The sequence below is a fragment of the Sylvia atricapilla genome, chromosome 3, assembly GCF_009819655.1.
Source record: "Sylvia atricapilla isolate bSylAtr1 chromosome 3, bSylAtr1.pri, whole genome shotgun sequence".
Lineage (NCBI taxonomy): Eukaryota > Metazoa > Chordata > Aves > Passeriformes > Sylviidae > Sylvia > Sylvia atricapilla.
Window position 1 is genome coordinate 24,920,705 of NC_089142.1, and position 288,358 is coordinate 25,209,062.

The window sequence follows — 288,358 nt, forward strand, 5'->3', positions numbered from 1 at the left end:
CTGGTAAAATTCAGGTGTGTAGTTCACACTGCTGCTGAGAAAGCAAGCCCTGTTGTGGGAGATTTTGAATTGTCTTCAGCTGCTGACTAAAGCTTAAATCAGTTCCAGAATTTTTCACACCCAGTGCTTCTTTTAAAGGGTGGAACGAAACAGAAAACAATTTCCCTCCTCAAAAGCATCTCCATCCAAGTTAGAGAAGCTTTTGGGTCTTTTTCTTTCCAATGTAGATCCTAACATTTCAAATTCCTTTCACATGAAAAGATGTTTCAGTCTGAAAGTTCTTTGGCTCAATGGTGTTTAAAACCTGGGTAGATCATCTTCTCCAGAGTCTGGTATGTTAGAATTTGATTATGTGCTTTATTTCTCAAAACATTTTATTCTGTCATAAATGTAAAGTTTGCTTGTACTTCATGGCTCATGACTTAAGTGATTGAATTAAAAAAAAAAAAAAAAAAAAAAAAAAAGTCCTGTGTGCACACATATTCTCTATACTTGAAACTCCACTTATTAAACACACTGTATTGGCCTTGTCATCTGCTTACCAAAACAAGTGGCAAATCCCAATCATTGCTGCAACTAAATAGAGTTCTAGTTTCTCTATTATTTTTATGATAAAATTAGTCTGCAGAATTAGCAACGTCTTGAAATTTGACCTCATTTTGAAGAAAATTTTGGTCAGTTTGAGATTCTCTCTTAATTCAATTTTTTCTGTGTGAAATTTTCTGCCATCACAGGCTTGTGATACTTCTGTTTCCAGAAGAACAGAGAAAATTGGATTCTTAAAACACTACATGTACAGGCATGTGACTTGTTGCTCACCAGCATCTTGTGGTTGAGCACCTTCAACTCGAAAAGTTGTCTTGTAAATGTGTTTCAGAATTTAATGGTTTTGTCTGGTGAGTCTTGTTTAACTGGCTGAAGTTTTTGAGGTTTGTCCTGCATATGCTGAGAAATCTGCCTGCGTTTACAAGCACAACTTGTCTGTTAAAAGGGGCTTGCCCAGTACCTTTGTACTAGAAGTGATTTGTCATGCCTTTTTCAAGAGTGTTTATTTTTGTGGTGATGTTTGAGTTCATCCTTTGTTAGCCTAGTTAGTTCATCCTTTGTTAGCCTATTCAGTAGTGCTTTTTTGTATTTATCTTTAATGAGGAAAAAGTCTAATCTCCACCTCACTACCACCACCTGTTCATTTTAGTGCTCTTAATTTCTGTATGGTGCATGTGTTAAATTTTACAAAACTGAAACCGTGACAATTTGAGATTGGTATAAGGCTCTTAATTCTTTCGTGCTTTGTGTACCACATTCTTATGAAACAAAATCCCTTTTTGGTCATATTCAAAGACAAGGTGAGATGCCAAATAAGTCAGTGCAGCTGTTACTAAAGTCACTGGAGCACCTGAAGTGTTACATCTAGTTACTTCTGCTATTTAATAATATTTTTAAAAAGAGAGAGATTAGTTGACTGACATACTGCCTTGTATGTATTTTTTGGGTGGTAGGATAATTTTCTTAGCTCTTCAAGGAATACAGAAATGATCACCGCTGTTCCTGTAGTTGCCATGGAATGCAAACCTTTATGAAATCTTTACCAAATATAGTGAAGTTTATAGAGGTATGAAGTTACGCCATCGTCTTTCTTAAAAGGAAAGTGTTCTATCATCTGTTTGCACAGTGTCCTGGCTATGTTTACAGAGACTGCTGTAAATTGGAAGGAGGTGAGGAGGAGAAATGATGAATTGTTTCCAAATTAATTCAGAAAAATTGGCTGCCATTAGCACAAAGATACTTTCTCGCAATTCTTTCTAGCTAAGCAGCTTTATGAAAGTCTGCATCTGCTTTTTTTTTTTTTTTTTTTCCTGGTACTTCTAAACCTCTTCAAGTTTACTGTAGAAATTCTTAATTCAAGTGGTTAGGTGCTCAATAGTAACAATCTGGGTCAAATAATATGGCCTGAGATATTCTAAAAGTGGATGTAAACCACTCAGAAAATTTATGGCAAATGGCAAGAACATGCCAAGCGTGTACTTGAATGGCAAAGCTCTGCGTGCATGGAAATTTAATGTAAAGTTCCCTTTGTAAATCCATGCAAATTGGCTTTCACTGGCTGCTGTATCCTAATTTCTGGTAGTCCTTCCCTTTGGTTTTTTGCTCAGAGCTCCACTGCCAATCGACCAAGCATCTGCAGCTGTACAGAATGCACTGTCTCATTTAATCATCGACTTTGCTACAGTGAGAATGAACTGCTGCAGGCCCCAAAATGGTCATAGCAGCTCTCAGATTGCTTCTGGGACAGAGGGCTTCATTCAGACTTCTAACAGGCCTGGGACCTCGGGGCTTGCCTACACAGTAAAACAGCTGCGGCGTGTAGAGGCAAACCCAGGGCTAGTTCTAATTAGCATTGGTAACAACAGCAGTAAGGACACAGCAGCACAGGTTCAGCAGGTGTGAAGTGAGGGGGCAGCCTACTGTGATAGCAGACATGAATTTTGATTGAAAGCATACCCTGAAAAGTCAAGTTGGCCCATCTTTATTGTCACTGTTACAGTGCTGAGGAGACCGCAGGCTGGTTTTGGTTGGCTGGCCTGAGCCATGGAGGCATCCTTCAGCCTTGTCTGGGAACTCTTGTGTTTCCAGAATACCTGCACACAAGGAAGGTTCTTAACCACAGAATGGTTTGGATTGGAAAAGAAAAATCATCTAGTTCTAGCATGCCTGCTGTGGGGAAGGACACCTCCCATTAGACCCAGGTTGGTCAGAGTGCCTTCCAACCTGGCCTTGAACACTTGCAGGGATGGAGCATCCACAGCTTCTCTGGACAACCTGTTCCTGTTCCAGACCACCCTCACAGAAAAGAATTTTTTCCTAGTATATAACCTAAATTTCCCCTCTTTCAGCTTGAAAATATGAAGTTCCTGTAGGTGAAGGCAGGAAAATAATCCTGCCTGGCATTTCTTGGGTGTGGACTTTCCCTTTGATCCTGTTCCATGACAGCTCATGTAAGTGTTAGGGTATGTGACAAGGTATATATCAGAGTTTGAAATAAGGCAAAGCTGGAACTAAGGTGCTATTTAGTAGCATTACAATTTGCAGTGCTTTTGGTGTAGGCCATCTCCTTGGCTCTGGGATTTCTATGGATACATCGTATGTCTGAGACCTGGGAAGGTTGCTCTTTCTGCTTTCTCAAGGGACTTTGTGCGTGTGAATGAGACTTCTGTTCATTGCTCTGTTTTGCAATTGGCACCCATTTTTTACAATCCTGTAGTTTAAACAAGAGACAGCCAGTGTTTTCACTGCTGTGATGGGAATGCAGGAACAATGGGATACACACCCTCTCCTTGTGTATTTGCTGGTGCCATAGCCAGAGCAGGGCTGTGCAGTCCTTCACATGATCACAGATGTGGGGATGTGGGAGAAGATGGACATGAGCGTGGCATCACCAGCACTCTGATCATGCTTCACCACTGATGGCAAGGAGGAGAGTGAAATACATGCTTTGTTTCAGGTGTGGGGGCCCTTCCTCCTCCCATTGCCTTGTGGCCCCAAAGGACCTAATTCTTGCCCTTTGTGTCCCAAAAATTCCCCCAACTCAGCTGAGAATCACTTTCTTTCCTGCCGGGATGGACTCCAATCTTTCTAGACAAACCAGTTATTATTTGGGAAAGTGATGCCAATTGTCCTTTTACACACATTGGCAAAAATAGAGGGGGTGGGGGCAATCTACTCTAGAGAGCAGGAAAAGCAGTTTTCAAGGTACTTCCAAGTCTCTGAAAGGGAAAATATCCCAGTTTTCACAGGCAGTAATTTCAAGACTTGTCCTGGAAAACCATTTTTGCTTTTAAATTTGCATTTTGTTTCCACCGTTTTGCTATTCTTCCTTCCAGTGTGAAGTGTCCTTTTGCTGTAACGAGGGTGAGTCAAGCGTGATACATTTGGACACTTGGAGCTGTTCTGCACCTCTGATTCAGCTTTTGTAACTTCTACCTGTGTGGAATTAAAGCCCTGTTTACCTGCGAAGGAAAAAAATGTTCAGAGCTGTTCAGCTACTTTGATTTCTGCTTTTTAAACCAAATCTAACTGATGCGTTATAAACTGGCATGGGAAGACTGGAAGGATCCCAGGAAATAAATGGGAGCAAACTATGTGTCATGGCTACAAATGGTTTCTGTTTGGGGTGGGAAATGATTTTTAATTATCTTCTATAGAGACTGTAGAGAGATGGATGGAACAATTGTTCAAATGAAGTTATTTCCATGAGCTCACAGGCAATGAGCCTTGCTTATCCAACCACGTAAAACAAAGAAAACTCAGGCAATTAATTTAACGAGAGTACTTGGGACATGATATCATTCTGAATGGACAAGCCTGAGAAAACAGCTATTTTGAATCACAGCAGGATAAGCATACAAAACAGTATCCCTGTGCAACAAAATCCCTTTTAGCTGGGTGCCAAAAATTGGTCTGTTAGAGCCATGGGGTATTTGCCCAAACCTCGACTTTTGGGATAAGCAAATTCCTTTTTAAATACTCAAAGCAGTGGCAAGTAAAACTTATGTGTGACTTGAATTGCTGGTACTTGTGAGACAGAAAGTGCCGTTTCATACAGGCAAGTTAAATATGTTCTTGGGACAAGTCATTACTAGATGTAGATCCACTTACCTTGGCCATCATGAAATCGATAAATCTTTGCTTTCTGGCATAGAAAGAGAACATAAACCACTTTCATTTCCAGTAAGCTTTCTTGTAGAATCTTACAGTAACAGCTGGTGAAACAGCTTCTCTTTTTTACAAGTAGTAGGGGGCTTTTACATTTGCCAGGACAAAGCTGCACTATGAGTAGCAGTATCTAAAGTACCTTTTTTTTTTTTCCCCTTTACTAATTCTGTTCAGGTTCTGCTTGCAGTAAGGGATGAATCTGGTTTAATTTTTCTCTCCTTTCAAGCTTCTGGATTTTTAAAGCCCCCCCTTTTTTTTTTTTTTCCCTCCTCCTGCTTCTTGCTCTTTCCACTGTTTTCAGTTTTGTAGTTTACTGTTTAATTAGCATTAAATAAAAATAACAGTTGGGTGGTTGTGGATTTCTGGTTTCCTTTAACGAAGGAGCCGACCAATGAACCAAACATACAGACCAGTTCTGGAATACAAATCCTTGTACCAACAGCTCCCATCTCGCACAAAGTTAATATAGATATTGAAAACATAATTATTCCTCCCATAGCTTCTGGTTGAACTACAGTCAGACTCATGCTGGTTTTGGCTGGTGCAGGTGTTGTTGCTTTTGTCACAAAGGGGAGTGGAGACAGCAGCAGGGCAGCCCGGGGTGTCTGTGCCCGGATGGTGACGGCGAGGAGCGGACACCAGCGGGCTGCCGCGTGTGGGCTGTGCGGTGGCCGGGCACCCGCGGGGGCAGCCGCAGGTGACACTGCGGTGTCGGCCCCAGCACGGAGCACTCGGCTGCTGCGGTCTCGGCCCCTCATCGCTGGTGAGCTCAGCCGGCCTCCATCGCTGTGTGCGATCCTCTGTCTCTGGCGTGCGGGGCCAGAGATACAGGGAGCTCCTGGAGCGGGTAACTTAACCAAGGGTCTGGAGAATCTCTCTAACCAAAAGTGCCTGAGGGGACATGGCTCTGTTCAGCCTCGAGAAGGGGCGACTGAGAGGGGCCTCATCAATGTGATTACGTACCTAAAGAATGGGTGTCAAGAAGATGGACCAGCCTCTTCTCCGTGGTGCCAAGTACTAGGACAAGAGACAACGGGCAGAAACTGATGCACAGAGGTTCCACCTGAACACGAAGAACTTTTTTTACTGCCGAGGTTACCGAGCACTGGAACAGGTCTCCAGAGAGGCTGTGCAGTGTCCCTCACTGGCGAGGGGGCAGGGAGGTTGGAGCAGGTGACCCAGCGCGGTCCGTCCCCGGCCGTGCCCGTGTCGCCGCGGGCCGAGGCGAGGCGGCGCTGCGTGAGGCGGCGCCCGCGGGCCCGGCGCGGGGGCGGGGTGGCCGCGGGGGCCGGCGGCGGGGCGGCTCCTTCTTTGGCCATGAGCGAGGTGCCGGCATTCGGCCGCCGCCGCCGCCTGCGGGACGCGGGGAGGGAGCGGCCGCAGCGAGGTTCCGCCGGCGGCAGCGGCGGGTGGGATGGCCCAGGCCAGGATCAGCGCCAAGGCCAGCGAGGGGGCGCAGCAGCAGCCGCAGCAGCAGCAGCAGTCGGGCGGGCAGCTCCGGGGCCGCTTCTACCGCTCCACCTCCATGGCCGACCGCTCCAGCCGCCTGCTCGAGAACCTGGACCAGCTGGAGCTCAGGTGGGGCCCGGGGCCGGGCGCTGGGAGGGGGCCGCGGAGCCGTCTGGCCCCGGCGGGGGCGTGCGGAGGGGGCGAGGCTTCGTGAGGGGACCGAGGGGAAAAGGGTTCGCCTTCATGAGGGGCAAAGTTTAAAAATGGGAGCTGCTGCTCTAAGGTGAACTTGCGTGGCCTAGAATAACAGGAAAATAGGAATATGTATAGGAATGTATGAAGGTAGACGTTTCCCAGAGAAAGCGCGAAGGGCTGCTTCGGATCTGTTGCCGGTCCGGGCGTGGGGAGCCTTGAGCGGACGGGGCTGTGCTCTGACAGTGACAGTGACAGTGTCTCTGTGACACGGCGTACCAGCCCGCGCTGCATCCTGTCTGCCGTCCCACCCTGTCGCCCCCAGCCCGTATCTGCGGGCAGGTGTTTTATAAGAAGGTGCAGGAAATCCGAGGATAAAACGTGGTGTCATTCGGGCTCTCGGAGACTCTGGCAAGCCTTTAAGCTGCAGTGCTGAATGCTGGCGTGTGAGGCTTCTTCCAAACCTCTCTCTGCACTTACTGGTTCAGCTCTGGATGTTCTGTGCGTGTTTGTGTCCACCTCCTCTCCGACATGTATTAAAAAGTCTCCCAGTAATGTGGACAGCATTGCATTCTGCAGCTGAGGTGTGTTTTTCCAGAGTTATTGTAAATGCTATGTGAATTCCATCGTTGTGCCAAGACATGTCCTGACTTTTTCTGTTACTTGACATTCCCTAAATGATACCATTTGACTTTTTTTCCCCAGTTTGGCCTCATGAGAGACGATACATTGCCTTTAATCATCTTCCCTGTCTTCTCAGCCCTGCTAAATTACATAGTGTCTTTTCTGAGGTGGATGGATGTGCAGGATGCCACTGATTCACCTCCTCTGGTACTGTTTCAACACACCCTTTCCTTCATTACAGCTGCATATTGATCAGCGGCTTTCACAGAACCACCCAGAATGTTTCTAGGACTTTCCTGTAATTAAAAGAGCTCTGTGGATGCAGGAGTTTTATTTCCCCTTTCTGCCTGCATTACTTTGCATTATTCAGGAGTGGACTCGATGTGCTGTTATATTAGCCTTTCACTTAGCTTGATTAAATCTCCTTGAAGTCCTTTGCAGACTTCTCTGAATTTGACTAAACAAAATCACTGTCTGCAAACATGTCTCACTCCTTACATCCAGGTCTAGGCATATGATGAATATATAATCCAAAAATTAGCATGAGAATATGCAAAAATGTGTTTTAGATTTGCCAAGTGACTCTGAAACAAAGCAGACAGTTTGGTTAGCCAACAATTAAACCCTCAATTAAACTTCCCAGTTTGCTGTGGTTCTTTCAGACAGTCATAATTCTAGATGTGGAATAGTAATGAGGAAAAAAAAAGTCCAATTTGATAAAAGTAACTCAAGTCTTACGTTTTTTTGTTTTTTGTTTTTTTTCACAACTAATCAACACACTTCATTTCAAATTTATTTGAATGAGGGAGTATGAAAAACTTCCAAACCTTCTCTTCTCCAGCTGGTTTGGTTTTGCTATAGACCCTCAAGGTGTTGCTTGTAAATATAACAAGTGAAAATTTGTTAAACTGAACTACAGCCTTTAATTAAAACCCTCAACAATCCTCAGTTCTCAAGCTGCTTAAGGTCATCTGAACTCTGAAGCAAGCCTCATCCCTGTGGAAATCACAGGATCAGAGAATGGTTTGGGTTAGGAGGGACCTTAAAGGTCACCTAGTTCCAACCCCCTGACATGGGCAGGGGCACTTTTCAGTAGACCAGGTGGCTCAAAGCCCCATCCAGCCTGGCTTTTAACACCTCCAAGGATAGAGAGTCCACAGCTTCTCTGGGCAACCTGTTCCAGTGCCTCACCATCTTCATAGTGAAGAACTTCTTCCTAATACCTCTTTAGTTTTAAAGCTGTTGTAAAATGCTCCAGTTTGAACAGCCTTCCTTTTCCTCCCTTTCTTTCCACTGTGAGAGCTTATTTTTCCAGCAGTAATGGGGTATTTTTGTACCTCCCTGACAGGTGTTTGCAGAGGGACTTTCTTCTGTATGGAAAGTGAGCAGGGAAGGGGAATTAATTTGGCTGCCAGGGAGCAAGGGCTCGAGGCAGAGGTGGTGAGGGGGGCAAGTGGTACCTTTGCCCCTTGTAAGGGCTTGGACCTTGGTGTTGCTGTGACTGCCAAGATATCTCAGGAGCAGCTGGAAGCGTGACCAGAGGCTCTGTTCATGAGTCATTGCGTTCTGGTGCTTGTGTTAAGTGAGAACAGTTTTAAGTGTGATGACACACGAGGTAAGTCAGACTCTTGCTGGGTATTTTTTTTATCTTAATTTTTTTGTACTTTTTGTCTTGTTCTTTGGATCAACCATATTCCCCCACCATTCATTTCAGTGGTGACAGTACTGCTCACCTGCGAGTGGACACTCAGCTGAAGGAACTGGAGGTGAAACCTGTTTTGTCTCCCTCCAGTGTGCCTGATTTCAGGGGAAAAAAGTTGTTCCATCCTCAGATGTTTCTTATCTCCTTTGAAAACTTATCTGAACCTCCAGCACGTGGGCTTTAACAGTGGGCTGTTTAAGTCAGTCAGTAGTTTAAAGGACAGAATTATTGCAGCTGTCCTAAGAAAGCGGGTGTCAAATTTCTCATCTGGAAACAAAAGCCCAGCCTGGTCCACCTGTTTCTCAGGGGAATGTTCTGCTCATTTAAATGGTATGTAGCAAAGAAAGGCACTGCTCAGCTAATTGCTTGCAAACAGGGAAAATCAGAAGTAAGGAATGTCTTTTTCAGTGTTACGTAATAAATGGAATATTTAGTTGATGTTCAAAGCAACAAATACACTCCAAGTAAAAATATGAATAGAGGTTTTCATCTCTGATGAAAAAAACCCCATATTGCTGCATCAAAATAAGTGATAACTAGGCATAAATATTGAGTATTTTGTGTTCTTTTTTCTTTGCCTTTTTTTCTTTGGTTGGTTGTTTTTTTGAGACTTGGATTATGTTTCCACCCCTTCCCACATCAGTCACCTTTATTAAAGGTTTAAATCTTCTCTTTTCTTATGGGTCTCCCACACAAGGAAAGGAAAGAGAGACCTGTGCAGTTAAGAGACCATGCATTTTTTAGGGAAGAAATTATAAAAATTGACTGCAAGGTGTGATCCTGACACATTATTTTCCTGAACTTGGTGTGACTTGTTTCTGCTTTTTTTTCTGGTTTTCTTTTCCCCACTAGAGTACTCTTCTTAAATGACCCTGTCCCATTGTTGTATGTCACTCTATATTGCAGTTTAAAAAACAGTAAAAATAATTCTGAAGAAGCAATTATTGTGAAGAAAATAGTTTTTAAAATTTGGTTATATTACCTTTAGTAAGTTAATGTCAATCAAAGCTCTAGTTGGTGAGCTATGTTTTTCCTTTTTTTGCAGTATGCAACATTTATTCTGACAATTTGGCTTTTAGGTCCTACCTCACATAGCAAGCTGCCCTTTGGAAGCAGTGATATTTTAGGCACTCTCTTTAGATCTGTACCAATTCAGGATACATCTCTGCAATGCAGCTTTTCCACATTCTTCTTAGGACTCAGCAAAGCCTGTGGAAATCATGGACTGATCTATCTACTGAAAGCAGAACTTTAGTTTGTAAGTCAGTACAATGATATACAGAATCTAATTTAAAAACACCATCAAAATTGAAATTCTGCACATCAAAATTTTAATTTACAACTTTCCAACGACCACAATGCGCTTTTAAATTTGTGGAAATACTAGCTTGTTAAAAAGGCATGGCAGGGCATTTTGAAACTATCACTAGACTTCCTAAATTATAAAGTAGAGACATCTGAAGTATGAAATGACTCCACCTGCCTCATTGCTCTTACTAACCAGTCCAAAATAATAATTAAAAGTATTTGCTCTTGGCATGAATTTGCATTACATTAACTTTTCCCACTCCTCCTCAGAACAAACATTAAAGGCAAGGCCTGAAGCCTGTGCTTTCACTGACTAAATGAGGCTAACTATTTTGTAAAACAGAATCATTTCGTGAGCAGGCTGCGTGTGAAGAGTGACTATATCCTGAAATGCTCCCATTCTTCTGCTTTCACCCTCTTTTCTCTTACTGCTGTTTTCCCGAAGTTACCTGCCTTCAGCCAGCCTGTGAGGAAGGAGCAGCAGCTCCGTTCCTGTCTCAGGAGATGCCTCCTCCTCTGCAGAGACAGCAGTGCCCAGAAATGTTGAAGAGTGTAGGGCACCTAAGAGACTTAAGTGTTTTGGTTTGTTTCCCCTTTTCTGGCCAGGTTTCATAAACATTTCAGGCTAGATGGATGGATTCTCATGATGCAGCTAGACCTCCCAAGCTGTGCACTGCAAGCATCTCAAACCATCAGCCAGGTTCATGTGATATTCTTACTTTTCTGTGCAGCCTGTCAACGCAGAGTTGATGGTTCTGGCGCAACTCTTTCAGCCGGTTCCAGCTTGGGAAGTCCTCTGCAAGCCCCTACTCTCAAATCTCAGAGAAAAGCCAAGGGATTGGGATATTTCCCTCTTTTGTATCAGGTCTTCGAAGTGTTGCATTAGAGTTCTCCAGTGTTCTTTTCCATATTATTCAGCTGATTGCAAAAGCCCCCTCTGTAAATCTGTCGTGAGGAATAAGACGTAGATAACGAAATTGGACTCGGATTTCTCATGTGGCATTTTCACACTGCCCATGGTGAGCTGTACTTTATGGCAGAGGGAGGGCAAGCTGTGGGCACAGAACCACACACCTTACCCAGCAGTTACAGGGACAGCAGTTTCTGATAGACTTTCCCGTTGTCCTCACTGCATTACCTGTGAGTTTCAGCAAAGTTAATGGGACTGGAGTAGGGGTCTGGTTTCAGGGAGGACTGAGTTTCATGCTTCCTTGCAAGCCCAGAAATAGGAGCTGCTCCACAGAAGCTTCCTTCCTGTGTGAATCCATGGAAAGCACCAGTGACAGTGGGAGCAGGCAGTCCAGCATCTTTTCCCAGTGACCAAGGCACACCGCTTGTGTCAGGGAAACCCTTATTATGTTAATGAAAGTGTGTGAGCGTTGTCCCACTCACAGGGTTTTCTCCTTTGCAAAAGAGGTTGTTTGGCAGGTTGCAGTTTTCTGGAGTGTTTGGGGCTTTTCAGGTGGATTATACGGGTTCTGCTGGCCTGGAGGCGGCACAGGGAGCCGGGGTCCCTTGCTCCCTCCATCTCTGCAGCTGCCACCCTCACTGCCAAGTTCCCTGATGGGGACTCGATCCCTTTCTCTCCTAGTTGCTAGTTAGGCAGCTGATAATAATTGCTAGTTGGCTACAGGACTTCTGCTATGGGGCTGTAGTACCGGCAGGCTCTGCATATCCAGATTAACCACAGAGTAAGATAGAAAAGCATTGTCAGTAAAACAGAAGTCTGATTTAATTGTTCTTTTCATTTGCCCCTCCATTTGTTTGTTTTTGGTTTTTTTTAGTTATATTGAGCATTGAAAAGTGAAGTTAAGATAGAGAAGGTCATGAAATCAGAGAGTCTGTCTTGTGGATAACTAAGAACTGTCTGTACTTTAAGCCGAAGTTTAAAACAGTTCTTTGCAGCTATAGAGGTGAACAGCTATTCTATTATTTAAACATTTTGTTTGGTTCAATCATGTACAGAGTAGAGGCTTTCCGTGATGCAGCATCTGCTATGGAGCAAGAGAAAGAAATTCTGCTTGAAATGATCCACAATATACAGAACAGCCAGGATATGAGGCACATCAGTGAAGGTAAGAAGCTGCTTTCCTGTACCATCCAACTTACCCAAAGTCTAAACAGTTCTGTGTGAGCAGCTCTCTTTGCTGCTGGTAAAGGTGCTGCATTGGAGCCCAGCTGAGGTTGTTGAAGTGTCACCCATTGTCCTGAGATCTTCTTGACTATAAATTCATGCTGTTCAGCTGGATGGACTACCATGAATGTCACTACTGTGTATGTGAAAGCCTATACTCAGGTCACTGATATATTTTCAAAATCAAGATTAACATCACTCTGCTGGGGAAGAGACATTGATGATGATATAGTTGAAAATTATTTTGACTGTGGGACAGGCATGAGTGTTAGAAAGTGTACAGTCTGCAAGAACTTGATGATTAAGATCATTGTCATAGTTGTGTGATTCATGGCTTTAAATATATTCCCTAAACCTGATTATTAGGTGCTTTAAACTGCTGGTTTATTGGCTCTTCAAGAGCCTATGTATTAAGTGTGTTGTGTTCATATTTTTGAAAAGCAGCTATACTTGCACAAAATAGAGGAGCAGTTTTTTCATGGCTTCTTATTTTATCTAGTTTTCTCTATAAGGCCTTCTGGGGTATTGTCTTAATCTCTCCCTGAGAATGGCACAGAATTCCTTAATGAGCCAGTTTTGTTACTGAACGTTTCCTGGTAATATTGTATGTTTTGCTTTAAAGTGACACAGCAAGAATTATGTCAGCAGTGGAAAAACATTGCTTACAGCTTTAGTAGAGTTCAGTGCCTCATTTCAAATCAGACACTGGCTTCTGTGAAATGAGTATGTCTTGGGCAAATGCAAAAAAATCATTTCTGGCTTCTGGAAATCTTGTTGATTGTCACTTACATTAAAAAAAAGTTGTTTACTGCTAAGTTAAACAGTTTGAGTGTCTTGATGATGCTATTTGCACAGGAGACAATTTGCCCGTAACCAAGAATATTTTCTTGTTTTCATCGAGGTGAGAGAGAAGAACTAAACTTGACCGCAAATCGCCTGATGGGCCGCACACTGACTGTGGAGGTTTCCGTGGAAACCATCCGCAACGCGCAGCAGCAGGAGTCCCTCCTGCACGCCACCAAGATGATCGACGAGATCGTCAATAAGCTCCTCGACGATTTGGAAGATGCCAAAATGCGCCTGATGTCGCTTTACGGCGCGTGCACGTCCGACGTGCCAGCAGGACCCATCGATCAGAAATTCCAGTCTGTGGTCATTGGGTGTGCCATTGAGGATCAGAAGAAAATCAAAAGGCGCCTAGAGACTCTGCTCAGAAACTTGGAAAATTCTGAAAAGTCCATCACATTGTTGGAACATCAGAAATCGTCCGTTCGGCAGTCCTGCAACAGCAAACAGGATTAACGTACCCTCCTGGCTGCTTCTGGCAAACCACAGGATGAGCAAGTGCCCATAACAAGCACACAGAAGCCAAGAAAAGAATCCTCTGTACGAGCACACACGTGTATATGCATCCACACGCACCAAAGTATCTTTGATTGCGAGGTGCAAGCATTTAATGGGTTTTGGTAGGATTGGCATTTTCTTTTGGCAATAAGGAATGCTATCAGTTCTTCTGTAGAGTCGATACTGCTCTATTGCAAATTGTAATTGTGCTTCTGCTGAACTGACAAAAACTGAAAACCTAACCTTTCCTCCATTCTCCTGGGGTTTTTGGAACTAAAGTTTTGTCCTATCATGAGATTTCAGCTTTTCTCTGCTGTGTATGTAGTGTGTGAACCAGACTTTTGGGGACAAAAGACAAATCATGGCAATAAATCAAAACAATGAATAAACCGTTTATGGTATTTTCATAAACACCACAGTGTCCTACTCATTACCATTTATAATTTTGCACTTTTTGAATACTTTGAATAAACCAATCACAGTACTTTTCTAGGGATAGTCAGCTACCTCCAGTTTGTAACTGAGGAAGTGAAAAACACTGTTTTCTCTGGGAAATGTATCCCAGGGATCACCAGACAGGCTAGAAATTACCTGATTCTCAACATCGCCCCTCCCTGCCTGGTGAACCATTCTGCTCCCATAAGCAGCTTTGAGATTGCTGTTTCTTTTTAAAAGATAATAGAAAGGGGAATTTTCCATCAGCTACTACTCTACACTTGCATCATCTATGAAGCCACAGAGCAAAACATTTTCTCACCTGGCAAACACTGTATTTGTGTCTTGTGTAGGATGGTAGTTTGTGCATCCAGCATTACTCACCTCTTTGTAAGTGATTTTTGGTTAGTTTTTTTATCTTTCACTCTCTCACTCACAGTAAGTGCTGGGCATCATCACTGAACTCTGTTGCAGATTTTAGGGTGTGCCTGTAGGCTGGGCAGTCTTGCAGTTCTTGACCCCAGGGTGGCAGTGCCCTGAGGGAAGCAGGGGCCTCTGTGGCTCAGGCTAAAGCTCAGCTGAAGGGACCCCAAAGGTCTGTGCTGCCACCAACCACAGCTGCCTTGGTGGCAGTGCCTAGGGTGTGGCAGTTGGAGTGTCACACCTACATGCTCTGAGGGTACCAGCCCACGGTGAGAGCCCTGCACATCAGGCTCCTGCACAACCACCCATCAGGAGCCCGTGGTCTTAAATGCCTTGGATGGCCTCAGCTGCTCTGCAGGAAACTTCAGCCTCAGCTGCTATGGAGGTCACTATCACTGCATTTAATTTGCAGAAATGGCACTTCAGGTGGGTGCTTCAAATGCAGTCCAAGTTTCAACTTTGAGATTCTTAGAAACTTCTCACAGTTGGTGACATAAATTCTGTCATTCCACTTTAAAAAAACCTTCAGCTATTCAACAGTATTAAAACCCTTTACAGTAATACATGCACTGGGTCGTTCTCAGAACTCAGGCCATGCAACACTTAAGTTGAACACAGCTTCTTGTTGCTTAGAATATTCCTTCAATATCTGGGGTTTTAAGGCCAATATAGAGTTATTCAGGCAAAAGGTGTTTTTTTTTTTTTTTTTTCTTTCTTAAAACCTCTTTATTGTAATGATACCTAGAAGAATTTTTATTTCTTAGAGCACTTGTGCTATCACAGAATTGCAGAGTAAATACCTGGGTTAGAAGGGACTGATGAAGGTCATCTAGTCCAATGCCTTTGTAATGAACCTAAAAGACTGCCAAGTAATCCTTATCAGGGTGTTAAGCAAACACATTGATTTTCTGTGTTCAAAATTGCAGGCAGGAGGAAGCAGGAGTATGTTACTTCCGATACTCTTCAGATTCCTGGGTAAAGAGGCAGACACAGATACTGACTTGGGTTTTACTAAAAAAAGAAAAAATACCAAAACAGTGCAAAGCTCCCAACCAACAATCACTAGTGACTATTTACCTGTTTATTTTCAGAAAAGGTACCAGGCATCTTTGATATATTAATAATACTTTAATGCCGCTTCCAATGTCTACAGTCTGACTTAAACCTTGTCACTGTATTGGCCAGACCAATCATGAAAAGCAAAATGACCAGGAAAAGGAGAAAAGAATCCCTATTTTGTATTTCAACCACATGGTAAAGAAATCAGAGGCAAGAGGTAAGAAACACCATTTCTATTGCACTGGGGTGTCCACACTTGTTCCTTTGAGTGCTCTCATGTGCTGCCTTGGATCCCAGCTGTTGGCAAGACACACATAAAACAAGCATGTTTCTCAATCAGATTGAGGTTGCACAGCTTGTAGTTACAGCAATTTTTGAAATTTAATATACTGACAATTTAATATAACCACAAAAGTAGTGACTTATATCAGACTCAACAATAAGCAAACAAACATATTAAGTTGCACGATGCAACTAGTGTCACTTACAAGAGAACAGCAGAATTACTTTGTAGGGATTTTACAAAACAGCATATATAAGATACTCACTTTTAAACACTGATTCTTCTGCTTGAGGAGTTCATGGTATGTTGACTTTTTGTTCTAAAAATCTGTTACATTTACTTGAGAACATGATGGTGATAAAACTAGTTATGTACATTTCCTCTTTTAACCAGTTACATTTAAGCCATTTATTAACAATGCATATTAATCTTCACAATCAGAGTGGTGGTGTTCTTGGTCCACAGTAATTTTTAGTTTTTCTTATCAACTTTAGCAAGTTGGGCAGGACTGACAAAGTATTTATCAGTATAACCCTTTTAGAAACCTGAGAATGAGCCTAGTTCAGTACTAGGACTCACCTGGCTTTGAGATGACTCATATAAAACACTTTTAAATGGAATATTAACAGGTTTCTCTTGTTCCATTATAGCACCTTTCATCTTAAATCTAAGCATTGCTGGTTTTCATTCTATAATTTTGATTACCTGCTTGGATGCCATATTTAACAGAGAATTATTTTCTTCCCTCAATAATATTCATGCATTAGAATGAAGATGTGCACAACTTCTGCTTCTTACAAAAAGACAGCAAGGTCATTTCGATGAACTCAAGCCTGCTGGACCATCCTTGCACTCTAATTTAGGTTCAGTTAGTGTTCAGATAATGCAACTTCAACCAAAGGTCTACGACTACACTTAGAAAAGCAGCAGGGGCTCAGGTAGTGTCACTGGAATGGGAGCAGCGTGTGTGCTGGCTTGCTGCATGATGAACTCCCACAGAGGAGAAGGGCAGATCATTCACCCTGTTGACACCTGGAGCTCTCAGCCTGAAGGGTGCATGAACATCTTCAAGGGCAGGCTGAGCCTTGTACAGGTACCCCACATAACGCCCCAGAGTGCTGTGTGTTCAGCTGCTCAATGCTCTTTACATTATCCCACCTCTACAGAAATGATGTGAAGGAAAGCTTCAGGTCAGATGTGCTACAGCCCAATAATGAAGCATAAAAACGAAACAGGAAATCAGACTGACAGTGTGGTAATTCAGGCATTTTGACTACAAAAGTGTTGCCTTAAGAAACACTGAAAATAAGAAAGCTTCAAAATTGTCTTAAGTGGAATATTTAAATTTTTTTTAAATTAATCACACACACAGAGGCACAAAAATTAGTGTGATCAGTCATACAACTTTGAGATTTGCTATTTCCAGTTGGAAATACATCCCTAGCATTACTGCTTTGCATCTAACAATGCCCCACGTACTGGGAGAACACCCATTCACTGAATGGATACAACACAGAAGCGACAAAGCTGTAGTGTCATCATACTCTTTAGTGAATCCCTACTTCACTAAGGCATTAACAATCACTAAAGTTTCCTGCTAGTGGTACTTTATCAGCCAAGGGCAAAGAATTGTGGCAAGATCCAGATAATCCAGCCAATGAGCTATTCAAGAGATATAAAAATATTATACAGGAGTGCAATGAATTTTGTGTCTTGTGGCACGAGCATCTCTTGCTCTCAATCCAGGGTACCATGGGCGTAACAGAGCTACATACTCATGCACCATGCAGTCCCAGGGATGCAAAGAGAAGAGCATTTTTATTACCACCTGTAGGTTTTGCTGACTAAAACATATGATATTTGAGTACACTTTGAGTGGAGAATGAAGTAATGTTTGTAATAAAAATTATTCATGAGGGACAACACAAGTGCTAAAACGCTTAGGCATGTGTCTTCTTCCAAAAGGCAAGTTAGTGCCACTGAAGAATCATGTGAATACCTAAGGGTTCCTGCAATATGCAAGTCATCTGGTTTACACTAGCCCCAGTAGAATAAAAAATCAAAATTTTCAAGCAGAGTACATGCAGGGCACTTCCCAGGGAGATGTTAATTTGGGCAGTTTCCATCTCAGTCATACTGGAGAAAAGCACTGCAAGGTCTCAACAAAGAAAGATCCACTTTAGATTTAAGAGGAGAATAAAATGGAATCTGTTACCCAATGCTGCAAATAACTATTCCTACATTAAAGTATATGCACTACATTTCAACACAAATTTATCAAGTCTGTCAAGTCTCCAGCGATGAAAATTTCTGCCGAGTCATTAAAAACAGTAGTTTATAGTGACATACTTTAAATACAAACAGCCTATATTAATTGTGCAGTGTGTTACAGTATAACATAAAATAGTACAAATTGTCATACATAATAAAGAGTTACTTTTCAGTATGCTGTACAAAGTCAAACAAGGCAAAAAAAGATGTTTCAGACACCGCGGTTTTGTTTGTTTTTCATGAAAAATCAATAAAACCCCATGAAACTTGCAGACAGACAGTGAAATGTAAAAGTTTCCATATTAAAAACAATTGTCAAAACTCTTCATGCACACACTCTACCCTAAGTTGTGAGGTGGCCTCATGATGTTCAGTCATCTTATCCCAAGTACCTTACTTCTTAAAGTGCTAAGACAGATATACTTGACTCCATTTACATATACAGTGATTAAATGCACTTGTTAAAAAATAGAGGCCTTTATCCAAAAGAAACTACAGGAAACATTATGGTGAAGAACACACAGTTTTGCTGCAATGGCAGAAGGGATGGAGTGTCCTTCTTGCCAGCAACAGGAGATCTCTAATAGCTTGTCAGAGAAACTGTGGTACTCAGTAGAAAGTCTAGTACAGTAAACATAAAATACAGAGTTCAGAGATCTTTAGTGTTTGTGCATAACTTGCCACTCACTTCTCTCCCTGCAGACAGTGGGAGTAAGTTTTCATACTCATTGACTTAGAAACAAAGTCAGTCAAGCTTCCTACATGAATTCACATAGTGAAAAGTCCTTCCTTCAAAAATATACAAGATCACTCAATCAGTTTTCATTCTCATACACCATCCATAAAACTATTAAAACTCTGATTTTTTTAAGCAGCATATTTTGCATTTGTCACTGGCAGACTTGTAGAAATATTAGAAAGTTAAAATTATATCATACCATACAAAAACATGTAAACAAAATGAATAGTCTTTAAAAGGCATGCATGCTCTTGAAGAGGATTATAAAGTGTTCATTTTTGCTAAATAAAAGGTATCTTGCTTAGCACTTTTAAAAGCACCTTAGTGATTTAGGAGCCTTAGCCCAAATAACCTTGAAGATAGATTTGGGCTCCTAAGCATCAAAATGAGTTCTGTAAAATTACCAAAGCACTTTGAAAATTTTTTGCCATCTCTCTCATCTTGCAGAATTAGATTTCCTTAACTTTAAATCTGAGACAACATTCAAGGATGTCTCCCTAACATAATCAGCTGCAATTTTTTGGATCCCTGTAACTTAGTTTATGATATCTATGAAAAAATTTCATGTAAGATAAATATTGTGTAACACCACTTCGAAAATTCCTTTTTTGTAAGACAACACAGGATACAACAATCAAATTTGAACAAGAATATGATTATGTGTTCCTTCTGAATACCTATTAGTATTATTTGTTCAACCTGTTAAGACTGAGAGAAACAAACTTACAAAACATCTGTAGCATAGCATTAGGTAAAAAGGAGCATTTTTGGCACCATACATTTTTAAATCTAAGCTTTTAGGCCCAAAGTATAGCAAGTTAAACATACACAGTGGCAGCTTGGAAAGCCTCATCTGAAATGCAACATTTTTAAAGGACAATTGGAAGATTCTATTTGATGATTATTACCTGATTTCCAAGTAACGTAAACACTGGTACAAAGCCTAGATATTCATCCCAAATGTTTACATATATACCTTAGCACACATATATATAATGCAAGGATCTTGCACCCACAGGACTGCCAGAATCCATATTAATATGGTCAGGCATAAAATGAAGTAGTGTTTTTTTGCTCTTCATTTATCTTGGTAGTGTCCTGACTAACCGATTCTAGTATTTTCTTTGAAATTTAGTTGCTACATTACATTGGGCCATGGAGTTACAGACCGTACCTATACGTCTAAGTATTATCCTTACATTAAATGTGCTTTGCAATTCAGCAATACCTAGTTCATAGCTCTGTAAGTAATTCCTTGAAAAAGGAAAAGCTCACCTAATCTGTACAAAGTGCACGAGGCAGCCACGGTTCTGTGTGTCGCCACCAGGTGTCTCAGGCCACACAACAAACTCATGGCATCATCAGCAAGTTCATCTAAATCAATCCACCCTCTGTCAAGGAGGCACAAGATTCGCTAAAGCACCGGTAAAAATACCTCTACAGCTGGCTTTATTCTGTATTCAATTGCACAACTTCCATCCAATTCTCTGAGTTGCTTCATTTCCTCCAAAGTGGTCTAAGGTATACTGCAGTTGCTAAAAGGACTTCTGTTTTTCTTGGTCCTCTGTTTGTTGGGTTTAAGGTTGATGACATCTCCACCATTAAGAGTGCTAGAATTTTGGTTGGAATGACTTCCACCAGTTGTATTAAAAACACCTACAGAATTCAGACAAGAGAAGTATTTGTATTTGTTTGCTGCTTGCAGCATAATACATAAACACTTTAGATGCAACACCTGCTAAGGCACAGTAGAGCACCTCAAAGGTATACACTAGTTCTTAAATCTATTTTGGGTCAATTTTGCAGCTAAATTGGAAGTAGAGGCAGTTGCAATTACTAGCCAGGCAGTATTTAAAGCTGGTATGCATCTGTGTAATTGAAGGGCAGCATATGCACTCATCTGTGTATGGATGTGTATGTTACTAGCTGCACAAAGTTGTGGTTAGCTGAGTAACATAATAGGAGAAAAATACAATGATTCAAAATTCAGAAACTTTGTTGATATAAACGTATGTAAAAGGCCTGAATAAAAAGGGAGTGCTTTAAGGAAAATAAATTACCTGACTCAGAAATTCTTTAAAGAAGAACTACAGAAGTTCAATGTTTTCTTACAGAAGGCAACTCACAGATACCTTCTGATTACATGCCAGATTCTTTCCCCATGAGTCTTTTAAGTCCACACCAAGATGAGCAATGCTATGTAATGCTAATTACATTAAAAAAATCCAACAAGCATCCTTCTCAAATCCTCTCACACTCTTGTTTAAATAAATTTAGTAAAAGGGCACTTGCCAAGCATCAGCTAGAAACGTTTGTGCATCAGTTTGACCATCTTCTAAGTTTAAAGAGTCACAAAGTTATTTTACAAAAAGAGATGGTATCCTAAGATAGGGAGGTAATAATTAGACCCTGATTCACCTTGTATTAATTCCATAAGGAAACAGATTAGACCATAAGCTTTGATGCCACAAAATACTATTTCTAGTGGGTTTTTTTTATTATAGTATACATACCAATCTTGTTACTGCTTGTGTGTACTAGTTCTGAATCTTCTGCTGTTTGTTGCTTGAGCTTTTGAAGATATTTATCAGCCAAATACTTAAAAACTGAAAAGTTCAAAAGAAAAAAGGTACATCACAGAATGCTTAAAAATCATCATCATCATTCCATTGTATCAAAATTCTGCATGGTGACAAAAGTGCATTTCACACCCCAGGTTTATTATTACCTGGTGAGTGATTCTGGGCAAGCCTGTATGCCTGGGCAGAACTCAGGTCAGTCCAGTGCCTGCCCAGCTCTTACAGTTTGCAGTACTGAAGTCTTGCATGGAAATATCTCAATGCTCTTATTAAAAAAACTTGCTCACACATATTGCCAAATGTTTCAATTAATGCAACTTGAAACTTTTTACAGTTATGTACGAATTTATTACATATATTTTTTGCAAGAAGCCTTAGAAAAATAGTAGTGATGTAAAGTAATTCTATTAATAAAACATGGCAACAACTTTTTTCTAATTAATTAATTCTACCCTCATTTCTATTGGCATATAAAAGGTTGACCTAGGAATCTAAAAAAAATATAAAACTAATGCAGAATTTTCAGAACCTAGATGTGTTATGATTTTTTACATTTGTAATTCAACTCATTTAAAGATGATACAAAAGCATTTTATATTTTCTCTTGCAGATTTTTCCCATGGTAAATGATATTAATAGAAAAGAAACAGGGAGTTTATTATTAATCTTGGCTAATTAAACAAGAATATATCATTAGGGAGTATAGTTCATGATTATTCAAATCCAGCCCACAAAAGACAGAGACTCAAAATTATAAGACTACTCTTAGAAAATTAAGTACATTAAAAATGGTACTTAGGAACTAACAAAATATCACCAGTAGACAAAACACTGCAAGAGATGCAATCTTTTAATGTACTTCATTTAAATATGACCAAAATAAAAAAATAATTGTTTCTATCCATTAACTATTAACAATTACAAAATAATCTGTTCAACAATTTGTATGTTGCAATAATTGAACTCCTACGTGTATTTGTTTTAAAAGCTCGTCCTTACTGACAGTCATTAGGGCTGAGGAGCCTTAACACATTTGTAAAACACTGCAGCTGTGCGCGTTTGTAGAAGAGAAAGATGTGCACAAAGAAACGGGCCCAAGCCACTGCTATCAGGTCCTATTAGCTGCGTTTAAGGCGTGGACAATAAGGAGGGCTGCCACCAGCACACAGGATGTGTAGGTACCAGCCATGTGTAGGACAGCAGGGCCGCGGCGCAGCGGCAGGACGCGCGCTCCCTGCGGCACCTCCTACCTTCGCTCACGTTCAGGTCCTCCTTCACAGACGCTCGGTAGAACCTCACCCTCAGCTTCTTGGCCAGCGCCTCCGCCTCCTCACTGCACAACACAAGGCAACTCTGTAAATCCTCATCTGGTTCACTGTCAGCCTTTATTCTCATTAACAAAATGCTTCGTCATAAGTTAAATGTGGCAAAGCGGGTTGAGAAATTCAAGACAGTCCAAATATACTTAATGCTTAATTTCTTTACAATATCTCCACTATAAAAAGAGAAGGTATTTTACATGCAGTTTCTTAATGACTCAAAGGAATTCTTTCCGGTATTTACTGACTTCATTAAATAAAACTTCCCAAGGGTTCAAGGAAGGGTGCTGGTGAAACCAAGAGGAAGGAGGCTGTAATTAACAGCACTATAACTGCAAACTCTGAACAACAAAAATTAATCCTTAGGTATATCCTAATGAAGCAGCATGCTACGCAATCAGATGAGAACACAGATGAAATTAAGAATTACTTTTTTCTGTGAAGTGAAAAAGAACTTATGTTTAAGTTTAAGAAACTTATGAATACTTCCATAAGGAAAATCACATCATCAGAAAGATTATGTTACTGAGGCAGACATTCTGAGAACCAAACCTAAGTGACATACCATGAATAAAGGAGGAGTTCAAATGCAATTTTGCTTTTCCTTTGAAAAATCCTCAGAATTCTTTGCAGAAGAAGTAGAAGCTGATTAATGCCATCAATGATAGCAAACAGACAACAAAGAAAGCCAGTGCAGGAAACAACAAAAAGAAGAAATAATTTAAATCTCTCAGGAAGATGACAGAAATTAAAGAAGTGGAGAATGATCAACTTGATCATGCACTATTTTCTACATGAAATGCTGTGGTAAATAAAAGCATTTGTTAAGCTGATTTTATTACAAGAATGAAGTTGGTCACATACACAAGAGCAGAACGAACTGACAATAAAATCTGTAAAGAAAAATACAGCAAGGAAGATTCAGCACCATGCAGTTTGAGAATATCACCACATACGTATCTCTACAGAGTAACAATGTTTTGATAAAAATTAATAATAAAAAACAAATTAAAGAAAGCAAAGAATATTAGCAAGCATTTGCTAGCCAAACAGCCAATGTGCCTTCAGTGGTGCACAGCATGGTTTAAAAGCAACTGAATTTTAACAGGAGAGAAAATTTATAGTTTTAGATTTTCTGAATTTCAAAAAAAAAAAAGAAAAAAAGTGTGACTTATATTATGCCAGAACCAAACTTTTCATGCCATTCTGCTATTACTTTTGGCTTCAGGATGCAGCATGAAACAAACAGAAAGCTCCTAGCTTTGCAGCACATCTGCCCCAGTATCTACACTCATGCAGCAACACCTGCCCCGTGTGCTCCTAGGGCACATGTGGATGCAGGACACAGGAGGGACAACCCAGATACTCTAAGTCTTCACTAGAAACTCCCACAGACTTCTTTTCTTAAAACTTGTGCATACAGGGGGCACCTATTGATCTTTAAAAGTAGTACAAGAGAACTCCTACTTCTTTATGCAAGAGTCATCAAGAAGATCAATCTTATTCTGCACAAGAACTGTGGGAATGTCTCCAACTTCAGTCACTACTTTTTCCTTCCAGGTAGGGATTGCTTTGAAGGACTCTCTGTCAGTTGTAGAAAACACAAGAACACAAGCCTGGGCTCCTAGAAACATACAAATAAATTACAAATACAAATACACACAAATTAGCCAAAAAACAATAGAAAAATAAATTGCAATGTATTTAAAATATGAGGGATTTTTCAAGTATTTCCCATAAACATGCATTTTTACCAGCAGCTTGTGTCAAACCACTGGTCATGGATTCCCTAAATGAAAATTCATTGCCATATTCTTTTGATCATTACAGCCACCTTCATGATGACTATGGGTCTGTTACCTTTAAAGCTAATTCCAGCATATTGCATGTACACAGGGGAAAGGAACAGGAGGAGATTTGGAAAGGCTAGAAAAAGGGAAGGGAAGGTTTGTTTATTGCTCTTTTACAGACAGATTAATGGAGGCCAGAAGGCAACTTTTTCCTGTATGAGCATCTGTAAAGCATATTTCACATTATTCTTTGTGGTACAGTAATTTGGATTCTGAAAAGCAGAAAACTTTAAAAAGGTTTCAGATGAAGTTGTGATTATTTCAAGTAAATTGTTGGTAGCTTTTTGGGGAAAATAAGTGTGTTTCTAATTAATAATATCAGATAGCCTAATAATTCTATCAGAGCGCTATGATGTATTATACAAAACCTTCTGTTATGGTTTTATAAATAAATAATTGTTAAACACCATGGATACTGGGAAGGTACTTCCACAGCTGAAATATTAGTGTATGGTATTTTGACTGTCCAGTAGCCTTTGTTATTCTTCAGAAACTGCTTTTCTTTCCACACTTCATTATTTATATGCCTTCAATATACTAGTTGTTTAGTAACAGAGTATGAAAGGAATAGATAGCCAGCATTTTTGAGACTCTAGTATAATCTTGTGGTGAACATCTCAAATCAATATCACATAGCATGAAAAATTTTTTATCAGTATGAATTTTATCTCAGAGTTTTACCAAGTATACCCAATTCCTGTATTCTGTTTATCTTTGTATCTCTCTGACACAAAGCACACAAGTTCTCTTAATAGATTTACTTTTATTTAGCTTTTTAAAAGCCAAGTTCAGAGTCTATCTTGAGAAACACTTCCTATGCTCTTTAACATTCTTCCACATGCATATTAAGACTGTTCTGGTATAGTTTTATACAAAACAATAAAAACTGCCCTAAAAACTTCAACTGAAGCTCAGTAAAAAAAGCAGCAATGCGGTCTTCCATAATTTCCCCTATTATTTGTGTTGTGAAACTGTTTGTCTTCCCTACTGTCCACAGTGTACTCTAAAGTATGCAATTATTCTGAAGCAATTCCTGTGACATAGGTGTAAAATTCATTATTCTTTCCAAAGCAGGTTAGTTTGCATTTTAGATTGCCTATTATCTCACAAGGTAGCTTAACGGAGATGAGAGCACTTATTAAAATACTCCCACCACCTGTAAACATCACCTTGTTCAGTTTTAAGACCAAGAAATCCTTTATGAAGTTTCCAGACTATAACACCTTCACTTCATCTTTCTCCTTCCCCCCATTCCTTCTGAGTGCTACCACAGGTTAACAGTACGTTTAGAGGGAAAAGCCCTAGCACGTGGTAGGCAAAGAGAATTTGTTTCAAAAGGGAATTATATGACAGGATTTAATAAAGAATCAAACTGAAATATTTTTAAGGACCTTCAAGATTTTTACAACAAACAACAGTCAAACAAGTGTCATCAACAATGACAAATTCTATACACTCATATCATTATGTATTTCCAAACATCTACCAAAGTTTTCAATCGCTGGATTGGAAGTATCAGATTTAACTAACCCAGTAACTCTGTCAGATGTTTATTTAAGAAGAGAAGAAAAAAGCTGTTTTCCTCTCAGACTGAATGCAAAACAGTATCACCTGTGGTCTTTCTGAAGGACAGTTCAGTATTGTGCAGAAGTTAGTACAGCAACAGAGTTCAACAGAAGATACTGCAGGGCAAAGATTTTAATATGCAAATTCTTTTCAACTTCAAGAAATCTGCTAAATACTCTGTATTTTTATTGAAAATGTAAACAATTTAAGAAATTATAATATCCATCTAAGAGTTCTAAGGAGGAAAATAAAAAGACAAACCTTAGAAATTAGCCACGTAAACACCTTTTTTAATGTCGGCACTGACAATATTCAGGAGTCAGTAACGTTACTATCTCAGTTACCTACTGCTAATGGAATCATACACCCCTCTGTCATACAACAGATTATGGACAACAACAAGCACAGCAGCAAAGCCTCAGGACAGTGTCAAACAGGAGCATAACAGCTCAGGATGTTCTCAATGAATATTTTAAATTAAAGTTCTTTTCTAAGCTGTTCCATAAAGCTACTTTAAAGTACTGAAGAAAATGACATTGTGTGTAATTACTGCATTGATAATTCCTCTATATTTTAAAATGTTCCAACCGCCTGCAGAATCACTGACATAATATTTATATCTAGAGCAATTCAGAAAAAAATGTAGAGACTAGTGCTACTGCTTTCAAGTAAAGCATGAGCTTGCCAGCTGAACTGGTCTCAAAGCTGAGCTCAGCCGACTATCCTATCCCCATAGACTCCATAACCACTTTTTTTTTTCCTTTCATAATGGCACAAAGCCTTTGCAATAGAAAAAGTGTAAGGAAACTCCTTGCCTTGGGGGTTCTCTCACAGGGCTTTACACCTGACCCTGCTCATTTCACTCAGTACTTTGCCTCAGCTTTTCCAGGCTACAATAGAAATTCCAGGCTATAAAACTGACAGTGACTTTTCAATCTCACACTGAGATCAAAATCCATTATCATCATCCAGAAATTCTTGTTTACTGTTGATGTTCTAACTTCTGTGGATCCTGGCTGTCTTTAATAGGCTCAGCAGGATTTAATGTCTCCATAACAGTATCTAAAAGAACTGTACCAAGGCAGTATTGCAGGCCTTCCATTATCATATTTGCTACAGACAAGAAAAGTTAACAAATGCAAACTAATGAAAACTAATGCAAACTAAAGCAATCCTATGAAGGCTTGATTATGAAGAATGAACTATTTTGCAATAAAATGAGGATCCTGACAATTTGAGTAATCGGCAACTAAGTAACACACAAATGAGCAAGATGTCTGTTTTCCATCAAAAGCCTAACAAAGATCTTCAAGATATACCAGTGGTAGCAGAAGGAAGGAGATATATGCATGAAGAAATGACCAAATTTTGCCTTGAGAAACATTTGACTTCAATCACACAGAAACTTGTGAGAAGATGCATGGTATAATACAAAAAAATAAATTATTAAATTCATACAGTGCTTCCTTCAACTCTGAATTTAGGCTGCTGGACTCCTTGCATGTAATTGGGCGTGCAACTACACTGGCAGCATACATTTGCCTGCATATAGAAAACCACACGACAAATCCACTGTCAGCTCCAATTCTCTTTCTCTGCAAGGCTGAATGAATTTGGTTCCTGGACAAGAAACACTCAGAGACAGGCTCTGAAGCATTCATGTGTGAGCACTGAAGAACGGACAATACACACTGTCCTAGGGGAGTACATAAGTGCAATGATAGTGGGACAGTGACCTGTGGTACAGTCAAACCTTAAATTAACAACCAGCATTTATCTTACCTATCTTTGAGGTGTCCTTCCTTTATCAGCAATAGAATCCTGGCATTTCCAAAGTAAGCTTCACTTTTTGCTTCTATAATAGTGTGATTGCTGAAGCTAGACCAAAATTGCATGCCAGGCTCTTCTGATTTCCCTTGTCCTGCATAAGTCCAAGTCTAGTGCAGAGCAGTCCCTGTGTCTGACACCTTGAACTATTTATTGTATACCCATCATGCTGCTACAGTGTGTACAGGCTGACTGTGTTCGGCTTCAGAGCAAAGAACTTCTGTACAAAGATCTCCAAAGTGGAGATATAACAGCACTATGCTTGGCATGAGTTATGACCAAGATTTCAAGATATTCCTGCAAATTTTTTTATTTTGTTTTTAAACCACCAGATTGCTTGTGCTAAGTGAGGCCAGTAGGTGTACTTCTGACTTCTTCTCAACACTCCATATTCCAGCCTATCATTCCAAATAATTAGGAGAAAAAGTCTTTGGCTTGAAACAACTGAGGAGAGCAAAGCACACAAGAGGACCAAGGGCCAGGACAGTAAAAGGGAAGCTCCAAGATAATGAACTACTACCATCTAAAATTCATATTCTCAACTTGTCAGCTGTAAATTATCTATATCCACATGACAAAAGAAGATCTTCTGCTGAGAAAATCGTAATCATTAATCACAGGCAACAACAAGTATCACCAAAACCCCCCACCTATTAGCAAATTGATTATGAAATATAAAAAGATCATAAGAGTATAACACCCTGAAACAGCTTGGCATAATCATTATTTTATCTCTAAATGGGGTAATTTTATACCATAGTAGTATATTTTCCACCCCACCTCAGGTAATTAGCTGCAAGAACTGAACAGTGGAATCTTTGCCAAGTCATTTTTATCTCTCCCATTAAAAAAAAAAACAAAAAACCAAAAAACACTATCTACAGAATCATTGTTAAATTTTAAGCAAAGAAAGCTTAAGTATGCAATTTGTAACTGGTTAAATAGATAAGCTGCCTTTACACAAATAATACAGTTTATTTTATGAAGTGAATACACTTTTCTTACTGCTCTTGTTTTAACATATTCAAGGCAGACTGACTACCAAAAGAACTGCTGTGCCCTGTAAACTGTCTTTCTAGGATGACTGCTGGATTTTCCCCTCCTTGGATTAATTACTATGTGCCTCATCCACAGTTTTTGGAATACTTACCAATGTGTGTCTCATAGAAACAATGAAACACTTCTAGAGGGAGAATATACATTAGCATCTGATTGACTGAATGTCTACATTCCATCCAGTTTCCGCGCAGGTATTTGTCTAATTTCATTCAATGCTTTCTAAAGGGCACTACTGCATAAGGCAGACATAATTAAGACAAGAAACTTGCACAAAGAGAAAAAATATTTAAGAATTGAAAAAGCTGAACTAAACATACTTTGCACACACTTGAAAAAACTGAAATTCTTAATACAAAGATACGAAAGTATTTTAGAGATGAGCAGACCAAGAAAACCCAACAACTACCAAACAACACACACAGTATTTTCACCTCTATAGTAGGCCTTAGTTATTGCATCAAATTCCTCTTGACCAGCAGTGTCCCATAACATTAGTCTGACATCTTCACCATTAACTCTGAAATAAACAAGACAGTTTTGTGATCAATACAGTAACAGGATCAAATCAAAACAATTGACAAGGAAATACTTCTGTTTCTACACTATAAGAGTAGTCCAAATCAATTTAACTGGATTTGAACATAATGTAACATTATTAATATTCATTCACCTTCATAACATACTATGGAATAGTCCCTCAACTAAGTTATTGCTCTTTACAGACAATCTGTATTACATTTTCCTCTTCCCTTCCTCTTCTTCCTCTACATTTCCCTCTACAATGAAAAATAAGAGACATGAGAACAAAACTTAGGTGCCTGAGAATGGTGCTTTTGTCTTTTTAATCAGCTTGCAGAATTCATAGAATTTTCTCACTCTTCATTATCATATGATTTTCCACTTTACCAAATATAATTGGATATTATCTGCTTGTACTGCATAAAGACTCTAACTGATTCTTTCACAGACACTTTTTCTATATTGGCTAATAAATTTGTGTAATTCCTTTCTCATAAGCAGTTTCACTTCTTCACAAAAAATCACAAAAAGAAATGTAAAAATAATCAATAGGTGGTAGAATACAAAGCAAACTTGTCAAAGAGTTTGGTATGGCAGAGATTCCAGAATTTATTTATCATTTTAAATTTTGGATGGAGAATAAAGGATATAACTTTAACCCACAGTGCAAGAGAGAAAACAACTCCCTTTAGTGTGCTTCAGAAACAGCAGGCCTTGTTTTCCAAGTCTTCATAAATTTCAAGATTACAACAGAAAAAAGAAATAGAGAGATAAAAATCAATAGTAAGTCATCTCTTTAATACATACTGGATCTGTCTTTCCAGGAAATCTACACCAATAGTTTTCTTGTAGTCTTTTGTAAAAATCCCCTTGCAATATCGCTGAATCATACTGGACTTCCCAACAGCTCCATTTCCTACTACTACCACCTTGATGGCCACCTCCATATCTTCTTCCAACATCTTTGCGTCTCAGGTGACTCTGGTTTATTCAGGAAACTACTGATTCTGTCAACAAAGTAAATAGCTATTATGGTCATAAAAATGCTGTGAATAGAAAGCAAGAGGAAAGACGATCACACAGATTAAGGTGCATATAGATAATACAATTTATTTCTGTCTCCGTCACAGATTGCTTAAGTGACAACAGGCAAGTTATTTAACTAGCTTTGGTATGACACTTATTAATCAAAAATTAGTAAAAATTGGAAGTAGAGAATATTTTATTTGGCTTATTGTAAAGATATTTCACTGATGTTTTGGCGGCTTTTTTTCTTAATGAGGAAGAAATGGAGGCAATGAACTACAAAATCACGGAATCGTTAATGTTGGAAAAGACCTCAAAGTTCAGCAAGTCCAATCATTAACCCAATGCTGCCAAGTGCTAAACCATGTCCCTACGTGCCACGTGCACACATCTTTTAAATACCTCCACGGATGGTGATGCTGCCCCACCGTCCCAGGCGGGCTGTTTCAATGCTTTTCAGTGAAGAATTTTTTCTAATATTTAAACTAAAACTACCCTGGCAAACCTTGAGCCCATTTCCGCTTGTTCTACCACTTGTTACTTGCAGATGAGACCCCCACCTTGCTACAACCTCCTTTCAGGCAGTTGTAGAAAGCAATAAGGTTTCCCCTGAGCCTCCCTTTCCCCAGGGTAAATGACCCCAGCTCCCTCAGCCATTTTTCATAGGACTGGTGTTCTAGACCCTTCACCTCATCCCTTGTCCGGACTTGCTCCAGCCCCTCAATGTCTTCCTCACAGTGAGGGGCCCAGAACTGCACACAGGATTTTGAGGTGTGGCCTCACCTCAGTACTGAGTACAGAGGGACAACCCCTGCCCTGGTCCTGCTGCCCACACTATCGCTGACACAGGCCAGGATGCCACTGGCCTGCTTGGCCACCTGGGCACACACTGGTCATGTTCAGTCAAATGTAAACCAGCACCTTCAGGTCCTTTCCCTCTTGGCCCCATTCCAGCCACTCTGCCCCCAGCCTGTAGCTCTGCATGGGGTTGTTGTGACCCAAGCGTAGGAGCTGCCACTTGGCTTTGTTTCATCTCACACAGTTGGCCTTGGACCATCAATTCAGTCTGTCCAGATGCCTCTGTGGGGCCTTCCTGGCCTTCAGCAGATTAACATTCCCATCCAACTTGGTGTCACCTGCCAACTGACTGAGGGTGCACGCAATTGCATTGTCAAGATCACTGGTAAAGTTATTAAACAGGACTGGCACAAACACTAAGGCCTGGGGAACACCACGAGCAAACCAGCTGCCAGATAGATTTAAATCTACTCACCACCACTCTCTGGACCACCATCCTTCAAATGCATGCCTCCCCCAAACTCTTCTCTACAGCCTGGTTTTATCCATTTTCCCCTTCCCATCTAGTCTAAAATTCCTTCAGTGAGTCCTAACTCTTGTAAATGTAGTTTTCTCCTTCGAAACAGGTGTGCCCCATCTATTGCCGGCAAGCATGGTTGTTGTGTAGACTGACCCACCACCAAAAAACCAAAATTCTGCCAGTAACACCAAGCTCTTCCCCTCTCTTCCAACTTCATTCTCTATGATTGGAAGGCCAGAAGAGAACGCTGCTTGTGTTCTTGGTCCCTTAACCAGCTGTTCCAAGGCTCTGAAGTCTCTCTTGATCGCCTTCGACTTGCTACAACTTTATCGCTGTCTACCTGATAAAAGCTAAGTTTCCCCCACCTTCTGCTGTGCCGGGATATCATCACAGTAACATTCTGCAGCCGCAGAGTGGCAAATTTCCTCCCAAGACTCAGATCACCCTCCTTTCGAAGGGAGGGGGAACTGAAGGCTCTGCCCATGACCACACTCACACCCGCGCCGGCAGAGCGCGGCTACCCGATCCCTTCGCCCGGCTCGCTCAGACAGATGATGTTTCCTGACTGCATTAGCCGACACCCGGCTACCCGGAGTTCGGCAAGCCCCGCTAGCACCGGGAAGGCGGATGGCCATTTTGGGCGAGAACAGAGGCAGCCACCCACGGGTCTCCGCGCAGGGATCCATCCCACGGACATCTCCCGGCCCTGCCCGAGAGACCACGCCGAGGGCGGAGGTTCGGCCGCCCCGGCCCCTCCCGCGGCCCCGGCCCCGCTCCCGCCCGCGGCGCTCCGGCTGCGATGGCCGCCCGGCCGCGGCCCCTCTCACCAAGCCCTCACGGAGCGGGCGGCGCTCCCTCCGGGGCACGGCGGTGGAGGCGCGCCGGGAAGAGGAGACGGAGGGAAGGCGAGAGGAAACCACTCGCTGGGGCCGACCCAACCCGGACGCACATCCCGACTCCCCCGCCCGGAAGCGCCGTCAGGACCGGGGGCGCCGCTCGGGGAGGCGCCTGCCCGCTGCCCACGCCCCCGCGGCGTGCGGACCCGCTCCCGCGGGGCTGGGCTGCGGCCGTGGTGCTCCCCAGTCGGCCTTCAGGCGAGAGAGAAGTCGCTTTTGAGCGGTTTTCGTCTGGGTTCCTGAGGAAAGATCCGGACAAGGCTGATCTTTCCTTGTCCACGAGGTGCCTTCATCCCATGTCCATTCCCTATACGTCTGCATTCCTCACCTCATCCTCATGACAAACAAAACCGTGTGATCAGCCACGGGCTTTCCTTAGGCTCCCACGGAAGGCAGCTGCCTCCCTGTGTGTAGCACCCTTTTTTTCTAACCGAGATGTGCCCATCACAGTGGCACGTGGTCTGCCAGCTCCCAGACTATACACTGAACAGGATACGTTTTAGTATAACTACAGAAGTGAAATCTGAAGATTTAACCTTTATTAACCCCTTATTTTGGTTTTTTGGTCGGTTGGTTTTCTAAGTTACACTGCCGGAAGATGTCCACTGCCTTAAAAGCCCTTTCCATAGTGCAGAGCACATCTCTGGCTGGGGTGGCTGCTCTTCGTGCCCCCGGCCCTCTTGCTACTCAAAGACGGCCAAGTAACACTCAGATATTCCCAGGTGTGGGTGGGTGAAATCTGCCTTCCACAACAGAGAGCTCTCTATGCCTGTCCTGTGCTTCCCAAGGCAACAGCTTTGTTCTAGAGTCAGTTAGTTATGCCTGTGCCTAAATAAATACTTTTTGGATTAGAACATCGTGCAGCTACATCCCAAAGGAATAGCAAGATTTTATGCATGGTTTTTGTTTTGAAATGTATACGTTCATTTTGTTGAAGCAGATGCTGGCTCACAGTCTCAGAATCTCACTGATGCCAGGGCTTCTCTGTTCCAAAAGGCCTTGAACTGGAGAGTCCTCACATTACGAGAAATTTGTTACTTGCCTAATACCAAAGTAATATATTGGAAGTGTGCCTTATCACACTTCCCTGTTCTCATCATGGGAGACGTTGAGGGTGTGGCTGGGATTCATCTCACCTAATGCCTTACATTGTAAATACTTGTGTGTATGGTTCACCTTCAGATGGGTGTCAGGTATCCCGGGGGGACTGCTCCTTCGATTCTCTCTGTTGACTGGAAAAGGGAGCTTGTGGCCACAGCTGTACAAGGTTGGAGAAAAGAGCCTTTCTTAAGTTCTATAATTAAATTAGTGATGGCTCTAAGTAATTATAAATTTTAATATTTGTTCTTTAAATACTATATATTGGGTAGTGCTTTTGTGAAGCATAAGGCTAGACATGTACTGTGACCCGCCTGTCATGTTGGCAGTGGTCAGGTACTTCTTTGTAAAACCCCAGCAATTCAGTGAGGCTAAAGCATTCCAGCATGTCTTATGGGTGTATTGAGAGCAATCCAGGAAACTGTTCTTAAAATGTCCCACAAAGGAAAGAGAAGAATGAAAGAACTGATATATTCATGAATGTCAAGGCTTTAGCTTGTACATTTTTTGATGACTGGTGATGAGATCAGCTAGCAGTGTGACTTGTTTTGCAATTAAAACTTTTTACCTCTTTTCAATATGTCTAAATTAACATTCCAGTCACTGGATCTTACTACATCTTTTCACAGAGACTGACTGGCACCTCTTCTTGGATATCTTTTCCATTTGCAGCTACCAGTATGCACATTACCTGTGAAATTTCTCTTCAGCAAACTAAATATGCCCAACCCCATAAAACACCTACCACAATGTTAACTTTTCAGCTTCTAGATCCCTTTCTGTGACACACCTTTGAACACTGAAGTATTTTGATGTTGTAAACAGAGACACCAAATTAGCAAGCGAATCTCAGTGTTATACTATTAGATACACAGAGGTGAGACAACTTCCTCCCTTAGACCCCCAAAAGGTCATGCTAATCCCTCGTGCCAGAGTGTTTTATCAAGGTTTCCAATTCAGGCAGTTTTCTGTACATTCTCCTGTGATTATTTCCAAGGCATTTTTTTAACATGAGAATGTAGCCTGTAATTTTTTTTCCCCAGATGTACCATGGTACAGTTAGCTAAAATGAAATTATTTTGTTTGGCAGACAAGGCAAATCAATGGACCTGTACAGGAAAGTACTGCCAACCTTTAATAAAATCATCTGTTAACAGCAAGCTTTACATGAGTATTATATATGTATGATTAATCAACAGAAATGTTAAATATTCTTTCACAGAAGTAATTGGGGGTCCCATTGCTGCTGAAGGTAGTTGATGAGAACTGTCTTAATGATGATAAGAAGGCTTAGACAGTAATTTCTTTTAGTTAATGTCTATATTAAATTTTTGTGGGATATATAACCCTTCTGAAGTACTTTGGAGAACACAGTGCTTGCTATGGTCAAGCAAACTATTGGTTTATTTTTACTTTATTTTCAGGGAATATTGTTGATTAGAACATTACATCTGAATTTCCAGAGTCTGGAGCCAATAGAGCTAATTTTCAAATTCATGGTGTTACATATAGGTGTCAGAGCTCACCTAAACCCATATAAGAGAGGCTATATGAGTTTTACATATACTGTGGACTTACAGCTTGCCTGGAAGTCAGTGGAACTTAAGAATCTAAGTAGCCTGGAAAATTTCACTTGTATATGTACTTACATGAATGCACACACTCACACATATATGTGTGTGTGTACCTTACTGTATGTGTGTTGGCACTGAGATCAAATGCAAAAAAAAACCTAAATGTAAAAAAGTAAATATACTGATGCAGTGTTATAGTGCTGAGCTCTGCAGTGTTATGAATGAGTGCTTGAGATCCCTTAAAAAAATCTTTGGCAGGGGTATGAGCAAAAGTCAGGTTAATAATAAGTGACAAAATACGACAAATTCATTGACAAGATTCACTCTACTACTTACAGGATAGTTAAGGCACAACAAGGGAAAACAAGTGACAGCAAAACCAAACAAAATCCAGGCATCCAAAACAGAAATTAACCAAGAACTATCTAGTGTGTGTGTGTGTGTGTGTGTGTGTGTGTGTGTGTCTTTTTAGGTACGTGTGACAAAAGACAGTGAAGCCAAGCATAAAAAGGCTTACAGGCTAAAACCTTAACAGCGCTCAAAATTAACATATACCTTAAGCCTAAGAATTTGACATTGGAAAAACACTTAATTGTTCCTAACAATTTCTAACTTAATCTTAACAATTTAACAGAGCAATAACACTTAACAGCATTTAACCTAACTTATAACTTCAAAGTTATACTTAGCAACTCAGCAGAACAGCACCTAACTGAGCTTGTAACTTATGTTTAACAACTTAGCAGCATTTAAGTAAGTTTATAATTTAACCTTACTTACAGGCCTAACTTACTTAGATATCCAAGGTACTTAAGCATCTAAGAAAGCAGTGTTTCTTTCAGATTTGCTATTGCATATGCACAAGGGCATGCACACAGACAGGAAGAGTGGGTGCAAGTAAGGTACCTGTGAAACATTGCCCTTGGAGGTCAGTGGAATAGTCATTTTGGATGCCTCTGCATCTCCTGATGTAGGATAGGGCCTTGAGGAGTGAGGATATATGTTAGCCCAGGACACATTGTTGTTCAGCGATCCTCCAAGTGTAGCAAACTTGGGGCTTTGCTGGCTCTGAGAGGTGTTCCCCCCCAGCGGGAGATTGCTGCTTGCAGCTCCTGGGGAGCGCACTTTGGACTGCTACTTATAGGGTCACAAGAGAGTGGGCTTTAGCCATAACCATGTTTCATCCAGCCACAGTTTGGGTTGGCACTTTCTTTGAAAGTGTGAGAATAGGAATTTTATGCCATTTGGGCAAGAAAAATCTTTTCCAAGGCTGGTCAAAAGGAAAACAGGAGCTCGTTAAACACCAGCAGTTCCTGGGAGCAAAGCAGTGTTCCTGATAAGCTGGGGAAAAGCTGAGCCCAGGTGCTGTTTTCAAGCCCTAACAAACATTTCTCAGATCACACTGCAGCCTGGAAAGGAGGAGGGGGAATGCATCAGCACAGGCAGGTGGTGTTTTTTTTCTCTCCTTCTTGTGTGTCCCTTTGCCACACACTCTCCTGTTTATTTAATTTTGTTACAGATAAATCGTCACCTTGTGATTGGTCCCCGGGGCCTCTGCTAATTCTGTAACACACAAAACCTCTCTCAAGCATTCAATACTGTGATTGTTTTCAATCACAGTAAGACGCACTCAAACAGTGGATTTTCCACCAAGATCGTTTTTTCACAGCATCCTCAGGAAACACACAAATTAGCAGGGTCTTTAGGGCTAATATTCTCTTGTTCTGATCTTGGGTGTGCCAGGTGTTTGGTACTATTTCCAAAGTGTTCATATGTTGACTTAAAAATGTTATAGAAGTCTGGTTTTTTTTTATTTCTGTGTATTTTGTGAATAAAATTTTTCACAGATTTCTGGGAAGACTTAAGCAGATAAAATAGAAATTAAGAAGGTGACAATCCTGTGAAATAAAAAGTTCCAATTAACTGTTTTCTTAAAACTGTGAAATGTCTGATAGAGGTGGCGGGAAAGGAAATAGCAGCAGCAATCATTACTGTGGTGAAATTAGCCTGCTGTTCAACAGGAGGTCTAACAAGATCAGAGGAAAGAAGACAAACATTTTCAGTGCTCTGGTCTTGAGAACTTGTTATGAAAATACATGCAATTCATTAAAACAAAGCTACCCAGGCTGTGAAGTTTTTCTTGCTGTCCAGTGTCATCTGTAAGAACTGTTCAGACTTTGTGCAGAACCGTATTTTAATCTGTATGTGAAATTAGAAGAAAATGTTCTTGTGAAGTCTAAGATCTTCCTATTGCTAAACCGGTGCCATTCAGGAAGTGGAATCACCAGAATACAATAAGCTGTAGTTGAGATTGTACTCAGGCAATTACGGGTTTTGCAAAGATAGTAATTTGATTATTTTGTTCATAGATACACTACCATTCAACATTTAGTTTCCCTCACATTTTTCAAGTTCTCCTTGGAGTCACTGAAGGCGTCAGAGGAAATAAATAAATTGAGAAATATCTTGTGTTCAGTCTTTACAGTCAGTAAGATGCACTTACCAGTGTAATAGCAGTTGAAACTTGCAGTGGCAGGAATCAGAAAAAGAAAACGTATGCATGTGGATCCCTGTAGCTAGGCAGGTAATATATTTGCCTGGTTGCCATGTTTGTTTTACTTGAGTTTTGTGTACAATGAGTCATGTCCAAACTATTGTTGAAGTAAGTTAATGTCTTATGTAAGACTGATATAACCTTATTTTAAACATTCTCCATTAGATAGAAGGCGTAAGTTTACTGTATTGAGTGGTCAACATCTCTGTATCCTTATTTTTGGAAGCATTAGTTTTCCACACTCTAAGTCTTGCATTCTGATGGCTGTCTTTGCAGACGCTTGCTGATGGGAAGCAGTTTAAATGTGGAACACCATATCATGGGCATTTATGCCAGACACTTTTGTAAGTATATTTACTTATAAAATGTTCTATGAAAATGGAACCTTTCTTACTTACCTCTTTACACAAACATCAATAAGACTGGTTAAGTTTAAATGAAGATGGCAGAAAAAAATGTTTTCCAGGAGTGAAGCCAGATATTAAAACTGTCCCAAGGATAACAGGTGAATTTGCTTCAAAATCTGTGGAGTTTTCTTTCATTCTTACAGAATTAAACTGAATAAATCTACTGCAAACAAAACCTTGTATTTGATTTAACCACAGAGAAGTAAGTGCCAATGTTTTTACCTTACTGAGTAAAAAACAATGTTAAAATCAATTCTTGATATTTTATATAATGCAGCATTTTCTTTGCTCTTCCTTCCCTCCCTCCTTCACTTGTGGCTGCCAGTCTAAAAGTCCTTTCTGGGCTCTGCCTCAGCACTTTCTAGTGAAGATCTAATTTTCTCTGAAATTCCCTTAAAATTATCCATTAGAACACTGGAGTCTGGAGCTAGAGTGTGTTAATTCCTGTGAGGGCAACCACTTTCAGTCACACTTAAACAGTTCTTCCCCCATGGTGTGTGGCCTGACCACAGCACACCCCATACAGTCTTACTTCTCTCCTGTGGGGTGAGGATGAAGTGGCCTCCCTAGATTATGCTGTCTTGTTGGAGCTACTGGAGCTGGGATTCAAATGCCACAGGGGAGACTTGTTGATACTTTGCTTGGAAGACTGAAGCATGGATTTGTTGGGGAAGCAGAGTCGAGGGAGAAGAGCTAGAGAACATACCTTGGCTGCATGGAGTTTAGTCAAATGCTTTGCCAGATGGCTGGGGTATGTATTTACTAAGCCTCCAATTAATTAAGGCAAACATATTTGGGACTAAAAGTGTAGACTGTAACAACTGACAAAATGCAAAAATATGCAAAGTTGTTAATTGTATTATAAAAACAACACAACTTATTTTCTGAGATTTTACTTAGCATTTTAATCAAGAATGGCTAAAATTTTCATACTCCCTGTGAATATCAAAAAATAATTTAGTAATAGAGTAATAAATATACAGTCCTGAGAGGAGTGATGAGTCTTTCCATGCCTACATAGTAATTTCTATTGTTCTCAACATATGATATACTATACCTTAAAATTCTATAGGCTTGTTTTAAATAACTGCTGGAAAGAGTAGAAATTATGAGTTATTTGGTTAAAGAAGTTGATTTGTACATCCCAGTAGCTACTTACTCCATAATGCTGCGGTTTTTTACATTTGCCTTCTAGTAACTGCAGATTTCTTTGGAATGTTTGTGTTTATACAACATGATGAGCTTGAAGGGAAATTTATGTGTGTTGAAGTTGGTATATATGTGTAATAATAAATGACTTTTCATAAGGAAATAATTTGCTGTGAGAATTAAGACATCATTTGGTTAAACTTTCTGCCCAGGTAACCTGAATCATATTTTTGCCAATATACCAGGAGGACATAAACGAGGAATAAAAGATACAAGTTAAATTAGTCACAAGAGGAATGTGAACTAGATTTCAAATTGTAATTCAAAGCACTGGGCAAGTAAGCATAAAGAACTGCCAAGATGCTGCCTCATGCTTTGTATGAGGTTGGAAGGTCACCAGATGATGACTGCTGGAGCACATGGTGCTCACTGTTCTTGTCTTACTGTCCTTGGAGGCAGACAGCTCATATAACATGACGACAAGAGTGGGCTGTGATGTGAGAATTTAACTCCTCACCCTTTTCATCCTTGCACTAAATAAGTTTTTAGCACATTTTCTGTTTCTTTATCACCTGACTGGCTTTTACCTTCTGACTGTATCACCATATTCTGTATAAGGTGCCATGGCCATCACTGCCCCTTGGCTTCTAATTTGCCCTGGCTATGCTGCCCATGAAGATGGCAAAGTTATAGCTGTGCAGGGTGGGTTGGGGACCATCAACATCCCATAGAGTAGGGTGGATAGGTAGAGTTTGGCATCACAGACCTAATTTTTAAAATAATTTTACAGTCCTCCAAGGACACATATCAGCTCAGAAGTGAAAGAAAATATATATGCAGATAGGTATTTAGAATACAAGGTCTATGCTATTACAGGCCATTGTCTTTTTTGGTGTACTCCCTTCTTGGTAGTGCATTTTCAAAATAAACCTCATAAACATGTTATGAGAGCTAGATGTAGTGTTTTCAGGCCCTGTCCAGCTGCCATATGACTGGAATCCAAGGTTTCCCTGGTCCAGGGTTGAGTGCTCAAAAATTTGACCTTAATATGAAAGACCTCTAAAGGCAATTGATTTTTTTAATCCTGCATAAATCATGGCACTTTAAAATAGGAATTAGGTTTGGTGCCTAAAGCCATTAAAATAGACCCATACAAGAGAAAATGTTTTAGGTACACCTCTTTCACACTGTGATAGCTGCTGCCCATCTGGACTGGGGACTGTTGCTCTCAGTGTAGCGCTGGATAATTTAATATATAAGATTAGGCTAACACTAAAGCTTCTTTCTGACCTTTATCTTAGAAAAGTTTGGACAGAAAAAGATGAAAGATGGAGGCCCAAGAGGAACCTTGCAGCACACTCAACCCCATGCAGCTGCTTACTCACACCCTAGCACTGAGATGGAGGAGAGAATCAGAAGAATAAAAGTGAAAAAATTCATGAGTTGAGATAGAGACAGTTTAACGGGGAAGGCAAAAGCCACACACATAAACAAAGCAAAGCAAGGAATTCATTGATCACTTCCCATGTTCAGCCATCCCCAGGAAGGCACATATGACTTGGGAAGACAGATGCCACAACCCTGACTGTGTCCCCTTCCTCCTTCTTGCTCAGCAACAGCAAAAACGTCCCTGGGTAATCAACCCTGTGTTCAGCAGAAATCCAGAACACAACCCTGTATTAGCTACTGTGAAAAAAAAAAAATCTATCTTAGCCAAAACCAGGACAGCACATAACTGTAAATCCCGGGAGAGCTCACCAGGTAGTTTCAAAAATGCCTGTTGGGGTCTGCTACATAACTTGAAATTTCAAAGGAAAATAGACATTGATAAAATTGATGCCAGCTAAAATGTCCCTGAAAATAGGAGGAAATTACTGCATAGCTGTCCCCTGCAAGGCACAGTAACCAGGCAGAGCAGTACAGCTTGCCCTGCACAAGAAGAGTGTCTATAGCTCCTGTCAGCAGAGTGATTGACTTTCCCTGCCAGTGGCTCTGTTGAAATTGATACAGCTCACACTTCACTTCTGAGCTACACTGTGAATCTCTGAACTCCTGCTAAATAAGCAGACCATGGCTTCAGACGTAGCAGTAACTAATATGTAGAAGCCAACCAGTGACTGACTTGTAAAAATAATTTGGGCTGGTAAAAGTAATCTTGCTCACATATCAGTAGCATTATAAATTGTATTTAGCCAAGCATATGGTTATTTTGCTAAATTAGAGATAAGATTTCTTTATTTTGAAAATGTGAAGGTTTGTACATTATGAGGCTATTATCAGATCCAAATTCCAAGTCTATTCCTCTTAACAGTACTGTTCATTTGGGGATACACTGTACTTCCTAACTGTTTCTAAGTCCACAGGAACACAAACTCTGCTGTCAGAAAGTGAAAAGAACCTGTCCTTTGAGGCCAGGTTGTATTCTGAGACCCACCCTATCACCCTCAACTCTTTCTTCTGATACAGCATCCATTACAAAAGGTGCCTGTCCCATAGGGCCCAGTAATAAAATAAGAGCCTTGTATTTGTTCCCCCCCTCCATTCCATACACTCTCACTCCCAGAATGTCCTGAGACTTGATTTTCTTTAAGATACTTTTCCAGCTCTCCTCCTCATAGAACAGCTAATGAAACTCATTGATTCCTAGTGGAAGCTAAGTAGAGACCCAGCACTGACACATATTCCTCCAAGTGTGGCCCCACGAGTGCTGAGCACAGGGGAAGGATTACTGCCCCTACCTATGACAACATTCCTGCATACTAGCACAGGATAACAGTAGCTGCCTTTGAGGCATGGATGCATTGCTGGCTCATAATAAGCCTCATGTCCACCAGGAGAGTGAGGTCATTTCAGCCAAAGGTGGGTGGCCCCAGCAGGTACAGATGCTTCCTATTACAGAATCACAGAATGATTTACATTGGAAGGGACCCACTGTTGTAGTCCAGATGGCCATGCACTCAGAGTGCTTCAATAAAAAACTTCAGAGAGCTTCAGCACCATGTTATCTAGAAGTCTTTCATACCTTTTCTAGGTAGCAATCCTATGGGCTGCTCCACACAGCTCTGGCTCTTTCTCTCCTTCTTCTCTCTTCTTTCTACAGTTCCAGCTCTCTGCTTCCTGTCCCTGGCATAATCACCCAACCCTGTCTGTCCTTCGTACAGGGGCTTACCTTACCTGTCCCTCACATGACCGCCTGTCCCTTCCTCCTCACAGCACAGCCAGAAGACTCTAATTGACTCTCTACCAACAAACTCACTCTTTTATCACCCCCAGCTGTGAGGGCAAGACTGTTCCCACTCTTTGTAATTAACACAGCTACAATATATCAGAGGCAGGATTGCCTTTAGTATTATCTCTATTTGTCTTACCACAACCTCCAAGGATCACTGTGGCCCTCCCTCACAAGGGAATGACCCATACAGGTAGTGAAACCACGACCTTGGTGTTCTTAGCACCATGCTCTCACTAACTGACCTGATCTTAAGGGTCTGGTGCCTGGGGTTGTTCTTCCCCTGGTGCAGGACTTTACAATTCTCTTTTCTGAACTTCATGAGGTACCTGTCATAGGAAACATTGAAATAAATTAAATTTCTTATAAATTTCTATAAATAAGAAACAATTTAGATAATGAAACATTACAGACAAAGGATGAATTTGTTGTATTTCTGTCTTCCTAAAACAGAGCATCTATGCCTAAGTCATTCCTGATAGATGTTTGTCTTGGTTTTAATAAGCTCCAGTAATGAAAATTTTGCAGTTTCTCTCAGGAAGTTCTTTACCCTGAGAAGTTCTTTACTCTTTTTCCTGATGCCTACCCTGAAATCTTCTTTGCAGTTATTATTGCTTTTCCTTCATGATGGTTATTGAAAATCATCAGGTGCCACTCTCCCCTACCAGTCTTCCCTTTACTAAGGCAAACAACTGCACTTTTTAATATATTTTACATTTTGGACCTTTGATTTTACTTGTTACACTCGACAGGTTTTGTGTATCCCTCTTAAATGGGATGACCAGTTGCAAAACTGTATTTACGGCCTCCTTCACTTGTGGTCTGGGCTTTTGGTGATGATGGCTCCTACTGAAATTCCACACCACAACACCTCCCCTTTACAAAAGGAAGCGAAATACCTTGACCTGAGGATCCATGCTAAAGACTCATTGTGCTTACCATATTGAACTTTAGACCTACCAATGCAAAAGACAGAGACCTGAGCTTTGATTTGGAGTAGAAAATTTCAAGTTTTCTTTCCACATCTGAAATAATATGTCTCAGCTGGGGTAGTGCATCCCTCCTCCTCCCTAGGCTGCTCTGTGACCTTAGGAATTGTCGTTAAGCCTCTGTCTTGATTAATGATTCTTGGGCAGTTAAACTCTCCTTGAGCCTATCAGAAACACTGTCTGTTCCCAGGATCTTCTGTTGCCTTAGAAACTTCTGTTTTCTAACAGATAGCCTTGGAACATTATTTTGTCTGAATCATAGCCTAAGTGGAACAATATTATTGTTACTGAGGAAAGTTCAGTAATTACCATCTTGGGTAGTTTGCATCCAGGGTGGAAATTGACAGATGATTACAGCCAAACCTTTGGTCACCCTATAAACTGTAGTCCTGAGTGAGGGTCTTTGAGTTTCCTGGGCTGCAGCATCTCCCTCTGAAGGGGATGCTTTCCAGAGCTTGCTAACTCCCAAGCTCAAGATAATTGGAGGATCAGTGGTGAAAGCTAGTGTTGGAGCCTGGACTAGTAATACCCATCCCAATTCTTTTTATTATTTGAGGTATTTCACCAAAGTTGAGAAGAATTTTTAACAGGTAGCTTTGTACGTAATTGTGTATTAATTGATACAAATACTTTATAGCAAATGTGGTGTGACTATTGCCATCTCTGATTTGTAGGTAAGCTACTTCTGTGATTATTGTAAATCCTACTGTATCATTCATTCATTGTTAAGTTAGTCAATTATTAAGGGTTGTTAAACCCTTTAGATATAAGCTGTTGACCAAGCCTGAGGTGAAGTTTGGACTCAACGACACCCAGGCTCCATCAGGAGTTTGGAAAGTAAGGGGTCAACTCTGAGCCTTGTGTCTCAGTGGGAAGATCTCCCTTACCTCATGCCCTTTTGTGACCCTGGTCTCCATGCAAATCGATCCTAATACAATTTTCCTTTGTGTACTTCATCTGTGTAGTAAGTAATAGAGTGAAACTTGCCCCCAAGTTTGAAGTCATGCTTTTGCAAAATAATATTACACATGATTTTGCTAATACCTTTGATAGTGATTCTTTAAGTCACCTTAACCATTCATTCACATCAGCTAACTGTAATTTCAAGCTGTGTCTATAGAATGCCATTTCTTTGCAGTCCATCTGCAAAGAACTTTGTATGTACGTTGCATAAAAGGAGGGGTGGGCATCCATTTTAAATCTGTCATTTTGACTGCCTCTGTACTCAGCAGAAAGAGGGAGGACTCCTAGAGAGTGATTCATCTTGGGATAGTGTAAATATCAAAAATATACTGGAGATCTTTTGCTCTCTGAGACCATACTCTCTCTGCAGTAAACAATGAGGCAGCCAAGTAAATTAGCTTAAATTAGACTTAGCCTTTAGGTGGTTAAATTGGCTGAGTGAATGTAATTATCAACACTATTCTGTTGTGGAAATTCTCGTTACTAATGTAAAAAAAAAAAATTAATGCAAAAGATGACCTCATGAAATATTATCCTGCTGACTGCTTTGTCAGTGTAACTGAACAAAAATGCTTGTAAAAACAAAAAAAGACATGGCTGTGGGCTATCTACTCCATAAACTGTACACACACGTTGCAAGTGATGGCTTATGGTGAATCTGCTGAAAATGCCAAGGGTCAAATAGCTGCAGTATAAGCAAATGGGGCGCTAGGAATTGTCTGGTTTTACAGAGATTAAAACAGCATGTTGAAAAAGATTTGCTTCAATCAGGTATCTGCAACACAGACTCATAAAGGTGCAATTTCTCCCAGTTTACATAGTCATCACTAGTGTTTTATACAACACATAATCCATGGATTTGGTTGTTCAATAGGGACTGAGGTTAAGAGTCCAGTAGGTTTCAGCAACAAGCACATGTCAGTTGTTATGGGGCCCTATTTTGGGTTGGATTGTTTGGGCATGTTGTCCATGCCCCATGATCTACACAAGCATGACATGTCCAGCTTACAGGTATTAACCAAATGCTTATTGACTCACAAAGTCAGCTTGGATTTAATGACCTCTGAGGTTAAGAATATGCTCCAGATATGATACCCAAGGTGGTTGTTGCTCAGCCAGGCACCAGTCATGATAGGGAGGGCAGGCTGTCCCATTGCTCCCTTCAGTGGATGCCCAGGGCTGCTGAGCTGCCACCTACCACCAGCTTCACTGACATTCATGGCACTGGTGACATCACCAAGAAGCTCCTGAATGGTCTCTGGGCCAAGGAGCCTTCCTCTCTGTTTTAATTTACAATCATATACCTTATTGTGCCAGTGTTTTCCCTCTTGAATCCTTGAGCTGCTAATAATCACGGCACACTATACCTAGAATATTTCTTTTCCTTGTCTCTCTATGGACTCACAGGTCATTTTCTGCAGTCTGAGCAGAGGTTGTGGAGCTGTGGTGTCAGAGGATCCTTGGTGCAGAGACTGCTAAAGCCCTGTATGCAGCACAGTACAGAGAGAGACAGGCTTCACTAAAGAGGATATACATTACTGAGGTGATGGAAGAGAGTGAATTTGGAAAGGGCATAAAATGCCATTCTTTAGGGCATGAACCAGCTAAACAGTAAATATGGGAAGAATCTCTCCTTATACATCAGTTCCCCCTGCCTGCTTACGTCATGGGTTTTGTGGAAATTTCCTTTGCAGCATCTGGAACCAATCACTGTCAAAGCCAGATCACATTAAGTAGGTGCTTGGGCTGCTCCTGTATTTGCAGCTCCTGCACTTTGTGCAGATGCAGATACCTGTGTTAAAAGACAACTCACCTGTGCTCTGCATTGCCCTGATGTTAGTGAGCAGACAGGGGCAGAAAGTGATTGTAAAAAATGGAGCAAATGCTACTAATCCTTTTTGTCAGGTCATTCAGTATGTCATTTTTCAACAGTACAGATGGAAAACAACCCCCTTTTTCTTCATTTTTAGAAGGATATCTATCTGTTCCCATATTTATGTTCCATTCTTATATAACTGATGTCTTTGGTGATGGTGGCAATAAAATAATATTGGGCACTTTAATCCAATGTCCTAGTTATGGGGTAGTTCATGGTGGTCCTCTTGCTTGCTTTAGATTTATTTCTGTACCATGGGTCTGTCTTGTGACTAGGTTATCAGTCTCCTTAGCATTGGTAGGAGTAATTTTTTCTCTTTTCTATTTATTATGCTGACTTTGCCTTTAGAGCTTGCCTCTCTTGCATTTGAAAAATAGATAAAACTGATTTCTCTCCTAAAACATCATGTAGCTCAAACATTTTTTGAAAGAAAACTGTCAAGAGGACAGGTTTTTGTTACTTAGGAAAAGGACTCAGTCATTAAATGCTTTCCTTCATGTGTGAATTTGTAGTAAAGCTGCCTTCAAGGTTAAATAATTACAGTAATGCAAAAATGTTGCTTATAAGAAGCCCGAATCAAGTTAACCCTGCCTCACATCCAGGGAACTCCCTTATTTCTCATTTAGAGAGTTTCAGAACAATTTCATCCTCTTTATTTTCAAGTGACTTCTCACTTTCTCTTTGCCTCACTATGATTAGAAGATACTATTTATTACTTTCAGATTAATATAATAGTAATGAAGGAAATGCCTTCATGAAAATCAGGAAATACTTTTGCTATGAAACCTAGGAAACTTAGGAAAATCCTAGGCTAACACATACAGGTAGTGCTAAGGACTAAAATTCCTATGTACTTTTCTATTTCCTTGAGCACTGCCTTCAGATCAGCAGCATCTGCACTATTCTGAGATACCTGGGACATCTGGATATCTTGGATGAAACTGCTAAAGAGCTGTGAATAGGCAAGTTAGGGAAATTCGGGAAACTAGGAGGATAAATTGTTCAGAAGTTCTCTAGAACTGAATTCTGATAGTCATAATTCTTAAGGACCTAACAATAAACTACCTTCTTTAAGGCATAAAAGAGAACTGAGAAAGAAACATAATGACAAAAAAGCCCTATTTTTCATCAGAAACCATGTGCTGTGATTTGTAAGATAGGCACCATATTAGCTTACCAGCATGTCCCCATTCCATGTGACATTTTGTGGGGAAGACAGGGACTCACTGTTTGAGTGGCAAATGCTGTCTGTGTAGTTGAGCTCTGCTGGCTGCCTTTGCAGGCTGTTGGGAATACAACAGCAGCAGCAGAATTTTGTTTGAGTTGGCAGCTGGTAATGATAAATTTCAGTTAATACAGATATATAAACATCTCAGAGATGGTAAGCATTCAACATGCCTTAAAACTGATAGCTGAAGTAAAAGAAAGAGACCTAGATGTATGTTCACCCAGGGGCAAGACAGCTGAAACCATCTGTCACTTTTGGTAGCCACCACTTAACTAAGCAGTGTCCAGGCTATTTTCACATTCACATCTTCAGGCAGTGAGGAGGAAAAGGAGGAACTAGGAAACACGAATGGGGAAGGGGTTGTGTGTGAAATGGAGCAGAGGACTAGGCAAGCTAGGGGAAAGAAAAAATGGTCATCCATAAAAAGCCAAATTGTATGTGTTCTCCTAAATATAGAATAAATGCTGTGCTCATAATGATATAGACAGTTTAGGAATTATGCCAGTTCTCAGATGCATCATGGAGATCTTCTTTATCCAGTGACCTGTTCCTGCAGACTGAGTGGGCCACTCTGTATTCCCATCTGGAACAAAGCTACTTGGAAATCCCACTCTCTACACTCCAGCACACTGCTGGCTTTATAGCTACACAGAGCTGGAATGAATAGTCTTGAAACATCTGCGTGGAGTAATGGGGACAGAGAGGAAAGGGTAACATGGCTCCTTATCTTTTCTCCTCTGATTTTATTTTATTTAAATTCCCAAGTCAATCCAGAACCCTAGAAATAGTGTTACGACTATAAATACAACAAATACAAGACACTATCTTGTCAGGTTTGCTCTCTTGAATTTTTGGGCTACTTATCTTCAATTATAATTGCAAGGAATAAGCCAAAAGCTGATAAAAGAAACTGGTCAATCACATCAGATTTTAATGTGAGCTGAAAGTGTTTTAGACATCATACTGCTGGCAAAATTTCAGCCTGAATATGAGTGTTGCCTGAAAAAGTTTTTCCAGCTGACTTCCAAAGGCTTTTTCTGTTTTTAATCAGAATCTTGATGTTTGATAGATCTTTTTTTTCCTCACAAATTTCAATCCTGGCTGTTTTTTGTGGCACTTGTAGTACTGTTGTTTTCATCCTGGCCTCTGTGTTGTCTGTAGTCCAAAATTGTAAGTGCTTGTCTGTGCTATTTCTCTTGTTTTAAATATTCATTTTCATTAATCATAAGTAAAACATGAAAAATCCTTAATTATGTTTCAAAACTTTCAGGAATTATCGAAGTGTAAAGAAATTAAAATAGGTAAATGATTCACAATTAGGTCTTTTCCTTCAGTCTTGGCAACAAAATTAGGTAACAAATATCCTCTGTAACACGGAGGTTCTTACTTTAATCTGTGAAGAGCTTAGAAGTAACTCTTTAAAAAGTATGGCAAAAAAAAAAACCTAAAATTTTTAAGATCTTAATTTTATAAATTCTGCTTTAAATTCAGCATATAGTTTTACAATATTCTCTAAGGACATTTACATGCCATCTTCCTCAAAATTATGTATTTTCCAAAGGTTAAAACTTCAATGTTTGGGATGCTGATGAAGCAGGCCTCATAATACAGCCCAGTAATTAAAATAACACCAACCAGGAATTGATTTGTACTTCTTAAGTTTCAGCCACTGTAAATGTGTGCAATAAGAAATAGAAAAGCTTTGCCTCCCAGGGTGAAGATGTAGGTTTTTTGCAGTATTAGTCACAGAATTGATTGCATAGCAAACTATTTTTGGTGCATTTTGAGCTGTTGATGCCACACCATCTTTCAGACATGTGCATAGATAAGGAATTGCTTCTCCTAGAGCATGGCTCTCGCATGCCACTGCAATAGCAACAACAACAACAAGAAGAAAGAAAGATAATTTGCTGACTTTACACAAATGTTCTCAGGCAAAAATGTATCCGGTGCATATAAAGTCTATTTCTTTAATTTTTTTAAAAAACAGTTTCAGATAGTTGAAGAAATCTGAGCACTCAGCTCTAGTCAGGCTTGAGTAGTAAGCACAGCTGGACTCCAGACACTGACTCACTCTCCAATTACCACTATCCAGATTTTTTTCCAACAGGCTCTTTTCTGACGATAAATCTTCCAGCTTCCCATGATGTACTGTTAGGCTGAGCTCATGTCAATGTAGACAGAAAAAAAATGAAATCTGTGTTTACATTCATAAGGAGGAAAATAAGGCAATAAATTTGAAACTAAATAGCATCAGTAAAAGCAAAAGAACAACTGGAAAACATACAGACAACTTTGGAACATTGCTGTACAGATTACAGTGGAAATATTCTGCTTCAGTGTTTATGGGCCTGCCCACTATAAAAGCTTTTTGTTGCAAGCAGGAGAGGAAAGCAATTTATACTTAAGAAAGACTACCCTTACTTTAAAGCAACAAGACAATAGAATTTTATTTTGTAGCATGTTACAGCCAGACTATAGGAAAAAAAAAAAACCACCTTACATTTTGGTAAATATAAGAAAATAAACAGTGGTCTCTACCAACCCCAGCCTTGCTATCATATGGGAATAAGTAATTATTGATCCAAAGGACTGTTTGCAATTTCTTGCCACAAATTTCAGATATACAATCCGTGTTCTCGTGACCACAGAATGGGAACTTTACTAAGTTTTGGCACAACTGGGTTTCCCTTTTGCTTCAAGTTTACTCTGGAAAATTTGGATTTGAGTTTAACTAAAAGATGCCAAGATCCACTCTTTCCCAAACCAGATATCTTAGACCAGTTTTAATTGTATGGGTCCATACAGTGGATGAATTCCATGACCTGTTGTATACAGGAAGTTTAAATATACTTCCTTCTGGCTATAAAGCCTAATTAAAATTAAATCATAGAGCATATCTTACTTTTCTAATGGCATGGTCAGTGTCCTTCTACAGACCATGAGTAAGCACCTTACAGTCAACCTGTCATCAGTAGAGCACAATTTAAAACAGTTTTTACTGATAGAAAATGATCTATCATCACAAAATAACAATCAAAAAGAACTTCTACTGTTGAATTTCCAGAGCCATCTCATTTTGAAGCAGTTTTTACAGATATCCAAAGGTACTAACCAACTGCCTTCTTAGTCCTATGCAACATGGAAAAGATAATATCCCAAAGTAAAACTATGGCTGACAAACAGGCTAGTATAGAGTCCCAACAACCAAACCAAATTGATATATAAATTTGATTGGTTTAGCAAAATCTCAGCCAGGCATTTTTTCAGTTTGTTTAAAGATCCGAAATGTCAGGAAGAATGAGTTCCTGATATTTTCTTTGGCTACTAGTGAAAACTCATCAATATTCAGGCTATTACCCTTGAACTTTGAAGAGCCTGTCATAGCAACCTTAAAAAAAGAAGTTAGTAAATCCAAGTTTAGTTCACTGAGGGAGACAGAAACCTTATGAGGGAATGCAGATATTTTTATACCAGACTCAGGAAAGTGCTCAATAAAAGTCATTGAAGTAAAGCATTATGAAGAAGGATAAATGCAGTGAGAAATTAGGCTAGTCTTTTGCCTTCAACACCAATAATTTGTAAGAGGAAATATATTTTTAATTATCTAAAATGTCATTAGCCCCTCCCTCTTCTTTTTACATGTGACATAACTGAATGTTCAGAAAAGCCCTTTGTCCAATGGGTTCCTTTGAATTTTAATACTGTCAGGAGACAGCATTGGGAAGGTGTCACTGTTGCCTACTTGGCCTATGCCTACATTTGGAGGGGCAGAATGTTGGGAGATGGGAGGTCAGCTTCTCTTCCCTGGACACTAAACTCCTTGGATGGCAAGGCTGAGGTGGAACTGTAATGAAGAACAAGGTCTAGATCACTTCATCTGCAACTGCTGAAGGCGAGTGCCTGGAGATAGGATTGGCTGTGGGGCTGTGAGGGAGGGCAAAATGTGAACTGTGGTGGTGTGGTCCAGGACACCAGACTGCTGGGGTTACTACTCTGACTACTGTTTTACTGCTGCTTGCAAATAAGCGATGCCTGCTCATATTTGGAGCTGGGCAATCTGGGCAGGTGAAGTGCTGCCTATGCAGAAGACAGAGCAGGGAAAAGAAAAGAGAAAAAAATATGAGGAAACACACACACAGATGGGACCAGAGCAGAAATGAGCATCATGAGCTCCTGGGGCCCAGAAACTGTCAGAGTGGACTGAGTTGTACCAAGTGAACTGGAATGGCAGGTGAGGTGACGTAGGATCTGAGGATGGCAGTGTAACCAGCATATTTCTGAGGACACATGTGTCTATCTCTCTCTTTTTGAGACTGCCTGCTCTGTACTCCCTTCCAACAGCCTGGGCTTTCTCTGTCCCCTGTGTAGAGTTTGTAGGCTGCCATGGGTATAGAAAACAAAAACCAAGATGTCCTATAGGCAGAAAATGGGCTACTGAAATAAACAAATCTATATGATTCCAACAGAAGCCATTTACTGTTTACAAAAAGCCACAGTTATAGTTTCTAGCACTACAGTTCACACTTGCAGGAGTCTCTTGATTGGCTAAGTCATTTGTCCATCAGACAGGCACACATCCTGCAGGGCATCTAACTGGTCAAGTGTCCATCGCCACGCTGTGTGTCTTCTATCTGAGTTTTGCATTTCTTGTAAACACTTTCTCAGGCTCTTCCTCATTATTTTCAGACCTGTTGTTGTTCCTGTAGCCTTGACGAATCCTTGAGAATTCTGAAAAACAAGACTGTAGGTGTCTTCTTATCTACAGACAGTTTGGCTGGTACAGGGAATGGCCTAAGTTATTCAGATACATTGCTACAATGTCCCCAGGCCTGTAGATAAATTGTCTGTTCCCTGAGAATATCATCTGTTTACTTCTGCAAGGTGATGAGACTAGTTGGTGTTGGATGGGAAGGTGCAACACCACATGTACTCAGCACTCAGTATATAATTACATAGCTGCCATAATTTTTGCCCATATTTAACTGTATACAGTTCATTGAGAGGGCAAAACTGCAGGCACTTAAGTGTGTAATACCATCCAGATACCCATGTAAGTTAGGGGCCCCCAAAAATTAAACATGCATAAAGAGAATGTAGTCCGTATTGAAAGTATTTGTAACACTATCTACTACATACTATCTGCTACTATATGTATAAATACCACATAAAATATATAGTATACCAGCTGGATTCATGGATACATTGTTATCCACCCTTGCTATTTAACTGTTAGCAGATTTGTTAAAAAAATATTAGGTCTTCAATATATCTAGTAATACTGTGTTTTTTAGAGCAGTATGTTATTAATAGCTGTGCAACTGATAAACTTGGTTTTCTAGTTGGAAATTTAAACATATGAAACCCTTGTACTTAGTGTGGCTATATTGTAGGCAATTTTAATGGTTATTCAAAAGCTAGTAGGGTGAGTCTCAGCTTCTGAAATTTGTTAGGCAAATGTGACATGTAGTTTTGAAAATAATGTGTGTACCAGATTTCTGCATATTCATGTAGGTGAGCTGAAGAAAGATTGCCAAAATACTGGTGCCAATAGCTATTCTAGCTCTGTAGTCTGAAAATAAATCAACAGTTTTATCAGCAAGCCCTGAATTTTAAGGAGCATTACAGTAGAAACTGATTTCCACAGTGCTGGTGGATGGAGTTGGGGTTTTATATTCTGAGACTATATTCTGCTTCTGTTGAAACCAGTGCAGTTTTAGACAATACTTAATAGAGAGAGAAGCCTTAATTGGAATTTCTCCTAGTTAGTTTTACTTTCTTGGCTCAAGTTCTACGGAGTTCAGACAAAGGAAATTACACAGCATGACAAAAGTAACACAAAGGCAAAATACTATGAACTAAGACAAGGTAATATATTTAGTTTACAGTCAAGAATTAGCTGGTATGTTTGTTAATCATCTTCATCTCATATGTCTTGCTTAGGCTACTTCAAATTAATTGGAATTTTGCTTACATAGGGAATATAAGTTATCTCTAACTCCTTATGCTAGTATCTATTCGTTATGGGGAAGAGGACCTTGTATATCACGCAAGGAAGACTTCATTCCCCTTATTTGAAAAAATACTTAAGTTTCCACTCCTGACCATCACTTATATTTGAAAAAAGACCAAAAAACAAGCAAGTAAAAAAGCCAAACAAACTTTAGGTAAACAAAGGGAAAACAATCAGCTATGTAAATACCTAAATTTAGGCAGTCTAGATGTCCTTTTGGAGGCATCTTCCAGGATACCTACCTCCTTCTACGTATTCTTGGGATAACTGTTCCCTTTGAAAGAAGAAGTTAAAAGGTAGGTCCAGGTTTAGCGGCTAGATTAGGCAAAATAAATCCCACCCCAATGTTTATTTTAGGGGATTTCACTTGTAATGGTGGAAGTGCTCTGAATAAGTCTAACATGAACATTTATTAGCAAGTGGAACACGTCTGGCTGCTTAAAATTAGGTTGGAATTTTGCAGACTGTTTTACAAAGTGGCTGAGTATTTGAACACTCAGTATGTGTCAGGACTGAACGGGACATTTTTTCATCATCAAGTCATAGGTTTAGAACATGAAGTCTTCCTGGCCAAGTCTGTATTATACAATACCTGTAATCAAACACCAAAATGGCTGAACAAAATCCTTCAACAGCACTGGGTTTCTTTTAATGGAGACAAAATAATATTTAAAATTTTTCAGACAGTAAGAGATTTTCCTTGTAAAAATACTTTAAATGTGGGGTGGTGTTTTTTTAAAATTTTTAAATTTTTAAATATTATTATTCTGAATCCTGGCAAATAATTCTTTATCTTGTTAAAAAAAAAAAAAAAAAAAAAAAAAAAAAAAAAAAAAAAAAGTTAAGAATCCTAGGTATATAGGTATGTCTAGTTCTTATGTTGGATAGCAATATTTTTGGGGTTAATGAAACCCTTCAATTACCAGATTATTTGATACAGATTATTTGTTAAGCATCCTCTTCTTCTCTGTTATACAGGTAGGAGTTTGATTATTCTTAGGAGAGTATTAGAAATGCAGTAAATCTTAAATGTTATGTGTAACGAAAGCATTTTCTTACTGTAAATTAGTATAGTGGTAATAAAAATCCAAGAAAAGAAAACATTCATATCCCTTCAAACAGACAAGACTTTAAAAAACTTCTTTATTTGTTTCAGAAGCTCACCATTTAAATATGATAATGATAGACATACTGTGAAGAAGGAGAAGAAGATCCTTATGCAGCAGATTAAATTAAGTCTAGAAATGAATTATTTTTTTTTTTTATCCTGATTCTGGATAGTTTAAACCTTCCCCTGTCTGTTTGGAGATGATGGAGCAGTGGCTGAACTCAAGCTGTATTTACACTGACCAGTCCAGATGTTTGTGTTGTCTCATTGCTGCTGCTCCACACACAAAAAAGACTGAGTTCTGCTTTTCTTTTCCAAGGTAGAAATTTGAATCTTCCTCTTTTCTCTTTACTCAGACACAAATTCCTCAAATACGTGAGTGCATCTCATCTTTGATACTTCAACCCCTCTCTTTTACATTGATTCAATGCTCAAAATTTACCAGAGGAAGATTGACTAGAGAAAAAAACAACCAAGTCAACTCCCCCTCTCCCCCAAGCTCCAGCATGGCAAGTAAAATTATTTCAAGTACATTGAGCATCTTGTAAGGAAATACAAGGATAACATCCTTTTGGAAAAAGCCTACTGCAGGGACAGGGCAGATTTGGCCTCTATATGTACCCTGAAAAAATGAGGCAAAGGGATCAGAAATACAGTATATAACAGAAGAAAGATGCAATTAATGTATTTGTTACAGCAGCCTAAACATATGGAGGAAGATGCCTGCAGCAAGAGGCAGAGGTGAATGACAGACCTACCTGTCAGGAGAAATTTAAGAAGATTGTGAAGATGTATCTAGATTTTCTCTGCCTCTGCACTGGAGTCTTGGACAGGGGATTTGGGGAATAAATCTAGGATTCATAAGGTGTAAGGTGGAGTCAGAGAGATTTAGAGTGTCAGAAGGGATGTGACATTGTTACTTTCCACTTATATAAATTAACATTGAGAGCATATTCCAGCTAAAGCAGCACTCTGAACCTCTCTTCACTGTATGATTCATGCTTTACTCACTTCAGAGCCTGCAGGAATTTAAAGGCCAGCTCAGAACATTTACCCTGCTATTTATAGTAACCACAGAGGTATCTGTGCATTGTAGTCAGAACTAAAATCCTGGTATAACCTAGATGTCAAACATTTTAAAAAGTAATAAAAATACATGGAGAACTGCAAAACAGAATAAAATAAAAATTAATTGGGCTAGAAATTACACCTATAGACTACAAGAAAAGATTTCTGAAAAGGTCAGATAAGTAAAGAAATAGAGTTAGGCAAGGGGAAAATATGTAAGTAAATACTTTGAACAAACAAAAGTTAAAAAATATTCAAAAGGAATATTTTAAGAGGTGAAAACACCAAAACTCCAAGATATTAATACAATATATTTGAAGACAGAATTACATGATAATTCAGTCAGGCTGATGATACATGCAGTAAGATTGTCAGTTAACAAAAAGAGCTGAAAGGGAGCTGGAAGCAGGGAAGGGACATCTTGTGCTAATCACTGCCATCCATAGAAATCCAAACATCCCACACATGAGTGATGAATGGGGTTTGAAAGACAGACTACATATCAGCATTACCATATTTACCTTTTTATTAGCAGATGCAGTTAAGCAAATAGAGAACAACTGGGCTCTGGCAGATTAGCATTCTGCACTCGGCTGGTTAATATAACAAAAGTAGGAGTAGCAACTGTGCAACGATACATATTTAATGCAAATAAGGATTTTGTGTGCGTGTATTTGTGTATCTGTGTTGACACAGATAGGAAGCTGGAACAAGCATAAAACCACAGTTAAAATGCAAAGAGTAGATTTATTGCATTACTGTGCTGACTGGAGGATCCCAAGGCAACACCCTGGCAGAGAAAGGCAGGCCTGCTGTTGGCATCAATTCATCAAGGCTTCATGCCCTTGTACTTTACCAGCATGCTGTCACCTCCTCTGGGCTTTTTTTATGATTTCTGAGCTTTGACCCTCTCTCTCCCAAAACCTGTATGTATCATGAGAGTGCCTCCAAGTCTCTCAAAATACCTACATTATCTCTGCACAGAAATGCTTCTTGAAACTGAATATCAACACAGTAAGCAAAATTTATAGGCCTCCCCTCACTGTTATTCTCCAGGCCTTGACATTCCCAGCTGCAAGGTCACTTGAGTGAATCTACCATCCTCCTCCTCCTCCTCCTCCTTGCCATTCTTCCACTTTTAACTCTTTCCTCCCAACAAGGCATTAATTAAGTACCAGAACAGTTTGGGGTATGCTGGATTGGACTGTCTTTGCATGGGATGATGGGGACAGCTTGACAGCTGAGCATATGGATGTTGTTGTAAAACATTTGGGAGGTGGGTTGTTACAAAAGCAATAATTGTTTTAAAAAATACTTTAAAAATCAGCCCTCAAAGGTAATGTTACTGTGGGAGTAGTCAAAATATAGTTAGAAAAAAGTAACCAAAACATAGCGAGAAATTAATACCATCTCTAGGTTTTAATAGTTGCATTAGTAAGAAAGTTTGAAATTTGAGGGGGGGTTCACCCCAAAGTGAAAAATTTTCATTTGTCTATGTTCTTTTCCCAAGAAAATTACTTTTGTGTGAAAGGGTAAGGTCTTGTGTTGTAAGTTTTATTTAAGTGTAGTAATATAGTAATTAGGTCTAGTAATATAGATGTTAATTTTGATTCTTAATTTCTGCTGATGTAATCTTATGTGACTTTTTGCAATGCTTTAGTGTCACCAGTTAACTGAAAACAAACAAACAAACAAACAAATAGGGTAGATCTTCATCTAATTACAGACAATTTGGGGATTAATACTCAGTTAGAAAGGGAAAAAAAAAACCACCTAGAAGTTAAACAAATAAAAGAAAACAACAGATGTAGACATAGCTACTGACCTGTCAAAAATCAGCAGGAGGTAGTTCAGTAGAATTAGTGATGGACAGCAAACTGCAAACCACAGTTTCCAAAGGTGTGGTGCTGCTTATGTGCCAAAACCTAAAACATGAGTGGGAATTAAATTTAATTATAATGAGAAGCATCTCTGGTTTCTGCTGTGCTCCTCAGCATTGTCGTATTTCTCCCCCTCCCGTCCAGGCTGGGTACAGCACTCCAAGCAAATGTGGGAACTGATGGAAGTCCTTGACCTGCTCTGGACAGTGTGTTGCCAGTCTCTGTAAGATCTCTTGGATATTAGCACACTGGTCAAAGGCAAAAGCTCCACCTTCTTGCAAGTATTAGGAAGATTTTCGCAACTCAGATGCAGCCAGGTGGTGAAGGGAAGAAACTGTGTGGGATGACCAGTGGCTATTTGAAAAAAAAACGTTGCTTCAGGTTAAAGGTTTTATATATATACATATATATATAGAAAGAGAGAGAGAGAGATACGAACTCGCTTCCAGTTAAATATTAAAAATATATAAATACATAAAAATATATCAATAGGATATTTTCTCCTGGAAAATTACAGAGGAATCCTGGAGAATGAAACTTGACTTTCCGTGCTGGGAAAACGTTCAGATCCTGCCCGTGGCAGTGGTTTGGCCCAGCCCAAAGAGGAGACGCCGCAGTTTGAGAATCAGCAGGAGCATGTGAGTATGCCCTGTAGGCAGTGTGCATGTGGCCACCTTGCTTTGGAGGTGGAGTGGATTATCCCAGCTCAGTGAGCTCAGCACTAGTTCAATCTGTCAGTACAGGGGCAGGCTGCAGTTCCAGGCCGGCTCCCAGGGCGGTGTTTGTTAAGGCTGAGGTCAGATCCCTCGGGATCACTGCCCCTTGTGCTGCCCACCAAGGCGGGACTAGTGCGTGTCCTGATCCACGATCCCGTCCTTGCTCTTGAGAACTTGACAAACTAAACTACTGATTTTCCTCACTTTGTTGGCACAAACTGTAAGCCAGTTCTGATTTCCCACTCTTCCATGCTCCGAACTTCTTGCAAGATCATTAGCCAATTTTTAGGGAAAAATTAGTAAGTAGCTTTTTCTGGCAGGGGCATAAAACAACATAACCTCAGCTGCAGCAAAATGGCCAACACAGCGGCAAAAATATTAAATCCTGCGGTTCTCTTGGAAAAGTGACAAAATTATAAAACTCTAAAGCGTAGAACATGCCGGCCGCGGAAGCGGCGGTGACAGGTGTGGACACCCGCGAGAACCGCCCCTCCTGTGCCGGGACCGCCATGCCGGGTGCGGGCACTGCCCGTGCCGGGACCGCCCGTGCCGGGACCGCCATGCCGGGTGCGGGCACTGCCCGTGCCGGGACCGCCCGTGCCGGGACCGCCATGCCGGGTGTGGGCACCGTCCAACATGGCCCCGCCCACATCGCTGCAGCAGCCAATGGCCGCGCAGGAGGCGCGGCCCTGTGCGGAAGTGGGCGTGGCCGGCGGAGCGCGGGAAGCCGGGGCGCGGGGCCGGGCGGGCTGCGCTCGGGGTTCCGCGGGGTCACGTCGGGCGGAGCGGCGGGAGCGGGGCCCGGGCGGTCGGGACGGGGCCGGAGACAGCACCGGAGCGGGGGAGATGGAGTTCTCCAGCCGAGACAGGCAGAAGCATTGGCGGCTGGCTGGAGACCGGCGGGAGCAGTACCCTCACAGCCTGCAGTTTTACCTGGAGCCCCCCACGGAAAGCATCTCCCTGGTGGAGTTTGAGAGCCTTGCCGTTGACCGCCTGAAGCGTGAGCAGTGTCTCCCTCCCTCCTTCCCTCCCTTCCTTCCTTTCACCTTCCTCCTCCCCCCTTCTCCCCTTTCCCTTCTCATTCCTCCCGTGGCTTCTCTCCCCTCGGTATTTTGAATCCTTCCTGTCATGGCTGTGTGTATTTGTGGCAGGCCTGGATGCTCTGTTCACCTGACATAACCAGGAGCTGGGCTGGGCTCGTGCTGCCAGGAGCTCCCGTCAAAGGAAAACGCCTTGCTTTGGGCGTTTCGGGGAGCTGAGACAGGTTCCACAAGGAGCGGTCACTGTAGCTGTCGGGATTGTGTGGTTCCGGTTTACATGGGGGGGTTTATGAGCACGTTTCACATTCTATAGATGTGACATGGTTGATGTCTTAGTACTGCATTGTATGTCCTTGTGGCTGGCAGCCAGGAGTTCCCCTGAAGTCCTGAAAACTGCTGGATCCAAGTTTCCATGAGAGTTGAAACAGATGTTCTGAGACTGATCCATCTGAGTTAGCTGTCCCCTTTTATTGTTGACAGTATGGATGCCAGAACTGGACCAGCTGTTCACGACTCCAGGGCCACACTTCATCCTCTGTATTTCTAACCCTTCTGCTCCTCATACCACTGAAATCAATTCCTTTGGCCTTACCCCAGTTTGTGCCTTTCCCAAGCTGACATTACATTTATTTTTATTTCAGCATGTTGTCTCTAACATGGACCTTTTCTTCTTTTTTCCCAGTGCTGAAAGTAGTTGAAAATCTCGGTGTGAGCTATGTAAGAGGTACTGATGCATACAAAAGTAAGCTGGAGGGTGAGCTCCGGAAACTGAAGTTTCCCTACAGAGTGAGTAGAGATCAAGACACAGAACTCTCTTGCACTTTATTTTCTTTATACCTTTCAAGAATAATGAATAAAAGCAGAGGATGAATAATGAATAAAGGCTATTTCTAAAACTGCAGTTCTGTAATTTTGCTAGAGGTGTAGTTTTTCTTTGAAGATATGTATTTCTTTCTTTAGGGTAAACCCTTTCCTCAATAAGTTGGCATTTATTGTCTAAAAGATTACTGTTAATGCACTGTTGAACAGCAGTGGTAAATTGATTGTGAATTTTTAATCTGGGAGAGATTATTTCTCTGAAATAATAAGAGTATGTTCTGTAGGCTTTGGCTGAAGATGATTATGAGGCAAGAAGAAAAGATCATATCTCTCATTTCATACTACGCCTTGCCTACTGCCAGTCGTAAGTACTTTTTGGATTATGCTGTACTCTTATTATTAATTTTAAATATATATATATATACTGCAGTGCTTTATTATAATAATAATAATAGTATATTATTATTATTACAGATGCTTTAGAGTTGCATAGCTACTAAAGAGAGATGTGGGCTCATAGAGCATTTTTTTGCTAGGAATCTGATTTCAGTTGTGATAAAAAGGGATATGTGGAGTAAATTAATACCTGGATTTTGTATTTTAAAAATTTACAAACTTTGGCTTTTAAACACATACCATTGATTTGAGTCTCTTTAAAACATTTTTTTTAAATAAAAGCACATCTGTAGTAACTGTTCGTCATGCATTTGCAGTGACTGATAACATAGTTTAATTTCTGTATATGCTAACTGTTGATAACTGAACAAAGACCTGACTATTTAAATAGGCTTCATGTTATTGTATAGAGAGCACTGTTTCTGACCAACTAAAATTACCATCTGGGTTTGAGGTTTCATGTACTGCCTCTGTTTTTTGTCCATATTTATTGCCATGGCTGGTTGCACTGCAATTTTTTTGTTATGTGAAATTTCAAGCTAAAACTTGGTCCTGTAAAGTGCATTCTTTTTGTTTCCTCTATAGTTTTTGGTTGAAATTAGATTTGACAGTGCTTCGTGTCTGCAAGTAGTTTTGTTATACATTTGTGTGAACTCTTTACTCCTTATCACTGCAGTCTTTTTAGAATTAAAACTGGCAGATATGAAGTGTGTTGAATTGTTAATTCGATTGTACTTAAGGCTGCAATACAGTGAATTTTAATTAAGTGACTGTGATAGAATGCATATTATGATACTGTTAGAGCTGACATGACAGAAGTGCTGCTCTGGATACAGATTTGTAAGCAAAAGCAGACAGGGCAGGAAAGTAGGAGGGATTGTGGTCTAAGCCAGGATATGGAGCTGGAATGCTTGGGGCTTTTCCTTGAAATGATTTTGGATTCCTGCTGCAGAATATCTGATCAGAGTAGGAAGTAGTAAAGGCCTCAAAAGCCTGCCTCCAGATGGATGAAACCTCCCCATGACAGGCCCTGACTTTTAAACACCCTGAAATCTTCCAGATAATTCACATCCCATCCTGTTGTCCTTTCAGAAGACATCTGAGCTGTGCTGGAGACATTTTGTCAATGTGTGTGATTAATGAGCCTGCTAGATCCGCGATGCATGTACAATGAGGAAGAGGTTGTGGTTGTGGAGACCAATAGCAGCCTTCACTGCAGTGACTCTGATAGTGTAGCTCAAAATCCTGAAAGAAGAGAGTAGAAGGAATAACAGAAACGCAACTGAAATCCCTTCTGTATTCTACACGTATGATTTGTGGTTGTGAATAACAAGTGTGATATTGCTTTCTTTCTAGTGCCCATGTTTGTTGTATTTTTATAAACTGCCTTAATCATACTAGTCCTACTGATTTTCACAAGACAATATCTTAGCTAACGTGTACTGTAAGTTTACCAAAACTCCCTGAAAAGTAGTATCCTCAAGTAGTTGAGGGTCTAACAGGCCCTGGAAAACATAGTGGTTTGTATTAGTGGCATTTTGAATAATCAATTTGGCTTATTTCCAAAGCCAGAACTTTACTTTAAACATTTAGTTATTATTTAGATTATTTAGACTATGACTTTTTTTGTGGGAGATGAGATGCTTTGAGGGTGTTGGTAGTTGATGAAAATTCTGCTCTTGTGGAAGGTGAGAATCTGACTGAAGTTCTTGCTTAGTAAATAAATTTGAAATACTGTTCAAACCCTGTGTTTTGGGGAAGTATCTTAAAAATTAGAATATAGGCAGGGCAGGTGTGGGCAGCTTGTTGAAGGTGAACTGCTGTGCAGAAATGAATACAAGCTATCTTGGGCCACAGAATCAGCAGGAAAGAGCCTGGCTTTGTAATCTAGGGGGAAAAATATCTTTAGAGGGAGGAGGATTTGGATAGAGCTCTGGGACATCCTTTAGACAACCTGCAAATGCCATTTTGTGCTCCCATTTATATGTACTTGATGCATTTTGATAAAGCAGCTTTTAGTCAGTTTCTACTTGTACTTTGAAAAGGTGGATTTAGTGCTTACTCAAAACATGGAAAATAGCACACTAAGAAGTATGAGGTGAGCCTGTACCCAGTGTTCTCTACTCTCTCTTGAAGTAGTTGTACTTCGGGGGTATTTCTATCATCTACAACTGGCAAGTTCCCAGAAGATAAAATTGGGAGGCAAATAGAATATACTGTACTTCAAGTTTTTATCATACTTGGTCAGAAAAAATAAGCTTGGCACAAATCACTAGGTTAATTGAAGAAAGTTGTTAAGGTAGGAGTGATTGAAAAAGTGCACTTAAATAGACAAAACTACAAACTAGGTTGAGTTCAGTTCCTGAGGCAGCTGTGTGTACCTGTGTTTACATTTTCCTGTCACAGTGCTTTTTCAGTTTTTAGTTGGCCAACAGTGCCATCCAGGGGTAAAAATTTATATCGATTTTCCTTCTCTAGTCTCTATCAGTCCTCACTTGTAAATGGGATTGTTTTGATTTGGTTTTCACGTGATCTGAAATGACCAGCTCTTCCATTCTGGTTAGTTAAATTTGTGAAGTCATTTCCTTCTGCTTTCTGAAATCCAAGACTTTAAAGCTTATTTGTGTATGATAGGGTATTTACAATCTCAAGAGAACAATCTCATCCATGCCCCTCTTTCACACCTCTTCTAATGTTGCTTAGATCTGTCAAGATGAGGAAATAGAATAATCTTGTTTAATTTGCTTTCATGGCAGATGCAGATGTAAAGATAATTTTATTTGCATGTGGATGGGAGTGTGCGTTTTTGCTTTTGTCTGCTCTATCTCTAGTCACAGCAAATCAGTTATGAAGAACCTTGAAAGTCTCAGGTGCTTGATTTTCACTTTACTTTCTTAAGATAGAAGAAACAGTTTTTAACTCTGCTCTTGCAGCAAAACTCCTTTATTCAGGAAACTTTCAAACATACTTTTATGCCCTTTTAAAGTGTTTTTTGCTCGGTTTGTGTCTGTGTCACATAACAAGGACATAAATTCTATTTCAAACTTAGCAACCCTGTTCACTACTCCCTGCCATCTTTTTTTGTATGATAAATTAGACTTCTCTGCTAAAATTGCTGCCTCTTTATGTGGAGTAGCATTTCCTTTTGTGTTTTATCTGTATCCATGTTCCCCTTGCTGTCTAGTCTGTAGCACTTAAACTCTGAGTAATCCATTGGTGATGGTTGCCTAGTAAAGCAGCGATCTGACCCATGCCCAGATTTTTCATAAATAGGTGTTAAGTTGTTGGAACTCTTGTATTAATTGTGGAATGTGAGGTACTAGTTTTAAATTCCAGATTTAGAAGCATTTACCTGCCTTTGCTAAAGTACTTCTATGTTCATGCTCCGTAACAAGTATGCTGATTTTTCCTGCCCCTCCTTGGGGTGAAGAGTGTTTCTAATTCCAACCCCAGACCCTCAAGTGCTGTTCCCTATATGAAAGAGATTGTTTTCCATTTTTTTTCTTATAGTTGGGAGTATAAGCACTGGTTTAAACTGTTGGCTAATCTGCACACCAGAAACTTAAGTGGCAAAAAATTAAGAAACATTCTTAGCATCTCTGATGAGCTGCAACTCTCTCAGCTTCTGCAGCAGCTTGGTTAGTTATCTAATGAAAGTTACATTGCTTTTCAGGTAATCTCGGGGTTTTGATAATAAATACTGTTACTTAGTATGAGTTTGAGATGACAGTGTACAATTTTTTTCATGTGAATAATGAGTGTAAAATATGGTTTGGCTTTAGAAGTGATGTAAATAATGCCCTAATGATGATGATCCTAGTAAAGTCAGCTTAAAAGTATTTGCTGAACATATACATCACCTTGTCAGCTGTTTTGTCAGCTGTAGGAAGAATCCACGTAGGTGTGTGATTGTTATTACATCCCAAGCACTGAGACTGTCCACAGGATTATATTTTACAAAGCACCTTATCAACCTTTCTGTTTGGCTATTTTATGTAATGATAATTTTCTTCAAGCCATATATCAAGCAGAGGTTTTGTGCACGAAACCACAAATAACTCTGTTGTGATTCACATGTTCCCTATGGGGAAAAGATGCTTAAATATTGTAAAGAGAACATACAAGACTGCAATATTTGTGTGCTCTGTGAATTCCAATGGCAGTGGCCCACAGGGTAGCTCTCAGAGGCCAGTTTAAGAGAGCGCCCTGTGGCAGTGAGATACAGCATCATCTGCATTCTGTCCTTGCACATATGGGGTGGCTTTTCTTACTGGCACTCTGGTACCTACTTGCTGTACTTTTGAGTAGTGTGCTACTGCCTGGGAATCTGAGCACTAGGATGCGAAGTGTTCTATGAGTACTGAGTACTTGGATTGGCTTCGGTGTTGTTTTATTTTGTCTTCTGACTCCTGTCCCTCTGTTCCTGTTGGTTCTTCTACTTGTTCACCTGCAATTGCTAAACCCCTTTTATTCTTTTGTCAAGAGTTAGATGTTCTATTTGTGTTCCTCACCCATCTTCATTGCCATATATTTTCCTTTTGCCTGTTTCCAGGCTATTTGTTGCCTAGAATGGAGTGCACTATTGTCATGTTTCCTGAGATGCATGCATATTCCTCTGCTGGAGATACACCAAAAGTGAGAATTAAAAGAAGTAGCTTTCTAAGTATATTTGCCTCATCACATTGTTATGTTAATTGTACAATGAAGAAATATTGTGCCATGTTGTCGAAAAAAACCTGTCCTTTAAATACCAAGAGAGAATGTTACCTACAATTGAGTATTTTTATCCAAAACAAGTAAAAAGTATTGTCTCTGCATAAGTCTTTTCTGATTGAGTATGCATTACTGAAGGTTTCCTGCCTTCGCTTCGAAGCTTCTCAGTGTGTGGGTCACATGCCAAAGTCAGCATTACTGTTGTGTTCACTAGGTTGTGGTCTAGTTTTCAAGCAAAGAAATAAAGTATATTCAGAAAATGGTTTTTTAAATTTTTTTTTTTTTTTTTTTTTTTGCAGTGAGGAACTCAGGCGTTGGTTTCTTCAACAAGAAATGGATCTCTTCCGATATCGCTTCAATGAACTAACAGGTGGTTTAATGCAGAAATTCCTGGAACATGTTAACTTATCATTTGAAGCTGTAAGTAGGTTACTCTCTGTATTTGTGTTGCATGTCTGTTGTTTTTTTAAAATTTTCATTACGATAGTTTTAGCAATTGTATTTAAAAATAGAAAGCGCAGTTACGGTTTTAAAAAAGACCTGACCACACAGAACTTCTAAACTTGGAGAATAGTGTGTGTGAGGATTAAGTGATGTAGTTTTGTGCTACAACGAGAGAAGCTCAGTCTGCTTCAGTCTACAAACACAACTGACAAAATGTGTAATTACACAGGTAAGTTAACAAGGTTTACTAAAGCTGACAAGTATTTTTGAATCAAAGTTTCAGGTGGAATAGATCATAGATCATAGAATGGTTTGAGTTGGAAGGAGCCTTATATATCATTTAGTTCCAACTCCCTGCTGTGGGCAGGAACACCTTTCAGAAGACCAGGTTGCTCAGAGTCCTATCCCACCTCACCTTGAACACTTCCAGCCATGGGACATCCATGACACCTCTGGGCAGCCTATTCTAGGACATCACTGTCCTCACAGTAAAGAATTTTTTCCTAGTCTAAACTTACTTCTAATCTAAACCTGCTCTCCTTCAGTTTGAAGCCATTCCCTATTGTCCTGTTGCCACAAGCCCTTGTGAAAAAGTCCCTCTTAGTCCCGTAGGCTCCCTTCAAGTACTGGAGGCCACAGTTAGGTCATCCCAAAGCCATCTTTTTTCCAGGCTGAACAATTCCAATTCTCCCAGCCTTTCCTAATACAAGAGGTGTTCATTCCCTCTGATCATCTTGGTGACCCTCCTCTGGACTCAGTCCAACAGATCCATGTCCTTCCTGTGCTGAGGACCCCAGAGCTGGATGCAGCACTGCAGGTGGGGGTCTCACCAGAGCAGAGCAGAGGGGCAGGATCACAGAACTGCTAGGGTTGGAAGGGACCTCTGGAGATCATCCAGTCCAATCACCCTGCCAAGGCAGGGTCACCTAGTGCAGGTTACACAGGAATGCATCCAGGTGGGTTTTGAATGTCTCCAGAGAGGGAGACTCCACAACCTCCCTGAGCAGCCCATTCCAGTGGTTTGCAGCCCTCAGCATTAAGAAATTCTTCCTCATGTTGAGTTGCAACTTCCTGTGTTTTAGTTTGTGGCCATCAATCCCATCCCTCCTCTTGTTTGCCACTGTGCTTTTGGTGCAGCCCAGGACACAGGTGGATTTCTGGGCTGTGAGTGCACAAGGCCAATTCATGTCCAGCCTCTCATCCACCAGCACTCCCAAGTCCTTCCCATCAGGGCTGCTCTCGATCTGCTTATCCCCCAGCCAGGATTGAAACCAGGGATTGCCCTGACCCAGGTGCAGAACCTTGCTCTTGTTAAACTGCATGAGATTCCCCTGGGCCACTTCTCGAGCTTGTCCATGTCCCTCTGGATGCCATCCTGTCCTCCAGGTGTGTCAGCAGCCCCACTCGGCTCGGTGTCATCTGCAGGCTTGCTGTGGGTGCACTTGATCTCTTTGCCTCTGTCATTAATGAAGATACCAAATAACACTGGTCCCAGTATGGACTCCTGAGGGACACGACTTGTTATCCATGGCCATCAGGACAATGAGCCATTGACCACTACCCTCTGGATATAGACATCCAGGCATTTCCTTATCCATCTATTGGTTCTCCCATTGCATTAATTTCTTTCCAGTTTGGAGAGATGAATGTTGTGGGGGACTGTGTCAAAGCTTTACAGAAATGCAGATAAATGTCATCTTTAGCCCCTCCTTTGTCTGCTGATGTAGTCACTCTTATCATAAAAGGCTATAGAAGGATCACAGAAGGCCACTGGTTTGGTCAGGCAGGACTTACCTTGCTGGCTGCCCCAAATCACCTCCCTGTTATTCACATGCCTCAGCACAGCTTCTGGGAGGATCTGCTGGCACAGATCTCTTTGCCACTGTGCTGTTGGTGCAGCCAAAGCACAGAGGTGAGGCTGACTGGTTGGTATTTCACAGGGTTTTCTCTAAGCTTTTTAAAGATGGGTGTAATGTTTGCCTCTTTCTGTTCACCTGGGACTTCTGAATGCCATGACTTTCTAAATATCATGGGGAGTGGCTTGGCAGCTACATAATCCCAGTCTCTCAGGACTCTGGGATGCATCTTATGGGGTCTCTTGTTTGTGTTCTTCAAATAAGAGCATAGTTTGTTGTTCCTCTCATAAGGTCTTATCTGCCTTATCTGGCCATCTAGAACCCTGATGTTAAAATTGCCTTGCTTTTTCTTGGTGAAATGTGTGATAATTCACCCTAAATGCTTCAGTAACGAGAAAAGCAATGGCTGTGTTTGATTCTTATGTGAATTGTGTGTGCAGTCTGTTCGCACCACATTATTGACTTCAGCTGAAAAATAATTGTGGTCAAAATATGTTTTTATTCATAAACTTTTCTCTAGTTCTTTTGCAATCTTCTAATTACTTTTAAGATGTGGCTTCTTGCCGTAGAAAACGCAGCAAACTACAGTGGCCTGGGGACTTTGTGCATTGTTTCATTTGTGAATGCTGACATCTGGATAACTATGTGGGAACGAAAAATAAGTGCATTTGGTGAATGCTTATGATAGCTGTTGAGGACGTAGTTAAAATTTAATAATCCAAGTATGAAAAGCCTGTATGGATTGCTCAGAAATGCAGATTTCTGTGTTACTGTCTCCATGGGGACATATGGTTACATGTTTGTGCGTGCTAAAAATCATTTTGACTCTTCTTGTTTATGCATATTTTATGAGTTACTGAAGCTATAGGTGTATAACCAAGACCATGATTTAGCTTAAATAGCACAGAATTAGAGGCCAGTGTTAAATACAGTAGCTACAAATTGTGGTTAAGGATTTATTTATAATTTTAAGAGAAATTATGTACAATTAAATAAGTTTCATTGTAGTTTAGATTTTATACATGCACATACATGTAAATTATCCTATTTTTTAAATAGACAATCTGATTTTTGCCTATTAAGTACATGCTATGGAGAGTGCAGAATATATTTTGTCCATAATTCTATAAATACTCTTATTCCACAGTTTTTGTTTTCAAATTATAATTTAAATTCAATTTTTTCCCCTTTTAACTTAAACTCATTCTGTTTCTTTCAATGAAAAAACTTGAAAATGCAAAATCTGTTTAGACAAGCAACTGTTGTTGGTGTTTTAGAGATATTATAAAAGAGTTCCTGCTGTTATATACTGTTGTTTGTCTGAGTGGATTAAAGGAAAATGTCTATTGCAGTGTGTGCATTAATGGTTTTAACAGTATTTTTCACTGCAGCTATGAAATGTTTTGGTTGGAAACTCCAGCTTTGCCGGTAGGTCTCATTGTAAACTTGAATGAATAAAAATTAACGTGCAATCATCACTCCATTGAGAAAGCTTTTCTCTTAAAATATTGCTTATTAGAATAACTTAAATATTCTAAGATATGTGGCCAATGTACATTATATTTTGCTGGATTGACATATCTGGCATCAGTGCATGTTGGTAAAATAGGATTTGTGCCATGTTTGGAGTAACAGAGGCTTTCCTCTGTCTTTGAGAGACTATTAGAAATGCCATTCTCTGGTTCAACAGACCTTTCAGTGAGTTTGGTGTGTTTGTGGAGCTGTATTTTTGTTGCTTATTCCCCAGCCTCATATTCTCTTGTCACAGTTTCAGCATTTGGGCTTGTAAGAATAAATCAGTGTTTGCAGGTTGCTGGAAATAGCTGGGAGTATGGCTTGGTTCTGTGCTACTGAATGTGCCTTCAATATGTCAAAATGATTAAGAAGGTATTACTTTCTTATTCCTGTTGAGGCAAAAAAGCATCATTTCATTGAAAATCTACTTCCCTGCTTCTGCTTTCACCCCCTGCTTTCAATTCTTGTGGGAATTTAAGCAAAACTAATCCTTTATTACTCTATCATGTATAGAACATTTGAATATTACAAATGAATTCCATATGTATTTCAAACAGGTCTAAATGGTGTGGTGCTCTGTAGAGGCCACTACAAAAGTAAGGCCACTCTAAAAGCAGTATTCTTTTTCTCAATGTTCTATTTGTAAAAGAAAACACTTCCTTTGAAAAGGAAATTAGTATGAACTATTCCACTCATGCATCCCTGTTAGAAGTTACAATATTTTTGCGCCTTATTGTGCAAAAAACAAGACAAAAATCAAACTTTGTGCTCTACCTGTTAGAAAAAGAGATGGTCTGCAGAGAAAGGAAGTAAGTTCTGATGTTAGAATCCATTTTCTATATGGTAAATGGATAAAAATTATATTACAGGACTTTCAATTGTTTATGATGCACTCTTTACTCTTAGTTAAATTTCTTTAATGAGAAGAGAGGTGCCTTGCATTTTCTAGATAATGGTCCTGGTTTCAGAACTGTAATCTGAGAAAGGTGAGATCTGCTAAAGCTTGAACTAGGCATAATCTGGCATAACAATGTTAACAACTCTAAGAACCATGGTAAGAAGTGATTCTCAGTATTTATTAAAGGGGCTGGTCAGCTGTTTTGTGGGGAGGAGGAATAAATGGATTGTCTTGTAGAGTTTTGTCACCATTGTTGTCATTTACAGCACCAACAAAGTGAACCTCAAATTGAGAATTCAGTAACTGTCACCTCTCACCTTTTCTTATTTGCTTACATGCATGAGAAAGTGATATCTTCATATATATTTTGCAGGGGTTTTGCAGACTAATTTCTAAGAATTGTAGATTGAGAATTACTGCTTTGTAGAATCAAGAAATCTTCAGTCCCACTAATGGATAATACTTAAGAAGTTGTTAAGATCTTTCTGTATTTAAGATCTTTGAATACTTAATAAAAATGTTATTTAGCAAATTTTGGAAAGAATGAAGTTGTTAACAACCAGAAGAAAAAATACCATATTACCAAAGCTTTTTTTTGTATGGTGGTCAGCTGTAGAGAGTTTGATATGATAGTAGTTCTCATCTCATGACTGAAGAAATTTTTAATCAAAGAGCAAGAGCTTTCTGTAATTAAAAATAGAAATGAAATTTAAGGAAAACTAGTGTTTTAATTTTTAGTAGGATTTCTTATGTTTAGTGGCTGACATTTGTATTGCTGATGGAACAAAATTTGCGGCACAGTGTTTAATACAGTTAGTAAATGCCTGCTCTGGAGAGTTTTACCTGATTATAAAGATGCCCTTCACTTGAAAAAGGAAGGCTGTAAACCTCATGATACTCAAGCTAAACATGATGACTTCAGTATGATGAATATGTCTGAACATGCACAGGATTACTAAAATCCAAATTTTTTACAATGTTTATGAAAATCAGCCTCTCTGCATTTAATATAAATCATGTAATTTTGAGGATTACAAAAGTCCTTCCCTGGAAAATTTTTAGAAAGCTGGCACTGGATTAAGTTAGTCTATCTTCAGTATTCTGTAAGAAGCCTCTGGGACCTGGATTTCTTGGCAAAAAAAATGAAGCTTGATTTGAGTTTGTATTTGAGATACTTTTTTGAGCTATTAACGAGTTGTTGTGGTTTGAAAACAATCCAAGGCTCCAAGTCAGAAATACAATTTAATAAGAAAAGGGAAAAAATAAAAAATAAATGCAATAATACAAAAAAGACCACTGACTGAGTCAGAATACAACCTGAGCAGGGTGATGGAAGCAGTCCAGGTGAGGTGGTCTTTCTGAAGCAGTGATCTCGTAGAAAGGTCTGGTAGCTCTGGTCCTCTGGGAATCCAGTGGGTGAGGGCTGCCTGTACTGTCCCAAATCCCAGCTTATATCCAGGTGAGAATGCTTGGCTCCTCCCCCTGGGCAGAGCATCTCACAATGGGATGATGAGTCATATGATGAGTCCCTGATGGCCCATTAAAGTGAGATAGCTGCCGGAGGGAGTTATCTCTGAGTCATGCACAAGGCATTGATGGGCCATTAACAGAAGATGGTGATAGAATACATCGTATACTACAACCCAGGACAGAAGTAGATTGCATTTAATCACTTGTAGGAATAGCTGTGGCTTGTCTCTTCTCTGACAAGTGTGGGAGATGCCTGGTGCTGCCCAGCCTAGTGGAACATTGCTTTGGTGCTCAAAATTTTACGGTACTCTGAAATATTATTGTTTATACCTACCAATTTATGGCAGCATGAGCAAGAGGTAGAGTGCATGATATTGAATAAAATGTTGAGAAAGGATGAGAGTAAAAGGAAAGCAAGAATAAATCTGTGCTTCAACAGTATTTTCCCCTGATGCATTGATTTGTTTTCTATCACAGTAAAAGGAGAATAATGGAATGATTCTGAAGATATTTCAGAATGTTCTTTTGTCCATTTTATACTTTAAATGTTAAAAAAAAAAAAAAAAAAAGATCAAGATGTTTAAGGGACAGTACTCCCATCATCCAGATAAATACGGAAGCTTTTTATGTATGGCATGTAATTTTCAGCACTCAAGGCATATTAAATAATCTATGTGCAAAGTCAGTCACGTAGGGAGCATCGGAAATCCTTAAGCAGCACTCAAGAGGAGTAAATGCTGACATTTAAGGTGACAGAGCCCATCAAAGAGAATATGCAAACACAGGTGTGCAGTTGAGATTTACATCAATTTAGGAGATTAAAGTATTAAAATCTTACTATAAATGAGTAATTACCTCAATGATGCCTGACAGTTTCTGGCAGTAAAAGGCACTAACAGATTTCAAGATATTTAAAGGGAAATTTGTGAATATTTTAAATATTGCAGTCATTGAAGAAAATATTTTAATCTCCAAGTACGTTGTTCAGGATATGAAGGAATTATATAAAATAAATGGTTTTACAGGTAAGTGATACTTGGGATTCAACTACAAAGCTGTTCTTGACATGTTTAGAAGCCCTCATGGTTAGAAGCATGACATCCTTTGAAGCCCTCAGTCTGAGTTTCAGTCTTTTGTCTGCTTTGCCTTGCCCAATTTTAAGTCTCCGAGACCTGCCACTTGTTCTTAGACATCAAACAGAAAATTTTTCATTTTAGCATCTGCAGCTGTAGGTCTGTGATACATGTTGTACTGATTTGGAACATCTAATGAACTTCTGGGTCCATTCCACTTGGTTCTTGTGAAAACTTGCCACTGTTCACCAGTCACACTTTCTCTCCCTGGGGATGGTCTTAGGGTCTCTTCTGTTCAGGTGGACAAAATGTTCTGTGGTTACTTTCAAAGTGCTGTGTGTAGTGGTATTTTTTTGGTGGTTGTTTGTTTTGGGTTTTTTGTTTGGTTGGTTTGTTTGTGGTTTTTTTGGGTGTTTTTGTTTTTTTTTTTTTTTTTTTTTTTGTTCCCTTCAACATTTTCAACAGCATTTTGAAGGTGACAGTACTTTCATTTGCCTTGTCTGTGAAATTGTCACAGCTTTGTTTGCGAAGTTCCTTGCATCTGTATATTCAAGTCTCACAGTGGTGATCATCATTCTGCTGCTTTACTTGCCTTTTAACTGTTTAAAAACAATGTCTCAAAGCTAACATATTTTTTTCTGTCCAGGGGTTGAGAAAGATTGGGCTTTTCTTCCTGTTACTTTGTTTTTTCCTTCTCTTTGTATTTGCCTTCCATCTGTCATTATACTTTCTTGTTGCTTCTTTAAGCCTTTCTTTGTGTGGTGTTTTGTCATTTCTGTAAGTGTCCTTTGACATTTTTGCAGCCTTCAATTTTAGATCATATTTTCTTCTCTGATGCCATTCTCTAGAGCTCTTGGAGTGGCCCCAGCCTCATGGCATTTTAGTATGTGATCTGGTCCTGTTTTAATATATAGGTTAGGAATTGAAGTATGAAATTTTACTTGGATTGTGGAACTTGGCTTAAGACATCTTATTTTGAATTCAATTCTTCCACGTGTGGTCTTTCCAATGGTTTTGAACCCAGATTATAGAGGGTTCAGTGCAACTGTTTGGTCATTTGCACGTGAAAGTGTCTTTTGGTGACTTCAAGGGTGTTTGACACAACATGACACCTGCTTTTCTCTGTGGCCCTGAGGTCTGTGCACTGCGATAAAGGCCATGAAATCACCTGAACACAGTTGGGTTTTTTGACACTTGTAGATTGCTGCTTGTCTCTTGTTTTTTCCTAATTACTGTTGGATGCTTTGATTTGTTGCTGTACCTTTCCAGGAATTTAACTTGCATACTGGAATATGGAGTGGAGTAGAATGCAAAATTTAATTCTGAATTTTTTTTTTGGTGTTATTCTGGTCATCATTTTGAATGTTCTGGTTTCTTTATCTTCAGATTGTTAGTACCTCTTTGTTGCTTCCAGAATAAATAAAAATTAATAGTCATTATCATGTCTTAATCTGTGGTGTAAGAATGTTGTATGATTAGATTTATATTTCCTGCAATGCGTCCGTTCACTATTTCTGTATTGTGCGAAAAACTCCGAACTTCTAAGTGTAGTATATTTCAGCTTGAATACATCTGTGTTGCTGTTTTTACTCCACAGAGCAGAAAAAAAATCATGTTTAAATTGAACTGTCTTACTTCTGAATAGCCTCTTGAAATTTAAAAAATATTACGACCTTTTAAATAACTTTTGGTTTAGATGCTTTGTCTTTTGGGTAATGGCCAGTTATTGCAGAATCAGATGTCCTAATTTTTAGATGCTGTTATAAAGCACATTATTTTAATAAATGATTTGGGTCATAGAAATGGGGAAGGAATGGCAGATGGGAATAGTCAGTTGGGGGAGCTAAAGGTCTTTAGTGCATCTGCAGGCATTTGAGAGGAGGAATAAGAACTGCAAAATAAAATGGAAAGAGCAAAATGCATTAGCCATGGAATTTTTCTCCACGGTAGCTCTTTGATGATGCAGTTGAAGTGCTTTTTTAGCTGCTTTAAGCAGGAGAAATTAAACTTTTTTAATTTCCATTTTTATGATCAGAGTAGTCCTATGAGACACTTTCTGGTATCACTATTATGCTTTCTCCAAAAACATTTATCTTGGTAGTGGGGCAGTTGTATAAATATTCGTAGTTCAGCTTCTTGAAAAAATGCTTTATGACTGCCTTTATTTGGTACAGAAAATCCTAAAGTCAGATGTGGATTAATGAGAATGGGAACTAGTTTGGGTCCCTATTAATGACATATACATTTGAAGGAATGCTCAATATCATGTGTAGCCACTAAAAGGCTGTGCCTATAATTACCCATTTTGGAACAGGTGTTTAATCTAGAATGTTCTTCTGATAGGGCTTACGGCTTCTCATTTCAGAAGTACCAAATAATATTTCTTCTTTTCCCAAACAGGATGGTGAAAAGTAGAAATGTCTGGAGTCTATATTACTGTGTGGAAACTTATGCCAAGCTAAGGCAATAACTATGCAAGTAGACTATGTTTTGCATTTGCTAAGGAAATGGCTCTGAATTGTATCTTACTTTTCCACTACTTAAATCCTAAATTTGTCCCTTTGCTTGAAAACCAGTGATGCTTATCTTACAGTTGACAGCAAAGATCATAAGTGATGCATGCCTAAGTGAGAATTGTGCCTTACTGCCATAAATATGTATTCTGTCATTTAACTCCATGCTTAGAGTCATAACAGAAACAAAATTGTATGTGGAAAGGTTTAGGAGTAGGGTGGGTTTTTAAGTGCTAGAGTTTGTTAAATAAGATAGTGAAACATGTACTATTAGTGCTTTAAAAAACATAGTGAGTTATCTAAAAGTAATTGAGTTGATTGCCAAGCAGCCTGGGTATTTTAATGAGCTAACATTTTGAGGGATGGTAGATGGGATGAGGTTTGATTAAAATATTTAAGCTTAAAATGAGTGGTAATATTCTCTCACAGACTTTTAAAATAAAGCTTGTTTTTTTAATTTTTCTTTTTTTTTTTTTTTTTTGGTGCACTGGCAGGATGTATAGGGGGCTCTTTATTTACTCTTCTCTAATGGATCTTTGAGCTGTAAGCATTACTTTGTTATTAGTTATGGAGAGAAGTGGTGCATTTTGCTGCAGTAATTCTAGTTGCCTGTACTTATTTGCACATATGGTGTTGGTGATATTCTGTGAAATTTTAGAAACGAGTAATGGATTTGATTAAAGAATATATTTCTACTGGGGATGTCCTTTTTCACCTTCATAAACATAATGAACAACAGTTTGTAAATGATGCAAAATGCTAATTAAAAGTTTTAATTTGGCAATCATCTCAGTTTGATTAGGAGCAGATGCTGATTATCTGCAGAAATCTAAATGGACCCTTAGAAGGTCTTTCTTATTGCTTAAAATTGACTTGTGGGAGTAAAGTCAAACTACACCACAAAGTGTACAGTTGCTTACGCCCCTTTGGAGCACTGGTGCACTATGATTCTTACTAAATAGCTTTGTGTACTTCATCATTTGAGTTAAATAGGAACTTTACAGTCCACTGTAATGCTTAATCCTTCTGTACTGGGTACTATATATGTTCTTTCTGGATGAAGTACATTCTCTAACTGCTTTGAAAAAGTTATGTGCTTTGAAATAAAAGTTGCAGAAAAGGCTGCAGTAAAGATACAATGAATAAAAACATTCTTAATCTAGCTGAAAGCAGCTAGACAACATTTGGAATAGTCTGAATCCTGAGGCAGATGTTCTGCTGTAACTCTGGATTTCTGAAGTAAAATTGAAATGGCAGCTGTGCCAAAATTGTAGTGGAAAATAGGATCTTGTACACCAGGCTTTTCAGCTTAAGGTGGAAGAAGTGGAAAAGGGACCCACCTACCTGTGTGATAATGTACTTTAGCACTCAGTAGTTGAGCAGGTCATACTTGACTGCCATTTATCTAAAGGCTTGGAAAAGCTGAAAAAAATAGCAAATCCTAACCTTATTCTTTTAGATTTTCAGTTGTCAGGAGTTGGTATTTTTGGATTCTTGGAAGAAACTTAGTATAGACAAGCATAAACGTGTCATCAAGTGTCTCCTCATTTTTATATAAATATTTTTGGACAGTCTTTTGGGGAATGAGAAAAGAGAAAATTGGGAAATCAGTAGTGTATTTGTTAAAATGATACCCATATGTTGCACAAGAAGAAATTTGTTTTTGTATAATCAGGGTGTTAAGTTCTTTCGTAGTGGTTGAAGTTAGTATTGTTGGAGAAATTAATTTTTTTTTACATAGCAGTGAATGGAGTAGCTTTGGAGATGTTTATACTGTTCCTTAATACAGTAGCATAAAAGCTGATAAGATGGTTTCTGCAGGATGTAATTACTCTGCAAGTAGAATTTACTATCTGCTGTTTTGGACATAAACTTCAGAAAATGGTCTGCCAACTTTGAAACACTCTTCCTGGCTAATCCTGTGGTTGAATCTAGAGAAACATTTGTTAACAAGTTTCTTTAAAATTGCATCTGATGTTACTATCCTGATTTGTAAATGAAAGAAACTTGTTGATGTATTTATCAGAAGTATCTGTATTTATCAGAAGCTCTGTTAGCTCTTCAGTAAATGTGACTCTAACATGTATGTGTTAGTGTTTCTAGGTATTTCTGTAGTAATTGTAGGAGACTGAACCTGTATCACTGAGTTTCTCTGTAATTATGGTAACCATGAATTAGCTGTGTAGTGAGGCAGATCATAACATTTTCATTCTATACCCACCCTTGACTCTAAAAAAAAAAGCCCAAACAATGTTTCAATTGATGGATAAGAATAGATAGTAATTCCAAGTACTCCCCTCATATTTCTAGGTGTGTTAGCAAGCTGAACTTGAGCTACAATATAAAGTTGTAGTACTTTAGAAGATAAAATTTTCTTAATTAAGTTGTGCTTGACCAAAATGAAATTGATAATCATCAGGTTTGTGAATGACGGATTTATGAGCCTCTGGAATGTTTTCTTTAAGGCTCTTCAGCCTTTTAATTGCTAGGAGAGCTGGGAATGGTGTCCTTTGCTAATCAAGCTAGTATTCATTAACTGGCTGATTACACTTTAAATTTATATTCTCACATTTAATGGTATCTGGGTTAATAATTCGGTATTCTCATGCTAGCTTAGTTTGTAGTGTGGTGTGTGGCAATGGAGAAGATTGATTAGGAAATTATTATTATTTCTGCTTCATGCCTAGAGTTGCAATTTAGCGAAGTATAGATTGACACTTATTTTTGGGAAGGGTGTTATGCCACCTGAGTACCAGATGCTCTGTGACTAAAAGCAAATTATAGGAAGTTCACTTTCTAAGGACACTAGTGGCATGTGCACATAAATACCTTAAGCTGAGTCTTGGGAAAGGAAAGGACTTGCGCATGGAGTTCTTGTTCCTTACTGGGAGACTTAGAAACAGTAAAACTAAATTGTTGCACATATATAGCAGAATAATGTGTGCATGCATCTTTATCTCTTCATTAAAACAGTGTAGGAATATCAAATTTATTTTGAAGTTTTTGGACTACCTCACTGACTGTGTTTGTTTAACCAAGCCCTGCATATTAAATTATTCATGTTTTAATCTAAATTTATGTGTCTTTGTGTTTCCAGGACAGTTCTGTAATTAATAAAAGTCAATGAATAAACTGCACATAGAAAGCAAGAAAACTAGAAATAGTGCAACATGTCCTGAGTGCTTGCTTCTTTCACTCCTCTCTTTTTCTGTCTTTATTTTTCTGAAGTCTCAGGAATTTACAGTGAATTGTGGAATTGTTTCAAGCTATGCTACCTGACCCATGTCACTGAAAAGGGAAGATCCTTTTCCTGGTGTTTGTTGCTTGTGCGAAGCAAAGTCTGACATAGTTATAAAAAGCTTACTAAACTGGCTACAAAAAAGAGGCATAACTAGTGAGTTGTTTTCTGTGAGATGAGTTTAATCAGTTCTGTGTGGAAGGTCAGATGACGACCAGGTGAGACCCTCAGAAGTGTTCTCTCTCTCTCTATTTAATATTTTGAGCAACACAGTGTTTTATTTGGTGAAGGGCCACCAAGTTCTGTCAGAAGGTAAGCAGCTTGTTTATCTTTCCAATCTTGGTTAGAATCCTAAAAGCTGTGTTTAATTGTATCTAATTTTTAAATGATTACTGGAATGTTTTTTCACAGGTGCTATTTTAGGATGAAATTATTAAATATACAAACTGTAGTACTCTTATTTAAATAATCAAAAACCTCAAAAACAACAGTAAAAAAGAAGCTTTTCTAGATTCTGTGAACCAAGAAAAATTGAGATACATGTTTCATGATACACTATGAGTAATGTATTTCTTTGCGTTGCACCTTCAGTCATTTTGATGTGAAAATGGTGAAATCATTAATGCCAATGGAAGGTTGTTTTTCATGTTCCAGTCTTTAGGGAAGCCAATTTTATTTTTGAATGCATTCTGGAGTCATTCTCCAGCTTTAGTCAGGAGCTAGGATTATCCTTGTTTCATCTTCCTCTTTCTCTCTATTAGCTGAAAACAAGAAGGCAAAGTGAATTTAGTGAAAAAGCAAGGAGCAAAGTGTTTGTGGGGCTACTGAATGCTTGCCCAACCTGTAAGATACTTGAGCCTGTACGAAGTAAATTATTTAACAGCTTCTTGTATGTAATTTATGTATATAGCAAATAGTGCTTTGCAATAATGCTTGTGTTTGTTTAAAAAATACAGTTTCTGATAAAACTGTGTTCTTGGCCACATGGTCTACAGTCTTATTTAAATCTTTAGTAATGACCCATTAATTTGTGTTTTGTGAGGGTTCACCAAGATCACTTTTACCCCAACAATGTTAAATTGTTTGCTAGTGACATACAACAAAATCTAAAATGAATGTCACTGCATCTGTACAAAATTGATATGGTCAAATTACTAATAAAGAAGGATGTAGACAACTTGTGAAGTTTGGAATAAATCCCCCTTGAAATAAGATATAATACTGACAAAAATGATTTTGTTGATGAAATTGAGCTAATTTGTTTTGGAGGAACAAATAAAGAAGGAATCCTTGACTTTCCTTCTTGTTCTCACCCCAGTATTGCTGCCTGTCCGTAAAACAGTTTCTGGACTGCTTTAATAGCTCTTCGGAAAAAAAAATGCCACTCTGTCCTTGGCTTGGTTTGATGGAGTTATTTTTAGTAATCCTAGAAGGATTTTAGTAGTCCTAGAAGGAATAATGGAGTTGTAACCACCATTGCTATAGAACATGTTGTACTGTTTTTATTTGGTCAGTGTATTTACACAGTCTGTGGGGGTTTGGAATGACATAGTGGACAGGTTTTTCTAAGGAAATTCTAATAAGAATGCATAAAACTGTTACATTTGAAAATGGAAGCCACTCCACTATTTTGGAATTAAAATAAAAACTTAGGTCTCTGGTAGGTGAAAGGCAGGCTTGCAGGCTGATGCAGTGACTTAGATTTATACTTACTTAGAGAAGAAATAGATCATCTGGAAGGAATAATGGAGTTTTGGTAGCACTGTGTGAAATTTGTATATAGTTTCAGTATGTCATGTTTGAAAAGCTGGAATTTTTTGAAGTCTAACAAGAATAAGATTGCTAATGAGAGTATTTTATAGAAAGTATTTTCTCATTTCATTTGCAGAAACACATTTAGTTGTTTTGATGCAGCTACTTTGTTAAAGAGGAATGCTTTCTTTACAGGCTGCTGAGCATTACATTTTTTACATGCAGAAATATAATGCTGTTGTGTATTTCCTCTCTCTTCTCTCAACACATTCTTCTGTGTTACTGGCATCTTTATTATTATTTTTTAAAGCTGGTTTTCCTGAGAGAGTACTACAGATTACATCAAGATGCAGACAGGGTAGCCAAAAGCCTTCTCAGCACTGCGGCCTTGGCTATTTCATATGCATATATCAAAACACTGCTTTTTACTAAGCTACTCCTCCAGGTTTGAAATTGTCCTTCCTGTGACTCCCAAGAGAAGCGGTTTTTAAATTTTTCTTGGGTTTTTCAATTGAGAAGGAAAAAAGTTTTGTTTAAATGCCCATTTAACTGCATATCAGTGTTGGTCAACAAACTAGATATTCTGCCCCATTCAGAGAATAAAACTGCTTAAGCACATCCCTTCCCATGAGAAGAAAGACATTGAGTGACTTAATCTTGCATTTGGAGCCTGTGTGTCTATTGCATATGATGGCCTGGCCTTGGTTCCTGACTAGTCTTTACAAACTACCTTGACTACAACCTTGTAGTAGTGCTCACTGTAGGTATTGGAGCACACATCCAGTTTATGGAGAGCAGTGTCACACAACGTGTTATGCTTTGGTGACACTTCTGTCCATCAATGTTTTCAGAAGGTATTCAGCCTTCCTTAACATTTTATTTCCTTTCAGCCAGAGACTGCTCCCATTATACTTCATCAAAAGCATGTTAAGCAAATGTGTGCAGATTTGGGTGCCACAATGTAAGAAAGATACAAAGTTATTAGAGAGTGTGCAGAGGAGGACCATGAGGATGGTGAAGGGTCTGGACTGGAAGCTGTATGAGGAGTGGCTGAGCTCACTTGGTCTGTCCAACCTGGATGAGACTGAGGGGAAGTTGCAGTCCTGCAGTGACAGGACCCAAGGGAATGGCCTGAAGTTGTAGGAGGAGGTTTAGGGTGAATATTAGAAAAAGGTTCTTCACCCAGAGGGTGCTCGGGCACTGGAAAAGGCTCCCCTGGGCAGTGGTCACAGCACCAGCCTGACAGAGATCAGGAAGTGTTTGGAAAATGCACTCAGGCACGTGGGGTGACTCTTGGGGCATCCTGTGCAGGGCTAAGAAGTGAACTTCATGGTCATGATGGGTCCCTTCCAATTCAGCATATTCTGTGATTCTATGATGTGTATTTGTGTATATGCATTATTGAAGTTTTTTATTAGGAAAGGTAACATTGTGATTTTAAAATACTTCAGGTTGTTAAGTTGGAGTATTGCTGCTTTACTTGTTTCAAGAACTGCAAAAGCACTAACACTTAGAGGACGATAAAGATACCATTGTTCTTGCTCCTTAGGAAAGTTAAATTCTTGTGTATAAGATTAGATATAGTTTTGTTAAATCTGTATTTAAAAATAGCAAAAAGAACAGTTTCAGCTTAAAATCTGATGAGTTAAGTCCTTATTAACTGCCATTTGTTCACCTTGTTTTGTTTTAATGCATATCTAGAGACAATGAAAGATTGTCAAAAGTTTTATTTTAATGAAGTTGACTTTTAAAAAGCTGTGTTTTACAGTTCTTGTTAATGCTTAAAATTATTGTAGTGTAAAATCTGCCCTTTGCTTCAGAGGGAAGGTTGCTTAACACTATTGATCACTAGTGTTTTGCTGGTTTCTGCTTAATTAATTATTAGTGATCACTTGCTGAATATGTAGTTCTTTTTCTCTTTTCAACTAAACTGATAATAGTACAGGTTAAGTAATATTTTAGCTCATGCTAATAAAATAAAAAAGCCTTATCCTAAAGTATTTCAACAGTTTTAAAACAAATTCTTAATTTTAGATTGATGAAGACCTGAAAAATGAATTGGCTAACGAGCTGAGTGTGTCAACTCCTGGCTTCAATCTGTCTAAAGTAAAAGAACAAATGTTCTATAAGGTAGGTAAAAATTGCTGACTCCCACTGATCTACATTCATTCTCTCTTAGCTAAATGCAAAGTTACTAATTTTTAGTTTACCTGATAGTCACAGTAAATCCAAGTATCTAAAATACTAATGAGAGTTCTTCTACTTCATGTGAGTATAAGGGTGGAGGGAGGGACTGGGAAAATGAAGGAAGCTTTGAACTGCTAATAATGTCTTCTGTCCTCTTCTGACATCCCTTACTTTTGCCACAAAAATGATCTTAAGTTTTAATGTTTACCAGACAAATGACTTGATTTACTGGCTGTCAGATTGTTCAGGATGGAGACATTCTCAAACATCTCTTGCTGAAATTATGTTTGGTCTGATTGTGTAAGTCAGAAATCAGTTTTGCAAGAGAGTGAGGGCAGAGGAAAAAGTTTGTAATGTGGCCCATTGATTCTTTGGAGTAAGGTTGGTTGAGTTCCAGATCTCTTTGCAAAACCTTCTGTATGTAGCTTACATGAACCAAATATTTCTAGATGTTTGAAACAGAAATCCATTGTCAAATATCAAATCAGTAAATGATGCAAAGCTACCTAATTGGGTACTTTTAGACACAAACTTTGAAGTAGCTTATTTTGCCTGGTTGCATGACTTCCTGTAAGCAAGCACTATTTTCCTACCAAAATAATGATTAGCTATTCCAAAGTCAACATTTAATTTCACAGTCTTTGAGTTTTGTCTGGAGATATGTTAAAAGATAGAAAATGACTTAAAGCTTTACTGGTCTATCTTGAATCTTAGAGCTGTAAATGTTGTTACTGTGTTATTTTGCTATTCCACAATGTGGGTTTTTCTTCTTTCTCAGGTTGGACTTGCAGATGCTGTGGATTTATTCAGAGCCAGAAGAGTATATATTAAAGATGGCTTTGCCTATGTGCCATTTAAGGAGATTGATGTGCTTGTTTTGAATAACTATAGAACAAAATTGTCTAAAGCACTGGCGGTAAGTCAAAGTCTGATTTTTACAACTCTTCTTGTATTGTTTGCTGACACTTGTGGACAATAGCCTTTTTGGGTTCTAAGTTTATGTGCTTTCATCTGGAGAATACCAGAAACCTTACTACAAATACTGGCAGCACTAAAAAAACGTTCACTGTGAGCTGAGTGTTCATTAATTTCAAATGGTATTTAGCAATTTGTGCTAGAGGATTTTAGAAACTGTTTCTCACAGAGATATATGCCCTGTCATTCAACGTGTTACCCTTATGCACACAACTGTATTTTTTACTCCTATCTGTCTTTCCTCCCACACCATTTTGCAACAGTTTTTTGTTGGAACAAGTAAAATGCTTGTGGATTTTTACTCTATGTTCTATTGGTAAGAACTGAGATTAGCTCACTTGGTTAGAGCATGGTGCTAATAATGCCATGGTCATGAGCTCAGTCTCTGTACAGGTCACCCACTTAAGAGTTGGTCCTTGTGGGTTCCTTTTAACAGTGTTGAGTCCTTTGAGATCCAATGAGGATAATCTGGAATATGTCAGGCAAAGGTAAACTTTTTGCTGTATGAGCATTTGAGTTATCATTTCTAGTTAGGACGTCTGTGGTAAACACTGTATGTGAATGTCCTTCTGTTAGTAATTCGGTGATCAGCTCAGGAATTGCTTGTTTTACAATGTGAGACTCTTCACAGGGTGTAAAAGTGAGTGATCATGTCTAATGCACAGAATATTTAGTCCTAGAAAATGCAGCATTGAATAACATGAAGGCAGTTTGGATTGCTTTTCAAAAATGTTTCCAAAGCCTTGTATAACAATGCCAAGGTTGACCATGAGCATTTAGTAAACTAATAGTAGGAAGCAAAAAATGCATTCCTTTATTAAATTCGAAAATTAGCGTACTGCAATCTTATCAATTTTTGAATATAACTGGAGTCTGTGGAATTATTTAATGTACAGTGAAAACTGTAATAGTCTTATGTGAACATTTTCATTAGAAGTCTTTAACAGGACTGCAGCTAGAGATGTCTGTATTTGAGTTGATGCATATTGTTTTTGCTGAAACCTGATAAGACTTGTGTGGGATTTAAAAAGAAAAAACATATTCTACAGAAATGTGGCAGGTTATCTGCATCTAGTCAAAATACTTTTGAGAAGCTTTGTGAACTTCTGAAATTTGCATCTTGTGTGAATTAGCTTAGAAGTCTGAAAAGCAGTAAGAACTGCAATGAGTAGGCCCTGACTTAGTTTGTGTGTTCTCAGATTTCTGCTCAAACTATTTTACATATTAATTTCACCCAGATTGCTTTCTAAAAGCCAACAACTGCTTTATAGGAAAGAAGTACTTCTTTATGTTATACTTTGTAGCCATGGTTTAGAAATTTGAGCACTCATGACCTAGGAAAACTATCTTCTACAGAATTGCTGTATTTGAAGTTATTGTGATGTTTTGGGTTCTCATTAGTCTTTTAATATAAAAGCTTTGTTTATTAAAGTTCACCATGTTTCCTAGGTAAGGGATAAAAGATTAGTGATTTCTGTTGTATTCCAGAGCTCCTACTTGAACTTGGGAGGGAGGGGGTTTGATTACTAATTTAGTTTGAGAAACTGTATTTAGTAGGCTGTTTCAGCTAATTTTAGCCAGCATGGTGCACTGCTGAGTGATGCTAGGGATATTACTGAGTCTTTGGAAATGAAGGCTAAAGTTCCAGCATGTTTTACAGAGATCAGTCTAATGTTAACTTTGTTACACCAGAAGCTTAATTGAAGTGTGATATTTGGTAGCTGGATACTTAGTGTAGTTTTCACTGGAACAAAACTATAAACATCAATTGCGTTTCAGTGAAACTGTAAGAATACACTTTTAAAGAAAGGACTGTGTATATATAAATCCAGAGGATTTCCTCAGCCACTTGTGGAGGGAAGGGGCAGAAGTTACGATACAATAGCACAATTCAAGTATTGTTTGCGAAAAGAAGTTGTTGAAATACTATTTGATCTAGGCCCAAGTTCTGCAAGTACAGCTGGTTTAGTTGTGCTTTTGTAGGATATGGATGCTTTTTTGTGTCTGCTGCAAAGCAGAAATCAGCCAAGGGAAATGTGTTTCATTTCAAGTACTTTGGTGATATAGAGGTCGTCATGACTTTGCACAGAAGTTGTGCATCATGGCCAGACTTAATTAAGAAGTAATAAAGCCTTGCACATCATCACCTGTTTTGTTATTTAATTTGTCTCTTAATGAATTTATCTGATAACATTACCACTTCGGTAAGTGTTACTTGTATGTTCTTTTGGGAGTATGTTTTAGTGATTTTGGAGCATCTGGGTGTTCTCAGCACTTTCTTGTGGACAATCCTTGTACTAGAATTTGAGAATTAAAGACTGTAATGGTGTGATAATCTGAATTAAGCTTGAATGCTATTTCTAAAGAAGGAGTTTGTAAAATTAGGTTTTAAAATTGTATCTTTTGTTAGATATTTTGACTTCACTGGGTTAAAAATTGTATGGATGGCCAGGTCCCAACTGTGGTGGGGAATGGGGCCACATCCAATTGTTGTCTGGTCACTAGTGGTGTTCACCAGCGCTCAGTATTGGGCCCAGTCCTGTTTAACATCTTTACTGATGATCTAAATGAGGGAATTGAGTGCACTCTTAGTAAATTCACGAGTGGCATCAAGGTGGGTTGGAGTGTGGTCTGCTGGCATGCAGGAGGCCTCTGCAGATCTGGATCTGGGCAGGCTGGGTAGATGGGTGGAGATGAGCGGTATGAGGGTGAACAAAGCCAAGTGCTGGATCCAGTATTTGGGTCACAACACCGCCAAGCAGTGCCACAGGCTGGGAGCAGAGTGACTGGAAAGCTGCCCTGCAGAAAAGCCCTGGGGGTGCTGGTTGACAGCAGCAGAACACGAGCCAGTGTGTGCCCAGGTGGCCAGGAAGGCCAGTGACATCCTGGCCTGTGTCAGCAATAGTGTGGCCAGCAGGACCAGGGCAGGGATTGTCCCTCTGTACTCAGCGCTGCTGAGGTCACACATGGAGAGCTGAGTCCAGTTCTGGGCCCCTCAATTCAAGGACACTGAGGGGCTGGAGTGAGTCCAGGGAAGGGCAGCAGAGCTGACGAAGGGTCTGCAGCACAAGTCCTGTGAGGAGCAGCTGAGGTAATAGGGCTGTTTGACCTGAAGAAATGGAAGCTCAGGGGAAACATTATCATTCTACAACTGCCTGAAAGGATGTTGTAGCAAAGTTGGTCTCTGCATCCAGGCAATTTGTGACAGGATAAGAAGACATAGCCTCAAGCTGCAGTAGGGAAGGGTCAGGTTGGACAGCAGGAGAGCTATCTTCACTGAAGAGGTGATTAGATGTTGCAATGGGCTACCCAGGGAGGTTGTGGAGTCGCTGTCCCTGGAGGTGTTTAAGGAAAGACAACATGGCACTTGGTGCCATGGTCTATTTGATGAAGTGATGTTTGGTCATAGGTTAGGCTTGATCATCTCACAGGTCTTTTGTAATGTAATTGGTTCTGTGACTTTGGGCAATACTTCTGTTTTTGACAGTCTGCTGTATACTTCTAATGGACAAAATATCCTGGCTATAGATACTGGAGAGAGAGTTTTTCAAGCATGTGACTTCTTACAGCTCTCATTAGTGGTGCAGTTTTTCAACGTTAAAGCACCATAGTTGTCAAGTATGGGTTGTTTGTGCAGTATTATTGATTATTTGTACTTGATCCATGTTTTGCTTTGTGGAGCTTATTTGATGCTACTGTAAGCAAAAACATGCACAGGTTTTTGGAAGGAGTTATGCCTCTGCAGGAGCAATATTATGATGGAGGCCTGCCCTATCTTTTCCAAGGTGCTCTGAAATTGTACACCTTATGGGAATGTGCTTGTGCTAAAGATGGTCTTCCTAGATCTCCAAAGCAGTGAGTTATTTGGGTCGTTGCCCAGCCTTGTTACATTGCTCACTATGTTGCAGATGTATGTCACCATTTTGCATGTTTTAGTGATTCTAGTTGGGGTCGTAAGGGAGGAATAGAATGAGAGTGAGTTGATGTTTTGACACTGAGCTTTGAAAGAACAGTAAATAATTCATAGCACTGACTTTTAAAAAAATGTTTTATGTTGACACTGGCAGAAATTCAGTTCAGTCAGTTATGCTTTAATCACTTACTAGTCAAGCCCATGAAGCATTCAGATGCTCTCTTTCATCACCTAAAAACAAGTTTCACATCCCAACTGTGGCTATTCCTTGAGACTTTATAATAAGAGGAGTTAGTATTAGTCAGGCCTTCCTGGCAGTTCCAAGTACAACTGAAGATGTTAATTTTATGTGCAAAATCAATACTGCAAAGGTCTTCTTTATATATTGTCTGACCCATTTGATAGTAAATAATTTCCTTGTGCCATTAAAGATGATTAAACTGTAGAAAGCTTAAACATTTTCTGTAACATGAGCTGTAATGTTAGCTCAACAATTGTTTTATAATGTAACACAATTTAAATTCATAGAAGTTTGGTTAATATTTTATTCATGAGGATTTCACTGTGTTTACACTAACATACAAAATTATGCATCTCATATTTGAGGAAAGTAGTTTTAAATTTTGATTTTTAAAAAGAAAATCAGAAGATTCAGCTTCATGTCATGGCTCAGACCCACAGACCCATATCAGAGCTGTATTGGACTCAGTGGTGCACAAAAGAGGATTGCTCCAGAGAAATCTGAAGTGGGACAAAAGAGGGAGAGTATGGAAGAAACAGTTGACACATGGATACAGGATGGAAGGAGGAGCCCACACTGAAGCAGGTGGAGAGTTGCTGAAGGAACCACAACCTGTAGAGAGCTCATGCTTAAGCATTTTTGTTTTCTTGAAGGACTGCATCCCATGGGAAAAAGCCCATGCCAGAGCAGGAGGATTCGTGAGCAGGCAGGAGCTGTGCAGAGGAGCTGTTCTGGACCCATCACAGCTGCCCCTGCTGCCCTGGGTGGGAAGTGTGGGAATCTCAGGTGAAGGAGCACAGTTGCAGCTGATGAGAGAGGAAAGCAAAGATGTCATCTTGTTTGTCTTTGCTCCTCACTACCTGAGTCTAATTGACAGTAAATTACATTAATTTCCCTTGTGTTGAGTCTGCTTCGCTTGCAGTGGTAATTGTTTATCAGTCTCCCTGCCTTTATGAGCATCATTTGGCCCTTAGGTTGGGATGAGTTTTCTATGGCTGTTCTTCTAATATTTTGTCATGAGGCTTGTAGTTCTGCTAGGGCTGGTGGAAAGGAGGCTCAGCACTCTGGTTCCAGCTCACATAGCCATGGTAGCTTCTGTGTTTCCTGAGCTCTTTCTGTAAAACAGCTCCCTGATAAGTTCAAGATGTGGGGTCCTAGATACTGAAAAACCTGATTCTGACTGGCATGCTTCCAGCAGTGCTTTAATCAAATAGATTGAATCTTTGTCATTTTACCATAATGAACATTATGTTCAGAAAATGCTTTGTCCTAAAGTTTAGCATTTTTGAATATATTCTAAAGCTATAAGGTGATGCTTGAGAATATGTAAATATTCCTGCTGTGTGAATGTTTTTATGGTGTGTTTTGAAGAGTTTATCTTACAAAGACTTGTAATTATCTATGCTAGCATAACTGAGCCATAGATTTATCATAGTTATATTTAAATGCTGCCCCTATTTGCCTAGCAATTGAAGTAATAGCTTGGCTGGTCTCTGAATTACTGCAAAAAATTGCTTTTGTGAAAACACTTTGTCAGAACAGCATGTAAGATCTTACTGTTTGCAAAATAAAATAAAACCTAGAAATAGCACTAATTGGTGCCATAAGGAATTGATTCCAGTATTAATACATACAATCTTGATAAAGCATTTTTCTTTCTAATTTAATACCTGCATTTTTTTGCTTTGAAATAGTATCTTGTGTAATCTGACAGAATGTTTACAAATAAAATTGTTGGGTGTTGAGGTTGCAAAAGGAAGACCTCACTGGTCTAATTTAGTATATTTTTTCTTGATTCCTTTCCTGATTTAGCATGTAATCTTTTTTTTTTTTTTTTTTTTTAACAATTGGAATCAAATAAGTTGCATTGCTAATATTTATAATGATTTGTCTTTTAAAATGAAATATTAGTTAAATAAATATCCTATTTTTGTTGACTTATGCTATAGCTACAAAGAACCTCCTAATTCAGAAAAGTATCAGTATACATAACACCATCTGTGAAACATTTTCTTCTAAAACACCTACTTTTTAAGCAGTGGAGCAGAAGGCTTTATGTGATGGCATTAATGTTGAGAAAGTATGATTGATGATGGTCTTGTCACTTGAAATTCATTTCAGGTGTTGTGTTCCCAGTGTTAACTTCAAGTAATTCACTGTAACATAAATGGATGATTTTTATAATATGCACATACAAGGTTAGTAAGGTAATAACTTAGGCAGCGTTAGGTAAAATGTGATTACAGTGACTTTGTCCTCTGAGTCTCTCAGTTAAAGTTTGTAGTGAGACTTTTGCAGAGAAGCAGCTGGTCTTCGTTTCTGAGTATTACTAGGTCATTGTCTAAGGCACAGATCAACTGAATAAACTGGTGATATTTTAAGTGGGGGAAGTGATAGTCAGGGAAATTATTTAGAGAGAAGACTGAAGCTTGTATGTGGACTTGTTACTGGACTTTCCTTTGTGGCTTTTTTTTTGGCTGTTGTCCCACTGCTCTTTGTTTTCTGAAATACGTCCTTCAGTGTTTTTTATCTCCTTTACTAATTGAAGTACATATGTTCCTTCTAGAGAACACATAGATTGCTAGGATAGTGTAATTATAAATAATGTTAGGAGGCTAAATGAAATTCGACTGTATTCAGTATTTTTTCTTTCTATTTCTTCTCCTGTCTTCTTGCATCTTCTTGCACTTTAGTCAGTGAGAAAGAACTGTAATGACATATGCAGTTGGTGAATAAACAAAAGTCTGCATCTCAGGATAACATTGTGTTACAAATTGGCATTTTTCCTGATTATTTTCTTATGGTGGCCTGTGACCACAGCCATTTGCTATGTGATAGCTGTAGCAGTATTTATCTGGAGTTAATTTCATCCACGGTACTCTGGCTTAGCGAGTTTATGGAGCAGGCAAAAAGAAATGGGCTGAATCACTAAAAATTGCGATGACTATCTCTCCATTTACATGATTTTTTCCCCCACACATTTTGCACTAAAATATGGGTAATGGCTTACTTGTCCTTAGTAAAGTGTTATAATGTCCTAAGCCAAGGAATGTACATGGCACATGTGACATTAACCTGTTCGTTGCCATTCTTACTAATGATAAAGATTGGCTGACCTTTGGGGAAGGGCTAAGTCTTAAATCTTTTTTTAGTCAGGAGGAAAAATGGGAAGTGACTGTCAGTAGATCAAAATCAGACATGAAATAAATTGAACACCTGGTAGTCATATCAGGTCTTGGCAGGTTAAAGTATAGAATCCTTCTAGGGGTTGGAGCACTCCTTTAAGCTGTGAGTGTCAGAGTAAAGTATGCATAAGTTTTATGTCCGCAATGCCTTTGCCAAGATGTGTTTAAATTCTACTGTAAAACTAAGTTAAAAAAGGCCCACTCATTTTACTGATTGCACAATGCAAGTGTTTTGAGCTCTTTTAAGAAAAAAGTAGCAATATGCTTTTTGAACTTACTGAATATTTATTTTCAGGCTTTTAAATATAAATGAAGCGAATATTTTTAGAAATGCTTGTTACTGTCAGTGTTGCAGCTAATTTCTGGATGGCCTCATTGTATGACTTTCCATTTTACTGCAGTTTCCCAAAGGATATTTCATCTGTTAAAGTATTACTTCTTTGATTAATTGCTAATTTGCATACCTATGCAATAGAGAAAGTGGACTTCTTTTGTAGTTCTTGTAAATGAAGATTATTTGTCAGAATAACTTTTTCCTAGTCATAGGAAAGCGGGGTATGTTTCAGGGGCAGTATATTTGAACAGGATTTTTACAATAAAATCACACCCTGGTGTCTTATGGACAGTCTGTACAGGCTATCACTAGAATTCTTGGAGTGCTGTCTTCCTGAAATATTAGAAACATGATTTAATTTGCCCGGCAATATCAGCTGGAGTAGTTAAACTTGGCTGTAGTAGCACTGGGCATGTTGGTGAATCCTGCCCCTCTCCCTTCTCAGCTGTGGCTTCATTTTTTTGCAACTTTGGCATGAAAAGAAGCAGGTCCCTACTTGGATAATGACTGGTCTCCAGGAAAGCATCAGGTGCCTCTGCACTGCCTGTACTCTGCTGCCAGGCTCCTACTGGATCATCACTTTCCTTCTAGTGGCCATTGACTTAGCTGTCTCAGGAGTGCCCTGCTGGAGCCCTGAATGTTTTGACTGCAGGGTTGTGTTAAAGTAGGGTAATCAGTGTCTTTTGCTCAACTGATTCTGGATGGTCGGTTGATTTGGGGGTTTCTTTTGACTGGATTTCCTGTTGGATTATTCCACAGATTCCATGTGAATTATGTACTTTTGGTAGTGTCAAGGTACACTACCAAAAATGTTTTGTATCACCTCGTTGGTCTGATGAGATCTCATTTGTGGGAGGGAGGAGGCAGTAAAGTACTATAATATAGATATTTTGTTGGAAAATTGGTTTTGGAAGGTGATGATATGTATTTGGAAGTCTCCAGTTCTATGTGAAATTTTGTGAAATCTTGCATGTGCTCTGTAGATTTTTGCAGGGACACTGAATTAAGCTGTCCAGTGTCTGAGTTGTAGAAAGGCAGAAAATAAGGTTAAGTATGAGGGGAAAAGAGACCAGTGAAGATACTCAGTTTCAGTTTACATGAGGCTTGTGAAAGGTCTTTTTAGCTATGATTTTTTTCTCTATTTATGTAAACAAATTCTTTTTCATGTAAATACTAGTATTTCTCTGTTCGTAAGGGTTGATGTTTAATTTAATAATCTGTATTCTTGAACAAATATCAGAAAGCAAAGGTCTTTTTATTACCATCTGTCACAAGTTAAGCAAAATGACATGGTTTATTAATGACTGCAGCTTTTGTTATATGTACACATGAAAAAAATGGATTAAATTTGGATGTACTGCTTAGAACTTTTTAAGTAACAGAGAAAGCTGTGAGTTTTCCATGTGTTTTTTTTGTTTGTTTGTTTGTTTGTTTGGTGTTTTTTTTTTTTTGTAGTTATTTTGTAGATAGCAAAGTGAGGTGAAGGTTGTTCTGTTACTGGATTTCTTAAACCCAAACATTATTTATGTTTATTTTTACTCCATTCTTTTGATTTCTAGACAGTAAAAATAAAATGAAATGTGGAAATCCCAACACACTGGCCCCCACTCTCTCTCTTAAAAACTGAAGTGTGAATCAGGAGTATCTTCTTTGGAGATGGTGGAAATGTAGAATTACTTTTTTTTTCAAAATGAGTAGAATGCCACCAGCTGTCAAAGTGAATGAATAAAACTATTAATCACTTCTTTCTCCAGATGACAGGCTTTTAAAGTAATTTTTGGAAGAGTTGAGTCTCCCAGGAACTATTGTAGAATGTTAGGCATGTGTCACCCCTTGTTGACAGAAAGCAAATATCTGTTTTCCTATAAAAGTTGATGATGGCTCATACTGCATGAGCAAATAAATAAAAGAAATGTAGTAGGGAGATGTAAAAGAAAAAATAAGAGCTATGAATTAATTTAGGATATATTTAAATTTAAAATCAGTCTCTTATCTGTCACACACAATAGATTTTGCTGTTAGATATTTTAATAAGTGTGATTTCAAAGGCAAATTACAGTATTTCTTTTGAAATATGATTTATTTTAAACTTTACTGAAATTTTTTCTCTAGATTGTTGCTACTGAACAAATTAAAATCTTGGGGTGAATCTGCCTTTGAATTTGGTATGTTCTCTGACACTGCTGTTTAAGAAACAGAAGGCTTTGGAGAGCAGACATCTTGATGCCTGTAGTTACCTTCTCTTTCTTCCCTCTCAGTGCTTTTATTGCTCATAGTACAAGTAGCCAATTTTAGACTAACCAGTTTTAAATAGCAAATCCAGTTGGACTTTTGATCTTAAATTATTTCAGGAGGAATGAAAAAGGGAATGTGGTGGATCATCTGATTATGTGCTTTTGGCAAAATTTAGGCTGGTGAATAATCCTTGGTTTTCATTATTAGTGCCCTTTCTAGTGGAAAACTATTGCACACTTCTATTCATCTATTTATTTTTCGTATATCATAGGATCATGTTATTAGAGATTGCAATAAGAACAGAGATGATTGAACTAATAGAGAGGGAATTAAAATCTTCCAAGCTGCATGTTTTTCAAGCCAGCACAGTGTTTAGATTTAAATGGTTCCAAGACAATGGGTAATTCTTATGAAATGAAGTCCACAGCCTAGTACTCAGCTCTTAAGAGAGTTGGATTTTTTTCAGGCATGGATATGGGATACTTGAATTCAGTTAGTGCAAGGGAGGATTCATCATACAGGACATGAGCATCATAAACCTGTGCTCTGCTGCTGAGGGATTAAGAAGTAGATGTGGAGTAGTGGAGAATGAAAACTCCTGTCCTGCTCCATGCAGGGTGCTCTGTCAGCACTGCTGGCAAATCTGTGCAGAGGCTGTGTGAGGGCCATTGTGAGCACTTCTTTCAGGTGGACAACTTTCCCCCAGGCATGAATGCTATTATGAGCAGAAGAAGGATATGTGATATATGAAAAAAAGAAATCCATTTTATATTCTTTCGTAACATCCTTTGCCTTTGTGACAATGTCTAGGAGCCACAGAGAACCTCTCAGGAAAAGAAGCAGCTTTTGTTTTTGGGTGTGTTGTTATTTTTATTTTTTTATTTTTAAGACCTGGTTCACCACAGAAACGTAATACTTTATATAGCAAATGGTAACATGGTCTCATCTGACAAGTGATTGCTCTGAGCTCAGGATTAGTTCTGCAGTTTTTTTCCTTATATTTTTTTTCTGAATGTTGGGTAGCACTGTTGAACTCTAAGTCACAGTCACCAAGATTTTCCCTGTCTACTGATGTGTGTTCCTTCAGCCATTTAAATAGCACAGCAAAAGCAACCACAATGGGATTATGTGATGCTGTTGCTTAAACTTTTAGTACCAGTGTTGTGGTTTGGATTGACTGTAGTTCACAACTAAGCAAACAGTAGGGGCTCAGTGTATGCCAGCCAAGTGCCCTGGCTGCAGAGTACCTTGGGCTGTGTGGACAGAAGTGTAGCAGGTTGGTCGAGAGAACTAATTCCCCCTTTACTTTCCACTTAATACACCACATCTAGAATGTTACGTCTAGTTTGGGGACTTGCAGCACAAGAAAGATATTGATAAATTGGGGCAAGTTTTGTAAACATCTACCCTCTTGCGTTTTTTGCCTGTCTTTACTGCTGAAGTTGAACCTACTGCTTACCAGATTTTCAGCTCTTTTTCAGAAGAGCTTTTCTCCAGTGAGTTGGCCGTCATCCTGTACCATTCTGTCATAGGTACAGGACTTCTCAGTTGGGCTTGGTGAATTTCAATTACAATTAGTCACTTAAATTTCTCCTGCAGCTAAGGAATATGGGTGGCACAACACAAGCCCAGGCAACACATGCAGTGTAGCACAGTCCAGCCTTGGCTTACTCAGGCTTACTGTAAATGGAGTTCTTAGCTGCTTGCATTTTACAGTGAGCTGGTTAGCATCACTCCGACCTTCCAACAGCTTTTCAGCCTTCCAATTTAACCTGGACTATAAAGTTGCAGCTTAGATACAGGGATCCAGAATCCAAAGTCTTGTCAAAGCCAAGGCAAATGACATCTGCTATTCCTTACTCACAGATGAACTTGTTTTTAGATAGAAGGCAGTGATAGAAGGCAGTCATGTTGGTTAAAAACAAATAAAAATTATAAGTGCATTTGAAGAATACCAACCTCTGTGACTTTCCCAGGGCCTAAAGTGAGCCTGCCTGGCCTGTTGTTCTCCACTCATCCTTATTGCTCTATCAGAAGATGGATGGAGGACTTGCCTTTAAGTCATCAGGAGACTCTCCTCATTAGAGTAGCCTTCCAGCCGTGGTGGAGAGTGGGTTCATAACTTCAGCTCAGATGCATTCTGTCAGGTTTCACAGACTTTCATGAGAGGACATTTCTTGGTAGATCTTTTACTGAATCCTTTTTGACTACTTGGTAGTTCTTTGCTTCCTTAAATCATCTTTATAAGGTGTATATGTCTGGAAATTAATCAATAAAGATGAGCAAAAAGTGTGAAGGTTAGAATTGCTCTCAAACTTGCATTCATCTCTTATTTGTGGCATTACTCTTAGCAGCTAAAATATCTAAGATCTAATTGATTTCTGTTCACTTTTGGAAATTTGGAAAGTCAATATGTAATACTGCTTCTTTTGTTTACTATGTCCTGTCATTTAGCAAACATAATTAAACTATGCACTTTCAATATTACATGGAAATGCTATAGCAATTATATTTCAGTGACTGCATAATTGGACTCAAAGGTTTCCTGTATTTGCAGGATTCGAAAGGCAAAGCAAGGGAATTTCAAAATACTTCTGGGTAATTCTGTCAGTTTTCAAGTTAGATTTTTTTGCCTCCTGAAGTCTTTATTCAGCTCTTTAAAGTAAGTTGTGTGAGTGCACTGTTTTCTGTGTTTGGCTCGAATTTCAGGAAGCTTTCAGAAAAGCATGCTCAGGCAAAACCCTAAAAATCCAATTCTTTGTATGAATTTTCTCTCCAGGCTGCTGCATTTCCACAGCTTGCATCGTGGTCCAGCTGGACATTTTACCCAGCGAGTGTGGAGCGTGGAGCAGCTCTCTCAGTTGTGTGTTTTGTGAGCTGGCTCTCTGTAAGCTGCCGTGGCAGGTTTAGGTGTGGTCAACACCCAGGTGGTGCAGTGACTTCATTCCATAAGATTTAGCATTGACTAAAACAAGGATCTGACCGTAAATGAACAATTACATTTTTCTTGTTAATTATTGTTGAGACTGCTTATCATTGATTTCTATGGTCAATTCCTTGTTCTTATTTTCTTGCCTGAGTGTTTTAGTTAATTTTCTTCCTGATGTCATTGTATTCTTTCTAAATGGACATATGTTCCTTTTTTAATAATATATGTTAAAAGATTTTTGTCATCTTTAAAAGATGAGTGGTTCTTTCTTTCTGAATATTTTTTACCGACTAGTGTTGGTCCTAGAAAATAATGCTATCTGTATTTACCAAAAAAGCAGAAAATTGTTGCTAATTAACTGGCTACTCATTTGTTTTGAAAACTGCTTCTGTTTGCCTGTCTTTTCAGCTTTCTGAGGTCATTGCTTGAGCATTTTCCCTCAAGTCCCCTATAACCTGAAATACTGCAGATGTATCATCATCAGTGGACAGCTGGCTGTAAAAGTCATCCTGTGTTTAGAGCTTTGTTTTTTGCATCAATGTGGTTCTATTCATTACAGCTCACCTTAGTATGACCACTATTCTAGTTTAAGATCTCTGTGTTTGATGTTTTCCTGCAAAATTGTGTATTGGATCTCTGTAGATACCATTTTACCAGCTGGCTATTTAGAGCATTGTCCTTCATTCAATACTGCAAAACGAGCACAGCCTATTCCAGGTGCTCTGGAGCCACAGTGGCACAGGGGTTCAGGCACAGATTTTTGTTCTTGTCAGCACTGCTGTGAAATTATGCGTCAGGTTCCTTGCAGAGAAGATGTATTCCAGATTTTAGGTATTACTTCAAGGTTATATCTAAAACTTTTCAAGGAGGTGATGTAGCATCTTACAATCTTATTTCTCCCAACTTGTGTTTTAGTTAAATTCTCTTCACTGTCAGATGTAGCTTAGGTTGAGTTGTGTGCTCCCTGTCTGGCAACAAATCCAATTCTTCAGCAAGCTTAAAAAAAAAAATCAACCACTATTCTACTATAGGCTGCAATAAAAGTAAATAAACAAACAATGCTACTTATTTTTTGTAGAGCCACAGCCTTAAAAAATATTTATGCTAGGTGGTAACTGTGCAGCTTACTGCAGAGATTAGCGAATTAGTGACATGTGGCTCTATTACCTTCCGCATTGTATCTGTGTTACACCAAGCTATGACTGAGAAGTAAATGAAAGTAGCAACAGAGTACCATGCTACCATGATGATTTTATCCTTAGGACTTATGATGGAATCTCTAATGAAAGCTGTGTGTGTTTAGCAGATGTGGGGGCAAGTACATTCTGAAAATCATTCTACATATTACGGCGTTTCTGCATGTGAACTTAAATATAGTGCAAGTGCATAGCTGAGATTTGCTTCTACTCCAGTTCCCGTCTGCCTGATTTAAATGGCAATAAAAGTTTAGGTTGTCTTACACATCAGGGACAAGCTGAAACGCTGTTACTTTCTATGTTCTAGCTGGTAAACCAATGAAGAAATAGAGGGCTGAGTAAAAAAAATATATTGGTTTGGAATGCTTCTGCAGTTGTCTGCTCTTGCAGCAAGATAAAGCAATAAAATAGCTTTGAAAAAGATTTGACTCATTTTCTGACATAATTTATCTGTAAGCAACGATTCCTATATAGCTCAGTTTTGTTGGTTTTGTCCTGTAACAACATTTCCTCTTGCAGTTTGCAATGGTCTTTCTCAAAATAATAAAAGTAATAAGAGGCATAGTACTTCCTGAGTAGTAGAGATCTGACTTTATAAATCCTAACCCTGTTAGTGATACCTTTGCAATAAAAAGTCATTTTTGTTTTCCTAGACTTGTAGTTTTAAGCCCTGTTTGTGAATTTTCTGTCAGAATAGCAGTGCTGTATACACTTGTGGATGGTGTTGAATTAAAAATACAGTTTAATCAACTCTTATGATCTGGTTATGCAGCATTAAATTAGTAGACCCCAGAAGTGTTTAGAAACAGGTATCTGTTTAAAAAACCAGATACCAGAAGATACTTTTAAGCACTTGACAAGATTTTTTCATGCCTCCTTCTGACCACGGACCCATGAAACTGCACGCCTGTAATGAAGAAGGGCAGTGTCAGATATACTTACTTACTTTTCTTTTTAGAACAATTTTATTTATCTGCAAGATGAAGTAACAGATCTTTGATGTCTGAAGTGATTCTAAACCAACCTTAGAACTGTACTCTGTGAGTTAAAACAGGTATTCTAAGTTTTTCAAGCTAGTCCTAATAAATTAAATTTTTCTTACAAAAAAAATTTAATTGCTATTTGTTGGTGTATCTTACAGTGCATTTAAATGCTTGTAATGGCTAACTAATAGAGTTTTATATTTATATATATACACATATATAATGTTTTTATTCTTGTGTTTTATTATTTAAAACTTCAATAAAAAGAATATGTAAATTTAGGAAAATAGACCTATCAGTGTAATCACTGGATTTAATACACTGTTAAGTATAAGGTGCATATCACTGCTGTGGTCAAGTCATTATGGAGAAGACTTATTCACTTAGTGGTTGAATATTGAAGTTCTGGATGTGTCATTCCTAAAACAAGATTCACCTTAGTAATGAACAAGGCAAATTATGAGAATGGTTTGTGTTTTGGTTGGCTTATTTTACCTTTTCAGGTTACACATCAGTCCCGAGTACTTTTCTCAAAAAGGTGAGGATTTACTCAGTCTTTGTTATGTCTACTAAGTAACTGAAAATTCTCAGGAACACATGAGGAAGATTAAATCCCAACAGGCTATTTCAAACAACTTTTCCTACCTAGTTCATACTGTGATTCTGTGAATTTAAAGTTTATAGGGTTTTGATAGAGATTCCTGGGTTTTTTTGTTGCATAATAGACTGTTTTGTAAAGTTCTTTTTGTTTTGAGTGGAGAGGTTTTGGTTTGGTTGTTTTTTTGGTGGGTGTGTTTAAGTGTACTTGGTTAACCATTAGGACTATGTGAAAAACAGTTGCATTTTTATTAAAAATACTTGTGGGAATTGACAGAATCTTGTTTCTGAGTATTTGGTGATATGCAAAAATTAAGCATGCTATTTTAAACATCTTTGCTGTGTTTTGGTTCAGAAAGAACTTGAGATGTTTTTTAGGATTTGAAATGGAATATTTGAGTTAAGCAGTGATCTTTTATGAAGACTGTCTTGGTTTTTATTTTAAATTTTGTTGCATCTAGTCTTGACTGCTTAGCTTATATAAATTGTGTTCTATCACCTATTTCTACCCAGAAACCCTGATGGAATTCTGTGACTTTCCTTGTGTATTGCTTTTGATCTGTCTTTATCTCTTTTGGTCTCTTTGATGCTTGTTTGGTACAAGGTTGGCGTGTCTTACTATCCAATTGTATTTCCATAGTGGTGATATTTTTGAAAAATACTGATCTGGCCCGTGGTAGCTTGACACTGTTGAAAAGTGCTTTAGCAATTGGCAGCTCAAGAGCAAGGCAGATGCTCCCATGCAGCATCACTTTGTGCTGTAGATAAAGGGGGACTAGTTTGGTGAAAATCGTGATCCTTGTCTTTATCCAAGCTTCAGACTGTCTCAGGCAAACAAAATTACACAGTCCTTGTACACATTGCCTTCTTCATCTGGAGTACTTTATAGATATGACATTCAGTGAAGAACAGCTGAAGTGGCAAGTGGATGTCAGAGAGAGAACTGAAGTGGCTCTTTCTGAAAATGAGAGGCATTTGGCCTTACTTGGCGGAAAATAACCTCTTGCTGGATGTTACAAAAGAGCCAGTCATCTTTAATACTGTTTCACTGGTAGTAAGTTTTCTGTACTTTTTGTTTATATATAGATTATTTCATTGAAAAATATTGTAAAAGGTTAATTAAAAACAAAAAATACAATTGAAAAACCTGCATGACAATTAGTATGTCTTTTAGAGCATATGGTTAAGAACATTGCAATCTCTTAAAACTCTGTACACTGGTTTTGACTTTCTCTCTTCATTTTCCTTTCACCCTATACCACTTGGTAGGGCTGGGTTATGAAGTTGGGAATACAGGAGTGAAACTGAGCCTGGGAAGAAGAGAGTCACAGAAAGGTTGTGTTTTGGTTTTTTTGGGTTTTTTTCCTACCACCTAAATCTCTTTTTATTGTCAGTACATGAGCTTTTCCCCAGGTTGAGTCTGTTTTGCCCGTAATGGCAATTGATAAGTAATCCATGGACTTGTAGATCAATTTTCTCTCACCTTCCTGTTGAGGAGGGGAAGTATGTGAATGGCTGGGTGGGAGTTAGGCCCTAGCCAAGGTCTACCCACCAAATGATTCTATGACCAGCTCTCACATTCTTTGAAGAGAGTTGCATCAAACAAATCTCCTATTGTCAAACTGTGACTGGTACTGTGAACTCTGAACCGGGCACTCCCAGCAAGGGTCGGGTCTTGGCTGGTGGCTTCAGTTCTATGCACGGTGGTTCCCTCTTGGGTTCAGCCTTTTGCAGTGTTGAATGTTCATGGGTGAGTCACCTGCTCCTATTCAGGCCTATAATTTTTTATTTGTTTGTTGCATTCTAGTTTAGGTACTTCGCATAAGCTGTCAGTGGCCTCCTTGGTGATGTCTCTTTGAGCTGCTCTTTATCTAAAGCCCACCTGCTGTTGTTACCTGAGATGCTGTCATTGTTTTGCATTTTGGCCCAAATGTAAGAATGCAAAGCTCTTATGAGTTCATCCATTCTTCTTGATTTTGTGCTGCCCATAACTAAACCATTAGAATGAGCAGATGTTGTTTTTTAGGCAAGCTTGCACCAGTCATTTGTGCTTTCCTCATTTTACCTGTGTACACTGCTATCATCTAAAGAGTTAGAGCTGGACAAACGTAATCAAATTCTTATTTTCTGAATGACACCTCCAAGCATACTTGGACAATACAGTTGTTTCTGTCACTTCTTGAATGTATTAGGGACAGAAAGTTTGAATAAAGGAAAATAAGGATGTTTTGTTGCATATCTTCTATTTTGACGTAGTGAATTGACCTTAAAGAAAAGAGATAATATTTTAGGCCAATAATTTCCCATTTAACTTTGCTTTCTAGAACAGTGTTCTATAGGCTGAGGAGTGACTGTGATTGCTCTAGCATTTTGTGGGAATTGTTTACTGCTTTTTCCTAACCTCTTCCATTATCTCTTTCACATAGATGGAAAACAATGTGATTTTCTCAACCTTGGTAACCTTATTGTCCCAGGTGATTTTTCTCCTGCTTGAGCATTCTGTACAGGCTTAGTAATTGTAAAGTCACAAGTTGTGTGAAAAGAAGCTAATTTTCTTATGCAAAATGGACGATGGGCTTTCACAAGATTTTCAGTAACTGTTAGAGAAAATGTTGTAAAAAGCAAAATTAAAGAACTGTGCAGGTTTGGAATCTGTGTATTTATGGTCACAAGGATGATGCGATATGCTGAGTGCTGTATGAAATATGCTTAGTAGGACTTAGGAACACTGTTTCATGAAATAAAAAAGTAGCTAATGGGTACAAATAAAAACATGTCACTCAGTTCACCTGGTCCCAGTGTAGTGAGGGCTTTGGAGCCATGTTGGTGTCCAAGGGTTATGCCAAACCAATCTGCAAAAGAATTAGTAAGCTCACTCTCATTGGTAAGTTATCTTTAAAATTTTTATTTGCTGTTGCTGTGTTGATGAGCTACCCAGAACATGACTGATATGAAATGGATTTGGATCTAGTAACTTCTACCTTTTAATTGTGTATAGACCTTATTCTTTTTATCCTATTTTTTAACAATGGCTTTGCTGAACTATTTAGAAAGTTGCTTTTTATGTACTTTATGTACTCTTTCTCTACATGGGTTATTTTCTGTTATGAGATCGTGGTGCAAGTAATTGTGAGCAGCTTTAGAGATCCTTTAGGGCTTTATAATTACTTAGCAGCCATGGTGAAACAGATTTGATGCTAGAAGCAAGAGTTCCTTGGCTAATATAAATACTTGAACTACTGATTACAGCCTCTGATCCTCTGCCAGTAGTAATTACATTCTTTGTTTCTCTGCCCTGAGGGTGCTGAACTGCTGTAACTTAGGAGAAACCAAACTTCTGCAGCCTGTTGCCAGACACTTGGCCAATACCATTGTATATTTTCGTGGCTCCCAATGGATCATAAACTGCGGTTTGAAGAGTGTTAGAATTATACAAGAATACGAAGGGTATTTGGTAACGAGTTTTGCTTTACAATGTGTTGTTCTTGCTTCAGAAAATGGATACCAGATATGTTCAAAGGATAATGTTTGGGGAGTACATTCTTCATAAGAACTTTTTAGTACTTCCTTTAATTGAAGGCGGTACTGTAAAGTAGTTTTCCTTATTTTCTGAAATGCACTTGCAGTACCTGATTTAATATTTATTTGGTTTTCCTTTGCACATTCATCTGGCTTCAAACAACTTGTATCTTTCAGTCCTGTTGCTGGACTCCATAGTCTTTTGGTTGCCTGTTTTTGTGTGTGTGGAGTTCCCGAGGTGGCCAGCAGTGTCTGCACAGTGTGTGTGTATGAGGAGTACATGGTCAGCCTGGCTGGGGTCAGGGGCTGGCAGCAGCCTGGCTGTTTGGGGCCAGGAAGGAGAACATCCCTGGGGCTAGGAGCCACCAGCTTCAGCTTCAATTCAGCAGCTTTCTGCTCTGAAAGGCACTGAGCCACAGGCCTTCATAAGGCTCAAACGGAGGTCCCACTTCCATAGTTAAGTTCTAAGGCAGCAATATAAATAAGTAGCTAAGGCAGTTTTATAAATAAGTAGCTTTTTTGGAGGCTTGGTTTTCTGCTTCATGAAGTTTACTCCTGGGTGAAGTGTTCTTATGTCACAGTGTATTTGTTTATTCAGAAGTAAAATATTTGTAATAATTCTAAATGTAGACAATCAACATTTTAAAAAGATCAGAGCATTGCATGTTGCGTAGAGTTGCTAGTAGTTTTCTTTGATACAAATGTCTTTTTGTGTTTTGGAAAGAAAATACTTAAACATTAACTCTTACTCATGTCTGGGAAGTGTCATTGCTGTTACTGGCAATTGAGAGTTAAGATGAAATAAAATGTTGGAAAATGATGATAAGTAGGCTCAGATTAATGCTAGATTTTAGAAATTTGAGTGCCTGTCATGTTTTTAGCTCTACTCACTAAAGATAAGAATATAATCACTGGTACTTGAACATATGGGAACCTAGGTCTTAAAACTATCAAAGACTGGCTATTAAACTATCAAAGATTTGATTTTGCTTCTTGCTTCTTAATAAAAGATAATCAATATTATAAAATATGCGCAAATGAGCAAAAGTGTTCCAAACACCTTTTTACTTTTAAAAGATGGATATCTTTCTAAGTTTTAGCAATAAAACAATTATTTTCAAGCAGTTGAAAGAATAAAGTTGAAATTCTTTCAAGCATTGAAAGAATAAAACAATTGAAATTCAAATGCTGCCTTCTGAGCTTTGAAAGCAAGGGATTGGTGTAATACAAGCTGTTGCAATAAAATCTTTTTTATGCTGTTTGTTACTAAAGATCAGGTATGGAATTCCTAAGGATTACGTAAACTTACTTGCAATTGTATAGTAAATTTGTCAAGGGAAAAAAGTAAATATATGGAGATTTGAGAAGCTCATTAAATACAGAAAAATGTATTTCAATAGTATCCTCTTTCCTTAGATGTTAGTGTATCTATCTTATTGTTTAAGGACTGAATAAGAGCACGGCCTTGGTAAGTGTCAATTTCTGTAAGTAATCCTGGTCCCTAAGAACAAGTGATTTTAAGATCTTTTTTTAATAATTATTATTATTATTACTTTATATCATACCTTATATTATATATATAAAAAATATAAGGTATAATGTAAGGTAATATATATATTATAATATATATATATATGTGTGTGTGTGTATGTATGTATACCTTATATTATATTATTATTATTATTACCTTATTTCCAAAAAATTTCTTCATTTCATCCTCTTGAAAAAGGACTTGATAATCTTGTTAGAATTTGTTAGGAAAATCATGAGTAATTCTTAAAATTTCCCTATGATGCAGATGAAAATGTGGACTGTGGAGCCTGCTTAGAGAATGGAAGCTCTTGCATGCAAAACAGGAAGGCTTAGTAGTTCAGAAATATTTGGCACTGTATTATGGGCTGTGTTATGTATTGTGTATTTGGTTTTCAGAAGGTTACTCAGGGAGATTGCAGAGTCTCCATCCTTGGAGATATTCAAGCCCTGCCTGGACAGTTCTGGTCAAACAGCTCTAGATGAGCCTGCTGAATCTGAGGGGTTGGACCAGAGGTGCATTCAAACCTTGACCACATTGTGAATCACAGTTGCTGAAAACCAAGCACACAGTATGAAATACAGACAGTGTTTCTTGATGTTCAGATGACATCTGCTGGGTTTCAGTTTGTTGTCCACTTTTCATCTGGTCCTGTCACTAGTCACCCATGGGAAGAGCCTGGCTCTGTGTTCTTTGCACCCTCCATTCAGGTATTTTTATGCATTGATAGAATTCTTCAGAGCCTTCCTTCCTCCATGCTGAACAGTTCCAACTCTCCCACTCTTTCCTCATAAAAGATGCTCCAGTCCCTTCATCCTTGTGACCCTGTGCTGGTCTTTCTCTGGTATGTCCATCTCTCTTGTAGAGGGGAGCCTAGAACTTGGACAGATAATCGATTCCCAGTATTAAAAGCTTGTTGCGAATAAAATCTAAATATTTTTTCTGAAGTACTGTAATAAACCTGATTTATAGTAACTGGTTTTTATACAGTGGCAGACATTTATTTCCTGTAGTGCATAGGGCTTTAGTAATAGGGTTTGTAAAGATAAAATACATAACCGTTTTTAACTGAAGGTTTTTATGAAGGCCTACATTGATGACTATGTAGTAATAACGATGACTATGGAAAATGAGCTTTTAATCAAGTGTATTGGATGGGTGTATAGAGAGTTGTTTTTTCTCATTTTCACTATATAGTCTTCAGCTTTGGAGAACTTTTGCTAGTGTGGTTGTTCTTGAAACAGTTTTGGAACACATCAGTGCTAGACTGATGAAGTTTGTGATGGGAAACACCTACCATGGTTTGTGACAGTGACTTTAAGGGTTTTTAAATACTAATCTCTCATATGTTCTACCCAATTGCTTCTTGTGTGATATTGGCTGGTAGCTTCTACCAAGAAGAGGTTTTATGAAGAGATTTTGGCTTTCTTAATTTCCTTCTCACGAATGAAGTGCAAGGGGCAGGATGTGTGTGTGTGTGTGTGTGTGTGTGTGTGAAAGTTTAAAATCATAACAATAAGACCTTGGGGAAATCAGTGCTGTCTGAGTTACCTTCTCCCACTTCAGTAATGCTACATGGATACAAGTTAATTTAAACATCATTGTATAGTTGAACTGAGGAATACATTCCAGGCTACTTTGGAGTACTGGAATCGTCATTTAGTCTGTGAACTCGGGGGAAGGACTGGAAAAAACAACAAGCTGTTAATAAATAATGCCAGAAAAAGAAACAAAAGATCTGCATGCAGCCAAGGAATAGTAAGCAGTAATGAAGAGATGAAGAACTGTTTGCATGAATCAGCAGTTCATAGTGAAATAAAAGAAACTCATTCTCCATGCTTGCTGTGAAGGTGAGTGTTCCAGTATACTGTTTACTTGGTTTGAAAATTACTAGGTATCTGGAAGCTGTTACAAAAAAAAGACTGAGGACTAAATTAAAAGTATTAAAAGTTAAGAAAGCTTTCTGTAAAGGCTGAGTCACTGGTGGAACAATTGGTAAAATCACTGAAGAACCTTCACAGATATGGAAAGCAGTATTATTTAACAGAAGATTTGGATTTTGCTGACAAGGTAGCTTCTTAAATGTCTACTTCAATCTACATATAATTAAAGCCTGAAGCACACTACACACTGTTGTAAGATGTAAACAATAACTTATTTTGGAGAGAAAATATCTAAGGAGCATCTTCATAACTGTCAGCTTCAACTTTATTTTAGTATGCAAAAATGTACAGGAGATGAGGTCATGGACGTGCTGTCAACCTCACATGCAAGTGAAATGATCATATGCACAAGTGATACTGCTGCAAAACCCAGCAACAGTTTGTTTAGAAATTAAACAAGGTTTAATGATTGAAAAATTTTGCTTTAAAGACTAAATATGAGACTCCAGTCCATGTGTTATTTATACCTCAGTGTGAATATGAAAGCCTAGGCATTTCCAAATGGGAAAAAGAAATCAATTACTTTCAGAACCCAGTGCCTCAGGAAAACATTAATTATTATTCTGAGTGCATTTGACAAATGTTGAGCTGAAATTAGTGGACTGTGGTTTCTTTAGAGTTGTTAAAGTATTAGGTAAATATCTAGGACATACTAGCAAGGACACTTTTCACAACTCTTAATTTGTTTCTTCTCTTATGGAAAATTTGTCCATTGGCAGCTTGAATTAACTGGCAAAATGAAAAAAAATACATTATATATGTAATATTTATAATTTAGAAAATATCTTTTACAAATAGTTTATTTCTTTATACCTGTATATAGGTTTTAATTTTTTAGATATAGCATCTAAGCAACACTGATAACTATTGTGCCCTGCCTTTTAGAGTCCAAACCCAAAATGACAGTGCTAATAATATAACTTCAGTTCCTTTGTTTGTTTCTTTTTTAAGTAAGTTAGCTGCTGCCTTTGATTTGCTTTCCTTAAACATAAAAGCCACATTGTGTTCTCTGTGGTTTTCTTCTGGCTAGCTTGTGTTACTGTGAAGAGCTGTGTGTGTGAGGAGATGGTGGGGAGTTTTATGTAATTAAATAACAAAATGAAAGTAAACCCACAAAACCAAGTTCAGTCTTATTGACACTTACATCATCTGCTAGAGATTCGAGAGGGAATTTTTTTCCTGTGCTTTAGGAATGTCAGAATTGTTACATTTGTACTAGAAGCCCAGTAATGCTAATCTGTATTATTTATGTATTTCTTCCATAAATTTGGTGGTATTTGATGGAAATAATCTAAATGCTTTATGTATTGAATTATATTGACCCATTTAAAAAAAAGTTTGATAATGTTGAAAGCATTTTTTGCATAGTTTTTTTTTTTTAGTTTTGAAGAATATTTTTTCCTGTTACATAGGTTGTGTGTTGTGGAATAGGTGTGACATTAATTGTTTGATGTAGCTTTTATTGAGCATATTGCAGTGTAAGTGCTGCTGAAATTACTTAATAGCTGAAGAAGCCTCTGCAAAAATTACTTGTTAATTTCGTACAGTGTTTGAGATTCGTAAGATGCTGTGAAAGGTTAAACCCCAACTTTTTTCAAAAGAAAATTGATCAGTGTTAAAATGTCAACTGTCTAGGTACAGCAGCACACTGGCATGCAAACACTGCTCTCTTATTCCAGGTTCCCCAGCTGTATAGCATTTGCATTGTGACATTTTGTAACAGCATTAGCACCATAGCTGATGTTTCAAAATCAATCACTTTGTGTTGGTATGAGACAGCCTGCAGCTTAGTTGGATGTTGAAGGTGTTTCTCTGGAGCATAATTAACTTGCATCCTTGGGTTCTGGCAGTATCTGCATCTCATGACTTCTTAGTGCAAAATCATACAAACCAGGTAATCTCATTCTGAAATGTCTTTTTAAAAAATAAATAAAGGCAAACCAAAGTACTATTAATATTACTTTGTCTTAATATTCTCAGAGGTACAAAATCTTTCTAGACATTGTGTCTGAAATTTAATCTAAAGCAAATATTTTGATGCCTGGTGCATTAAAATGCCTTACTGGAGAATTCATATCCTTTAATACTACATTTTAGAGAATAGCCAGCTAAAATTCAGTTTTTGTTGAAAATGAGGTCGTTTTAAAGTTTTAGAGTTTCTATTCATCGACAATGCTTTTAATCAGTGAGAAATGCATTAAGAAGTCTTTTGCAACTACTGCTTCCTCTATTTAGGCTGAATTCTAGAATAAAATACACATGAGAACTAGTTTTTGTTGCCGAAGGCAGATTGCGGTGGGAAGGAGATTTTGCATGAACGATTTATGTTTGAAATGTCATTGTATGGTAGAGTTTCCCTTTTTATATACAATCGTGGCCTTATAGTTGGACTCTCTGTAAGTGGAACTGAGACTTAAAGGCCTGCTATTTATCATAATCTTGCTGGATATTTGCACAATTCATCTTCAAGACCAGGCCGGATGGGGCTCTGGTCTAGTGGAAGGTGTCACTGCCCTTGACAGAGAGTTTGGAACTAGATGAGCTTTAAAGCCCTTTCCAATCCAAACCATCCTATGATTCTATGTTGATCCTATAAATATATAAAGGGTACTCTGAGATGTGTGTGGTGTATCTATAACAATATAGTGAATATTATGACACAGTCTTGAAGTGAGTAGAACTAAAATGTTTCTACAGCATTATTTTTAACCTGTTCCATGTCTTGAAATGGAAATAGGGAGAGGAAAGCTTCCCAAAGGGTTTTGTAGCATCTCCTGGAGATTGTTTTTTCTTTTGATCAAATGTATACTCCAGAAGGATAGCTAATCTAGATGAACTAGGGTTAAGGAAAAAAAATCCAGAATTAAGGCAGAAACTTTCACAGAAAGCATCTTACTGTCTTGTTTCTCAGTTATTCCTGGTGAAGGGAGAAAGCTGGGAACTATTATTCTGACTTTCAGATACGGCATGGCTACAGTATTATCAATAAAAAATCTGAGAATGCTTTGGTTACATAGAATTTGATATTCTGTTAGATTGGTTACATTTAGAAAACATTTTGAAATGCTGGCCAAACAGATCTTTGAATAAAGTTTGTCTGGTATTGAGTTGGAGAAAGTGTAGTACCTATTAATGTTAAAAAGCTATTGGTAAAGGCAGTCTCTGTTTCATAAAGTTCAAGAGAAAGACCTGAATAGGTAAAGTTGTGTTTGATTAGTAGAGCAAAAAGAAATTTTATTTCATTCCACAAAAGATAATTTCTAACTGTATACCATTCCTTTAGATGAGATACTGCTGCAGGTACTGCTATGATGTCATGTTTTACTTTTATATTTGTTTCTATTTTTTATGAAAATAAGCATTTACCTTCTTTCCCTCTTGCACTTTGCTACTGTTCAGGCTTATACTCAACTGGGTGATGCATTTAATGGGAACAAATAGACCATAGTGCACTTATTTGTTGGGTACAGATAAGTCAGGCAGTAAGTTGGGCACCGGCCCTGCAGAGAGACCTCGACAAATGAGAGGGCTGGGCAGCCCATATGAAGTTCAACAGGGGAAAAGTGCTGGATTCTGCACCTGGGATGGAGCCACCCTGGCTGTGTGCGCAGACTGGGGAATGAGAGGCTGGAGGGCAGCACTGTGGAATGGGACTTGGGGGTCCTGGATGACGGAATGTCTCATCTGAGCCAGCAGTGCCCTGGCAGCCAGAGGGACAACCCTGTCCTGGGGCACCAGGCCCAGCACGGCCAGCTGGGCAAGGGAGGGGATTGTCCCCTCTGCTCTGCACTGGGACAGCCTCACCTCCAGTAATGGGGGCAGGTTTGGGTGCCACAATATAGGGCAGATATTAAACTGTTAGAGTCCAAAGGAGGCCACAAGGATGGTGAAGGGCCTTGAGGGGAGGGTGTGAGGAGCAGCTGAGGTCACTTGGTCTGTTCAGCTGGCAGGAGACTGGGGGGAGACCTCACTGCAGCCTTCAGCATCCTCCTAATGGGAAATGGAGGGACAGACACTGATCTCTTCAGCCTTGTGACCAGTGACACAACTGCACTGAGGTTAAAAACAGTTTATTAATTGAAAAAGAAAACCAAAACAGAAGTCCCCACAAGCAGTGCTTACCAGCAACAGACCTTGAGTAATGGCAACTTTGGAAAGAACTACCCCTCAGCTGAACCTGAGGTGCAAGGTCACCATCTCAGTTTAGCTCAGAGGTGTCGAATGTGCCTGTCTGCAGCTCACTCTGCCCCTCCTCTGACCATCCAGGCCTTGGGACTTGAATTATCTGAAGTCAGCAGTGGTTTATGTTCTCTGTAAATTAAACTGCTTCAACATGATTAGAGTATGGAGCTATGCTCTTTACTTGACAACATTTTGATATCTTTCATGTATCTAAAATGTCAAATGTCATGGTTTTGATATTTTTTCCTCTGGTATGATGATCTTTATGTTGAGTATCATATAGAGGTGAAAGCAAGGCTGTGCTTGCAGCAATTTGTCTAAATTTCATTTCAGAGTGTTTGGAAAAAATCTTCAGAATCTCAGTTTGGGATGTGTAATAGGATCATCTTTTAGAAAAATGCTGTCAGAAAAGCTCATAAAATTCTTAGCTGTTTTAAAACACTAGTAATTATTTACCATGACCTTTGTAAAAGCTGCTTTTTTACAGTGTGATTCTGTTAATGAAAACATAAGGTTATAAGAAGAAACTTTATATTTCAAAATGTTACCTTTTTTTTATAATCCAGGCAAGTTGAAGGAAAATGTGCTCTTTCAATTAAAGTTGTTCAAATATTTTGATAAGGTCTCCTCAACTATGTTTAAGGAAAGTTATCCTTAGTGTTAGATGGAAAAGAGCACTGTCATGAGGATCCCACATCTTCCTGAAAATAGACATTTGAAATAATTGGACAGAGTATTTGTTCTAAGATTGGAAAAGTGTTAGATCTTATTTTCACAACACTATAGTCTATAGAGAACATTACCCTGTCCAGGCAACATAACAGGGGGAAATGAGGAGTAATTTTGCTCCTAAGATTTGCAGATTCAGAAAAATATTGGGCATGTGGATTCTCCTTTAACTTGAAGGGATTTTTTTTTTTTTTTTTTGCCCTTTAATGGTGGATCCTGAAACTTCCATAATTCCCTTCCATATTCTTTCATTGCAACATTCAGAAAAATCTCGGTTAAAGATCACTACGTCTTGGTTCTGCCTTAACTACTACAAGGCTCCAAAATTAGTTTTAAACCGATGTTTCTGTTAATTGATAGTGCCTACACAGAAATGCAGTTTATTGTATATGCAACTTCGATAATAATGTTGATACTTTTTCAGGTTTTGAATGTTACTTTTTTTTGTCTTGGTTTGGTTTTTGGGTTTTTTTGGGTTTTTTGGTGTTTTGTTTTGCTGTTTACATCATTGCCCAGTCAGACTTTCATAAACATCCTGTCTTAAATGGAGTATTTCAAGTACTGCATAGAGGAAAATACAGTATACTTCTTGTATATAAATTGTACCTATGTATTTGACTGTGCACACAAATACTGTTTTCTGTACCTCTTAAGTTAATAATGGAGAAAGAAGCAGAAGGTATTTCATGTGGTTCAGTCTTTGTTCTGGTAACTTTCATTGCTGTTTAGAAGGCTTCTTTTCAGAAATAATTTCTGATTTTCTGCTCATGTTTAAAACAAAATTAGGGGATTATTTTATAGAGGGTGTGAATATAGAACAATACATATATTGACCTTTAAAACTCAGTGGTAGGAAAATGAAGGGTTTTTCTTAATTAAAATAAACTTCTGAATAAATGCAGAGTTTACTGAAGTCATAGTGTATCATGTGCATCTCAGTCTAGTTCCATAAAACATGGGAGTGTAGATCATGCTGTAACTGCCAAGATAGCTGCCTTCTTTAAAGGAGGATGAATGGGTTGCTGACAGTGCCAGGTTAACGTTTTCTGCAGCAGTCAGATAGGATGAGTACATTTAATAATCAATAATTAATTAATACTGCATGCTATTTTTGAGTTACCTGTAAAATACTTAAAAACTTGATGCTTATTTATATGATGTGAAATATCTTGAACTTTCGAATTTGTTCAAAGGTAATTTTCAAAATACAGCCTAACTTGGCAGCCACAGAATCATGAAATGCATGTTTGTGTTCAATATTTTATGTTAGATACATGTCAGAATTATCCAAAGTGCTATGTTTGCAGCTTTTATAGGTGAAGGTAGCCATCCTATATACAGATACCTAGCAAATTTACTACATATATTTTTCCAGTTATTTTAGTTAATACACCAATTAACTAATATGCTACAATAGTCTGACCTGTATTTGTTGATCTATAGACTGCTAGGTTTATTTTTGCAGATGAAGTTGAATGTTTTAATTAGTCATATGAATTAGAAGAAAAAATATGTATTTTAGAACAATCAAATTGCAAAACATGTTACTCCCATTTAAAAAACACATGTACACAGAACCATGTTTATATAAAAGTCACATAGTGCTAAACACTATGTGAGTTGTTTTTATACAGATGTAAATTATATATCATATGACTTCATGGGTTATATTTTCATTGGTAGAAGGCTGTCTAGGAACAATATGACTTCTATTTCGAGTATGTTTGGAAAAACGCATACCACTTTCAATGATGTCTTGCTAATTAATTCTAATAGCATTGTAATTTGAGAAAAATTATTTTTCACTGTTTGTTAACTTGTAAATATTTCTGCTAGCTTCAGATTCTGGAAGGCTGTGCTTAGTTATTTTTAATAGGAGAAATGATGTCTTACCCAATGTTGTATAAAATTGTAACAATGCATTGTGACTTCTAACATAATTTCTTGCCTTGTGCTATTAATTTTTTAAGCCAATATTTTGTTAATTGTACTCCTTTTTTTTCTTCCAGCTGACAGCACGATCACTACCTTCCATACAGTCTGATGAGAGACTCCAGCCTCTGCTTAATCATCTCAGGTATTGTAAAATGAAAGCATGAGTATATTCCTTCATGCAGATTAAAGTAATTGTTTTGGTAGAATGCCTTAGGTACAAGTTTTTTGCAGACCTCATCTGTGTGATTGATTTTGAAAAAAACCCCCCAAAAGTAATTCTTCAACTTAACAAAAGCTTTATAAATGACATGGAACATAATTTATAGAACTAGTGTTGCTTCTAAGTAACAAAAAGTAGTTGTAGCTTTTATTTTATTTATTTTTATTTTATTAAAAAAGGGGTTTCTTTAATAGCAAGTGCAAAGTTGTTAAACTCCTTTATGAGCAAAACAGATTCCAAATTACAATGCTCAGAGCATTGGCCTTTCTTGTTGCAAATATTCTATGCTCTCTGCTCTTTTTGAAAGATTTTGCTGTTACTGATGAATGGAGTACTAATTTGTTCTTTTAATGGACCTAAGTAGATTGCTGAAGGTGTGTAACACTACAGTAAATAGTCTGCCTCCCTCTTAACTGTGTGTGTATAGATATATATATATATATATATATGTATATAAACTTGCTACTGTATTTGTAGAAGAGGGTAAGCAGAGAACTCTAGTCTCTTTCTTTTATATATGATTGCTTTTTGCCACTTCATATGGGAGACTGATCTTACTATCATCATATGCAGGAGGGCAAGGTCCATACAATTAGAGTGAGCTGGTTTAGAATCATGGAATAATTTAGCTTGATGTGAGCCTCTGGAGATGATTTAATGTAGCCTGTGCTCAGTGCAGATTTGGTTAGATCAGGTTGTTCAGGTGTTTGTTTTTCTAGAATTTTTAATGTCTCTAAGGATAGAAATCTACTTAAATACTGGATGCCAGCAATGAAAGCTGTTTTTGAACACATGCATCTTAGCATTAAGATCACTGAAATGATGTTGGATGAATTAGAGATGGAAGTATTGAGGCTCCATCATGGCAGCACTGCATGGGGAATTGGGATGCAGATCTAGTTTACTAGATCATGTTTCTTATTTTCTATGGTGTTCTACTGCTTGAGCTATCTGTTCTCAAAACTTGACATTTTATTTCATTTTTAAAAGTTAAAGTAACACTGCAATCCTTGTTGTCATTCATTGCTCTTGAACAAAGTTCAATCATATGTAAATAAGCAGAGATGCAATGAAAGCTATCTTTTAATTTTCTAATTTTTATTATATAGAAAGAGTTTCATGTTTTGTTTTTAGTGTAAATCAGAATAGAAAAAATAGCTTTCTAGTACTGTTTGTATGAGACCAAAAAAAAGAGAACATTTTTAGTTAAAATGTTAAAGTATTTTATGCAAGATTGTGTTTAGGGATTTCACATGCTCACAAGTAGACTACAAAGAGATTTAACTTGCTGAAATGTTAACTATTTAATAGACATGCAACCTTAATATTTAAATGTGTGAGAAGAACACTTAGCAACTCCTGCTTTGTATGGGGCTTACAGGCTTGTAACACTCTACTGTTTAAAATATTCATCAGGAGTAATTTCAGATGGACAAAACCGTTTGTTGTAATCCCATCACACTACTATAGGACTGGGCCTATAAATGAGTTATAGGGAGAAGCTGAGTTGACTTAGTTTAGTCCAGTGAAAAAGAAGCTTAGGGGAGATCAAACAGCAGCCTACAACTTTTTGGAGGACATTGTGGTATTGGAATTTTCAATGGCAGCAGAGGATTTAACAAGTGACAGTGGTTACATTTAGCAGCTTGGGAGGTTTAGATCAAACAGGAAAAATGTATATGCTGGAATGACAGTGCAGCAGGTTGCCTAGAGGCAGGTAATCTTAGTTGTGGAAATTTTTAGGATTCAGCTAGAAAAACCTATGGCTCACCTGACTAATGTTGGCAGTAATCCCATTTTAAGTGGGGTATGGGACTAAATGGTGTAACATCCTTTACAAAAAACATTTAAATGATTTTTTAAATTCTGTCTTCAAATGATAGTGAAAGATAAGGGTGAAAGAGAAACCAAGTGTTTTGCAAGACTGGATTTTTAAACAGATAATGCAATACTCATGCAGACATTCACCTTCTTTCTTACTTATGTTCAGCTCACAAGCAAGAATGCACACCTTGAGAGACTGGTATTATTCACTATCCTCAACACCTACACAGTGCCCTTCATATCCTTACTGAATCTTGTGATGCACAAACACATCTGTGACAGCTGGACGTTAGATGCTTGTGTTTGATTTGAAATTACTTGGGTGACAATTTCTGTGCCACTGTCTCTGCTGTAGTGTAGGGTTACCTGACTATGTCCTGCTCATGTAAATAAATTTCTGTGGTATTTTGGTTAGGACTTAAACTGTATTGATATATCAGTAATGCAGAAAAATCCATTCCAGATTTACTGTTACTCTTTCATTTTTGAAGTTTTACTTTTTCCCCCCAGTAGATATCCATAGTGATATATTAGGGGAGATTTAAATTTGTTTTTGTGGTACACAAATGGCAAAGTAGAAAGAATCTTTTTTTTACTGGAAGAAAGCAAAAAGTATCTCTGGCGTCATAAAGAGTAAGGAGAAGAATCCTCATCTCAGTTGCAGATATAGAAAGAATGTGACCATGAGTGGTCAGTGTAGAGGTGTGAATGGGAAATTATTCTTGACTAACCTCATAGCTGGTAATTTTGTGATAGACTCAATAGATGATGTGGGGAGATCAGTGGAGTTCATCTTGACTTTAGCAAGGTTTTTGACACTTGTAACACCTCATTGACAACTGATGAAGTATGAGCTAAGTAAAGGGACAGTGAGGTGGACTAAAAACTCCTAAGTGCACTGTTCAAAAGTTTGTGATCAGAGATGTTAAGACCAGCTGGAGGCCAATCCCTTGGAGTCCTGTTTTCTTTAGCTTCTACTTTATGGCCTTGGGTGATGGAATTGAGTGTGTACTTGGCAAGTCTGACATGATATAAAACTAGGGAGAATGATTTGCATCAGATGGGTGCTCTGTCTTTCAGATGGACTTGGGCAGGAGGGAGAAATAGGCTGCCAGGAACCCTGTGAAGTTCAACCAAGGGAAAAAGCAAGGCTTGCAGTTGGAGAGGATTGCCCCATGTGCTAGAATAAGTTCGGGATTGAATGGCCATGAATGCAGTAGAAGACCTTGAGGTCCTGCTGGACAAGCTGTGAGCCACCAGGGTAGCTGTGAAGGAAAGCAAGCTAACAGTCCTCTTGCATGGCATTGGGAAGGGCACTTGCAGTAGGTCAGGGGAGATGATCCTTCCACTCTACTCAGCACTGGTGAGACCGCATCTGCAGAGCTGTGTCCAACTCTGGGCTCCCCAGTAGGATGAGAAGAGACTGAGAGAACTGAGCCTGTTCGGCCTGAAGGAGATAAATTGCAGGAAGTGTGTGTGTGCATTTTTTCAGTGCATGTAAATGGGTGTCTGATAAGGAGGAGTAAAGAAAGAGCGAGTCTTCTCAGTGGTATCATGTCCAGTGATAGGCTAGGAGGCAATGGGCAGAGACTGAGATATACAGGGAATTGCACCTAAACATAAGAAAACACTTTTTTTGTTGACAGGGTGGTTGAACATTGGAACAGATCGCTCAGAAGGTTATGAGTCTCTGTCCTTGGATGTGCTCAAAACCCAGCTTTATGAGATCCTAAGCAACTTGATGTAGCATACACCATTTTGAGCAGGGGTTGGACTAGATGATCTAAATCCTATATGATCCCCCTTTCAGATAAAGGGAAAGAGGGTTTCTTTGCTGTGTTTGCTCTAATGTTGGCTTTATGAGTCTTAATTACTTGGTTTCTTGTTTTTGCCTGATATGAAATATTTGCAGCCTATAACTGATAAATTATTTTCTTTCTAAATTTGTGAGCTTAAAAATATATTGGAACTGCTTTAAATGATACCGTACTGCTTGCTTTCTTTTTCAGCCATTCTTACGTTGGCCCAGATTACAGCATCCAAAAGAACACTGGAAAAATTTCTCTAGATCAAATTGATGCTGTAAGTTGTGTTTCTGGAGTTACATAGGATGTTACTTCTTAAATTCAAGTACTCTATGTAAAAACTAAATATAAAGCCTTTATCTTCTTTTTATTAATATTTGCTTGGTAACTGTTGAAAGAAATTGTGTTTAAGTTCGAAATATAGCAGAATTAGTTGAAAATGCATCTAATCAGTATTCAGACTCAGAGTGAAGTTGCAGTGAAATGCTTAATTTTCTGTTTAATTTTGTGTACTTTCACAAATACCTAACATAATTATAAGCAGAATTTAACAAAATTTTCGTATTTAACCATCTTGCAAACCATGCTGTTTAGTTTATGATTACTGTTTGCAGTATTAGTCTTTTCAATGCTATTTTTTTATTTTTTACTTAGAGGAGGGATTTTGAAAACAAGGAAATAAATAAAACGTGGGATGTAAAACACCAAGTGTAAATTGTACAGAGTTGATTAAATTATAACTCCTTTATCTGGATTTTAGGAATCATGTATGTTCAGTGTCCATCATAACCGTGATAGTATTTCTCTGGCAGTGAATTAAAATCCCCTTCTCTTCCCCAACTCATCAAAACTCTATCAAAGGTAATTTTGCCATTCTAGGTGCTAAAATAAAGCAGAGTCAAGAAATACTATGATGCAAGTGTGGGTATTTTTTTCCTGACAGCAATTAAACCTGTGTTACTTTGTAGCTGGAACAGTCTGATGCTACCACCTGTATTACTGTGTCCTCTGGACAGAGTTATTGAGATGGTTATTGAATTGGATAGTTTATGGACTCCCTTGCGTTATGAATTCAGGCCCAAGGCTCTCTGTACGTGTATGTAGTTTCTTCCCGCCATTGGCATTTTCAAATGGAGCTAATTAATAATCACAGTAAACATATATCCTACAAATTAAACTATCAGTATGCCTTAAGCAGAACTTCTTCTCTTGTCAGCTGTCAGTGAAGTCGTTTCCCATCTGCATGCGGCAGTTGCACAGAGCCCTTCGCGACAACCACCACCTCCGGCACGGGGGCAGGATGCAGTATGGGCTCTTCCTGAAAGGCATCGGCCTCACTCTGGAACAGGCACTGGAGTTTTGGAAGAAAGAATTTATCAGAGGAAAAGTGGATGCAGATAAGGTAATTCAACAAATGAGAAGGAACTCCATATGTAAACGTGGGGTTGTAATTAATCTGTACATTGTGCTACAGATTTGAATAGATGCTTTTTGAAGTAGAAACTTGGGCAAAAGGTATGGTATTTCAAAAGTGGAAGATTTTTTTTTGCTTTCTTTGCTTGTAATTTTAGTAATTTTGTTGGGTATTGACCTGAACTATGGGTAAAAAAGGCAAGCCATAAAGAGGCTTTTATAAATGTGGACTAGAAAAACCATACCAGTAAATTACTGGGAAACCAGTGTCCTTCATGAAATTCAGGTACTATGTAAATAAATTATTCACCAAACAGATAAGTGACCAAACCCAGTACTGTCTGAAAGACAAGGTCAGCTTTTTTGTTGTTTAATTAAAAAAAATATTAATTGCACAGCTCTGTGTGAAGTAGCCTTGCCTTAGCAAATTTATAGTTGAAGAATGAAAGAAGAAACTGGAGACAGAAGACAGAAGAATATGTTCAAGGAAATACTGAGAAAATACTGTTCAGTGCAATGGGAGGTATTACAGACTTATTAGTCATTGGCTTCACTCAAGCCAATATTTTTGATAGTATTGTGGGTGAGGAAGATTTAATGTCTAATTTTTGGAGGATTGGGAACTGCTCCTTATCTCAAACAGCTCAGGTACAATGAAGCAGGCTTCCTTTCCCATAATTTTCTTCCTGGCCTGTGGTAGGTGTTAGAGCAGAGTTTCAGACTTTATCTCAGTTTTGTGTGGAGTGTAATACTTAGAATTTAATATTGTGAGATCTCAGCTTTCTGCAGTACCGTGAAGTTATTTTGGAGTGCTTGGTAGACAGTCTTTCATTACCTTAGGTTCTCTGGGCCATGGCTATTTATACAGGGCAAAAATAAAAGTCAGCTAAAATGAGTTATGGTACATACGCCTCTTTCAAGACCCAGAAGATAGATCAGCTTGTCTGCAAATTTTTTGGGAAGGAAAAAGGGATTTAAAGGTATGATTTGAATGAGTATCTAAACCTCAGTTTATCTAGTTCCTTAAATGTGATATGATTTAAAAGGAGATAGGTAGTTTGTTTAAAAAAAACCCTTCAAAATGCATGTTGATGTTGAGATGGATATGATATACAGAGTGACATGGTAAAACTTTTCAGAAAGCTCTCTTTATTATGGCTACATACTGTTTTTTTATACAGTTTCTACAAGCCTGGTGAGCAACTTTAATTGGTTAATAGCTTTCTTGCCAATTAGTCTATTGGTTAGTAAAAGGTATTCTACTTGTCCATCAAATCTATCTATTCTTGGATTGTTTATGTATTTTTTTTACTGATTCTCATGGGACAAATCTCTTGTTATTACAGGTACATTTGTTTTTTATCCTCATTATAGATTGTTGTGTTAAAGGAACTTCTCATTCTCATTGTGAGCTTTGTATGGCAACTCACAAATTGCCTGTTAGCTGCACTTAAAAGAAGTGACAGGCCAGCTTTGGCCCCTTCCACAAATGCATCTTTTTACGAAGTTCTCAAGAATATCTCTTGAAGAGTGGCAGGAAATTTTGCAGTGGAATGCCAATTAATTAATAGTTGTATTGGGTTTATGTGGCCAGATTTTGGTAGTGGATGTGGCTTCAGGGTTCTGTTATGTGAGAAGCTGCCAGAAGCTTCCCCCATTGTCGGACAGAGCTAATGCCAAGTACCTCTGGGATAACATATTCAAGAAAAGGGGGTAAGAATTTCCTTCACAATAACAGCTTCAGGCAGTGAGAGGAGAGTGAGAATATGTGAGAGCAACGCAGCTCTGCAGACACAAAGGCCAGTGCAAAAGAAGGAGGAGGAGGTGCACCAAGTGCCAGAGCTGAGATTCCCCTGCAGCTTGTGGAGCAGACCGTGGTGAGGCAGCTGTGCCCCTGCAGCCCATGGAGGACTGAGGTGGAAAGAGATCCACTTGCATCCCATGGAGGACCTCATGCCAGAGCAGTGGGATGCCTGCAGCAGGCTGTGAGCCCATGGGAAGCCCATGCTGGAACAGGCTCCTGGCAGAACCTGTGGCCCCATGGAGAGCCCAAACCTGCTGTAGCAGGTTTGCTGGCAGGATTTGTGACTCCACAGGGACTCACACTGGAGCGGGATGTTTCTGAAGGACTGCACATCATGGAGGGACCATGCTGGAGCAGTTTGTGAGGAACTGCAGCATGTGGGAAGGTTAAACATTGGAGAAGTTCATGGAGGACTGTTTCCTGTGGGAGGGACCCCACTCTGAAGCAGGGGAAGAGTGTAAAGAGTCCTCCCTCCCCCTGAGAAGGAAGGAGTGGCAAAAATCTGTGAACTCCCATTTCCCCCGTCTGCCTGCACCACCTGTGGGAAGAGGTAGAGAAAATCAGGAGTAAAGTCAAACCTGGAAGACAAGAGGGATGCGGGGGAAGTGTTTTAAGATTTATTTTTATTTCTCATTTCCCTCCTCTGATTTGATTGGTAATGAATTACTTTTCTGAAGTTGAGTCTGTTTTGCCTGTGACCGTAACTGATGAGTGATCCCTTCCTGTCCTTATCTTGTCCCATGAGTTCTTTGTTATATTTTCTCTCCTCTGTAAACCTGATGAGGGGAGTGAGAGAGACTTGGGTGGAGACCTGACATCCAACTGGGGTCAACCCGCAACACTAGTTGAATTCAGGAAAATCCAGAATTTTCAATTGCCATATCCTGTGCTTAAAGGAACTGAAAAAATAAAAACAAACTATTAGAAACAATTACAGTATAAAGACACACATTTTTTATTTCTGTTTTCAGAAAATATTGGGAGAACACATCTGATTCTGCCTACGTGTGGTTTGATCAAATATTTACATGCACATGTATGAAGACATGTATGCACCTTGGATCCTGTTTTCAGTCACAGGGTTATGACTTTCTATTATAGCATCTCTGTTGATAGGCCCTAGAAATAAATGAAGTTTTATGGTCCTGTGTTTAGCTTCAAGAGTTAGAAAGCATATTGTGAATCAAACAAGGAGTTTGGTTACTGCAGTTTTCACAAGCAGGCTACTGCTTCCATGTAATTTTGATGCTTTTCAAATTCTAGATAACCAGCTTCAGACTGGGATATAAAAGAAAACTAATTTTTCATGCCTCTAACTGAGGTTGGTGGCCTTTGATTTTACACAGTAGTGTCATACAATGTTTAATGTCCTGAAAAAAGGAAGATTAATACAATTCTTATTGCTGTTTGTTTCTTTTGACATTTTTATTTTCTGGCATTCGTGCTGTTGTTCCTTTCCTGTAGAGTGCAGATAATTAATTACACTGTTTAATTTTACTGGAGCATTGTGAAGGTATATGCATGATACTTTGTAAAGATTAAGGTCAATGATGTATTACCTACTGACTCATATTGCAGAAAGAGTGTTCAATTTGCTGGAAATAGTTATGATTTCAAAATTGTTTGTTCATTTTTTGTCTTTAATAGCTGCAACATCTATGCTAGTTTTCAATCCTCAGAATTCTTGGCACACAACTTCAGTCTTCAGCAGGAAGGAAGTTACCATGAACACATTAGCAGTGAACTGGCTAAGCATGATCTCCAGGCTGAGCATAGGCATATGGACAGTTTGCACCAAAAAGAACTCCTCCTGTGCTCTGAATAACTGATTCAGGCATATCTCAGGGCTCATTGATAAAAACACTGTTGAAAAGCTTTTAAGAAATTATATTTTGCCTTTAGAGAGGAATCTGTGAAGTATCAATGAAGTGTGAAACCATGTAGACAGTGGGGAAAAAATATCAAGTAACACAAAGAAAGTGCTAAAAGTGGTAGAGATGCTCTGTTGGTGGAGTGGGGGAGGGAATGATCATGTATTGGCATGTTCACAACAGGGATGAATGCAGAATGCAAAATAAAACATTTCCTAAATTAGGCACCGCAATTAAAATTACTCTACAAATTGCTAGGTTAAGAGTGCCTAAATGGTAAATTGTTGTTTTTCAGATGAAAGGATCAACTGCCAACAGGAGTAGATGCATTACTTCTGAATGAATGGTTGTGCCAGTTGGCTTCAGTGTTATTTTCTGACTTCCTTTTTTTTACTATAAATTGTAATCTTACTCTAAACAGATCTTGAGTCTCATAGATTCTTTCACTGTTCCTGCTTTAAAAGTAACTCCTCACCCTGTTAAAACAAAAACAAAAACAAAAACAAAAAAACCAAACCAGCCCAAAAAAGGTGTGAGGGGATGTAACTCCAGTGTGATTTAAAAATACAGATAGGTAATAAATCGACAAGAAAAAATAAATAATTAGATTACAGATGTAAAAATACTTTCATAGTTGAAAATAAAGTCCTCTAACAGAGATCAATGTAGTGGAGATTGTTGCTATTTTCAGATATTTTTGTGTGGTTAACCTGTGAATGTGACAAGGAGGAGTTGAAAGATAATGCAGTATTTCAGACAAAGGAAAGAAGTAATGCAGAATCAGGTTTTTTAAGGTATTATTCAGTTACTTCTTTACTAAGTTTTGCATCTGAGATTTTGATACAGATGGAAGAAGGCTTTAAGGCAGCCCCTTGCTTTTTGCTTTCCATTGCTACATATATTTGTGATACATGTTCTTTTTCTTAGCAGTAAATGGTGTATGATGGTACAAAATGCCCTTTTCCAGTACTCTGATTTTTTACCTCTTTGTGCAGAAGTAACAGTTGCTAGTTACACCTTTCTGTGTTGAAAAGTAGTTCCTTTGGTACTGCAGTTTGATATTGCACTCGTTTTAATTATTGTGCTACTGAAGTGCATCTTAAAATTGTGCAAGAGTGTGGGGGTTTTTTATTCAATAAATCTCCAAAGCTGTAGTATTGCTATATTTACGGAATTTTCCTTGTGACAGAACAGGATTTTTGTCTTTGTGACCTCTTACGGAAAATGAGACACGGCTCTTTAGCCCCTGTGTTCTAGGACTCTTTCTTCAGAGATGTGGTGGCACTCAGGCTAGCAAAGCCTCTTACTCATCCTGACTCAGTCTTCCAGATTAACTTACTGTTGTTTCATAGGGCATGTTGTTTTCTATTGCAGCTGATTGCAAATGGCAAGGAGCAGGTTGTTTTCTAGTTGCCTGAGGTGTGCCTCTTCATCCCTTCTTGCTAGTGAAGGTCCTGGTGACAGATGTTTTGCTGGAAAAAGGAAAAAAGAAAGTTCACTCAAATTCAACCTTGCTCACAGTCTGTTATTGGTAAAGAAGCAAACTCTTCATGATGAAGCTTTTGGACTTCACTTGATCATTGATATATTCTACATGTTTCTTCCACACATGGTGATCATGTATGAAGCTGAGGACAGATAATGTGCTGGCTATATACTGCATCAATAGGCAAAGAAATATGTTACCTATTCTGTTAAATAACAATTAAACTTTGGGATGATGATGCATCCCAAATTACAGTTCCAGTGACTATTTTCTTGGCTCTTTGATTTCTTTTCCAAATGATCTTAGGAAGTTCTTGAGTCTGGATTCAAGAGTGAGCCTTTATCTTGATTGCAAAAAGCTGGTGATGAATATTCTTATCAAGGCCAACCAGAAATTCCTTGAGGGGGAGCTTGGACTAGGGACTTCTTGAGGTCCTTTCCAGCCTGAATTACCCTGTGATTCTGCAGACAGGGCTGAATTTAAGAAGATGCCCATATCTGTGAGAGCCAGCCACTAGAGGGAGACAAGATAGTATGGAATAAACAAATATATTGTATAGATGTAAATTAGAAGTGTTTATATTCCAATGCTTTGTAAGTCTATACAATTTTATTATTTAAAAAGCCCTGGGTATTTAAATGAAAGTAGAAGTAGGCAGTTGCCAATCTTCAGGTCAGTGCTTTTAAACATGTACAACTATCCCCAGGGCAGTTTATAATGCATGGATGATATGGTGGTTCTTTGAAACAACCTCCACCTCCTCAAATCCTCAGGAATATTTTCTCTATCAGTCAGTTGGTTATGTTTGGGTTTGATATTTTACTTTCTCATTTCTTAGAGATTTGTGGGTTGTTTTCCTCTTAGATTTTTTTTCCTTACTTGCCCCCTTTATATTTAGTATTGCTTGCTACTGTTTTAGGAATGTTTTGATTCATAAATCGGAAAAGGATCTTTATTCTTTCACATTTTCAATTATAATTCTCCAATTGAATACTATCTGCTATTTTTGTTCCTGAATTTTTTTAAACTTTACAAATCTGGAGGCTAGAGTGACATTTGGGACAGCAAGCCACAATATTTAAAATTGAAATCTCTCTGTATGGATTAAAATCTCATTTTAAAAAAATTTGTATCTCAGTAATACTGGAATGTAAATAGGTGGCCAGGCTTGAATTCTTCTGAGATGTATAAAGACTAAAATAGAACTTCAAGAAGATTTTGTTTTCTCTTCTAGGATATGTAAGACAAAATTCTAATAAAAGTGCATCATAGATTGGCAGTAAGATCTTATTTCCTGAATTCTGCAGTGGAGGGTTATGTCATGGTAACAAAGTGTTGATATAGTAAAGAATATTGTTGCTTTCATTGGTTATCAGGGGTCTAGATATTCACATTATTGATTGAATTGTATTTTTGTGTTATACTTACCATAAAGTTTTTTTCTTCCACCAACGACTGTAAAAATTAGCTTCAGTAGAAATACATACTGTCTGTATTTGTCTTGAATCATTTGGAATTTATGATTTCATACTCTAGTTGAAGTGAAATAGAACAAGTGGATTTTGATTTTGTGTAAATAATTTTTGTTGTGTTTTGGCAAAATTACATTCAATACATAACATTATTGTATGTTGAATGGCAGTACTTACATAGTGTAACTGTATGTTTCAAACAGTATGTTTCAAAATGTGTTTTATATTCTACAGTTAGCTCTTGAAATTTCTTAATTAACAGGCTAAAAGTGATTTAATTGTCAGAAGAAACATGAAAATGTATTTTTCATTTGCGTGACTCATTTTTATTCCCGAACTTACTGTTTAATTGACATTAAACCTTTTCTTTCAGTGCAAGTTCAAAGAAAAATACAGTAATGTGTAGCTGTTAGGGGTCTCAACATGGTAAGTAGATGGTCCAAGGCCTACATCCTAGGCATGTAGGCCTGAAGTAAAAATTAATATTTAATTTGAATTTTAACCCCAAAGGCTAAAGAAAAGAGCCAGGTAAAGACAAGAAAGCCAAGTCTGGGAAATCACAGTATTTCTGTATAATTGTGTAGTGACTCAACGAAGATGTTGAGTTATATGTTGAGATGGTTGTGTTGAGATGGTTGATAGGAGCTGCAGAGCCTCTGAGATAGTGATGCACCAAACACCAAGTTAAAAAATTATTCATGTTGGTTTCCAGAAATCAGCCTAATGTCAGTGAGTCAAACATCAGGAGATCTGTTCCTTTCATATAACTTCCTTAGTGGGTTTTTTGCATACAAATTGAAGCCTGGAGGAGAACAGGTGTGTTGTTCAAATGGGATGTAGCTGGTTTTGAAGATGATGTTCACACGAAGACAGATGGCTGCTGAGATCGATTAGCTGCCTTGATGCTAGCTGATGAGAATAGTCTGGAGTTCCTTTTGTATTTTAATAAACAATATGCAGAAGAGATGTTTTGAGTGAATTTGTTTTATAGTAAAAATTTATACAGGCATGAGAACTAAAAGCATGACCTGAAGCTATAAATACATGCATTACTGGTGTTACATTTGAGTCAAGCTGAATTAGTCGTATTCTTGTTGGTTGTATCTGGAAAAAGATTTTATTTTATTTTCCTTTGTCTATGGTAGTTTGCTAATAAGCAGCAAGGAGTCAGACTAAAATAACTGAAAATCCTGAGGACTTATCTTGTGGGCAGCTGTAATTCTTCAGCATTTGATTCCAGATGAATGGTTGGAGCTGAACCTGGCAACTGGAATTTTCTTAAAAGACCTTTGTCATCTGGTCACAGAGTTTAGAATCATAGAATCATAAAATCATAATACCCTTCTTTAGCTGAATGAAAATGAGCTTCAATTGCTGTTAAAATTGGGGTTTTTTTTGGCTTTATGGCTATCACAGTATGTATGTTAAATCTGCGAGATTCTTGCTGTAATATATTGTTATTTTAAGTTGTGTTTTATAGGTGGGAATCTGTCCTTTGTTTCCCTTTGTTTCCTTCATGTCTTGTATGTCCTGTGCACATTTGCGTATGCTTGCTAGCATTCTGTTCCCTTCTCCTGTAGAGCACTTCAGAATTTTGAAAGCTCATTGGAGTCCTGTTGGTGGATTACTGACACACAGGTCTGCATGCTTTGGTTTTGTCCATTTGTTTTGTGTGCCTATTGACTACAGCAGTAGGAGGGAGATATGTAATAGATTCTGGAAATGAGAGGGCTGAGAAAACATGCTGACAAGGGTTACATTTGATTGTATTCCAAGGAGGAGGGTACTTAGGGACATGGCTTAGTGGTGGATTTGGCAGTGTTAAATTTATGCTTGGACTCAATCTTGAAGAATAAATGTTTCCTATGTTTTTGTGATCATACTTGAATAACTTCTTAGAGAGTCCTGTTAAATTCTGCCAAGTCATAGGAAGGAACTGGTACAAGATTATTACTTGCTGTATCAGAAGTAGAGATGATTAGCATGCCTGTAAAGATATAACCATGGCTAGAGGGAAGTCTCTGTTAGCCTTGTCAATGTTACTTGTGTTTAGTCTTGTGTACACAGTGATTCTGGAAAGACTGCAGAAAATTAGCTCATCTAATCAGAGCTAGAGATAGCTGGTTTTTTCCTGTTTAATTAAGCATCGTGAGATCAAATCAAAATTGTTTAAAGTTGTTTGCATCAGATAATGATTTTTATTAGGACTTAGATATAAATAATAATATGGAATTGCTGTTATTAAAACAACATGCCATGTTGCATTTGCGGATGTTGCTGTCTGATGTGATTTATAGTAGGAGTTTTACAAAGCATTTGATACCATTTCTTCTTTCCTGATAGATAAAAATTCTGACTTCACTGCAAAGAGATTTACCAGTAACATCTACATTGTTCACAGTTCTCACACAAGTATGTTTGTAGGTGGTACTGCTCTAACCTCTTTACTAAACAAAAAAGATACAGACTTGTTCTATGACTGTTTCTCTTATATTTTGTTTTAGTTTTGGTTCCAAATTAGACAACTAAACAAAGCACATCATAATTCCAGTTGACAGATAAGAAGTCAGATGGTGAAAAATCAGATGTGAATATAAGGTTCCATGTTCCACTTATTTTAGGAAAGTAAGATGAAAATAATTTTTTTTACTGTTTTCTGCCCATATGCTATATAGGTAATCAACATTGAAAAGGTAATGTTAACTTACAGCTTTATGTTAGCATAAATATATAAATACATATGCACACCCCTTCCAAAGGTAGATGCTGCACCAGTTAGTTTTGGCAGGGGAATAATGTGTAGCTTCACTTGACACTGTTTTCTTTCAGTATGAATATAATTTGGTTTTTTGACTGATACACTGGAAGTTCTGAGCACTAGAAGGAATAAAAACAAAGCAAACCCTTTTTTTACCTTTTACTTGTTGTAAGATTTTACTTTAACCAGTATTGCCTGACCTTTTTAACTCAATGTACTTGCAGGTTTATCAGTAAACTTAAGGATTCTAAGGAGGAAAAGTCTTTGGGACATAATTATGTTTTAATTGTGCCCTGTAGCTAATGTAGATGCATAGTAAACTCAGCCATATTTCTTTGTATTTCCCTCTGAAACTTTCATACTCAAGCCTTAAATTAAAAATCAGCATATCAGTGTCTCTTGCAGTTATCTAATCTTAGGAATATTGACAAAAATCTGTTACACTTTCATTTTATAACTGTTTTTTGTAAGAGAGTATTTTTGTTACAGAAACTTCTAATTAAAAAGCACTAATTTTTTCACGATAGATCCAAAATCTTAAAGAAGTATTTCTTAAATGAAATGGATCTGGTATAGACCCATTATTTTTCACCATATTTCTGTTTGTTGGGTGTTATTCTAATGGACCCCAACTGAAAATGAAATTGAGGCGTACTAGAAAACGTTGAAGAGTATTAGACTGTAATATACATGAAGGCTAGAGTGTGCACATAAATATTTGAGGAATCACAGTAATAAGTGATGGTAAAAATGTGTGCTCTTTCACTCCAAACTCAATCCCTTTTTCAATTTTCCCAGTTGGTCTAGTTGAAACTGGAACTCTGCAGTCTTTGTTGTTAACGCTGAAGTTATGGTGGCATTTGCCTATGATTGTGCACTTTAAAGTGCTTTAATTTGTTCAGCGTTTTTTAACCTGTTAAAATGTATGATTTTCAGTTTTCATCTTCTGAATTACATTAAAAGGGAAAATTTGGGGCAGTCTTTCACCCTGTGGCATGTCTTAGTGGTAGAGAAGAGCTGTAGCTATAATCTCTCTTCCAGGACATTAATAGTGCTGGCATAGTTTTAGAGATGTTTAACTGTGCTAGCTACCATAAAAAGAAATAGGATCACTTTCTGTAGTTGTTACATATTAGATACAGAAATCTGTATTTAATAATCTAATGTATGAGCTGGTTGGTGATATGGTTCTTGCAGTGAAGTGAGTGAAAGCAATAATTATCTTTCCTGTACTAAAACTAATTTAGATCAGAATCTGCTCTCTTATGACTTATTCTCAGCAATACACATTGCTGTAGATATTCCATGATGTAGTGTCTTGTTAGAACGGCATGTATAAAAATGAATGTTGAAGCCAGACCTTTAATTTTCTAAGATTCCTTTTGTAGTTTGGAATCACTTGTCAGTCCTTGCACTTCATTATCAATGTAGATGGACTGTACTTGTCAGAAGAGGTTTCTGTTTTATTGGTGCTTGCAGCAGCAGCAGAAAGTCATTCCATGACATTTTAAGAAAAGTAGTAGATGAATTTGCCTATGTGGCTGATAAATTTCTAAGTTTAGGGATATTGAAGTGTCTGAGTGTCACTAAATATAGACAAGCTTTTAGCAGACTCTTTTGAATACCTTCTTAACCATACAGCTCTCTCTCTGACCATCTGCTGAAAAACGTGTGCTGCACATTGCTGCACACACCACTGGTAATGTATTTAAGCTCTTTTGCTATTTACCCCAAGTTCTGAGACAGGGGTTAGCGGTTTTTGAAATGCAAATCTTTTCATCCCTATCTTCTTATTACCTTCCAGGACAAGCTGAATGACCCAGCAGGTCTCTTCAAGTTTTTTTCCTTTCCTTTTTAACAGAGAAGTTTTGATAGAAATTTTTTTTAATCTTGATACTCCTAGTTGAAATAATGCTTTAAAATCATTTTATCAAACATTCAGATATCCTGTAATTGTGTAAACTGTTTTCTAAAACAAACCCCAGAATTCTGAATACTTTTGTTTGATAATGTCCATGTAATTGCTGTAAGATTATATAGCTGTCATGTTCAGTCTATATTCAGCCAGTAAACCATGGCTATGTTTCATATTCAGTCATCCAGAAAAGCAGCATATTGTATCAAATGTGCACTCTGCTGATATATCACAGTAGGCATGGTGTAAATAAAAATGTACTTTTGCTTTCAGAATTGATTTAACATTCTGCCTTATGTCTTTGAAATCTGTTGAATCTCATGAATAAGGCGGAACAGCTCTTCATTCATTATTTGTTCTATGTGCAATTTGTGTTTTGGAAATTTAATATATTGATTTAGGTAGGGGAAATGACTTAAGTATTTCAACATTATGGGTGTTATTATTTCTTGAAAGAAGGTTGGATTCTAATTTTGTATGAAATGTACAATGCTATTTAGCTATGAAACTGAGTTCTGTAGAATGTGGTATGTGCTAGGATTTTACTTCGCTTTGCATCCCTTCTTAAGTCTACTTACAAAGAAGAAAAACAAAATGTCCTCAAATATGGTTTCTTTGTGGGGTTTTTTTGGTGTTTTTGCATTGTTTTGTTAGTTTTCTGTTTCCCTGTTTTTCTGCTGGTCACCTGCTGTACATGTAGAAGTGGAAATGTGGTCTTTATGGCAAGTTTTACTGTTTAACTTCCAATTTTAATTTCATGTACTTAATGGAGTTGAATTAGGGACATGAGAACTGGCACAATACTAGTGAATTCTAACAAATTCTAACAATTTTATTTTTAAAAAACCCAATTACAATAGTTGGGCTCTTTCTTGTACTTTGTTACCACAATTATTTCCCTGTTTTTAGATGTTTACAGCAGGCACTGAAAATAACGTGTGTGTTACTTCTTATGAGGCAGTTCATAGTAGTCTGGTAGTAGAGCTTCTGTATTCTTCTGTTTCCCATTTTCCCTGCAGTCAAGCCATCTTTTAGTCAGTAATAAAAAAGATAAGAAAATGGTCTTGTGTATTTTTGAAACAAGCTTTCTTTTGTCAAGTGCAGAAAGGCTCTTGTCATAATTGCAGTCTAGAGTTGAAATATGTCTTGATTATAGTGCACTTTGCATGAGATAGAATATAAAATGTTCTTTGTATTTAAGCAGTTCTCTATTATGACAACAAGGGCTGATACCTGGGTTTCTGCACTTCTGTTTGATCATTATCTTAAAATGTGATTTAGTCTTTTATTGTCCTGTTAATAAATAAAAATATCTGTTTTTACAGCAGAGTTTTTAGAGAGAGAATGACAGTGATCTTGAGCCAAACTATGTTTTTAGGAGAGTGCCAATATCTAGTTTACTCTGTTTAAAAGCGCTAACAAATATCAACTATCCATGTACTATTTTGTGTTTTGTTGCCTTGCTTTTGTCATTCTTTTATGACTGCCTCAAAAAAGTTAAGTGCATATGTTTCTAGAGTAGACATAAGGAATACTTACTGCCTGAGGAAATTTCTTCATTACTCAGTCTCCTTGTAATTTTATTTTAAGAATTATTTAATTTTTCAATGATAAATTTACATAGAATATTAATATTTTTTTAAAAACCTGCACTTATACTGAGGATTTGCTGACGTCTTGAAACATGTGATTGGGACTTAATATTCTTTTGTTCTGTCACTGATCCTTGTCCAAGAGATTTAACCGTGTCTCAATAAAAGGCAGGGTTTTTTTGTCACAGTTGTTACCAAATTTTGATAACTTTGTCACTTCAGTGGAAGATATGTTTTTCAGTTTTTCAGTCATTGATTCTCTTTGAGTGATGCTGCCACATATGAAAATCTGAGGCTTAGGGTAAAATTCAAATAAAATTATAGAACATGGTATGAGAGCATTCTTGTTTAGGGAATTGATAGAGCTTGAACTAGCTGTAGGAAATTAGTTTTTTGACTTTGCGTCCCTGGCCAGTCTTGATCCATCTTCTTTGTGAATCTGTAATACATGGTGCTGTGGTATACATACAAGTATGGATTTCTCTCAGTTTTGATACTGAATTTCTTTTCTCCTTGATATACATTCTCTTTACACTTGGATTATAAACTGCCATTATGACCAATAGAAATCTAGCCTATATAGTCAATAGTGTCTAGAGAATTATTTATTTAATGAGCCTCCAGGGCTAATGGAATTGCTCCCCAGACTCCTCTGATTGCATTGACCACCACTGATGATAATGGGAGATGTCTGGATTTAGATGTTTGGAGTGGAATCTTATTTCTGCAGGTGCAGTTAAGTTACTATTCTACCTCTGTTGAACTTTCTTAGTTATCAAAATAAAAATAGAGAGAGGACCTGCCCCCAAATTACAACACCCCCAAAAAGCCACAATTGCATTTGCTCACTATGTGCTGACCAAGGCTCCTCCAGTCCCTAAGCAGCGGTCAGCAGCACCCACACAACTTAGAGCAGTTTATGTACCGAGCATGATTTCTGTGGCATGGACTTTCTTAGCTTCTGTCAGTTCTTCCTCCCAGCTTCTGGTGCACCTCCTCACTGGCAGAGCATGGGAAACTGAGAAGTCCTTGACTCAGAGTAAACACTAATTCTAAACAACTGAAACATCAATGTGTTAACATCATTCTCGTACTAAATCCAAAACATAGCACCCTACCAGCTACTGGAAAGAAAATTGATTTTATTCCAACTGAAACCATCAGAACAATTTAGATACAGAAAGAAATGCTGCAATGTTTGGAAGCAGCTAATCATATCTTTTCTACGTGGCCAAACGTATGCCTAAGAAAAATTTAGTTGTTATAGAGCGAGCTTTTAAGATGTGTTATGTTGGTAATTTGATGCAGTGTCTTGAGGCAGGAGACTGCTGTGGTTTATGTTTTACTTTTCCTGGTTCAAATCTTGGTGCATGTAAATGTATGGAGAAATTGTGTACATAAATTGTGTGTTTAGCTAAATAATACAAAGGCAAGCTTAGACTGCTGTAAATAAAAGCCTATGGTATCAGATTTTTGCTAGCTCATCAGCCACACACTTTATGCTCATATGGGTAGTATACAAGGTGTTTGATATAAAAAAAATTCTGATTTTCTTGTAGCAGATGAAATGGTCTCCAGGGCTAAGTGGTTCTTGCCTCATGTAGTTTGATAATCTTGGAATTGAAGGGGAAAAGGTTTTTTTATACTGCTGTGAATTGGTCTGTGCTGACTGCTACACAATGTAGTCAGTCGTTTTCCAGCTCAGTTTTAGGTGATGTCTCTGATATGTACCTTTGAGGTAGAAATTGGGGTACAGGATGGTAATTTAGGACAAATTTTTGTTGTTGGCAGATAGAGAAGCATTTATTTGTGCTCTTAAATACAACTGTGCTTGCAAGAAGATAATCTCAAGTTGAGGTTATTTTAAGAATGAACTTAAAAAAAGAAATGTTGCTTGGATAAAGATATGCCAACTAAGCAGTGTCAACAGTAATGATTTAAGTGACTGCCTAGGAAATGGATGAAAAAGAGAACCAATTATTTCAGTAGATACATAACTGTATGCGATAGATTTATGAATTTGAAGCTGTTATCTATACAGGCTCAACAATTTTAGACAGGAAATTACCCAATGACTATTCAAAAAAAAGATGTTAAGCCGTTACTTCTTTGAATTTTGCAGACTTGGAACTAATCAGGTGGACAGTCAAGAGGCTAGACGAAGTTAGTGCACGATTTTGCTTAGTTGATAGACTTTAAATAAATAAATGTATTTCCCAGTACTGTAAGGAATAGATGCATTAAATCTTACAGGGATATATGAAAATAGCTTTAACTGAAACATGAAAGTATTGTGGAAGTGTGAACCTGAGCATGTAGGGCTTGCAAGACCTTTCAGCTAATTATTTTCCATCCTAATAGGCATGCTGAATTTGATAACAGATTTTATGGGGCACCTAGTTCTATTTACAGATATTAATCTACAAATAATGGCAAGTGATGTAAGGAAGGTTACTGCTGGGAATGACATGATGCCTGTTGGTCAGTGACTGGAGGGGCTACAGAATGTCATTTCTTGGTGCTCTCTTTTGAAAGTGTATTCTGTTATATCAGACATGGGGCAGACATGACCCATGCTTACCCGCTTTGTCTGTTGAAAACTTTCCTTCAAAGGAGAAGATACACCTGCCAAATGGTCCTTTTGAGGAACATCCTCATTCCATATCTAAAGATTTTGTATGCGTTTATGTGATCAGAACTTGTTGAAAAAAGCTTTTCCTGGACTTCCTATCTGGAATATGGTCATCTGGTATTAGGCTATACCAGTTGCAAATTTATAGCTTTTAGATGTCTGTATCTATATCCATCCCTTTTTATTTATACTATAACCTATAACTTTTATATCTTTGAGTGAAAGCTATCTAGTACAGTACATGTGTCTTAACTGAGATTTATGAGACAAATTAATCTGCATTACCCTGATACTCATGTGAATGTATGACATAAAAGCAAAAGGTAAGTGGACTTTGGACTGTTGATTTCATCCCACTTGTCAGTACTATGAGTTTTGTTTCTTATAGGGATAAGTTGTCTAAGAAAGCTTCAGTGTCACCAGGATACCCAGTATCCCCATGGGCACATTCACTGGGGCACAAAACCTCAAAACTACCCACTTGTCTGGTCTGAAGTGCTCTGCTGATGGCATCACGTGCATCCTACAGCCATGCCTAAAGGAAAGAGAAGTCCCTGAAAAACTTTGTTTTTAGTGATCAAGTTAAAACTTGGAGAATTGACTTTCAGTATTTTTAAAACAAAAAATCACTCTGCTACTAATGCCTAGACTTGCACATTCCAAGATCCAAGTGACTATTTTTTCCTAGGGCTGCCTTTGCCTCAGCTTCTTGACCTCAGTGTAAATCAGTTCATTGCTTAAATGAGATGTATTTCTTGATCTCTTTCTCCCTTGCCAAAGTCATGGCCCATTCACCTCACACATAAATTATAAATGTGTTACAGATTTTAGAAAGCTCAGAGAGCTAAATAGAGGCAAAGTCAGTGAGATAGTCCTGATGTGGGCCATACAGTTAAAGAGTTGCAGAGAATCCTTGCTGTCAAGTGTGACCATCAGTAGGTCATCTCAGTAGTGTAATGATGTTGCTTCCTTGTTACTGTGTCATAGTAAATTTGGCAGTTCCTGTTGATATTTAGTTCAACTGTGGAGGGATGTGTAGAACATAACCAGCTTTTCTATGGATCATTTTTTTCGTTTTTATTAGTTTCATCTCAATGGAAACTATCACGCAGAGTCAAAAGGAAATGCTGCTCCCGCAGCATCATTACTGTTGAACAAGTTCATATCAGAGTTCAATAAGACCTAAAGTTTTTACAAAAATCCCCAAAAATTTTTGGTGATTTTTCAAATCACTTAATTTGAGTCTGACCTTTTACAGGTTGTTGCCATTATGCCCTTTTAATAGATTGCAGTTAGAATAAATGGTAATAGTAGTTTTGTGGGTTTTTTAAGCTGTTTCTCTAAAATAGTTTAAAACAAAGCAATTTATAAGCGAGTAGAATGACCCTGGAAACACATATATGCATGATATGTGCTATCTGTAATTTTTTTGTTCAGGAACTAATTGAACCACTTAAATTTGGAGTATTAGAATAAATAGGAAGGAACAGATCCATCTGCCTTCTTGTTTCTGCAGATTTCAAACATGTCTAATTTTGCCTTGGTGCTTTTTCTAGCACCAAGGTTTCTCCTCATGTTTTCTTTTCTTTTATGCATATCCTAAAGTAATGGTATTAGGAAAGAATGAGGCTGACCATGGAGTTCATTCCCCAGTGTACAAAAAAGGCTGTTCTGTATCGAAATGCCCCAATTCATGGTTTCTTTCTGCTGGGGATGACCACAGAGCCTGTCAGATATTGGCCCTGCTAAAATCCTGTTTCCTTGATCAAGAGATAAGAGAAGCTGAATCACAGGGATGAGAGAGCTCTCAGTGATGCATTTAACTGCACATGTGCCAACTTGCACCGTGTAGCTGTGTTATTCTCTGCCATCTGCCACTGCAAAACGAGGGAACCAAACGGGATTACAGGAAAGAAATGGGATTACAGGAAAGAAACGAGAAAACATCCAACCTGTCCCAAGGCTGTGTTATGTTACTATGTAGCTGTTGTTTCCATTTACTGCAAGAGCTGCTTCTCAGCATAAAGTAATGAATTAAGTACTAAAAGTAATTTCTGTGGCATTAAGGCAAGTGATATGAAAAGTACAGCTCAAGATTTTAGTATACAGAACTGTTAAAGTGGGGTGTTAATTTTCTAGGAAACTAAGTAGTACATCCTGAAGTATTCATGATTTGCTTTACCCTTGAAAAAAAAACCTAGTCTAACTTAATTACTTTTTCAAATATCCTTTGTTACGAAGATGAAATGTGCTTTAATTAGTCTTCTGAAAAGGAGGAAAGATTCCAGAACTTCTGGGCAGAAGAATAGGTGGCTACAGGATCACAGATTCCATCTTCAGTTTAACAGGTTCATGCAGAGATTGGAGTTTAAAATGCAGTTTGTATTTGATCTTTACTGTGTTTGAGGAGAAAACAGACCATTTGCAGCTCCAACAGGAGCAGCAGCAGGACTTGGCCAACTGGTGCCCTATGAAGAGATGAGGAGCTGTTCCTGGCCCAGCAAATGTGATCACTCACCTAGAGAATTCTTTGTGATGATGAGTTGGTAAGCCCAACTCTGTTGCTAGAAAAAGTAGTGTTCATTTGCTATTCAGTCAACCAGTTATTTTATCTCCTGAGCGAAAAGGTTGAGTAGATACGAAGGAATATTCCCACCTGATTGATCCTGCCTGTGGCTATGCTGGAAAGCAAAATGCTGTTTTCTTTCTTTTCCTCCTTTTTTTAAAAAGCTTTCCTGCTTTTTAAAAAGTCCTTTAAAGTAGAGTAAACTCACTTTGTCAAATGCACAGTATGGATTAATTAATCAATGTTTGTTCAGGGTTTTGGATATCCTTAAGCCTTATTAGGGATGAGTGCTGAATTTTAGTCTTCTTCTTGTATTGACTTGATTATGAGCAGCATCTTGATGAAGAAGTTTCTTTTTCACTGTTTGACTCAGGCACATTTAGGGTTTTAATCTCAAAGTTTGTGTATAATTTTTATGCACATTTATCACGTGTATTTGGATATTATATTATAGAGTTTCAAGTAACTATATTTTCAAAATCATTGAGGTGTTTTATATGAAAAAAAATATGTTTCTGTTTTGTTTTTGTCATCTTTAGGCCAGTCAAGAGATTTCATAGGCATATGAGTATTCTGAAGTACTGTTTGGACATCCACAGGCCAAATAGGGAACTACTTTTATTGGTAGAAATGAGGATATCCTTGCAGTAGTAGTGTTAGCAGTGGTATGTTTGAATTATTTTTCTCAGTATATTACATTGTCTTCTATTAGTAAAATACAGGAGTCAGAGTAAAAAAAAAAATTAAATTGGGTTTTGAGAAGAAAACTTAAATTCTTATGGGAATTGTCTATATTTAGGTGAAGAATTGGAGATTGATGCTATAATTTTAAATTGAACAAGAGCAGAGTTGTTCCTTTTATGTGTTGTCATAGCTCTTTTTTGAGGCAAAGGGAGACTGAAGAGGTGTAATTCTAAATATGATGCTTCATTGTTTTATCATATTTGTGTTTTTTAGAACTTGAAGTATGTTATTTGAACAAATGTTCGTTGTTGTCTTATAGTAACTAATGCAATTTAATAGAATCTATATATTGGTAATCTGATTGCTCTACAGATTTTATGTCACCTATTAGCACATAAAAAATGACAGGAACTCATGCAATTGAATGATTTCCACAGGACTTATCCAAAATGATATATTGATAGCTTTGTGCTCAGCTGTAAAGATAAATGTTTGATTACATCCATATACTGTAGAAGCTTTCGTTTTGTTGGAAGAGTTGGTAGTTTATTAGTAGACCAAATAGAAAACCTTTATGCAAGCAAAGTATACTTCATTTTAGAATCTGAAGAATTGAACGTCAGTGCTGAGCAAAGTACAGGTGTAGCATTATACTTTGGAAGAACAAGAACATGAACCTGAGTAAAGAAATCTGTTATTCTGGTTTTTTTTATCTGATCAGGCAATTTATTGACATTTGTGAAAGATTTTAAATTAACATTTTCTCCATGTACTAATATTGTGGTGTCCAAAATTTTGATCTTTGTATCATCTTATTTTTAAAGCCATTGTGTAATATAAGACCCAAAGGTGGCAGTGAGCAACTAGGTTTTTGTTTTCCTCAGTTTGGGCATGTTTGGAGAATTTATTTTGTTATTCAATATTTCTGTTTGCAGAGAAGATAGAATTACTGACACAATATCTTAGAATTTATTCTGTTTATTTTCAGTTTGACAAAGGATATGCTTACAGCATTCGCCATAGCTATGGGAAAGAAGGAAGGAGGACTGATTATACCCCATACTGCTGCATGAAGATTATCATGTCCAATCCACCAAGTCAAGGGGATTTTCATGGTGAGTTCCTTAAGGGGAAAAACCCCAAGCATTTACAAATAGCAGGATCCCTTGGCTAGAGAAGTTATTCCCTCCTGTAGTATCTTAAATTATGTGTTTAATTTCCAGACCATAGTGGTCTTGAACTGTTCTCTTTAGATTGGACTTTATGACTGCTGGTTTTATATTATGTCATGCAGTTCAAGGAGACTTTAAATGTGCAGATGCTTTAAGAAATGACCAATTAGAGGTGTTCTGAGAGATATATTCAATCATACAGAAAGTCTGAAATTTGCTAGGGTATTTTAATATTTCCTACAGCTGTATGACTAAATGTGGAAAACCTGCACTCACCTCACTGTTGTTATGCTAATACTAAGTCAGTCATTCAGTTGTGTCTCAAAACTCACTGTAGGACAAAAAAAATAAATAATCCACTTTTACTTAGGTGATGGAACTGTTCATTTACTTATGAGGTGCTATTTTTACAGCAGACTATGCTTTTAAAGACCAGTTGTCTCTCATTACTTTTATTTTGTTGGGTTTTTCCCCCAGGTATTAAATGTACCAACACTGTCATTGTTAGTAAAGAACCAACTTAAACTCCTTTCCTGTCACTGAATAAGAATTGTGGCCTGTTTATGGTGGGATATTTTATGTGACTCTTGAGCCTGTGGTGCCCTGATAACTCTGCAGTAAAGTAATTATTTAAAGAAAAAAAAAAAAAGCAATTGTACACATGGGTAATTAACTTTCCTATTAATAAGCTGTTAGACAATTAGGAACAGCTTAGCTGGTCTCTTGAGTGCCTTACTGCACTAACTCCTGAGTAAACTGCCTTGTTTGTGAGCTTGCTTATTTTTTACTGTCAGGGTGCCCATTCCGACACAGTGATCCCGAGCTACTGAAGCAAAAGCTGCAGTCCTACAAGATCTCTCCCAGTGGAATAACTCAGGTAAGGCATATTTTGCTTGACACTTTCATTAATAAGGTACTGCTTTTCAATTTTACTTTCTATTCGTGTAAGAATGCCATATGCAATTTGTCAGTGTGTATTGTGAAATATTTCTTCCTATAAAAGGTTTATACCAGAATTTGGGCTTTCTGGCTGCGGTGCTGCCACTGATAGGATGATGGTCGTCACCACCTTTTATTGTTTAATATTATGAGTAGGTTTATTACAATAGTGGATACAATCTGGAATTTTTTTTATACCTTGTTTTACTGCACTGTGATTAGAAAGGAAGTTTAAATGAATCTGGCAGTGTTTTAGAGATTTTATTTTTATTCTTGCAGTGATTTGTGGATGACTACTGCGTGGTCAGTCTTTTCTATAATAAGCTTCTAAAACCCATACATTCCTCATTATCTGCTGTGCTGATTTCTTCTGAAGAGCAAAAGCACATAAAGCACCTAATGAAATTAGCAGAAATTTTTATTAGCTTTTAAAAAATGTAAACATAAATTGAAAATCTATCTTATATAGCAAAAACAGTGTAGGAATTGGAACTTGAGATGTGTCCTGAAGAACTGTGACTCCCACTGCTTGCTCTAGCAAGAACTTTAGGCAGTAAGAAGTTGTCATCAGTTTCATTGAAAGAAGATGTACTGGTGAGATTTAAGCTGAGACCAAACACTTCTGTGTATTAACTGCCTGTTACTTGCTTTAGGTTCATAGGAAAAACCTGTTTTAAGTTTTTGTCTTTAGTTCATATGGAGCATCACTATTATTTGTCAGGCATCAACAAACTGTTGTACTAGATGGAAAAGAATGTAAAAGTTCCACTTAAAGCAGTCTCCCTTAGATGGATTAATTAGGATGCAAATTAAAGGAGAATAGTTTTAAAGAGTTTATTGTTCATTATAGTAATTCTTGACAGATTCCTGAAATACTTGTATGTTTTCCTAGGAGTGTTTTTTCCTTTTTCTTTTCTTTTCCCTATTTCCTTCTGGTTTATATCAATAAGCATATATATCTATGACAGGCCCTAGAGATACTTTCCTTTGGCTTTCTTTCCTTATATATACATCAAGAATTGATGCTGGTCTGGGATTTTTATCCTGCTAATCATTGGAAAGATTGGTGAGGATTTACTGGCTTAGGTACCTTGCTGTATGTGTAGGTAGGATTTAGCAGAGGTCATTTCTTCAGTGAATTTGCACAGTAAGACAGTATCTTCATATTAAATGTACTTTCTTATTTAATGTGAATTGTGATTCTTTTGTTTGTGCATGTGTTTAGTTTTGGTGGTTTTTTGGTTTTTTTTGTTTTTTTTTTTTTTTTTTTTTTTTTTTTTTTGGGGGGGGGGGGTGCGGGGGTGTGGGGGTTTTTTTGTAAAGTAGAATTTTGATTTGGTAGCAGTCTTATATTTTTTTATCAAAAGTGACTAAGAAGAAAAACTGTCTCCATCAATGTCTTCTTTACCCAGAAATGGATGTTGTCCTGTCCATGACTTCTGTGATGTTTAAGTGCAATTAGGATGTTAAACCAAAAAACCTAGTGTTAAACCAAAAAACCCACAAAACTCCATGCAAAACCTAATAAAATAAAACAAAATAGAATGTTGGCTGTGTCTGAGTTCTCAGAAATTAATCTATTACCTTAGACAATCTTTGAGATATCCAGTAGGAGAAGAGGAAGAAAAATAGTTACCATCTGTCTCCAAGTTGTCATTATTACCACTCCTCCTTTTTGTGCCATTTTCATGGTACAATAATGTTTGTGTGACTTATAACAGTTCAGGATCCTCCAGTCCAGACAGTGGCTTTTAGGAGTCTTCTCTGATGTTGATGACAGTTGCTGCATATCAGAAATTGTTTTCTTCCTTTAGCTCTGTGAATAGATATTAGGGGTGGATGGTTTACCAGTCTTTCAGTGGTCTCATGTAACTACCTTTCCAGTAGCTTGGTCTCAAGACTGGCATTCACTCAAACCCTCTGACTCTTAAACTTCCTGTTAACTCCAGGTCCAACGAGAGCTCCCTTAAAAACTGGTAGGTACCTGTTTTTAATGAAGGGTTCAGAGCTTGAGCTTTCAGCTGTGTGTTTCAATAAGTGCTGTGTTTTTCTGGGGCTCAGGACTTCTTTTGCTTGTTCCTTGCTCTGTTCCAAAATTCTGGGAATGATGCATAATTTTTCAAACATCTATTTTGAATTTAGCTATGCGCTGATGAATTGGTCCCCCACTGGGATTTTCATCTTTCGGTTTAGAGTACTCATGTCTTCCCTCCAAACCCACAAACAAGGCTGTTCCTTGTGTTTGAAGCTTGTTCCTCATGGCTGTCCATCCACAGTGAGGACTAATGTCTAGCCTTAATGGCTGTGGGTTTACCCGAGATGCTCAGATTTCTAGTGTTGTTCTCAGCCTTCTGTTTCAGGGGCTGTCCAGCCTCTTGACATGCATCCTTTCCTTTAAGGTCCGTAAGAGTTTCTGAGTTTTTCCAGTGCAGATAAAGCATCTGACTGCTGTGTGGTAGGATCAAACCCCAGCCTAAAGGGCTTTTTCACAAGACTGGATGTGAAAAGAGAAAGCTGGACCTTGTGATGATGGTACAGAGCAAATACTGCCAGACCTCACGTGAGTTCAGTAGTCAGTCTGAGCATTAGGCTGCTTTCATTGCATTCATTTTGTAATACTGTCGGTAATGAAAAAAAAACTGATCAAAGCATTTGAATATGTGAATCTACTTGCTCTGAAGTATTTGGATCCAACCAGTTGTTTCAGTCTGTATTTTCTGAGGCTGTATCTTGTCTAGATATCTTGCTGAAGGTATCTTCTTGATATCTTGCTGAAGTAATCGTCTCAAAGTCATGCAGCAGATGACTTACAGGTCTTGCCTAGTTATCACGGTGCTTAAAGCAGAGAGCTAATCCTGATGTTTATTCCAAGAACTGAATTATTTAACTTAATTTCACATTTTCCTTATATTAGTCTATATTTGTAGTAGTAGTTTTTTTTAAATGCTTCTTGGATAAAGAAGCATTAACTGAGCATCTAGTGTGTGAATGTGTGGGTGCATAGCATTTGAATTTATAATACATATTTTTTCATTTCTCTCTGCTATACTGCTAATTAGGTAAAATTTTAATGAAATCAGATTTGATAATAGCTAATCAATTTGAAGAATATAAAGTATGTGTTAAGATATGTTTTCACATATGACATACTGAACAAGTGCATGTAGTGACAGGACAAGGGGGAATGACTTTCAGACTAAAAGAGGGGGAGGTTTAGATTAGATATAGGGAAGAAATTCTTACTGTGAGGGTGGTGAGTTGCTGGAACAGGTTGCCCAGAGAAGTTGTAGATGTCCTGTCCCTGGAAGTGTTCAAAGCCAGGTTGGACGGGACACTGAGCAATCTGGTCTAGTGAAAGGTGTCTCCATCCATGGCAGGTGGTCTGAACTAGATAATCTTTAAGGTCCCTTCCAACTCAAACCATTTTGTGATTCTGTGATAAATACATCTGTTGTGATGCTGTAATAAATGCACTGGGATGTGTTGCCTGCACATTTAACATATAGGGAGATAGAAATTATAGACTTTGAGTTAATTATTTCAAAATACCTATTCTTTTTTTCAGAAAGTTTTCTTGAAGAAATTACCTTTTTCCCAAATCATGTCAATAACAGTAGCAAAAGCAAAACGTAATAAAAATTTCTGGTTCTACAATCAGGAGAAAGAGAATCTGGACTAGTTCTTTGTGCCTTTCTTATAGGAGAAATGACATTTCTTTGGGGAAAAATACTTACGCCGATGAACAGCACATAACTTCAGAAGAAGGCTTGTTCTTTCTAGTGGATTTTTTATCCTAATTTAAAAATCTTTTTTTCCCCTATAACTGGGTTAAATTAAACATTTCGATTAAGCCGCTCACTGAACTTTGTGTAATATTCTTCAACAGATTTAGTGTTTTGGTAGGTTGGAGATTCTTCACAGAGATGGAAATAATAAGCCAGTCTGTGCCTAGGCCTCTGATATGGCTATATGTTTCTATGAATGAAAAAAGTCCGATCATAACACAGAACAAAAACCTGCAAAACCTGCAAAAAACCCCACCATAAGACCACCACAGTGAAAAAAACCCCTAACACTCTCCCAGTTGATCTAATATTTAAAAAGTTTTAGGTTATTGCTGTCTGTAAAAATATTTTCCCTTGCAGCTAAAGAAACTTTCCAGGAAAAGTTAGAAATAAATAATATATAACTGAGTCTAAGTAGAAAGATTTTCATGGTAAGTTAATTCCGCAATGTAAAAAAACCCAAACTCGCTTTGAGTAAGTTGAAAATAACAGTGGATAATTATAGAACCGCAACTATCCATGCAACATCTTTACTTTGAGTGCTGAGGATCTATAAAAGCAGGTGGCTGCATACATCTGCCAAACATCATCTCAGCCTCATTAGCAGTCAGTAGAGTAACATCAGAAAAGCAAGTTGCAGATGGCAGTGAAGAAAAAGGCACATAAGGACTAACAGGAAAAGTCCTTGAGTATGTACCTTTACTTACAAAATAAAGCAATGCAGTGTATATGGCTTAATGAATACAGAGGCAAAAGGATTACTGCTGTGAATTAAGCTTTTGACTGGAGGTCTGTTTCTGGGGAAATACTAGGGCAAAACAGCTGCAAGCTTGCTTTCATTATGGACACAAATGTAGTAGAGAAGATAATATTTATTTGGGATAGTAAATCTGTTGTATTTTAATAGAGTATTGTTAGTTTCTCGCACACAGCAGGACTCCTTTCTAGCTGGGCTCCATTCTGTTGCAGTGTTTAACCTTTTTCGTTTCCTCTTTGCAATTTCTTCCCTGATAAAGCAAGTTAATCTTCTAAAGCTGTTCTTCTTTAAATATGTTAAATGTGCCGGTTATTCCCGTTCCCTTTCATATATGCAGAAGGTGAACCTGGTCCCCCATTATGTAGCCAGTTGAAACTTATGTATATACTAACTTTTTTAGTCTCTTAGGGTTTATACTAAGATTTTGTCCATAACTAAGTTTGTTTGCTCACTTAAAGTTCTGAGATTTAAAATGTATTTACATATAAATTTAGAAAACTTTTTATTTATATAATTTTATTACATGTAATCTTGATTAAATAAAGAAGAATTTTGAGAAAACCTTTAAGTATTTATGAACTAGACTGAATTAGCTGATATATTTCAGCTGGAAAATTCAGGTTAGACAAGTCTGAATGCTACAGAAAATTGTAAATGTTTCTTTTAACTAACCAACAGGTTAGTTAACTGAATTATAACAATAACTTGTAACAATAACAGTTACAATATAACAATCACTCCATATTATGTGAAAAATACTTTCTAAGGAAGTATATGCGTATAACATGCTTAGCATTTTCTTTAAAATAGAGATGGGTGTTTTGTATGGCGTAGATTATATTTTAAGGAACAAACAAGCAAATGTAAGGCAATATGAAATTGAAGTGTTTAGAATAGATGAGTTTTTTCAGTCCTTAACTACTAACTTTTTCAGTCAATTTCAAGGAGAGATGAAAAAAAATATATGAATGTACACAGACAGTGGCAGATTTCAGACTTCATTGTCTAGCTGGCCTTGGCCTTTCTGTTTCACAGAAGGTTTAACAGGAGGTGGCAAGAGGGATACAAATGTAATCAGTTGGGCCCTTACAGAGAAATAATGGGGCTAAGTACTTTCCTGGCAGTATGTTGCTGTTTTTATCCATTCAGCAAATGTAATTTATTTATATATCTGTCAATAAATACAAGGCAGCATCTGATAATGAGTACAGCAGGGATTTAGGCTGTGTATTGCTGTGTTTGACACAAAGGTCAACCTTGGGAAATGTCTTGAAATTAACATTTCTTGAAAACTATTTTTCCTTCCGCTGAGGCTATCTCTTAATTCCAGCAATTTTCTCTGTTTGATAAGCAGAAAGAGCATGCATTTTGATTATACAAAGGAGGGAGGAGGTAATGAAACTTTAAAATATTTCAACCGGCATTGCATTCTGGTGATAAGAGTGGGACTTCATGCAGCACAGAAGAGATTATCTGAAGTAGAATTGGAAAGCAAATTGTATTTACAAAAGATGTCATGATTTTCCTAATACATGTTCAAAACAGCCTATTCACTCACATATTCTGCTGAGCTTGACTAGAAATCGCTTCATTTCAAAAAGGACAAATCTGATTGAAGGTAAAAGCGTTCCCCTCTCACAGATACTTGTCTAAAGGATTTGCATTAAATTTTCTTGATGGGAGCACAGTAGTATTTTACTGTGCATCTGCATGAACTGGTAATGTGGAAAATAAAAATACAAATCATGTCCTTGATTGCTTCATGCTTCAACCACTTGAATTGCGAGATTTATGTCTGCAATTACGGAAGAGATGTTGCAATATGATAGTTTGACAATAACTGTCACAATTATATTACCAAAATATAGATTCAACTTGTTCTTGAAGTTGAGAGTATTGAAATTACATTTTAAGGGTCAGGCATACCTTCCTGTGGTTTTATCTTGTTTTTAACGTAGCCAGGGCATTTTAGAATGTTGCCGGTTATTAGTAGGATTCACAGGCATCCTGTGCTGCAGATGTCCATGAGCTGTTGTACAAGTACAAGGCTGTCATGGAATAATACCTGGTTATTGAAATATCAGTAAGTTGAATGTGTGCTAGGTGTGAATCTGTCATGTTCCTCTCCCTCTGTGCAGATACTGGAGCTGGTGAAGGGCATGCATTACCAGCTGGCCTGCCAGAAGTACTTTGAGTTGACGCATGATGTAAGTAGCTACCATTCTTTATTCAGCTGTTATCACACCCACTTTGTCTTGAGGAAGGCCTTGGAAAGCATGAATGAAGCCCAGAGACTATTTTCAGTTTGCCCATCTGTCATTGGTTGTTTTGCTTTGTTAGTTTTCTTTCCAGTAATTTCAAATATTCTTTTTGTAATTTTCTTCGTTTATATATTGATATTGTTATGCCCTCAACAGTTCAAGATATAGTAAAACATTATACTGTCTTCCTGAAAAGGTCAATATTGTTGAACCTTATCTGTTTCAAATCATTTAGCTTTCTCAATATTCTGCTTTTAATCAAATTTGTAGGCTTTAATGCATTGAACAAGTTCGCTGATGTTTAGATACATCTTAAAAAATAAAGAGAAATTGTCTAAAACCTCTTAATTTAATGTCCCAGCATTTGCATGGTTCCTTTTGTTAATTTTTATTTGGTTTTTTTTCACATTTGTAGTCATGTGTGATTATTTATTTTAAATCAAGATGAGCATTCTCAGAGCTTTCCCATTTGCTTAATTGTAAGCCAAGTTATTTTAGAATTTTGTCCAAAACTTTTTTTAAGCTAACAAATGGCCACACTTCATCTCCTATGTAATTTCTGGATCGAAAGAACAAGCTTTTGCACTGATTCAAGATTCCTTGTCATCAAAAAAACCCCTGTGAAGTACAGCTGTTCTTACAGCTTTGTTCTCTTCACAAACTGAAAAACGGGAACCCCTCTTTCAAACAGCAGACTATGGAACAGCCTTACTAAGGATATGTATGAGGATTAGATGACTCACCCAGAGGCATTTACCACTGACTTTCTTGTTCTTACCCATGTTCACAATTGATTTAAGTGGAACTGTTTGTCTTCACGTATTTCCAGCAGTCATATGTATAAATGTATAGCAAAGGTTTACCCTGAACCCATGTCCAGTGTTGTTTTGGCAGCTGTATTTTGAGAGGAACACTTTGTCTTACAGTGCTAGAAAATTTGAGGTCAAATCTAACAATGTGGAAGGAAATTCAAAATAGTGTACAATTTTAAATTTGGCTAACACTCAACTCTGTGTAAGCTCATATCAGTAGAAATACTATTTTCCCAAGATGACTATAGACTCCAAGATCAAGATTCATCGAAAGATAAATCAGTACTGTACGTTTTAGGAAAGCTGACTTTCCATTGTTCTACAGGAAATGCCAGAAAATTACTATTTTTTATCAGTTTTGTGGTAATATAAATATCTCTCTTTGCTGCTTGCACTCAAAATTGTCTTTCTGCTTTGCTCTTGATATTATTTCAGTGAAAGAAAGCAGCATACACAGACACTGTAGTTTGAATGGCACATGCTTATAATGACAATTTTTTAACTTTAATTTAGCTGCTTTACTTTTACTGTTACCAGCCTGCTTGGACTGATTTTTCTGTTCTATAACTATATGTTCTATTAATTTTAATTTTTTTTCTTTGTTGTGGTAAAAACATGTGTCTCTGAAGCTGGTGACCTTTGTTTTCAGTCAAACCTTTGCTTTCCTGTATAGCACTAGCAGATTTTTTCAGTGAAGGAAATTTTGGAAGAATCAATTAGCATAACTGTTTGTTTCTTTGAGCAGTGTAACAATCTTAAGAAAATTTTCATGGAAGTAATGGACTTGCTCACATGGAGAATTTTAACTGAAATTATATAAAAATTTTACCAAGAAAATGTTTGATATGTGTTGGGACGAGCTGTTGCCTCCAATTTTTAAAAGTTATGGTGTATGTGGGATAGATTGACTATTAATGACTTTGTAACAGAGACTTGTTCAAGATTTTATTTCTTGATGTTCAGAGGGTCAGCTTCAGCAGTCTAGTGCTTGGCACTAAGACTGTGCTAACACATACAGCTGGACTAGAGTGAGACTGTTTACATACATTTTTGGGGGTTGGGAATTGGGTTCTTGCAGTTCAGTGCTGCGGGTTCAAATAGCATGGGCTAACAAAAAGCTGATAAAACACAAAAAAATGTGTCCTGTGTAACCTGGGCTTATTAACTTCAGTGCTGCAGCTCTCCTGAACTTTGGTTTCACTTTTTCACAACCACAGAACAAAAGCAGGCATCATTTGTGTGGCCCAGTGCATGGATCTGGCAGGAACAATGTAGGCAATTTGTTAACTCTTCAGTATATGTGAGAAAGGAAAGCTGTAGCACCATGATTCTTCTCTGATATCAGCTGTAGCATTATCAGCTGTCATTTTAGAAGTTCTTGGTTAAAACCAAGCTTTTATAGCTTCAAATTTATTATTTCAGGATTTTCAAAACAATATTTGCTATAGCAGGCATACTGAACTGGAGTTTGTATGAGAGCCAGTGTGTGGAGTTTGTATGAGAGCCATACAAAATGTGCTGAATCCAAAAAAAGTCTTGTGTTAGTATCACCTACTTAGATGGATTATAAAGTTTTGTGTGAAGGGGCAGGTCTTTTTGCTTGGTTAAAAATGTAAAGTTTTAAAGCTACTGCATGTTAAAAGCTTAAAGTTTTGCCTGCACAGAGAATACATTTTTCTTTGGGTATGATGAATTCCAGATAGATTTACCAGTGTGAATTGGCAAAGCTGTTAGAGCAATCTACTTTCTCCATTTCTTATAGTAAGTCTCCATTTCTTATCTCTTATAAAACAAAGTTAATGATAAGGCTTTTAAAATTAGTGTGCTTTGATATATATTACTTAAAAAACATTGTAGAACTTGGCATGAAGTTGTATGAGCAGTCTAATGTAAAAAAAGACTTCCATTTTCATGATTTTCCAGCTAGAGCAGAATATTTTTATTCAGAGAAATGCTTATTGAACCCTGTTGAAAATTACAGAGAATGGAATTGTTTCTATATCACTATATCACAAATGAAGATAATGAAAAAAAATCTTCCCCTTTCTCTTTTAAGGCTCTCACAAAATGTTGATTGTTTGAATGGGTAGAATTATTTTAATTAAGAATTCTCTAGGCTTCATCTGATAAGTTTTATTTAAGTAGCATTCAAGTTTGAAAAGTAAAAAATGGTACGTGGACTCATACAACAATTTTAACTAACAACCTGTAAATAGCTTTTAAAACCCCAGCAATTAAAACTCACAAATACCGTCAATCTCCTCTGAAGACATGGTTGTAGGCTCCATTCATACAGTGAGCTGCTTCTACAGCTTATTCCAGACTGCTGGGGAGAAGAGAGAAGAGTTTAGAATAAAATTAAGAGTTACAAAGTGACTCTTAAATTGGTCTGAAGAGCACTGAGATTTTAGGTTAAAAAAAACAGAGCTCATTAAGAGCTTCTAAAAAGAATGCCAGTTTTTCATGCTATCACTTATTTTTAAGCCTTTTTCGTAAAGAAGTAATTTAGTTCCCATGTAATGAAAATTGGAGCATGGACGAAAGCTGGCTGGATGAAACTCATGCAGATAAGACTAAAATCAAATTCACTGATGACTTTGGGTTAGGTTTTTTGGGCTTTTTTCATTTTGCCTTTGAGTACCAAATAAAAGTGCTAGGACTGTTACTTACTTTTAAGATATTTCAAGCAAGGTCACTGACTACAGTTGCTAATTCATGTCTGAATTAGATTTTGTTATCCATGTCACCATTTTCTAATGGAGCTAAGCTAGGCAGTGGTAGTGCATTTAATCAGGGTTCCATTTAGAGCACACACTGATCCTCTGCTTTATGATTATTCACAAGCAGCTGAAATTTAAATTGATGGGGTTTGGCATATTAAATTAGCCACAGTATGTCCTCAGGAAACCCTGTGTGTGTGCAGAGTTGCTTATTATGCCTGAATTGGCCCCTCCCTTCTGGAAAAAAAGGAATATAGTGGGAGCAGAAACTTACAGGTATATGACTCTTAGTCTTCCATGGTGTGTTGTACCCCGTGCGTGGTAAGTCTTCCAATGTATTTTACGAGCAGTATTTAAAAAAAAAAAGTCCCTAGAATTCACATGAACTGAGAGGCAGATAAAAGGTGCAGGCTGCCTTGAATAGGAGGTGAAAGCAGCTTTTAAAGTAACCATTTCTAATTCTGAGCCTTCCCAAAAGAAATACGAAACTTATAACTTTGGTTTGTAGTGAATACATCAGAACAGCTTCCTTTTAAAGCTGAAAGCTTTGTTGATTTGAAGTATTTCATGGGCATTGATTAAGTGTTCATTTATCAAATAATTCCAGAGCTGAAAGAATGCACCTGCTAAGTGAAAAGTAGCAATACAAATGTGCTGCACCTTATGCTAGTTCTCTGTGTTCTTTTCCACTAAAGACTTAAGTGTACTGTGGTACTGGTTGTGCATCTAGAGTCAGCATGCTGATGGTGGCACTGATGGAGCAAAGATAAGCTTGGTCTGTGGGGCTTCTGTCTTAGCCTGCTCCCTGGTGAATACTGCATTTGTGCCTTCTGGGGAAACCAGGAAAAGACATGAACTACCCTTTTCCATTTGCAGTTTCACACTGATCCTTAAGATCTAGATTTATACTGTGCAGTTGCTACAACTTCTAGTAGTATTTTCCACTTTCATTTGCGCTCTAAACTTCTCTCACTCCCTCTTTTGGGTGGTGAAAGTCCATTTTAAGGTGCAGGTTCAATAGTCCTACATCTGTAAAGAGATGCCATTTTACTTACGTGTTTTTAGATGTTTTGGATTGTTATTTTTTCTTTACTGTAGTAAAGACAGTGTGAAATAATGTTTGAATATACCAAAGTTATTTTATTTCTACAGTGAAGGAAGAAAATTTCTGATGAAACTAGATTTGTGTCATGCTAACATTTACTGAGGCATTATTTACAAACCAATATCTTTTTCTTCAACAAAATTGGAACTTATTAAATTGTTAATTAATCTGTTCTTGAATATGAAAAAGATGATTTTTAGAAATAAGTGTAATAACTTGCTATTCCTTTCCTTCTATGTGCAGGTTGATGACATTGGGTTTTCTTTGAATCATCCTAATCAGTACTTTACAGAGAGTCAGAAGCTGTTAAGTGGTGGTAGAGAACTGAAGAAGGAATTCAATAACTCTGGAAACTTTCAACAAAAAAATAATAGTCAGGAAAGCATAAATTCAAGTTCTACTCCCACCTCTTCAAATACAAAAGCTGATACAGAACTGGAAGGACTGGAAGCATACTTCACTGAAGACTAGGCAGCTGTGCTATTTCTATGTTATTTGTGTTAGTTTTTCTTTCTTTCATTCTTTATCTTCTCTAGGATTTGTCCCTATTCCGAGGAATATGCACTTCACCACCTGGAAGACAAAAGCGTTTAGTGCTTCTTTACTGATAAATATTTCATCCAGTATTTATTCTTACTGCTTTAGGAAGCTGTTTTATAGGTTGTGTTTAAGGATGGGAAACTTTTTTCACAATTATTAGGTAATTTTGGTCTGACTTACCTTTTTTGGTTTTCTTCAGTAAGTTCAAATATTTTTATCCCCTTTTGTGATCACTTTTCTATGTATCATCTTAATAAAAAAATTGCAAAGCGCAAGTCTTTTGTATTTTCTTTTTAGCTATATTTGGATGGTAATTAAGTTGGAGTTCTTGTGATCAAAATTACCCTCTGGAGGAGTCTGTCTGTCTCTTCTGTATGAGGAGCTGAAGGGAAATCAGCTTCCTAATTTGTGCCTTGACACTAAATTTAGAGAGGTGGTTTTGGTACTTGGAAGAGAACATAATTAGAGTTTAGACACCTGTATGTAAGAAAGTAGTAAAAAAAAAAGATCTTGTAGCAACTGACTCATCATGAAGAAGCTAAAAGCTTATTAGTGTCTATTTCATTTAGAGTTTCCTCAATGTCTCAGTGTGGTTGGAGCCTCCTGTATCCTGCTAAGCTAAACAGCCATCTCAGTGAAGCTTTGGGACCGCTAAACTCCACCCATTCTCCCAAAGCCTTGCTGCCCAACTCACAAACTGCTTTCAGTGCAGCAGAAACCATCACGTGGTGGATGGGAGCTCCAAGCAGAGCTGGTATTGTCTAGCATGCTCTTTGGGTATTCTCCCAGGGATTTAAAAGACCTCAATTTATTTTGCCTGCTGCTTAAGGAGTTCCAAGAAAATACTATGCCCTCCCTGGAGAGCGACCCCAATACCGGTGCAGCCTTTAACCACATAAACACAGCACTGTCATTGCTGGGGATTTGCACCAACTCTGCGAGGCTTTGACATGAAGACCCATTGACTTCCATTTTTCTGAGCTTGCCTTGTCCCACCTGAAGCTTTGTTTTACCTGTAACTCTCAAATGACAGCCTATCTTTGTACAGTTTGTGCTGTGCTGCCTGTGTTTATGATTCTGATATAATGTTGTGGCTAATGGCTAGGAAGTAGTAAGTAGTTATTTGTATAGAATGAACTCATCTATGATTTTAGGTGCCAGAGGCTTCATGGATAGAAATCAATCATCCAAGTGGCAAGCACAGATCTTTATAGAAGGATGATTTCTCCTGTTGGTTAAGCTCCTGACATCACCCTACCTGATATGTGTAAGTCCAGGGGTTGTAGTAAATGGTTAAAAAACTTTGGGTTTTGAGGTTTCTTTGGAAATGGTTTGTAAACTGTTCTCTGATTTTGCATTACTGAATACCTGAGCTGGAGGTGCCTAAATGGACATCATGGATTCTTTCAATTGAAATGAAACTCTTTCAGACATGCTGTGAGATTTATGGTCTTAAGTGAAACAGCTGGGAGAAGAATGAGGTCATTGAGGTATTGCATGCAGGTGATCCAAGGGAAAATGTAATTTCTGGTTCAGCTGTAACTTGCTCATGTAGACATTAAACTTCCAGCTCTTCCTTTCTGAGCTTCACTTGTGCTTTGAAACCTATGTTAGTAATGGGCTGTTTGTACATGTATTCTGTAGTGGACTGCTACATTAGCATAAACTGATTTTTAGATATTCAAGCATAATTTTTTTGAAAAATAAGTCTGTATTACAATGAAGCAAATATAACTACACAAATCCTCTGAATGAAAAATCTTAAACTGAAGTGCAAGAAACAAGGGTATGGGAAAAAGCCCTTGTGCTTTATTGGCTTACTTCATTATTGTAGCTTTACATCACTTGATTAATAGTACTACAAATTGCCTTAAACTATGTTTTCTTTCCTTTTATTAGTCAGGAGAACTATAATTAAGTAGCAGAAAAATGTAGAGATTATGGCATATAGTTGCAAGTAACAAAAGATTGAAATTAATGCTTTTGTTGCTATTTGAAGATAATGGCAATTTATTTTCATATTTCACACATTTTTGACCATTTTATGTTTCCTTTGTAAGCTGAATATTTATGAAATGATGATGGAAAAATGGAAAAATAATAAAAAAAAATCCTCCTTTTGAGCTGTTCGATGCTGAGGAGCTTAAAACTCTTACTGCTTTGTAAATTCAGTAAGAATTACTTGTCCTATGATTATGGAGCTGTATGAGATTAGAAAGGCAGAGTCACTAAGAATATGTAAATCATTCATTTGGAAACATGTCCCATGTTGTAGTAGTGCTATTAAAGTAATACTTAGTCAGAAAACAAGGATTCTGAAAATGTAAGACACCCTGATAGAATTATGCAGTAGTCAAAAATAGCAACAAACCCAATTACCAAATAAACCAATAACCAGAGGCCCTCAAAATTCCAGTCCCTTTTCTACAAATTTTAAAAAAAGTGTTTCTGCAGTAAAACATTGCAGATGAATCTCTTTGCAAGTATCAGCTTTTCTAAGTAGATCTTTAAAGTAAATTATTATATTTTGCTACCTGAATAAAAACGAGAGACACATCTAAAATTGGAAATTGTGCTGGAGAACGCACTTCAGTATTCTGCATCAGTAAAGGAGATGCTAAGATAATGTTTGGCTGCATTTCTGAGGTGTTGCACTATGCCAGAACATAGCCCTGTGCAGCAGCCACGCTGATGTAGCAAGTAGTTTTCTTTCCATCCAACATCTGATCTCAAATGTACCACAGTTCAGTTTAGAGTTTGATGTTTCAGAAGGAATGTGAAATACCAAAGCTTGTGAATCTGCATCAGAGACAATACAACAGTCTCTGTCCTCAAAGTCTTTCAAGATGTAATGATGAAGATCTTGGGTCAGGAGCTCTCAGCTGAGTGTGGCTCTAAGTGCTCTGCTGAGGTGAGGAACGCTGCTCTGGCATGGGGAATGGCAGGAGCTGCCTCCACCATCACGGCATCCTGGGAGCTGATCCACATCTGCACACATGATGCTGAGCACGCTGCCTTCCTTCTCTGCACGTTCTGGGAGGTTTAATTCAGACTAGTTTTTGTCTTACACTGTGGCTGGACTGGTCACTGGCAGGTAGGGGCATGTGCAGAACGTGCCTTTTGTGTGAATTTCCTCTGGAAGGGGCCCGGTTTGCACACAGGCTGTTGGCAGTGTGAGCCAAGGCAGAGCAAATGGAGGTGACTTGAGAGATTGCCTTGAAGATGGTGAACATTTCAGACAATCTTAAGTCCGTGTAATTTATCCTGGTTTGGGCTGGGATAGAGTCAATTTTGTTCCTGTAGCTGTTAACTGTGGTGTGTTTTGGAGCCAGTATGAGAATAAGGTTGGTGACACATGGATTTTTAGATGTTGCTGAGCAGGGTGTACTCTAATCAAGGACTTTTCAGTGTTCCATGCTGTGCCAGTGAGCAGCTGCACAAAAAGCCAGGAGGAAGCACAAACTGGCCAGAGGGATATTCCATACTGCAGAATGTCACAATCAGTGTATAGACTGAGGGGAGTTTCTTGAGAGTCACCAATTGCTGCTCAGACAGGCTGAGCTACGGTCAGTGTGTGGTGCCCAGTTGCATGTTGCATCACTTCTTTCTCTTGGGTTTTATTCCTTTCTGTCCTTTTCATTACTATTATTATTATAAATAAAAAAGTTTCAATTATTAAACAGTTCTTAAGCCATGAGGATTTTTTGTTTGTGGTTTTTTGGTGGGGTTTTTTTTTTTTTTTGGAGGGGGGTGGGGTGGGGGTTGGTTTGTTTGGTTGGGTTTTTTTTTTGTTTTGATTCTCACTGCTTCCACTCATCCCTCCCCAGGAGGGCATTTGTGGTGTGTGTGTGAGCTTTCAGGTAAGCTTACTGATTGCAAGCAATTAGAGATGCTTTCCTTGTTTTCCCCAAGCACGTATCAGGAAAATCCAATGATTTACAGATGGAAAGATGTATTTGTATTTGAGTAGTTCTTTTGGGTGTATTTCTCATCACGATACTTCAGCTGTTGTTTATTTTTTTAAAGCATATATATTCTAAAATCCATGTCCATTGAAGTCCCTCAAAAAGCCACAGAAGAATCACTTTTTTTCTGCTTGTACTCATGAAGTATTCTTGGTAATGCTGTTATCTCAACATCAAAACTTCTGCCTTTGGTATCTAGTTGGCAGAAAGAAAAATACTTTCACCCCTTAACACACTTATTTGCTGAGATTTGTTTAAATCCCTCAAATGCTGAAGGATTTACGGTGTTTGAATTGGACAAAGGTTATGATCAATGGGTGTAATTCAATCCCACAAGGAACCTGAAGTGTTTATATAGGTGAATTGATTGAAAAACTGGTATAAAAATGGTTGGGATAATATCAAGAGGGAATTATAGCTGTGAAATATTAGGAATAGATACCTAAATACTAACTTGTTAACAGAAGAAGCACTGGAAGACTTTGGAAGTGGGTTAGGGTCAGTGAAAAGTCAATTACTAGCTGAGACGTGAAGGTGATACCAGCATGTGTCAGCTGGGGGAGAGCAGGACTTGGTGATAAGGCTGCAAAAAAAGGAAGATGTATGAACTCTCAGCTTCTCTTAAAATAAAAATTACAACCACAAAGAAAGCATCGTGAGAAGCTGTGTTTCTAGCTGAAAGTTTTCAGCCAAGTTGAGGATGTTTTGTCATATAACCATAAACTTTAATTAAGATGGTTCGTGAACATGGGATAATGAAAAAGACATCAGTATAGTGGAAGAAGATATAGCACAATGTTTATTGTTTTAGAAGAATATTGCATTCTACTTAGGATCAGAGTTCTATCATGAGAGGTGTTATCCAAACATGAACTCTCTGCCATGCTCAATGGCCAGACTCGTAAAATGAACTTCAGTAAAAATCAGTTTAGATCAGAAGTGTCTTTGCTCAAACAGAACCAGTCAAATGGATGCATGCACTGGATGAAATACAATGGTCTCTGTTGTGCTGTTCAAAGTAGGTGGCCTGGCTGGCCCTTATGGCCGTTAAAGTCTATGACATGTGGATTTATTTTCATGCTTAATACAAATTCAGCCTTCTAAGCTGTAAGTGTCCTTGGTTCAGGCAGCTACTGTAGTACTTTTGGGTAGGAAATAGAGGCAATCTAAGAGATAGAAGATTCAGAAATGTGATTCACTCACTTGATGTTCAGATCTTTGAATTGTCAGTGGTTTGGGCAGCTGCAGTGTTCAGGGAAATGGTTGGCTGTAGAAGAATACCAGGAAACCTGCTGAATGACTTTGATCTGATCTTTGGTATTGGAGCATAATTAAAATATGTAGTTCTTAACATACTGTAGGTAAAACCTGGTAATAATTGGAGTTACTGTATGACTTTGAGTGGAAGAAAAGGAGAATCCTTGTCAACTGTGGCTTAGGAAGGAAGTGAAGGTTTTCTTCCATTGTCTCTCGGTTAAATCTGGAGGCACTGTTGAAGAGTGGTTTTATCTACAATGATCCATTTTTTCTCTCTATTATGATATCCTAAAGAGTGATTGTAAAACTTCCTTTTCCAGGACCTAGCAATAATAGAAATACATTTTTTTTACAGGTGGGGAAACTTTTCACTTGGATTTAAAGTATTCACCTATGGTCTTACTTCTCAGTTTCATCACTACTTTAGTGCATCAAGAATTACAAGTACAAATATCTGAATCAACATACAAATAAGGAAAATAAAAATTATTTAAATACATGTGTCATATCAGTTGTAGGGTGTGTAATCAGAGTTACAATGGTCGAATATGTTGGTAGTGCAGCCATAGTAATCTGGCGAGTGCAAGCAAGTGTGAAAGAAGTGCACTACTCCTTTCCCAGGTAATTTCTATTTGGTATGTTTAGAAATGAGCCTTAAAATGTATATTTCTCCCCTTTGTACCATTCATTTAAAGACTGCTATAATTTTGTTTTGTAAAAATTTCAAGTGTATTATGCAGTGGAAAAATACATTGGAATGTCCTTTTAAAATTTATCACTTGATATTCGTGGATTTTCTGTCTCTTGCCTCTGCTTTGGTTTAAGCTCGCTCTTATGAGCTTATAAGGCCTTACCTTGAAACCTCAGGATTTTGTAGTTTTGGATTAAAGAATCCAACTTCATTCAATTCTTTTTCATGTATCACCTAGGAAAAAGAATCCCTACACAATGAAAATTCTGAAGACCTTCATAGGCCATGTGAGATAAACTCCTCCCTTTGATCTCCTAAAGTTTCCATCAAATGAAATGATAAGTAAAGAAATTAAGTAAATTTGCTTCTAAACAGGGGGGTGTAATTACACTGAGGAAGCCTTATGACTATATTTGTATAGTCATTTTATATTCATTTATATTGCCTCTTCCAGCGGCAAAGCTTTTCTTTTGATTTCTGAATTGTTTTGGACCATGTGTAAATGCGACTTCAGTTGTGAGGGAAAACCAAACCAACCTCACTATGCTTATCAAAAATAAAATAGTAGAATGTTCAGCCCGCTGAACTGCTTCCAGCCTGAAGGCCAAAATTATCTGAAGCACAACCATCAAGCTGGAATATCTAAATTGGCTGTCAAGAAAGTTTGATGGGATATTCACTCTTTTTAAATGCAATGTGTGCTCCCAACATGTATCAAATTAGACAGCAGAGGAGAGCCACTTGTTTCCTGTAGGTAGCTGGAACCTATTTAAGCCAGTTCACCTGTGTGACATTTAAGGTGCTTAAATGCTTATCTGGGAGGGAAAAATCCTTTCTCTGTGTATGCCATTCAACTGTATAACTGGTTCTGCTGAAGTGCTTTCTATAAATGGGTTTTATGTCTGAATAACAACAGCTGTACCGTGACAGGCTTGTCATATTTTTGTTAGAAGTGTTCTTAGCACATGATTATTTCATAACTTGTTAAGTTCAATACTTATTAAATTGTCTACTGTGCAGATGTAGAGCACTAAGCCCAGTTCTCTGCAGTAATGCCAGCCACCAGCACACTCAGTTTGCAGTTCAGATTCTCTAGAGTGGTTGCTAATTGGTCTCCTTTTTCACCCAGTAGCAAACTCTAGAAATGCTTTTTTCCTGAGTAGAATTTAATGCTGTTTCAAAAATTTCACTTGGACTCTTCAGCTATAGTGATTCAGTATTTTGTGGTAATCTGAATAAGAAAGAATTATTGAAAAAGTTTTAATTACATTTAAATTGAAGAAAAAAATGCTACATTTCTTATTTACAGTCTGTTACTGAAGGTTTTTTTAATTCAGTGGAGCTTATTGCCAGCAAAGAAGTTTGTTCCTAATAAGTTACTTTTTCCTCTCTTCATATTAGTAGACCTAAACCTGTCTGAGTCTTCCTCAATGAGAGTGACTGCAACAATAATTTTCTCTAACAAAAATCACCTGAGGAGCTTTTCCTGGCTTGAAACAAAATTTTAGAGCAGAAAGGAAACCAGGGCTCCTGTATACAGTATTATTCTTCCAGTTGTTGTCTTCTTAATCATCATATCTATAGAGAACATTTAATTACTGAGAGCTGATGTTGTCCATGAATCTGGAAGAATTGTCTAAATAAGGGGTTCTCAAGCTTTAGTAAAGACCACTTTTAACAGCTGTTAAATTGACATTATAAAGAAGTGAATAATGACATTATAAAGAAGTGCTTTTACTGAGCAAGGTTCATCCTGTGGTTGGTATTAACTTACGTCTCAACAGGGCTGACATTCCTAGTATCAGACTAACCTGTTCTTCATGACTTTTTTTTCATCTGAGGATAGGGATTTGAGTCTGACAGGCAGGTGGGCTGTACTCTGTGCATTGACCAGCTGCTTAGAAAACTCAGATCACACATGTTGAATTCATGTGAGAATTCATTCACAAGTTGAATGCTTGGTTTATAGCTGGATAAGAAGATAAGCAAGTTGGTTTGGACTAATGTTTTTAATACTGTGAATTAAAATGAAATGGTAGAAATATTATAGAACTATCTTATTTCCTCTCTCTACCGGTAAGTTGAAGGTTGATGGCATTCCTTTAAAATCCAAATGTCCAAATATTTCAATTAAAATCAAACAAACAACACTAACACATGATATTCTGGGGTACTTTAGAAGAGCAATGATTTTTAAAACTTGCTGAACAACTTTTATGGGAATGAAAAGTTGTCTCTTTCCTGTGCTGTAAGTAAATGAATTCATCTGGTGTGTCAAATGTATCATGGTGTTAATATCTTCATGGTTCACTGTGGTGAAAGGCTTGCATGCAAATCCTTGTTTAACCTAAATCTACAAAGTGGTGGTTTTTTTCTTGTTGTTGTTTTTTGGTTTTTTTTTTGTTTGTTTGTTTGGTTTTTTTTTTTTTTTTTTTTTTTTTTTTTGGTTTGGTTTGGTTTGGTTTGGTTTGGTTTGTTTGGTTTGGTTTGGTTTTTTTGTTTTGTTTTGTTTTTTGCTTGTGTGGATAATTTATGGTGCTTCAGTGAACAGAATCTATGGCGTGAATTAGCTGTATGACCAAATTGTGGTTGCAGAGGGTAAATTATTAAAGCCACGGGTCACTTTACGTGTTTGTTCTGCCAAGTGGAAGACTGAATTCTAATAATTAGAGATATGCTTCTGAACTAGTTTCAGTGGGATGTTTGTAAGTGACTGATAAAATCTTAACTTTCCAGTGTAAAGAAGGCCTCTGTTGGCCATCAGTCCTGCTTTGCTCATGATTCAGAACAGTTTTTAGTGCTGAAAGGAGTCCAGCGCAGTCCTTGGAGTCACAGGGTGGCTTTGGAATAGAAAAGGGAGGGATAAAAGCATCAATCTGTTTGTTTTCTGTATGGATGAACTGACTGATTGTACAGTAAATGGGACATGGGCTGTGGGCTCTTGTGTGCCTACAGCCATCAGGTACCTAGAAAAACTGGAGGTGACATCTGAGGGACTTTATTTGATACTCATGGATGTTAGAATACAAATACCTCAAAAAATATACCCGAAACTGTATAGATTTTCACTTCTATGAATGCACAGAATCAGACTATCCAAAGAATTGTGACATTAAACTTACCTGCAAACCAAATAGCACAAAGTGATCATTTCAGGGCATAGTGTTCCCTTATTACAGGAAAATGCTGCTGTTCCTGTTCATTGTTACTAACAAGGGGGTGACTCAATGCCACAAGCATTTCCCTTTGGTGGGCAGGAGACCTTTATGTGCCTGTGCTCTCTGAGCAGGTTTTCATTTGAAAACAGTCCCCAGATGGGGTTTTATTGTCGGGTTTGCTCTTAGATATATAGCTCTGGCTTAATGGAAACATTCAGGCAAACTTCATTTTGCCATTGTCTCTTTTTATGTATTCTGTGTTCAACAAATTGGAAAGAGGGAAAATATGTACCAGGAACCCCTGATGATCCACCTGCTTCCTCCATCAGGCTGTGGGAACCTGGAAGTTGCTAAAATGCTAACAAGCCACCTGAGTTGCAGCACTTTGGTCAATAGATTTAGCCTGAAAGATTGCTTTTTCCAAAAGAACACAATTTCTATTCCTAATCTCCGGCACAATTCTGAGGTGATGTGTGCCGTGGATTGCTGTCCTGCGACTTCAGAGCACAACAAAAATATGGAGCGTGACAAAACCAAGGCATTTTCCCCTGAAGGACAAACCCTGTCTGAATTCATTTTTTCTGCTGCTGCTACAACACACTTTTCCCATGGAAGATATCTACTGTAAGGGACACATAGTGCAAAATGCAAAGAGGTGCAAATCAGACAGCAGCTTCCATTGCTACTCCTAAAAAATATCAGAAAACCCCCATACTTCAGAATGATAAAGAAAATGTTGGAAGGATATCATAATACTGTTACATGTATTAATTTTCAAAGGAGCTATTGTGGCAGGGTCTCACTGTTCATGGTATCATTGCACAAGAATATGGAAGACAGAACATTTTTGCCCCCAACAGTTTACAGTTTAAATTATTAGATGATGAAATGAGTGAAGGTAAAAAATATGAGGGGCAGATGATTAGAATATGAAATGGCAAGGACTGTGACTGGTGATGTTTTTACTTTAGGTGTTGTATAAATTGAAAGGATTGACGTGGGTTGTTAAAATAGTAGTTAATTATGTTGGTAGTTTTTGCTGGCCATTTGCCTATCCAGTGTGAGCAATTTGGTACTGAGGAAAGATTTGAAATCAATGAATACAGAGTAAGAAAATATATTGAATCAAATTATATGCAAAATAACCCAGAGATGAAGTCTGTGCCTCCCTTACTGTCTGTGTTCTCTTGCTAACCACAAACTATTTCAGGATCTTTGTCAATGCAGAAGCTCTTGTATGAACACAGGCTTTCACTTTCTGACTCCTAATTCTGGATTATTGATGTGGCATTGCAGTGACAACAAAAGACACACAAAAGGAATGTGCCTGTTTCTCGTGTATGTCTATGAGAAGGATACTTTTGTGTCCTTCTCCATGACAAGGCCTTTAGTCATTCTGTTGCTATTCTCAGTGTTCAGAAAATTTTACTTGTCTCTTTGCCTGGGACTTTTGGAGACAGAACAGTCTAAGTCTGGTTTCTGATGTTGTCCAAGTCTCTTTCATTCAACTTTGTAATATTTTTGTCAGCTTATAAAAGGCATTTTTATTAGCCTGGTTTGTTTTCCAAAGCAATACTTCCACCACAGAGGCATTTTGATATGCAGCAGCCATACTCCCATGTCCAACATTAATGGCAAATGCAGAAGGTTTGTAGACTACTCCAAAAGGTCTAAATGTGGGTTTCTCTTTGCAGGCCTTTCAGCTGTACCTTGTTCAAGGAAAGGAAGGAAAAGTAGCTGGCAATTCTAATTGGATATAAGTTAAAATATGTTGGCTTTGAGTGACACTGGCCTAATGCATATCGTGAGATGACAATTTGTCTTTACAGCCATGTTAGCTCTTAGGTGTCAGCTCATAATTATTTATAAAGGATATTTTACTATATGAGGGTTTAGTGCACTCAATTGCATTTATGAAGGATCACAAGGGCATCTAAAAGCTGGATTTCTTTGCTTGTTTCAGTCAAAATAAAAATAAGCAAATATTATGCACACAAACTAGTCATGATGCCTTCTGTTTTTAAAGGCCTTTGCTTAGAAAGTAGCTCAGTAACTCAGGTCATGAGTACTGGAGCTACTTGCAATCTCTCAATCCCAACTCTAATTCTCATAGCATAGGATGGCAATAAGAAGCTTGATATATGCTTATTGCCTGTTCTGTGTATTGTTTATTCGGATGGGCAAATCTTAAATTTTCATTGCTACTGCTGCTGCTTTGTACTCCCTGAACATTTGAATTGAAATGAATTTTTGCTACCTGATGAAGCCAAGACAGTCCTATGACTTTCTAGTCCACATCTCATCCCTGGCAGCTGCAACTCATTGGATGCTTAGGAAAGGAAGGAAACAAGTGGGCAGTGATCCTTCTCTGAGTAGTCCATGAATTTTAAAGCAGTATTTAGAAGTAGTTTACGTTTTTTATCTCAGCATTCTTGTGTTTCCATGATGCAGTTTTGTATTATATGAAAAAATATTAATTTTTTTTTTAAGTTGGGTGCCTGATCATATAATTATGTTTTATGAGAAACAACAACTAACTGTGTTTTCATCTTCTCAGGTGAAAACCTTCTGTTTAACCTTCTAGCAGCTTCTAACTGTCCTGGTTTTTGTAACCAGAAGGGTCTTACTGTGTTTGATATTTCTGTACCCGGATATTCTTGTGTCTCTCATATTTCTTCTTCTTGTGTGTTTTTTGTATGTGGTTTATTTCTACCCTGGACTTCAGGTTGTGTTTTTGGTCCCAGGGCTCTGGAGACTTGTGTCTGGTCACTGTTGCAGTGCAACTAATACGTCTCACTGCACACCTTGTGCTCAGAGGCACAAGTTCACCTCTCATCTGGAACCTGCATGAATGCCTCTGTGTACCTGGTAATTTTGGCTGGGGGTAACCAAAGGTGCCTGGACATAATGCAGAGAAAATTATTCTCCTGTATTTTCTTAGCTCCAGAAACATCATCTGCCTGGTAAGCAACTGTGTTTGAGACTGACCTGCTTGAATATTTATTAGAATTATATAGATCAGTGATGTATCTAAGAAATCTAGTGGAAACACGTAATTCTGTAACTAAGAGCTCACAAGAGCACATATTTTTTCTAATTTAAAATCTCATATTGTCCTAATATTTACCAATAAAGAAAACAAACATGTCTTGTAACTAGAATATATACGTAGAAGGAGGTAATAAATTAAACAGATATAATAGGAAGGATTTTTCATTATATTGTTTTTCATAAGAAATCTACGACATTTTAACCTTTTTTATGCTTTGTGATAAATGCTGAGATTAATATAACTTCATTTTTATTAAGTATAGTCTAGACCACTACATGGAGCCCCGAGTGTTTTTCAAACATTTCAAATAGCTTTTGCCTCAAGCAGAAGCTTCAGCTGTAGTAAGAAATCTAGCTCTAAAAATAAAGGCTCTTTAAAAATATGTTCATTAAAAAAAAAAAAGATAAAGGAGAGATGTGTTCTGTCTTCACTTCTGGCTTTCAGGGAAAAAATAAATCTAGGGCATCTAGGCTCTTCTAAATTGTTAGATTTTTTTTTTCTTCTTCTTCTCAGAAAATTGGTTGTAGGTGTGACAAACACGATTTATCATCCCTCTGGACTGCATACAGGTAGTTGATTGATTTCAGTGTTGTGAAAGCCAAAGCCAGCCCCACGTTTTATCATTGTACTGCTCTATGAGAGATCTTGAAGATTGGATGAAATACCCCAAATATAAACTATTTTTGTTATTACAGATTGACCAAAGAATGGGACTATATATACTTTGTAAATACTTCCTCTTGTGCTGAGTGTTGCTGGTCTTTTATTCTCTGAACACGGGTAGTTAAGGTTCATAAATGCCTTTGTATTTGAATGGTCTGATTTGTATTCCAGTCTTGTGATTTTTATAGCTGGAGTGAAGCCCTGGGTTCAGCAAATTTCATATACTACCTTATGTGCTGCAGCAAATGATTTTGGATTGATGCCATAAAAGGGATCTTGTATTTTAGTAATTATTTTATAATCATAACTAACTGTTAACAATTTGTAATGTACAAAAATACTACCCAGCCAAGGAAATCTACGAAAATATCTTGTGCTTGACAGATTTGGTTGACTAGGGAATAAGAGAACTCCTTTTTCTCTTAATTTAACTTCTTACATGCAACCTAATAACTAACGACAAACAGTTTTTCAATACTTGCATAATCAAAATGTATACCTTGATATTTTACTCATCTTTGACATGATGACAGAACTTTCTTGCACACTCTGGATATGTTCCACTAATGTTTTAGGCTTAAGAGATGTGTCTGGAATGAAATAACAAGCAAATTTCCCATTCTGCTCTTTCTAGCCCTATTTTTTTTCATGGAAATAAAAAATATTAAAAAGAGCTACCAGTCAAATATATTCAAGGAACTTCATGATGAGCACTTGAAACATGTTCAGAACAGGATTCTAGTCACATAATTATTTTCTGCCATTCCATAATTGCAAAGTAGAGAAATTTTTTTTCAGGAAAAGAAGCTTGTTAGAGAAATGGAGTTGCATAAAGAAATTTATGAACCCTGAGCAGGCACCCAGTATTTTGGCTTTTACCTTTTGTTTCTGATTTGGAACGGATATATGAAGTATTGCTTTGTGTTTCTCTACAGGTAGATAAGTAAGCAAATGGTTTTGTTCCTCACAAAAGGCTGAAGAAGAAAAAGAAAATTCTGTTTCTGCAGTCACATTTGAGCTTTTAGTTCCAAGGATATGGCATCCAAGAGCTTAAAAGTTACCAACCAAAGACATTCAGAAAGGCAATTTAAAAAAAATACTATTTTAATTTTTTTTTTCTCTAAGTATTTCCTACACTGAAGGGATAGTGTTTCCATCATCCAGAAACCTCAGCCTTTGTGGAAAAGGGAGCATTTGCTCTGCCTGCTGAACAGTATTTAGTCTGGGGAGCTTCATTGCCTTAGACTGGGGTGCTGTTGTATGCAGTCAGTGACTTGCTTTTCCTTTTCAGAGTATGCATACATACTTACAATCTCTCCTGATTTGGAGGAAGTCAATTTTCTATTTTCAGAACATGGTTTATTTGCTCTCCACTGCTGATGAACGTACAAAATATCCTGTTCTCTGCCAGATGTTCTGTCTCTTGTCTCATCCCTTGAATCTGAGTTGCAGGGAGAGGTGCTCATTTGAGAGCTCTTCCATAGTAATTTCTTCTTGTGAAATGATAGGCTAAGAAACTGTACTAATGAGGACTGCTCAGGAGGTCACACACCAGTGGCAGCTGTCAGGATGCACTGTGAGCCACTGGTGGTGGATGAATACAGCCAGAAATAAATGCTTTGTCACAACGCACTATGGGTGAAGCTTAGTAATTCTTTGTTCTGGCATACATATTTCTTATTAATGCACCACAAAATGACATATCTTAGGTATAAATAGCAGTAAAAAGAGTCACTTAATATGATTTTTATTTGCTTTACTTGAGATTTGAAAAAATGAAACACTATAGGGCCTGGAGGGAGAGAACAGGTTTATCTACCTGCATTAGAAAAGGATACAGAATGGTTTTCAGAGACAGTAATGAAAAACTGCAGAGTCACATCTTCAGGATGTGCAGGCAGGTGCAGTATCCAGCTTGCATTATAAAGGATGGTGAAGAGGGACTAGCTGGGCAATCCTGCCAGAAAGAGAAGGTTCACATTCTGTCAGAGGTAGGTAGAATAGGAAGAAGTTGAACTGGAAGATGATGGGAAGACCATTAAGTTATGACAAGAAAAACATAGTTTTGCCTGCTTACCAGGAACTGTCACATTTTAATGCCAGATGTGAGCCTAAGGCCAAATATTTCCAGATTTACAAGCTGATTGCAAACCCCTCTCTCCATTTACAGCGAAGTTTTGGCAAGACCAAGCCTGTATCTGGACTTGCCTTGTTGTATTCTCGGTGTGGTCTCCTTGGGAAATTGTGGGAAAGGGGGCAAATACCCAATTTGCAGTTTAATTCTCTGGAGGGGTACAGCTGCAGTAGCAGATTTTGCTGTTGACACTGTCTTTTTCTCCTCCATTTATCTCTTAATCTCTCTGTGATATGCCAGCAGTGGGCAGAGACATATTTTTTTTATGGGCACACCCTTGTATGTTGGGACAACAGTGAATTTATTCACTAATTTATTTTCCCTTCCTAATAAATGTAGCAGATTCTTTTTTCAGGCACGTGATATGAAAGGTGTATTTTACCTGAACAATAACTTTCGATTTTAATGGGAACAAATATTTCATATAGCCTGCTCTAGCATCCTGATGCTGAAAGCTGTGGGTGTTTGGGATGCTCCTATTTGCTAATTCTGTTGTGTTCTGGATTTTATGTTGATCCAGTGATGCTAGATTTCCATCTGCCATTTGATATTACCTTCAGATCTTTGTGCTTCCAGCAGTGCACCTGGAACTGTTCCAGGTTCTCTATCACAACATAACCTCTTCTTCAGCCATCAGGGCTGGGTATGGTCTGTGTGTAAGGGCTGCAGCATGGCATACGTAAGGTAAGAAATGAAATCTTCCTTCTGGCTGCATGGATGGTGCAGGCTGCTCCTGCACCTTTGAGTTCATTCTTCCATTCTGCTGTTTGTTACAATAGTCAGTTCAGATGCAGCCATGAAAAATCTGCCATGAACAGCTCCATCCCACTCTTCAGAGTGTGAAAACCCCTATTTAAGTGATTTGCAGTGTTGTGGGTGTCTAATTATTGTGAATGTTCTGTTTATCCACGCTTGTGTTCCCTCCCAGTGCAGCTGGCATGGCTGTGTCTGAACTGACTATTACAGCAAACAGCAGAGCACATGACTGAACTCACATCAGGAGCAGCATCATCCATGCAGTCAGAAGGAACTGGAACACTGCATCCTGCTCTGGGGTCCCCAGAACAGGGAGGACATGGACCTGTTGGAGTCCAGAGGAGGCCACCAAGATGATTAGAGGGTTGGAGCACCTCTTCTATGAGGAAAGGCTAATCAGATTTGTTCAGCCTGGAAAAGAGAAGGCTTTGGGGTGACCTACTTGTGGCCTTGTGTATCTGAAGGGAACCTACAGAAAAGACGGAGAGAGAATTTTTAAAGGACACAGTAACAGGACAATGGGTTACCATTTCAAATTGAAAGAGAGTAGTTCAGATTAAATATTAGAGAGATATTCTTTACTGTGATGGTGGTGAGGCACTGGAACAGGTTGTCCGGAGAACTTGTGGATGCCCGTGCCTGGGAATGTTCAAGGCCAAGCTGGATTAAACTCTGAGCAACCTGGTCCAATGAAAGGTGTCCCAGTATCTCAAGGGTTTTGGATCTAGGAGATCTTTAAGGATCATTCCCACCCAGGTCATTCTATGGTTGCTTATGAACTTAGAATTGGTTTATCTTGATTCCACCTGCCCGATGAGCACTTCATAAGTTTTAGAGGTTTTATGTGGTTTGCATTTCTCTTTGGTGGCTCCTGAGTCCTGTAGATATGGCATCAGTTTATCCCTTTTTCTGCAGTCCTGCTGGACACCTGTTCTGCTCAGTGGGACAACAGGAGGATTAAAGTTGGGTAAAGTGCTAATAAAAAATACAAGAAACAAGACAATTTCACGTATAATTCATTAAACGGTGGTGTGGAAAGGAGGGAAACACAGCTGTGTTTTTGGATGGAAATCCTAACAGGTCTACCAGTCAAGATGAAATATCACATTACACATCACAGTGTTTGTAGTCCAGAAATTCCCCTAATTGCGTTGCTGAAATCCCTGCAAATCATTTTGTAGATTACATTGAAATAGTTTCTCTCCCTACCAAAATGTCATTTTTGCTAATAACGGGCACTTTTAAACCAGAAATGAGTAATGTACAATCCACTTGACATTTTTAAAGCTGAGTTCATGGAGGCAGGATGTCTACCAAGGAAAAGTGAGATTGTTACCTGCACTCTGTAGGTATGCATTTCCCACACCCAGCAAGTGTTTTCCATATAGGGAAAAGTTTAAGACTCATCTCTTGCATTTATGGAAAAAAACACAGAAACTTCTTTGCAGTTCTGACAGTGTTTAGCTCAGTGCCAAGAGAGAAGCATCTATTGAACCTTTTTGCTGTTCTTCAAATCCTGTATCTCTCCCTATTGGCAGTAGGCCAGGTTGTCCCTCCTAAAGCATTCAGATTTAGGAAAGAGCACAAAGGAGGTAAGAGACTTTTTTGGAGTGTTTCTAGCAGGGTGTCAGAGGTTTTCTCGGACACCTGCGTGCAGCTTTTCTTTTGTTTTCTGTAACATTTGTTATTTTGTTATTTTTCATTCATTAAACCTTTTACTTTCCATAACATCTCTGAAGAGCAGTGTCGCTAAAATTATTTTAAGCCAAACTGCTAGGACTGGACCCTCAGAGATTGACACATTAACAGGGGGTTCATAACATCCTGGCCACCTGTTAAACTGTATCAGCACTCCTCTGATAAATGTCCTGGGGTTTTTAGCAACCATGGATGGCAGGTCTTTGCAATGAACTCTTCAAAACTGATTTGAATCCACAAGGAAGTATTTGCACCAATGTTTTTCATATTACAGATTGCAAATCATTGCCCAATATCTTTGGGCAGTCTTTCCTTCTCCCTGTCAGGATTTGCTAACATCGAGCTACTTGCTCTCTTATTGTTGGAATAGAGAGAATGATGTTTTCTTGGGGTATTTTCACAGTTTCCTGGAGCAGTGCCTGCTGTGTGGAGTCTGAAAGGACCTACTGCTCTCCAGCCACCACCAAAGCTTTTTACAGAAGTCCTGTGGGAAGGAAACTCAGTCAGTAATGATTTCCCAAACATCCAAATATTTTTAAAGTATGTGTACTAAGCTATTGGCATCTATTGAAAATATGCTACTTTATAAAATGTACTTCAGGAGACCAAACCATTTTTCACAATTTCTGGTAAATATTTAAAAAACTGCCCGTGCCTCTTAGCTAGGCCACAAAATGTTTCAAATTTAATGAAATGGACATGTAAAAGCCTCAGATACTGGCTACAATAAAGAGATGGACTGTTGAGCTTTACAATAACTGCAGCATCAATAAGACTCAAAATATAAATAATTAGTTGAATTTGCAGACACTTGGCTGAATTGCAAATTTAATATAATTTCATTGATTCTCTGTATAGCTAACACATATTTATATTTATTTGAGCAGAGAAGGGGGAGAGAAAGCAGAGATGGGAAGGCTGTACCTTAATCAGATTGCTTTTGACTTAAATTCCTCTAGGAATGCTGAATAGGTTAATAGGCATTGTACCCCAGTAATTACCATAGAAGAAGCATTGCACTATTAAAAATAATCAGTGCCTAGGATTTATTTCTGAGCATTTGCCTTATGTGTTCATATAAAATGGTCTGAACAACAGTAACTAACATGTAATTATAGGTATTTAAAAGCCCTTATAATGAAACAGTAGTTTAAATGTGAACTCAGACTTTATAATTTTTAAAATAAATACGCATTTGTTCTTATTGTGATTTATGATAATTCTGCTTCTAATCTCTCACTACACTGAAGTTTCTTTCCAATTTTCCAGCTGATTCTAAGCTTGTGAAACCCAGAGACTGGAGCTCTTTGTTCAAACTCTGTATGTCTCTGTTTATTATTATTATTATTATTATTATTATTATTGAAAACTTATGGATGTAGGTGTTGTAGTGCATTTCCACACCCAAGCAAATTATTCTATCCAAGAAAAAGAGTTTCAATTCACATCTAAACATGTAAGGAAATTAAACTAGAGTGTCCCTTAGCCTTCTCATTGTAATTAGCTCAGTGCCAGCAAAGGACCACTGATGGGGCTTTGGAACTGGATCTCAAAGCCTGTTGCAAATTTCTTTGAGCAGGGTGCCAAATAGACCACCTAGACCATTGGGTATTAAAAAGACTGCACAAAGAAGCCTTTTGCCCTTTTTGGACTGCCATACCAGTGTGAGTGTTCTCTGCACTGTGTTCGACTTACGTTTCTTTTTTCTATGATGTTTATTATTTTTGTCATTATTAAAACCTTCTCTTTTACAAAGCATGTCCAGAGAAGTCGTCTTGCTATTATTTAGCCATTCTGAGAAGTGCAGGACATGCTCAGAGACTTGATAAATCTTCACGTAGCTTATTCCACTCTAGCCACGTGCAAGATTTTACCATGGAGGGAAATTCTCATCTGTTGAAATTGGAAGTTTTAGGCACACCTTTTAATGAGATGTCTGTTACAAAGGCTTCTCAGGTTCTGGCTTGGTGTTTGAAGCAGAAAGGCTGAGAGATCTTCTGATGGCTCAGTCATTTGTGCTGGTCTTACCAGACCACAAGTCACACCTTGTGATGGTGGTTATCACTCCCATTAGCCTCTTTAAAGACTTTACTCAGAGAATTTCAATTTATAGCAATTGTGGGCCAAAAAATTCCCTTTCTAGTCTATACAGAGAGTACAGGAGCTTGCTTCTGTAAACCCCTTTCTTGGACATCTTAAAGTCACTCAGTGGACCCCTTATGGGTTTGGAGGCTGCAGACTGGAAGCCCATCATTTCGTGATAGATGCAATGTAGAGCATTGATGGCACAGCACTGTGCCTGGGGAACAGCTGGGAAAGCAGACACCTCAAGGAATGGTGGTTTACCACTGAATATTCACAGCAATTAATCTTATTACTGTGCTTTTCTCTTGTCCTCTCCCAAAGCCCTGCACAGTTTTTCCAGCTCATGCTTACGGTAGGCAAAACTCTGTGGTGAAATATATAATATTTCATTTTGTTTTGTTTACTTTTCTGGCCAGACTCATTATAAAAATAAGATGGTGTTTATGGGCCACCCAGTAACATAGTGCAGGTATGTAAGAACAGGCAATTTTCATAAGTATTTGTGTTTATTTTCATGGCACTGCAGGTGGGCAATTAACACAGCTTGTTTTCTGGGTGACACTGAGGTCACAATCCTAAGCTAAGGGACATTTTCACTTACTTGCTGGTATATATATATATATGTATATACGTATAGTGTATAGATATATATTAATTGTGTTGGGGTCCGGGGCATTCCTTTGGACACTCTGGAAAGTCACAGACCTCAGCAGAGAAATCTGGGACCTGAGCAAGAGGGTTTGAGATCTGTACAAGACGGGTTGAATCCTGGACAGGGGAGTGTGGAGCTGGTCCAGAGGGGTTGGAGACCCTGGCACAGAGCCCAGGAAGACACTGGCTTTGATATTAGTCTGTGGAAAAAACTTTCAACATTGAGAGAAGAATTACAAACCACAAAGGTGTGAAAACAGTAGTGTAGCTTATCACAGGGTGAAAAATTGTGTAGTTTTGGGGTTCCTAGAATGGAGGTGAATGGGGAACAAGATGGAGGATTTAGGGCAGTGCCTTGGGTTCTTCTTCTTCTCCCCTGGCCTCCATCTCCTGCTGTGATGGTGGCACAAAGTAGTTTAAGGGGATTTGGTCAGAGTGGAGATGACCCTGTTAGTACAGGTGATGGGCATTGGCACATAACTGTAAATAAGACACATGTAATTGTCTGTATAAGAGGACAGTGAGCTTCCATCGAGGAGGGAGTCGTCCTGTGTCCAAGCAGCAGAACACCTCGTCTGGGTGCAGAGAAGGTTGTAAGATAAGAATTAATAAACAATGTGAGAAACCAAGACAAACAAGACCTTGAAGACTCCGTTTCATTCTCGCGTCTGGCTCAGGGCCTTCAGAGGGCAAAAGACTCTAAACCACCTGAATCTTGGGTGAGAAAACCAAACCCTAGAGAAAAGGACTGTGACTTGAGCCCAAAGTGACAGACAAAATGTATTTTTGTATATGAATTTGGTCACAATTATGTCTGGAAGTGAGCATAACAGATGTGAAACTTCTTGAATTTCAAAAGACAGCTTCTTTTGCAGCCCTCTATGGATCACATTTGAGGTTGTTAAATCATTAGCAGGCAGCAGGGAGACTATAATTCTGCTTTTTTTCAACCTAATCATTCCACTGTGCAACCTTTTTTCTCCTCACGTTGCCACTTCTACTCGAGTTGATTACCAACATGATCTTTGATTAAACCTACCGGTTATACAAAAAAAGATGAGCCTCTGCATAAAGCTGTTAAATCTATGTTTATAAAATTATCTCCCTGGACTTAATTATCACTATCCTGCTGCATGCTCTGATTCTACTCTTGCTTATCCCTTGACTTCATTCTCTTGTTTGATAATACAACTTCTCATAATCCACACAAGCCTTGCAATATATTTCATTCACTTGCTGACATTTCGCTTTGTTGTTGGTATTCATCCCTAGGTATCCCAAATGCCTGTCAATTAATCAGTCATAAGTCGGCAGAGTGTTATTAGAGCCAGAGACTAAGCACCCAGCTTTCAAATGAAGCCATGTTTATCAATTCATGTGACTCTCACTATGAAAAAAGAGAAACTGTACTCTGTCATTGCCAGCAGCCTTTAGGGATGATTAGGCTACAAGGCAAACTCTGGACCAAATCCTTCTGGATCTACTGGAGATCTTAAAACTTCAGTGAGTTTTGTCTCCTTCTAGCTTTATCTCTTGTGGTCTGCTGATTTTTGTCTCTCATGATTTAAAAAAAGCTTAGAATCCCGAGTGGCCTTTAAACGCTCTTTTGAAAATTATTATTTCCCTGAATTTAAGAACAAGACCTGACTGAAGCAACAGCAGAGATAATATGGGATATCTTTCCTTCAGACTATGGAAGAAATTAAAACCTGAAAAACACTTTTAGTAATCCTTCCCCCTACTTTTCCACACACAACTGTATGCTTTCCATCTGTTCAACATACTGTAGGGATTTTATTCCTGGAAACAGACTGTTTCTTCAGGAAAGTGCAGGCTTCTGGAAACTAAGAGCAGTAATGACCATGAATGGAGTGTGAGCTGCACAGCACAGTGTGACACCTGAGGCAGGGTTTTCCTTCTGCTATTTGCTTCCACAGGCTTACCTGTGTCAAAGGCAAAGCCAAGAAAGCATTTCTCTCTGCTCTGAGAATATCAGTGTATTCTGCTTAAGAGAGCAGCTTCCCAGGCAGTGACTTATTCACTGATCCCACTCTCCACTCATCCATTTGCTATCAAAGCCCCAAGCTCAGGAGAAATTATTGTCTATAACTGAACAAGGTTGTCCATGTGTAGCAAATGTAGCTTTTTTAGTCATCTAAACATCGATGTCCTTGTTCCTGAGCAGTGTCACAATTAGTGGTGAAATATTTACTTCCCCAGAATACATTCCAACAGTGCTTCCTCCAAGGAGTCTTATTCATGCTGTTTGCAACATGCATTTCATGAAAGAAAGGCTGTGCTCTGTCTAAATGTGGGGTAGAGTTTAGGGGATACTGAGACTTATATAGGCCCTCAGGTTTACGAATCCCGGAAAGACTGTGGAACTTTTGCTGTACCAGTAGCTTGCAGTGTCTAAAAATGTGGAGTGAGAGATGTGTGAATACTCTGATGGTGTTTCCTTATTACTCCTTAGCATATGCAAGGCCCACAAACATGCTGCTGACATAACAAACAGGAGTTTTTCACTCATTGGTGTTTCAGCAAAATTCCTGGCAGACTCAAGAGCTGCCTGGCCAGTTAGGAGTCAGGGTTGGCTTTGAGCTGCTCAGCAGTAGACACGGACATCAGCGTTGTCATTCAGCGGAGGAACAGGGAGATTTTGGCATGGGAGAGGAAGTCAAGGCTTTTAAGAGCTCCATTCTTGTCCTACTCTTTGAGGGACAGGAATGGACACGTTTTAGGCCATCCACCTTCACATATACATGAGCACAGGCAGGTGATGAAATGGTCAGCTCTGTCTGCACTCAGGGCTGAGTCTTCTTTCAGTGAAAGATTAGTTAAATATAGATGTTTCTAAGGTACATGTGAGTTACTATCATTTTCCTCCTTGTCTGATAGTCCAGAACAAATTTTTTTTGTGAGAAATATAAGAAACTTCCAAAATTCTTTTCCTAAAGTTATTCGTGAAATATCTTTCTCAGAGGGAATGGTTTTTGAAGAAAATTCCTGTACTGAAAGAAGCAAAGGGGGATTTAATTTACCTTTTTCTAATTTAGGATACATATTCTGACTGGTATAGTAGTAATTGCTGAGAAATTTGTAATCTCTAGTTTTTTTCCAAATTACTTTTCATCCAGGTGCATGGAAAAAAAAAACATGCATGAGACCTTTGAAATCTTTCACGAGGCAAGAAAGTCATTCCACCCAGACTTATTTGGCCAGTCTATGCAATGCCTTGAAGGTCTTTATGTGGTAAAATCCCTCGCCGGCCTTCTTCAACCCTTGATTGTAGCAACACAGAACATTTACTCTCAATGGTATTTGATGAGTAATGATACTCAATGAATACTTGAGCACAGGCTGCTGTAGGGGTGGAAGATCAGTGCAGATATCTGAGGCAAAAAAATGTCAGTCATGAAGTTGTCAGAGTGAGAAAAACTAGATGTATAATTAGCAGAGATGTAATCCAAACCTCTGAAAAATCTTAGAGTGTCAAATTTGTGCCTAAGAACTTTTTATGAGCTTTGTACTTCCTTGATCTGGTTTAGGCAGGGCAGAAGGGCAGCCTGAAGGGGAGTGGCAGTGGGGTGGCTGTTGGCACTGCCAGCAGCTGCTGAGGACTGTGTGTGCTCCAGAAGGAGTTGAAGGCCACACCTGGAACCAGACTTGTGCGTCAGGATATGCACCTGCAGACACACATTAGCTGTGTGTGCATACACACATGCATGCAGCTTGTGCTGGGGCTGGTTGATCATGGAAGCAGCAGCTGTGCTGGCACCTTGTGTCTGCTGAGCCCTGCAGCAGAGAAACACATAGAGATTCTGCTTTTGTTACACTGTTTCCTCAAACAGCCCAACTAATCTGATAAAAGCATATCTGTACCTGCTCCAGGGGTTAGCAGAGGTAAGCTTTGAGATACAATTTGTATTTACTTATTTATTTACCATTCATAACCAACACAGCTGTTCCAGCAAAGCTTTGCAGGGCCACTTGAACCTTGATAAAATGACCACTGCACTGCTAACCTTTGACAGTGCAGTGCCATATTTTAGGCAAGGCTCACTCTGTTTTTATTGGGATGTTCAATGTAACGTAGTACCACAATCTGTCAGTCAATAAAAATGCTATTTCCTCCCCAGGCTGTATGTGTTCTCACCTTTACAACAATCTTGAAAAGATGCCAGTTGCATCATGTTTGTAAACAATGCCAGATTGGAACTGCATGCTCCGTTCTGTAGGATCGTGCCTGTTGTGTGACGTGAGCATCACTCAATTAACCAGCTCTCTTTGTTTTCCCTGGATTTCTCCTTGGCATTTATTTCTGGGAAGGCAGATCCTGCAAGCAGCTTTATTTGTGGTTCAGGAAAAAGACACACTTTAATGCCCTCACACCATATTTATCATCATCTAGCTGCCTTGAAAAGGTAGCTGCAGATGTTGTGATGGATAGAGGATGACTTGACCAGTTTTGCTGTGGTTTCTGTAAGTGCTGTTCTTCATCTTTGGGCAACGAGACACAGTGTTATTTTTTGTGGCTGTGCCACACAACAGAGCTCTGATTTCTCCACTCTTCACTGTCTGTATAAATAACTATTGCCTTTTAAAAGAAGTTTTGCCTGATCAGGTACTGAAGTTGCTATGCTGTGATGTTTGGCAATGGTTCAGAAGAGAATCTACTTCTCACCCTCCTACCCCTCTGGGGGTAAAAGTACTGCAGCATCTGGTGAGGTTGTTTATAGTTTAAACCCCTAAAATAATGTAGTTTCAAATTAGATATACATATCCAGGGAAGGAGACACTAAGGTTCTCCCATTAATAGAGAGCTTTAAACCGAAGGTAAGAACTTTTTTATCTTAATGTGATTTTGAACTGTTTCCAGTGTATTATCATTAAAGGTACATACTGTTAGAAGAGAATGTAGCTGTGCTCCCTGAAAAGCAGAGTTCAATGTTATCTTATTTGTTATCCCACTTTATTTCTTAGTGCAGATTTATCCTGTACCCATATGCCTTGTGCTCCTTTTAAACAAAGCTTCAGACAAATGAGTCCAGATAGACAAAAAATTCCTCCTTATTGTCAATGGCCATATTTCCTTGGTGCCTGTGGGGAGGAGGACTTTCTCCCCCTTTTTCCACCTCTCTCTTTGGGAGCAGAACTCACCATGAGATTGGAGCAGTAGCCAGTGGCTGTGCCTGGCCATGGCTGGAGCCTGCTCTGGGGTGGTGGCACTGCAGAACCTGGGCTGCAGGGGTGCAGCACTGTGCCATGCAGCTCCCTGTCTGAAGGGTGTGCAGAGACTGATGGAGCCCAGGTATGGCCATGATGACTCAGACTGTAGTAATTCATTTAATCCCCTGCTAAATAGTGCCACTAGGAACTGACTTTTTCTCCTGAATCAGATGAATGAACACAAAATGTGACTGTTCCCTACTGGCTGTGTTGTATTAAGAGCTGCAAAACCCCCAGAGATTAAATAACTTTTCCAGAAATCAATCTCCTAGCTACTTACTGGGCTTTTCTTCCTCCTAATATGCCTTGAAGATATAAAAGCCTAAAACTGGAGTAAAAAAGAGTCAGGATATGAATATTCTGTTTCCAGACACTGGATTCCATTACCTTTTTAGAAGAAAGAGGAAACAGTTATAAAATTACAATGAAGCAACTTTGACAGTAGGAAAATAAGTTTTGGGAATTTTGTTTGTTCTTTACTATTCTTGGCTGGAGAGTGAATCTTCTCTTTTCACTGTAAGGCTCAGTCATAGATTTTAACAAAAATAGCTTGGGATCAGCTCAAATGCAGCAACGTCTGCTTGCAGCCAGGAAATATCTCCTAATCAAGAGACACAGCCATGGAAGAAATTCTGATCTCCCTCAGGTAGCAGCTTTAGAAAACTTACCTTTCAAGGTGTTTGATAGTACAGGAGGGACTGTGGAGTAAATTAAATAAGATTATAGATTTGGATTAGAATAGCCCCCAAGATTTATCTAACCTGCACCAGAACTGGGCACAGCCTCTTTCTTCCCAGAAAAGGCTTCATAGCTGGGCCTTTGGTTATCTTTGTGCCCCAGTGCTCCAGGCAGACCAGGTCTGATGGAGAACATCAAAGCCAAGCTTGCTCCCATCACTTTTGAAAGGCTACTCACTACCTCCTGTTCCTCATATGTTGCCTGATGTGCCTGGTGATTGTTAAATAGGAATTATTTTTACTTCTCACTTACTCAACAAAAACAAAGAAACCCCCCTCTCCTCAAATGAACAAAACCCAGACTTGTCTAAAAAGCAGCCACCATCACGTTTTTTATGCAGAGAGTAGCTGCTGCTGGCAAGGTGCACTGGTGGTGGGTTTGTCTAATCTGTCCCCCTGTGCAGAGACAGGCTGGTGGCTGTGTGGGCACTGGGCACATCCAGGCATATCCATCGGGTTCATCTGTTCCAGGAAGGAGCTCCTGCTCTCGACAGGGGCTTGTTGTGCTGAGACTGTCACTGTGAGTAATGGCTGCTGGTATGATAACTCAATATAACTATTGGATAGCGAATGACACACTGAGGCTTTTTGTAGAACAACTGTACAGCACAAATTCAGGTTTTTATAAATGGGGACTGGTGTCTGTTGTGATAAATCAGATTACTTGTTTTGCCTTGTACTTCCAGCATATTCAATTTGCACCACAGAAAGACAGACTCATTGTCATTACAGACTTTTATTTTTGCTGTTGAAGGTGGCAATGGTGAAATGCGCATCTAATGATCTTGCTTTCAAGATTCTCCAAAATTTCTCGCGGCTGTTGCAGGAGAAGCCAACTGGCCAGCGTGCTGCAGGGCATGGGCTGAACCTTGCTGTCTTCAGGAGCCACACACTCTCTGCTGTGAAGGACTGCAGGGTCCTTGTTGTAGGTGAGGACTGATTCTCACCTTGCATGGTCACATCCTTTGCACTATGTAAAGCAACAGGTTGCCCTGCTGATCCTGGAGCCTTCTCCCTGAGGGCCTTGTTTGGGACTCAAAAAGCAGTGAAGGGAGGCTTAAAATAAAGTGAATCTAAGCCCCTGGATCGGACAATTTCAGCAACTCTAGACCAAATATTTTCTCTTCCCACTCACATAACCTTTCTGCAGTTAGCCTTACCCATTTTACTCTAGGTTGGTGTCCCACAGGTGATTCTCTTCAGCTCCATCTCTGAGGACTCATGCAGTCAAGTGTTTTAGGTACTCAGTACAAAGTGTGAAGACTACATGTAAAGTTCATTGATGTTTCTGAGACTTACTGTTGTCTGATTCCCAGCCCTTTATTTGGCACAGGTAGTGTGTGGTGAATGACAGCACAATAGACTGCAAACCAGCTTCCATATTTTAGTCTGCTTTTTTCTGCAAGGTGAGGGAAATTTTTTCCCTGGCATTCTTCCACAGCTCTGCACAGCCTGAAATTAAATTGCTAGAGCACTGCCCTAAGAGATTTTAATTTACATTTCAACAGTCCAAAGTAGCAGCTACTAAATCTCCTAGTTGGAGTAATCTTAAGGTTCTTGTTAGTCACTAAAGTTTTTGATATTGGGGAGAAATAGGCATTTAACTGTGAAGATTAAGGTATAATTTTTTTTTTGCTGAGGGAGGGTATGAATGCAGGAACCCTGTCCCTCTGTTAGAAGGGTTTAAAAAGTACCAAACCACAGTTTTTAGTTACTTCCACCTGATCTGAGGAATGACACAGGAGAAGCAGACTTGTCTAACCTAATGCTGCTCAGCCTGGGTGCAGAGGAGCATGGAGTTCCTCCACCCCTCCTCTACCCCACTGTGTGTGATTTATTAACTTACTGGAGACAAAATAAAAGAGGTCAGAGAAGGTCAGGAAGTGTAGTTTGATATATAGGTAAAGGAGGCACGTTCCTAGCAAATGAGGGATAGGAGAATGTCCCTGGCAGAGCCTGGAGAACTGCTGCACTGACTCCTAGGCTGTGGGTGGGAGGAGCAGCCCTGGAACCTCTTTCTTTTCCTACAGCTCCCTTATCCTCTATCCCTGTGCTGAGACCACATGAAGCTCTCCAAGGCTGCTCCTGGGCTGGCCAGGTGCTTTCCATCCTGCCCTATCCCCAGCTACTCCTCTGTTCTATAGGACTGGATTGCCTGTGTTGCTGAGAGGCAGCTCGGCAGCTCCACACTGGATGGCTTGGACAGCCTTAAACAGTGTGTTTTATTCTGAGGTTATTGCAAGAGGAGACACAGCAGCTGGTGCAGACCTCTGCTGTGTGTATTATGACACGGGTGGCACAAGGCATCCCGCCCTCTGCCTTGGGCAGCTGCGAGAGGCGATGCTGCAGTGAGGAAATGGGTCTGGCAGGCACAGTGAAAACCAAATTACTCTAATGGGGAGGGAAATCTGTTCCTGGCATACTGATGATTAAAAGAAGCCAGACTTCTGGCTTCTGCAGTTATTTTTCTGTGTTGATCTTCTTCCCTTTCACAAGGAAATCTTTCCCTCACTGGCCACACCTCCCTGGTGCGGGTGATGGAGGAGTTATGTTCTCACCTGGCGGTAGCTTTTCCAACTTGTCTCTGTAGTGTCTATGCCAAGGAGGAGGAAGATGTGCACGTGGCCCTGAAAATACCTGATGAGGGTCCCCTAGGCTATAGGGCATTGCTGTAGTGTATGGACCTGGTGCACCTTTATTTTTAAGTCTCTTCCTTGGACTGTGGCACTACCTGCTCCCATAGTGCAATGGATGTCTGACCCATTGCAATGCTAAAATATAGAGGCACATTCTAAAAACCTCAAAAGTAAGAGGGTGGACATCTGAATACAGAATTCTTTTAACAAGGTTAGTCTGAAGAATCAGACTGCACAGTCATTCTGTGAAGTTACTCTTTATACCTTTGTTGCATTATATTTTTTTCCTTTTGGTATGAAAAATTTATTTTGGCGCTGATGAAAAACAACCCTTCCAATGAAACAATGCTGAACAATACTGATCTGACACCAAAATGACTTTTGATATGACTAGTTGAAATGCTAAAAGTTGTATTTCCAGAAACTTGGAAGCACATATTAAGTGGAAGAACATTCACCTGATCATTAGCAGAGTCTCCTCAAGTGAAACAAAGAGGTAAGTTCCAAGCATCCATCTAATTAGAAGCTAAAGGATCTGATTTTACCACTGAGCATGCTGTGTAAACATGTGAGCATGCCTTTATCTTCCTTTATATTTTCTGTGTTGCAACCTCTTGTCTTTGTTAAGATGTTTTCTGTGTCTTTTCTGGAAAATAAAAGCATCAGTCCCATTACCCAGACTCCCCTCTGCACCACCCGTGCTGTGAATCCCACAGGGTGTTTCTCTGTGTCTTGGAAAAATCACCTGGGATGACAGACAAGTACAGTATGCTTACTTTAAACCTAAAACCCAAAGTCCTCAAACCTGAGCTGTTCCTTGACCAGGACCATTGTTCCTTGAGGGTCACCTTCCAGATTACCCTAGGAGCAGCTCCAGATGCCATAAGTGCTATATGACATTACAGAGAAAGGAGCCAGGTACCAAGTGCAGATTACTGTAAAAAAGTGACTTGGTTGCTTAAAAAAAGAAAATCATAGCAAATGAAGCTATGAGGCAGTCAGTGACCTCTGATACTGTATATCTGACTCCCTTAATGCTTGACAAATGATTTAAGCTCAGTAGCTGGCTTTGGAGGAATGGAACGTGTATTCAGCCCAAGCATAAGCATTTTTTCCAGAATAACACAGAAGTTAATGTGCTACATTGAAAGCATCTGCTTTATTTAATGACCCAGTTCATCCTGTGATTCCTGTCTTTAACTATGAAATTCCAGCAGTTTTCAAGCAGCCTGGGAGTGTCCCAGCACTGATGTGCCTGTTATCTAATTTATGAGAGAAGGAAAGAAGAGAATGAGAGCTCTAAGTTATTTCTGCCAGTTCTGGAGTTGTCCTCTTCTGATGGCCTGGCATGGCAGCCCCTGGGGGAACTTCTCGTGCCAAGCAGAAATCTCCTCCTTGTCACTTTTCCTGCTCTCTACTATTCAGAAACATTGTGTGTTTGCAGGTAAAGTGCAAAAAAATGTTTTGGAAGGGCTCTGGTGTTGGACTGTAGAATCTGCAAGGCAGCACTGGAGCTTCCCTTGTGCAATACAAATGGGGATGGGTCATTCAAAGGTGCTGCTCTAACACTTGCCACTCCTCTTTGCTTCATGCTCTGCCATGGAGAGTAAAAACAGACGAGTTCTGCTCTTACTGTCCAGAAACTAATCTGGTTAATAATAAACAGTCATTATAAATTATGCTACTTTATGGAATATACTGGAGCAGATGAGGTCAGTTGCCTACAATCACACATTCTCCTCATTTCTCTAGAAAAGTTATATTAAAAGAATGAGGTACAGTAAAATATAATTGTTCAGCAACTGTTGCTAACTGGAAGATAATGCAATGAGCTGTGAGTTTTGTATTTAAAGGTGAGAAGATTTCTCCACTTCACATATTTCTCTAGCTTGTTCTTCATAGCTTGTTCCTTCAGACGCTCCTTTATAGTCCTTTCTGGTATGGACTCAGTTCAGAATAGCCACAGCAAATTCCCAGCAGGTATGTTCAAAGCTACATAGAAAGCATAATATCTGTAAAGTTGGTTTTCAAACCGTAGTTCTGCTTATGCATTCATACAGCTCTACTGTGGGAAAAAGTAGGAAATAAAGGTTTTCAACAGGCACTTGGAAGTAAAGTTCATGACACCATTGCTTCTCTTACCTAATCCATTTTTCTTCATCTGAGAGCGTTACTTCACTGCAGATTATTTCTGTAACCCATTTCCCAGCACAGTTCTGTGAGTGGCTGTTCTGCCTGGATGGGGAGGAGTAATGGAAAGAGGGATTTTTTTTTCCTCACAGTGTCACCAGTGATGCTGGGTTGAGTCACCCAGGCACCAGTGACTCTCCAGCCAGAGGGGGCCTCTGGGGACCCTTTTGGCAGTGGGAAGAGTCCTGCAGCTGATCCATCAGATGACTGCAAGTAGACAAACACATACTCTTCCCAGGTGAGTGTGTTAACATGTGACATAAGATAAAGGTTGGCTAAAAATATAAAATAACATCTAGCCTAGTTAAGCATAAACATTCTTTCCTGGCAAGGTTTTTTGCAGTTTAACATTTTCTCTGGAAGTTTTTATGATGTCCTCTCTTTACATCTTGAGGAACTGAACTCCTTTTTTCCTCCATTATTTAATTTCTCTCATACAGGCAAATATATTTCCTGTGTGCTTCTCTTCCATGTAACGTACTCCTTTTAATTTGTTTTTCAGTGTGCTGCAGTCCCCATGACAGTTTCTTGTGACCATTGCTTTGGACCAAAGTTCAGAGTTGGTTGCTTTCTATCAGAGACTCCCATTGGCCTCTGTTCATATGCTCACTTGCTACGTTAAGTAGATAAAAGCTTTTTTTTTCTTGAGTCGTTGTTTATCTGTTTCCCAGGTTCCCAGAATATGGTAATAAAGCTGTATAAGGCTACTTGTTTTTAAGTAGCAATATGCCCTGTTCTGCAGTGACTGGAAGTGGAATAGCCTCAAGATAAAGGAAAACAAAAATGAAAAACATTGTGGTGACATGACCTTGAAGGGAATCCCCTCTATCGTAAATTCTCTCTGCCCCGTGTGTATAATTAGGGCTGCTAGGAACAGTAGAAATGGTGTGTTTATTTTCTGAGTTTTTCTCATAGTGCCCAAGGCAAGTAATTGGAATTTCATTCTGTCATTGTTAACCGTGATACCCAGAATTCACATCTTAAAGGGCAGTTTATCTCTAGAGAGCTAATATATAAAAAAGTGGTGAATTCTTACAGGGCAGTTTCATTTCCTGTGCGTATACAGGTTTGGATTTAGTTTTGCCTATTGCAGATGAATTTCCTTCTTTTTTTTTTTCCTTTCATATTTTCTTATTTCGCTTGCTAAGAGATGCACCTGGAGAGGACTGAAGTGGATTTTTTCTGACTTTCACAACACAAAAGGATCATTAAATAAGATCTGGATTGTGGTGCCAAGTTGAGCCCCACTTACATCTGTGGAAATACACTAAAGGCACAGTGAAAGGACGTAGCCTGTGGAAGCTTCAGTGGTGTAGAGTGTGTATGACTGGATTATCTCAGATGAATTTTTAAATTAGGATTAAACCTAACTGGGTTAGCTGGAGTCAGAAATACCCATCTTCCCATTTGTGAAATGACAATCTCACGTAAATCACAAAGACATGACAAACCCTTTGATGCCACTCATGCATAATTGGTCTGTGAAGCTGAGTTGTTTTTGAAATAAGATTTTGTTAGAGACATACTGGGACCCCAGCCTGAAGTGAATAAAATGTTCAGGCAGATGAAGAACGCTTCTTAATGTGAGACCACTTCCTCTGCAACAATGTTTCATTGTAGAAGCAGCAATGTATTGTTGTAGAAGTTATGGCCAGTTTTAGATGTCTTTTAACTATGTTATGAGTTACATCCATAAGGAAGAGGAATATGGAGCAGCACATTTCTGCTTTCTCATGGTCATAGGTCCATAGTTTCAGGGTAAGAGGCATGAAGGCAAAGACAGTGAGTATTTCTTTCTATACATTAAAACTTTTTTATCAATAAGGTTTAATATCATCCATGTCATTATAACGCCATTATTCCAGTGAGTGGAGAAGAGCCTCCATGGCTCTAGAGTCAGTCTTACAGGGAACGAAATGGTCAAGCAGCACTATCACCATAAAGAAGACCTTTGGTCTTCAACATTTGGTGGTATGCAGGGTTCACTACACAAAAAAGGAATTCTTTGTCAATTGTCCCAAAGCAAGCAACTGGTTTATGCCACAGCCTCAGAAATCAGGAATGCAAAAGAGCAACAAACATGGGCTTTGTTAGCCAGGAGAGTGCATATTCAGGCATCTTTAAGGCTCCCTTAAAAAAATATAAAACATTGTTTAAACTTGCATACAAAATCATATCAAGCCACAGGTATTGGAACTGAAAAATGGGAATTTGTAAACTTTTCTAGGCTTACCTGCAAGCTCTCAAAATGTCTATGAGAAGAGCAAAACTCTTGTGTTTTTGAATGAGAAATTTATTTTTGAAAGTTATGGAAAAGGTTGCTATTAGAAAACTGATTTTCTCATAGTAGACTCATGTTCCTGGTAAAAACTCTGGTGTCTCAGACCCTCAGATTATTCTGGAAGTGGACATTTTCCACCCAGGGACACAGGGCTCATGAATCCAGCTAAACAGTTGTGGTTTTGCTCAGCTGCAGCCCAGGAAAGCTGTTTCTCCCTGGTTCTGTTCTAATCCATTCTGGACAAGCTGCAGAGAGGGGAGAGCAACTTATGGAGAAACTGCAGGCTGATGTCCTAGCAAATTGAAGCTTTAATAACTAAAAATGGAAACAGGAGAGGACGGAAGGTGGGAGAAGATTCTGTGCATCTCTTGTCCATCAGGCTGGGATTTGGGGCTGCCCTACCTCCCCACTAGAGCTGCAGGCACCACTTATCCTCCTGCCAGGGGGCACAGTATAGTTTTGTCTGATAGCTGTTTTTCTAGCAGGACATGCTGAAATTCTCATAACTGTTTCTTGTGAAGAGAAAAACAGTTCATGACTCAATTTTTCCTGCCATGCCCATCCCAATTTAAACTTTTCAAACTTGTGTTCCAAACATCACAGCCTCACAGACATTTGCAGGCACAGGTTTTCTGAAGTAAAAAGAAAGCCCTTTGAAAACTGCAATCCTAATCCATTTTTCTTCAGCATAATGTCTGCTTTAATGATGACTGTTCTCTCATCAATTTTCATCTATGGAGAAGTCAAGTAGATAAATGTATATTGATCTCTATTGACTACAAATTGATTACAAGTTGCCACTACAATCTGAGTAGAATTTTTTTAAAGATTAAACTGTGTTAACTTTACCTTGTTGAAAAGCAGGGTAGCCTCTGTTCTGGCTGTTCTTGTCCATACAGGAATTGAACTACTGCACTCTTGTAGCACTGATATAGATAAGATTCACTTGAAATTTCCTTTCTCATTTGTGTTCAAGTAAACTGCACATAGTTAATGGTGGCTGTTACTTCGATGCTTCAGAAACTAAATGAGAAACTAAAATCTCAATTTTTCCATATCTATTTCAAGTGATTGAAATGGCAAGGACAAAAATTGCGCTTTTCTGTGGACAGTGGTTGCATTAAATAATTAACAGAATTTTTGCTACTTAGTTTATTGGATTATCTGAAAATGCTTTTTGGATATAGTGGTATAGAAATAATGGATATGACAGATGAAACCCCACCAAATCATTAAATATCTATGTCTCAGACAAAACTGCAATGCTAAAGGACAATTCTGAGTTTGTGTCTCTGTTTCATGTCTGATTGCAAAAAACGCATAAGACTGTTTGTCAAGCACTGAATTGTGGGGAGATCTGAGACCTAAGGGACTAAGGAACAAAGGTAAAACATAATATAACTGCACTGTCAACATGAACAGTGGAATTAAGTGGATCCTCAGCAAATTTGCCAACTGCACCAGCCTGTGTGGTGTGGCTGACAGGCTGGAGGGAAGGAATGACATCCAGAGGGACCTTGTCAGGTTTGAGGCGTGGATCTGTGCAAACTGCATGAAGTCCAACAAGGTCAAGTGCAAGGTTTGTGCCTGGGCTGGGGCAATCCCAAGCACAAGTCCAGGCTGGGAGGAAAATGGATTAAGAGCAGCTCCGAGGAGAAAGACTTGGGGCTATTGGTTAACAAGAAGCTGGACATGTCTCAGCTCTGTGTACTTGCAGCCCAGAAAGCCAAATGTATCTTGGGCTGCTTCAAATGCAGAGTGGCCAGCAGGGTGAAGGGGTGATTCTGCTCCTCTACCCTGCTCTGGTGAGACCTCACCTGAAGTGCTGTATCCAGTTCTCGGGTTCGAAGTATAAGAAGGATGTGCTGGAATGAGTGCAGAGAATCACAAAGATCATAACAGGGTTAGAGAACCTCTCCTATGAGACAGGCTGAGTGAGTTGGGGTTGTTCTGTCTGGAGAAGAGAAGGCTCTGGGGAGACCTTATAGCAGCTTTCCAGAACCTAAAGGGGGCTTTTTAAAAGGGCCTGTAGTGATAGGGCAAAGGGGAATGGCTTCAAATTGAAACAGGGCAGAGTTGAATTTGCTATTAGGAAAAACTTCTTTACTTTGAGGGTGGTGAAGAATGGAACAGATTGCCCAGAGAAGCTGTGGATGCCCCATCCCTGGAACTATTGAAGGTCAGGTTCGATTGGGCTCTGAGAAACCTGGTCTAGTGGTTGGCACGCCTTCCTTTGGCTTGGGTTGGAACTAGACGATCTTCAAGTTTCCCTCAAACCCAAACCATTCTATGATCTTTAAATTTTTAGTTAAAATATTTTATATACTCCATGAAGCAGATGATTCTGATATCATGTATCTTAGTAAAAACTAGAAGACAGAGATAGGTGTTGGTGTGTCCTGTATCTGCACTATATTTAGGGGGATAATCTGTGTTCAATAAAGATTGTAAGTACATAAGTTTATACATTCATAGTGACTTGCCTAAAGGTGTTGTTTGGTATGTTTTTCCATAATTAAAAAGTCTACATGTCACTGCTTTTTCTAACAGCATATTCCAGCAGAAAGAACTTTTCTGCCTAGAATGAAACCCCTCCCTAGGAGCTAACCACGGTTTCAAATAACAGAGGAGTTTCAGTATGTTACAGAGTCCTGCATATTGGGCAGCTGCTTCTCAGTTAAAAGATTTATGATATATATAAAACAGAAGAAAGCTGGAACCACCAGCTGTAAGCTATTAATGCAAGTGTGGTTGGCATGTGCAATCAGGTAAGGTCAGTTGCTATGTGCCATCGGGAAAGAATAGATTCCATATCATTCAGATCAATGTGCTTCAGCACATTCTCTTAAAACATCCCGATTTCCAGGCAGCCTCTAACCATTTCCTGAACAATTAACGAAGTATAAAGCAAAGCCAAACAGTTGAAAAACAAAGTAAACTATTGACTGTAAAACATGGGGTAGATCTCGTGTCACTTCTCGCTTAGTCACAGCTAAGTGCTGTTGATCATCTACTCTTTGTTGCACTGTCAGGTGAAGAGCTGAGATTTTAGGTGATTTATATGACTGTTGTTCATTTTGCAATGCAAATGCCTGAAAGTGCATGTGCTCTGCTGCCAAATGTTAGCTGGGAAGAGGTAACCTGCAGCTTTTTGTGCTCTGGGAGTACCTTGAACTGCTCTTGAGTCATCCCCACGGGAGGTATGACCTTTTTCTGATTTGTTACTGGCTGTATACCTACCACCATACTGTTAGAATATCTCATTTTTTCAAATCCTGTGCCACAGCCCTCTGTACTGTAAATACTTCCAGTAATATATGCCCAAGCTCCGGGGTCATGAATCTGGTAGTATTGGCATTGGAACTTATAGACAGGGGACTGAACATAAGCATTTTGAACAAATAAATTCAAATGAGTTTGTTTTGAAAGAAATAGGTCCAAAAGAAGAGTAAAAGTAGTCTAAAAAGTAGACCATGACTCTTGTGTGCACAGACAGGATAATAGATAATGTTCTTGAAAAGGGAAAAACCACTTCAGTCCTTCCATTTTTCTTACACAAGCACTGTTCGGCCACATTTTTTCCTCTCTGACTCTTCTAAGGGCAGCAAGTAACTTAAAAGATCATCTTTCTGTTTCAGGAGTATCTCTAGCACAGCTTAAAGCAAAGCTTGAGTGGAAATGTAGATGTTTTATATATGCTTAGAAACTGCTGTTAATGTTGTTAGACACTAAGTTCAGACTTTATGCAAGTGAAAAGCCTTCATCCTGCCACAGGAGAGCAAATCCCTGTAGCTGCTGGATGCAAGCCTCACACTGCAACCATCTGGTGCCACAGAAATGGCTTAAAAATTATTTATTTTCACCAAGAAGCTAAAAAGCTCTGTGAAATAAAAATAAAAAAAACCCAAACAAACAAAACAAAAAGGAATTTTTTCAGCTGTCACTTTTTTGGTGTTTTCCCTTGAAGTACCTTATGTCTTGAACTTCTCTAAAACTCAAGTCCTCTCTCAATATCTTTAATGTTGAATCAGTTATTTCTGAGTAACTCACGACAAAATTTGTGGATCAAAATGATGCCAAGAAATATCTATTTGTTTCTTACTGTTTCCTAGCACTGTGCTCTCCTCAAGTTTAGAATAATCTAGTGCTCCTCTAGGGATAGCAGTTTATGTAACTTTTTGCAGGAGGGAAATCTGTATGTGCCTCAGTTGTCTGGTTCAGTGTAGCACTTTGCAATATGTTGTCTTTCAAGAGAAGGATAATAGATTTTGGCAGTAATGGGGGAATGCTGAACCACTGTAGGATAGAGCAATGTGTTTTCTGTTCTCTCAGAGTAGTCTTGTCTTTTGCTATTATTTACTTTTTAGTTTATATTAAGTTATTTGCTAATGGCACTAAACTCTTTGTTTATTTTGGATGGGTAGTTGACTACTTTGCTTTATCTGATAATAGATGTCATGCTGTGAAATGGCCTCAAGCTGTGCCAAGGGAGGGTTAGATATCAGGCAGACATTATTAAAGGAAAAAGTTGTCAATTGGAATGGGCTGCCCAGGGAAGTGGTGGACTCACCATCCCTGGAAGTGTTCAAGAAATGACTGGGCATGGCACTCAGTGCTATGGTTTAGTGGAAAAGGTGGTGTTTGGTCAAAGGTTGGGCTTTGAGCACTTTTCCAACCTTAATAATTCTGAGAGTCTATGAAATTTGAAATTGGTTGCTGTCTGGAACTGTGATGGTGTCCAGAAGACAAGATGTGCTCTAAATATCACCTTTTAATGGTCAAGTAGAAAAGATATTATAATTTAATTTTTGCAAAAAGCATATTAATATCCTAACATGCAATCTTCAAATCTCCATGCTTTTATGAATATTCTTGACTACTTTCAGCTTTGCCCTTCTGGATTTTAATTTCTTTTCAAGCCACCAGTATATAATATACAGACCTCTAAGTCTACTGTATTGAGGGTGTCAGTGACTTGAGAAGTGTAACTTCCTGGACATTTGCTGTAGAGTCCTCTATATCTTTTCAGACCTTTTTTCTCTTTCTCATAGCTTTGTCAAATCTTTTTTGTTAATCTGTAGTAGTTTTTCTATGTTCTTAAATGTTTTATAAGCCTATTTAATCAGTCTGTTATACAGCAGTATAAAAGTCACTTGAATGATATGTTCTCCAATAGTCATAGCTTGGCTCAACACTAACAGGATAAACAGGTCCATAGATCTTTCTGCATCACCACCTATTTATTCTTTTCTCAGACCTGACTTATGGGATAGACTTTATTTATTTCCCTGTATCTGAGCAGCAATGCCATGTACCTCTACTTGGTTAACAAGCCTGTGTGACTGCAGAACTCTTCAGTCATGCTTTGATTGTGTTGATTGTCAAACTTTTCACTTCACATTATCTTTCCATGCACATTAAAGATGAATCTAGAGACCACTGAGGTGAATCTGAGGCTTCAGTGAGCCTCGTTTCTGTCTCCATGGGATCTCCATGGGATCACCCAAACTTTTATATGAAATATGTAAGTTGGACATCCTTTTGTCTGTTATCTGTTAAGTAACTTAATATTCAAATTTATTATTTAAAGCATGTCACTTTGATATCTGGTGAATATGATGTCCAAACAACAGAACCTTTTATTAAAGTTAGCTCTTGCTATTCAGAGTGGCGGATTCTTGCCCTTCAGAAAAGATCTCTTAAGATTTCAAATGGCTTCTAATTCTGCATGCAGCTTCCTGCACCATAGAAACATATTTTATGAAAGTGTGCTTTCTTCACCATTGACTGCTGGGATTAAATGCAGTAGCATTAACCCATCATTATGCATTTCAAAACCTGTCAAGTTCATGTACCATCTGAAAAGAGACTTTCCCTGGTTCATATATATAGAAGGAGTTCATAGTTGTTCTGTGAGTCATTTCTCACTTCTGAAATTCATTCCCTGCTATGTGCAAAGGTTGTGTTAGGTTTCTGCGTGTGGTTTCAGATTCATGGATGCAGTGGTATTGCTAATCACAGAAGACAAGTCTGAGATAGAAAAAGGAGTTAAGAATTGTTGGCAGTTCTCTGAGAAGCTATATTAAATCCTCAGATATTAATAATTTCAATGAAGAGAAAGAATTTGAAGTGCTATAAGAAAAAGGTTAGCTAAAAACAATTTCCAAGTGTAATAAGAGAGGATGTGGAGACTTGGTGAAGTTACTGAGGATGAATAGTAAAAAAATAAGTAGGAAAGAAAAGAAAAAATCCAGAAAAATTAAGACATATGAAGACGAACAAAGCAAGACCATGCAGTATAAAATACATATTATATTAGTACAACAACAGGGAAAAAACCTATTCCACTCAGTGAAGAGGGAAATTTGTTGACAGATAAAAATTAAATATGGAAATATTTAAATCTTTCTTAGCTTCATTTCTCAGATTATCACTTGACCAACTGCTACTTAGACAGGCAATAACTGGATAAAAGCTCAGGTTAGACCAGTTGAAAGACAGATGGGAGAACACTTAAAGCAGTTTAACAAATTATCTGGATCATAACACTGGTGCCAGGATATCGTAAAAACTGGCTGAATCAATCACAAGTCATTATTAATCTTTGGGTGCTTGTGGAGAGTAAATGAAAATCTGAAGGAATGAGAACTTGGTTTATTTTTATCTTATTAGGAATAAGGGGGTTTTATTCTTTATTCTGGAAAAGAGAAAAAACAAGTTCCTCCAAATAATAATTTTTGTCCTCTCTGGATAGGACAAAAAGAAATGGGCTTTCAGTGTAGAAGGCAAGTTTGGATGAGACAGTAATACATTAAAAAAAATCCCTAAATCTTTCTAATGTTAAAGGGGTCCATATTCATGGAAACAGGTTGCTTAGAGAGTTTTGAGGGCCCCAACACTGTGCATTGTTAAGATTAGGTTAGGCAAGCATCTACCAGGAACAGTGTAGACACATTTGGCCCTGTTTATAGGGAAGAAATGGATTATATTGTCTCTCAAGGATCCTTTCAGGTTAGATACCTGCTTTTTTATTATGTCATTATTGAAAATATCTATTTTGAGTGTCCTAACCTCTCATTGTGCCCTCTCTCTTTTTGGTTTGCAGCATGCTTGTTTTGTGTGGCTGCCTATAATTTCTCTAACTTTGTGATTCTTAAAGCAGAGACTCGGACTTTTCGCAGCACCTGCTAATACAGATTTAAATTTGTTGGCACCTAGATGCCTGTTACAGACCTTTCTCTAATGATACTAAAAATAAAATCATTAGAAGGTTTCTGGTTTTGGATACAAAAACAGTCAAACTATCTGAAAACTTACTGCAAAATAATAGGGTTGTTTTGAGGGGTGGGGAAGTAAAGGGAGTATTCTAATTTTGCTTGATGCTGGATAGCAATTTAAAGAGTTCTACCCAGCATTATAAACTAGTGTTTAATATTTAGCTTCATTTACAATAGAAAAGTCCTAAAAATGACCGGGATGCAGGATAATTCCAGCTTGAATTTCATTGATAAAAGTAGGACCAGCCTGAAATTTTTTCAGTGCTGGATTTAATTCACTTTGAGTGAGTCTTACACAGGCAACACTTAAAGGATTCATACCATGCAGCTCAGGCAATATATTTTGGCTAGGCCAAAAGTGTGAAAAAATACTCACCATCCCTGGAGATATTTTAAAGATGTGGCACTTGGGGACATGGTTTAGTGGTGGGCTTGACAGTGCTGGGTTAATGGCTGGACTTGGTCTTCAAGGTCTTCTCCCACTGAAGCAATTTTATGACACTGTGATTCTATGTGTGAGGACTTCTTTTTCTCCTTAGGTTTATTTTCTATCTCAGCAATACCTAACTAAACCAAAAAATTATGTCATAAAAATATTCTTAAATGTCTGGAGACTCAGCTGTAAGTACACTGCTATTATCATCCAAAAGATAAAAATAAATAAGGGTCTTTGTACAAGTTTTGGTAGTGTCATTCTGCTTTTATTTAGAAGTTGAAGCAACCCTTCCTTCCTTCCTTCCTTCCTTCCTTCCTTCCTTCCTTCCTTCCTTCCTGCCTTCCTGCCTTCCTGCCTTCCTGCCTTCCTGCCTTCCTCCCTTCCTCCCTTCCTTCCTTCCTTCCTTCCTTCCTTCCTTCCTTCCTTCCTTCCTTCCTTCCTTCCTTCCTTCCTTCCTTCCTTCCTTCCTTCCTTCCTTCCTTCCTTCCTTCCTTCCTTCCTTCCTTCCTTCCTTCCTTCCTTCCTTCCTTCCTTCCTTCCTTCCTTCCTTCCTTCCTTCCTTCCTTCCTTCCTTCCTTCCTTCCTTCCTTCCTTCCTCCCTCCCTCCCTCCCTCCCTCCCTCCCTCCCTCCCTCTCCTCACTGCAAACATATTAAATATAACATGGGGATGATCAAAGCAGCTTAAGTTTAGATACTGCATTACCTTGCCAGCAATTTATAGCAAAGCAGATGTGTATGCAAATTACACCTATCTTAATTCCAGAGATTACTGTCTCAGTCAATTACTTTAAAATAACTTATATCTTTGAAACATAAAATATGATGAAGAAGCTTTAATGTTGGATAAAGAAGGTGTCAGTAACTACCCAACCAAGGGCAAGACTGAAACATATGGTCACATTTTCCCAGCTTTCATTGACCTCATGGGAGCTCTCAGTAAAAAAAAATCAATGACAGGGTCTTCAATGTGTGAGCATAAGAACAGTGTGAATGTGTGTTAGAGGTAATAAGACGTGTCTTGTATTACAGATGATTTGCTTTTTTTGGGTAAATAAATTCTAAAGAGTATGAAAACAAATGTTTTCTCTACCTGAAAAAGGAAGCAGTGACATTTTGAATGCAAATGCATCCAGCCCCCCCACCCCTCCCCACACGCTTCTATGTGGAAAAACACAGAGACTGAAGCACTGAAGCTCACACTTTTTCATGTAATTGATATCCCCCTTGCTTTTGCTCACTTATGTAAATTTCTTTCCAGTGCTGTCCGTATAGAAGCCCCTTGTATCCTTGTACTCCTTACTTGCTCAAAAGTTAGGGCAACCTCCATTATTCTCAAGACCAGTCTCTCCTAAAGAGACCTGTCAGAAAAGGCACTCAGCAGCCTTGACAAATAACTGTCAACACTTTGATTTCACAGAGTGGAATAATTTGTGGTTTTTGCCTTTCATTCAGCAAGACCTATTACCTGAGCCCTTCTGTCCACAGTTGTTAATGTGTATTTTTAACCCCTGATTCCACAGGTGGCAGATGGTGTGGATAAAATCATGCTGAGCATTAGCTACTTTCAGAGATCCCATAAATGCTTGTAGTCTTCCAGTAACTTTTGTCCCCTCTCCTTGAGGGACAAAGGAGATGTGCAACTAGCAGCATTGGCTGAGAAGGATACTAGAGTGTTCCCAGCAAAACACACCTTTTCACACAGTGGGTAGGAAGAATTCAGTAACCGCTGGAGATTTTGCTGTGGGAGCAGCTGTATTTGTTTAAGAGTAAGTCTTGCATGTATACCTGGTATTCAGGCTGCTGGGGTAATGCAGATACATCATGGGCCTGGCAGTTTCTTTTTTTTTTTTTTTTTTTTCTAAATTATTTTTAATTCACTAGTTTCTGTGTCCCTTAAATCTGGTACTGTCTTTTCCCCATCCCACTCCTTTATTTGTTATCATAATTACAGCTGGTTCAACAACAAAAATACTAAATGTGTTTCCTTTCTGCTAGACATTGAAAATATTTATGTAACATGTGCCTTGTTGTGTTTCTTTTCTTGTTCAGGGTTTATTGGAAGGCAGACTGGTAGCTGATACATGCATTTTTTTCTGTTCTTCATGTATGAGATCCTGAGAGGACACATAAACAACAGCTACTCTCTTTCGTTCTACAGAACAAAAGAATGTTGCCAAGACATATTCTGCTTATATCTCTGAGTACAATAACGTTCCTCAAACATTTCTATATATTGACAAGATGCCCTGAATAGGAAACATTTCCCTCCTCATTCCTTCATATCTTCTCTTTTCATTTCCTGGATTTTATTTGCAAACACCTGGACAAGAACATACCTGGAATATTATTGTTACACTGCTACTTTTAAATCCCACCAGGTTCTGATGAAAAAGATATATTTAGAAGCACAGTCTGCTGTCCAAAGAGGGTATTTTCATTGATATGTCATCAGCCACTGTTTCAACAATAGACAGAAAGGCTCTCAGGAAAAGGTTTTTTAATAGGAAAAAATCCTATTCTGATAGAAAATGCTTTTGAATACTAAAAATACAGTGCCCAGTGATTTACACATGACTTATCTCCCTTGAAGGGAATATGAGTAAAATCACTCCTCTATAGCACTAAGCAAAGCAGTAAAAAGAGCAGTTTCAGTTTGCTGTGCTATGTATGCATCCTTTTAGTGTACCTGTACCTTTGCTGCTTATTTTTGATTTTTTTCCCCTCATTCTATTGTTTTCCAGTGAATTTATGCATGTACTCATGTGTTGTCTTAATGTCTTTTTCTGTTTTGTTCTCACATCATGCATGTTTGAAACGAGTTAAAAAGGAAAGAGAAAACCTCTGTGGCAGTTTTTTTCCTTCATGTTATTTCAGAAGGGTTCATTGCTATGCTAATGGGGAACACGTGGTACAGGGTAATTGCTAAAAAATATTCCTTGCAGACATCCATCATCTTTTATTGTTGAACACTCAATATTCTGCTCACAGTAAGGATGTAATTCACTCTGGGCAATAAGACACTAAGCTGAATGCCACGCTAATTGCAACAAACCTCTGCAGTGTCTAGCCAGGGAGGTGTATGAATAGAATCCAGTCCATAAACCACTGTGCTCTGGTGTGGGTGCCGGCAGCAACGTGCTCAGCTGAGGAAAAGGAACTGTGAAGTGAATTTGTAAGAGACATACAAGTCCCAAAAACTGATTTTATTCTAACAGGACTGATTTACTTAGACTGTGTATGGCATATATGTAGAGAGAGAATGATGTGTGTATTAAGGATATGGATATAATATTGCTCTACAGAAAATGTCCATCTTCTGGACAGAAAGCAATCTTATGCTATCCATGAAGCCAGATCATAGTTATTCCACATGGCCTTAAAATTTATGAGTAGAAGCAGAATGGTCCACAAAACCTACTAACAACTAAGCTAAGCAGACCTGGTTTTCCATTCAAACATTTCGAAGAAGATATTGAAAAAAATTATAAAAAGACCTCTTGAAACTCCTTTCTAAGATTAAGGGGTAATATAATTCTGAAAGGCCTAAGGGTGTTTTGTGACTTGTTTAGTGCTTTCATTGCATAGTCAAGGTTCTCCTATAAAAGGTACTGCTATGCTCAACTGCTGAGTCCTTATCAATGAAGGACTATAATGGTTCCAAATTAGAGTTATAGTTCAATATAGAGTTTAAGCTCTTTGCTGGGGTTACGGCCATGAGGGTCTGCCTGTAAGCAGTCCCTGTCAATTACTGACACTGACAAATATAAGATGGTACCTGCTTCTGTCTCATTATTTTGATTTGAAGACACCAAACCATAAACATTCAGAATGCTGAAACCCCAAGAGAAGATGAACATGCTGATAACATGAGCATAAAGCTGTCAAAGGCAGATAACCTTAAGTGTGGCTCCAGACAGGGCGTTTGCAAAACCACAAGCTGAATGTGCCCTTTGAAAACTGTAGCAAATATTGTAGTCTAAATCTTAAACATATACATCCTAGCAAAAAAGAAATCCACCACCCTATGAAAGTGTTAAAATAGTGCTTTCTATTGTGGTTTTGTATGCTATATATTTAGAAGAGCCATCATTTGAAAAAGTGAAGGGTAACTTAGGTCAGCATTTAAGGCTACCTAGAAACGTGGGGGCAGCATTAAGAATTTTTGTTAGTTTGTAATGCCGTGAAATATTTATTAGGCCACACATGTTCATTGCTTCTTTGGTCTTAACTCCAATGTACATGGTGGCTGATGCTGGTTTGTAGTATGAAATTCCTTTAGGGTGTGGAGGCGTGAGTGGGTCCTTGAGAAACGGGCAGCTGGCAGGCAGCGATGGCACAGTGCTCGGGATGGAACAACAGCAGCAGGAAGGGGACACAGGCACCATGGACGATGCTACCATCCTGTCCAGCACATGGTGGTGCCCTCCTTGGTGAGGAGAAGGTTGTGCTCAGGGAAAGTCTGCCTGGGGGGTGTAATTCTGTAAGCAATGTCTGCCCTGGAAGGGTCAGACAACCTCCCATTTAGCACAGGCTGAGGAATATCTGAGGGTTTCTTCTAGCTGTATTTTCTTCAGATCTACTCTAGAGCAGCTCATATGGCTTTGGAAGACTGACCACATAAATCTTGAAAATGTGGTTAATGCTGACAGGATTCCACCAGTGCTCTTCCAAATACTTTCAAGTCAAACTTCTACTTAAGGTGGAACTAAAATGACCCTCCTATGTGGGTCATTTGTTGGTCACTTTGTTTGATGGGGGTTAATATCCATGAAATGTAAAACACAGTGCAGGATACTGCATACCACTTCTCCTGGGGAAACAGTTAATGAATCCATGTTTAGTGGTTTAATACTTTTTGTGTTGCATCAAGCTCTTGTGCAAAGGGATACCTGCCCTTCCATCCTCTAATCTATTAGAGAAGAAGAAATATTATTTGAATAACACAATACTGTTCTTTAGTAAAGTTTGCACATGCTGTTGACTCACTCACACCCTCAAAAATAAGTATACGTATTTGAGAATCACTATTTTCCCCATAAAAGAAGCATTTTTGATTTTATTTTTGGAATTCACACTTAGACTTTTTCAACAAAATATAAATAAGCGCTAGTGTAGCACATTCTCACAGCAAGAACAAAATGCTGCTACAAAAGTGATTTACCACACAGGAGCCTGCTGTTACCATTTCTTTGCTCTGTAGGCCCGTGTTGCTAGAGAAAACGTGAGTCAAGCCTAGCTCTTTGCTATCAGAAAATAGATGGTTGAATTATTTAACATATGAGAGACCGAAGTGATATGAACACAAAAGGCCAGCAAGTTTCTCGTCTCCAGAGACATTTGTAAATCCTGTATCCATGAAAGTGATATACTGTTTATCTAGGTCAGGCTGCCAAATGTAATACATATTTATATATCTTCCATTCCAGGCTAAGCATCATGTCAAAAATGTCATCAGGAAGTAAGAACAAACACATAGTGATGGTACCCATTAGCTTTGTGGTTACATTTTGCTTTTCTCTCAAGGAAGTCCGTTTTCCATATTTACTAATTGGCAACTGGTGGGTGATTTCTCCCTGTCCTTATCTCCACCCATGAGTGTTTCATTCTGTTTTCTCTCCCCTGTCCAGTTGGGGAGGGGTGTGACAGAGTGGCTTTGCTGGCTACCCAGCATCCAGTCAAGGTCAACTCACCACAATATTTTATTAAAATCAATGACTGTAAAGAGGGAAAAACTGTGGGACTTTTTCCCTGATGTCAGGCCTGGCACAGACAGAAACAGTCCTGACAAGAGATGGAATGCCCTACTCCTTAAGGAAACTAAGCATGTGATTTTGGCAGGTCTTTACAACCTTGTCTGTCTCTCTTATCAGGCTACAATTTGATCACTCTCCAACCTGCTTTTTCTCCATAAAGGTGAAGATAGTAAACAGCTGTGAAATGGCTAAAAACTGTCCACTGTCTCTGTAGAGCAAATAAGGCATGCCAGTGTGATGACAACTCCCTGAAATTTGGCTGCAGAGGACTTCAAGCCCTTCAAGCCCTTTACACCAGGAGTGTCTTCACATGTTAACAGCAGTGAGGCAGCTTCCTCTTCCCTCTCCTACCTTGTTATCTGCATGGCCAGTGTCCTAAGGGTCACTGAGCTGCAAAATCACTAAGAAACAGGGAATGTTGAAAAGAAAGTAGAGACTACTGTAAATAAGGAAAAAGTCAAACTTTTAGGTGAGGGAACTCTACTGGACCAGAGGGACAGAGTCTCCTGATGTCTCTGCCACAAAACTCCTCGTCATTGCTTGTCCATCGACTTATCTCACATGGCCATTGTCTGGAAACGACTCATCTTTTAGTACTTCACTGAATACATTTAAGGTAAATGCTCAAAGCTGCTGATCACCCAACAACTGCCACTGAAAGTATTTAAAAACATGCTTAGATAAGCATCCAGACTCTGGAAAATATATAAGTCTGTAAATAAGGGATTTATCCAAGTGTTGACATTTGCACCTTGGCTTCTTCTCACCCTGTAGTTATTAACTGTGTAATAGCAAATTTGCACGAAGTGACGCTGTCTATAAATCCTTAATTCTACTATTCAATAACTTTTAAATCCTTCATTTTGTAACCTGACCAATTCTTGAGAAGAGATGTCTCTGTAGTCTTGGGTTTTTAGAGGGCAGACTAAAATAACAGAATTTTTCTCATGAGAAATTATCTGTTGACAGAATCAGAGCCTTCTATCAGAGATCTTTGTCACTTCAGCTGCAGAATAGCTGATAGCAGTATCAGATTGTCATCGTCTGTTTACCAGCAGTAAAAGAGAATGAAAAGTGCCCTTTCCAAGGTGCTTTACAACCCATGGCTGATACCAAGTTTGGGAAATTAAAACTATGCTCTGCATCTTGAAGAGAAAGACCCTTTGGTGGTTAGAGATCCTTCTTTGCTACATCTATCACGGTTTTTTCATCAATCCTCTGAAATCAGTCATCTTTCTTAGCTAATCTCATGCTTACTAGCTTCTTCTGGATCTTTAGTCATTACTTGTCCTAACCTAGTCCTTCAACTGTGTGCTTATTGTCCCTGGTATTACATTAGGTGGTAGTGTTCTCCTCGCTGCATAGGTGTCAGAGTTGGGAATGTTCAAGACCATGTCCTGAAATTTTGTTCTTGTGAAAAAAATTCAGGTAATTTTTATAAGAAAAGCATGACACTCTGCTATCTCTGGTTATGTCCTGCCACTTGTAAGTCTACCGTGGGAGAAGTGTTTTCCCATTTCCACTGAGCTGACTCTGTTTCTGTGGTCTCTGTAAGGATGGGACCTCTGATATAGCAACCAAAATCTGTGAGAAACACAATATATTTAGGGCTCATGTCATGAATTTGTTTAAATATCAAGATGCTCATGTCAGCTAAGAAACAGAGCCAGCCTGCCCTGCCACTTGCATTCCTATGCATCCTAATCTGCTGCAGTACTGTGTGCAAAAGCCAGTGCAGTGAAGGGAAACATTCACTGTCCTGTTTCAAAATAAGATAGGAAATCTCAAATTGGGCTAGACCATTCCAAAAGAGTAACTCCTGGAATCTTTGCTTTAAATCTTTCTTGTGCTGTGCTGAAAAAAGCAGCAGCCAAACTGTTTGCAGGCTTGGTGTTGAACAGTGGACTTAGGTTGGGAAAGAGAAGATCATTTAATAGTGACACCACATAATTTGTTGTTACTGAAGTCCATATTTATCCTATTAATAAAGAGTTTGGCATTAACATTTTGTGTAAATGAGGATAATTCATTAACTAAAAAGAAAGAAACTAAGGAAAACAGATTGCTCCAGAGGGCAAAGAAATATATCACTGCAAACATACATAATGAATGCAATTTATAAAGCACTTTTAATTAAAAGTTTTAAACTTGAATTATATCATTTGATTGCAAAAGTTGAGCATATTTTATTAAGCCGAACTTCTCAGTTGATCTTTATACACCATTTAAGAGAAAATAACCATTATGTTTATAGCTGTCTCTTGATCATTAAGAAATTTTTTTTATTTATAACTTACTAAAGTGGTGTAAGCAAAACACGATTTGGGATCTGTTCTCTTGTTCACCAGAGTTTCCTCTGAATTATTTTCCATCTGTCTAGGCCTTTTAGCAATGATAGTTATTCTTCTTTATAGGACTGATGAATAATACTAATTCTTGCATAATGCTTTTTATAACAGACTTGAACAACTTTCACTTAGCTTGGGAGCATGAATGCTTATTGTCCTTCAAACATATGCTCTACATTACCATCTGCTTAAAGAGACACATAAGAAGCACCTGCTGCAATGAGCAGTCGTCTCTGGATGATTGCTTGCTTTGAGCATATTAGTGAAGAAGGTTGTCTCAGCTCTGTCCCACAAAACCTCTGGTTTGCATAAGAACTTGTTGCACAGAAAAAAGAAATACTGAATTCCCAGATTTTGCTAACATTGAACAATTTGAGAGAAAGTTGGGTACAAATGGTAGACACAAGGTGCTTTGTAAATTATGGTTCTCATTGTGACCAGCAAGTGCCCACTTGAGATGAAGCCATGGACAGCTCTGGGAATGATCCATCTGCTCCTCAATTTTAAGGTTCAGTATCAACACTGGAGGAAGCTCTGAAACTTGGAATGGGGGCTGGATGTCCAGTCAACAAATCAACTTGATATTGTGTTGAGATATTAAGCCTTAACAGAAGGTAAAAAAAAAAAAGTACTTCATCAAAAGCTGACCTGGCTTTTTTTTGGGTATGTGTGCTGTGTATCCACCTCCTCTGGTTCTTTCTAGCTAGTAAAACAGACTAATATAGTTAATTTTTTGATAAAGATGGTTTACTTTGCATTTAGTATGCTTGGGATGTGGTAGGTGAGACACAAAATTTGTGACTCATCTCACTTACTAATATTCCCTCCTCCTGATTCCAAGAGAATTTAAATATTGAATTTTTCTCTGAACAGCCTAAGTTTTGGAGGTGGATCTGTGAGATCTAGCTTTGAACATTCCTCTCGGCAGGTTTAATAGAACATAACACAATAGCTTTGTAGTGAGATTTATTCAGGTGACTCTTCTTCAAAAGGTGAAGAGCAGAGGGACCAAGTACACCCTTGGAGTGCCATTCTGTACTCCCCCCAAAACCATCCTGTAACACTTTTCTTTTAGTGAATGAGCAGAATTTATCCTTGAAAAACCTTTTAAAATTATGATAAGATTAATCTACTGTTAAAATAAAGGTTTCTCTGTTAGGAAAAAATGGTGCTAGACCTTGCTAATGCCTGCAAATAGCTTTTCTATTGATGTAAAGTGGAAGTTGTATTTGGCCACAAAAAAATGAAGGGATCTATATAAACCAAAAAAAGGAGAAGGCTCCTGAGAACCTTTCACTGAAATTCGGGAGTGAGAAAATTCATTGTCTAAATTAGAAGCCGTCTGTGTAGATCCTCAGTTTGCTGTTTACCTTTCATGAAATGCTGAAGTTTGTAGCTTCTTTCTGAGACATTAAAGTCAGGATTTCTCCCAAAACCACCTTTTTCAGTTTTAGTTAAAAATGGTAAGGTTTATTCCCTATCTGTTTCAGGACCTTTATCTTCCCCATAGACATAAACAGGTTTCAATTTGCCAGTTGGCCCTCCTGATTACGAGCAGTTCTGCCTGAGTAATCTCACAGCTTGAAGAACTGGCATAAGAATAATGTAATTTCATTTCAATTCAGAAACATTGCAAATGTTTCTTCCTATTTTCTTCCACGTGGTTTTTCAGAGTCAGGAAGCATTTCATGCTCACTGATTTCCCTCCTACATCAACATTTTGCACTGCCAAGTGTGCAAAGAAAGAGCTACAGAGCTATTTGGTCATTTTATAGTGCTGATAATCAACATGCTGCCCTTTGTGAGGCTATCATGTTCAAGTACAGGATCCAACACCTTCTGAAGAAAGCTGCCAGCACTTGTCTTTGATTTGCTTTTCCTCTGATCAAGACAAATACTCACATTGCCTTTCTGGCTTTTGTAAGGAGACCACAGTCTCAGCTGCAACTGCTGTGAGGAGCAAGTAAAGCAGGAATGTACTCAGACACTGCAAAGACTGCTTATACACATTTCAAATCCTCTTTCAGGTCATTCCACTGAAGTTTCAGAGTGCTTTGGTTTTCAAATGACAACATTTGGTGTGAGTAAAAGTTTTGGGGTTACTTCAACCTTGTTTTTACATGTCGAAGATATGTGTCTTGGTGTGTTTATGTTTTATCCTTCCTACTGTAGCGCCCTGCATTCATTCAAGGCATTGACTAGAGCATTGCTCCCAAACAGCAGGTACATACCCTGGTACCAAAAGACCATTAAGGAATTGGAAATATTATCATTAGTGCTTGGACAAGATTTTGCTGTCTTTCCCACAAAGAGATGAAAAAATTTTTCTCATCGCCTGTTTTATATCTTAAATCTCTGGCATTTTCAGCTGCCAGGAGGTGGTGCTGACGTTCTCCTCTTGGTCAGGAGCCTGTGATGCCTCTGAGCATGCAGGAGTGAGAGGCAGTTTGATTTGGGCAGACACGTACAAGCTATTTGGTGACAGTATTTGGTTACAATTTTACATCAGTTAAATATCATGTCACTGAAGCTAGCTGCTAATATTGTGCTGCTGTATTGACTCTGCTGTGAGGAGGAGCTGGACTGCTTGTCTTTTGCTTCTAAAATGCGTTGTACCACCTTCTAGGTACCCTCATGTGCAGGGCACCAGTCTTAATATCAACAAACTCCCTAAGAGAAGCATTAGCGAACAATAGATGTGAACTGCAAGTGTGAGTAACTTATGTTGTAAATGCTACTGGCTCAGACTGATGAACAGTCCATGACAAAGACGGTGACGTTTCCTCGGTACCTCCCTGTGTTGGTGTGTTTCCACTGGACTGGGAAGTTCTGTGCAGCCCACTTCACTGGGTGAAGCAGACAGTGTTCCAAGTCGATAAAACCAGGGTCAGCATGATCTTTTACTCACCTACAATCATCCAAACAAGTCCCTGTAACAGACTTGACCTCCCAGAGTTAGAGCTCGTTTTGTCTATGTCAATCCTTGGCCCTTGCTGGGCTGCTGCTTCAGGCCCAGCTAGTCTGTCACAGCTCCTTAGGTACCTTCTGTGACTTCAGACAGTGTCTGCCTTACCTTGGACTTCTGTATGATGATCAGGTTTTTGAAGCTCTTCTTGTTTGTGTTCTGCACCCTCAGCATGGCACAAGGCTCGTATCCCTGTGGGTCCCACCACCTCCTGCTTGCCTTACTACCCTGGACTGGGCTATCCTGCTGCTCAGTGGTTGCTCTCCTCTTTTCTGCTCTTTGATGACTAACATAAATTTATAAAAATTCCCATCTACTTGTAGAGGTTATTCTGCAGAGGCCTGGTCAGTAGCTCACAGTCACACTGTCTGGCACAGGCAGAGGGGAAGTGATATTGAAGAGCTAGTAATTGTCTGATGTATCGACACTTTAGATTCTCCTCAGATAGTCTTTGACCAGACCTAGCTTACATTTCTTGGTGTATAGTTTATTTGTTTCTTCCTGTGGCTTTCCTTCTGTGTTTTTATTGTCTGACATAAAATTCTTCATTTAAGTTTTCTTGTGAATCTTTTCCTATAGGCAGAACTCATCTTTTGGCTGAAGGTCTGTTTCACAGTCCCGCTCTGAGGCTTCTTGTCTGTATTCAAAATGGCATAGTCTGTAACAAATGTACCATGTAAGTAAGTTAAGAATACATTGATCTTTATTCCTGTCTGTGAGTACTTGATAGGCAAAGAGATATTCAGAAAGGCAATGTCATAAAACTCCTGTGAGCACAAAAACTAAGCTCCTACTGTTAAGCCACCAGTATAAAAGACTTGACCTCATAAGGGCAGATAAATCTGTGTGTCACATAAATTCTCTCTCTGGACTCCAATGCTCAGATTCACTGCTTTTCAAGTACTTCAGAATTTCACATATGTATTTTTTTCTTTCACATAAAGGCCTTTCTCAGCACGGCATCATGACATTTACTCCCTCTCTCTGTTCCAAGTCTATACTAAAGTTAACTGTAAATTCAGCCTGGCAAGTAAGTTTAACTCGTAGAAGAATTCATACTCTTCAAGGAAGTTTATGGCATTTTCAGAGGTTTGGTTCTCTTTCAAATGGCCTCATTTAAAATCCTGGACTCTAAGGCAGTCTCGAGCAGCGAAACTCATAACCTTTCCTGTTTCTGTGGAGATGGAAAGAGGCTGATGCTCTGATTATTTTCATTCAGAAATCTATGGAGAGATAAATACAGCAATGGAAATACCAAAGACCTGGCTGTACAACAATCTGTTTCAGTAAAACTTTCTCTATAAGAAGGATTAAAAACGGCATCCAGAAACAAGTAAAATGTGAACATTTGATTGCTAGATAGGAGAGGGACAAAATCATTATGACTGATTATCTGCTGAAATCTAGAAGAATTCACAATATCCTCTAGGCTTCTACTTTAATGCAAAGAAATGAATTTGACGGTTTGGGGTTTTTTGGCTGTTTTTTTTTTTTTCTTTTTAAGAAGGTTTAAATTTTTTAAAGCAAAATTAGTTTGCTTAACCTGGTGGTTATTCCTCTGCCCCTCCCGCAACCCTATTTCTCCAATTGCAATAGAGAATTTTTGTTTGTTTGGGTTTTTTTGGATGGGATTTAGTTTAATGCAAATAGCTTCATTCCTTTTGTGCCTGACTCACTGATGAACTCAGATATCTCTAAACAATTATTTCAGAAAATACTTCAATTAAAACAGGCTTACTTTTTCTTGGCACAGTTCATCACCAGATCGAGTTTTTCAAGTCATCTGTTAGGTTGTCTCTAATCCTACTATGTAAGACTGCTGTGAGTTACTCTTCTGTAGATCAGCATCACCCAAAAAGGGGCGTTTCTCATTAAGAAATGGTAAAGTTTTCTACCCTTACCCTCTTGCTGGATTAGCCCTGTGTCAAAAATATGCCTCATTCTCATCCTCCAAGAGAAAGCCTAGGGTCAGGCTTTCTCTTGGAGTATGACAGGAGCATGAAACAGAATCTCTCTGGAAAGAGTAATTTATGCCATGGTTTACTTTCTGCTGAGAGACCAAAATAAATTAATCTAATTTACATTAGGAGAACATTTAGTTTTGGTACCAGGAAAAGGTTTCTCTCTGGGGTAAATGGAACATGCATAGTCACAGAGTGTCTTTTGTTGAGCTCATGCAAGCAAATTGGATGTGCAGGGGTCCAGAGACAGGGGACTGTGTGTGGTGCAAGGAGGGATAGGGTAGATCAAAAGTTTTCAGCCTGGTTTCTGCCTCTGGCTTACCCTAAAGTTCATTGATTAGGGGGCTAGGGTGACTCATTTTGGTGCAGTAGTGGTCTGTTCCGGCCCAAAGTCCTCTCAGCTTGCCCTTACCACATGAGTGCAGGACTGCTGCATGGACAGAAGGAACATGCTGGGTAGGTGCAGCTCATCCTACACTTTGATAAACTGGGCTTTCTGCACCTGAGCCTCGGTCATCGCATGCCAGGAGAGGTGTAGGAGATGCCAAACTCCCCTGCCCTCAGAGAGGGATGTTGTCTCACTGGGGCCTGTCCTACAGGACCCCCTGGGCAGCATCTGGTTCTGCGTTTCTATTATTACATTACATGAAAAGCCAGAAAAAACCTAAAAGCTCCATAAATATATCACCTATGACCCTGGAAATGGTAGTTTTGCAGAACTGCTTTCCTGAGTTTTTCATTCAAGGTGTATTGTGCTGTTCATTACAGTATGTCAGAGTGACAGTAGCATTATTCTCTTATTTACAGTTCTTCCTTTCTCTTCAGCAGTGAAAATGAAACGGAAATCAATGCCATTAAAGAGAATAATGACAAACTCACCTCCTGCAAGGTCTGTGCTCTTATATAATTTTTTCTGAATTCTCATCTCTGAATGTACTTGTACAAATAGGATGGAAAAATGGGAGAAAACTGTAGGAAAGAGCCACTGCAAAAGAGAAAAATACTGTGGTAGGCCACTGGATCTGCAAAAGGCTGAAAACAATCCCATGTCCTGCATCCCCCTCCACACCCCTGGGCTTTACAAAAGTGTGCTATATGATTAGAAATGTCAGAGAGGAAGAGCAAGAAAAATCAAATTAAGTGATACAGGAGACAAATGGAGCTAGTACAATTCAGTAGCAATCAAACAGCATTCAAACTTCAGTAACATAATTGTGTCTTTCAGTCAATCTTTGGACCACACTGTGAAGCCTCATATCAAAGAGCTGTTAAAAACCCACCAAGGAAGTTCTCCATCATGCAGGAACTTGTGGTCTCTCACAATTTATTAAGTCAGAGTAGCACCTAACTCTGAACTGTGCCAGTGGGACAGTATTCCATTGCCTTTTCTGCAGAATTCTGAGCTAAAGCCCTTTCAAGAATTTCCAGATTGTGAGCAGAGTTTGCAAGCACAACATCTGGAAACCACTTTGGCTTTCAGAAGTGAGAAGGCTGCAGCATGCCTCTATATTCTCTGCAAGAGCCCTGTTCCTCTGTGCTGCCTTGCTCAGTGAATAACACTGCCTACTCAGTTCTTCCACAGTGTGAAGTTTACTGAGAAATGAAGCAACAGGAATAGAGGGCAGTGTATTTATCCAGCATGATGCCTTTGCTCTAATGAGTGGGGCAGCCATATAGCATTTACAGTTGCTGACTATAAAGGATGAAACAAATCTCATTTGCATACTACTCTCTGGGGGAGTTTTATTAGTGAGGTTCACCTTCTTTGTACTGTACCAGTCCCTACCTCTCAAGCAACCCCGCTGGGCTGATGGGAGGCAATTTCAATGGGCTCAAAAGTGGTTCAGTAAGATGAAAATTTTCAATGGATAATTACAAAGCAAATATTTCATAGGTCTGACTGCTTGCTAATTAACATACTTTGACTAGATCTGCCTGCAGCCAGAGTAGAGCCCATTAAGGAGAAAGCTACCAAATTATGTAGTAAATACTGTGAGGTAACTTCATCCAAAGACAGGCTGCCTATGTGTGATATGGTTTGAAGGCACTATATTTTTCTGGATGAAAGGATATCTAAGCTAAGCTGAAATGAAGGAGATGCAGTGCTGGCTGTGAGTGTGGCCTGGGACCTCAATGCCCATCAGCTGAGAACATCAGGGCAGAGAATGTTGGATGTGGGCTGCAGTTTGAAATTGAATATGGCAAAGAGCACCTACAGCAAATGATGGTACTGGCCCAGCAGCACAGAGTGGTAGATTTTGACATGGTTCATAATTGTTACAGTCAGAAAGTTGCACAGCTGGTTCCTGTCCTGCTGCATTCATGGAGTTAGGATATCTATGCCTGCCAAAGGAAAGAAGAGCATATAAGGGGCTGTTCTATGCAAAGGTTTTGTGTTTGTGTGAGAAAAAAAAAAAGAGTTTAATTAGTCTCTATGGCTGATAAAAAAAATGCTGTTGGCCTCTCCATTGAAAGCACAGAGTCTGCAATTGTTAGTGCAATAATTTAATTACAGCACATTCAGGTACAACTTGGTGATGCGCCTGATGTACAGAGGTTACACACCTTGCAAGGGAATTTGTTGAGACTTTCCTAGTAAGCACTGCATCCTGTATCCTCAGCACATTTCATATAGCCTGGCTGGTTTCCCCTGGGACAAAGTATTTCTGTTTCAGCTGCATTACCCAAGAAATACACCTGCTCCTTTATGTAATCAGCACCATCTCTACAGAAGGGTAAATAGCTACACATTTACCTGATGCAGCAGATGTTAAACATGTTTGCAAAATGGCAAGTAACAATTGAGAATTTGCTTTGCAAAATCCTCTATAAATGTTATAAAGAAATAAAATAGGTGACAAACACAGCTTTATGCAATTTTCTCCATTCATCTGCACTTGTTCTGCTAATGAGTAGCAGAATATTGGATAGTCAGCACATGTAGGAGTGTATATGTACTTACCTGCTTTAAAACCCATTTGTCCTTAGCTCCTGTACAGCCACTCTGTGTCGGTGTGTATGTACACATGCATTAGAGAAATACATTCACAATACATAGGGGTAAGATTATTTGCCTTGTATATGAGTGTGTGGTATGTAAGGTTGCAAAGGAGGAGGAAAGTAGAATCACTTGCAAGGTACTGCTGCTTTTGAAATATTGCTACCATCAAAACACTGCCAGATCTTCAATTTGCTGGAAGACTTTGCTGAGGAGCAAGATGGGAGCCACCAACAGCTTAGTGGTATCTCGTGTCTATGAGAGGAGATGTCTCCTGGGACCCAGTATCTGAGCTCAGCCTTCACTGGTAGCTGGAGAAAAAAGTATAACCTTGCCTATTTCATAGCCTTGAAAGCTTGTCTTGCATGCAAATGTGAGCTCATACTACAGACTTATTACCTCATCTCCCCACCACCAATGTTCTTCCATGTGGGCAGCGCAGGGATGTGCTTAAGGGCCTTTGCTCTAATTTCACTGGAGACAAGCTGTTATGTTCCCTTTTCAGACAATAATTTCATATTACAGAGAATGTGAATCTATATTTATATAATCTAAATCTATATAATCTATATTTATAAATACACTGTGTGTAAATTGATATGAACAGCATATATACACGTGATCTTTTAGGTATATGCTTATGGATTCAGTGCATAACTGACTCATTTTGTAAAGACTGTTCATGTGTAATTTTAGAACAGAAAAGCTATAAATAATACAAAAGTTAATTCTGCTTATAGTATCTGATGTTGGTTTGTACTAATGGATGATCCCATAGGATTTTTGAGGTATGTGTATTGGAATACATCATGCAAACATGCTTCCCTTATATAATGTGTGATTGAATGCATGATTATATGTGTGTATGACATCTTTCTGTATTGCAGTGGTGTATATATACCTTTAGATATATACTCCCTAGATGTCAGGCTAAGTTGTTCTCAGCAGCTGGAAGGTTGAAAGCTAAGGCACAGCATGTGCTCTTTATGCAACACTGCTACTATAGAAGAGAGACCTGATGTTTAAAGTCTATAAAAAGGTGTTTCAGCAGCTGTGCTACCAACCAATAAGAGTGGCATTCCTTTCCTGCTCCCTTCAGCCACAGAAGACCATCATTGAATAGCATGTGAATCCTTTGCTGCCTGAAGCATTCAGGCAGCAGACCCAGAGATCCTTTCCAATCAGGGTTTTAACAGTTCTTCCTAAGTCAGACGAGATGTTGCTGCTCTTCTGCTTCACAAAGACAGACAAAAGCCAAAACAATTGTGCAAGGGAAGATTCAGGAAGAAGATCAGTGCAGCAGAGAAATAGGGACAAAATAAGCTACCTGTCTCGTTAGTATGTAGTAACACAAATAATACAAAAATCATGAAGACTTCACCCTCCTTTACCATGAGGTGTTACTGGCCATCTCACACATGATCCTACTTCAGCCTTTTCAGAAAATAAGAGTTATTGCTCTTTCCTGGCATGTCTGCCCTCAGACCTGTGTTTGTATATGTCTTGTCAGGGGATAGAACTGGCCACTCAACTCCCTTGTGTCTCATGAGGGGTGGGAAACCTCTTGGTCTAATAAATCTTATCTAATAGATTAGACTGCATTTTCCTTTGTCTTCTATAGCAAGTCATTATTTATGGCCAAATCTACTAAAGCAGGAGCTCTGTCAAACCTGCTGGGAAGGTGAGAGTAGTATTACATTGCTTGTGTGTTGAAAGTTGCATGTGTTCCTAAATGTTCTGCCTGTTTAGGGCATTGATGTCATTGGGAAATGGATGAAAACCACTGCTTTTGTTTGGCTGCATTATACGTTGTACACATGTAAAAGGCTGCAGGTTGTAGAGTGCTGTGGGATCAGATCATTCTTTGTTTTTCAAAATATTTTCTGAGTTTGAAGTGTAAGCTGTGATGCTCTAATACTTGCACAAAATCTGCAAAGTATGGGTTTGTGAGTAATTTGTGTTTACGCATAACTTAAAATCTTTCCTTGACCAACTGGTTGAATAATTGGTACCATCCATTAGCTGAATTTAAACATGGGATGATCAATAAAACATGAAATTCTGTAATTTGTGTTCAGAGAGTGCAAGGACATATCAGAGGAAGTACCTCTGATAAAAGTCTGTGTTCTTCGATGTGAGTTTTATGATTAATTCCTTTCCTGGTCCCTCATTATCCTCTTAAAGACCGATGACTGCTGGATACAGGGCTCTTAAGCCTGTATGGTTATTTCTGTTTCAGTTTTGGTTAAAACCTCTTGTAACACACTGAGATAGTGATGTTCTGCTCTCCTTACCCAGAGCATGGTTATGAAAGGGAGGGGAGCTGAGTCAGACCAAGCACAGAGTGATCCCACACCCACTGACATGGCACAAAGCCTCCTGTGGGGTCTAGAGAGACCACAGTGCTCAGGGACTCGGCCATACAGCTGTTGGATAAACAACAATACATCAGGCCCAAAGAGAAACGTATTTTCCAGATGCTCATATTAGAGCTGGCAGAAAACTCTGCTCTTTCCTGGTTTTCAAGGGAGGTTTTGTTAAGTATGACAGTGCTGTAACTGCTCCTTGTAGATAATAGATTTAGATGTGTAATAAGATTAGTTTTGCACCAGTGTTCTTCCATCTTTGCAGATGGGTTTTAAAGATGCACCTTGACTCATTTACTCCACTGGATGATCAAAGGCCTAAGACTACACAAAGAATTTCTGAATGTTGATTCTTTGCTCTGTTAGATATTGCCCAAATAGATATTGCTTATCTTTTCTCTGTCATAGAATTTCTTTGTTACTTTAATATTTGCATTGTGTACTGTTTTGAGTTTAGACTTTCAGAACTCTTCAAAAGCAAACTAAAATGGAATTTCTGCCTGATTAACGATCCACTATGAACATGATTCTAATTCTTCAGTTAAAAATGTGGAATGAAATTGCTAATGAATCTACATTTTCACTGCTGCGCAGGTATATTTTATAAGCTAGCCCAAAAATACTTCTGAAGCTCTCAGGTTGGATTCTGAGCTTAGTAGACCACTTCTCAGCTTCACAAAGGTTCCAGTGAATACCAGCATCTTGCTATGATAATTTTTGGCTTCTCTGAGCAGACAACAAACAGTCTTTTTTGTTTTACTGGGACAGAGCTCTGCTGTGCCACCCTCTGGGACATAGCCTGCCTCATCTCTTCTCCTGACCTTATCTTTGCAGGGAGCTTGGATAGCTTTTTTCTCCCTGCAGCAAGAGGGAAAAGGCAGATCCAGAAGGGCTTCCTGCTCTCCCCACTCTCCATTAGCTATGGGTATTGCCCACAGAACTGCTGCTGTGTCACACCAACATTGAGAGGTACCTGGTGATAAAATGACTGACTGCTAGGACTGTAAGTATAAAAATAAGGCAGACAAGATTTTCTTCAGCTTTCACCAGAACACACAAACTCTATCACCACATATTGGCTATTTAATATTTTCAGCCTCTCTAAGTTGGAGAATGAGTTTTCAAAGTGTTGCCTGAATATTGCTAGCCCTGCTCAAGATAATAAAGAGTACCTTTAGTTTTTAGGCAAGCCAGCAGTTTAATCTGAAAGGCCCAACAATTTATGGCAATGTCATTTCTTCAAAGGCCACACCCAGCCATTCTGCTGGAAGGAGAACCCTTCTTCTGTTTTCCACAGGAAAGGAAAGCAAATTTTTGAGGGTGACTTTGAAGAGCATTAATTTGCTGTTTCCATTTAGTGTTTTGGATATTGTACAGCCCCATCCAAAAACAATTGCTCTTGGATTCCAATTTCTTTATTGTTCAACTACACATGTTTTATGGAAGTCACACAGAGCTACATGTACAAAAAGATGCCTGCATGACAGAAAATATGAAGCATGAGGAAGAGTAATGTAATGGTAAAAAATGTACAAAAATAACAGTACTTTGCATGTACAGATCAGTTGCTCCTTCAACAGTAGCTGACTGTATAAGGCTATTTAGGCATAAATTGCTTAGTTCAGCCTGATTTCTGCAGTGAAGGGACATAATTGATGAGAAAAAGTCTTATGAAACACTCCCAGTCTGTGAAATTAAAGGAAGTTCTTTTGTTTAATTTTGTATTTCAGTCAACTGCCAGGAATATCACAATATTAGAAAAATACTAGTTTTCTCCTAAAAACTTTTTATAGATAGTATTAAATCAGTAAGTATATTAATGTACTACAGAAAAATATTTAGCACCATGATATTTTTCCCTTTGTATCTGGAATTTATGGAATAAAAGCCAACAACACTGTCATAAGTTGATCCACTTCCAGGAGGAATGATGGTAACGTTTCATCAGCATCATACCTGAGTTGCAAGACTCTAATTTCAAAACAGTATTAGACGACTCAGGCATTGTAAACCTCTGGGTCTTGTGGCTGTGGCCCACCAGCCTTTTGTTTAAGAAATTGGTTGGTCAGGCTGGGATAAATGGGGAAATATTTCTCTTGTTTCCATCATTTGCGAGTAAATGGACAAGGGAGGAAGAATGGGTAGAATCCCACTGCTCTTCCACAGGTCAACAAGGATGTCATAATTTAGCATGGATACATTACAGCAGTGAACCTCTTTCCTCTAGAATCTAGGAAGGATCAGCAACCTCCTGAACCACTGCATCTACCCCTCAGTATTCATGCTGGTGCAACACCACTTTGCTATTGAGTGTGCCATTGTGACAAAATGAAGGCATCAGTGGTTGCTGTACTGGGGATTTTGATTAATTCATTCACAATAGCTGCTACTACCTGCAGTTTTAATTAAAACACTAGTTTCTTCACCTCCTTTTGCATCTTAGTTTTGAAATAATTGCTCAACAACTTAATCTTGTTCTCCAGGCTTTTTATAGTAGGAACTATAATGAGAACTCCCTGCACAGCCACGCCTTTATCCCTTCAGCTACTTTTGAATATATGTTAAATGCATCTTCTACACATTTTTCAAAGATGGTAAATGTTTTGGAATTGGAAAAGCAGGCAGAGAGCTGTGAGCCAGCCTGGCAATGGCTTTAGCTGTGTATTATGTATTTTAATGTGTAGCAGGCCTGAACTGATAAGAGAGAAGGAAACTGTTCTCAAGGCACACGTACTTTCATGGACATGAAAAATAAATTGCTTAACCTTTTAGGAGAGCCTCATGTGCTGCAGTGGCTTGCCTCAGACTCCAGTGACAGATGAAGGAGCTCCTGCTGTGCTTTGAGCCTGCTGGGTTTCCAATGGTTGTGCACAAAGGCCTCTGATGATTCATTCTTATCCTCCTCTGTGATACTCCCAAATCTCTCTAGGTCCTCCTGATGTCCTGGTGACCAGCTGGCTTATCCTTAGCCCTCTGTATAGGGATGAAAGAGCTGGCATTGAGGACTCTAAGGAGGATTTGCTGTGCAACTGAAAGGGAATGATGTCAGGCCCAACATTCTGCAAATGGATCTTGAAGGCACTGCATACAATTACTATAAATTATTGAACCAAAGTAGTAAAACTACATTTAATGCACCAAGTAAAACAGAATGAAAATAGTTGCTCTTCCCCCCACAGTCTCTCTTATTCCTGTCACAATCTTACATGGAGTTCCCACTGAAGACAAAATTACAGCAGAAGAGCTATTTAACTTAGACAGGGGTCTGTGTACACAAACACTGCAGAGTGTGATGCAGGGTGATTGGTTGTAACATGGATAGTTTTGTCTTTGGTTAAACCTTCATGCTGTCAGACAGTATTTCCCTGCTTTGTATGGTAATTGTCTTCTAATGTTGTTAGGCAACTGCAATGCCAGTCTGATAGCTGTGTGATTTGGGACACTTGCCATGCCACTCACTGCTGCAATAAAGTAATTTTAATTGGGTAGATTCCTGAAAAGGCTTAGTCTGTGTAAATGACCTAGCTAGGCATGCGAGTAGCTTGCCTTCCACCTTGCTTTACCAATGAATCAATGCTGGTTGAAAGAAGAAACAGAGGCTTTTCTATAAATCTATCCCAAGAAAGTCACAAGATCTCCTCTCAAAATTCATACAACAAGTGCAGAGTGGATGTCAGAAGGTGAGTTCAAAGAGACCTGAAGTGTCAGTGTGTTTGAACTGGTGACTCAGCTATGGGAAAAAGTGATGATGACTCTGTAAATAGATAGGATGAATGACACTGAAGATGGGAATATGAGCTGTAGGGGTATTGGCAGATTAATAGGTGTAATTATTGTAATTATATGGGAATCACTTGAGTCTTGACACTATCTGTCAGGTAAATGCAGAAGATCATTCATAACCCATTGAAAAGGATTCAAGTAGCCTGTAAAGAAGCCTCCAAAAAGGACAAAAATGAAGTGCATCAAAGAGCAGTTTCAGTACAATTACATGCAAATAATTGTACAGTTTCATTAAAACATTTTTCTGAAAGTCTATCTTCCTTCTTTGAATAAATGTTGAGGTTGTATAAACAGTGGAATAGCTGTTTGGAATAATTTACCCAAATGATTTTAGCATTCCCTCCAACTACCAGAAGAAAAATAGGAGGCTTGTTAGCTTTTAATTTTATAAGATCAAGCCACTAAGGACAAGGAAATGGCCAAAATAGATGGCAATGTTCAGGCTGTGCGCCTTGCTCTTAGGTCTATGATACTTGTAGCCGCCTTTGTAACAAGAGGGAGGTTTCAGAACTATTTGTAACAAGATGCTACTGTTTCAGAACTATTTCTTCCCACGGAAAGGTGTTCAACTAAACTAATGAGAGAATTGTCCTGGCAGAGAATGACAGCCAGAAGATATGTCACAGGAGTCCTGTCACATAGGGATGGAGAATGGGACAGACATGTCTAATTATTGCCCAGTTCTGTGGCTCTAGGAACCCCATCTTGCCAGCCACATGCTCCAACAATGATCATGTACACCCTTCACTGCTCAAGTGGGTGCTTTATCATGAAGAAGCCTGAATATTATCTTGTAAGTGCATCTTCCTTTGGCTGCTGCCATTGGCAGATTTTGTTGTTTACTGTGGTTGAGACTCAGTTAAAACATGACAAGCTTTGATAGACTACGTCAATTGTTTTTTTTCTTTCCTTGATAATACCCATTGTATTTCACAGTACTCTGTAAAAAATGAAAGCTCTTTGCTTATATGAGAACCAGTCAGCAGAGAAACATGACACACAGAAAATGGATATTGTTTACGGACTTGATAATGTTGGCTCAAATGTCTGCATAAAAAGTTCCCTTTTGACTTTTGTCAGAATCACAGTCACATCAAATGGCTTTTGTGTTCTACCTTGGGTAAAATATTCACCTCATGGACTTTGCCAAAACTTTTATACAGAGGCAGAAATATTTATGACCCACCAGAGGCTTCCTGTAAATCCCTTTCTGAAATGCCTTTTTGAATGCAATGTCTTTTCAGCCTCTGTTTTCCAGGCTCTACTCTCTACTTTCCAGTTCAGTAATTTTCTCCATGCAATTCTGGTTTTGTTCTGCTGAGGCTGTGCCATGGAACGAACTGGCTTTGCTTTCTACATGGGTGGGCTAAAGTTTCCTTGGAAAGTGTGGCTGGGAATCACTGACACAACTGCAGCCCATGGCTACAGCATCCTTGCAAAGTGCATGTTGCTGTTCTCACCTTACAGATGGCTAAACAAAAGCAGAGGAATGAAGGGATTTGCCTAAGGCCACATAATAAATCAGTTTCTTCTGTTGGATTAGTTACAGCTCAGGACTTCTGTGTTGCCAACTGCCAACCCTGCACTCATTCCACCACTCACTCCACTGTTTCCAGTGCCATAGGGATTGCTTCTGCCTTACTCATTTAGAGGACATGTAGATGGTCCTACTGAAGACATAAAACAATCCTGCTGCCTCTTGTTTTAAGAGACTTTGCTGCCCTTACACTGTAAGATCTGGGGTAAATGTTTTCTGCTTGTGTGATTCTTCACACTGTGAACTTTATGTCATTGCACATTTTAATGACATTTTTCTGGTAATGTGAAGGTTGACAAAAATGTGCTGGGTTAAGCCATGGAAATCTGGATTTCTTTCTGTAGTTTTTATTCAGATCCCAAAAATAACATTATATATATCTTGACACATAGCCCAAAAGCTAGGGTGAAAGTAGGCCTGTCCATTGTGCAATGAGGGATAGTTAATCACCTCATGTAAACTTGCTGATAAAGATTGGCACAGAGCAGGGCAATCATCCCGCTCATGTTCCTCCTGGAGATGTGCTTATAGGTTGGTCTTTGGTGTAAAAAGGACAGCCAGCTGTGAGCATTTGGAGCACTCTGTCTCCACCAGCAGAGCTGTGCTTTTGAGGGGAATTGGAGGAAAGGGTATATGTAAGTACTTGAACTGGGAGCACTTCTGTGTTTAGACAAAACCAACAGAAAATGTGACATGTACATGGTTGAAAAGAAAACCACCAGTTGATGTGTGAGCACAGCTGCCTGTGACATGCACTGGAGTATCTAAATAGAGCACTTCAGGAGTAAGGGGTAGCAGGAGAAGCCATAGAGGCAGTAGAGAAAATCTAGCAGGCAGACATGCACTGCAAGCAGAGGAAGGAAAAGATTTGCTCCTGCAGAGTGCTGAGCATCTTTGATGCCCACTTGATTTCAGAGGCAAAAGGGAAAATTCTGCAATTATCTCTATGTAGGATGTATCTTAACTGCTCCCAAATTTTTCTTGTTATAGTTACTGCCATTTCACTGCAAGCAATGTAATGTGAGCAGATCCACTGTGCTTTTTTTCTTTGCAATGCTAAATTGTTATAGCTTTCTGATCATTTGTTCTGACAAAGCTCGTCCAGAAATGCACAGCAAAAAGGGTGACATCTGATGCTGTCACTTTTATTGCCTCACTAAATACTACAAGAGAATTTTTCATCCCTGAAACACTTCTTCTGGCTGTCCACATAGTAATGTCAACTCTATAATATTTTTCTCCCTAAGAATGGTATTATTAAAATATTTAATATCTTAAGTAAGGTTCTTTTCATAGTAATGCCTTTCTTTAAAAGGGCTCATCTTCAGGTCCATACAAATACCTGTTATTGTTTGTGTACATGTAACACAACTACTCAGGCTTCATGATGATTTTATATACAGGACACAGAGATGCCATGTTCCCCCATGTCCACAAAGAGTAAAATCTTCCCTTCAGGCTCTTCCCCACCTCTGTTTCAGTCAGTGGGATGTGAGCAGGGAGGGTGGAACCAAGCCCTAGAACAGCCGTGGGAACAGCATGGCCACGTGCAGAAATTTCACTTATGTAGTTCCCAGCAGGAATGGTGTGTGTCTCTCTGTGTTTGCAGACGAGTGGTTACCCTTCAACTGCCTGGTTGTTTGCAGCTTTTTTTCATAGCAGTGAGATAAATCAGAGTACTGCTTGAAAATCAGTACCCTTCCACACCTGTACAGACTTGTGACACCATCAAGGTGGGATTTGTTTGTCAGTGCATTGCATGGAGGCAAACACACACTATTTCTGGCAGATATAATCTTGCTCTGCAGTCCCGCCTCATGCAGAAACAAAAAAGTCTTCATTTGTATTGGCTGCAGTGTTATGAAATGTCTGAAAAAGAGCATGAACTGACCAAGCAGATGATAACTCCATGGGGACAGTGTACAAAAGTGAACATTATGGATGTTTTCCTCTTGCAAGGGGATATATGATTAGCTGCACAATAATGTAAGTTATTTATTCATAAGAGGATTAAAAGACTGTTTCTTCTAGTGTGCACAGGTTTTTGATTCTGCATAGCTGAACTGGAACATATTGTTGGCTGCCACTGCTGTGATACTGTGCAAACCCTTGATCACAGCCACTTCAATGGAATAGGTTATCTGTAATCTGGAGACAGAACTTCTCCAAAAGAAGATCTGCTGTCTTTAAATATATGAGATTAGCTAAAGGAAACAAATCCTTTTGGGTAAAATATCTCCCACCTCACCAATCTCAAGTGCATCATACATAAGTGCAACTGTATACAGATTACAAATAAAAAAAAAAAATTGAAAATATGCATATGCAGCTATGAAATGTCATGTTTAGAAGGAGTGTAGTTATGCTGTTATGTAAAAGCCATACAAATTTAGAACTTTACTGTAAAAAAGGTATTGATTATATCAATATGACATCAATTAGAAATCTTTTTCTGTTTTATACTATAATCTCTCTATTATATAGGATAGATTTCAATGAAATTGCACAAATTTGTTGTAGGCCAATCCAGTTTATACATGAGACATTATATTAGCAAAATACCTGCTTCAGATAGGAATTTCTACGGCTCTGACTGTGTGGTTTTTATGCTTTAAAAAAAAAAAATTCTTTAGAATTTATTTTTTATTAGTTTGCTTGTAAAATTATGAAACCAGGCCATTTTCAAGCCCCAAACTGACCGCGACTTTCTAAAATATGATGCTAAGAACCACTCCTATCACTAATTCTCTAGACAGAATTCATGTTGAGGGCTGAATGAAGGCAGCCCTCTGGCCATGCATAGAGCTGCTGACATGTTTAGATTAAGCCTATTTTTTTTTTTTTTCCTTCAGGGATATAGTATTATCTTTCACTTACTTGCAGAAAATGTTGTGTATTGCCATGGCAGCTCACTGCTGGGCTACTGTTTTGGAATGACAAAGCAGGGAGAATGGAAAAGCAGCTGAACAAATGAGTTGCTCTAAGAGCCCAGAGTTCTCATCATGGCAGCATCACACATTTCTCTGTCATTATTTTTATTATTATTATTAGCCCCAAAGAAGCCTGAGGTATGTACCAATGCACTTAGTGCTGTACTTTCAGAGGCATTGGTACTTTTTTGTCAGAGGCACTTCTCTGTCAATATAATTGTTCTCATGGTGGTGAACAAGCTACAGTAAAACAGCCTTGAATACTGGACAAACTGAAATAACAAAGCAAAAGAGAAAAATAATCTTTTGGAGCTGGAAGGAAGAACATGTCTTAAAATTGCACAGACAAAAAAAGGTGAGAGGAACAGGATGGAACAGAACAGAATAAGATAAAGTAGGTAAGTAAATATCACTGGCATACTGTTTTAACATATATCCAGCTGAAATGGCATGCAGAAAAGTATATAGACCCTCAATTTTTTAAAAATAATATGTTTTCTGTGTTGATGCTGTATGCAGCCATGATAATTTGGAGTTATAAGAAGCCTGATCTTTAACAGGTAACTCATTGGTTTCTTAAGTGCTGGAGATGAAATATCATCTGTAATATCATCTGTAATATCATCTGTAATATCATCTGTGAGCTGCTTAAGGAGCACATTGTTGTCTGTGGCCTTTTCTTCTAAAAAGCAGGGTCTGAGATGAGCAATATGGGTGAAGTAATGCCCAATAAAATACACTTCAAATTTAGAGCAGTACTATTGCTAGTACTTGGAAGGGACAGTTTGGGGTTAGGGCAGGAGCTGAGGAGGAGAAGGCAGTCCATGGCAGTGTTCAGGCAGCATCAGGTGGCTTGGTACTCAGTCACTGAGTTTTGAGAGCAGGGAAATGCACGGGGTCTGAAACAAGTAACAAATATATTGGGTGAATCATCTATTGCCTGCTAACGTTTGTTGCTAGATTTTGTACGGTTAATACATAATATTACTTCCTATTCTGCTCACAATTTCTATATATTAGGTTGAGTGTTGTGAGAACATAGGAAACCTGTATGTATTGCAGTTTTCTATCAGTAAGGTTTTTTGTTTGTTTGTCTTAGTTTTAGGGTTGTTTGGTTTTTGTTGATGTGTGTGATCTTTTGTGGAAAAAAAATTCTTGAGAATGTTTTATAGGAGTGTTTCTGTCTTAGTAGTGAAGTAAAAATGATTATGGCTGGAAATTTCCTAGTACTCAATTTATTTAAAAGTAATGCATTTCCCTTCATGGGATTTTGCACAGGCTCTGAGGTATATAAATGAACCTTGAGAGTAACAAGTGGAAAAACTCAGTCTGTAATCCTGGTCACCCACAACCTGTAGTGGGCTGTTTGCACTGGTGCAATAGGCATATCCAACTCACAGAACAGAGTTCCAAATAATGCAGTCTCTGGGTACAAGTTCAAACTGCCTTACATGCCCAAAAATCATGCTAGACATCCTTTTCTGAAGAAGTAACCATTATTGATCTCCCAGCCCTCTTCTGAATATGTCACCAACCTACAACACTAAAGCTTTCTTATGTGGATGGTGTCATAGAGAGTAAGTGTTATAGAAGTCTTACACCATTCTTGTAGGGGAGGTAGTATTTCACTGAATCAAAGAGCCACTGGAGGACACATGCCAGAAGTGACTGAAAAGGATGAAATGGTCTGAACTGAATGAAATTCCAGGGCTTGGATATGGAGAAGATCAAGCAGCTTTTCAGAATATTTTCTGTGGATCTGTGAAAGAAACTCCTTTGGTTTTGGATAGGAGGATATAAGGACCAATATCTGAACAGAGAAAGGCATAGTAAATTTTCTGTTGTGAAGAAAAGCATGCAGAAAATTACAGACAATTGAAAGAACAATAATTTCTCTGGAAAAAAGATGGATAAATAGAGAGGGAATTCACATTTTAATGTAAAAACTGATTATAGGATTGGGTGTAATATGAAACAGTGATGCCTTATACATATTGCATTGTAAAAATGTCAATCAGTTTTTGATTCATAAAGCTGAAATGGCACAGGACTTAAGGTCAAGGCTAATGGCTCCTTCCCAGCTCTGCTGGATAACCTTAAGGTTTTACTGTATTGTGGTGGGCAGGAATCATCTGCATGTTTGTGTCTGTAGGTGGCTCCTCCTTGATCTAAATCTGTCGTATACTGTATGAACATCTCAAGCTTTTGGTCATGCAAAAGCGTCGTGAAGCAGTGAACAGATTGGATCACACGGAGTAAAAAAATCACTGCTGTATTGGCAGCTGAAATTTGCCTGAACAATTTTTTTTAAAATGGTGAAATAGAAAGGTGACATATTTTTCTTTTGATTTGAACACTGACTTGCAAATTAAAATGTGATGTTGAATTTTTTTTTTTTTTTTGTCTAATAATATCTGAAAATGTCTCAAAATCCAAGTTAGAGTGGGCTTACATTTGCTCTATGAGGGTTTCCACACTTCTCTGAAATTTTTTTAAGGATTCACAGGTTGCAAACACCTGACGTAGAACAATGCTGATGAAATCAGACAATGTGTCCAATTTTTCCCTGGCATTTGTAAAAAGAATCTAAATGGGTTTGGTAGATCTGCACACTTATTTTGTTATGACAGGAGATTTTATTTTTCAGCAGTATGCCAAGAAGGATTGAAATAGAAACAGTCTGAGAAAACCTGCAAAGCTTTCCATATTCATTGTTTTTGATGGTCTAGATACATAACTTGAAAATAATGCATCTTGGATTTCTGCTATTTCCAGTTACTGCTGGCTTAAATGAGAATCATGGGAAGAACTGAATAATTAACCAAGATAATAAATGTTGTTTTTCAAATCTTTTGGTGGATATGATCAAGCTGGGAAGGAAGATGTAGTTAATTTACTTTACCCAAGGTAACCTGATCATTTCTGATTTTGTTTCTTTTCCAGTTACTTTACCTGCAGCCACAGCACAAAAATACAGAAACATTCAATTTTTCCACTCTCTACTTTGGTTTAGTTCTTTATAGTGAGGAAAAGCTTATATTTAAAATTATGAACAGTTTTATTGCTTCTCTATTCTGGCCATTAAGCAAATATATGTAAACACAGCTTCCTGCAGTTTTATGTCATAGCAGCTCACACACACCCAGGCTGTGCCTATACTAAATTAAACACTAAATGTGTTCAAGACAGTTGAACCCTCTGTCACTAGAGACCGACTGGCTTGAAATGACCTTCTAAGCCTTGCTTCAAAACTCACTTCATTTTGACTATGAGTCCTGACCTGCCTAGAAACACTTGCTCCTGTTCCCTTTGCACAGTACCTTTGCCTACTGTAGACAAACCATGATTTCTTGAGCTTTGGCCAGGTCTTTGATGATTCAACCTTTTCTTGACCTGTCTTGTGACTCCTGGGCTGCTGACAGGCCTGGGCTCCAGCCACAGCACCTGCCTTAAGGTGGGGTAACCAGCCAGAGGAGGGGACTGCAGACTGTGCCTACAGCCTTGTGCAGTCTCGTATACGCTCCTCCTCTGCTGGGCTGAACGGGTTAGGAAGGATTTGCTACAACCATTATGGTTTGACTTTTAGGACACTGTGGGAGAGACAAGATGGCAGAGGAACTGCCCAGCTCCCCAGATGGCTGGGCTGTGAACCATGTGTGATAAGCTGGTTTTGTGAATCTGAATGACTGATAAAATTTACTGGTAGGAAGAAATGTATCCTTCCATAGCTACAAGCAAATTACATTTCTGACTCGAAAGTCAGGAATCTGTTTCCAGTGAGACACTGCTTCTGTTCCTAATCCAACTGTGCTTGGCACTGTGGTATATGAACAGCATGGAAATTTTACATAAAGAGAAATCTGACACAACTTAATCTTACCTGGTCTGGCCACAATACAAAGATTACAAATACAAAGATATGGGTGACTAGAGGATTTATTCTGTTGTTAATAAAAAATAGATTGCTCATGATGTCTTGAGTAAAAAAAAAATTCAAGCTGTAATCTGTTTTTTTAAGCTATAATAATTTTTTTCAATTTATGCACTATTTGTTAATTAGCATTACTATTAGTGTATTGTACATATACACATACTTAAAAACATATTTTATTTTACATATACATATAGTGGTAACATTGGCATTATTATTATTGTATTAGCATTTTCCAAAAAGACTATTAACTTCTTGCATTATGGGAAGTCTTGGCATCTGGCAAGGTATTTGTTGAGCAGATTCCAGTGCTGGTGAAAATTTTTCTGCATGTAGAAATCTTTGCATACAGCCCTAGGATTTTCAATGTTTTGTGTCAAGTGGCTGCTTAGGACAGAGTATGATCCAGTCTGAAATTGCTGCTAAAGTGGATAATATTTAACATCTTAACTGGATATTGAGCTTGCATAAAATCTGAAGGATCACACTCCTATTTGTCAAAACATGGTGATTTGTGATTAATGAATGCTTTTAGCAATTCTAACTTCATTTTCTGTGCCTCAGGTCCCAACTGTTCAGTTAAAAGAGCTTAACATCCATCTCACAACAACTGCATTGTGGAGAGGAAGTAATTAATGCTTCTAAAGTGTTCAAATGCAGTGCATCTCAAAGGAAAAATCTAGAAGGAAACAAAAAATTTTGTGATCTGGGCCAAACCTTTGTATATATGTTTAATACAAAAAGAATAAAAAAATCTGAATCACAATCTGAACAAGAAGGTTGAAAACAAATACTGAATAACAAGTGCTGTGCTGAATGAGGCTGAGATCCCATGGAGAAACTGCAAAAAGATAATGTAATTAAGCAGTAGAAGAGAAGACCAAAGGAGACTGTCCTGAAGGTTTTTACATCTGCGACAGACTAATGCAAAGCCCTGTTCTTCATGTTGGGATTAGAGGACAGGAAAAACACACAAAAATGCAGAAAGGAAGAGTAAGACAGGTATAGAAAACTTCCAGGTGTGGAAAATTTTCTAATGCAAACATGAGGAATATAAAGATTTCAGTTCTCTGTTCTTCTTTGCCAGTTCCTTTCCAGTTTCCATTTTACTTTTTTCTCTCTTCTTATGCTAAAATTTTGATTTTTGTCTTGTCTGAGCTGAGCTTCTCACCATATCTGTATACATCCTCCTCGCAGTGAAATCTACAAAGTTCCCATGGCTTAGTCATTTCAATCCCTTGGCTGTACTTCTTTTCTTTTGTCTGTGGTAGAATTCTTTGTGTATTAACCATCAAGATTTTCTTTGAGGAACTCAGTCCCTTTAACAGGTTTCCTCCTTGGAAGAGGAGATTAAATCTTGAATTTTTTTTAATATGTTGAAATCTGTCTTCCTAAATACTGTTTTTTTAAAATTTGTCCATTCTCCTTTCTTCTAAACATGTCATTTCACTCTTGGCTTTTTTCCCCTCAGATGCCCTTCCCCTTGGTATTGCAATAACTTCTTCCATGCTGATTAGAAACTCCTGATGGTTTTTTGTGCTATTTATTTTCAGACATTTGTCTAAAGAATAATCAAAATGTACATTTTCAAAAGAAATTATCTGCAGGTTTGGCTCTGTGTGAAAACCTCCACTGTTACAACATCAGTGGTCTTTTCCCCTTTGAAGCACATTTTTCAACAGGTCAACTAGGTTTGTTGGTGACCCAGAGAGGCAACATATCCTCCTTGACATTTTCCTTGATGACAAGGTAATATCTACATTATATTAAGTAGTCCTGTGACATGAATTAACCCACAAAGTCTCTTATTTTAGTTAAATGATCATTTGATCAGGCTTGAGTCCATATTTGATTATCTTTCAATTTTTGGTGCAAATATTTGTTTTCTTTCTTAGCAGGTATATTTTGGAATACTTTCATGTTATCAAGAATGACCTTTATATTACAAGGAAAGAAAAAAATATTAATATTTCTACAATTTCTTCCAAGTAAAAGAGAATAAGAATTAAGAAAAAACAGGGAAAAATTGAGAGAATAAAAATGTGGCTGTCTGTGGGTAAAAAGTACAATGGGAGTAAGAAAATAGGGCAACAATTCAATCTTGACAATGACAAGAGCATACAAGAAATCACAGAAATGTATGTAATCTTCACCCAAATTATTATAAGGAAAACAGACTAAAACAGTGGCTCCATAATCTTTCATTTGAGCTTATGGTTTGAGGAAGTGCTCTGATATCTACCATATGGAAATGAGCCTGAACAAAATGTTCCGTTCCCCAGAGGGAAGTATCAAACACAAACACGGAAAGGTGGAAATAAATAGACAAGAGCACTTCTGATAAAGGCAGGGGATTATAATACCAGAGGCATATAAAACAGGCTGAGAAATGATTTTGTTGCCAGGAACCTAATCTCATTCCAGAATTGTTGTTTTAAGGAAGAGATTATGTCAGACAAGGAGGGTAACTACTGAACCTCACTCAATGGCAGCGAGGTTATCTGGAGAAACGTGTTCTATACTGTACTGAACCTGAGAAAAGATGCAAACAAATTGGATAGCATCCAGAAAAAATCATTAATACCTATGAGAAATTTTTGAAACCGAAGCAAAATGAAAAAAAAAGGTTGAAAGAACTGCAGCTGTTATTTTGAAAGTCTGAATGACAAAGGAGGGACTGGAGAATATTTTGGCATTCTAATGGGTTTTATAAAGACTATTCCACATAGTGGGGAGAAGAAAAAAGAAAGCTATTTAATTTGAAGGAAAGATGGCTGGAAAGTTTAAATCAAAAATTCTTTCTCATTGTTAAAATTCTGAAAATCTCGAAGAAGCTGCTTTAAGGATCTGATGGCATCAGTGATTTTGAAGAGGAGCTGAAGAAAATGCAAGAGATGGACTAGGAATGCTTCAAAATATCTCACCAGGCTTAGTCACTTTCCAGACCTTCATTTTTATGATTTTTGACTGTGTCTGCTATCTGTAGTTACCATGTCTAAGGTTAAAAAGGGATATGATATCAAATAATTTGCCAAAGGTCCTCATTAAACCTAATATTGCAAGACTGACCATCTTAGCATTGGACAAGCTCTGTAGAGCCCCAATTCACTTTTGAGAAAAACATCTTCAGTCATCTCCAGCAGGATTATTCCTGTTTTTTCATGCCAGGATGAGTAGTTCTGTGAGCAGGGGTTGGAATCAGAATCCTGTTCCCCATATGCCCTCCAGAATCAAAATTCCCCTTTCTTGCTCTCCATATTTTTTCCCAGTTCTTTGCGTTTTGTTGCAAATGAGACATGAAAAATGCCTTTAGTTTTGTGTAAGGTTACTTATATATATATATATATATAATAGAGGCACATACAGCTTCTCTGAAAGGGAGAGGAGCAATGATTATTACCCCTTTAGACTGGCAACTGTCAGGGGGTGTCTCTTCTCTCTGCTTTTGGGAGCTATTCCAATTATGGAGCTGCAGCAAAAGGAGGGGAAGGCACCACTCCTTTTCTTTCATTGTTTGCCTGTTTTAATAGCCATTCTGCAGCAAAATGGAGGATAAAATCACTGGATACTTGCTAGATCAGGCATTTTGGGCTTGGATTCAAGGATATTCACTTTGGGAGAAATTCTGTCCCTGCAAAAGGTAGGCTTCATTTAATAGCCTGTTCAGCCAGAATGACGGAGTTTCTAAGCAGCAAAAGAAGTGGGCATCTGTGTGCAAGATTCTAGTCAGAAAATTTGACAGGCTTATGGCATTTCAGGCATACAAATGCTATTTTGGATGACAACCTTACTGATTTACTTTTCTTTTATTTTCTGTATTTTGTAGCAAAGACAGCATCTCCTGCCATGTTATGTGAAATGCCTGCTTACAGCTACAAGCCAAGGGTTGTTTGGATTTTTTTCACATTTCAGTAGTAGCACACATACCCACATTTCCAGAATACAGTGCTTACGTCACCCTATGTCAAGTTGCATAAATACTCTGCAGAGAAGGGAAGGTGACATACACGAGCAGTCTTTTATTACTGAAGTATGAAATACTCATTCTATAGCCTTTAAAAATCTATCTTAGGGGTCCAGAAAGGATTCCCAGCTTTGCTTAAATTTTCAAGGTCAGTGAGCTTTTCATAAGCATCACTTGCAGGTGTGTAATAAAATATTATTTTAATCCTAGAATGATTCAAGCAATTATTTTGTCTCGCTACTACAAAATCCTTGGGTTTGATTGTTGTGAAAATTACTGTTTGAAAGAAAATTCATTAATGGCATAAAAAAGTTTTCTTTTTCAAACTGAACAAGAGAATTCAATCCTAGATAAAAGATAGGCAAAATGAGATTTCTATGATCATTTGTCTTAATCTCTGAGAGCAGGTTTTAGATCCCTGAATGTTTAAAAAATGGATACCAACTATACTTTCTAAATAAAATGAATGGGAATCTAAGTTTATATTAGTAGGAAGCAGCAGAAATTTTCTGTATTTAAAGAACAGCTTTCATTTTCAAATCAAAAGAGTAACTATGGCAGAAGAAAGGGAAAATGCAAACATCATGGAAAAGTAAGGCAATATTATAAAACAGATTACTTTTTTGACTGTTTGGGTAGTGTATAAAGATTTAAATATTGCAGGTAAACATCTACTGACAGACAAAACTCTGCAAAACTCTGAGACCCTGACTTATTAGCATGACACTGAGATCCGGCATTCAGAATATCTGGTTTTGGAAATACAGCTACAGACAGAAACCTCTGCGGTTTCTAGCTGTGAAATAGTCCTAAAATAAATTCTTACAGGATTAGAAGGACTTCTCTGACATAGCACTTTTTTCAAATTAATACAATGACTGTTGTTTCAGTTAGAGTATTACCTTATTTGCTTTGCTTCACTCCCAGAAATTTGTTTCTCTCTGAAGAAAACCTGGGCAGTGTGTTACATCAGTTACGACTTGGCTTGTACCATGGTCTGGTGTATGGGATTTGTTTATCTCCATGTTTTTCAATACTTAACCTCATGAATCAAGAATCATTATGTGCCCAATTAGCTTTCGTTTATATGCTCTGTGTGTTTTAACTGTGCAGCGTTGTTTCTTGAGAAAAATTGCCTTTCTAGAAAACTGGGATCATTTAATCCAGCACAGGCCACCTTGAGATTATTACCTTATCACGGGTCAAAAGAGAACAGATGTTGCTACTGAATATAGGGTCGGGAGGGAGAGATTTGGTTATGCAAGGCAGTAATACCTTAGCTCCTTTAAAATTGTGCCACATTCTTGAATGCTATTCAGGGACCTCTACAAGATAGAAAGATTCTAAATTAGCTTGGCCTACCACCTTTATTAATTGGAACTACTTTTTAATGGTTCTCATGAAATTTATAATGTTAGTGCCTCTAGTTTCTTTTGGCCAAGAACCTGTTGAGAAATCAGACTGCAGAAAAGTGCCCTGTATATAAAGCAATTTATTTTTGCATCTTTTTCTTTGTGAAATGTGTTTCTATGATGATAACACTTAAAAAAAGTCTTTTAAGAATCTGTAAATACAACTGGATTTTTCAATTTCTGCTCTTTCAATGCAGTATTTTGAAATAGTCATTACCTGACCATTATCCAGATTTTAGTGAGATGGTCATTACTTGAAATATAAATGTAACTTTAACTTTGTACATTTGTTTTTAAAGCTGCAGTTCATTATATTGTCTGAAATTCTGACATAATAGAGAACTTATAAGTGCAGGACTGAAAGTCACTTCTGCTGAAAAATCTTTCATTTGAGCATTTTTACATCCTAATATGTACAAAGTTCTGAAAAAAATAGGGTTATGCAATGTCTGGAGGCCATCAGAATCAGGCTATTTCAAGTGGATTTTAAAGGTGTGGAGCCTTCCTTATATAGGGGCTGGATCCTCCTCCTTTACTTTCAGTCTTTAAAGTTCCTTCTGATTTCCCCTACTATCTCCAAGTGAATAAAGGCAGCCTTAGAGAATAGACAGTCTCCTTGAGGAAGTCTACAGTTGCCAATTCGAGTGCCTAACAGTCTATGAAAATGCTCTACCTCTAGGCTTCTCCACCATCAATATTTTTTCTTTTGGTTACTTGTAATTAAAAAAGTAGCTCTATGTATAGTGATATTTCAAGATAATTTCCAAGTAGTTGCAAGACTAAATATCTTTCCTTTGAACAGAATGGTGTAAATGTAAAGACTGTCAGTACAGAAGTGGGTAGCCTGAAGAGCCTAAGAACAGACTCATTCCAGTCTTAGGTAAACCAAAATTTGATTTCTTATCTGTAACAAGACATCCAGTTGCAAAAAAAAAAATAAATAAACAAAACTACTTGCAAGACACCTTCAGACTTTCTTTTTCCCTTCTGTGAAACTTAGATGTGAAGTTTAAGATTATATGTAACAAAACTCTCAGCTAAAAATATGATAACCATTTTAATGCAACAAAAGCTAAGCCCATAAGATGGTGTAATAATTTGTCATCCTGAGAGAATGTGTGTGAAAACTCAAGGAAATGTGATAATGGATTCTGATGCTGACGTATGAACCTCTTCCAAAATGTTTCTCCTCCCCTCCATGCAAAGAAACCAGTGAGTATTACATGTTCAGGAAACAGATGTGATCCTTGTCATAAACATGCTTTTTAAAATCTGTCTAACTGCTTTCTCTTTTTGTTTTACTCTCTTTGCATGTGCTGGGCAGTGAAAATTGAAGACATGATTCCTGAAGAGGAAGTGTTTTCCCCCACTGTGGACCTCTTTGTGTCCATTGTAATGTCATACAACTGATTTGTACCTAGATTTTGAAAGAAGAAATACACAAGCTTGAGTATGTAAGCAACTTTTCTCAATGAGGTGAGAGTGAACCTCGATGCTCTTTGCTGTTTTTTAAGGAAAAGTCACTAGAGAACTGGTGTTTTTCTTCTTTTATTGTAGCCAAGTAGCAGCTGGGAAACAAGAATATATAGCCACTTCAGAAATAGGCCAATGAGTCCCAAATCCATGGCCAACCAGAACAGTGAAATTTCCCTATGAGAGAAATGTCTTTAAACAAGTGATGAGACAAAATTATAGCTAGACTACAAGTCTAGAACTTGCCATAATGTGTCTTCAGTAAGAACAGTTGTTGCAGTGTGCAATTTAAGCCTTGGCTTAAAGGCTTTCCTTTCCCTTAGCAATGGAAAGCTTACCAGGCTTTCTAGGTAGATCATTTCCTTTACAAAACAAAACAGCAATGAGCCATATGCTCAAAAAGGAAAAGAAAGAAAATAGCACTAAGTACATAAAATTTTTGTGATAAATGCTTAATTGTGAAGATTTTTTCAAAATGTTTTACATTCTAACTGAATGCATAAGAAGACATTTCCTAATTCAAAACAAATAAGCACTCTTTAAGTGTTTACAATTCTTAAAATCCAATTAGTTGTCAAGAGAAATAAAACAACCAAGTATGAAGAAAGGCTAAGTAGGAGGCTTCGTACCACTATCGTCCTACATGGCAATGCTGGCTTACATTTCCTCAACAACTGTTTAGTCCTATAAAGATTTTCACAGTAGAGGAACACATATCATGAGTTACAAGTTTATTTGAAACTTAGTTCAGCTGATGGAACTTATGTTCCCAAAATGACCTTTTTGGTTTTTTTTCCCCCGTTGTTTTGTTTTCAAGGGGAAAAAAAAAAAAGTCTGTAAGATCTCCTTGTCCAGAATTACTATGGTGACAAAACAGATCTCTGAGCATAAAAGCGAATCTGCATCAACCCAGCCGAGCAGGTTACATGTTCAGCACTGAATTTCTATTCTAGGCTGACACCATGGGAATGAGTTAATATATTCACATGGAAGTATAGACTGCTCTAAGTGTAGCAGACAAGCCAAATCATTCATGCTTGGTAGTGGGGGGTCCTTAGCACTGTAGAAGGGAAAAGATATCTTATTGTTAAATTCTGCTGGAATTACAGAAATTTAATAAAATCCATTCATAACTATATCCAGAATTAGAAGATGGCATTGCATACTTTATTTCCTTTTATTTCTCATGTTGAAGTTGAAGACAAAGTGAAAACTATATCCATAGAGTCACATATTTTAACCTGGAATTGGTGTCTATCAGAAATTAAATTTGTTTTAATACATAATTCAGAGCATACCCACCTACTCTCCTGCTAAATGTTGTGGGAATAGCTATTTTCTTATTTTGTTCCGCTTTCAAAGAAAGGTTGTTGAGCCTTTTGTCTTTGGCAGAGTGCATAAGTGGGTTTGGAACCGTGGAGAAATGAGTAGAAAAACCAACTCAGTGCCAGAGAAACTATTTATCTGGGCCCCCACCTTGTGACTTCAGCTTTCCATTCTTGCTCTTTGCTAACAGAATCCTTTATCCTTCTGTCTAGACTTGCTTGAACATCACTTCTTCGTGCCACTGATTTTCATAATTTGGCAAGAGTTGGCTGGCACTGCAATTGCAGAGTGTAGATAATTATGTCCTAGTCCCAGGAGTAGCTTTAAAAAAGTGGAGATATGGAAGTTCCTATGTTTCTTCTCTTTTTTTTCTCCTGAAAACTTTCTAAACTAAGTATGTCCACCCCTAGAGGGAATACTTCTCAAAAAATATAGATAATTCATCAAGTTGAAATAGAATAGCATAATAAAACTAGGGGAAGAATATTCTGTAATAGAATGCAGGAAAAGCAGTGACATGGTGACATTATTCATGTAGACAAGCACTAGTGAGATGGAAGTTTAAAAAGCTGCCTCTTGCTGTAGGCATGTTTTAGTTTGCTGTTCAGTACAGCTTTCCAGTGGTTTTGTTGCTGTTGCTGAAGAACAATAACAAAAATAGTCATTAGGATCATGAGATAAAAAGAATTCTTGTTTTTTGTCCTCTCCAACAGACTCATGTGCCTCACCTGGAACAGAATCAGTCTGACAAGTTGTCTCTGCTGGACTGTATTTTATTTTAGCAGTGGTGGGTTCCTGCAAATGTGTCTGTGCATACGTGTAGGCTGCAGTGACTTCAGGAAAAAAAAAAGGTTTTTATTCCTTCAGGTGTCTAGGTTCTGACTTTTAGTTTGGCACTTGAAATCCTGACTATTGCCCTCTCAGCCCCTTCTTTTCTAGAAGTTAGTTTCGAGTACCTTTATTGGGTTTTCGTCAATGTACAGTCTAATATTTCTCCCAAAGGAGAGATTTTCCATTTTATTTTGCCATTTTCATTCACTCCACGTGACAAATGTGGTAGGAACAAGGGGTGAAGTCTTGTCATCCTGTTTTTTCCCATCCCTTGCTCAATCTCCTACATTTGCACAGCCATCAACGCTTATGACAACCAGACAGCCCACCTCTTGCTCCATTCATCCTTTCATCCATTTCACCATTGTTTATCTTCTGGATAGATGATGGCAGAAGACCTCTGATCTCTCTTATTTCATTTATTCCCCTTCTCATGTCCTCAGAATCATATTTGAGAACAGAATACTAAGAACTGGACAGGCTTATAAGTTTATATTTAAGCCATTTTAGAAACCACTGTGTTTGAATTTTCCTGCATCTGCTACCATTACTATTCTTTAACCTTCTTTTAACTTCTTCATTTTGCTAAGAAAGTTGGAAGTTTTTCTCTTCCAAGTTTGAAGGGCTTTACCCCCTTTTCTGTTCTTTTTTAAAATATATATATTGAGAAGGAGGTAAAAGAGAACCAGAAAACAACACTTTAAATTTTGAGTGCCCTCTCCAACCCTCCAAAGAATCTGAGAACCCAGAGAGACAGCTGTGTTATTTCTGTGGTGATTTGTTTTCCATTTGATCAGGCTAAGATCAGTCAGGTTGAGCAAAAGGTGTTTGAGAAGTAACCCAAAATTTAAACCATGCTTTTATGTGAGCTTTATTTTTTTCGTTGAGGATTTATTTTCTTTATTATTATGAAGGACCAATAGTGCTGTCAGCTATAGAATATTAGATCTTGTGGTGCAATGGACCAAGATTTATAGGATCAGGCAGGGCATGGTAAGGATTTTTCTGGTTACGTTTTATCTTCATAAATTCATAGCATCAGCTTTCTGTGCTTGGCTTGAGCAATGAGGGCTCACAGTTTCTATTGTATTCTTCCTGGCAGAAGAACAGCCTAGCCCTTCAGTATCCTTCTTCTGCTTCCCAACTTACAATTTCAGGTGAAAGACAAGTTCCTGAAAAATTCCATGATCTCTCCTGGTTGTCTTTTTTTACTGAAATTCAACATCACTGATTCTCCAACTTTGGCTTTATTCAGTTACGGAAAATCGAAATTGGTTCCAGGTTCAATGTGATAACATTTCACTGCTTGGAAATAATGCGAGTTTGATCAATACCATGTTAAAGGAATTTGCCCTGGTACAGCAGACTGGCTTCTTCTGGTTTTACTGAAGATTTGAAAACCAGAAAAGTTCAAACATAATATATATATATAGAATTTGGGCCCTGAACTGTGTCAGCAGATTAGTGGCATACTCTGTGTTATGGCATGATGATATTCCTGTAGTGGGTTGGCCCTTGCTGTATGCCTGGACTGGGGAGAGAAAATATACTGGAGGGTTCATGTGCTGGGATAAGGACAGAGAGAGATCACTCACCAAATACTGTCATGGACAAAACAAACTAGAATCAGATATATTAATTGAATGTATTAGTAAAAAAAATCAGAGCCTGATAGTGAGAAGTAAGAACAGATCTAAAAAAGAATCTTCCCCCCTCCCTCCTTCCCAGCTCTAACTCCACCCCCAGTGGTGCAGAGAGACAGGGAATAGGGGTTATAACACCAGTTCATCACAGGCTTTTTCTGCTGCTGCTCAGGGTAGGAGTCCTTCCCGTGCTCCATTGTGGGGTGCCACCCATGGGACATAGTCCTCCATGAACTTCTCCAATGTGAGTCCATCCTACAAAGGACAGTTCTCCACAAATGCTGCTGAGTGGGCTGCTCTTCCATTGGGCGCAGTCCTTCAAGGATAGGCTGCTCCAATGACGGCCCCATATGGAGTCACAAACCCTAGCAGGAGACCTGCTCCAGCATGGACATCCCACAGGTTAACAGCCTTTTTTCAGGCATTCACCTGCTCCAGCATAGGCCTTCTCCATGAGCTGCAGGTGGATCTCTGCATCCCCTGGCCCTCCATAGGCTGCAGGGGCACAGCTGCCTCACCATGGGCTGCCCCACGGGCTGCAGGGGAATCTCAGCTCTGGCACATGGAGCACCTCCTCCCTGTCACAGAACTTATTCCAATCCCAAACTTTTGTTTCTTCTGCATTGTCAAGCAGCCTAGGAGCTGAGTGTTGTCACAGTGAATGCTGTCATTTCTGTCCTATGTGTTAGCTGGGAAAACCTTACCCCAATGTCCATTATATTACACAGGTGTCCATGAGCAGTCATTCCAACATGACCACCAGACTGACCAAACTTCTTGTTACTGGCAGTGCTCCCCTGTGACAAAGCTGTTGTTCTGTTTTATGGAGTGTATCATAAGTCTTCCTTCTCCCTGTCTCCTTACTCTACTTGTACCCAATGTGCTTTGCAGAAATGAACTTACGGGACTTCTAGACGTTTCCACTTCCACAGTCTTTTTTCTGTAAAGGGAGTAGAAAGAGGATAAAATTATGTTTTCTTAATCTGTAACAGTAATCACAAATTTTTCATGATATCGATGTATGGTGATAAAATTCCATGGGGAGATAGGTTGCAAATACTATTCGTCATGTAGCCTCCTTCCTTTTAAATGAAGTAATCACTTCATATGGACTTACAAGGTTAGGGAATAGGCTAATGATGCTGTAAACTAGAAGGCATCCATGCCTGTAAAATATTATTCTTTTTCTCAGACATTTGCAAACATTAACTGGTAACCTCTTGCTATGACCCTTTGAGATGCTTTCAGCTGTGTTTGACAGAGTGAGAAATAGATAAAAAAATATCAAGGGACAAGGAAAGGTCAGAGTGAAATTTGTGAAATCATGTACATCCCTGTTCTATCTTTCTAAGTCAATGACCTTCCCTATGTCCTTCAAAGCAATCCATAGTAGTTTTACTTGTATCTTTAATGTTTCATTCAACATAGTATAAGACCATGAATAATGAGGTTTACACTATACAGGCAGGGTAGCTATTGATTTACACAAGGTATGTCTCATTTATTAATCTGTAAATACTATGCAAATATATGCATGACAAGAAATTAAATCAATGCCTGTCACTTCTCTTTTCAGTCTGCATGCTTTTATGAGTATAAATTTGACATTAATATTAGTTTAGAGGAATGTACTGCTGAGAAGGCAGTGATTTACACTGGTGTGCAAATCGCTCGTATGAGTGGAGAGTTTTTGAAAACAAAAAACCTGCTGTCCCATGAGAGCCAATTTATAGATGATCTTAGATCCATTGTTTATATGCATTGTTGAAGTATAATAAGGGAAAGAAAAAACTCAATTCTTAGGGTCTGGTGAATGGTCTCTATTTGAAAGGTAGAAGTATTATGCATTAGGGTTTAAACATGCTGAACAGCTGAATGCTGAACATTAAGGTTGGGTAGAAAACAGCTTTGGCTGGAACTCGGGGAGAGAAAGAGAATCTGTGATCTATGGAAGAAAAGGCAGGAAACCCAGGAGGACCACAAGGTTGTCATGAGGTTATGCAGGAAGAAAAATAGAAGGGTCAAAGCCCAACTAGAACCTAGTCTGGCCACTGCAGTAAAAAACAATAAATAATGCCATGTTAATAAATAATAAATACATCAGCAACAGAAGGAGCACTAAGGAGTATCTCTGTCTTTGACTGAATGTGGGGGGAAACACAGTGACAAAGGATGAGACAAAGGCTGGGATACTTAATTCCTTCTTTGCCTTAGTCTTTAATAGTAAGAGCTGGATACCAGGCCTCTGAGCTGGAAGACAGGGGTGGGGAGCAGAAGGAAGCCCCCATGATCTAAGTGGAAATGGTCAGTGACCTGCTACACCACGTAAACACACAGAAATCTGCGGGGCTGGATGGGATCCACTGAAAGGCACTGAGGAGGGTGACAGAAGTTCTCAGCCACTTTCCAGCAATCTTGGTTAACTGGGGGGTTCCAAGTGACTGGAGGATAGACAGTGTGACACCCATCCAAAAGGTGGGTTGGAAGAACCATCCAAAGAAACTACAGACCTGCCACCCTGACCTTGGTGCTGGGGAAGGATCATTCTGAGTGTCATGTGGTGTGTACAGGACAACCAGGGGATCAGGGACAGCCAGCATGACTTAATGAAAGACAGGCCCTTCTTTACTCACTTGATCTCCTTCTATGACAAGATGACCTGCTTAGTGAATGAGGGAAAGACTATGGATGTTGCCTAGCCAGACTTTAGTAGAGCCTTTAACAGCATTTCCCAGAGCAATTTCCTGGAGAAAGTCATGGCTGCTCACGACTTGGACAGGTGCACTGTTGGTGATGGGGACAAATCTCTACAAAGAATTCTAGAAAGAAGATGTTTTGGGGGTTCTTCTTTGCTTTTTGCTGGATAGCTTTGTGCATTTCACTGTTCTCAAAATACTTCATAATTTCTTGATATAGAGTGGGACACTGAGAATCAGTTGCCTCTATCTGAGTAATAACTATTTTGGTAGTAATATTTATAGCTTTTACTTAAGCCTTTACTTACATCCTTACTAATGTATTAAGGAACAGATATTTTCTATATCTGAACATGTTTGTGTTTGAGCAAGATCTGATACATATTTTTGTGAGAAAACTAATGTCTTTTTTTAGATACTTATATGTAATGGAATATCTGCTAAAGGAAGGTATTGAGTCGTGATATAAACACCAAGAAAAAATTAAAGATACTTGTTCTTAAGAAATGTATGGTTTTATTTCTGTAAGCTTCTTTTTCTTTCATTTAAAATCAGATTTTCACCATAGCATCTTTAGATATCCTGAAACAAGAAAGATGAAAAATTATTGAACTGGAGATTGTGGTCTGAGCATTTTCTGCATTACTATGAGATGGAAATGGCATAAGAAAAACCCCAAACCCACGTTTTTGAGGACTCCAGAGGTTCAGTTAAGCATTCAGCATGAACATCTGCAGGTTTGAATCTCAGACTTCTCTAATGCAATGACCTCATTTCTCTACAAATTGGTCTCTGTACTCAGCTGGTTGTAGGTTAGTTAAAATCAAACTCTCTCTGCTAAGTCATACTTCAAAAATTCCTTTAGAAGTTTTCACACTGAATACATTTCCACCTGTCAGTTCACATGAACCCATCCTTGTCTTCCAGGGACAAAAAAAAAGTCTGAACTAACCGTTGATGGAGTTTTATGACTCATTGAAGCCCCGAGCTATGTGAAACTGGCTTTAATTTCTAAAAATCAATAATACGTTTAAGCCGTGTGTGTCTCTAATAGTCTTACCCCAGTGAAGAAGCAAATTTACTCAGTATAACAGGTGAAAATAGATTTTTCATTCAATTTTTGGCTGAAGTAGTGTTTCTGAATACAGCTCTGATAACAAAGCTTGGTTGTTGGGTTTAAGTGAAACCGTTGTGTAACACATTGCAGGCAGCTGAGCCTGCTGCAATGGGAGAGAAAGACAAAGCCCTTTTGGCAGGGTTTTCAAAATAAAAATTAAGACTTTCTGGGGGTGAATCACTTCCTGATGGGCTGATAATGCTATAAAATCTGTTTGTTTTAAATATTGTTAGTGATATATGGAGCCCATTGTACGCCACAGTCATTTGATGGTGTGTTATTCACAACACAATTTCCTTCCCACTGCAAGCCTTTCGAGTCAGTCAGAAAAAAGAAATAACAATCCATCCCTGGGTCTGTATTGTTCTGTTTAGACCACTTTGGAAAGCTACAAAATAATACTGGATAATACAGCTTGAATTATAGCTTTTCATAGCTTTTTTTCAGACATTGTGAGCTTCTCATGCAAACTCAGTACAAAAAAATAAAAACATCTATGTTATTGATATTCTACCATTCCCACAATGAAAAATACAGCAAGAAACATATATATCTACAAAAATGTAGACATGTCATATTTCAAAAGTCTGCATTTGCACAGTTCATTTCTCTGTAAAACAGTGCAGCACATTTTTGGTGTACATCCCTTACTGATTTCTGAAAAGAGTGAAAATTAACATCCCTGTGGGCTGTACTCATAGAATGACTTTGCCCTTGGCTATCTCTGCTGTAGTTTTCAGCCCTTGGTTAGACTTCCTTTAAACCATCCCTCTTGTTTTATACCAAAAAGAGTTTCTCAATTTGCTGCATTTGTCAGTATTTACTTTTTAGTCTGCCAATAACTTTAGCACTTTTAATTGATTTATCACTGATTCTTCATTACCAAAGGAATGATAAAAATCACGTGAGCACACTGTATAAGGGAGTTGTGCCTCTCTGTAGGATCACCTCTGGACATTGTGGAGGATCTCAGTCTGTCTGCTATGTGCACTTTTGGTAATTAGAACAAGAATAAGGCTAATAGCAAAATCTTGTGATACAACTTGAAAGCATCATTTTTCTGAGGTATTTTTTAGGATATATTTTAATTCTTCAGGCTAAGTGACATGAAGTAGTTGAGGAAACAGCAAAAAGTGAAGCTAAACGTTGCATTGTTTTTAAAATGATGTTTGACTTTGTCTAGTCTCCAGATGTCACAAAAAGAACAACACTGCTATAGCAAGAGAGAACTAGTGTTTGCTACAGGGAAGATGATAAACAGTTTTGACTTGAGTCCTGTGAATATATGTTTGCATAGAGTCACAGAAATTCAGAATATGCTGGAAAAGTCAGAGTATAAAGTGAGTTTGGAGCAGAGTTAATGTCATTACTCCATTAATCTTGCTTCTGAGCTTGTTTAAAAGAAGCAGACTTGCAAATGACTTTGAGTGCTGCAGGAAGATAATTTTAATTTTATGGGGCACTTTTACTCAGAGGTAGGCGTTTTGTAGCTGAAAGCATATGGTGTTGGAATTCTCCCTGCCTGTCATGAGGACTGGATGATGCCACTATCTCCTGCCTTCAAATGCTATGGCACTTGGTTGAGTTTGTAGAGTTTCTGCCTATTAATAATGCATTTTCTTTGAGAAGAACTCACTATAAGAACCAGATACTGTGAAAATCTTGTTACTGCATCCCAATGAGGTTAATAACTACTCTGCAATAGTCACCAGCCTCTATCAGCCACTAATGCTCAAGACCTTTAACAAAGATTAACTACCTTCTCAGGGGCCTCTGAAAGCACAAAATCAAGAGCTGTATATAATTTTGTGTACACAAAATACCAATGATACCTCCTTTAAGGTTCTAACATTTACCTTGCAACAAACCAGCTAGAAAACAGAGCTCTGTGTCTTCAAAAGCTTCAGACTTCCTGAGGTTCAAAGGCTATGAAGGGTTTCAGCATCAGTTCCCCATTCATTGCAGTAAATAGCAATTTTAATAATGAATATATTTCATGGAGGCTTCAGGTCTGATCATTCAAAGACATTTTTTGCCTGCTGGTTCAGTCGTATTTTATTACAGTAGTTAAAACCAAAAACAAACAAAAAGTTCCTCACAATCATGACTTTGCAATACTATCAGGTCTTTCCTTTTCTACTGAAATAGGAAAATGTGGGTAGCTAGTAGAGGAGGTATTGTAGCTTACTCAGATAAAGCAAATTTATTCTTGCTTATATTCTTTGTGAAGGTTGTATTGGGTAGTTTGTTCTACAGATCTGTGCACTATTTTAGTCTCCTCCCGTCTATGTGACATTTACGTGATATCTAGCAAGTTTCTGCTATTCAGCTCCTTCAAATAAAACTAGAAGAGTGATATGCATTAAGTGCATCTGAATAATTAAAAAAATGCTTTATGGATACATTTAATCCTCCACTTGTCAATTAAGAATTCAAAATGCTGTGATATCTGTAGTGTATCCAATTTCAACTTGTTTTTTAAAGAGGAAAATTTATTTACTTCTTCAATGGGTATTTAATAATGGTAAACTGATTATGGAGTTATTTTCTCTCTTTCACAGTTAGCTAAGTCTTGCTGTTATTACTACCTCTCAAAACAGTAACCAAAATTGCTCTTGCACATCCTGCCATTCATGAGGTGAATTGATTTCAGCTGTACCTTCAAAGTTTTAAAGTCAGGATGCATTTTTTATTATCTCTTCTCCTCTGTGCCAGTAAAGCCTTTAATTTATATATATATATTTAAAAATGCTACAGTGAGACAAATCACTGAGACTATGATTTAACTGGAAACACTCCCTGTATATGTAATATCCTGTTGAAAAAGCAAGACGTATAGCTTTTCCTTGGCTCTGAAGGAACACACATCTGTCTGCTACAATGTCTGGTAGATGGTATATTGTGATTGTCATTAGTTGTTTCTGTTGCTGGTTTCAGAACGACTCATACAATTATCTGGAAATACAAAGAAATACAGTGCTTATACTCAACAGAAAGTTTTTGAACACATGTTAAGGTTCAATAAAAATCTGTGGATTCATAAGTTTCCTTTATGATTTAGAGTCATATACCAAAGAATATCAGTGCCATTTTGTGGGTTTAACCACTATTATTTAAACAGCTCTTGCTTATTTTGTCTTGAAAACAACTCCACATGCAAATAGACTTTACAGAAAATGTTTAAGAAATCTTCTTTCCTCTTTACATGAAGATTCAGTCACAATGAAAAGTCATCTATGTTCTGGGAGAGAATAATTTTCTGTGCATTTTTTTCTCACTTTCATTCTCAATTTTTGTGCCTACTGAAACTGAGGTTGAGTAACAAAGACACCATACACAGCAATCCAGTAATTACTGCTCCTGGTAAAACATACAAGATTAATTTACGACCATTTACCTACATACTTCTGTCTTTAGTGATTTTAATTAATCTTTACTCGAATGAGATCTTTTGTTCTGACGAAATCTCTGTCAGAAGATGTTGCTGTAGTTAAAAGGGGGCATCCCAACACCTTCAAACTGAAGCAGTTTGATCAGTGTTGCATTAGAGCACGCTATAGCAAGACACGAGGTGGTTACAGGGCTGCCAGCCCCTTGGGTGTCTGTTTTATTAAGGAAGGTTGGTAATACTCAGTCAAAAATACTCAGTCAGATGTCAAAAGGTTAAGGGTACCAAATGGAAGGTCATGTCACCAGTAGAATGATACATGGCTGTCACCTTTGCTGTCTCCTGCACGTGGATATGCACCCGGTGGTGCCAAATAAGTACCTCTTTAACAATAATAAATAAGAGATCAGTAAAAATCTTCAGCAATAACTCCTGCATATTTTTCAGTTCAGCTTTCCTAGGAATTCAGGAAACCTTTTGTCTTAGAAAAATTGGTACCAAATCTTCCCACTTCAGCAGTAATTATAATTCTCTGTCAGTTCTCTCTTCCTGTTGCCCACCTTCCCTGCATTTTTACCTGACCAGAACCTACACTACATTAAGAAAAGCTCTGGCATCTTAGATACCACTGTATGGCTAGTGATGGTTAGTGCTCCTAGTTTAATAATTTATTTAGTTGCTTTGCTGGTCATTCTTTTGAGTTTATGGTAAAGTTTTTAGTTACGAAGAAAACAAAGTTTTGGTAAAGAAAAAACTTATAATACAAATACTGTGTTTAATGGGAAAGAAGTAAAACTATTTTGTAATTTTAGTAGCAAAACTAATAGAAAAGGAGAAGTTAGGTAATTACTGTCTCCTATTCAATTTCCACACTGGATAAAGCAGCCATGTTACGGTTCTACCATTGTGGAGAACAGATGACTAAGAAAAATGTATTTTTCCTCTTACACTGATTTCACTGGCACTGCTTACAAAAGACATTTTTAATCAGCATGAGGAAGAGGGAGAGAATCAAGCATGTGCCATGAAAATATTAGGTCATGTTACATCCTGAAGAGAGAGATCCTCCACTCAAGGGAGACTGGATTTTAAATTCCTTCTGTTATTTATTGTGACTTTTTCCAGAGTATGGTGTGTTTGAAAAAAATTGCTTGTTGTTTAAAAAGTCATGGGGAGTCACATACACAACCTGGCATAAGCTACTCCTAATTAAATAAACAGAACCCTGAGTAGGAAGAAAGGAAAATCAAAGAGAAGCAACTTAAAAAAGATGTGAAATGAAATTTTAAGCAGTCAGATACTAGTGCAATTAAAATTACTAACCTGAAATAAACACTCTGCTAAGGGAAATATAGTAATTTAGGAGACCAGATAATTTTTGGTCATATTAACAGCGTCACATGGTCATGAACCATTCCCTTATCTAATATAGTAACACTCTAGCAATATGGAACACATTTGCCTTTTTAATTACTTAGCTGTTAAAAAAAAAATTACACTTTTTTTCCCAGTGGATAGTTAACAAATTGTGGCTTTTGCTTTGCTTCATTAGAATTGGGTAAACGTGACCTTGACATACTTCTTGGAGCTTCATCAAATGCACTTACTGCAGAGGAAGGAGTTAATGACTGTGAATTGCTGTGTGAATTCTCCAGCATTCCCCAGAACCTTGTAACTGGCAGATAATTTTTTTTCACTGTCTCTTCCTATTACTGATGACTTTTAGCCTTCATACTTCAGCTTTTTATAAGGCAACTCCAGTTTGGGAACACTGAAGGGAAAGGTTTTATGGAAATAAGATAAGTACGTTTAAGAAACTCAATCCATATCTACCTCGTGACAAAATAAGCCAAACACAAAGCATTATTCTCAAATTTCTGCCTGGAGGTGGTACTTGAGAATACAAATTGGCAAAATAAAATCCCAAATGTCATAGGATAAGCTGGTTTATGGCTTCCAGAGTTTGTATAGCCATTTTCTATTGCAATCTAAATAGAAGAAGAAAAAAGTAATGCCATGCCCACATATTTTAGAACTATATATCCTCAGAAAAGAAAAAGTTCATTATTTATCTCTTGAAAAATGCTGCTTAAGAAGGAAGATTTGTAACTCTGTATAAGCCAAGCCTGGGAGATCTATGGGACCACCCCAACAGAATATGACTAGTATGTGAACCTGCAGATCTATGGGCTTTCTAGATCAGTAAAAGAGCCTCCTTACTGCCACACAAATTCAGGTTATCCTTTGACAAGACTGAAAAAGCTTCTCCTTGTCTTATGGCACAGAATCATGTCCCAGCTGCCTCTCTCAGGCTCTCCTGCTGGTATCAGAAAGGAGCATATAGGGTCGATGGAGTGAGATTCAAGCCCTGTTCACCTCACATGGACATCAACAGCATATACAGATTTTGGGATGTGTCATAGGTTTGTCAGATCTGTCAGATCAAGGTATTTCTCCCAGAAGCATCCCTAGATCCCTGAGTGTTATCTGATGCTGAGTGCTTTGCACTCTGCCTCATTTTCCCCACCCCGGGTTATCAGCAGCCACATTTCCAAAATGGAGATTGTTCTATTGCTGTCTTCCAGTGTTTTCTGCGAGGCCATGCACACCACCTACATGCTCCATGTGATACTGAAAAGATTTAACAAAGGCACAACTGACATTGGGAGGCATAGTACAGGCTTAATGAGGTGGTTCTTCTTTAAAGACTTCCAGAAAGGCAGCCATATTTTACCACAGTGAATTAAGATAAGTTTTTCAACCAAAAACTTGACTTGTACTCTGGATTACTGTGGAAACCAGTTGGTGATCTGTAATAATTTCGGGATTCATCTAAAGAAACTTCTAACAAAGAGACAGTGGTGCCCTAAGTACTCTTAACTCAGTTTGATGGCTAGTAATAGGTAACAACTTCTACCACAGGCATATGATCAATTCAGCCCTTTAGTCCATCAATTCAGCTCAAACAAACCCCAGTTGTGTAAGTTGTGTATTGGAGTTTGTGCTGGGCCATTATCCTCTGTATCTGTTAGCAGCTCTAATCCTGCTTGCCATTGGCTACTTGTGGTCTCCTGTCCAACCCAAACTCCTCTGTATACACCTTTTAGTTTTTCTCCTTATGGGGGATGGACTTACCCTTTTAACCAGGCTGTTTTAGTGGTCTGTGGCAGACCCTGTTATTAGACTGTCTTGACTTTCCTTTGCACATAGATTCATAAACTGATGTGCACAGAACCTGCTGCTCAGTGTCCTCATTTACCCCACAAGAAATTCTTTCTCCTTCATGGAGCACATCATATCACCCACTGGCACCTTTTTTCCCTCAGGCCTATCCCAATGATTTTACCATTCAAATCATAAGAAATATTCTCTTTAAATTTTAGTGTTGCAAATTAAAGCACATTTTCCCTTATCCACAGGACTTTCCATTTCACTGTCCTCGTTACCCTGGCTTTTGGTATCCAAGAGACCAAACAATTGTTTGCCTTTGATTTTGGTGTCTTTGTAGTTCTGCTGGTTGGTAATAAATTGATTGTGACTTTATGTCCCTTAGCAGCCATCTCCACATGTGTAAGGTAGTCAATGAATTCCAGCCAGTCTCCAGCTAGGGCTATACTGCTTATATATATGATGCAAGCTCTTCACACAGGCCTACCATGCACGATTTTTGCTGTTCTGAAAGGAAAATAAAACATAAAAAAGGCAAGTTACAGCAATTGTCTTCCCAGTAGCAAGTTTTACTGACTAGTTTAGAGCAATTCTTGCAGAGAAAAGACCAAAATATTTTCTGTATTTCTCCTGGTGTCCTACTGACCTGCATTAGGAACCCTCTGTGTATTTCTCACCATTACCACTCTTCTGCATTAACAAACAGGGAATCACATTCCCCAGATTAATTTTTAGTAACTTTATTTAGTCCAAATAAAACACCTCCAAGTAATATTTCTTTTGGGATTTCTAAAATGTTCAGGCCTTCTGAAGTCTCATTTTGCAACTTTCCCTTGCCACAAAAAGCTAGAAATCTGTATGGTTTTTGTTGTTGATTTTAACTAAGTTTGGGGTTGTTTCGGTGGGTTTTTTAAAATGAAAACTGCAACATTCATTTCAGGAACTGGAGCTGGAAGAAAAACACTATTATCAGGAGATAAATAGGAACAGTGGGGGAGCTGGCAACACTGTTATCTTGTGTGCATCTTAGGAGTCTTGGCAATCACATCCCAGCTTCTTGTTCAGGAAAGTTTGCTCGCTGACCAGAACAGATTTTCAGCCTCAGTGTAGCACCTGGTAGCTTTGTGAAACAAATTCAGCTTGGTCAGTTCCTACCTGGGGTGGTCCAGAACCATAAAAGTACTGAATAAAATTGCTAAATTTGGGCATTTTCAAATTCTGAACAGCAATTCTTAGTTCTGGATCTGAATTTCAGGCATGAAATTTGGATCTGAAATTCACTTTTTATGTCCAAACTGGTTTGAGTCAATATCCTTGGTATAAACAGATCTAAATCTATAGAGAAAAGAAAGACATATTTGAAATGCAAATGAACGTACTGTCATTCTAACTCTCCCTAATGAAAATTCAGACCCTGCAGTAAACCCACACACTTTCAATGCTATTGAAGTGAGTGTCTTCATGGATCATTGCCAGCTACTCCCTCTAGAAGGATGTTGGTTCAGTGGCAAGAGAAAGTGACGGCCAAGCTTCTCCTTAACGCCCCTTGTCATGATAGTACAACTTTACTGTTTCCTCCTGGCTATTTCCTTGTCTACTGTAGTTTTAGGAAATTCTTTACTGTGACCAAGCAAAATATGTTACCATTGTTGAATGGCTGATTCTGATCCTAACACACTGGCATGCATATTACTCATGGAAATGTGAGAGCTGACTTACTGAGAAATACACTAAAGCAGATTTTCTCTGCTCAGTGACAGTGCAGATGAAGGAAACCAACATACAGAAAGTGGGAAGTAGGGTGTTTTTATTGTGCTGGGGACCTGTACCTATGACTTTGACACTGGAGGGTGCTCAGGTGCTCTCAAATTTAGCCCCAAATATTCTGCCCTCAGCAAGGTTTTATTGCTTTAGCTCTGATTGATGGGTTCAGGGAATTGGAGCCTAAAGATAAGTCTTTAATGGATCACTAAATTGTGACTGCCAAGCAAATTACTGTGTATAGGTTTTAGAAATTGTACTTCCTAGAAGACAGCATATTTCAGGAGTGAAATGTTACGCTGGAGGGAAAACAAAACAACAGCATTTTCAGTAGTGGTTTTAATGGCTGATTTGTTCAGTATGTTTACTTGCTGCTGTCTCCTTTCTTTGCTCAGTCTTCACTTCAGCATCCTTCTGCCATATACATGTTAGTAAAGCCATTTTATTACCCTTCTTATATTTTTTTCAACTTTAAGATTTTGTTTCTGTAGTTATTAGCTCTAGAAAGAGTAGAGATAAATTTCTCTTTGAAAGGAATATTCAAACATGTCATATAAGGGAATTATTCTTTATGTGTGTTTAGACATCTTTATGAAGACATAGCTTGGACACTGAAGTTGTGGACACTTCTTTTGTCACTGTTATCTTCATAAACACTTAATGCAAAATATTTAAAGGCTTAATATAGCTTTTCTACACTGGGGTAACACTCACAAACCTGTTTTTTGCAGCACATTCACAAATTATTTATCTGGACATGGAACCTATTTTTAAAACAATATTAGTGTCCAATACCTATTTTTTTTTTTTTTTGTGTTGAGCATGTGTTGAATTGCCTTTGAAAAGGATTGGAAGCAATTAAATTTAACAACTGTAATAACATCTCAGGCATTTCTTGCTATGAATTGTTGTTATTGCTGTATAATAACAAACCTGGAAACACTACCTATCTAAAGAACTCACAGTCATTAACCTCTATGTTAACAACTCTGGTTAAAGGTTCAGGGGATAGTAGGTTATGTTTTCAACAATTTTGTGTGTGTGTGTATGAATTAGATTGCTTCTTTGTCATTATTTTTATGACCTAATTTGTATATCAAAAGTTTATTCAGTTTTGCATGATTTATTCCTGATGCAAAATTGTCACCATAGGAAAACACACAGTTTCAGAGTTTAGAAATATATAACGGTGCCCTTTAATTGTAACGCATAAGAGACAATGTTTTAAAATATTTAAATTAAAAGAAACCTGCAAACCACAATTAAATTTGCAGCTAGACAACAAATTTATGGAAGGATTTGAATTTAAAAAAAGCCTGGTAAAATGTGAAAATCTAAAAGACAACTTTTCCTCAAAAACATTAAGAAATTAGAAATCAGCATTTGGTAATAAAGCAAAAATCAGAAATTGTAAGCTAATTTCAATTTTACAATGAAATACAAATGACACGTGTATGTAATGGAGCACATGACAAATTTTGCTATAGATTTTGGCTTAAAAATGGACATGAAGCTGACTTTGACTAGCTAGAGAAAGAGGACTATCTTGCTTCTGCACCTGAAAATTTGTCATATTTCTGTTGCTAATGGTAGTGTGAATATAACACACATTTTTAAGGGTTGTATTCTGGGTAGTTTCAAGGGTAGACTTCTGAGTGCCTTAGATAACTTTTAGTTTTATTTTGCTTGGGTAAGCATTTTGCAATCATTACAAAGCCCTTGTAGCAATGATTGTGCAGACTGAAACAGTCTGAGTTGAAAATCATTTGTTTGCTTGGGATGTCATCAAAAGAACCCAGAGATACTAAGGTTTGCAATGTATTATCTTCCATATTATAAACAGAGGAGTAATAAGTCCCATTTATAGCCAGGAAAATTAATCAGAACTTGTTAAATAAACAGTGCTGGACAAATACCTCCTATGTAGCTCTCATTTTACTTCAGTATATTGTACTTTTATTGTCAAATGTACTAGGTCATGTATTGTCTGCTGTGTTAAACCCCCAACATTGTAGGATGCTGTTTTAACTGGGGTAAGGATCTTAGAAAATAAATGTTTAGCTTGACTTTGCTGACAAGATGGAATGGTACCAGACTGAAATCTCCATGTCCTTCAATTAGTCTTTTCATATTTTCCAGTTTCTGAGGTGGAATAAAAAATATTTTTAATGCTAGAATTTCTGAATACAACCTCATGTTCCAATAGGGCTCCTGAAGCATGGACAAAGAAGGAAACTCTTCTTAGGCAGACATAGACAGGTGAAAATATTAGTGGTCTCTCACCAACAGATGCAGCTGACTATGGCAACCCTGACTTACTCAGTCTAAGTTCTCCCCAGCTTCACATAGAGTATATATAGACAGATGGAAGAATAAAATTACATTAGAGTCAATACTGGAGAGTAGAAACTGGGAGTGCCAGAGAGGTATTTTTTCATGAAATTCTGCTCCTTTGTTTTCTCCCAAACTGTTTTAACAATTCTGTCTTTATAGCTTTAACACTGTTAGCACAGGCAGTCTCATTCCTGGAATGGGCAGGTGAGGTCTGTAAGTGCCTAATCAGCAGATAATTTATGTGTCCTTCTGAGGACACATAAACCTGAAATACGATAGCTGTTGGATGCACACCCAGCTTCTTCAGGCAACAGAAAGAAGGCAAAACTGCTTATAATGCTTATCTAGAAAAGTGCAGAGCAATACCGAATATAAATAATCAAGAAGGAAGACTCCTTAGAAGGAGATGTCTTGAAAACTGCTCCACATCCTCTGTCCTACAAGGAAGTTTAGGCTTATATGCAAATAATTACCAAAGACAGAGTAGAAGGAGAGATGCACAAGTGAAACCTCATAAAATACAAGAGGAGGGTGAGATGATGGTAATCACAGATGTCTTTTTCAAATACAGCTAACACAGATTTGATTGGAAGAAGGAGAATTGTCCTAAAGAGCTTACAGTCAAAGATAATAAAAAGCAAGGAAATCTGTATTGGGATGGAGAGCAAGGATGGCATAAGATTAACTACCTGACAAATCAGTGTTTGCATACAGTGTGGTGGCATACAATAAAAACAAAGAAAGCAAGAAAGCTGTTCTTGCAGCCTAGGGAAGGAGACATCCTCTGATGATAGGTGGTGACTAGGTTGACAGTAGATAGACCACAGTTCCTGAGTAGACACAGATGACATATTCTACCAAATTTTACCCTGTCCTGATCAGATAAAAATTATCAGCTTTTAGTTCAGTGATTCCTTTGCTATTTGCCATTCATCATCACAAGAACAAGAAGGAAGTTGTCAACATAACATGTACGGAACTCTTGAAATTGTCACAGGACTGAAATTTAGTACTCAGTAATGAGTACTTTATTACTCAGTAATGCAATGTTGAAAAAAAGCTTTGAAATAAATGCAGCTACCAATCTAAAATTAAAGACAGCAAAACATGTGCCATGAGAAATCTTGTCTTGGTAGATTGGACATGAGATTTATAAATGTGATAGTAGAGAGAAGACAAAATGTGTAGATGAAGTGCCATTGTTCACTAGTACATTCAAATTTTTGAGGATCTTTGATATATCAATGTGTACCAAATTCCAAATTCCTGTTTACTCAGAGGAATGAGTTCTTTATGAACTGCATAAAAGAGACTTTGTGGCCATCTGGGATAAATTGCCCAAGCATGTCTCTGATGATTTTAAAAACAATTGAACACGTCTTCTGCAGTTGAATTTTATACTCTTTTCCGGTTCCCTAGCATGATACCATTTCTGTTGCACTGAGAGGGTAAGAAGCTCAGAGCACACTGTTTCAGGAAGCTGCAGGTATTGATGACCAACATATCAATTTTCGTGATGCACTCCTGGTTAATATAAGGTCTCCGAAGAATTTCAGTGAAGCTTTGGAATGTGTTAATATAAATACCTTAATCACATATTGGAAAATGCTAGAAGACAAAAATCAGGCTGCCTTAAGGATGTCAAAAACTTCCTCAAGAGTTCAAATATGACTGGAAACCTGCTAGTTAGAAGCAAGTGTTCCTGGCATCTGCTCATCTGTGCACACCCCAAAAAGAGAAATGGAAGTGTGTGGTGACACGCAATCTAGTTTGTTACAGGAGCAGTATTATGTCTGGATAAACTTTTTAAATTAAAGGATCTTGTCCCCTTCACAACAGCTCGAGATCTGTGCAGAATCGTGTAATTTAAAAGCTCAGGCCGGTCCCACAGCAGCACATGGACACCAGAATGGTAAACAATTAGGCGCACGCTTGTTTCACCTGCCACCATCTTTCAGAACAGCCCTTAGGTTACTTAGCTGGGTCTCATCCATCCAGTCCCACTGCCATTAAGTGCCATTGAATATGGAGTATGCACAAACTTTTCCAGTATGTGCTCAGGACTGAAGATGCCTAAAGACATCAGGATGGGGCTTTGATCAGCTCTACATACTGCAAAACTGGAGGAGCAAAATGGATTGAGAAAGCCCAGGACTGTCCATCTTCAAAGAGAAAAACAAATTGAACTGTGTTTCTGTCAAATGCTTATGGCTTGGCTAGCTAGTGCCTGCACGAAATTCAGCTATTTGTGTGCTGAGTTGGGCAGCACCTTTTTCCTCAGAATCCTGTTAGCACTGAGACCTGCATGAAGTGTTAAATGAGTGTCTGGATCCACTGAGCTGAGGCAATATTCTGTATCCCAGCAATCTCTGTTGATTGACTTCAGTGTGTTTGCATACGTGTGGTAAGCAATCCAAAATTACAACTCTTCTCCAGCCTTGCCTTTGACCAATAAAGAAATCTGGTCTTAAGGGTACCAGGAGGCAATTGGTTAATAGAACAGAAATGGGCATTATGTTTGTGTCTATTAGTTGTTCACACTTTTGAGCTGCTTCAGTTTCTGTGCTACATACTGGGCACACAGAGGCTCATGGATGATTGGTGACTCAGCTTTGAAGAAGTTAGCTTTAGCTTGTTTTATCTGGTCTTTCTATCTGCATAGGGGACAGCCTTTCCAATGATGTAGTCCAACAGTTACAGTTATTTTTATACTGACCCCTTTTTGAAAGATATTTGATAAGCTAAAACTCTATCATTTTTGTTCAGACTTTAGTAACATTCAGGACTGAAAGGGCTTATGTACTGTGTTTAAACCCTCTACTTTATGTGCTTATGAAATGTGCAAATACACCTTGAAAAAAGCCAAAGAGCTGAGGGTCAACTATTCTTTTCTCAGGAAAAATAATGACATAATTCCATGCATATGTAAAAAAAGAGAGGATGCACAAGTAAAAGTGACAGGGACGATGTCTTTCAACCTGAGATCATAAGTCATTTAACAGAGTGAAATGTTTATAGACTGTGCTACTTAATAGAGAAGAAGAAAATATGTGTTATTGGAAAGTTTAGAGAGAAAGACACTTGAAACGTACTGAAGTTGGTACCTGATTTTGGGAGAGGAAGAATATCTGGGTACATTGAATCCCAAGACCTTCACACAAGTTATGACTGTGATTTTCTTTCATGTAAAACTCACATAAAACTTGCTGCATTTAAGACTGAACGTTTAAAAATCACCACTCTTTCCCCAACAGCCGTGTATAAAGTATCACAGACACTTTTGAGTGCTATCAAACATTCTTGTGTGATTGAAGGTTTCAAATGTCAGATCTTTTGAAGCTGGGAAACTCTTGATCAGATCTTTCATTCAAATGGTGAATGATTTAATTTTGGGAGTTTGAAAATAAATTAAAGCTGTTTTTAGATAAGACTGAAGAATGTTATCTTTGCACTTGGTAGAATTACCTCTTGTTGCTCAACATGTTGCCTGCCATGGCTATGCAATGGCCTTTTATTCTGTTCTCTTTTCATTAATAGTCTATTAGACCTTTTGCTTTTAATGCAATTAGCATGACATTTGATTTTGGGGATGAAGAGAAGAAGAATCCAGCCAAGAAGAAGGTCAGGCAATATATTGATAAAGGAATAAATCTCAGTCTAGTTTGTTTGCTTGTTTGTTTATTTCATTAGAAAAGACTGCAGAATAGCCTAGTTAAACTTAAGTGTGAATTATGATCTTCTCTCAGCAGATAGAAATTCTCCTTTGATGTCCAGTTTCTAATTTTTAGCAGAGTTGCCAGAGTCAACTATCTCTGTGTCTCCCGGCTAGAGGGCTTGTCCTAACTCTCATGTATCAGCTATCAGTAGGCAGAACTCTTGAGATTATCTCCCTTCGGAGTAAACCGATTCTGCTTTTCTTTTCTAGGGAAAAATGATGCTACTTGCCCTTGGAAGGAGTTAATTTCTGCACAGTTCTACCTTTAGCTGGATGAAATTCAAGTGTTGGTTAAGGCTTAGAAACCTAATACTTCCCATTGCCTGGACTCTCCACTGCTTTGCTGTTGATTTTACTGTTATACTGGGTATAGATGATTTTAAGAAGATCAGTTGAATACCTCTGGGAATCCTTTACTCACTAGTCACTAGCAGCAACTTCTCTGGGTAGTGGGCTGTAAAATCATCAAGATACAGCTAGCTGACTAGCTGCAGGTGATTTTCACACACTTTCACAATTTGCTTTAAAAAAAGGGATTTTTTTTTCTCATGGGATGGTATTCTGATGATAATTCAGAAAAGGTGATAGATATATTAAAAATGTAAACTATTGCTCTGTTCTGCTTTTTTATAAAACTTTAATTTATTTTTTTTGAAACTGGCAGATATCTTGGATACTTCTAGCCTTTAAAAGATGGTAGGTAGTTTCTGACAATCAGGATTCTGTTTAGTAGTCTATATAAGGATGAAATATGGGATGAATATGAATTCATATTCATCCCGTGTTCCCAATGAGAAATTTAGCTCTCACTTACTATCCAAAACAGTTGTATATTGTATGTACTAGCAAAGATCTTGGGTTCTGCTGCTATTAGAAGTGGCTCTTACCTAGACAATACTCACTTCTAATGCTTTTTATTTCATGTTTGAAAATGTAGCTGAAGTGTGTATGTGATTGTTGTGGTTTTGAAAACAAACCAAGTAAGAGGCTCTAAGTCAGAAATAAAATTTAATGAGAAGGAAAGGAAAATAAAATAGAATAAAATAAATACAAAAAGAAAAACCACTGACAGAGTCAGAATACAACCTGATCAGGGTGATGGAAACAGTTCAGACGAGGTGGTCTTCCTGAAACAGAAATCTTGTAGAAAGGTCTGGTAGCTCCAGTCCTCTGGGAATCCAGTGGGTGAGGGCTGCTTCTACTGTCCCAAATCCCAGTTTATATCCAGGTGAGAATGCTTGGCTCTTCCCCATGGGCGGATCATCTCACAATGGGGTGATGAGTCATGGAAGAGAGCCTTAATGGCCCATTAAAGAGAGAGATAACTCCCAGAGGGAGTTATCTCTGAGTCATGCAAAAGGCATTGATGGGCCATTAACTGAAGATGGTGATAGAATACATCCTAAACTACAACCCAGGACAGTGATGAAAGGTGACTGTATGAGTTCCTAGAAACTCCAAACAATAAGTGCATATTTCTATTTCTTTATTGATTTTTTCAATTTGTTTTCCTCAATATACAGGATTTAAGGAGTGATACAATTACAGTTATCACATGCAGCTGTTCTAAATGCCTACAGATAGTACTCTGTCCTTGCAGCTGCAATTCCTGTCTGAAGAAGGATTTCAATAGACTTTGTCCTTTCAATACTGCTTACAAAACTTTTGGTGTCAGTAAACAAAATCTATCTTTTATTGCGCAACTGTAAATTTTTTTTTCTCCTTTTGCAACTAAAAGTTTTGAAACAAAAAGAAAAGGATATATTTGGTTCTAATGAGATTAACACCAGTTCTTTTTTTCATGGTAAAAAAAGAAAGTTTCATGCATCACTAGCTGAGAAACACTAGATACACAGATGGGGGCAGAGATGATTTTCTTTGATAGGATACACAGTTGGCATGAATGCAAGAGAGAAGTTTGGGAACTGAGGTTTAAATTTACTCATTATGAACATTTTGGTTACTTATTTGGGACTCTGGTGATAAATTTATAGTATGAATTAGAACCCTTTGAGCTTGTTTGAAACTTGGGGAAGTTGGGTTCCCATGCAGACCTTTATGTTGGGATTTTATTCAAAACAAAACCTCCTGATTTTAGTTGTCCACAAGCCTTCCAGCCATCCAGACTCCTGCAAGAAGATTCTAGTGTGGGATTCAGCTACCTTGTAACAGCAACTGTGGTACTCAGTTGTATGAGATTTGCTTCCTGGGCTTGAGCAGCCTTTCCAGGAAGAAAAGATCCCCTGTGAGTCCTACATCATGTCCTGTGGAAGTGTCTCAGACATCCTGTGAAATCTTAGACACACTGTGGTGCTGGTAGCTGGATCCTGCTCCCAGCCAAGGGAGGCTGGAGAGTCATTCACCTCATCCAAAAGTACTACCACCTATACTCATGGCTCTTTTATATATCTATATTATATAGGTTACCATTTAAATGCATGTGTCTCCTATAGACCTTGTATAATATTGCAAGTTTGTGCAGGTTTTGGACATAGAAGTCAGGATCTATTGGCATGGGCATCTATATTGATGCCTTCGTGGGTGGTGAGCTCAGTATCTCTGTAGGCATTTCAGAATGTATTGGCTTTATCCATGGACCAAAGAAGGCTTGACCTTATATTCAGACTCATGCCTTGGAAAGTCTGATCCCTTGGGAAGAAAGAGATAACGTTCTCTAAAGTAGGTTTTTGTCCTTATCAAAAAGTATTTCTGCATTCTGGAGATCATATGTGCTTGTTTCTTACATATCTTTTCAGAAAGGACATGTCAATTCACTGCTTCTGGTTTATTTCTCAGCACAATTCAAGCTGCATGGGTAGAATAATTGTGAAAGGTGAGCTACACTGTTTTAAAAAAAACCAGCTTGGGACAAAATATGCTTATTGCCTTTGTTTTCTTTCCTGACTAAGATGTTTTGCAGGTGTTTAGCATATAAAAGCTGAAGCACTAGACTGGAGGTGCACTGAGCTTCAATTTCTCTTTCTGGCAGAAATTAATTAGCTAATTTTGATACTGCAAGGAATGAAGAGAGAAGGAAAAAATGCAGCATATCACAGTCAAACATGTTTAGTAGACTTCTGTTTTGTTTCTGTCTTGATTTGGAACCATTAATCAACAACAAATTGAACTTAAGAGGATTGTGAAAGACAATGCAAAAGACTAAAGGTTTAAGATAGAAAAATAAAAGGTTCAACTTGGCATGGTTTTCAGTGATTTCCTTCTATATTCCATCAAATAGCATGATCAGGTTTTATTTGTAATGCAATTCCGTTTCCTTGCAGTTTGAGTCATCACTGAGAAGAAATCATTGACTCGTCCTTGAAATCTTTAGAAGTATATTACTTGCTTTTGGAGAAATTATCAATGATTTAATTCTTGGAAATATTCTGTAGTATGGGTTGAAATTTTGTAAAAACTGCTCACTGCACCCCGGCAATCCATTTTGTAGAGAGTCCTTTGCAAATTTACTAAAGTTATTCTTTCCAAAATCCTTCAAACACTGTTAGACTGAAATATTTTGTCTTTGTGAAGAACCATGCCATGTATTCTTGCACTCCTATATGTCTTCATAGCTGTTAGCTATCACATTAGCTGATCATTGTTTAACTACAGTTTCCATAATCTATTATTAATGAATATTTTATCTTATGTGCTATGTTACTTTGCCAAATGAAACTGAAGTTGATTACAGCGCAGGTTTTCTTAAGGTGAAAATGAGAGAAATTGCTTTTGCAGAAAAAATTTGTCTATAGAATTTGTTGTGTCATTACAGGATAATGCCAACAACATAATCCCTCAAGAAAGCAAAGCAGTTCTCATCCTTGTCCTATTGTTTGGGTGACTGATTAAGCACTTGTAGAGCTGAATCCTGGCAGGGCAAAAATCTGCAGCTTTGTAATTTAGGCTGTATTCAACTGTAAAACAAATGGTACACTTCCATGGTCTTTGAAGTACTAAGCCTTTTTTCTATGTTTGAATTTTGACCTACTCAGGTACTAATGCTCATTTAAAAATAGATTTTTTAACACATCCAGCTAGTCTAGGCTGCAATGGCTTTCTGCAGGCAAAATTCAATGGAGGAGACTCTTTTGTTCTCTACTGCACTCCGGGGATTTCTGATGTTGGCAGCTTCTATGTTTTTGGAAACTTGAATGTGCTCATGATGCTTTCTTTTTTGCTGAAAGCAATTTGAGTCCAATTTAAAACATATATTTCTGCCATTACAATTGACATAGGTTTTAATTTCAGACTGAAAGAACATTGATTTATCATTTGGCTTTATCATGGTGCTTTTATAAAAGCTGTGTTCTGCCTGCCCTTCTAAGGGAAGGAACACTTTGCAGGGCTTTGGGGAAGAATGATGGGTGACTTTTGGTACTGAACTAGGCCCTACAAGCTACATCCCCTCTTTCAGGACAACTTTGTAGCCCTGGTTCGTGCCTGACATGTTTTGGTTTCTAAAATTCCTTTCCCAGAGAACTTTCTGTTGATGAGAGACAAGTTTTGGTGACAGTAAGAATGTTTACATATTTTCCCCTAGGAGGGGCTTCTCTTGATGTCCCTCTGGTTTGACCAGTGTAATTGAAGAGGTTTGTATTCTTGTCACCAATCGAATTGGTCTGTGTAAAAAGTAGAAAAGGGAAACGCTTCCCAGAAATAAAGGAGTCACCTTTTAAGCCTTCTGAAGTTGGAGTCTTTGTGTCATTGTGGTGTACGATTGCAACACACATTAGCCCAGCATAGCCACAAGATGGGCTCAGCTGCATCTGGACAGGGTAAAAGAGAAGGAAAGAATTTTTGGTCAAGGGATGGCTTCCTGAGAGCTTTATTCAGGACTCTCTGTTGACTATTCTCTGTTTCAATTCACAGTATTCAACTCATCACAGTTGAAAAATTGTGTGGTAGGAGGCCTTCAGCTGTCTGGGCAGAAGTGAACACTTTCTATCACTATAGGTAACCCTTCTTCTTTCATGTTTTAAAAATGCAGAAATTGAATCATCTTTTAGATAATCGTCCTTGATGATCAGTCCACCCATTTTTCCATTAAATTATGAACAATATTGGGTAATCTCCATTCCTCTATATCCATTGCTTTTGGTATTCTGGCAAAATTGCTAGATTTTTCTTGCTTAAGAGATACACTCAGTTGACAGCACCCCAAATATTATCTCCATCTTTCTCTTACATGAAAGTTTCTTTATTAATGGCCACTTGAAAGAGACCACTTTTTAACCTAAAAAGATGATTTTTTATGAAGTGTGTTCAGATTGATGCTTTCAATTGACAGAAGAATTGCAATAGTATTGTACTTATTCATCATGTAACAGATCTTTATAGCAACAAAAAAAGAAAACATGATGATTGTGGAATTGTATGTTCAGATGGCGAAAGGCAATGTAATTATTTCAGGCTCCTGATGACACTTTTGGAAAATACATGGGAGAACGTGGCTGGAGTCTTTCTGCTGACAAAGCCCAGCTACAAAAGTTTTGAAAGGCCATGGGGAATCTGGGTCCAAATTTCTTTATTTATTTTTCTGCTTCATGTTAAATTATGAAAAAGAAGTAGGGTCACCCTGAGCCCTCCACTTGTGTTACTGTTGTCTGCTCAGCATGGGAAATTTGTCTTGAACTGTTCGAAATCTGGACTATGTGAAGATATAATGGCAGAATTTGGATGTACTTAGTCAAAGCTCCTCTCAATCATGCAGCATGCACTCCCATTGGTTTGAAGTCAGAAAGCTCATGTTAAAAAATTATATGCAAGCTCAATCAGCTCTTCAATCTAGATTTTGAATAGCCAACAGGCCAGCTTCCAGTGATTTCAGACAATTGCTTGGCTCATGCTGAAACAGAATCACTGATAAATGTTTCCAATTGTACCCTTCATTATGACTTTTCAATGCATCTTTAACTTCTTGGAACTGGAATTCACTGTGTGCATTTGATTGCAGCCCACCATCCCATGAAAACCCCTGTTTCTTGATATTAAAACTCTTGGTATAATTAGAGACTATTCATGGCAGCTAGCAACACAGATCCTTTTCCAGATGTTGGAACTTTCACAGTATCACTTGTTATTTTTTTAAAAGCAATTTGTTGCATCTCTCAAAAAATTCAGGGACAGTCTATTACTGCTGCAGCCTTCACCTTATTATAGGCAACTTTTAAAATCTTTTGACTGAACTCTTAAATGGAAAAATAATTAGGAGAGGTGGAGAAAATTCAGCTAAAAACATTTGATTATGGCTTTGTGCATCTCACTGATATGCTCTGACTAAAAAACATGAAAAGAGATAGTACTGATGCATTAAGAAGGGAGAAATAGTATTTTTCAAATATTAATACAATTTTTACAAAGCTTTCTCCAGCTTAAAATATGGATTCTTTCACCAATTAGTCCCCATATCCTGCCAGGTCTGTCATGATGTATTTTATTGTTTATAGAAGAAAGGTTCTGCAACAGACAGAGGCACAGGTAACCTTAGATACTTCACCTAAGACCTCTCCATTTCTGTGATGGATAATTGGGACGATAAAAAGAGGATCACCACTCTGAAAACTTACACAAGGCTGCTCCAGCTCCTGCAGGCCCAGTAAATAAAGTGTCTCAAATTGGTTGCAGGTATTTCTGTTCCTCCACAAACAGCAGCCTCTGTCTGTGTGTCAAGTGTGTCATTGAGAACGGTCTTCCTGCACAGGGAAATCATTACAGTAGGGCACAATTTCCAAGAGCCACAGCTGTGCTATAGGAACTGTTGTCTAGATGTGTATCCTGCTTGGGGGCTGGAAAAGAACCTGGGGGGAGAGATGACACAGGGCTCTGTGGATGTCACCTTGATTTCATAAAGCACCAGATGGACACCAAAGATTTTCCCGTGGGGTGCCACACAGATCCCATCCATGGAGGGATTCCCAGCATTTGAAGGGACATAAGGTTTACTCTTATCTACAGTCTTACATTTTTTCTATGTTTTTAAAGCATCTATTTTAATATCATATAATCATAGAATACCACATTGGAAGGAATCTGTAGAATCATATGATACAGTCTCTTGTGGTATAAGCACAGTCTACACATGACCCAGCCTTTGTTCAGCCAAATCTTAAAGTGTCCAATATTGGGGAATCTGACACTTCCCTGGGAAGATAATTCCAACAGATGTTGCTTTTATGTGAAAAATATTCCTCCTGTGTCCAAATGGAATCATCCTATGAGTAAATTTTACCCATTGCCCCATCTCTTTTCCACGGGACTCCTTCTAAAAAGGCTTTTTAGCCACTTTTTAAATACTGGAACATGGTGATAAGGTCTCTCTTTTTCTTCTCAGTGTTGACCAAACCCAATTCTCTCAGACTTTCCTCATATGGCAGCCTTCCAGTCTTTGGATCATCTTTCTCTGGAATCTCTCCAGGCTGCAGACTTTATCTGACAAATGAAAAAAAAAAAAAAGGTGCTGGCAGAATGAAAATCTCTTGCATTTGGGCAAACATATGAGCAACTCTTGAGATTTCTACATCAAAACTAATCAAAAACTATTTCCTAACCATCTCCTCAAGGACATAGCTTGACCCTCTTTTGTGCTCGTGATGAAGCAGGTCCAATATAATACAGAATTCTTTAACTAGTTGTCTCAGGGAAGAATGATGGGAGACATTCCTGTATGGGAGGAATGATACCACAAAATCAACCACCTGGGACAGATGACCCAGGTTTTATGGAAAATAGACTGTTCTCATATCCTTCCAGATGCCAGGACCTGTCTGAAGTCTGATCAGCACAACAAGCTGCTCCAACAGACTTTCTGCTCATGAGGCTCTGCCAAGAGTCTTACAGGTCCTATGTCAGCTCAATTTTCTGCATGTTTGGATTTCCATCAACAATTTGTTCTGCAAGGTGGTCTGCTGTTGAAGGCATGTCATATATTCATTTCTGTGAGTATGCAGGATGAAATTCCCTGCGGGTTGTAGATGTAAGGATACTCCTTGAGTGTTTGGCTTGGGCTTGCCAGGTGCTCATCTGGTGGCAGTGATGTGGAGCTGATCACATCCTTGAAAATCTAACTTTTGAGCTGTCATGAAGATGGTACTGAAGAGCAAATTTTTCTTAGAAACATGTGGGCAGAGACAGGAACACCATTATTCTGGCTCAGTAGAACTATCCCCTGGTGGTTAACCACGGGGGAGAGTTGTTTTCCAAGGTCTGAGAGTCAGCGTAGGGACTGTTGCAAGAAGGCACAATTTGTAGTCCATGCAGAGGAGTTAATAGGATTTTGGCAGATTACCAACAGTTACAATATCACTTTACTTCCTTCTTACCATAAACTGATCTACTGACAACTTATTGGTAGAACTTCCTTACAGCCTGATTCTGTTTTAGATGCTGTCTGCTAGTTGGCTTTTGAAATAAGCGAGAAGTATAAGAGTTACAGAGCTTTAAACTATAGGTTTCTGATTTTCTTTGAGAAATACTAAAGGGCTTTGCAGACAGTTCAGGCTGGCTAAGCACACTGTGGATGCACACAGATTCCAGATCTTTGTGACTGACTTGTATTTAAGCCAAGAAAACAGCAGTCTTTGCAGCATTGCTCTTAATATTGCACTTATAACCCCCACTCTTGTCCTGTGCTGACCTGCTCAGTTCTCAAATGATGTCTGTGGAGGGACTGGACACCTTATTTTTACCGCATATATTTTTCACTTAAACTTTTTTACAACATCAGATATTACTTAGGGATATCTCTAGTAGAGGCTGTGGCTTCTTCCTCAAAAATGATAATTTATATAAAGTTCTGGAACTTTTCTAAAGGTTTTATTTTCCTCCTCTGGCTCCGTTTCGCCCAGTATGGTGGTATAAAGCACTGTGCTTTTGCCACAGGAGGAAATCAATCATCAGCTTGGCCAGGGGTGGACTGATGTACTAAATACACTGACACAGTTTGTATGTGACTATGAGGAGGGCTTGGACTAAATGATTTCCAGTGCTCCTTTCCAACCCTAACAATTCTGTGTTTCTGTGATATCAACCTCACAAAGATGTCAGAAAGTGCTGTGACTGGGTTGTCTTCAACTCTTTGCCCTTCTTGAAATAGCAGTGCTGCCCTGACAGCCTACATAAACCAGTTTGAATTGTGTAGTGCTCTACTACAATTGTGTGTATCCTTACTACAGGAATATGCCCCAAAAGGATAGACCAAATCCTTTTTGACTATAGGATGTCACTAAAAGGCTGATATGGTTCCTTCCTGAGATCAGAATAGTATGGGGAGTGGGGTGTGTTACTGTGCTGTCACATCCACTCTGGTGGGGATTGGCATACATGGCACAGGACTGCTTCTTCAGAGAATACACATCAGTGTGAATTTATGCCTATTTGTAAGAAAACATGATTGGAGATTAAGTTAAGCTGAGCATTTTAACTGTTTATGTAGCTCAACAGACAGAGGGATGTAAACAGACTGTCACTCTAAAATTGCAACATTAAATTACTCCCTAAAGCAATTCTTGTTTTTGATTTTTTAAAACTCATACAACACATTGGAACAAGAGGGAAAAGCCAAATGCAGAATAAAACTGAAGCTATAAATCTGCTGAAGTTACCAGAGTTATTCTCAAGCTAATTATAACTGTATGCAAAGCAAATGAAGTGAGAACTGAATTAATGGAGACTACTACCTCCCACAAGCTAATGAGGCATGTTTTATACCAATAGCTCTTCAAATTGAAAAATTAACCATGAGAAAGAAAAGAGAGAAAAGAAAGAGAAGAAAGAAAAGAAAGAAAAGAAAGAAAAGAAAGAAAAGAAAGAAAGAAAGAAAGAAAGAAAGAAAGAAAGAAAGAAACAAAGAAAGAAACAAAGAATGAATTGAGGAAGTTGCCTAAGAATAGCATAGAAGACCAGAAAAGCAGCAAGATCCCTGCTGTCCAATGTCCTCCCTTGACATGCTTTAGTAAGTATCTAGTTGGCTCTCAATTTTTTTTTTTTTTTTTTTTTTGTCTATCTTCACTGGCATTTTTAGTGCCACTGGGCTAAAGAAACAAGAGAACCCTGTTGATTTGGGACAATTTTTACCCTGTCCTCCTTGGACATTTTCCATGGTATTTAGTTTTAATGCTGTGTGCCCAGTGCTCTGTAGTAAGAGGGGCAGTTGAGCTGGCTGAGGCTGCTTCTTTTCTCTCAAGTATGTCGTGGGACTTTTCAGCCCTGATACAGAAAAAGCTTATCTTTTTTCCCTTTGTGGCTTAGTTAAGCTGGAATAGCTTGCCTTGTGGAGAATTATCTTTGCTGTAAAACATCCTTGGCCAGCAATAAACATCCTTCCCTGAATGTGTGGGAAAGGATAAACAAAAATTCATGACTGACAGACACAACAAACTACAACTTCTACAAAATATAAAAGCCCACCAGAATTTTCAAAGAATCAGAAATCTCTTATGCACTCTCTGAGTGTGTGGGGAGGTGTCCTGGAAGTTGAGATGTTGACCTTGAGTTACTTTTTCTGGAAGTTGAGTGAAAGGAGAATTCTGTACACCCTCTCACTCCTTGATAAATTACATTGGCTCCTAATTTAAACTATTTCTTTGCTAGCTGTAATGTCGTACCTTTATTACTGTGCACTGTCTTATGAACTTACTAGTGGTGTTTCTTTTGTTTATCCTATGTAGTAAGAAGTCTGTTAAAGTCTTGTGTCTGTTTTCTTTGTGTCTATTCAATAAATAATTCATGTCATTATAAAGAACTTGCAATCAAGAGACATTTGGGGTGCTGGCTGCCTCAAATAGAACTACTGCCAGAAATCTGAGTCCACAGCAGGACTTGACTGAGCTCTTTTATCCATTTGAAACAAAGTGCAACAAAAAATTGTTGTTTTCAGCTTGTGTTCTGTGGTACACTCCACCTGCTACGCATTGGGCTTTATTTCAACCTCTTTGTAGTCTTCTATTTAATTTTGTCTGTTGTACTCTCTTCCTTTCATAAATCAAAATCCCCATCTTTTTTGTGTTGCTGTGCATCTACAGCCATATTTTTTCTGGTGAAATGGGAAATTTTTGCCACTCACTAAAAAAATACTAATAACAAAGTGTTTGAATCAATATCTTATCTGTTCAGAAGATCTGTAAATCTGTGCTTTAAAGGGGTTATGTGTCCTGTCCTTCACTGAGTAATGTATATATCTACTAGATTGTATTTACACAGGGAAATTTAAATTCAAAAACAATCAGAGATTTTACACAAGATTATTACACAATCTTATATAATAACACCAGTATCTAAATTCAGGACATTTCCTTGAAGTATATACTACTTTTAAAAGGCTCTTGAATAACCTGTAGGCAATATTGTTGTGTTGTATTTTTTACTAAATCAGACTGGACATTAAATGCAAATGACAAATTAGAAAGGTAAACAGAATTGAAAAGAGATATATAATAGTTGCAAAGAGATGATAAAGTGTTCTTGACTACAAGCTAGTTCAACTCTCCGTTTTCTTACTTTGAATATATATATATATATATGTGGTAGAGTCTAATAATTAGATTACTAAAACCATCTTTGCGACAAAAATCCATTTCATGTCTCACCACCAATGAAACAAATTTTAACAATTTTAAGTTGCAATAGAATCACTTTTTCTATTCCTGTCCTTATATAACTGCTCATGAAGCAAAATGAAGCAAAACTATTTTTGGAATTAAATTCATGTAGGAAAGAGGGTTGAAAGAAAAATGGCAAATCCTTCTCATGAGCAACATTGAACCAACTGTTTTTAAGCAATTCCTGACAGACTTATATTTTATCTGTTTTTGAAAATGCTGAACTGAACAACCCTCTATCCGCTAAAATTTCTGTTATGAAATATTCCTACAGAAATTACAAATAATATCAGTGCTTGATCAGTCTTACTTTTAGAAAGTTTCTCCAAGGTTTAACCTGTTAATATTTGTTCAGGTAAAATGAGAAAGGATCTTTTAGTGCAAGATCTTTTTATAAAATCCTAGTAACACCTGAATAGTTATTAAACATACCAGTTAGTTTCCCCTCCTCTCTGCTATACGGTGCTTATTTGTTTATTGGTGCCCACTACAAGCTTCTTTTGTGTTGTACCCGAAAGTGGGAATCCCTGGAAATTCTGGAGAGAAAGCTGGCCATCATCCCCCTCTTATGCCTTTCCAAGAAATCTGTCTTCTTCAGACAAGTCACAGTTATGTGAAACCAGATTTCCTTCAGAAGCATCTTCTTTACAAAATAACCCCAGTTCTTGGCTAGACGTATTTACTTTGTAGCTGATAATATGGAGAACTTTTAAGTAATTTCTTTTAAATGTAAGTAAAATTAAGAGGAGGATTTTATTTGATTTATTGGTTCTTGCTTCCTAATCGCCACATCTTCCAGCAAAAGACCAACAAAAGAGAGTTGCAAGGTTTTCATTGCTACGTTGTAGAATTAGTTTAGTTATAAATGTTATGTCACTTCTCTAGTAATAGAGTACTCTATTTTTAAACTTTAAAAATTATTTCTGGCATTAAGTAATTAAGGTCCACTTGATACTGCTGTGTGAAAGGAGAACTGATTGTTTAAAGGGTGTGAAAATAGCAGTATTATTTACACATGTTTGTGAGAGTGGTATTCTTGTAATTGAATCATGTCTTTGCAATATTCTTTATCACATTATTTCTGAATTGCAGGTACAGTGACATTAATTTCAGTATAACATATTACTTACATGTGTTTATTTATTTCTTTTCATCCCTTCTGTCACACTTACTAGGCTTTTATGACATATTAAAAAAAAAAAAGGTTAAGTAATCTTTCTGATAGGACTTTTAAAAAACCAAATTTTCCCCTGTTGGCTCTGACAACAGGGGAGATGAACAAGAGTGTTCCTGTTCTTCCAGCAGGTTCAAGCTCTCAGGCTCAAAGATTTCTACATTGTTAACCTTAACCTGGGGGAAAGCCTTGGTCTTATTGATAGAACTGAGAAAATCTGTTTCATTTGAGGATAATCTTACTGGAAGAAAAAGTCATGGGTATACACAAGCAACTTGAATTAAGGGAAAGCATTATTTCTCCTCCACAGTAAGAATAATTTTAGTTGCCCACTGTTTTAATGGAATCATAAAATAAAAGTGTAATCATTGTTAACATTTTAAAACAAATCTCAAATACTACTACAGCTTCTTCAGATGTGTGTCCTCTCATTCACAGAAGCAGAACCATTAGTCTTTAATAGGCCAGGGAATAACTTTTGCATAATACCCAGGGTATGAATGCAGTTCTTTACTTTTTACATTACTCGTTGCAAAGATATCAAAATGTATCTTTGATACATCTAAAGATATCCTTGACATATCTAAAGAGATCTCTTTTTCACAACATACACATTATATAAGGGGACACTATCACAGTATTACACTCTATTACAGTTTCTTCCTGAATTTCTCCCTTTCTCCCTTACATTAAAACTTAGGTGAAAATGTTGCAATCACCTACATATCAACCCTAAACAAACATATTCAATAAGCTGTTGGTTCTATTTCCCCCCCATTTGCTTTAAGTGCACTTTTTATTTTGAGACAGTCCTTTGCTTCAAAGAAATATTTGGCTAAGCTATGATTCAATGTATCCCTGATAAATAAGTCTGTAACGATCTTTAACATTTGTAAGTGGCACTTTTTTTATTTATAGACTTGACAATCTCATTTTCTCTTCAAACAGCTATATAGACAATGTTCACCACACCATTTAAGGAGAAATAGCTTTAAAAATATCTCTAGAAATACGAAAATTGTCATTTTTTCAGATAGTAAATCCTCAAAAACATTTTAGAAGTAAGAAATTATTCTTGCATTTGCAAACCCAGGAAACTTCAACTGAATCAATGTTAGTGGAGTGTGGGTGTCCAGAAAAATGAAGAAAAAATCCCAAACATTCTTAAGCCTGCTCATACCTTCTGCTGTTAGTCCAGTTCTAGGTAAATCTTCTAATATTTTTTAATGTTGTCACACAGATGTCTCTCTAAGCTTTACCTTGCTTGCTGGTGAACTTGTACGAAAAGAACAATACCATGTGTCTGTTGCATGTGTCTGTTGTGTTCTTGTCTTCTCTACGTTTTTATAATTTGGTCATCTCTTCAAAGGCATCCCTGGAAAGGATTCCCTAACCATAAACATATTGTAACAGGATTTCAGTAGACATGTTTATGCTGTTTTATATACTGTACCTAAACAATTTATACTTATTTTTTTCCCCTTTCAATACAATTTAAAGTTTTTGAAGTGTGGCTTCTTATTTTAAATAGCCTTCTTTACTGTGTGGCTTAGCCATGCCAGCTTTTTTCTTTGTGATATTTCTACAAACATTTTGGCAAACGACACACATTTGTTTTGAAATTTTAATGTGTTATCTGCCAATGTTTTGCAGTTTTGGCTTTGTTGGTTTGGGGTTTTTTTTCCTCCCTAGAAGTTCTCTCATTTTTAATGTAATTATTTTTAAAATTAGTCAGCGCTACAGGACCTATATTGCTTTTCTTATTTCTTCCATAGATAATTGATACTTATTCATCAAGGTTTTTGAAAAGAAATTTTAAATCAGGTCTGCAAAGCTGTCATTTTGGCTAGCAAGCAGTCTTTATTTCACACTTAAAAAAGTTATTTCTGTCCAGTCTATTTTAAAGTAGATGGAGTCTCATTACTTGGTTTGTCTCCTTAGCTTCTAATTATCTTCACCCCCTCTCAGTCACTATGATTGTCCTAGCTGAGCAATACTGATACTATATTTTTCCTATTTTGTTCTCTAAGATCTATGCCTATAAAGATTTTATGTTGATGCTATTTACTCATTTATCTGATTTGATGGCTATTTACAGATGGAAACTACTCCAAATCAGGATAAAGAATTTTTAAAATAAAATAGGCAGTGGAAAAAAGTTAGTCAACTGTCTCAAAGTCCCATCATTTTCAGATGAAAGGCACTTTTAGTAAAAGCTAGAAGGCTCACAGAAGTGTGGTACTAGAGTCTAATTGCTAATAGGAACTGTAGCTATAAATATCAGCACCATATGCAAATGGTGGTAGTATAAGACATAGTTATGTATATTGGTATTTACTGTTATCATATCTCTGGTTTTCTTCAAAGCTTCTCCAATAGAAAATTATCTAAATATTCTTAAACATACCTCCATTATGGGGAGATTGCAGATGACAAAATTATAGTGGTTAGACTGCAGCAATAATCTGGAAATCAAATAAGGCATGTAGGAGACATAACAAAGATATGAGAATAGCAAGCAATAGATTTCCAGTGCCTCAATTCTCCTTAGTCCAGAAGGGAAATAGGAACAAGACTTTGAATCAATCCTGTTGCTCTACTAACTGGAGAAACTGTTTCCCAGTTTCTAAAAAAATCCCCAGAAGCAAAGAAAAGAAATACACCAAATTGGAGTAAAAGGGAGAAACTTGACCTAACTTAGAAGAAGAGCAAGCCAGGAAAAAGTTAGTCCTCCTCTGGGATAGCTGGAGAATTTTACAAGCAAGAGTATGCTTAAAATTGGAGGAGGTAAGAGGAAAACTGAGAGCTTGAGAGTACCTTGAGCTCTTTCCAACAGATAACAGTAATATTGCCTGCTGTTTCCTGCAAGTGAAATTGCTTTCTTGCTTTTAAATTTAGCAGTATTAGTGTATTACTTTCAAGAAATTGAAGCTTGAATGGAAAATCCCAATATAAAACTCTGCTTTCCATTCCCCATTTATTGGAAAGGAAAAAAATGTTTCTCTTAGACATCTCCTCTGGAGTTCCCTGATTTGTCATGCAGCTCTTGATGGAGGATGTTTAACACACCTTTGAGTTCTGCTGTTATCTTCATGTAACAAAGCAGATAGACGCAAAGAGAAATAGACGAAGAGAAGCAATCTAGGAAATATGGATTTGTTGACATTTGCAAGACTTAAAAGACTAATATTTTTGTCAGCAGTCCAGACCATGGATGGACAGTCAGGCAAAACATTTACTGTGGATGCAGACTGAAATTACCCATCTGGTATCATCTCATTAATCTTACCTCCAATCCCTTTTCCATGTGAGTGCCACTCAGCAGCATCTCATTTGTTGTCTTGGTTCTCTCTGGAGTCCTGGGTAGTTTGGTGGTGATGGCAACATGCTTACTGGGGTTCTGGCAGTACACAGGGCAGCTTGCCAGCGCAGTGCGTCCTCGTCAGCTCTCCCACTTGTGGTGCTGTGCTAACTGGCATTTTCATTAACGGCTCCAGGTTACCGGAACCTGTTATGAACTTAGAATTGCTTATCTGCATTTGTCCTCACAGTCATCATATGCTGCCTAAACCTCTGTCCCTAGAATCTGTGCATTGGGCAAGTCTGCCAGACCTTATCAGAAACAAAGGCCAGTGTGAACTTCATGGAGTAAGGCATTAGCCTGTGTCCTGGGTTGTAGTATACGATGTATTCTATCACCATCTTCAGTTAATGGCCCATCAATGCCTTGTGCATGACTCAGAGATAACTCCCTCCAGGAGCTATCTCTCTTTAATGGGCCATCAAGGACCCACTGTAGGACTCATCACCCCATTGTGAGATGCTCCGCCCATGGGGAAGAGCCAAGCATTCTCACCTGGATATAAACTGGGATTTGGGACAGTAGAAGCAGCCTTCACCCACTGGATTCCCAGAGGACTGGAGCTACCAGACCTTTCTACGAGATCACTGCTTCAGGAAGACCACCTTGTCTGGACTGCTTCCATCACCCTGATCAGGTTGTATTCTGACTCTATCAGTGGTTTTTCTTTTTGTATTGTTGAATTTATTTTTCCTTTTCTTCTCCTTAAATTTTATTTCTGACTTAGAGCCTCTCACTTGGTTTGTTTTCAAACCACAACAGCCTGTTTTATAGGCAGGCTGAAAAGCCCATTGCAGCAGGTCTGCTGTGCTGAGTTTGCTAAAGGATATTACAAAAAATACACCAATTCATAAGAAAGTTTTATTGTTTTCTACCCCAAAATTTGGCTCTAGAAAACACAGGAATATTTAAGTATCCAAGCAATAGTTTCATACTTCTTTTACAAATGGACAAAGGCCTGTATGTTTATAATGAAACCCAGTTTCCACTAAAAGAATCACTTTTCATGAAAAAGTTTAACTTTTCCCATTCCAGTCCAGAAACACCAACATTACTGGTCCTCGTAATTATAAGAATGAACAATGACCCCCTGAAGCAAAAAGGAGTTACTGTATGACATTTGATGATATACCATATAATGTCTCCGAGGAGACTGTATGTCATTGTAATTCAGTGCTGCACATTTTGTGGTGCCTATGCATTGTGAAGTGATGAAAATTCATTCTTCACTTTATCAGCAGAGGTAAAAATACTTTTGTTAAATTAGAAGAGAGAAAATATAAACAATTTAAGATCTATCTTCTTAATACTCACTTAATTTTAATGAAATTTAATGATAAGCACATTTTTATTAAAATGATAAACTCACGAAGCAACAATCTTCCAGCCTGATTCTACGTCAAAACTGGCTATATTCAAATTGTAAAAAAATTGCATTATATATCTTTTTATGTATACATTCAATATGGTTATCAGTAAAGTAAAATTCTGCAAAAATCTGCAATAATCTCAGTAAGATAAAATATAAATAATTATCTGTCTTTCTAGGAAAGAATTAGTTATTATGAAATTTAGAGATAGAGCAACTTACTGAAACAATAAAGGTTATTCATAGCATAAAATGTTTCTATTCTGCTCTGTCAATCAAAATTCAACTTATTCAATAATTTCTAGAAGCAAGTGCATCATTATTTCAACTGATACAACTATTTGATTGTACCAGTGGAAAAATCTTATCTCAGTACTCAAATATTAAAGGATCTAATTTAAACACAATATTTGAATCGAAATAATATTTTTTTAATATGGTCAGAGCTCTTTTGTTGATCTCTGGCTTTTTCAAAGCAAGATTATGTAACATGTTCCTTACAGAGACATCTTAATCAGGCAAGAGCTGCGCCAAGCCGACAAAAGCAGCAGAGATTAATGAGTCTTAGAAAAAGCAATGTTACAAAGTAACTTCTTCAGTCACTGAAATAAAGCAGAGGAAAACAACAGATAGCCTCTACTTTGCAGTCAGGCCTTACACAATGGGGATTGCAGCCAGTGGGATGGCCAGAGTGGTTCAAAGCGAATACAGGCTACTTCTACAAAAGCTTGGGCTACTTTGGTTATCCAACAAACTCTAAACTGTGCGTTGCACAGGAAAAAGGTTTTTCTTAACTTCGAGGGCCTCTATATATACTGTAGCCTAGATGGCAAAGCAAGAAAAGTATCCACAACATGTGCTTAGAGAGTATCTGAAAACTTCTACCAACCTTCAGACTATCTCATAGCTGGGCAGAGAGTCCATGAAGACTCTTGCAGTTTCCCCGAGGCTGCCTTGCTATAACTCTGCAGATTTCATTTTAGAATATCCATAATCCAGTAATGAAGCAGTGAATGCTTCTGTTAAATAGATTCTAACAACAAAAAACTGCAACTGCTTTTCTCTACTTAGTATTTATTTTCTTCACATGTGAAGATGAAAAAATATTGGAAAGAAACTCTAAGATAATAATTAAATAAATAAAAAATATTTTGGCTTATTTCATTATTAAACCCCCTCAGCTGGTTAGTAGGAAAAGGTTTATATGCTCTGAAAAGTATGGTTTCTAAATACAATTAATATTTTCAGAAATCCTGTAAAAATGGTAAGAGTTAACAAGTTTTTCTTAATTTATATGAACCTCATAGGGGAGTGTTACAGCTCTATCAATGCAGCACAGTGTCCAGATTAATTTGTCCCAGTGGCTGCATCTATAATATTAAGCTGTGAAGAGTTAGGGTGTATGACAGAGTACAGGTACCAAGCTTTGCAGCATGCAGCCCCTGGCAGGGTTTTGGCCTTGGACCAGCTCACACTCTTCCAGACAAAATCCCAAAGCATGCCTGAGCTTTGGGAGGAACATGGGCAAGGGAGCACTCTTGGCAGGCAGTTTGGAAAAACTCCCATATTCTGATGGGTAAGTAAGTCTAGTTGTGTGGATGCAGTCCATGAGGTATCATTTCATTAGAGACATGAGGGGTGAGACCCTGCTGAGGGCTTACAGCTTCTATGCCTAGCACAAAAGTTGCGGCTTCCTGCACTCTGTGGGTTTCCTTCAGATACTAACTTCTGGAGTCCCACTGTGCTTGGTAGACCCAGGCTGACATTTCTAAATTCTTGTGCTTGTCAGGCAGCAGGTCTCTCTCCCTGCCTTCAGTTTCATACTCACATTTTGCACTATAGGCATTGCATCCTCCCACTCTAATTTATAATGTCCAGTGCAGGTTGGTTTCAGACTGTAATCACCTACCGAAGGAAAAAAGGCTCATGTAATTTGCTGTCATTTTAGAAGCTGGAAACATACACAGGACACACAGTAGTAGATGGGTTCTTTGTTCACTAAGGAGAGCTCAAACCAATCACAGACAAGTAGTTGTGCATTTCCATTCAAAAGTATATGAAGCTGACAACAAATATTAAATTGGTTTGTGTTCTCTCTGATCTCTCTCTCAGGAAGACTGCCACAGAAATTCCATGGCTGGTTCACTAAAATACTGAGATGCAAAGAGAGAATTTCACGTTGTTATTTGCTCACAGGCCTGCAGTATTTGTTATATCATATATCATATCCTCTCACGGTATTTAATAACTGGTATAATTTTAAAGCTGATTTCTACAGGGTCTTAAATTTTGTTGCCTAAGAAGATGGAACTGTACATTCACCGGACACCTGTGCAAAAAAAGAAAAAGAATTTCTTGAATAAGTGGTTTCAGTTTCCATTTTTTATTTAAGATTTACTCACCACCAACTTGCGCATCTTTAGATTTGCACAGAAATTTTCTTTCAGCCTACTATTGCACATTCTTGAACATGTGTCCTTGGAGCAGGTAGGTATGCTGTGAAAGTGTCTGAAAGCTCAAGATGTGTCACCACAGATATTTCAAAATTCATTTTGGGGGGTGGGGGGGAGGAGGAGGATGAATCATCAAACCCCCAGAAAGGACCTGTATCTCTGATTCACCAGGAATCCAATGTGTTACAGCTGCCTGTACTTATATCCAGGTGAGCATTCTTGGTTCCTCCCCCTGGGCGGGGCATCGCACAATAGGATGATGAGTGAAGTAGGAGGTCCTTGATTGCCCATTACTCCGAGGGAGTTCTTGGAGGCAGTTGCCTGTGTGTCATACTGCAAGGCATTGCTGGGGCATTTCCTGACAATGGTGATAGAATACATCCTGTTCTTCTCCTCAGGATTAAATTCTGGTACGGAGTGGGTACAATATAGCAGGTATTATATATAGCTCTATTTCATATAATATATATGATATATTACGGCATTAGTACCTTAATGTAGTTTGTAAGTAGTTGTTTAAATGTTTTTTATCATTTTTGGACCATAGGAAGTTGAACTGGCTTATCTGATTTTATCTTCTGGTTTGTTTCCCACAATTAGATTTCATTTCTTCTGCTCATTTATGTCCAGAGGGACTTGTTGTTTGCATTTGCTCCTCAACTAATTTTAGGACAGTGACAAGGAATCTGAGGATTTCTTGGGCAAAATGTCCAGATGATCTTGCATTTAGGGTTCATTAAAGGTTCTATTGTAAGAAATTTTAAGTTATCTCCTAGCTCTCCTTTTGGAAATGCAATATTATTATATGCGAAATAAAGGCAGCCTAATTTCTTATTTAGCAATGGCACTTCCATGTCATTTGGTGAAGGCTTAAGACAACATCTTCTCTTTTATAATAGAGATTGAACCCAGCAAAAATATACTTGCAAATACAGCAGAAGACACAGTTTGTGGCAGTAATCTTTCCTTTTTTAGTGTTGGGCAAAATGCTGCACCTTACTCTCATGTCTGGTGTGCCTACGTATACTGTGCAGAGAACTAGGAGGCTACAGGTTATTTCTTTATTTTCGGGCAAAAGTACTAAGAATGGCCTACTACGAGTTCATGTGGCAAATTATGTTCTGGTTAGCCATCTACTAACAAATTGGAGCTGGTTCTCCTCAATAATAGCTAAAGGATAAAGGATGACAATAATTTCCCCTGTCTCATATATTCTAGGGAACTATGTAGAATGGGGAATTAACTTCCTTGCTCTTTCATGGTCATAAAAAAAAATCATTTTTAGGGTACATCTACAAAGATTATTGAACATAATAATCCCAAATCTGTTTTGCTCATTTGCCAAAATAGCAGGATTTCAGCATGGTTCAATCAAGAGAGGTGTAGCTTTAATTAGAAATTAGTGCCATACTGAATCAAAGACAATACAGCCACACCTGTTTTTGCATATTCCTGTCTATCTGCAATTTGTTGTTTGAATTGTAGGCAGAACATGCTTGCGGTACTGTATGGACCCTACTTTCTCTATCAAGTTCTTGATCTTGGGACAGATCGTACTACTACATGACAGTGAATGTTGTTGGGAGAGTATTACAGGCAGGTACCTGAAAAGAAACTGTTGTTGAAGCATTAATTAGTTCGCCAAAAATTATCATTATATGAATATATGTATATGAAGAAATTATAGAAAAACAATATATAACACTAGAAAAGTAGATGTTAAGACTGTCCTTTTTACCACATCATTCTGGAAATGTCCATAACGTTGTCCCAAGATAATGAGTGACTTTCAAATATATGGAAACCATTTTGGAACATTCAGCAAATGTGGAACTTAAATATTTTTTGATGTGACAAATAGGTGAAAATAAATGGCAGTTGTCCCTAAGTGTATAAAAAAAGAGAGACGATAATATCTATCTAGCATCATAACTACTTTTTATCTATGGCTCTCAAAGAGTTTGCAAAAGGAGGTCATGAAAACTTCAAAGGTGTTTGGAATTTATTAAAATGTGACAGAATGGAAGATTTGTCATATTTATATTCTACAAAGTAGTTTCTGAAGTGCTGTAGAGGATAACACACTTAAGACTTGCCAGTGAAAAAAGAATTACAGCAGACAAAACTCACAAAATACAGTGGAGAAAAATAATCTATTTTAATGTTGTTTTTCACAGCACTTTTTGTGGACATGTTTTTGTTTTATTAATTTAAAATAATATACCTGTTCCTGTATTTATTTATCTACTAAGAGAGATTAAACTAATTTTAAAATAAAAGCTAAAATAAATATTCTCTATAAATCAGGGTTAGATGCCGAAGAATATTGAATATATACTTACTTGATTCTTGTATTCTGAAAAAAGATATGTACTGGTGAGTTGTGAGTTCAGGGTTTTTTCCCTCAGTGCTTGCTGATTGCATTAGTGGGGTCTCTTATCAGAAGTGACTAGAATGGGGCGTTTCCTTCCTGTCAAAAATATTGCTTTTCAAAAACTTTGTTCTGGCCCAAATAATTCCCATTGATTCTTACTCAAATGATCAGTATTGACAGATGTGAGTTTCCCTACCAAGTATTTCAACAGGCAACTTCTGAGGTGGGGTATCCTCAGGATTCCAGCTGCATGGTATTAGTGTTAGGTAAATTGTGATCAAGGTTTCTGCGCTAACTAGCAGTACAGAAATTATTTGAGATTGTTTGTCACAGACATTGCAGTTTGTCTACATGCCATGTCCTCCTGTAGATAAGAGAAAGAAAGAAAAAAAAGAAAGAAGAAACATTTGTTCTAAGATAGGTATATAATGTGCAGAAACTCAAATTCCACAGCTGTGCTTATTTCTGGTTGCTGAATAGCTAGTTCATGCTCATATACTCTTATTACCCCTTTACTCCTTTTTTCCCTTTAGTCTGTGCAATTGTCTTGGCCCACGGGACTTGGCACATTCTCTGCCTTTGGGCCATTTGTACTGTTGCACTTGTCCCAGTCACAGACTACATCGTATTACGACTGTAGACCATATCTTACACCAAGCATATCACCATGGTCCTAGGGTGGATTTGATAAACTGCACTGGGGCAGTGAATCCTGAAGCCATTTGGATCCAGAGCAGATCCCCTTGGACTGTTTTGTTAGATTTTTTTGGGATTTGTTAAACTGAGAATGTTTCAGTCAGAGCAGCTCCTACAGCACTAGTGAATGGCATACATATATACAGAAAAAAAATAAAAGAGTGTCACAACTTCTGAAGTTTTAAAGTATCTTCCAGATTTTCAGCTGTCTCTTCAATTTCCTCCCACTGCAGTATATAGGTAGAAGTGCCCAAAAAATGTCTACCCTTTCCTGCAGAAGTCAATGCAGAAACAAAGGGCAGAATGTTCAGGCTACAAATTGTAATAAATGGAATTATTAGCAATGGAATAGTTGGTGCATACCTCAGCTTCTTACACATCAGCTTTTCCCTGTTAATTGCAAATGCGGTTGATAGCCACCTGCCTGTTAGTTTAGTGCACTGAAAACCCATGCTACAAATTCCAAACTGTTTCAAAGACCAAAATAAGTACTTCTGAATTACAGCTGTGAGTTATTCTCCATCCTCTTACTCTGGTGATGGATTAACTAAGATATGTAAACATTCTGCTTCAGAACAGCATGAAAAACCTTGTGCATTTTTATAAGGGACTAAAGGTTATTTCAAACCTATCATCTGAGGGATGCTGTCAGTTTGTATTTACCACAGGGGTTTCTGAATTCTTAGCTCATTTTTTATGGTTGTCAAATAATTTGCTCTACATGCAAAGCCTTCCTACAGACACGTACACTAAGGACAACACTAGTTTGAATCCTTGTGTGGTTATTTCCCCCTGTAGTTTTTTTTTTTTTTTTTTTTTTTAATACAAACCTTCTGATACTATTCTCTGATTGCCAAACTCTTATTCTTTTCTGCTTATGGAGCTTGTAGGAATAAAAAAAATACAGCCAAAGTCATCTCAGTTGGTTGCACTTCATTCCTCTTGGTCAGCTCAAATAAGTCCTATTATTGCATGAGGCAAGCTCTCCTCTGCTTCAAAGCAGGTCTCCTTGTGCTGATTCTCTGTGAAATCTCAGTATGCCATTGCTTATTTATTTAGCTGGCATTAGTCATCATGTTGAGTGCATTCAAAACATGAAGAAAATTCTGTGTGCTCCTCCTTCCTGTTCTTTACTATCACTCAGACTAGGACTGAACTAACTCTGCAAGGATTAGCAACGGGTTGCAGGGCTGTTAAATATGTTACCTTATTTTAAAGAGACCAGCAGTCATCTTGCCCTGATGATCAGAAGGGATATCCTCCTCTTCATTGAAAATATAGAGAACTTGGGAATTTACAATATAGAGACTGCCTCACAAAACACCTACGAATTAGGGAAACCATATTTTCCCTGTAGTGCTGAGGAATTTTGAAGATCTTGGCTTTAGTGTGTCAGTCTTATGCTACTGTGACAGTCTCCTATTCTGTGCAGAGCCGAAGTTCTTTATCTTTAAAAAAAAAAAGAAAGTGATTGGTTTTTTTTTTTTTTTTTTTTTACATCTTACACTGGAAAATGATGAAAATATATTTTACAACTTTAGCCAGCAAGCCTTAGATTTGTGAGGCCATAAAACATCGGGACAACTCATGCCTTCACGACCTGAAAGTTCTTTGTTTAAAGATCCAGAGGTTGTTATGGTTTTGATCACACTTAAACTGACATTTTTAGCATTTTAAATTTAATTTAAAAATTATGTTCACTAGTATAAGATACATAGGAACACTGAAGTAGTGTTTGGGATGCACATAAGGAATATATTTTTATATTAAACTGTTTGATGTACAATTTAGTAGCATGGGACACTCTACCCATATAGCAGTTGCTGGGGGAAAAATGTGACAGGGGGTCAGGCTGTATTTCTGACTCTGTCAGGGTTTTCTAGGATTTCTTATTTGTTTGCTTGCTTGCTTGCTTATTCTTCTGTACTACAACATTTGTATTTTTAATATCCCTAGCAAAGAACCTAGCTATACCTATTCCCAAAGTCTTTGCCTGACAGCCTTTTAATTGCAAATGTATAATGTTTTGGAATAGGGGAGGAGGGGATATTATATTCCAAGAGAAATTCCAATCTTCCCTGGCAGGTACCTGTCTATCTACAACGAGACAACGTGCTTAGCTCCTTTCCAAAGCAGAGAAAGACTTAGATTTTTCTCTGTCGAGTCTTATGACCCTTTGGTATTGATACCTGTCTTTGGACAATTTTAGTGTTTAGGAGTTGATTTAAAGTTTCACTTTCAGTGTTTCTTATTAACTGGCAAATTTTACAGTCAAGATGAGCCCACTGCTCTCTTCTGACTGCTTTGAGAAAGTTAAGGGTAAATGCTTTGTTTAACAAGGTTTCCAACTCAGGTGAAATTTCCAGGAGTCCAACAAGGTAATTGTCCACAATAAATAAATCATTCTGTAACAGCACCATTTCTATGAGTTCCTTACTAATGTGGGGAAATGAAAAGTCTCAAATAGACTCTCTCAATAGTCTTAAAATGCTCTCAAATAGGATATTACACACAAGAATTTGCATTCTTTGACTTTATGGATTACCATGTACAATGAATATCTGACGTTGACTGGCCTGGCTTGCAAACAACTGCAGTCTGGTTAAGATTGTTTGAAGATAGTTTTAAAATCCTCTTCTTGCATAAAGGTCTAGAAATATTTTCCCTTTGGCAAATTTATATTTCTGGAGTAAACCCTGTAACTGGGTTGTCTGTCAGGTGGACAGCACTCAAGAAATTGTGCACCAATTTTTGCTTCAATGTAGCATGCAATTTTGTTGATTTTATTTAGGGATAATTTTTAACTTTGAGAAAGATAGTATTTGTATGTCCTCTCTGTTCTTTAGTAATCTGTCTGGAATTAGTAGTAAAAATCTCATTTCACATTTCTTAGTTTATTTAAAAAACCAAAATGCCATCCACCCAGAGATGAATGTTCGTTGTTTGGGGTCACAAAACATCACTCTGTGTTAGCTTCTAAGATGAAGAGAGAGATCTGACTCAAAACATAGTGCTGCAGAGGTTAGAAGCTGTGAGACATCCACACTGACAGAAAGACTGAAAATAGTAAGGAAGATTAAGAAAGGAAGAAAAGCATCCTAGAAGTCTTTGACAAAAACATATATACCTTGTTCTCAAGTTTCATGTAGTATTCCTGTGAGAAACAGGACTAGATAGGGTGGAAGCCTTCTCAGAATGGTTGCTCTTTCTTACAGCAGCTGCTCAAGGAGAGAAGGTCACAGGAATGGCTTGACCTGAGAAAGAGGTAATCAGGGAGGCACAGCAATGAGATGTGTGCTTGCAGTTAATACAGACACTGGCAGGCTACTAGAAAGAAAAGGAGGGGACAGTAAGGCTTCAGGAGTCATGGAGGGTGGAAAAAGTATCCCGTGGATCAGAGAAGACCGGGCTGATTTTGCATCTCAGACACTCTGTGAATTAGGCAGCTGAAGCAAAGTCACCAAACAGAGGTTCATGGGGCAAGCCAAAATTATCCAAGAGCAGCATGGTACAAAATAAGAAGCTATGAATATTTTACCTGATACAATTCCTTAGAGTATTTTTCACTTAAGAGTGAACTATGCTAGTTTATTTTCTAAAATATAACTCAGTCTTTTTTGAATTCAAAACCCGTTCTGGTTGTCCAGGATATCACTGTGAAAAGAAGTTCATGCAGTGTTGTCTCTCACACCTATGGGTTTCTAGCCCTGTCAGAGATAGGGATAGCTCAAGTCTTTCAGAAAGGGATATCCTGGACCACTGAGATGAAAATTGTTCTCAGCTTGGAAAAATACAAATAATTTCCTTCAGGAGGACCCACAGATATCTAATCTGCATTTCAGTGTGTATTGGGTTTCTGTGGCAAGTTTTTGATGGTGGAGGGGAGAGGGCTGCAAATGTCATTTCTATTAGAAGATTACAGAAGCTGATTGTGTTGGACAGAGCCAGTGCCAGTAGACTCCAAGGTGGACCAGCTGCTGGCCAAAGCTGAGCCAAACAGGGCTGTTGGGAGCAACTCTGTGATAACACATTTAAGAAAGCGGTGAAAAAAAAAATGTTCACAGCAGCAGTAGTTAGAAAGAAGTGAGAATATGTAAGAGGAACAAGTCTGGAAATGCCAAGGTCAGTGAAAAATGAGAGGAAAAGGTGCTCCTTTTCCTCTGTTTCAGATTCTGTTTCAGTCCCTACTTGGACCTGTGACCCAATGGAGACAGGAGCCATGCTGCAGCAGTGTGTGAAGGATGGTCTCTGATAGAAAGAGCTTATGCTGAAGCATTCCTGAAGAACTGCATCCTGTAGGAAGGTGTCACACTGGAGAAGTTTGTGAAAGATTGTCTTCCTCAGGAGACACCCCATGCTGGAGCGTGAAAGCACATGAGGAAGAATGAGCAGCAGACACAATCTGTAATGAACTGATTGAAATGCTTACTCATCATGCTGCTAGGCCACTCAGTGTGAGGAGGCAGAGAAATTGAGTGCAAAGTTGAACGAGGAAAGAGGGGAAGCATGGGGGAATGTTGGGTTTTTTTTTTTTAGAATTTTTAACTTGTTCCTATTTCTTGTTTTCCTACTCCATTATTAATGGCAATAAGTTAATTTCCAAAGGTGAGTTCGTTTTCCTGTAATGTTATTTCCCTGTCCTTATTTTGACCCATGAACTTTTTGTATTTTTTTTCCCCCTTGCATTGTTAATAAAGGGGGAATGATAGAGTGGCTTGGTGGGCACCTGTCAATACTTATCATCCTCTTAAGAGAAAGGAAGAGAGTCATGAAAGCAGTGAGGCAGGCAGCAGGAAGGGGAGTAATGTGGAGAGCTTTATTAACTTACAAGACTGCGTGTTTTTATGTCATGTTGTTATTCTAAAAAGACTGAGGAAATTATGCTTAATGTAGATGGTTTTATACAACTTCCATTTGGTACAGATGAGTAAGGAATCTCTCAAGTAACTCAAAACAGAATGTTTTAAAGTATTCTTTATGCTGAGGAAATCTGGGTTGTCAGAAAGCTGGCATGTCAGTTAAACTTTGGAATGACATTTAAGACCTCCTGTTGAAACTATATTTGAAACTGAGTAGTCACAAAAATAACGAGGAAAAAAAAGTGGTTGTTGTGATAGAAAAGGGAAAGCTTCAACACTTGAGGCCCATCAGCTTCACTAAAGAGGCCTGTCTGCTAACAAATGCAATATCAAATAGGGTGTCAGACCAGGGCACTTAACAGAGTACTAGAAGTGTCCCAGTAGCAGTATACAATGTGTTGGATCATATTCAAAGTTATGATGCTTAAAATTAAGCTCCTATTTCTGTATAAAAATATTTTATTCAGTGGAGTCTAGTCATTACTGGAATTCCTGGAACTGATCGTGTCATTCACTGCAGGGACCTAAGAGGAGTCCATTTTTGCTACCTCAGTCTAAAATATCTTGTGTGATTGCTATTGAAAGTAACTGCTCCCTCTTTCATGACCTGAAAGGTGATTTGCATAGTAAAATTCCAGCCTATGAACTGAAAATGTCTAGGATATCATTCTAGCTGAAATAGCCAGCTGACATTGATTTCCTATATTTATCTCAAATTTGCCAAGAGTAGATTACTTGAATCTCTCTGATTTTTCATAATCATGTAGCTTCTGCATAGCAAAGTTTTTAGACTGTATATCTCACTTTGTGCTCTGAATAAGATACAAAAGGCTTTTGTATTTTGGAGATTTTGAATTTTAATTCATTACAATTATATTTGCCCTATATATTTCCCAAAATTTTAATGTTTATTTCACATAAAACCAGTTGAATTTATTCCAATTCTAAAAGCAATTGAAAAAAGACTCTATGCATTAAAAATGTGAAGCAGATGGTAAAATAATAATTTGTTTATAATGAGGTTTTCTTTTAGGGTTATCTAGTAAGATCTTCCCTATTAATTTGTAATGTGCTTTTGAATCTCATTTGAATGGCTATTGTAAGAGTGTATTTTAAATGGAAATAGAAACTAGACACAAATGTCTATAACTGAGCCTGCCAAGCTGAGAAAGTAACAGTTCTCTTGCACAGTAGAAATAAGGCTAACACTAATCTTGCACTTATGTGACCCCTATATATAATGAATCCCTCTACATATTTAAATAGATTGGTCTGGACTAACCTGGACCTCTAAAATGAAAATGAGGTTCTTAATATTTTACTACTTGTTGTTTATTTTTTCATGGGTTATACTTAACAGAAAATTTTGAGCTGAGAAGAAGAAGTAGAATTAAGTGATATTTTATTTGATTTTGGCATTACCTTGTCTTCAGAATGAGCAACTTTTTTTATGCAAAAAAAGTGATTTTATTCTCTATGCTAGACTGCTTCAGTTTACCATATGAAATACTCATGAACTCACCACACCTCTGTAGACTGTTACAACTTTAAATTAGGTCTTAAAGACTTCACAGTACTTATTAACTTAAATAAGTCTAATAAGATCAGGCTATTCCAGTATAACTTTATTTTAAGTGCATTAGTTGGTTATCCACAGCTGACAAGGACAAATGAGTTCTGCTCAAGGCTTTCTTTCATCTTCATTTATCCAACTAAAAAGACTACTATAAGTTCTATTTAAATATGTTGTGGCTATACAAAAAGCAAGTATATAATAAGGAGATTAGGTAAGAACTGTAACAATTGCTTTGTTTAGACGTGGATTTTTAGGATGTGAACATTAGAAACAAATACTAAAATGGCTCATGGCATATGTAATAAAATGTTTATGTTTTCCTCCACTAAAAGAGATTTTGCATCACATGGTTCAACATCTTGAGGTGTCAGCAGCCAGTTTAGATATAGAGATAAAAAGCAAAAACCATAAATTAAATTTTCTTCCTTAAGTCTTGCAGGAACATGGAGAAACTTTGGGAATAATTAATAGTGGCAGGATGAGAGAGATAAAATGAGATGAACTGGGAAGTATTTAATGACTTTTTGTGGTACAACATCTGTCACACTTTTTGTGCTACATTAAAGTTTCATTATTTTCATATTTCTTGTGTTCATATTTTCCCATCGTCTTCTTTCTGCTAAATTTACCAAGTAATACAATGTGGATAATAGAGAGCTATTGCTGAAAATGTCATTGAATCTGTTACTGGACTGGATAAAGTACCTCAGCCATGCATCCCTTTTCATAATGCATTTTCAATTAGTGGTTTTGGAATTCTGTGAAAAGTAGACTCACACTTTCCTTTCTAAATAATTATGTATTTCTGAAAAGACATAGTGAGACTTACAGCATGGAACTGTTAATAATAGCTCCATAATAATGAATCAGTTTCATTTTGCCAAAGAAAATTGTTGTACTAGTCTGTTTACTGAAGAAGTTTATTCATCCAAGGATTTGCCTTCTACAGGCGCTTAAAACAAATGGTTTATCTTCCTCATCTGAAGAATAACAGACATAATCTAAGACATTCAGGTTCCCCTTCTTTCAATCTTGTTTCCTCCATCTATGTTCTTTTACCTTTGCAGCCTACACACATATCTCAGTGGTTTAGTTGTTTGGAAAAACATAGTATCTTTTGCCTGGAGATGTTTTCCTAAGATTTAAAAAAGTTTTTAAGAAGATGCCTATAATTTCTAACGGCGTTTCTCTTAGATTCTTGAGATTCTAATAGAATTCTCTTCATTAGTGAATATCTTGTTTATGTTTTAAGCTTGGAAAGAAAAATCTGATGCATTAGTAAGTAATACTGTGTCTAGAGTATGGATCCATGAGGATTTGTTGTGAAACTGTAATGCATATGAAGTACATGGAGATAATAAATGGAATGCTGTGCTTCGGTGCCAACAAGACCTAAAGTAACACAGAATTGTGCACTCAACTAAGTAGAAGGTTGACTGAAATAATAGCACTAGAGGCAGAAATCCAGACTGATGCTCTCGTTGTAATGCTTTTTTACTTTTTACATAATCAGACTAAAAAGGGCTCTTTTCTGTTTGATAATTATGCAGTATGATTCTTTCAATGATAGGTTGCAGTTTGCGATGATCTCAAATATTTAATCTGGAGAGGCTCTGAAATGTTAAAATACACCCCATATGTAAGTGCCCTTTAGAACAGAGCACCCAGAATTTGTGAGAGCTGTATGAGTCATATTCAGCCATAGGAGCTGCATAGTTACCAGAACACACTTCATGACTTTTAGATTGTAGCTTTCTCTTCGCTTCATTGTCCACAGAACACACAATTTCATTTTTATGCCTTTTTTAATCACTATATCTCAAGTCATTCCTCTGTCAATACAATAGTGTAATTGACTAAGAAAATAATCTACAGTGGTCTGTGATTTTAAATTTTCCTCAGCCTGAACTCACACAAGCACGAATAACAGACAAAGCTGTTTCAAGGATTTTAAAATTACATCCCCTGAAAAAGCTGCAAGCTTTCTAAAAATTACGACCTCAGGATCAGGAGAAAACAGGGGGAAAAACCCCAAAACCCTTCTGCATGATGGGTAGCATTTTGGATTGCAATTTATGTGAAGTACATTAATTCAGTTAAAAGGTGCTGAAATACAGAGACTGCTTTTGCAGTTGTTTTTATAGGTATAGTACAGAAGTGTTTCTGCATTATTAGTTACAGACATAACTGTTGAAATATTGTACTAGTATTATCATCCTTGAAAACTGTGTTTAAAGTTATGTTTTACTGAGAAAAAAAGAAACATGAGGCCTTCGCAATTTATGGGGGCCTGGTTATAGAAATCCTTCTGTTCAGCAGAGAAATATGTATATAAATTTGTCCATTGGAATGTATCTGTTCTCTTGACATTTCATTTCTCTCCTATTTTATTGTTCTTTCCAACAGCCTTGTGTGACAAACATTGAGGATACTGGCTCAAGAGAAACACTTTTGTTGCAAATGTGGTTCTGTGCACTGCATGTGGAGATGTTTTGTATGCAGGGTAGGTAGAGGTACTGGTTCTTTGCAGTCACAAAGAGACATTACATATAAAAGATTTTCCCACTGATTATTTATTTTTTTCCCCCAAAATTAACCGTCTGTATTTTTCTTACACCTATTTCCATGGCTCATCCCAGATTAGACCAAAGATTAAAATTTCCTTCTCACCATGAGTCTAACAGTGCCTCTGATTTCCAGTGATTATAATTTCATTTCTCTCAGTAATCATTTTTAGTTATTCAGCCTATTTTTAACAACTACAGATGGAAATAAAATGGATCTGTAGAAGAGACATTCATTAGCAAGTAAGTATTCAGGGACTGGAAAACTCTGTCTGATTCACAAAGCAGAAATGGTACTTAGTAACTGAGTCCCCTCCTAGACAAAATTAGCAAAGACTGCAGAGAAGTTAAAGCCTGCTGGTTGCAAAATTGGAAATTGGTTTCCTGGGGCTCTCTGTAAACTCTTCATTACTTTACTCAATCATGGTTCATTAGTAAGTTAACAGACAGAAGACCAGCACACGTTGGGATATGTTTAGAGCCAGGACTTCCATCTCCTTGAATATCACTTGAAACCTGAATGTCACAGCAAATAAGTTACTATGTCAAACTGCATCTCCTCAGCTACAGTACATACAGTGCACAGATCATGGCCACTTAACCTCTTGAAACTGTCAGGTGCTTTTTATCATGCATTTCATGGAGTACTTGGGTTTTAATTCAAAGCAACTCTGATGGAACAAACAAAAGACCTCAAAAGGTGCCCAAAATGGAAACAAGTTATAAAAGACCTTGTTTACAGTTTCATGTAAAATGGATTTAATGTCTCTCATTAACCAATATCTAATTTGCTAGAAGAAAACATCCATAGGTGTTTTTATTCCAGTTAAACAGAGAGCTAAAAACAATTATTAGGTTTCCAGGAAATGTTCACATTGTAGTTACAATATAAAAATTTTGAGTTACAGCTTGAGTGCTAGTTTTCTAGAACTCCGCCTGAATGCCTCAGTCTCTATTTTCTATTAATCACAATTACATTTCTCTATGACACTGCCTAATTTTTCAAAAAAATATTTACTCTAAATAGTTCAAGTCAGTGAAATGAACTATATAGAATTTTTTAAAGAATTTAAATGCTTCTGCGCAGCTGCTATTTGTTTAATCTGTTAATGCTATGATTTTAATGAGATATTATTAATTTAGAAAATAAAACATAGGCTGATGTTATTCAAAGCAAATTGCTTAAAATTACCTGTGGTGTTTAGAATCCCTTTAATACAATCTGTTCATGGTTTGCAGAATTAACAGGTGTAACAAGTGACACTCCTGATTTTGTACCATTGTACCAGTACATCAGGTAATGATGTAATCGCAGATGACTGCTATGGCCAACATGACAGTCACCCTATGATGAGTTTATGATTTGGACTATTTGCTAACCAGAGGTGGTAGACGCTGATTCCCTAGGCAGTTAAGGAATAAACTCATCATGGTGTCCAAAACAGGAAGGGTAGCTTCCAGAAGTGCCCAGTCGGGGGGACTCCATAGGCAGCCAGTGTACAGCGGGACCAACAGTGTGTTTCCTCCTTGCTCTCTCCAATGTTAGTGCTGTTGCACTCTTAGTACCTAAGTTAGGCACCTATTTTAGGTCATGATATGGCCACAAAACTATGTAAGCTGAATTTTTAATTATGTCCTAGGTAAGAGTGGTGCAAAGTATCTGACAGTGTCCAGAGAGGGACTGAATACTTCCACAGTCCATTTGTGAGGAGCTTCAGGTTTCTGGACTTTCCTGGGCCTACTCAGTGGGGTTACTCTATTTGCTGTTTCAAGTGCTTTGTGTGTTCAGTGGGCCCTGTAGCTTCTAGCTGGGTGTTCAGTTGGTTCTTTTGGTCTACAACTAAACAAGTTACTTTTGGGAGTCTGAGGATCAAGCTAGAGCTACACATAGTACGAGTGCCATAGTAAATACCAGAAATATGATCTTTCAGCTTTTTGTGTCCCAGCCATAACACACCATAGGTCCTTTCCAGCCTGGGCCTTGGATCCTTTGCAAGTGGAGATCAAAAAGAAAATTCATGGGTGCTTGGATGACTCTCAGGGAGTGCACAAAATTATGAAGGTAATATAAAAATTGAAGTTTGAAAACCAATTTCTTCAGTTGGTCGTTGGCTTGCCTTTGCCTTGTCTTGGCAAATGCTGTCAATAACACAGGAAGTGAACGTGCTGTGCATACATTGCCACTGTTTCATACATGGTGCTTAAGGGAAGAATAAAATATACTTAAGCCATCGTTTGTATGATTTTCACATAATTAATTTGTCAGTGTATACATATGCTCCTATCTTTATGGGGTTCTGACATCTATTTGATGGATTATAACCTAATTTACTCTAGAGACAACTGACCTGCTGACAGTTGGCCTTTTGTTATAAATGTTAACAAAAGAATTAATCCTTCTCTAATTTATTAACAGGATTTCAGTTGTTCTGTCACAAAGAAACACATAACATATAGAAACTAGAAAAATGGCACAAAAGAAACCTTTCTGAAAAGACAGATTACTGCAGCACAAGTAGGAATGAAGTGACTGGTGACTCAGCTGAAAACTTGAAAATCCAAGGTCTGATGAATTGTTTCACGAGTATATGCTTCAGATAAGTTATCTGATTCAAAGGAAGATAACCCATACAAAGTCAGCATAAGGAACAAATGAGTGAGAGTCAGAGACAGACAGTTGTATCAGACAATCATGCTGTGGGAAGTCACATTGCTGAGAAGTCCCTGGGAGAAAACCAACCGCCAGTGAAGACGTCAGATCCACAGAAACAAATGGAAGACATGGAGAAAAGGGATGAGGTAGATTTCTTTTTCTAGCTCAGGCTTTTGGGCTGAATTTAAGTCTTTCTTTTACAGCAAATCTATGCATATTGTATATGTAAATTTATTCCTACATAAGTTCCCTAAAGAATTTTCTGTACAGGTCATGCTTAATAATTTGGTCAATACTATTTGCAACTATCAAATTATTATTAGGTCAATACCAAATGCAATTATCAAGCAATATTTTGGAAAGTATTTGAAGTGGGGATTATGAATGCACAGATATCAATAAGATTGTAAATAAGCAGCACTGAAAATTTCAGATTTGTCTTTTTCTTTCCTCTAGAAATGTGACTATTCTGCCTGTTGCACTGATTTTACTGGTCCAGTAGTGCACTATTATTAAAAAAAAGCATTCTCCTTTAGTTATGAATTGACCTTAATTAGAATGAAAGCTCAGATGCCAAGAAGTCTACATTAAAAGTTCATTTCTGTATTGGATTAGGTAAAAAATTCCCATATTGGTTTCTCCTGAGGCACTTCTTAATTCTTTATCAATAACTTGTAAGGAAAATTAATACATAGTTATACTTATATGTTTGGATAAGGATCCAGGACCTGCATAATTCTCCGGAATATAAGTGACAACAACCTGAGAAGATTACAGGCATCCTTATTAAAAGCTGAGGATATTAATTCTTTGATTGGCAATGTAACATGTTTGTTTCCAGAGTCCCATGACCCCCTTCAAAGGCTAAGGCTGTATCTCCCCTTGCAAGTCATTTGGCTGAGTAGGAGCAGACCACAGGTTGAAGTCACTGGTGCCAGGGCCACCACCATTAGCTCTAACCTTTATTTTTGATTGAATTCAGTCTAGTCTTCAAAATTGGATGTCCTCACATGGATGTGGTTTAAAATTGCCAAAAGGATAAACACTGTTTTGGACCATTATGTTTTCCACTCCCAGGAGGTGATGAAGCACATTTGTCATGTACCTAAAGTAGAGACTTCCAAAACAAACCTTGTCTGTGAGCACCACACCTGCTCTGGGAAGTGAACCCTTCAATGTGTTAAGTGTGGATGGTGAGTGATAAGTGCATGTTTCAATTCAAATCCTACAATTGCTCTAAATCAAATGCTAAAGGATCTGCAGCTTGAGGGGTACAACAAGCTCTGATATCTCTGCTTTCTATAACTGTTTGAATGTTTTGCAAATTGCAAGTTGTGAATATCAGAAATTTTCCTGGTAATCTATAGAATTTGCTACCTGAGCATCTCCCAGGATTAAAAGTATTGGGAATTCCCATGGTTCCCACTTTTGGAAAACAGCATAATACTCCAATATTTCACTGCCAGCATGCCAATAATTAGCATAGCACTGAGGAGAAATTACAGTACACTTAAATTTGCAGCCTTTTGTGTCAGTATCAAAGTGAAACCAAACTTGCAAACTTGTTAGGCCTGTAGGCCTTAAAATAATATTCATGATGCTCTGGCTTGGGGTCCTCCAGGCTAAGGTTCTCTACTAATGCTAGCACAGATTAATCTGTGTACTAAAAGCATTGAATGCAGAGGAGACATTCTGCTGATCAGTGATTACAATCACTGCACTGTGAGGATGGTATGTAATTTAGTCCTGTGGGAAGTACTTCTGCAATAAAACATAAAAAATATTAAAGTTTGCTTGAGTAGGTGTTACCATCAGATGGGGAGCAATGATTCTGTGGGCTGGTCACATTTCACACCTCAGAGCAGCAGCCTGGTCTTCGTAGTAGTTGAATTGTTTGCTGAACCTGAAAGAATCTATTTACATAATGAAGTTTTACACTTCAAGTCCAGGTTTTAGAACTCAGTATCAGCTTTATGGTCAATCATTTCTGAGGTTTTTATTTCACAGTTTTCTTGCTAATGTTTTGAAGAAATGAATGGTTAAAGTTCTAATGGGAAATCCCATTTCCATCCCTATAAAACTTAGAGCAATTGCTTTCTTTGCAGCTTGTTGCTTTTCCAAATTAAGATGCTGAATATGAAAATAGGTGGCAAAATGAATCTTCTGTTACTAGGGAAATTTTTATTGCCGAAAACAGAGTAAATTTAGTAAATAGCTAAACTTGATGTGTGGAGTGTGAAAGGCAGAGCAGCCCAGTACAGGATGGATACTTCTATAATGCTAATCATAAAATTATGTTCTGAGCTATGTAATTTTCTGTTGGAGACTGACTTACAAAGACACCCAAAGTACAGTCTTTTAAAAAAGGAGAAAAGAGAAAAAAAATATCCTTAATCATGTTATACTTAAGAGAAGTCATGCCAACCT

At 38.2% G+C, this 288,358-nt stretch overlaps 3 protein-coding genes and 2 long non-coding RNA genes across 5 annotated transcripts; 3 read left to right on the forward strand and 2 right to left on the reverse strand.

The window, feature by feature from the left end:
* Nucleotides 1–6,041: 6,041 nt before the first annotated feature.
* On the forward strand, nt 6,042–13,879 carry BAG2 (BAG cochaperone 2). Its single transcript, XM_066314959.1, has 3 exons — nt 6,042–6,291; nt 11,954–12,063; nt 13,024–13,879. Exons 1-3 carry the CDS (start codon nt 6,128–6,130, stop codon nt 13,422–13,424), a joined length of 675 nt encoding a protein of 224 aa, XP_066171056.1. The 5' UTR covers nt 6,042–6,127; the 3' UTR covers nt 13,425–13,879.
* A 3,066-nt stretch (nt 13,880–16,945) lies between these two features.
* RAB23 (RAB23, member RAS oncogene family) lies at nt 16,946–32,710 on the reverse strand. The gene is made up of 7 exons (XM_066314960.1): nt 32,567–32,710; nt 30,203–30,402; nt 29,308–29,393; nt 24,042–24,198; nt 22,506–22,588; nt 21,190–21,282; nt 16,946–20,332 (listed from the first exon to the last, which is right to left on the reverse strand). Exons 2-7 carry the CDS (start codon nt 30,355–30,357, stop codon nt 20,193–20,195), a joined length of 714 nt encoding a protein of 237 aa, XP_066171057.1. The 5' UTR covers nt 30,358–30,402; nt 32,567–32,710; the 3' UTR covers nt 16,946–20,192.
* A 19,452-nt stretch (nt 32,711–52,162) lies between these two features.
* On the reverse strand, nt 52,163–55,688 carry LOC136358380 (uncharacterized). Its single transcript, XR_010743072.1, has 2 exons — nt 55,582–55,688; nt 52,163–52,433 (listed from the first exon to the last, which is right to left on the reverse strand). It is a non-coding gene; the product is annotated as an uncharacterized lncRNA (long non-coding RNA).
* Nucleotides 55,689–59,270: 3,582 nt separating this feature from the next.
* On the forward strand, nt 59,271–151,236 carry PRIM2 (DNA primase subunit 2). Its single transcript, XM_066314961.1, has 13 exons — nt 59,271–59,487; nt 60,210–60,313; nt 60,631–60,710; nt 65,755–65,875; nt 82,249–82,344; nt 83,180–83,317; nt 112,903–112,970; nt 116,882–116,954; nt 117,894–118,079; nt 137,859–137,985; nt 138,837–138,919; nt 145,662–145,730; nt 150,665–151,236. The coding sequence occupies exons 1-13, from the start codon at nt 59,334–59,336 to the stop codon at nt 150,890–150,892; spliced, it is 1,527 nt and encodes a 508-aa protein (XP_066171058.1). The 5' UTR covers nt 59,271–59,333; the 3' UTR covers nt 150,893–151,236.
* Nucleotides 151,237–223,339: 72,103 nt separating this feature from the next.
* LOC136358381 (uncharacterized) lies at nt 223,340–283,216 on the forward strand. Its single transcript, XR_010743073.1, has 4 exons — nt 223,340–223,432; nt 226,257–226,428; nt 229,131–229,282; nt 283,121–283,216. It is a non-coding gene; the product is annotated as an uncharacterized lncRNA (long non-coding RNA).
* Nucleotides 283,217–288,358: the final 5,142 nt, after the last annotated feature.

What these genes read in the sequence shown, in the direction of transcription:
- PRIM2 (XM_066314961.1), top strand. Translation starts at nt 59,334, where the DNA reads ATGGAGTTCTCCAGCCGAGACAGGCAGAAGCATTGGCGGCTGGCTGGA. An exon ending in TTAACTTATCATTTGAAGCT is followed by an intron (nt 65,876 to 82,248) that starts GTAAGTAGGTTA and finishes TCTTAATTTTAG; the next exon opens with ATTGATGAAGACCTGAAAAA. An exon ending in CTCCCAGTGGAATAACTCAG is followed by an intron (nt 138,920 to 145,661) that starts GTAAGGCATATT and finishes CCCTCTGTGCAG; the next exon opens with ATACTGGAGCTGGTGAAGGG.
- BAG2 (XM_066314959.1), top strand. Translation starts at nt 6,128, where the DNA reads ATGGCCCAGGCCAGGATCAGCGCCAAGGCCAGCGAGGGGGCGCAGCAG. An exon ending in CTGGACCAGCTGGAGCTCAG is followed by an intron (nt 6,292 to 11,953) that starts GTGGGGCCCGGG and finishes AATCATGTACAG; the next exon opens with AGTAGAGGCTTTCCGTGATG. An exon ending in TATGAGGCACATCAGTGAAG is followed by an intron (nt 12,064 to 13,023) that starts GTAAGAAGCTGC and finishes GTTTTCATCGAG; the next exon opens with GTGAGAGAGAAGAACTAAAC.
- RAB23 (XM_066314960.1), bottom strand. Translation starts at nt 30,357, where the DNA reads ATGTTGGAAGAAGATATGGAGGTGGCCATCAAGGTGGTAGTAGTAGGA. An exon ending in TTCCTGGAAAGACAGATCCA is followed by an intron (nt 29,394 to 30,202) that starts GTATGTATTAAA and finishes TGTTTATTTCAG; the next exon opens with AGTTAATGGTGAAGATGTCA. An exon ending in AACTAAGGCCTACTATAGAG is followed by an intron (nt 24,199 to 29,307) that starts GTGAAAATACTG and finishes GTATGTTTCTAG; the next exon opens with GAGCCCAGGCTTGTGTTCTT.